Raw genomic sequence first — 288,358 nt, 5'->3', positions numbered from 1 at the left:
GGATGTGATAGGAAGCGTTAGGAGGAATACACTGAGGTGGTTTGGCATTGTGAAGAGGATGGAGGGTGAAAGACTGACGAAGAGAGTGTATGTGAGTGAGGTGGAGGGGGAAGAGGGAAGGGGAGGCCGAGGATGAGATGGAAGGATGGGGTGGAGAAGTATATGAGAGAGAGTGGCGTGAGTTTGGAGCGGGACAGTGAAATGGCGGGGGACAGGGCAACGTGGAGGCGATTTGTTTCTGGCCACCCCGAACGGGATTGAAGCGTCTGGCAATATATATATATATATATATATATATATATATATATATATATATATATATATATATATATATATATATATATATATATATACAGTATATAGTGTGTGTGTGTGTGTGTGTGTGTGTGTGTGTGTGTGTGTGTGTATGTGTGTGTGTGTGTCTAAGTCTGCCAAAGAACGGTGTCTTGCATGAGGGGCGCGGTATAGCCAGTGGGCTTTTTTCTTGTTTTTCGCGGAACACATGAGTTTTATCATCAGTACTACCCCTTTTTTTTTCCCATGGTTTGTGTTTGCACTGACTTACTCAGTTTAGTGGCTGTCCAGGACACACACACACACACACACACACACACACACACACACACACACACACACACACACACACACACACACTCACGACGAATTCTCAGTGTCACTAACTAGCTAACAAACATCCTGATTCCTATACAAGAGACATCGCTTTGGCATCAAACTGTTTGTGCTGTGTGACTGTGAGACAGGATTTGTGCTCGACATGATCGTGTACACAGGCACATAGATATACCATAGGTCAGCAAGAAAGACCCTGTGGGAACGTCTGGTGCTGTCGTCAAAGAGATGATTGCAGATTACATGGATCGGGGTCATATTCTTTACACTGGTGGTTGATATCCTAGCCCTGTCAGTTTCTACATGACAACAAAACTGGGTCATGTGGAACTGTACGGACATACAGGAAGTTTATGCCAAACTTCGATGGAGAGAAGACCCCAGTTCGAGTGATACACCAGATGATGAAGAGGCAGCTCAAGCCCACCACGAGAGAAGCCGGAAAGAACAAAAGGGACGAAAAAAGAGGGACCTATTCATCTAGAGCAGGGGTTCCCAACCTTTATTTACCCATTACCCCATTTTCCACACCTCTCTTCACTCATTACCCCTCATTGCTTATGTTTCCACAATTGCATTTTAGCTGCTTAACATTTTGATGCCTAGATTTTAGTTTGAATGTAGGACTTAATTAAAGGTTAGGCTAAAACCAAGAGGGTTATTGCAAGGAGTAATTTATTTTTATTATTAACACTGATACCAAATAAACATGACTTTAAACATTCATCTCTGAATTTTAGTATAGGTCCGAAGTCTATCATAACTGGTATGATTTTTAGATTTTTTTTTTTGTTACCTCCCCCATTACCCTTCACAAAAGACCAAATTACCCCACTTGGTTTAATTTACCCCAGGTAGGGAACCCCTGATCTAGAGTGAGAAGTCGGGCAAGGTCGTCACTTTGAGGTGGAATGACAGGCGTGCAGTGCACCTACGCTATGTGTGTGTGTGTGTGTGTGTGTGTGTGTGTGTGTTTTATGTGTCCGACTCTGGGCATAGGCTTCACAGCCTGCTATCAAGGCCCAGCAGTCCTCCTACACACCATACACCTCTACATGTCACCACTTCGGCGCTAACATCCACCGTCCATACTGAATACATGCTAGGGCTGTCTCATACAGGACTGGTGTATTGGTATTAGCGGGCGTATTTTTGCGACATGTCGGCGGGTCTTCTGGTAGATCAGTAAAGCCTGATTTAATGAAATTCAAATCCTTAAGCTGTTCCCTGCCCCAGCCGGGATTCGAACCTGGGCCCGTCAGGACTGCAGGCCACCTCTCTACCGACTGAGCCACCGCCTGTGTGTATCTATCTATCTATATCTATAGCTATCTATCGATCTATACCTATATCTATCTGTCTATCTATCTATTTATCTATCTATCTATATGTATGTATGTATGTATGTATGTATGTATATGTCTATCTGTCTATCTATCTATCTATCTATCTATATATATATATATATATATATATATATATATATATATATATATATATGTGTGTGTGTGTGTGTGTGTGTGCATACCAGTATTGTATTAGTGGGTAAGAACCTGGGTGAAGGGAAGAGATAGGATGGATGGAAAGGAAAGAGGGGTGATGTTTTGAGTTGGGGGGGGGTGAGGAATCTCAAAACATCACCCGTCTTTCCTTTCCATCCATCCTTTCCCCTCTCCTCACCCAGATTCTAACCCACCTATACAACACTTGCATGCACACACACACACACACACACACACACACACACACACTATACTGTCTTTACATATACTGTACATTATAAGAAACTCGTGTGTAAGTACAGTAATTTGTTATCAGAAGTACTTTCTTTCCAGGTCCTTTTTATGCTAATTTATGTACTACAAGTCTGTAAGTCACTTGTATATTTGTCATACTATTCAATTTCATGTTTTGTAATTTTTATTATCAATAGTACTTTCTTTACAGGCCTTTCTTATCTATCTGTCTATTGCCAGACGCCATAATCCCATAAGGGGTGGCCATTTTATTTTGAGTTCGTTGTTTCACGGGGAGGGACATTAATCCTCCACCAACCCCCTTATTGACATGTAGGGAGCACGTATGGTTTGATTATATGGTTACCACCTAGCGTTGTAAATGGTTTCTTGGCTTACAGGAAACCATAAGGCTTGTCACTCAACGTAAAGCCACCTGTAAAGGAAAGAAAAACAGTAAGAAGTGACAGGAAAGATGGGAGAAATAGGAAGAGAGGAAAGCAGACACAGAAAAAGAATAATAAAGGCCAAGTATGAAGTAGGCAGCACTACACCAAGTGAGTGGATGATGGTCGCCAAACCTAGCAGATTATATACTACAAGTCTGTAAGTCACTGCTATGTTTGTCATACTATTCAGTTTTGTTTTGTAATGAATGTTATGCCCCATTTTGTGCTAACTTATTTACTACAAGTCTGTAAGCCATTTTTATGTTTTATTTGGCATACTGTTCCAATGCATGTTATGTTCTGTGTTATATTATTATTTCGCGATTTATAGCTAGCTATTATCCCATGTAGTTATGTGTCTATATGACTTGGCAACAACCCTGTAATCCATATCCATGCTTATTACATTCAGTACGATACAGTTTCAAATGAATGTGAGGAAGGCAGGATATCTGAACCTTGACCCTGCTTTATTGAAACCACCCTTATATAAGCCACCACAGTATAAAAATGACAGCATTTTAGCCAGCTGTCATCCCATCTATATGTATGTGTGCCTATATGACTTGAACATAACTCTTTCATCCATATCCATGTCTTCCATACTGTACAATGTCAAAAGGAATCCGAGGAATGCAGGAAATCTGAAACTTAACCCAGGTAAAGTGACAACCCCAATATATCACCAACAATATTTGAAGATTAGGCTTCCTCGACCTCATCCAACAACAGATTGTTAGTCATCTTCTATAATCACATCTAATGAGTATGGAAAAAAATTTACTACAGCCAGGAAATAGGTGCAATTCACTCTGCACACTTGATTTCCGGCAGCCCCGCCTTCGTCCAATTATCCCTTACCCTCACCTGCCCCGTGGAAATGGCCTTGACCTGCCCGAGCCCCGTCCCATCTCTCACCGGTGTTCTCTCTCTCTCTCTCTCTCTCTCTCTAGTTTTTATTATCACCCGGTGGTGTTGAAATATTTTATTTCCTTATTTTTCACGGTACACATTAGCCTCTTCATCAGGACACCCCTTTTTTCCCCTTATTGTTTGTTTCCATACCCATATCCACGTATTTTTCTTGTATTGTGTGTGTGTGTGTGTGTGTGTGTGTGTGTGTGTGTGTAAGTCTGCCAAAGAACGGGTGTCTTGCATGAGGGGCTTGGTGTAGGAAGTGGGTTTTTTCTTGTTTTTCACAGAACACATGAGCTTTTTCATTATCACTCTTTTTTTCCCCCATAGTTTGTGTTTGCACCGACTTACACAGTTTAGTGGCTGGTCAGGACACACACACACACACACACACACACACACACACACACACACACACACACACACACGGCAGATTCTTAGTGTCAGTAATTAGCTAACTTGTGAACATACCAGGGCATTTTAGCGACCTATTATCAGGTGTACAGTTATGTCGGTGTGTCAGTGTAACTTGAACATCACCCTATCAGTCATATCCATGCAATATCCATATCCATATATTGTTCCTATATTCCACGGTCCACATCAGCCACGTACTTTATCAGTACACTCATTTCCCGATGTGGTTTACATTTGTATCGGTGTATTCACTTAATTTTAGGGTCCGCTCTGATGCTCCATTTTCTCTCACACTCGGTAAATGTAAGATGCTTTATGTCACCAACTTCTCTAACTTCTGTTCACAACTTTGCCATTACCAGGGCATTTCAGAAAAAATAATGTTTGCCAGAGGATACACAGATATATGGTGAGTACAATGATATATATTTCATGTTTTGCAAGAGCTGAGTTTTGGCGAGATAGCCACACAGACAACGGGTCCCTGTGAAGTAAATGCCGCAGCCAACGGGTTAAGTATGTTGTTAAACATCGTAGGTCCATGTTAGTGTATACTTCTCAGCCAGTTTCCTTCAGCCGTGAAAGAAATTTTCCATGAGGATGAGGGAAATTGGAAGCAGAGAAGAGTCATTTGTATGAGGTTTATTATGATGGTTACCTATGTGACAATGTTGTCTGCCACTCGCTTCAGTTTCAGAGTTCATATGCAAGGATACACATGTAGTCGTGTTTACTACAGTGTCCACTGCTGGTATGATATTGAATTATTTCACTTGCTACGTGGTTCACTTATTTAGAGTGCTTTGGCTGGAGAGTGAAAAGTTTCATATTCCAATAGCAGTGTGCACTAAAAAAGACAATATGACCACATGTGTATCCTTGATTATGAACTTGGTCATACTTTCAAAATTGTATCTCTTCTTTACGTGGCCAATTATTTCGTGGTTTTGCGTAAATGGTGTGTTGTTCTTTCCACCTCCTCAACCACCTATAAACAGTGGTGATACTCGTCCCACTGCCTTGAGCGATGGAGCGTACTGATATTCCGCATCGTCGCATCCATACAAATCGTACCCTCTCCGAAACAGTTGTTCGTCTGTAATACTGAAGTCGCTCCATTCAGGATGATTCTGTTTAAAAACCATGTTTGTTATATGCCGTTCTTTAGGGTGCCAAATCACTATATACAACTTGCTATGACACCCCACCCATCCACACATTAGAGTGCCAAATCACTATATACAACACCCCACCCATTCACACATTATCTATCTATCTATCTATCTATATCTATCTATCTATATCTGTCTATCTATCTATATATATATATATATATATATATATATATATATATATATATATATATAACTCGGTAGGCAATGATGACCAGCTCTAAGAAGGCTGTTGCGGTTCACCCTGTACACACAAAGGAGGACCCCTATCTGGTAAGAGTCTAAAAATACCACCTCTCACATCTCTTTGGACACACACTAAACCACCCAGACAACAGAAATCACTTGATACTTGCGTAAACACAACAAACATCAAGAAAAATCTGAAAAAAAAAAAAGTTTTTTTTTATCAAACCTCCTTTATTATGTACTGACTTTGTAACACAAATCTAGTCATTTCAAATTATTTCAATGATGCTGAAATTTTTTGGGGAGAGAAAATATGAATATTTCTTACTGCAATTTGTTCATTTCCTTGATTTACGTTTCATTCTTGTGTATGCAGTCATTTTTAAAATTTTTTCACACTTCATTGTGAAACACAGGAGGGATTTAAGATGCTAAAAATGGCATTTCCAGGTACCAAAGACGTTTCTCTTCAATTTGGTAAGAACATAATAAAGTTCTCGAATTTTTGAAAAATGGTGCCAGGGCCGACCACAGGGTCCCGACAATTTCCAAACCCAAGGCCACCGAGGGGCTACGTGGGCCATTGCTAGGCAGTGGGTGGTTGCCTAGCAACCAAAACTTTGAGGGCACAAATAGGTCACAGGGTGGTCATTGTATCCAGGTTTGATTGGAATCAGTTAATTCTGAAGGGTAGAAGTGCCTGTCACAATTGAGCAAGACTGCCTGGGACAGAGGCCAATCTTTGCAGGGTTGCCACTTGAAAACTAGAGGAAAGAGGGGAAAAATCGATAGGACACTTCCAATAGGGAATGACATCAAGATTAGGCCTAAAGACGTCAGAGCTTTTTACTTCCACTTCAAAACGTGAAAAGTACGAAAAAAGCGGTTTGGGGGCCGTTGCCAGGCAACGAGTAGTTACCTAGCAACAAAATCCTTATGAACAGAACTTGGTCATAGGCTGGTCATTGTGTTCAGGTTCGGTTGGAATTGGCTAATTCTGAAGGGTAGAGATTCCAGGCCACAATTAACCCACCCCATCCCAACGTTTTCTGGGCAGTGGTACGCCCCAGTTCCGACATTTTTGGACCTTTTTTTTTTAGGCTCAAACATTCGCTTTTGGTGAGAAACATCGAAAATTCATAGAGAAATTGCTCACCTGAGGTTTAAAATACTCGATCCAGGTACGAGTACCTCCTTACCTGACTGGGTTTTCTAACAGGCTGGCACCAAAGAAAACGAGTTCTATGGGAGGGTAACTATTTTATCCACTCATAAACAGTATTTATTTATTTACTTGGTACGAATTTATTGTAGTACAAGAGTATATTGGTTTTCAAACAGTAATATAGGCATTATAAGCATTGTTTCACTCACTAACTCATCACTATTCATGATCTTTATTTCCCACATTACCTGATCATCATTTCTGACTGTTTTTTCCTCTAATGCTATGAAAACTTTGTCCTCCACATTGTCATCGATTGGGGAATCACTCTGGCCCTGAATGTCTTTATTGGCCAGGTCACTGGTAACAGATAGATATAGATAGATAGATAGAAAGATATATATATATATATATATATATATATATATATATATATATATATGAATTGCCGAGACAATGGCGTGCAAGGGGGGGGGGAGAGGTTATGTGGTGTAAGGCATTGTCCCTGCTTGGCATCTTGTAGAGGAATAGAGGAAGGTGTCATCATGTGAGGACGTGAATTCACGTCTCCAGGACGGGGCGGGTTAAACAAGGAAAAAAAGAAAAAAAGAAAGATAATGTGACTAACAATAACGGCAGCATGGAGCTGGGCAGACACACACACACACACACACACATATATATATATATTTATATCTATATATATATTTATTTTTATATATATAGATAGATAGTTATATATATATATAGATAGATAGATAGATATAGATAGATAGATAGAAAGAGATATAGAAATATAGATATATATCTATATATAGAGATAGATAGATAGATAGATAGAAAGATATATATATACTGTATATATATATATATATATATATATATATATATATATATATATATATATATATATATATATATATATATATATATATATATATATATATATATATATATATATATATATATATATATATATATATATATATATATATATATACAGTATATATATATATATATATATATATATATATATATATATATATATTATATATATATATATATATATATATATATATATATATATATATATATATATATATATATATATATATTTATATAGATTGGGACATCAAACTAGCTCAAGCCACCCTCGATCTCGAACTGCCAAGTGCGAATGTGGGTCACACCAAACAGGGAATGTCAGTGTGTTGTCAGACGTGGCACTGGCAAGACATGAACCTCTACAGTGGTGACCCCAACAAACCAAAGTGGCCTTATTTGGATTTCATCATGCTTGGAGGAGACTGCCAGAATGCCGTATCACTCAGACTCTCTTCCTTCTGGACATCCCACCCCCAGGTATGGTTCAAACAAGCTGACATTGAATTCCACATATGCCAGATAATCGCTGATACCACCAAGTACTATTATGTGGTCAGATGTGCTGAACCAGGACATTGCTGGGTGCCTCACTGATTTCTTTGTCAGCCACTAGCTGACAATAATTATGAAAGAATCAAGACACTCCTCCTTGACACTTTCAGCCTCAGCCACCGAGATTGGGTGGCAAACTCCTCCACTTGGATGACCTGAGTGACCTCAGACCATCTGAGCTCATGAATGAGATGCCCGCCCTGATGAATGGATACAAGGCCTGTCTCCTCCTCAAGCAGATCCTCTTGGAACAGATCCCTGAAGACATCCGCCTGCTTCTTGTGGACGATGATTTCATTGATCCCCGGCAGCTGGTGGCTTACTCACTTGTCCTATGGCAGGCCAAGCAGCAAGGTGGAACCACCATCAATCAGCTGGCAGCCATGCCTCGGTAGGCTGAGTGGATGGTCCCACCCTCCATAGACAGAGCAGCCACAGATGGCACTGGCAGGGACAAGTGGTGCTACTACCACCAAAAGTGGTGATCCAAGGCACACTATTACCGCCCACCCTGCACGCATCCAGGGAAATGCTTTGGTTGGCTGTCAGTAGCAGCATATACGGCAGCTGGAAAACATCGTCTCATCTACATCTGGGATCATAATTCTGAGCAGTTCTTTCTCATCTGTAGGGGAGCAGAAGTCAGCATTCTGCCATCCTCGAGCGCTGACATGTGTTCTGAAAAGGTGGGACCTACACTGACTGCCATCAACAACAGCAACTGCAGAACATATGGGGTATGGAAAATCCTGTTCCACTTCAACTTCTGCTGTTTCATGTGACTTTCGCTATTGCTGACATCTTGCAACCATTGCTGGGTGCTGACTTCCCAAGCACACTTCCTGCTGGTCAACATGAAGGAATAACATCTTGTCGACTCTAACTAATTCGACTTATTCAACCCATTCTGCACTGAATTAACTGTGCCCCCATTCAGATCCATGGCCTCCTCCATCAACGAATGTGCCAAGATCTTGGCCGATTTTCCGGACACCACGACTCTCCAGTTCACTGCAGACTGCCTCAAGCATGAAGTGAGGGACCACATTCCCACCATCATCCTTCCACTGCATGCACATGCATGCAGGCTGTCCCCCGACAAGCTCCAACTGGCCAAAAACGAGTTCCGCAAGATGAAAGAGATCGGCATCGTCTGCTGCTCAGACACTTCGTGGACTTCCCAGCTTCACAAGGTCCCCAAGGTGTCTGGGGACTTGAATCCCTCACAGGACATTACAGCAAACTTAGATAGTGCCCAGGTGGTCTCGAAGGTCAACCTGGTGTGTGGCTACAACCAAATCTCAGTCAGCCCTGATGACGTGCCCAAGACAGCCGTCATCATCCCACTTGGACTTTTTGAGTTTCTGCGTATGCCATTCGACCTCAGTAATGCTGCCCAAATATTCCAATGACTCATGGACATGGAAAGCTGAGGGCTGGAATTTGTGCTCATTTGTCTCAGGAACATCCTTGTCATCAGCCACTTCAGCCATGAATATCATGCACACCTCCCACACCTCTTTCAGAGGATAAACATGGATGGTTTGGTTGTCAACCTCACCAAGTGCCAGTTTGGCCTCAACTCTATCGACTTTCTTTCACATCGCATCAACAAGCATGGAGCAGTTCCACTCCTGTCTAAGGTCGAGGCCATTCGTAACTTTGCCAAACCCACCACAGTGAAGGAACTTCAGGAGTATGTCGACATGGTCAACTTCCACCACTGCATTGTTGCAGCCACCACCTAGATCATGCAACCACCTTACAGGGACCTGAATAGCAAATCAAAGGAGCTCATTTAAGATGATGCAACCATAATGTAGCTGCATTTGAGAACTTCAATGAGGCGCTTGCAAAGGAAACGATGCTGGAATACCTGCCGACCAACACACCAATAGCTGTCACAGTCGATGCATCTGGCATGGCCATGGGTGGTGTACTTGAGCAACTGGTCAGCAACGACTGGCAGCCCCTTTACTTTCTTCAGTTACCAACAAAGATCCCCAGAGTAGAAGCATAGTGCTTTTGATCGGGAACTCTTTACACTCTACCTGGCCATCTGGCATTTCCACTACTTCCTGGAGGACCAGGAATTCACAGCTTTCACCAACCACAAACTGCTCACATTTGCCTTTGCCAAAGTGTCTGACCCATGGTCAGCCTACCAGCAGCGCCACCTGACCTACATGTTAGAATACATGACACACATACAGCATACCACAAGGAAGAGCAACCAGGTTGCAGATGCGTTGCCCTACACCTTCATCAATGCCATCCACATTCTGGTCCTAGGGGTCAAATATGCCGCCATAGCAGCCACCCAACAAAAGGATGAGGAGGTGCTCACCTATCACACTGGCATTTCAGGCCTGGTATTGGAGGACGTGCGGTATGGGCCTGCTGACACCACATTCCTCTGCAACATGTCCACAGGATGACCACAGCCCATCATCCCTGCTGCCTGGCACTGCCGGGTCTTTGACATGGTGCACAGTGACATGGCATGACATCCACTTACATACCACCTGACCTCCAGGAAAGTCAGCATGTCTTCCTTTGCCGAGATGCCTACTGTACACCACTGCAGCAGCCTTATCAGGGACCATTTAGGGTGCTGCAAAATGGTCCCTCAGCCTTCATCACTGACATGAGCAGCAAGCACGAGACTGTCTCTGTGGATCATCTCAAGCTGGCCCACTTAGACATTGACTGGCCTGTGCAGGTGGTGCAACCCAGTCACAGAAGGCATCACCCACTGCACCTGAACTGCCCACAACTCAGCCAGCTGTGCCAGCAAATACCCCGTACCAAGGTGACACTCATTCAAGATCAGGCACCTTATCCGGTGGTCTAACTACCTCTAATAACTCAGGTTCTGGGGGAGGAGGGTTATGTGGTGAGTCAAACTAACAAGCTTGAGCCACCTGTAGTCTCAGACCATCATTGGTAAGTGTGGGTCACACTGAACAGGGACAAGCAGTGTGTTGTCAGACATGATGCCAGCAAGACGTGAGCCCCTACAATACACACACACACACACACACACACACACACACCACATGTATGTATGTATGTATCTGTATCTATCTATCTGTCTATCTGTCTACCTATCTACCTATCTATCTATATATATATATATATATATATATGTATATATAGATTTATATATATATATATATATATATATATATCTATATATCTATCTATATATATATATTGATTTATATATATATATATATATATATATATATATATATATATATATATATACACGAGGTGCTACCCAAAAGGTCCAGTAATTTGAACAGAGGGACCCAACCATTTGCAGTTTTGCCTTTTGCCACTAAGAGGAGTCAGCAGCACCCCTTGTGCATCAGTCAGTCTGTCAGTGGAATGTTTTACTGTGAAGTTTTGCAGCGCCTGAGGGAGAATATCTGCTGCAAACGTCCAGAACAGTGGAAGAACAAGGACTGGGTCCTGCATCATGACATCGCCCCTGCCCACACATCAATTCTTGTCCGGCAGTTCCTGGCTTCCACTAACATGGTAGTTATTCCCCACCCACCCTATTCACTTGATCTTGCCGCCTGTGACTGTTTCCTGTTTCCTAAGCTGAAATTACAACTGAAAGGGCATCGATTTGACTCAATTGAGGAGATCCAGACAGAATCGTAGGAGGTGCTCAAGACCATCACGCCTGAAGCCTTCCAGGATGCATGGACTCGTGGAAAAAATGCTGGGACCACTGTATGCATACCCAAGGAGACTACTTCGAAGGTGACAGTGAGAACTATGAGGTAAGGTAACTTATTTTCCAACGATATTCATATTACTGGAACTTTTGAGTAGCACCTCCTATAATGTACAGCAGTCCTTCATTTATCCGGATGTGCAGTATCCAGGCATGTTCATTATCCAGAGTCTGGACCTTGGCTTTATTAAACCATTACCCGAATTTACTTGGTATTATCTAGATGTACAAGTCACCGAGAATTTCAACCAGCCAGCCGACACGTTCGAACATTTGGTATCATAGCCGCTGGGCTCAAGCCGTGAGCAGGAAGGAGGCCGTAACCCACAATCAGAACTAAAATATCCGTCCGCCCCTGTATATATATATATATATATATATATATATATATATATATATATACACACACTTTGGCATTGCACACACTAATACCTTCGACCTCATAAAAAAACGCTAGAATAAGGAGTTTCTTGTGGCTCAGAGGGAGAATAGGAGGCAAGGCTCTATGCTGGGTATTGATGTCAAACTCCACCGGAAAGAACGAAGAACGAGATGAAAACAACAGATTGAAAAGAAAAGGAGGGAGAGTGAGGAATGTCATCGAGCAGTAAGAGAGAAAATTTGTGTAGCTGGAGGGAAGCCCATCTAGTGAGGAAGACAAAACAGGTGACGATTATAGAAATGGAGCAGGTCCTTCATTTTCGGCTGCAGCTCCTCCTCTGAAATGCCAAAAAACATTTCCCAGTTCTCCAGTTGCTGCAGCTGTAGATTGGACCAAGACTTCAGACTGTGCTGCAGTCCATCTGCTTTCGTTGACCATTTCTGCCTTTTTATTTTATGCAAGAAAGAAGGAACCAAAGGCCAGGAGCCTTTCCTTCCAAGAAAAAACAAACAAACAAACACAATATAAAAGAGAGCCAAATTCAAGATCCGATCATTTCGAGATGCCTGGACACATTGCGTTTGAAAGACTGGAGATAATAGGAAGTAGGAAATACAGAGGGAGACAGTTCCAGAGTAGACCTGTTGCATAAATGGAGGACTGGGAGTAACAGTTAACTCTTGCTTTAGAGAGTTGGTCAGAAAAGGGATGAAAGTTTGTTGCTAGACAGGTGCTACGCAACTGCCGTAGAGGTGAGGGGATGCAAGCAGACAGTTCAAAGCAGCAGTGACCATTAAAGCAGCGATAGAAAAGAGATAAAGATACAACAGTGCAGCTCCACCCTATTGAGAAGAGCTGTATGTGGGGAGCCTCCCCACACATGAGAGTTGTACTCTGCATAGGGGCGAATAAAACCCGTGTATAAAGTTAACAACTTTGCAGGGGTAAAGAAGGTATGGAGTCGGCTTAGCACGCCCATTCTCTTGGAAGCAAGTTTTACAAGAGATGCACTATGATCTTTCCAAGATAAGTCCCGAGTGAATGAAGCCCCAAGCATCTTGAAGGATGATGCAGGATTGAGTTGGATATTATTAAACATTAGTAGGTACTCCTGTGGACGATTGTGTCGGGTTGATAAGTGTAAAAACTGATTTTTTGATGCATTAAAAACAAGATTATTTTTACCCCAGTCAGACATTAGGTGTGCCATGGCCTCATTCCTTGTTTGTTGAAGTAACTGCTGAGATGACGGCTGTGAGAACCGTATGGCAATGTGAAGGGTGGAATCATCAACATAGAGTGGATAGGGTTAGATGTACAGCTTGGAAAGTCATTGATGAATAAAAGGAAGAGAGTTGGTGATAGGACAGAGCCCTGAGGAACACCACTCTTGATAGATCTAGGAGAAGAACGATGGCCGTCTACAATAGTGTCTATAGAATGACCAGAAATTAAGCTATAGAATGATGAAGGCACAGATAGGATAGAAACTTTAATGGGACAGTTTGGAAATTAAAGACTTATCCTAAACTCGATCGAAAACCTTTGAGATGTCAAGTGCAATGCCAAATCTTCCGTCAAAGTCCCGAAAGGAGGATGACCATGAGTCTGAAAGGTTAGTGAGAAGATTCCCAGTGGAGCATCCCTAACGGAACCCATACTGACGTTCGAAAAGAAGATTGTGATATGAAAAATGCTTTAAAATTTTTCTGTTAAGAATTGACTCAAAAACTTTTGAGACACAGGATGTTAAAGCCATTGGACGATAGTTGGAGGGTTGGGAGTGGTCACCTTTCTTTGGGACTGGCTGAATGAGAGCAAACTTCCAGAAAGAAGGAAAGGTACAAGTTGAAAGACAAAGGCAAAAGAGTTTACCTAGGCAGGGTGTAAGAACAGAGGCACAGTTCTTGAGGACAACAGGAGGGACTCCATCAGGCCCATATGTCTTGCTAGTATTAAGGCCAGTAATGGCAGAAAATGTATCAGCTGAAGAAATTTTAATGTCAGGCATGAGGAAGACAGAGGGGGGGAAGTGATGGAGGAACAGCAGTGGAATCATCTAAGGTGGAATTGGAGGGGAAAGTCTGAGCAAAGAGATATGCTTTATCAGTAGAAGAAATAGCTACAGAGACATTATGTCATAAAAAGACTTTGTAGTTACTTGTAGAGAAGTTATATATATTAGACTTGTGGACGAGCGGTTGTTATACTTGAGTTTTTGTAAGTAGATAATCTTGGTTCCCTTTTGTCATGCAATCAGGGCCGGTCCTTCCTATACGCCCACTACGCTCAGGGCGTAGGGCCTCCAATCGATGGTGAGGCCTCCCGTCCTCAGGATGTGTATTAAAAAAAATAAATAATTCATCTTCATCATCCGGACCTCCTTTCCCACCCAAGGGCAGGGTGAGGAGCAGCAATGTCCAGACAGCCCAAAATTGCCCAATCCAATGGGCCACACTTCCATTCACTCATCATTCAAGCCCCAGGAATCCTGGCTCTATCGGATACGCCAAAAACATTCACCATGTTCTGTAGCTTCACATATCGTATCCAATAGAGTCAATCCAGACGCTGCCACGTTAAAAAGGGGTGCCAAAAATCCCTGATCATGCATATCTCCTCACAAAATTCATCCAGCCAGCTCGATCTCCTGTCAGTTCCCTAGCCTCACCGACTTCCAAACCTCTCTTCCTCATACACTCATCCACTATATCTCTCCACCTTCTCCTTGGCCTACCTCGCCTCCTCCCTCCTTCGAATTCGCTCAGATATACCTTTTTCACCACTCTATTGTTATCCATTCTCTCCACATGAGCATACCATCTCAATACACTCTCTTCGATTCTGGTGTCCACCGACTTCCTCACTCCGCATCTTTCACGAATCACATTATTTCGTATCCTATCCACCCTCTGTACTCCACATACATTCCTCAGCAGTCCCATCTCCACTGCTCTTACTCTTGGCTTTTCATTTTCATGCCACATCATAGTCTCACATCCATATATTAAAGCTGGCACTAACACTCCCTCATGTAAGACTCGTGCAGCTGCAACACTCAAGCCTCTGTTTCTTATCAAGTAAGTCGAGAATGAACGTTGTATGAACAGTAATAACTGAATGATTGCAGGCAAAAATTATATTAGTCTTTTTGAGCAACAAAAACTAGTGGTAGTTAGAAATATGATTACTGGGATTTAACATTAAATGCTGATGGCAATCCTGAGTGCCGCACTGCAGATCAGCCGAGTCGCTGACAGTGTTGCCACACGTACGATAATTATCGTATGTTTACGATAACATTGCCTCGAACGATGTACGATACCATTTTCTATTATCGTACGGTTGGTACGATAATTTTGGGTTAAAAGCTAGCATGGCGGTAAATTTTGTTGCCACATATTCCAGTGCTGAATGTGAAAGAGTATTCAGCAAAGTTAATCTTCTCAAAACCAAGCAGAAGTATGCCAAAAATCAAAATTGTAAATGGAGGTCTTCGTTCATCAGAACACCTAAAAAATTCACGAGGGCCATATGTCAGATTCACTCACTCTAAAGATATACTTGCACGCATAGCTAATCATACAGTTGTTCCACAGTTTGACAGATCAGGATCTTAAAGGCTGATATAATGGTGATCACTGAAAAAAAAATAATTTTAAATGGTCTTATGGAGTTATTATCTGCAAGAGAAAGCACATTTCTATGAATTATCTATTTAAGTTCTGTGGACTGCATTCTAGTGCTATACTCCACTTCACCGAGTCTGGCACCATCAGTGATGTCTTCAACACCTATAGCATTGATAAAACTCCCCATCACTGGATATGTCTTTTTGTATTGCCTTTATATAGGTTTTCAAGGTAATGTAATAGAGGCTCACCTAGTGCAGAGGATTTACATCAACAGTACAGGCGCTGAGGACATCACTGATGGTGCCAGACTCGGTGAAAATGAGAACTGTTTACCGGACGGCCACACATAATGTTGAGTGAAGGTGTGATGACTTGGATTACTTACACTGCATGTCTTGGTGTGATCCCAGAATTTTGTCTTCTTACCTCATTTCACTTATACTTAACCCTGGCTATGGCTTCTAAGAAAGATGCAAGTGTCAGTGGTGGTGTCAAGCGTAAACACCAGTCTATTCCAACAAAATCAAACCCCCTTGATTTTGGTTAATTGGTTCGCCATACTACCGCAAAGACTAATCCCCCTAATAACCAGATACAGTGGCGTACTAAGGGGGGGCAGGGGGGCGGCCCGCCCCGGGTGACAGCCATTGGGGGTGCCATTTAGCTGAATGGTAACTTTTTCATTTCACTTGCTGTCATTAGCATCAACAGAGAGCTAGAGAAGCATTTTAACTCTGATGATGTAATAGACGACTTCGCTTCAAGAAAATGCAGGAGGGTGAAAGTCTAAATTCATTGCTAAAATTCCTCGTGTAATAATAATAATATTAATTATCGCTATTTATAGTATAACATTAGAATCTTCAAACTTTCTGTGGATTATGATTACTTATATATGAGAGCCTACAGCGTTGTGGTGTAAATTTCAAAATTATTACCGATTATAATGGTATTTTTACTGATGTTGCTGGTTTTGTTTCAATATTTTTGTTGCAACCTGTATGCCACTATTAAGCATTTTAGATATAAATTTTTCCTTTTCTGATAGTTGTAGTTCATAATCTTACAGTATATATATATATATATATATATATATATATATATATATATATATATATATATATATATATATATACGTTGTAGCTTTTTTGCCACTATGAAGTTATATGTCAATGACCATTTCTGTTTTTATATGTCTGTTTTTATATACCATTTCTGTTTTTATAAAATCTCCGATAGAGCCAGGATTCCGGGGGCTTGAATGATGAGTGAATGGAAGCGTGGCCCATTGGTCTGGGCAAATTTGGGCTGTCTGTACGTTGCTACTCCTCACCCTGCCCTAGGGTGGGAAAGGAGGTCCGAATGATGATGATGATGATGATGATATATCTGAGTAATAATTACTTGTAAATTATAGCTTCACACAAGGTATCATTATTTTATTTTTATTCGAAGAATTAAAGATTATGCAGTGCAAGTTTTTTACTTGACATTGCTCAGGATAGAGGTATAAATTGAGGGGTGAATATATAGGGTAGAGGGAGAAATGTAAATAAAGAGTGGGGGGGGGGCGCCAAAAGAGATCCAGCGTAGGGCCTCAGAAAAGCTAGGACCGGCACTGCATGCAATGACAGGAGAGGTAAAGAATAGTATGGCACTATATTTATTAGTCTTGGAAATATTAACAGAGTCTCTCACACACGAGTGAGTATAAGTAGAGCCCAGCTAGCTACCTCCCTGTCTCGCTCTCTCTCTCTCTCTCTCTCCCAAGTTGCTAAGCCTTTCTCCCCACTACCTGCCGATTCTATGGCCTCTCTTCTTCTGAGCTCTCTTTCCTAAATTCTGGTGAAACAGGGGTCGTGTCACGTGTGTTCACTGTGGTTGGAAAGTTCTAGAAGCCTGTGTGTGAGTATGTGTGTATGTATGTGTATGGTCACGAAGCGCTGTCGTGTGCCTATAAAGCATTCCTTGAGTTAAGAGTGTGTAAGCATGTTTAGCATTGCTCGATTCTTGCATACACAGTACCTTCTCATCATCTGACTTCCTGCTTCTATCTGTCTCTCTATCTATCTATTTATCTATTTGTCTATTATGATTTGTAATTATAATATGGACTCATAACAATCAGAATTGAAAAGAGGAGGGAAGGATGATGAGGTACAGTTGTTAGAAAGGTTTTTGGCAAGGTGCTGGAAGGAGCAGGGAGAATTCGAGTAGGAGAGTTGAGAGCATTTAGTATGGACAAAATTATTTTTAGCAAATCCAAGAACAGACTTAGTATGATTCCGGGCAAAAACATAAACTAGATTTGATTCAGGGGTGGGTTGGCTCTGTTACCTTTTACAGGCCCTCTCCTTGTTGCGGACAGGATTAGAACAAACATGATTAAACCAAGGCTTTCTTGCATTAGTCAAAGGATATGAGAAGGGAATGTATGCTTCCATGCCCGACAGAATAACCTCCGTAATGTGCAAAGCACTCCCAGATGGCTTCCGGCCATGGAAGTAATAATCATTCCAGGGAAAATCAAAGAAGTACTGCCTGAGTGCCTCCCAATCCGCAGCTCTAAAGTGCTACAGTCGACGTATCTTTGGGGGGTCCACAGGCCGTACCAGAGCGATAGGACAGGTCAAGGTAATAAGGCTGTGATTGGAGGAACCCAACGGAGAGGAAAGATTAACAGCGTAAGCAGAAGCAGAAGTTGTAAGGATGAGGTCAAATATGTTGGAGCTCTCTCCAAGGCGGTCAGGGATACGGGTAGGGTGCTGTACAAGGTGCTGTAGGTCATTAATGATAGAAAAGATGTACTGGGTAGGCTTGTTCACCAGGAGGATCAGTGAAAGGAGAGGAGAGCCATAGGTGGTGGTGAACATTGCAATCTCCTAGAATGGAGATTTCAGAGAAAGGAGAAATGGATAGAATGTGTTCCATCGTAGAAGTAAGATAGTCGAAGAATTTTTGATAGTTAGCAGAATTAGGAGATAAGTAAACAGTGCAGATATATTAAGTCAGAGAATGACAGGAAAGCTGAAGCCAGAGAGAAGAGAATTCAGAAGAATCAAGTTCAGGAACATGAGAGCAAGATAAGTCATTGTGTATATATACACAACAGCCACCTTTGGCTTTGACACGAGTATAGAGAAAGTAGGAGAAAACAGATAAGGGTTTGCTGTCAGTAGCCTCAGAGAGCTGAGTCTCTGTTAGGAAGAGAAGGTGAGGTTTAGAGGAGTAGAGGTTGTGTTCGGCAGAGAGAAAGTTAGAGGAAAGGCAGCGAATGTTGCAGAAATGAAGAAGTGAGTCAGACAGTGGTTCTAGGCATCTCGCTAAGTCATCACCAGGAGAGAGGCGAATGGGGGCATTTATGGTCCCCCCCTCTGGGGACTCTGAGGCCTGGTTTTTCTGTGCCATTTTTTAAATTTTGAAAAGGAAGTGTAGTGAGTACAGTGTACGTAGATTGGTGTTGACAGTTAGAGAAACCTGTATTGGAGAGCATGCTGGCCTACTCTCTGTGTTACTGAAAAACTGAAAACGTTCAGCAAAGGGGGATGGTCAGGAACTAGTCCCGAAGGCCGATGAAACGGGAACTCCAGCTCTCCCTATCATCAGCTTTCCATCCACCTTGGCAGTACTGCTCTGCTCCATCGGTGCTTCAAGCTGGTCCAAGAACGTATACTATCAACGGTCAAAGTATCTGCCGAGATCGAATCAAGAGTCGGAGAGAATATGCAGAATAGCTGAAGTAATCATTCCATTCAACTGTGCCACTTGTAGTGCAAATTTTTCAAGTTGAAAATTAAGGACCACCCTAGTATATAATAGGCACTTATATATCTATCTATCTATATATATATATATATATATAGATAGATATATATATATATATATATATATATATATATATATATATATATATATATATATATATATATATATATATATATCATTGGATCCCAGGGGTGCTGGGTGAGGCATGGCACTGGGTGGGTACTAAGCATACAGCCCTCCGCCTATCGGCTCATAGTCGCGAAGCTCATAGGTCCCTACCCGGGGGTTCCCTCCTCTATCAGGACTTGAAAAATCCCAGTCCTGTCCAATATTCCGGACACTGGGCTCCAATGGGTTAAAGAGACTGATAGGTTTGCCAGTCATTAACCCATTGGATCCCAGGGGTGCTGGGCGAGGCATGGAACTGGGTGGATACTAAGAGCACCGCCCTCCACCTATTGGCTCATAGTCGTGAAGCTCATAGGTCCCTACCCGGGGGTTTCCTCCTCTATCAGGACTTGAAAAATTCCAGTCCTGTCCAATATTCCGGACACTGGGCTCCAATGGGATATATATATATATATATATATATATATATATATATATATATATATATATATATATATATATATATATATATATATATATATATATATATATATATATATATATATATATATATATATATATATATATATATATATATATATATATATATATATATATATATATATATATATATATATATATATATATATATATACTTGATAGCCTAAATAACGTGGAAAGGAAGAATATATTTAAGATGGCAAATCAGATGAAGAGGGAAAACAGGGGTATCATAGGTGAGCAGTGTTTGAAGAATGATGAAGGAAAGGTAGTGGTGAACAGTGGGGATATTATACAGTAGACACCTCGAGAGAGCACTACAACTTCTTGTTGAATGAAGAGTTTGACTGCAACAAGGAAAGTTTGGAGCCAGGATTTTCAGTGTGTGGCCCTTGGCCTTTGATTTCGCTGCCAATGTGAGCAGGGCAATTTGCAGGATGCGGGTGGGGAAAGCAGCAAATGTGTCTGGTTTGACTACAGAAATGATGAAAGCCCTCAAGAGATACACTAATGGGGTTAGTTACTAACTTCATTAATACAATTATATATCAGTGTGTTGTCCCAGATGACTGGCTGAAGAGTGTAATTGTAAATGTTTACAAGGGGAAGGATGATGCCCTGGAAAGAGGAAATTATAGAGGTATAAAGTTTTTGGACCAGATAATGAAGGCAATGGAGCGAGTTCTAGAAGGTATGATTAGAGAAAGAGTGAATATTGATGGGATGCAGTTTGGGTTTATGCCAAAGAAAGGGAGCACAGATGCTATATTCATTATTCGATAGCTTCAGAAACAATTTATTGGAAAGAAAATGGATCTGTGCTATATATTTGTTGATTTGGAGGAGGCTTTTGATAGAGTCCTTAGGGGGATGGTGATTATAGAGGCATAAAGCTTTTGGACCAGATAATGAAGGTAGTGGAGCGAGTTCTGGAAGGTATGGTTAGAGATAGAGTGATTATTGATGCGATAGAGTTTAAGTTTATGCCAGGCAAGGGGACCACTGATGCTATATTCATTATTCAACAGCTTCAGAAAAAAAAATATATATGGGAAAGAAAAGGGTTCTGCACTTTGTTTTTGTTGATTTGGAGAAGGCCTTTGACAGAGTCCTTAGGGGGGTGGTGAAGTGGGCACTGAGAACGCTTGGGATCAAAGAGTGGCTGGTGAGGGTGGTTATGACTATATATGTGGGTGCTCGCAAGTAGGTAAGGGTGAATGGAGATTTGAGTGATGTGTTTTCCTTGAATGGTGGTGTGCATCAGGGTTTAGTCTTGAGCCCCCTTGTTTATCATGGTACTTTTAAGCCCTTTCATGTGCCTTCAGAAATGGACTCTCGTGGGAGATGTTGCATGACAATGATTGGGTGTTGATTCCAGAGATTGAAAGGGAGGCGGAGGAAAGATTTAGGAAGTGGCGCGAGGGTATGAGGCACAAAAGCTTAAGAGTAAAGGTAGATAAAAAAAAGTGATGGCATCTAGGGCTGGTGTCGGTACTGTCAAAGAAGTGAGAGAGTGGCCATGTGCGATTTGCCACAAGAGCGTGGGGAGTAATTTCATCCACTGCAGTGTTTGTGTTTTGTGGGTGCATAAGAGAAGTAGTGGTATTACAGGTAGACTGCGAGGTAATGCTAATTTCATGTGTGCGGTGTGTCGGGGAGAGTATGCGGAGATTGTCAGGCGTGAAAGGATTTATCTTGCTGGTGAATGTCTGGAAGAGTTTTGTTATTTGGGAGACAAATTATGTCGGGAGATGGGGCTGGAACTGGCTCTGTGGCTAGAGTGAAGAGTGGTTGGAAGAACTTCAGGGAACTGTGGCCTCTCCTGACATTGATAGGGCTTTCCCTTCGTACTAAAGGATCATTGTATGCGGCATGTATTAGGAGTGAGATACTGTATGGTAGCGAGACCTGGGAAATAAATGAAGACGATATTCACAGGCTCAAATGCACAGAAATGACAATGATTAGGTGGATGTGCAGTGCATGAATGAGTGCAAGGCCTGGCGGTTTTTAGGTTTGCGATGGAACAGTTAAGGGGTAGGATGGGACTGGAGTGTATTGGTGCTGTGATAAGGAGAGGTAGATTGAGATGGTTTGGGCATGTGAAGAGGATACAGGATGATAACTGGGTGCAAAAAGTGAGAAGTATTAACTTTAGGGGTAGGGTTGCGAGAGGCAGGCCGTAAAAGACCTGGAACGAGGTCAATGCATCTGACCTCATGGATAAGGGACAGAGTAGGAAAGTTGCCAGAGATAGAGCAGAGTGGTTTAGCTGACCAAGTCCATCGCATGGACGTGTTGGAGTCTTTAATAACAGAATGAAGTGAAACATATATATATATATATATATATATATATATATATATATATATATATATATATATATATATTTATATATATATGAGCCTCCGTGGTACAGTGGTAGAGTGTGCGTTACATACATGGGTCAACCAGGGTTCATGCCCCACTGGGGTAATAAACTTTGGGAGTTTTCACTCGGCCATGTACTGCATTGGCGGACATAAGAGGTGCTGTGGTTGAACCAATGTCACTTACTGTAACATATGCTTGCACCCAGTCGGCTTGCACTGGCCGATTACACTTGGTTCACAGACTATTCACTCATCCAAAGCAACTCCAACACTACAATTACATTTACAAGCACTTCTCACCCTACATACAATCTCTACCAGACAGCCTAAGCCACTTGGTAGAGATACATTGGCTGTATTGTCCCAGCTTCGGTTGGGATAGGCCGGTCCTGCAGTGGATACTCAAATGGCTGATGATGATGATGATGATGATGATATATATATATATATATATATATATATATATATATATATATATATATATATATATATATATATATACCTAGGCTGCTTTCCCTAAAATAAGGGAGGTAGCCGAGACAGGACGACACACTCCCAATTTACTCATCCACACACACAAACACAGTCATTCGCATCTTAGCCCGAGGAGAGAAGGAACTGATCCTCACCGCACCACACCGCATGAGGGTCAATTGTGCATTGCAGTCAGTGACATCCGCAGCAATGCTCGACAGAAGAGCTAGTTTACCTCTGCAACATCATTATGAACCCATCCCCTTACCCGCACCTGACCTGATCAGCTGATCAGACCAAATGCGGGAGAATATCGCTTCAGAGCTGCATCGTCATTTATTCATTCTCAGTTTCTCTCCAATCATTTCCATCGCTCTGCTACACCCAAAATCCATGTTTCAGCCCCATACAACGCAGTCGGTACCACAACACCCTCATATAGCTTTCTCTTTACATCTGTTCTAAGCAAACGACAGCTAAATACTTTTTCCAATCCTCCCAGCTCCTTTCCTACTTCATTCATTCTAAACTTCACTTCTGCATATATTCTTCCATCCACTGATACACGTGACCCTAAATAAACACTAAAAACACTCTACCTCCTCAACCAACTCACCATTCTAAACTATATTCATCCTCCTACCATCGATGAACCTCGTACACTTCATCACTTTACTATTATTCCCATTTACTCTCAATTTCCTCCTTTCACATACCCTTCCAAACTCCTCTGTCAACTCTCAATCTTTCCTCTAAATCAGCCAGCAATGCAGTATCATCCGCAAACATCAAATGATTCAGATTTCACTCTCTACCATCAGCACTGACCAGACTCAAAACTCCACCTAACACTCTTGCACCCACCGTCCTTACAACACCATCCATATAAATATTAAACAACCAAGGCGACATCACACATCCCTGCCTCAGCCTCACTCTCATGGAACACCAATCACTCACAGTATTTCCCACTCTTACACACACTACTATTTACATAAAACCTTTTCACGCCTTTTAGCAACCTACCATCAAGTTCATACCGTCTTAAAACAGACCAAAAAGCCACTTTATCAGTTCTATCATAAGCTTTCTCTAAATGCATAAACGTCCAAAACACATCCTTACCTTTCATTAAATACTTTTCAGACACCTGTTTCACAACAAACACCTGACCCACGCATCCCCTCCCTCTCCTAAAGCCACACTGCTCATCACCAATAACTCCCAAAGGAACCACACAAGCTCTTGTCCAGTCAATTGACACTTTACCTCTCACAAAATACACATTCAACAATTTTAAACGCCGTATTCCGTTAACGTATAGGTACATCAGAACTTTTTGTCATGCTGAGTTCCGTGAATGTGCCCATACATATTGCAATTGTGAGGTCCGTGATTTGCACATTTTTCAATTTTTGCGTGTGATTTTTGGTTGGCATACTCGGGAGACCTGCCTTTACCTGGACACTGCCTTACCCGCGTGAGCCACCCTCCCCCTGCACGCCATTGTCTTGGCAGCTCACCTGTTAACAGTGACCTGGCCAGTTAAGACATATCACACCATGGTATGAAATTCGAGGTGAGGGTGATACCCCAATCGATGACGATATGAAGGACAAAGATTACGTGGCACCAGAGGAAGAAACGAGCAGAAGTGATGATGAGGTATCATCGCCAAGGATCGTGTATATTATTGTGTGAAAACCAATATATTCTTGTACTACGTATAAATTCCTACCAAATGAACAAATATCTACCTATTATAAACGACTTGCAATAGTTATTGCTACCATAGAAAACGTGACAGCCTCAGTGCAGCTCCAGAGAACATGGTGCCAGGTGTTAAAAGGGTCACCTGTATAGCCCATTTCTAAGCTCAGGTGAGCACTTTTATTGGTATTTTCCAATGGTTTTCATAAAAAATGGAGGTTTGAGCCAAGAAAAAACTTTTCAAAAATCAGGCGGGGTTTGGGGGGGAGGGGATATTCGTGAAAAATCTGCCGGGACAAGGCAGGTTAACAACCACTCAACAATAGTCACTCCACCACCTTTCAGGCATTCCACAGCACACCCATCCATACCTGCAGCTTTCCCTGTGTTCATCTCTTTTACTGCCTCCTGCACTTCCTCCAACGTGATCAAAGATTCATCCAACTCTCCCAACATATTTATTCCTTGCACCCTTCTATCTGCCACAGTCTCAGCCTCCCTTTCCTCCTGTACATTTAACACTCTTTCATACTCCACCCATCTCTTCCTCAGTGCATTAATCTCAATTAACGTCCTTCCATCCTCTGCTTTTACTCACGCTTCCTTCCCAGACTCTCCCTTTCACACCCTTTTCACAACCTTCCAAGAAATTATCTAATTCTCTTTAATTTTGTCAGACAACTGTCTTCCCCATCTCTAATCTGCTGCCACTTTAGCATCACGCCCAGCCCTTCTCGCCCTATTCTTCTTTTCCTTATGCCTCTCATGTGTCATACCACCACCCACTCATCTCACACCACACACCTCTTCTACATGCCCCACCACAGCACTCTTAACCCTTACACTGCGGGCTTGTTTAGCTTTGACTTGCGGCTCCCGCGGGCATATTCGCGCTCCGACAGACGCTCTAAAAATATTTTCCAAAAATCAGTTATTAGTCCTAGAATATTAAAATCACACCTACTTATGGCACATACCTTCAGCTTTCTCCTGGGGTGTTTGTTGAGCCTTCGTCGAGTACCGTAGGACTTGTGGAGACCTCTGAATTTGGGTAACGAAGTCTCCACTTTACACTTCCCGACGACTCGTAATATGATTACCACAGCCTGATATTATCACTAGAAACACTAATCTATGATTCTCAAATAGTTTGGAATCCATACTCCCCCCCCCAAAAAAAAAAAACACTGTGAAAGCAATGAAAATTACGAGGGCGTATGACCATCCCACTTCCGATCGTTCACCGCTAGTGTTGTCTATTATTCATAAAAACACACACAGTTTATATTTCTGTTACTATATAACACTTATATATATCTACAGTCTTTATCCATAAGTTTCCTTCAGTAATAGTAGTTTATTGTCACTGTAGGCATTCAATTTCTTTCAGTAAAATACGTAGCATTCACTTTCTCGTCCTGTATACTAGCATTGAGAGTGAATGTCATTTTCACCTTCACTCTCATAACTCATAGTATTCATACATGCTAGAGTGAAACTTTCACTTTCATTACTCCTAGTATATATACTCGTATTCTTATAATACCACTCATTTACATTTCTATTTACGTTCTCTACTTTATTTACATTATTTACATTTCTATTTTATTTACACTGTATTATGCACTGTCACTTGAAGTAACTTATAAAACTATTTTCCACTGTTCACTTATATATACATTCATTGCTTTCTTGCTGTTTACACATTATTTACACTTTATTTACAATTCCACTTGCACTGTTTTACTCAATAAAAAGATCATAGACATTCTCTATCAATTGTCAGCCCTTTACCTCTTTCCACACGAGGTTTAGTAGGGGGTAAAGGTCACAGGGCCCTTTGCATGGGGGTAAAAAGTGGCTGAAGTTAGCAGGAGCAAACAGACGTACCTTCGCATTGGAAGATGACAGTGAACTGACAGGGGTGGGCCGGGGTGGCCTACCTAGGTAAATGCATTACTGCCAACGTCAGCCTCTTGACAGCTGCTAATATATAGCAGTGAAATGATTGGCAGGAAATCTAGACAATACATTATAAATTAGGTAGTTCCAGGTGAATGTAAATATCACTTAGGCTTCTCCCTTCTCTCCTTATATGTATATTTATTACGAAAATAGATTATACGGCATATTTCAAGGGGAAATAAACAGCGAAAATTGGCGAACGAGTGCACGTGAGATGTTGTCAGGTGATAATTAGCCAATTTCAGGTGTATAGCACTATCACTTACCTTATTTCTTTTTTGTATACATTATTTGGTATAAGAATAGGGCATAGGGCTTATTTCAATGGATGAAATCAGTGGAAAACTCCAGGGAATATTTACTTAACATAGAATACAGTGTGGTGGCCTGCAATAATTAGGTAGTTCCAGGTGAATGTAAATATCACTTAGGCTTCTCCCTGCCTTTCTTATATATATTTTTATTATGAAAATAGATTATACGGCATATTTCAAGGGGAAATAAACAGTGAAAATTAGCGAACGAGTGCACGTGAGGTGTTGTCAGGTGATAATTAGCCAATTCTAGGTTTATGGCACTCTCACTTACCTTATTTCTTTCTTGTATATATTATTTGGTATAAGAATAGGGCATAGGGCTTATTTCAATGGATGAAATCAGTGAAAAATTCCAGGAAAGATTTACTTAGCGTAGCACGGCCGGGCAGGGGAGAGGATAGGGTAATGGAGGGGATGTAGGGAGGGGAGTCAAGAATGGGGAGAAATGGCTAAATTGTCAACAATGGATGGGAGTACAGATGAGATTAGGGGTGCTGACTAGTGCTGGACATTGGCAGTACTGATAGATGATACAAGCCACCACTTCAAAGCCCGGGTGAATTCAAAATAACACAGAATCATAAAAGTGTCGCCCCGCAGTATGATCCCTTGCTCCCAAGCATCACGAAAGTGACGCCCCGCAGTTAATGGGTTAAATAACTTCCATTCTTTCTCCACACTGCCATTTTCCTAATCTTTCACCACATTCCACTCATCTTTCAATTACTCTTGATATTCTATCATTTTCTTTCTTTTATACAACACACTTTCAAAACGTCCCTCCCATGCCAAACTCTCCCAGCTCTCACCCATCTCACCTACTCTCAATTTTCCCTCCACCAGGTAGTCATCAGACATACCTCTACCCTCCCCTCTCAAAACTCTCACACCCAACAATCTTCCTGTTAAATTTCTGGACACAACGACATGGTCCATCAATGCTCTTTCAACAACACTTCCACCTCCCCCTGTCTCAACCATGTATACTTAAAGGTACTTATATATATATATATATATATATATATATATATACTGTATATTTTTACCGTAAGTACTCTGACGAACTGCCTTCAATTGTGCCTCCCCTTCACATTTTCTCCCGAAAAACTCGGGCAGCTGGGAGCGCCCATGAACTCACACTCTCTCTCCCGCAATGCAGAACCTCTGCTTATCAAAATTCATTTATCTCCAGGACTACTACTCACTGGAGTTCACTTCCTGGGAGTTGCTTCCCACAGACATTTAATCCACTTCAATTTAAATCCAGTTGTTATAAATATTTTTTAAATGGAGGATGCCTTTAGGCACATGGACTTATTTTTTTTCCCTTTGTTTTTACTTCCTCCATTCATTATCTATATTATTAAATATATTACATACATACATATATATATATATATATATATATATATATATATATATATATATATATCTGCACCCCTGGGTGTAGGAAGGTTTTCAAGAATACTCCCCTAGTATCCCTGCATGTCATATGAGGCAACTAAAAGGGTTGGCGGAGGGTTAATGCCACTCCCCAGAAAACAGCTAACTAAATAGACGAACAAGAAGTCTCGGACAAGGCCTGACCAAAAGATGACGACCAAGGACCTGACAAAGGACATGGTACGGATCGCGACGTGGAATGTAAGGGACGCAAAAGATAAGATGGAAGAGAGAAAGATTGTCTAGGTGCTTGAGGGTGCGAAAGCAGATGTATATGGAGTAACTGAAACTAAATGGCGAGGTGAGAGTGTGAGAGAATGGGAGTATGGGTTGGGTATATGTGCAGGAGTAGGTGAGAATGAGAGGGCAAAAGAAGGAGCGTGTATTGTTGTGGGTAAAATATGGAAGAACATAAGAGAGTATGGATCAGTTGGCTCAAGGACTATGTGGGTAAGATTGAAAGTTGGAATACAAATATGGGCGACTGTGTGCGTGCATGCGCCAACGCAAGATCAGTCAAGCAGAGTGAGAGAAGAGTTCTGGACAAATGTGGAAGTGTGCATGGTAAGGTTTGGAAGGAATGAGAGAGTGTTTTTGATTGGTGATGTGAATGGTAAAGTAAGGAATGTGAAGGTAGATGGAATAGTTGGTGAGTGGGGTGTGCCTGCTGAGATAGATGAGAATGGCAGTGCGTTAGTGGACATTCGTGCCAGGAGGGGGTTGGTGATTACCAATACCCTCTTCAGGCACAAAATGTTCCACAGGTATACATGGCAAGTGATGAGGAGGGTGGGTGCTGACCTGAACGAAAGGAAGGCAATGATTGATTATGTGTGTGTGGATGAAAGTATGCGAACATGTGTAATGGATGCAAGAGCTTATAAAAGTTGGGGGAGCAGACTTTCTAACCACTACTTGGTGGTGACCAGAATCCAGATCCAAGTAAGATGGAGAAATAGAAGAAAGGAAGGACGGGAGGAAGGAGTAGTTGCAAGGAGAGTGGAAGGGTTACAAGGGGAGGAGAAAAAGGCAGAATATAAGAGGGAAGTGGAGGAACGATTGGATTAATATGAATTGGAGCAGATGGGCGACGTGGAAAATGTGTGCAAGATATTCACAGAAGAAATATGTGCAGCATGTGATGTGGTGTGTAGGGTCAAGAGAAGATTGAAAGAGGTGCAACGAACAGCATGGTGGAATGAAGAGGTGAGACAGGCTGTGGCACAAAAGAAGAAAGCATACAATGAATGGATGAGAAATAGGGGCGTGGAAGAAGTTGAGAGGTGGATGAGAGAGTTATATATAAAAAGAAAGAGAGAGAGGTGAAAAGATTAGTAAGAGAGAGTAAGAAGGGAGTGAGTTAGGTATTTGGAAGGAATTTGAGTGTAAAGTGGAGGGACTGTAAGAAAATGTTCTGGAAAGAGGTGAAGAAAGTAAAACAGGGTGGCAGTGAAGTTAGTAGGAGAGTGAAAGATAAAAATGGTAGATTACTAGTGGAGAAGGGAGAAAAAGTAAGCAGATGGAGAGAACACTTTAAGGAATTGTTGATCATAGAGAATGGAAGTAATGCGAGTATAAGTGGCTGGGGAATGGCTGGGAGAAGAAGGGAGGTGAGAAGACAGGAAGAAATCAGTAGGACAGAAGATGTGGAAGCAATGAAGAAATTCAAATTGGGGAGAGCCCCTGGAATTGATGGAGTGTGTGGTGAAATGCTGAAGCATGGGGGAGAGATAGTACTAGAATGGATGTGGAACATGTGCAGATTGGTCTGGGAGAAAGGTAGAGTCCCTGAGGATTGGAAGTCATGTATAATAATTATTACCTTGTACAAAGGAAAGGGGAGAAAGAAGTGTGTGATAGTCATAGTGGCATTTGTCTTCTTAGTGTAATAGGAAAAGTGACGGAGTTAGGGAAATAACGGAGGAATTAGTTGGAGAACAACAGAGAGGTTTTAGGAAGGGAAAAGGTTGTGTAGATCAGATATTCATTCTTAGATCTTTAGTGGAAAAGTTTCTAGAGAGGGGAAAGAAGTTCTATGCGGCCTTCATGAATTTGGAGAAAGCATATGACAGGGTGGATAGACAAGGATTGTGGAAAGTATTGAGAATACATGAAGTAGATGGGAAGTTGTTGAATGCTGTGAAGAGTATATATGATGGTGCTAAGGCTCCAGTGCGTGTGGATGATGAACTGAGTGAATTTTTTTCTTTGAAGGTTGGGTTGAAACTGGGATGTGTCATATCTCCATGGTTGTTCAATCTGTACATGGATGGGGTAATAAAAGAGGTACAAGGTAGGGCAGTGGATGTTGGAGTGGCCCTAGTGAGAGAGGGTAGTGTTTGGAAACTCCATGTACTGTTGTTTGCAGATGATACTTTGTTGTTAAGTGAAGACGAAGGGGAGCTGCAAGGCTTGGTGGATGAGTTTGGGAGAGCGTCTAAGAAACGGAATCGAAAGGTGAATGTAGGGAAGAGTAAAGTGATGGTCTTTGAGAGAGGTAAAGTCAGTGAATGTACAGTGAGGTTGGATGGTGAGGAAATGGAAAATGTGCATACGTTTAAGTACTTGGGGAGTGTGATGAGTAAGAATGGAAGTTTGGAGGGTGAAGTGCTTGAAAGGGTACAACAAGGAATAAAGGTTGCTGGTTCCTTGAAAGCAGTGATAAGAAACAGGGAAGTGAGCATGGAAGTGAAAAAGTAAATGAATGACAGTATTGTGATACCAACGCTAACGTATGGAAGTGAAGCTTGGACGTTGTTGGAAGGACACAAGTCAAGAGTGAGAGCAGTGGAAATGAGTTATTTAAGAGGAGCCTGTGTAGTCACATTGAGAGACAGGCTGACAAATGACGATATAATGGAGCATTGTGGTGTGGATATGGATGTGATAGGAAGCGATAGGAGGAACATACTGAGGTGGTTTGGCCAGGTGGAGAGGATTTGGGGTGAGAAACTGACGAAGAGAGTGTATGTGAGTGAGGTGGTGAGGAGGGAGAAGGAGGGGGAGGCCGAGGATGAGGTGGAGGGATGAAGTGGAAAAATATATGAGAGAGGGGGGTGTGAGTTGGGAGCAGGGCAGTGAAATGGCGGGGGACAGGGCGACGTGCAGGCGATTTGTTTGTGGCCACCCCTTACGGGATTAAGGCGTCTGGCAATATATATATATACATATACATATATATATATATATATATATATATATATATATATATATATATATATATATATATATATATAGATAGATAGATAGATAGATAGATATATAGTATATTACGCTCCTGGCCTGGAATTGAACGGGAGACTTCAGGCACTGTTCCCACAACACGACTGCGTGATAAAAAGTAAGCAAGTGATGTGTGTAATTTTTCTCTCCAGTCTCTCTCTTTCTCTTTCTAGTTAGATAGATAGATATTTCTTTATATACCATGTGCATTATAGGAAGGAGCACTAGAGAGAGAGAGAGAGAGAGAGAGAGAGAGAGATAAAGTTGAGGAGAAGTTAGAATATGTGAATTGGAATGAAATGGATCTGGACAGCCTGTGGAATGCATATAGTGATTGCTTAGTTAGGAATGCTAAAGCTGTGTGTGGTGTGTGGCAAGAGTAACAACAAAGAAGAAAGGTACGGCATGATGGGATGAGGGGTTGAGAGAGCGGTGGAGGAAAAAGGGAAGACGTGGCTACAGTGGTTACAGGACAGGGGTTCAGTTGAAATAAGAAAGCAAGAAGCACGTAAAGAGACAAGTGAAGAGGAAAAAGAAGAAGGTAATTGATGCTCTAGGAAGAAAAATGAATGCGAACTACTCTGAAAATAGGAAGTTATTCTGGAAAGAGGTGCGGAAATCTAGAGGTGAAAGTGGAAAGAAATATGATTGTGTGAAGGCTATAGGTGGCAGATTATTAACCCACGAGGATGAAGTAATTACCAGATGGAAAGAATATTTTGAAAGCCTGATGAATGGGAATAGAAAGAGCAGAGTGGCTGTAAACATGACTGGTTTGGGGGGGGTGTAGAGAAGGAATGCAGTACCAGGAGACGTGACACACGCACAGGTAAAGAGTTCTGTGAAGCGGCTGAAAAATGGGAAAGCAGCTGGGGTTGATGAGGTCTATGCAGAGATACTTAAGTGTAATGGAAAGAGTGTAATGAAGTGCTCGTTGGAGATATGTAAGAAGGCATGGATGAGTGAAACTGTGCCTGCAGAGTGGAAAAAGGCTGTGATTGTAACCCTGTACAAAAATAAAGGTGAACGAAGTGAGTGTAAGAACTATCGTGGCATAAGTTTACTGAGTGTGGTAGGAAAGGTATATGATAGAATTATTACGCAAAAAGAAAGAGAGATATCATCAGTCGTAGTGAGTGATGAACAGGGTGGCTTTCGAAGTGGCAGAGGATGTATGAATCAAATATTTGTAGAAAGAAAGATAGTGGAGAAGGCTTGTGGGAAGGCCCATAAAGTGTTTATGGCATTCATGACTGGAAAAAGCATATGACAAAGCGGACAGAGAAGTATTGTGGAAAGCTTTGCGCAGGTACGGTGTACGAGTATATGGTAAGCTGCTAGGTGCCATCAAGAGTTTTTATGATGGTAGTGAAGCATGTGTAAGGGTTAATGGGCATCTAAGTGAATGGTTCACGATCCGTGTGGGCGTGCGACAAGGTTGTGTGATGTCCCCATGGTTGTTCAATATATATATATATATATATATATATATATATATATATATATATATATATATATATATATATATATATATATATATATATATATATATACTGTATATGGATGAGATGATGAGAGAAGTAAAAACACGAGTAATGGAGAGAGGGATGGCGTTTGTGATGAGTGGTGATGGATGGAATATCTCAAATTTGTTGTATGCTGATGATGCCGTACTGCTTGCAAGTACTGGACAAGAACTCGGTAGGCTAGTGCAGAGTTTTGCTGATGTTTTTGAACGCCGTGCCTTGAGAGCAAATGTAGAAAAGAGTAAAGTGATGGTTACTGAGAGAGAAGGTGACTCTCATTCCGATGTCACAGTGAATAGAGAGAGACTGGAATTGGTGAGAGGGTTCAAATACTCGTACCTGGGTACAGTGATAGAAAAGAGAGGAAAATATGCAAAAGACGTTGAAAGTAGAGTGACACAAGGAAAGAAGGTAGCTGGTGGAATGAATGCCTTGATATGAAACAGAGGCTTGAGTGTTGCAGCTGCACGAGGCTTACATGAAGGAGTGTTAGTGCCAACTTTAACATATGGATGTGAGACTATGGTGTGCCATGAAAATGAAGAGTCAAGAGTAAGAGCAGTGGAGATGGGACTACTGAGGAATGTATGTGGAGTACAGAGGGTGGATAGGATACGAAATAATGTGATTCATTAAAGATGTGGAGTGAGGAAGTCGGTGGACATCAGAATCGAAGAGAGTGTACTGAGATGGTATGGTCATGTGGAGAGAATGGATAAATATAGAGTGGTGAAAAAGGTATATCTGAGAGAATCTGAAGGAGGAGGAGGCGAGGTAGGCCAAGGAAAAGGTGGAGAGATATGATGGATAAGTGTGTGAGGAAGAGAGGTTTGGAAATCGGTGAGGCTAGAGAACTGACAAGAGATCGAGATGGCTGGATGAATGTTGTGAGGAGAAGTGCATGATCAGGGATTTGGCACCCCTTTTTAATGTGGCAGAGTCCGGATTGACTCTATCGGATACGTTTATGTGAAATTACAGAACGTTGTGAATGTTTTTGACGTATCCGATAGAGCCAGGATCCCGGGGGCTTGAATAATGAGTGAATGGAAGTGTGGCCCATTGGATTGGGCAAATTTGGGCCCTCTGGACATTGCTACTCCTCACCCTGCCCTATGGTGGGAATAGAGGTCTGGATGATATATATATATATATATATATATATATATATATATATATATATATATATATATCTATATATATATAGATGGAGATATGTGTGTGTGTGTGTGTGTGTGTGTATTGTCACTGGTGTGTTACCCAGTGGAGTGGAACTGGATGAGTGTGAAATAGAAGAGGTGAAGATAAAGTAGGGAGTTAGGATAAATAGCAGATAAGACTAAATCATTTTTGAAAGTTTTTGTGTTTACCACTCTACACCCTTCTTATCTGCTTGTCTGTATTGTTCTACCCGAAGCGAAAACCTTTTCATTTCTGTATTTGCCCAGCTGTCAGAGAGATCAATAAATCTTTTCATGCATTTACGTTTCTCGACAGAATAACATTAAATCTTTTCCTCTGTTTACACTGCCGTAAGAGAGGCCTTTGTCGGACAGAGGGAAGCAGGTAAGAGCTGGTGAAAAATCATATTCCTATTTTACATAAAAACCTTGTCCTTGACAAAGGGGTGTGACATATTGTGTGTGGGTGGGGCAAATGAGAACGTTTTCCAGTGACAGCTCCGCTTTCTTAACGGATCGCTTAATATATCAGTTGGTGGAACTCCATTCTCTATCATCTACGACTGATAGGAGACTACCTTTTTCCTTGTTGCAGTCTAAGCCTGATCCGATCTACAGTCACGATGATTATGTCAAAGTTCACCTCTCAAATTTTTCAGAAAATTCATAAGTACGTTCAGGATAATTTGGCCCTTTCAGATGCAGAAATTGTACACAAGCAACACGCAGCAGCCTCCGATGTTACCATCCAAGTAGGTGACTTAGTTCTTACCCTGGCCCATTAGTTTTTACCCTGGACCATGAGCATGCATCAAAAATTGACAGTAAATTCTTAGGTCCTTTCCGTGTCATCTCTCTTAAGGGTAACAAATCTGAAAATAATGATCTGTCTAAAGACGTGAACAAATGGGTGCATGCTAATGACCTTAAGCGTGCACCGAGAGGCATAGTGTTGGAGTCACCAGTGGAGGAATCACTAAAAATGTCTCATCTTAACCAGGAGATGCTCCTTCTCCCATTCATTTTTCTGACACTTCTTTAGATTCCTCTTACTCTGGGACACAGCCACCATCCCCTGCTGTTAATAACTATCGTTCCAAGTCACGTTCGGCATCCAAATCTCCGGTTTCTTGTCTGACACCCCAAGAGCATCATTGGAGCCTTATGGTCACAACTATGTCCTCATCATGATCATCTCTTAGACCTGGCCGTTAATTTAGTCTTTTATAAATATGACATTGTGTAGAGTGTAGGCAACTTTGATTACATCTTTGCTACCAGCTAGTAGTATCACATACAGTATAATATTACGCCCTTGTTATTAGGTAGTACTGCTACAAATATGACTGAAATAGTTGCAGTCTTAAGGAAATGATAAATTCGGTGTTTTCACAGAAATAATGTATATCACTCTCCAACAATTTATGTTAAAGCAAGACATTATCAGTTGTCCTATTACCATAGACCTTGTTCCATAGTCAAGTTTCATCTAATTTCACACTGGGCTCACTCTCACATTAATCTTAATTCTATTTCCTCGTTCTTTTGTTCCATTACTATCATATTCCTGTTCGTTTTGCAGTCGTCCTCATCTCTTCCAACAAATTCTTTTCCCTCTACCTCTCATTGACACTTTTAATACATTATTCTTGTCCTCTAAATTCCTTCTGTTGTCTCACGACTATATGCCATTTCACTGTATAACCCGTTTGATCTTCATTCTTCTATATCTTTCTTTAATATCTTCCCTATTACACAAGTTTCTTGTATATATACGATAATCCAGATATCCTATTTCCTTAGTTTTTTTTTTGAGCCCTTATTTTATATGTGTTCCTTATCACATTCACTCTGCTAGGATTTTTACTCATAATAATTTTGTTTTCTCTCTCCCTTCTTGTATCAATTATGTGGAAATAACGATCCGAAGAATTTCAGTTACAAGATAAAACACTGAAACACTGAAAACTACTTAGATGTAACCTTCTTCAATAACATGCCAGGTGATATTAAGGCGCATAAAGAATACATCAAAAGAAAATAGTGTTGATATGTGTTAAGACGAATGGACAGCAGATTAAATCTGCGAACATTGTTCTTTTTTTCTAAACTGTTACCCTCCCCCAATTCTGTTGTATTTCCTATGCAACCCTCTGTTATGAATATCATGACTTACCTCACACCCATGTAATCTGGCCAGCATTACCATAAATTGTTACATTTAATTCTTGATAATCATTGAAACTGTGTTATGGCTGTCGCTTCCTTCACTACCCGTATTCACTATCCTTGTTGCTCTCATACATATGAACTTATTATTAGTATCATTGTAGTTTCATTGATGTATTAGTAAAAAGTATTTATGATTACATGAATTCTGAGTTGCGATAAGATTATTACAACCACCAAAGGACGTTGAAGCTAGTAGTCTCTCTCTCTCTCTCTCTCTCTCTCTCTCTCTCTCTCTCTCTCTCCAATTATAGTCGCAAATACACAAGTCTGCGAATTTTGGAGAATCATTCAAAATAATGAACAATAAACCACTCCAAGACTGATTACAACAAGAACTGAGTTCCGATGTCCTAAAAACTCAGAAGAATCGATTTTACTATTCCAGTCAAGAACAATGCAGCGACACAGCTCAGATTAGTGCAGAATAAAACTATTGTATAATTAAAAGCACGACAAGGATTAATACAGCACTACCATAATCATTATAACCACCATCTTGACCTTTTTTCCCATCTTTGAATGAGGTGAAGACAATGATCAATATATACAAAGTACACATTTTGCAATCACTGATAACTGTGAACATAAGACATGCAGTGGTACTGGAGGCTGGCTGCAAAATATTGCAAACGAACAGCATCGACTGAGCATCCACCGACAGATACAAATAGTGTATTGATTTTTTTTTTTTTAACCTGAGACAGCCAAGTTCCCATATTTTTACATAATTCTTGTAGCACATGATCACAATACACGTCTGGCTTTTTTGTATCGTTGCTAACTACAGATATCTATTATGCGAGATGCAGGCTCACCATCCCGCAGATATAGGAGTTTCATAAAGGACCCATCAGTATTTAGGGTTTGCTTATTTTTCGTGCTCCCTATTTTAAAAATTCAGTACTGAGAGTTGAGGACCATCTATAAAAGGGCAGCTTACAGTAACACTCGTCATCCATATCACTACAAGCACAACCGCACTGTTTCACTCAAAGAAAACATACACCAGCAAACCTTTACACCATTATCTATAAAACTTGGCCACCAACAGATGAAACAGATACTGGTACAAACAATAGATCTACTGTACGCTTGTAATGCAGCACCAACTTGGGAGGTAACCATGAAGTACCTACAAAGTGCAAAACTCCCACACATGGTAAAATTAGCCTCGCTACATTATGCTGCGTACACCTCCCATTCTTAATTTCATACTTATTAAACTAGATTCTGCCATGTACAACACATGTACAGCTGAAGCAAGTTATTCCTTTAATCTTCTGGCTTTTCGCAATCCAACCTGCAAGTTTAGTGTTGGTAAGTTTAGCAATATCTTGCAAAGTTTTGACACGGATTCAAGATAATGTAAATAAACATGGGCTGCACTTGTGCACCGTTTAAAGCTGTACTATATCCCGTATACTGTCACACGAAAACTTGAGGTGTCAAGCTTGCTCTGCCCATAGACCCATGTTCATGTTGGCATATGGGATTTTGTAGAAACGTCAAGACTAAATTCTACTTATTACTTTACATCCTCATATTCTCCTGAACGCTTTTTATGTCTGTTTAGTCCCAGTACAGTTTGCATCAGTAACATGATTGATAAGATTTAAAGTTTATAATAAAAAGGTTGAGGAAAAAAAAAACAAGTGTTACGAGATTTCCTGAGCCAGTGTGAATGCAAACTTAGAGTTTCTGCTCACCCATTGCCTCGGGCTTTGCTCTGAGAACTAAATCAAGATCTATCGTTCACTATCAAGGCAGTTCTTCTAAGCTTTGCTAGATTACAAAACTAACACTGGTGGATTCTGCTCTCTCTCTCTCTCTCTCTCTCTCTCTCTCTCTCTCTCTCTCTCTCTCTCTCACTTTCCAAGCCGCAGGACTTCTCTTACGGATGAATATGGTAAAACTTGCTTTAGAGTCTAGTTGTTTGAACTGTGGGACTCCGAATCATGAAGAAGCTACTCAGACATCCTAACGAGACTGTGCTTCTTTATGGGTCATGCAAGATCTACTCAGGCTCTTCTAATGAGCCTATATTTCTTTATCGGTCATGCAATATCTGGGAGTTGATCAGGATCAGTGTAGCGTTAGGTATTAACCTCAACAATATCGTTCACATCTAAGGCTCGTATAACTCACCATCACTTGAAATAGAAATAGTCTTGCAGAGGATAGTAGAGTTCTCCGCATTATGAGAGGGTTAGTGGTAATGTATTCTGTTCTTACATACTGACTCTCATTGGGATAAGTTGTTCTAAGATTAACCTCTCTCCGTCCCACCCCCCCAAAGAAAGAGCTGTCACGATCATGGCATGGGTAATTCTCGACTTTTTTTTTTTTAATCATTGGCTTGTATCACAACAAATCGTGGCAGCGGGAACATTGTAATAAAAACATCATTGTGCTGAAGAGTTAAAGCATCAACTATAATCTATTTCTTTTCATCTGACAGAACAGGGCCATTTATACAACTTCAGTGCTAAGTCGTGGTTGCATGAAATTCGTTGAGTCAAAGTTATTGGGTAGGAATGCATCTCGTTGGTTCCTACTCAGAATCTCCAGTCTGGCTATACTTGGCCATCAACTGAGCTAAAGTGGGTTTAGAATCTAAGTCAGGCTCGACAAACACTGTTGCAAAAAGATCAACTCTTACGCTGGGAGGCTGAAGCAAAGTGGAGAGAGAACAGCGCGATGCAGCAGCGATGATGCCAACTGAGCTTCACCTCCGCAGACACGAGCCTTTATAGAAGTAAGAAGGTGAACATGCAGACGCTGATCACACTATTGATCTGTTTCACTTTATCTATAGCAGAGCAATGAAGTTTTGGTAATCGCTGGCTGTAATTCCTCTTTAATTTCGACTTTACTACCAAATGCTATTTATTTGACACATATCCTTTCAAAGGCTGCTTATGTTTCCCTCTCATCCATGTCAGTGAGTAATAACGATTTAGTAAACTATTCTTGCATGTCTACCTGTCTTAATCTTCGGTGTGATGCTGACCCTCTCTATCACTATGATGACATATTTTATGCTGTATGCTTGTTATCTTCAAGTGACTGCATTAAGCTTGACATTTCTTTTTCAATCTCTCGTTCTTTCTCTCTTGTGTTTCGTCCCTTATCTATTAGTTTTTCATTACTAAATGTGATTTGACACAGCCTTCGTTAATACCGTCACTAATAGTCTGTTCTCCGTATGTGAAAAATCCTCTGATAGCAGGGTGAGTAAAGAAATAATGTCGCACCTCGGACTGATGAAGTTAAACTTTTCCTACATTTTCTTTTTTATAATTATACCCATTCACTTCATGCAGCGTTGCCTACTTCCTAAGGCGACCACAATGAGTGACTAGCCTTACGGTTTCTTGTAACCAAGGAAACTACTTACAACACAAGATGGTAAAAACGTAATCATACAACGTGATGTGAAGCCTCCTATGGTGATCGTGTTAACTGGGTGGTGAGAAGTAAATACGGCATCCATCTACAAAGCAAACATCCACACTCTTCCCGTGCTTCGCTACAGTGAGGAACTGTCCACCACAAGGGAACATCGGTTTACTGCAATGGACGGCCTTGCAGGGGTGATTGCTTGCCTGCGGTTGATGGGTGATCTCGGCCAGGCAAACCAGGGTTACTCTGCAATTACCATACCACTTCTGAATGATGAAGCCAGAATATTGTACTTAGATCAGGACAGATGAAGTTACATATAGTCTGTGGTAAACATTCTTCCTTAGCTAAATGTGTTCGTCCAGTAAAAAAAAATGATAATAATAATAATAAAAAAAAAACGAAAAAAAAAGGAAATAACATTCTCGAACCGAAGATGCTATCAGATATAACCTTTATTCCTGGCGCTGACAAGGAACATACATGCGGTGGCGCTGTGCGTTCTGGAGGGAGCAGCTGCTTTGTCCACCCGGGAGCCAAATCTCATATTCCTTGCATCTTGCCATGAGAAGGACCCTGGTCCAACCCTGGAGAGGTGCTACATCCACAAGGAGGCGCCGAGTCTTAACACGGTATTATGTGCTATACTCTCCAGTCAGCTACAGGAGTCCTGTTACCCCTTGACAGCCCTCTCTCGTTCATGTGGCAATGGCGCATTACTCATTTGGGTAGGAGGCAGACAGCAGAGAATTATCATATTATGTAGTTTGATACAGTAATTCGACATATTAACATGCAGCTGAATGATCCACAGAGGGTATTAAATGGAATCTCTGTGAGGGTATGTGGTGTTACTTGTAATATATACTGCCTTTGAAGAAGAAAGTGGTGGAAGATGAAGAGGTAAGGCTATGGAGGGGGTGAGGTAAGGGATGGGAGAGAAGAGAGGATGGGGGGGGGCGGGGACGAGAAAGTCAAGAGAACAAGAAAGTGAAGCACTGACGCAGAGTGAGTGGGAGACGTAGGGAAGAAGAGAAAGGAAATGAAGCTGCCCGACATTTCAGCTGGGTTATTATGGATAATAATGATTTTATTCCATCTCCATTCTGTCATTATCTTACATGCCTGTAGGGGGAGAAGAGTAGGAGCTGAAGGGGACATCCAGGCCATATAACCTCAAAACACCTCAAAAACAATCACAGGGTGTACGGATCCTTGCTGTTCAGTTGTTTTGCTGTTTCGTTCTCATTTCGGCCTGATATCCCAGCTTGTAATTAATTTTCATTTTGACGCTGTGTGCTAAGCAATGCCATGAATGCAAAATACAATAAGATCATGAAATATGGCTACCACATTCTTCTCAGAATACATGACCGACGTTATATGAGGGGAAGCGGTTATTATGAGTGGCAAGGAGAGGGAAGGATTGAGGAGGAGGAGGAGGAGGGGTACAAAGTACAAAGGAAATCAAACAGCAACAGACCTTATGGTACTTTTGAGGCTGCTTGTTGCAGAATAGACTATGACTACGAGATCTAATTCTACATGCTGAAGGATAAGGATAGTAATGCAAGAAGCCCCCCGCTCCTCCTCCCCACCTCCAAACCTTCCAGTTAAAACTGGCAGGAAAAAGTGGGAGAAAACACCAAGCAACATGGAAAAATTGACATGGAAATTCTATAGGAAAGACTGAAAGGAAAAGTTACATTATATAAAACTTTACCTATAAGTTACCAGTTTGAATAACCTGAAAGAGAAAGTAGTAAAGTAAAATGAACAATCAAATAATAAATAACTGAGGCACGACATGTATGGGTATGTTGAGTTAACGGGGCACCTGTAGACTGTGTGAAAATTGCACAGTGCACAGTGTGAATGTTCAGGGGTGGTGCAGCAGCCTTGCCTGGTGCTTTTAAGGTAGGTAGCAGTCAGTCAGGCCCCAGCTCCATTCACTCCACTGAGACAAGGAACTTTCTCATGTGGGACAAGTACACAAGTTTCCCTATGAAGCAATGACCACTGGTACATTAAAAAAAAATCCCAATGGTGGTCACTTTTCTAACAGGGACCCTCAATGAGTCACAGCCCATCACAGATCGAAAGTTAGAGTAGTGACCATTAACTCAAGGCTATCTGTGCATATCCTCATCTGTGCTTATACTATATTTGCATTTAATAAATTAATCTGGGCTATGAAAAAGAAAGTTTATATATACACAAGAGTTCCATTCTGGAGTAAACATTTTAAGCTGGGGGTTAGATGACACATACTCATTCAAGTGAGCTTTAAAAGTTAGTACTGTATCACAGTTTACTACATTGGAAGGCAATTTGTTCCATATATTTACACCTCTGTTAACAAAGAAATGCTTAGCTTCATGCGATGAAGACATTGTTCGCTGTTGCCACATGAGCGACAACTGGATGGCAGGAGGTAACACGACTCTTGGAGCCGACTGTATCTGTAGCATGGCCCGAAAGAAGCAGTTGCATACTTGTAGTCAACGAGTCTGCTCAACCAGATAGACCGGAGATAGGCAGCAGTAACTACTACATTATTCTTTGTTGTATTTATCATCAAGCAAGAAAAAGGTGATTCTACTAAGCTTCAAACAGCCGCTTTCCAGTGAAGGAATAAATGAATGCTATTTCTGACTGCTCTAGTTCGAAGTTCTTTCCTAAGCCATCTGTCTATCTCTATCTACAGCCAGACACCATGACCCTCTAAGAGGTGGCCGTTTGACTTTCAGTTAGTTGTATTACAGTGAGGGGCACTAAACCTCCGCCAACCCACTTGTTAACACATAGGGAACAAGTATGGGTTGGTTGTATGGTTACCACCAAGCGTTGTATATTGTTTGCTGGCTAACAGGAAACCATCAGGCTTGTGACACATCAAAAAGCCACCTGAAAAGAAAAGGAGAGTAATAAAAAGTGACATGAAAGATGGAAGAAATAAGAAAAGAGGAGGGCAGACAAAGAAAAAGATGGATAAAGTTGAAGGAAGAAGTAGGCAGCACTACATCAAGTGAGTGGATGATGGTTGCCACCATCTACCATTATAAGCTGCTAATTGATATTAACTCCATCAGTCCAGTATATCATATACATTTAATTCTTGCCATCCCCAGACTTTTTGTTCAGTTTTAGGAAAGAACTGAAGTAGAGAAATTGTAAATAAAAGTTATCTCTAGCCCCTCCACCTCAAAAATCATCCACAAGCTAAAGACAATCGTAAGGAGGTAGCAAGAAGGAAGTACACTAATACGTCATCTTGCTGAAGGTCTAATCAGTCAAGGGGTAGACCAGCTTATGTTTTTCCATCATGATCGGGACAAACTTAGTTTATTATTACAGATTATGTTAGACGAAATTATTAAGCATAGAGTAGGTCATAAGAGACAATATTAATATTATTAATAACTCTCATTATCAGGTTAAATTAGTTTATTCTGGCGAATGCTAGATTATTTTAATTTGCTAATTAAGTCATAGGAGACTCAGAGAGTATAATATCATGGAATAACTATGCAACAGCACTGCCAAACTCCAAATGGCTTCCTCATTATCATCAAAATCATCATCATGCTCACTCAGCCTGATACTACGTAAAGGGCTTGGCAGAATTCTGGAACTGGAATAAGGAAGAAGAAAAACGAATGTCTTACACTTCGTACCAGTATAATGGGTCATATTTTAACAGAGATTCCCATGTCCTACTCTTAACTGAACAAGCTCATGTATAGTTAGTGAGAACAGATAACTAGTGTTGTCCACCCATAAGACTTATAACTATGGCAGCATTAGCCAATCAGGTTCCATTTTCATATTCAGGGCTGAATAAAATGGTTTAATGTTTATTAACCCATCCCATCTGGGTGTCAAATATAGATATCATCCTGGGGCCATCCAGGTGACATGTATACATGATCAAGTAATTTGCACCCTTGTTTAAATATCCAGCTGGTTATTTCCACCACATGCAGCCACTGGCAATCCTCTGGCACACATCCCAGTCACGCTCCAGTTGCGTGCGTACCTGTCAAGGATAGACCTATGCAAAAATCTTTTCTTGTGCTCGGACCCTTGGGTGAGCACATGCGGCAGCTGACTTCAACACCTATGAAGTCCAAAGGGCAGAAAGGAAAAGGCCTTAGTGATAGTGCAATAGTCAGTGAACTCGAGGTGTCATTATTACCAATTTTGAGTCGAGAAAGTGACTCTTCCTCTCAGGAAACTGAATGCCATGATGAGTGTCATGTTAGGAGGGTGGAGGACGTGACTCCTCCACTGTGCACCCATCATTTTCTCCTTTATGTTCATCTGTTATTTCCAATGATGTGAATGGTTCAGAGGGTATTGGCGATCCTGGAGAGGGGGACATTGGCATGGATGAGGAAATGGAAGAGGAGGTAGGGAGTGGAGAAAGGGAGAAGGTGGATGGGGGAGGGAAGAGGGAGGAGGAAACGAGGTACGTTGAACCTCGCACCATCCCTCTGTCTACATGAATAATGGAAGCACAAAGTTTGTTTCATGATGAAATCAATGTCATATTTTTTATTGAAAGTTTCCATGTGTGTATGCTTGTAATGATGAAAAAGTACAAATCACAGGAAGAAAATTGTTATAATGGAAAATATAGTGGAATGGAGATAGGGAGGAGGGAGGGAGGGATGAGGAAACACAGTGCCTCGTGCCACTGCTCTGCCTATTTAAATGAATAATGGAAGCAGAAAGGTTGTTTCATGATGAAATCAGTGCCTTATATTTTATTGAAAATTTTCGTGTGTGTATATTTATTATTGTGAAAAGATCAAAATCACAGGAAAAAAAATTCTGTTATAGTGGAAAATACAGCATTTTCAATTATGGACAGTACGTGTATAACTATTTTGTTCACAATATTTCTTGTTAGGTTTTATGTTACTAGCAGTAGTAGTTCTGGTAGTAGTGGTGGTATTTGTAGTAGTAGTGGCAGTACTACTAGTTGTAGTAGTGGCAGTTGTAGTAGTGGTAGTAATAATAATAGTAGTATTTGTAGTAGTTGTAATACTTAGACATCTAGTTGTACAGTAGTTCCAGAGTTGAGTGACAATGTAAGCCAAACATACATCTGTGTGTGTGTGTGTGTGTGTGTGTGTGTGTGTGTGTGTGTGTGTGTGTGTGAGAGAGAGAGAGAGACAGAGACAGAGACAGAGTGTCTGTCTGTCTGTCTGTAAGGTGGGGTGGTGGTGAGGTGAGCAGGCAGCCTGCCTCAAGGTCGTTGCTATGGTTTCCTGCCTCCCAGCAGCAAGTACGACTGATTATGGTAAATTTTTCACGTAAAAAGTGTGTGTGGTGAATTTTGGTCTTCTGGAAGTGTTAAATTTTTCACGTAAAAAGTGTGTGTGGTGAATTTTGGTGTTCTGGAAATGTTATCGAAGTATTATTATTGTGAAGGGCTAGTCTAAGCCTAAGTTGTGTCACCGAACCTCTGCCATGCATACGGATACCAGCAAAAAACAACAAAAATTGCTCCCTTTCTCCACTCACTCACTCTCCCTACATGCATTTAATGGCCCTGCTGATGCAATCAGCTTGAAGTCGAAGGATTGGTGAGTATTATGACACCTTGTTATTAATCTTTGGTTAAGTATTAACTGAGACATGAAGGTTTAAAAAACTGACGATTATCATGATTTCTCTCAGGAATGCCTGGGCATGGGAAGGGTTTGGGGGAAGATGTGCCTCTAAGACATTCACGTATGCAACAGGTAAACTCTAGAGCTGTCTGCTATGTTTATATATCACTTTGCCAGTGACCCCAAGTCTTTGAAGCACTGTGTGTACAGAAATCTAGAAGTGAATACATCTCGAATTTGGCTTTATTTAGTTCAATATATTTTGAAAAGATCTATAAGATACATGTTTCTACTCTTTGGTTCTCTCATCTTTACAAAAAAAAAAAAAAAAAGTAGGTATTTCGTTGTTCTCTGTGATGCTGCACATTGTGTTAGAATCTCAACAACAATCCAATTGCTTCATGAATAGTTACCAGACAAATATATATTTGAACTTGCACTCCTTGTCTGCAAACCATTTAAGCCCAGTCTGGCTGGAAATCATTAACCCCTGATTAATTACCATTATTAATATTGTAACTGCCATATCACTGAGTACTGTCTCTCTGTCTCTCTCTCTCTCTGCATATATATATATATATATATATATATATATATATATATATATATATATATATATATATATATATACTGTATATATATATATATATATATATATATATATATATATATATATATATATATATATATATATATATATATATATATATATATATATATATATATATATATATAATATATATATATATATATATATATATATATATATATATATATATATATATATATATATATATATATATATATATATATATATACTGTTAAGAAGCTGAATTTGATAGGTAGTGCTAGAGTATTCCCAACGTTTCCCAATGTTTCTCGTTTCGTAGTTCCATTACGAGTCAGAGTTGCCAGTTAGCCTGCTATTTTGAGCATAGTTATTTCGCAAGTTGCACATTAAGTTTTATGCTCTTTTTCTCAATATTTTTTTATTTATGTGATTGCTTGTTAAATTATATAATTTACTTTAAGTTAGTATGCTAAATAATTTAGAGTGTTTTGCAGTGTAAGAAAACTCTGGCATGTTTTGGATGTCTCCGAGTGGGTGACTGTTGTAACTGTTGTCCCCTTCGGGAATGCACAAGAAATGTGGAGAAGTCTAGAACACTCTAGAATATAGGAAGGTTATATATGGAAGGGGAAGAGACCAGAGGAGTTTCAATCAGTTTTCTGTTCAGTGTCAGTGCAGTGCAGTTTGTATATACTCGGTACTTGTGGAAACAGTGTAGTGTTGTTAGCAAACAGTGAAGTGTTACTGCAGTTTGCATGCTTTTGGTACTTGTGAAAATAGTGTAGTGAAGTTGGAAAGCATTAAGTGTAATTATTTGGAAAATAAAGACTGAACTTTAGTAGCCAGTGTTTATTCACCATGCCAGAGCTGATCTTGTGTTCTGTACACCTAAAGGCTGACCATGGGAAGAAGAACTCATGGGCAACGTCCTTGCTATACTGTACCACAGCTGTTGGAGCCTGTGGCAGTGTGGGACGGGGATGTAACACTGGTGTCAGGAGTGTGGATTAAGTACTGCAGTGAGTCTAATCCTCGACACAAAGCAAGGGGGTGTGCAGACAAGATCCCGAGCTCAACCGGACGAGATGTCTTTGGCAACAATCTTGAAGCTATTACAGGCACAGAACAAAGGACAGAAAGAACTCAAAGAACAATTACAGGCTAAAGTGTACAACTGCAAGCATAGAACTCAAAGAACAGAAATAACTCAAAGAACAATTACAAGCACAAAGTGTGCAAGTACAGGCACAAAATGAAGAAAACACAGAAAAATTGCAAACAGAGAGTGAACAATTAGAGGCACAAAGTGAGGAACAAAAAGAACAATATGAACAGCTTCAAGATGCTTTACAGGAGCAACAGAAGGAATTTCAACTGAGGATGCAAGGACAGCTAGATGCTTTCATGGGGGAAATGAAGGAAGAACAGGAACAGTTTAAGGAGGAAGTAGATGCCAAGTTACAGCAGAAGTATGAGGTTAGCAATAATGTGATGAAGTGCAGACAGCATGTGGACAACAAGCTGAAGACTAATGAGGGAATAATGACAGAGTGCAGGCAACATATAGACAACCAGCTGAAGATCAGTGAGGGAACCGTGATGGAGTGGAGATAGCATGTAGATAACCAGTTGAAGCATGTAGTTGACCATGTAAAGATAATCTGTGAGAAAACTGAGACTGTAGAGAAATATTGCACTGCTGAGCCTCAGGCTAGTATGCAGGGAGCATCTGAAAAGAATGGACAGTGTATGACGAATCTTGTCAGATCCTAACCATCTAAACGTACAGTAGCATTACAGGGTTGAATAATCAGAATGCAAAGGTTTTAAGTCTTGGTCATTGTTGTGAAGCCCCAGTTTTTGGGCCCTAAACCAGTGAAGTGCATTGCTATAATGGGGATCCAATTAAAAAGAAACCTCTGGAATCCGATGGTAGAGTATCTTGGGAAGCTTATCGTGCACAGTTTGAGTTACTTGTGGATCAGAATGGTTGGGATGATAGGCAGAAGGCAGTGCAGCTTGCTACAAGCCTCATGGGTGCCGCAATGGAAATTCTGGGTCACATGTCAGTGATGGAGAGGAACACTTATCAGTCCCTACTAGAAGTGCTGGAGCACAGATATGGGACCATGTACCAGACTGAGGTTTACAAAGCATGATTCTGGATCCACGCACGGGCTCGAGGCGAATCTCTACAGCAGCTTGCTTATGAACTGGAGGGTATGGCATACAAGGCGTACCCTAGAGCAGCACCTAACCTGTTGGCTATTCTTCTGAGGGACCAGTTCATCGATGTTCTTCACAGTGCAGAGTTGAGAGTGCAAGTGAAGCAGGCTTAACCCAGAAGCATGCAAGAAGCACTAGCCAGGGCTCTAGAATTTGAGTCCTATGTCAGGTCCAGTACATTTGCTTTTCAGGTAGCTCGTAGTGCAGGATTCAAGGCAAGAGGGGGGCAGGTTCATGAAGCAGAGAAATTTGAAAGAAGTTGCTGGTACTGTGAAAAGCCAGGACATAGAAAAGAGGACAGCTACAAATGGAAGAGGGAACAGGAGAAGACCGGAGGAGATTGCTGGTTTTGCGGGAAAGCCAGGACACAAGAAGGAGGACTGTTACAAATGGAAGAATGAGCAAGAACAAATCAATGCAAGGAGATCTTCAGTTTTAACAAAAACATGTTAGACATGTAGTGAGGTGGGACACTTCAGTTCTGAGTGTCCGAAGAAGAAAAGAGAGGATAAGAAGGCTGCAGAAGACCAGAAAGAAGCAGAAAACTAGTGGAGGCTGGTGTTAAGGGACAACCACCAGCTGGCTTTTCCCAAGTAGCTCCACCACCAAGAAAATGCAAGAGAATGGCAATCAACAGTGTGTGAATAGACGGAAGAATAGGCAGAAAGAAGTGTTCCCTGGTGATTAATTAAGCCTCAGAGCAGACTTTTGTGAGGTCTTATATGTTACATCATCAGTATCTGCCTGAGTCATCAGAACAATCGTGTGGTGTAACTGGGCACCACGCAGAACTGAAGGGGAAGGACCCTTGGATGTCCGGCTTGAAGTGGCAGGGCAATAGGGCACGCTTCCAATCTATGTAGCTGAGATGGAGAATCCTTGCCTTCTTGGTCTGGATTATATGATGTCCATGGGATGTGAACTGGAATTCTGCTCCATGAAGGTGAAGGTCCGAGAAAAGTTGGTTCCTGTCACAGCTTTGGGATGTACCAGTTCTGGCGGTGAGGTGATGGCGCTCTGCACTACAGTGATACCCCGAAGGTCAGAATTGCTGCTCCAGTGCAAGGTGAGTGGCTCTTTTGACAGCCATATAGGGGTAGTGGAGCCTGATGTACGGTGCAAGACAAAGGCCAGAGTGATGGTGGGGAGACCTTTGGTGGAAACAGGTGCAGATGAAGTCCCAGTTGTGTTGGCCAACTTTTCCTGTGAGCCACAGAAGATCAACGGGGAAGAAATTCTGGGACTATGCTAGGCGTTGGACCCTGAATGGCATCAGAGGAAGGCCTGTAAGAGGAGTGTAGTCAAAGAAGATGGGTATCTGCCAGAACACTTACAAGACCTTTTCTCAAGGAGTTGCCAATGCCTGAATAGCTCACAAATGCTGAAGTTAAGGCAGTGGCTGACAGAGTTTGCTGGTCTTTTCCATCAGAGACCTAGATCTGGGATGCATTGATCTGGTGGAGCAATGTATAGACACCAGGGATCACCGCATGATTAAACAGCCAATGCAGAGGATGGCGCCAGCCCAACGGCAAAAGATGGAGAAGGTCATGGAGAATCTCCAAAGTCAAGGAGAGATAGAAAAGTCCAGCTGTCCTTGGGCATCAGCTGTGGTTCTAGTAAGGAAAAAGGATGGCTCGGTAAGGTGCTGTGTGGATTATCGAGCCCTGAATGAAGCGACAGTGAAGGATGCATACCCCCTGCCAAGAATTGAAGATATCATGGATGTTCTATCAGGTGCCACATGGTTCTCCACTCTAGATAAGAAGGCAAGATATCATTGGGTCAAGGTTTGCAGAGAAGGGCAAGAAAACAGCCTTTTTGTATGGGTGGGGTTTATGGCAGTTTAAAGTGATGTCATTTGGCCCATGCAATGACCCAGCTATTTTTGAGTGTCTCATGGATCATATTCTTGAAGGTCTGCACTGGCAGACAGCTATCATCTATCTGGATAATGTAATTGTGTTTGGGTGGACTTTTGATCAGGAATTGGAGAGGCTGTGGTAGGTGTTGAACAGTATCCGAGCAGCACACCTCAAGCTGAACCCCAAGAAGTGTGTTTCAGAAGGAAATGAAGTACCTGGGACACATTGTAGGTGAGGGAGGTGTCCGTACTGACCCGGAGAAAGTGGCATCTGTGAAAAACTGGCCAGTTCCAACTTGTGTGAAGGAGCTATGGAGTTTCCTGGGCTTGTGCACTTACCATCGGCATTTTATCAAGGACTTTGCAATGATAGCTGCACCTCTTGACAAGTTGCTGGGGAAGAGACAGAAGTTTACATGGACTGATATAACTCAGAAGGCCTTCAATGAACTCAAGCATGCATGGACAAGCTCTCCAGTATTGCTGTACCCTGATCCGAGTCAGCCATTTATCTTGGACTGTGATGCTAGTGACCATGGTATTGGTGGAATCCTGTCACAGAAGAAGAATGACAAGGAGTATGTGGTGGCGTATTACACCAAGAATCTCAGCCCACCAGAGCGGAACTACTGTATGACCTGTAAGGAGCTCTTGGCGGTGATGAAAAGCCTTGATTTCTTCCATCCTTACTTGTACGAGTCCTACTTCACCATCAGGACGGACCATGCAGCACTCAAATAGCTGAAGATGCTAAAGAATCTGGAGTGACAACTGGCATGCTGGTTTGGGCAGCTAGACCAACACAATTATGAGGTGCAACACCGTACTGGGGAGGTACATGGCATGCTGACAGCCTAAGTTGTTGGCCTTGTGACCCAGAGAGCCAGCAATGTAGTAAAAAGGAAGATCATAGTAAGAAATGCAGTCGTGCTGCAGTGACAGGACCAATGTCAGATGAAGAAGACCTGAAGAGGATGCAGATGGAGGTTGCAGATTTACAACCAGTGCTACAGTAGAGTGCCTGCACTGGAGTAGAGTGTGGCCATCTTAGGAAGAGGTTTCTAGATTCAGCCCTGCGACCAAGAGTTACTGGAGTCAGTGGGATCTTCTTCGTTTGAACAACGGACTACTGGAGTGTCAGTGGGAGACACCAGATGGCCTCAGCAACTATTGGCAACTGGTGGTTCCAAAGAAAATGAGGTCCAGGATCTTGGATGAGTCTCAAAACCAGGTCAGTAGTGGGCACTTGGGAGTGAAGAAAACTCTAAGCCAGCTGCATCAGAGGTTCTACTAGAATGGCATGTGTCAGGATGTTGAAGAGTGGTGTTGGACCTGTGATGTATGTTGTGCCAAGAAGAGACCCAAGAAATGTGGTTGCGCCCCTCTTCAGCTGTACCAAGTGGGTGCACCAGTGGAAGGAGTCGTGGTGGCAATTGCTGGACCTTTGCCTCTCACTGAAACAGGAAACCGGTATATATGTGTTGCCATGGACTTCTTCACAAAGTGGCCAGAAGCCTATGCTATCCCCGATCAAGAGGCTGCAGCTGTTACTTAGGTGTTGGTTAACCAGTTTTTTTGTTGTTTTGGGATGCCACAAGAACTACATTCAGATCACAGCAGAAATTTTGAGTCTGCTGTGCTCCAAGAGTGCTGCTAGTTACTGGGAATAAAGAAGACCAGGACGACCCAACTAAGGCCACAGTCAGATGGGATGATGGGGAAAGTCAACTAGACCCTCGGACAAGAACTTGCCAAGTACTGTGTAGAGGGCCAAACAGAATGGAACCAGAAATTACCTGCGTTGCTGATTGCATATTGGTCTGCATCCCATGAGTCCACTGGCTACACCCCTGCGAAACTGATGTTGGGCCTGAGTTACGCTTACCCGTGGACTTGTTAATGTGAAGACCACCTGGTGAAGAGCTCCCTACAGACATCTCCAGCTATGCAAAGCATATTCAGGAAAGGCTGGCTGAGGTACATCATCAAGTGCAAGGATCCCTTAAGTTGTCAGGAGTGGTGATGGAGTGCAAGTATGATGCCAAGGCAAGTGAGGTGAGCTTCAAGGATGGTGACAAAGTTTGGTTGTTTTATCCTCAGCAAAAGAAGGGACAGTCACCGAAGCTGCAGAGCCCATGGGACGGGCCTTACACTGTGTTGGACCGCCTGTCAGACATAACGTATTGGATTTGGGGAGGCAGGAAGTCTTGCCCAAAGGTAGTACACGTGAACCGTCTGTTGCAGTATCATGTGCCAGGACAGTACATCTGGAACGTCTCTGTGGAATCGTGCTCACTCACAGCCGTAGATGTTGAGGAGGACTAAGGAGCTGAAGTGCAAGAGGATGGTGACAGTTTCTCAAGAGAAGAAGTGCATCAGGAGGAGGACCAAGACATTCCAGGAGGAGTGGACTGTGCGGAAGAGCAGGGACATCATCAGAAGTGGCATAGGAGAAGACCTGATAACTTCAAGGATTAGTCTGTGTATAGCTAGATGGTTCATTAGGATTAAGGACAATGCATATGTTGTGTACTTTTGTCGGGACGAAAAAAGAACTAGGGAGGGGATAGTGTTAAAAAGCCTGGATTTGATAGTTAGGTAGTGCTAGAGTATTCCCGACGTTTCCTGATGTTTCTCGTTCCATAGTTCCATTAAGACTCAGAGTTGCCAGTTAGGTTGCTATTGTGAGTGTAGTTATTTCGTAAGTTGTACATTAATTTTTGTTTCTTTTTTCTCATTAGTGTTTTTTTTTTTTTTTTTTGATTGCATAATAAATTATGTACTGTGATTTAAGTTTGTGTGCTAAATAATTTAGAGTGTTTTGCAGTGTAAGAAAACTCTGGCATATTTTGGATGTCTCCGAGTGGGTACTGTTGTAACCGTTGTCCCATTAGGGAATGCATGAGAAATGTGGAGAAGTGTAGAACACTCTAGAATATAGGAAGGTTATATAAGGATAGGGAAGAGACTAGAGGAGTTTCAGTCAATTTTCAGCTCAGTTTCAACGTAGTTCAGTGTCAATGCAGTGCTGTTTCTATATACTCGGTACTTGTGGAAATAGTGAAATGATGTTGGCTAACAGTGAAATGATATTGCAGTTTATATATTTTCGGTACTTATGAAAATAGTGAAGTGAAGTTGGAAACCATTAAGTGTAATAAAGACTGAACTTTAGTAGCCAGTGTTTATTCACCAAACCTAAGCTGATCTTGTGTACTGTTCACTTAAAGGCTGACCATAGGAAAAACAACTCACTGGACAACAGCCTTCCTACACTGTATTACTGCTGTTGGAGCCTGTACCAGTGTGGGATGGAGATGTAACAATATAATATATAAATAATTAAATATATATATATATATATATATATATATATATATATATATATATATATATATATATATATATATATATATTAAGGTCATAACTTTTTTTTTTTAAGTCAAATAAAAAGTAGCCTGTATCATAAGTTGATAAACCTTTGTTTAAAAACAAAGAAAAAAGCCCTTATTCCTCTCATTAAAAAAAAAAAAAAAAAGGTCATCCCCAAAATTAAAAGAAAAGAAAATGAATTACCATATATTTAACGTTATCACACGCAAGTTTTATCACTTTCTTAATCTTTATATACAATTTTAATAGTTTTATAGACTTGCACAGAAGATTTTACAAGTGTTTAGAACGTTCTAGAACGAACGTTCTAGTATGGTTTAACATTGTTTCGAACATTCTAGAATAATCTAAATATTATAAAATGGGACACATTTTTTCATCATCTAACAGTTATCTTCGCAGTGAAGTCAGCAAAATATTTGCTTAGTCTGTAACTATTATATATATATATATATATATATATATATATATATATATATATATATATATATATATATATATATATATATATATATATATATATATATATATACACACCTGGGGGTAGGTTTTTTTTCCAAGCATACTCCCCCAGTATCCCTGCTTGTCGTAAAAGGCGACTAAAAGGGTTGGCGGAGGGTTAGTGCCCCTCCCCGGAAAACAATTAACTAAAGAAGCAAACAAGAAGCCTCGGACAAGGACTGACCTAACGATGACGAACCAGGACCGGACAAAGGACTTGATAATGACTACATGGAATGTAAGAGGAGAGAATGGTGAGGTGAAAGAGAGAGAGATTGTCCTGGTGCTTGAGGGTGCGCAAGTTGATGTATGTGGAATAACTGAAACAAAATGGGGAGGAGAAAGTGTGAGAGAAGGGAGTATGGATGGGGTATATGTGCAGGAGTAGGTGAGAATGAGAGGGCAATGGAAGGAGTATGTATAGTTGTGAGTAAAAGATGGAAGAGGAGCATAAGACAGTATGGATCAGTTGGTTCATGATTGTGTGGGTAAAGTTGAAAGTTGGAATACAAATGTGGGCGATTGTGTGTGTGTATGCGCCAACGCAAGATCGTGCTAGCAGAGTGAGAGAAGAGTTCTGGACAAATGTGGAAGTGTGCATGGAAAAGTTTGGAAGGAATGAGAGTGTTTATGGTCGGTGACATGAATGGTAAAGTAGGGAACGTGAAGGTGGATGGAATAGTTGGTGAGTGGGGAGTGCCTGCTGAGATAGATGAGAATGGCAGTGCGTTAGTGGACATTTGTGCTGGGAGGGGGTTGGTGATAGCCAATACCCTCTTCAGGCACAAAATGATCCACAGGTATACATGGTGAGTGATGAGAAGGGTGGGTGGTGAACTGAATGAAAGGAAGGCAATGTTTGATTAGGTGTTTGTGGATGAAAGGATGCGAAGATGTGTAATGGATGCAAGAGCTTATAGAGGTTGGGGGAGTGGACTTTCTGACCACTACTTGGTGGTGGCCAGAATTAGGATCCAAGAAAGATGGAGGAATAGAAGAAGGGAAAGACGAGAGGAAGGAGTAGTTGCAAGGAGAGTGGAAAGGTTACAAGAGGATGAGAAAAAGGCAGAGTATAAGAGAGAAGTGGAGGAACAATTGCGCAAATATGAATTGGAGCAGATGGGGGACGTGGAAGGTGTGTGCAGGATATTTACAGAAGAAATATGTGCAGCATGTGATGTGGTATGTGGGAGGAAGAGAAGACGGAGGGGGTTGCAAGGAACAGCATGGTGGACTGTAGAGGTGAGACAGGTTGTGGCACAAAAGAAGAAAGCATACAATGAATGGATGAGAAATAGGGGCGTGGAAGAAGTTGAGAGGCGGAAGAGAGGTTTATATGTAGAAAGAAAGAGAGAGGTGAAAAGATTAGTAAGAGAGAATAAGAAGAGAGTGGATGAGGAATTTGGAAGGAATTTGAGTGTAAAGTGGAGGGACTGTAAGAAAATGTTTTGGAAAGAGGTGAAGAGAATAAGACAGGGTGGAAGTGAGGTTAGCAGGGGAATGAAAGATAAAAATGGTAGATTGCTAGTGGAGAAGGGAGAAAAAGTGAGCAGATGGAGAGAACACATTCAGGAATTGTTGAACATACCGGACGGAAGTAATGCGAGTATAAGTGGCTGGAGAATGGCTGAGAAAAGGAGGGAGGTGAGAAGACAGGAAGAAATCAGTAGGACAGAAGCTGTGGAAGCAATGAAGAAAGTTAAATTGGGGAAAGCCCCAGAATTGATGGAGTGTGTGGTGAAATGCTGAAGCATGGGTGAGCGATAGTAGTAGAATGGATGTGAAAGATGTGCAGATTGGCCTGGGGGGAAGGTAGAGTCCCGGAGGATTGGAAGTCAGGTGTAATTATCCCTTGTACAAATGAAAAGAGGAAAAAGAAGTGTGTGGTAATCATAGGGGCATTTATCTTCATAGTATAATAGGAAAAGTGTATGGTAGGATACTTATTGACAGACTTAGAGAAAGAACAGAGGAATTAGTCGGAGAAGAACAGGGAGGCTTGAGGAAGGGAAGAGATTGTGCAGATCAGATATTCATTCTTAGATCTTTAGTGGAAAAGTTTCTAGAGAAGGGAAAGAAGTTGTATGTGGCTTTCATGGATTTGGAGAAAGCATATGACAGGGTGGATAGACTAGGATTGTGGAAAGTATTAAGAATATATGGAGTAGATGGGAAGTTGTTGAACGCTGTGAAGAGTATGTATGATGATGCTAAGGCTGCAGTGCGTGTAGATGGTGAACTAAGTGAATTTTTCTCTTTGAAGGTTGGGTTGAAACAGGGATGTGTCATGTCTCCATGGATGTTCAATCTGTACATGGATGGGGTAATAAAAGAAGTACAAGGTAGGGTAGTGGATGTTGGAGTGGCCCTGGTGAGAGAAGATATTGTTTGGAAACTTCCTGTACTGTTGTCTGCAGATGATACTGTGTTGTTGACTGAAGACGAAGGGGAGCTGCAAGGCTTGGTAGATGAGTTTGGGAGAGTGTGTAAGAAACGGAATCTAAAGGTGAATGTAGGGAAGAGTAAAGTGATGGTCTTTGAGAGAGGTGAAGTCAGTGAATGTACAGTGAGGTTGGATGGTGAGGAATTGGAAAATGTGAGTACCTTTAAGTACTTGGGTAGTGTGATGAGTAAGGATGGAGGTTTGGAGGGTGAAGTGCTTGAAAGGGTACAGCAGGGAAGAAAGGTTGCGGGTTCTTTGAAAGCAGTGATAAGAAACAGGGAAGTGAACATGGAAGTGAAAAAGTTACTACATGACAGTATTGTGATACCAACTCTAACGTATGGAAGTGAAGCTTGGACGTTGTTGGAAGGGCACAAGTCAAGAGTGAGAGCAGTGGAAATGAATTATTTAAGAGGAGCCTGTGCAGTCACATGGAGAAACAGGCTGACGAATGAGGAGATAAAGGATTGTGATTTGAATGTGGATGTGACAGGAAGCGTTATGAGGAACACACTGAGATGGTTTGGCCATGTGGAGAGGATGGAGGGTGAGAGACTGACGAAGAGAGTGTACGTGAGTGAGGTGGAGGGGGGAAGAGGGAGGGGGAGGCCAAGGATGAGATGGAGGGATGAGGTGGAGAGGTATATGGGCGAGGGGTTTGTGAGTTGGGAGCAGGGCAGTGAAATGGCGGGGTACAGGGCGACGTGGAGGCGATTTGTTTGTGGCCACCCCAAACGGGATTGAGGCGTCTGGCAATAGATAGATAGATAGATCATCATCATCATCCAGACCTCATTTCCAACCAAGGGCAGTGTGAGGAGTAGCAATGCCCAGAGAGCCCAAAATTGCCCAATCCAATGGGCCACGCTTCCATTAACTAATCATTCAAGCCCCCGGCATCCTGGCTCTATCGGATACGCCAAAAACATTCACCGCGTTCTGTAGCTTCACATATCGTATCCGACAGAGTCAATCCAGATGCTGCCACATTAAAAAGGGGTGCCAAAAATACCTGATCATGCACATCTCATCACAAAATTCATCCAGCCAGCTCGATCTCCTGTCAGTTTCCTAGCCTCACCGACTTCCAAACTTCTCTTCCTCACACATTCATCCACCATATCTCTCCGCTTTTTCCTTGGCCTACCTCGCCTTCTCCCTCCTTCGAATTCGCTCAGGTATACCTTCTTCACCACTCTATTGTTATCCATTCTCTCCATACCATCTCAGTACACTCTCTTCAATTCTGGTATCCACCGACTTCCTCACTCTGTATCTTTCGCGAATGACATTATTTCGTATCCTATCCACCCTCTGTACTCCACATACATTCCTCGGCAGTCCCATCTCCACTGCTCTTACTCTTGACTTTTCATTTTCATGCCACACCATAGTCTCACATCCATATGTTAAAGTTGGCACTAACACTCCTTCATGTAAGCCTCGTGCAGCTGCAACACTAAAGCCTCTGTTTCTTATCAAGGTCTTCATTGCACCAGCTACTTTCCTTCCTTGCATCACTCTACTTTCAACTTCTTTTGCACATTTTCCTCTCTTTTCTATCACTGAACCCAGGTATTTGAACTCTCTCACCAATTCCAGTCTCCCTCCATTCACTGTTACATTGCACTGGGAGTCACCTTCTCCCTCAATAACCATCTCTTTACTCTCTTCTACATTTACTCTCAAGGAACGACGCTTACAGACATCAGCAAAACTCGGCACTAGCCTACCAAGTTCTTGTCCGGTACTTGCAAGCAGTACTGCATCATCAGCATACAACAAATTTGAGATATTCCATCCATCACCATTCATTACCAATGCCATCCTTCTCTCCATTACTCGTGTTTTCACTTCTCTCATCACCCCATCCATGTATACATTGAACAACCAAGGGGATACACACAAAACCTTGTCGCACGCCCACACTGATTGTGAACCATTCACTTAGATGCCCATTAGCCCTGACACATGCTTCACTACCATCATAAAAACTCTTGACGGCACCTAACAGCTTACCGTCTACACTGTACATGCGCAAAACTTTCCACAATCCTTCTCTGTCCACTTTGTCATATCCTTTTTCCAGATCCATGAATGCCATAAACACCTTATGGTCCTTCTCACAAGCCTTCTCTACTCTCTGTCTCACTGCAAATATAAGGTCCACACATCCTCTGCCACTTCTAAAGCCACCCTGTTCATCACTCACTAGGACTTCTGATACCTCTCTTACTTTCTGTATAATAATTCTTCCATATACCTTCCCTACCACACTCAGTAAGCTTATGCCACGATAATTCTTGCACTCATTTCGTTCACCTTTATTTTTGTACAGGGGTACAATCACAGCCTTTTTCCACTCTGCAGGCACAGTTTCACTCATCCATGGCTTCTTACATATCTCCAACAAGCACTTCATTTCATTCTCTCCACTACATTTAAGCAGCTCTGCATACACCTCATCAACCCCAGCTGCTTTCCCATTTTTCAGCCGCTTCACAGCACTCTTCACCTGTGCGAGTGTCTCTCCTGGCACTGCATTCCTTCTTTGCACACCCCCAAAACCATTCACGTTTACAGCTGCTCTGCTCTCTCTATCCCTATTCATCAGGCTTTCAAAATATTTTTTCCATCTGGTCCTTACTTCATCTCCATGGGTTAATAATCTACCACCTGCATCCTTCACACCATCCCATTTCTTACCGCTTTCACTTCTACATTTCTGCACCGCTTTCCAGAACATCTTTCTATTTTCAGAGTAGTTCGCATTCATTTTTCTTCCCAGGTCATCATTTACCTCCTTCTTTTTCCTCTTCACTAGTCTCTTTACGTGCTTCTTGCTCTCAACATCTTCAGTTCTTATTTCAACTGAACCCCTATCCTGTAACCACTTTAGCCACTTCTTCCTCTTTCCTCCACCGCTCTCTTTACGTCCTCATCCCACCATGCCGTACCGTTCTTCTTTATTGTTACTCTAGTAACACCAGATACCGCTTTAGCATTCCTAATTAAGCAATCCCCATATGCTTTCCTCAGTCTGTCCAGATCCATTTCATTCCAATGCAGTAATTCTATCTCGTCCTCTATTTTGGTCCTGTATTCATCTGCCATTTCTTTGATCCTCAGCTTCTCAACTTTCAGTCTTTCTCCCTGACTGCTTCTCTCTCTCCTGATCCATCTCACTCCTTTCAGATTGATCTTAAATGCCACAATCATATGATCTGACAGACCTCCACATCGTCCTCTCACAGCCCTCGTATCAGCAACCATTCCCATCATCGACCTCTCTATGAGCATGTAATCAATCAGGCTTCTTTCAACACGATCCCCATTCCCTCTATACCATGTATATTTATGTGTATCTCTGTGTTTGAAATAGGAGTTACAAGTGCACAACCTCCTCTCCTGACACATATCCTTTAGTCTCTTCCCATTATCATTTTCTCCTGGTACTCCATAGCATATATATACTGTGTATATATATATATATATATATATATATATATATATATATATATATATATATATATATATATATATATATATATATATATATATATAGTAGATAAGCATGATGTCACAAAAAAGAAGTGATACTATCGTACAGAGGAACAACGATTTCTGGACCAATTTTTGATGCAGTTCCAACAGTCACATAGAAGAAGAGGAACTGTGCCTTTAGAAAATCTTAATTAGATGAAAATGCAGAATGCCAAACCAAATGCAAGCTGTTGGACGTTACCAGTTTCTTGGAGCAGAAATCAAGTTAAGAAAAGAATGAATAGTCGAAATTTCCAAAGAAGTTACAAAATTATGGGAGAATAAATTGAACCTTCCACATGTGCCAGATCAAGACAATTATTCGATTTTATTTCAGAAGTAAAGTTTATGTTTTGGAGCTTAGAATTCAATTAATCAAGAAATAAAGGACATGAGCATGGGACCTAAAGAGCAGAAAAGTGTCATCCACGTATCTCCTGTAAAGAATGAGTTTGAAGCAATCACAGCAGTCATTAAGCCGGTTTTTCTCGTGGTGACATAAAATACATTAGCCAAGGTCAGCTCTAGTGGAGACCCCTCTGCAACTCCGTCTTTCTGTGTGTAAAATTTATCACTGATTAAAAATAACATATCACTGATGGCCATATTAAGTAGTTCCCTGAATTGTTGCTGACTAAATCTATGAACTAAGTCTTTTCTAGAATATAAGTTACTGATACAAATCTCATTAGTCTCATGTAGAGGAGTGTTCGTAAAGAAACTTGCTACATTAAAACTTGCACTTATAAATTCACCTTCACTAATATTAGTAATTTCTCAGGGAAATGTAAACGAGTCTTTAACAGTGTATTCATTAACAGTGATGGGTGATAAAAGTGGGACCAAATATTTTGACAATTTATATTGCACACACACAGACACACACACACACACACACACACATGAGGCACCGAGGGGAGCAGACGCACGTCACCACCACTCCATACCTGGCCAACTTGGCCAGTGGCTCTGTATCAGGTTAGACTAAATGGTGTTCTAATATAAAAATGAAGAAGTTTTAAGTAAGACTTGTTCAAACAGTAAAGAAAACAAAGTAGCGCAAGAATGCGCTAAATGTAGTGGTGGGCGATACAACCAGTTATTTGTAATCGCGATTACTGATTACTTTAGGGAAAATAATCAATTAGTAATTGATTAACATTCCGATTACTGGAATCAGGCCATATATGTTTGTTTATCAAGGCCCCATTCCTTACCGTATCAACCAGTACTACTGACAGATACAGTAAGGAGTCCAATACTCGTACAAATTCGTGCCACAACCCTGTTGGGGTACCTATTTCTCAATTTTTCAAGTCTCAATCATCTTTCAGTTCTTCTTTCTTCGATTTAGAGTTGCTCAAAAGTTCCTTTATATGATGGATACTCCACATTATGTATGTTACTTTTCTTTGAATGTACAAAACATATATACAGCATTCTTGTCTTTATAATAATTCGTGAAACATATATCCTTGTTTGTAAAGTATATAAAGCAAGCATTCTTGTATGTATATATATATATATATATATATATATATATATATATATATATATATATATATATATATATATATATATATATATATATATATATATATGCTCTTGTGCCAGACAAAAAAGGATTAGCCTACACTAGAAACATATTTGTTTCCAAAATTATGTAAACCATCATTTTGTTTAGAGAAGTAATATATAATTTTTGAGGAAAACACCTGGTGAGGAGAAGCCTTTCAGTTTCGCTTCTATAGAGCTTCTTCACATCGATTGGCTCGATCGCTTGATGTGAAGAAGCTCTGTAGGAGCAAAATGCCATAAAAAAAAAAAAAAAGGCTTCCCCTAACAAGGCGTTTCTCTCATCAGCTTGTCGGCTACTCATGCCTTACACCCTAATACCCGTATATACTTAATACACGAGCATCTGTGTGACCAGAAAATTCCATAAAACACAAACTTTGTGAACGATCCATGTACAAAATAAAAAGTTACGAAGTATGCATTACTAATAAGACAAGGCACAATTCCTTAAAAATGCACTCTACAGCAATTAAATGTTTCAATAATGGAAAAGTATGACACAAAGAGAAACATTCTCATTAATAACCTACTCCGCTTTTATGCTTTTTTGTTGAGTGGTAATCGTTTCAAGTAATCGATTATAGAAAAGAAATCGATTGCTTCATTTCTTTTTTTTTTTTTTTTCATTAATCGAAGTAATCGATTACAAATAATCGATTACGCCCATCCCCAGCTAAATCAGCTGATCGTTTGTTTAGTCTACAACTGGACCAGGGAATGTAAGTACTATGTGTGCTTTTAGTACTGCATATTGACCATATACTTTAGTAAAGCAAATTTGGAAAAGAAAAGGGATAAAGGTAGAAAGCAGGATGATGATTTCTACCAAGAACTGGTTGAAATGGAGACTCACAATAAACTGGTGGAACGAGTACACAGACTAGAGATGGCTTTTCAAAATGAGATTGATGAAATTAAGAAACAGATGGACTTGCAAAAGGAAGAAATAGAAAAATTAGGAAAGGAAGTCAACAAGAAAGACGCAACCATAGATGAGCTGACAGTAGAATTGGGTTCACTTAGGAGAAAAGTTAGTGAAATGGCAAGTACAGTAGTTAACAAAGAGAGTATTATGGAAGAGTTAAAAAATGATACAAAGACAATTAGGCAAGTAAGCAGTCTGACAGATCAAAGCAGTGATAATGAGGAGAGCATAACACAGGTGAATGACGCTGTGCAAAAATGATGTGGAAACCACATATGCTGAAATGGTGAAAGTAAAGAAAGACTTAGAAACAAGGGTGGAAGAAAAAAAAACATTAAAAAGGAAATGAAAAGAATAATCCAAAGCAATCATAAATTAGTCATAGATTCAGCAGACATCAACAAATCTATAGTAATCATTGGTATAGAAGAGGAAGAAGTAAGAAACCAGATCTCGAGTCAAAAAGGAGATGGCAAATGTATTGAGCATATTGAAAGAAGTATCAGAGGATATCTGTAGTAAAGACATAGAGGAACACAAAAGATTAGGGAAATACAAGAGAAACAAGTCAAGACCCCTAAAGGTAACGTTCCAGAGTGTAAACACTGTGGAGGAGATAATAAAAAATGCAAAGAATCTTATGGATAAAGAGGAGTTCAAACATGTATGGATAAAACGATGCCTAACACAAGAGGAACTGGAATTACTGAAAGAGAAGAGAGAGGAAGCAATAACAAAAAATGAGGGAAGATCAGAGGAGGAGAAGAATACATTTTTTTTTTTACAAGGTAATTGGATTGCAGGTACGAAAGTGGTACATAAACATGAGGGAATAAAAAGGAAGAAGGTAGTAGAACCAAAAATAATGATAAGTATATAAACAAGATGATTAAGTTGATGTACTCAATGTGGATGGAATGATTATCTAAATTATTAGAGATGAATGTTTATATCAGAGAAAATGAACCACATATAATATGCCTGACTGAAACAAAATTAACACCAAGGATATCAAATGACATCCTAAACTTAGAGGAATACAATATATGGAGAAGAGATAGGAACTTAAAAAAGGAGGAGGAATTATAATACTAACTAAGAAACATCTAAAAGTCAAAGAAATAGAACTAGATATACCCTCACAAGTAGAACTGATTGCAGTAGAGATCAATACATCTGAAGGGAAAGTAATTGTAGCCAATTGGTACATGCCACCTAGATCAAACACATGGGAAAGAGGCGAATATGAGGACCTGGTGGAGAGTACAATTCAGAGTTTAAGAGCATTACTACATAGAATGGAAGAGAAATCGGAAAGATTTATACAAACTGGAGATTTTAACACAAATATAAATTGGAATACTCTAGATATAATAAGCCAAGAAAGCTGTTGGGACCAAAAGCTCCTGGATCTCGTGCAGGAGTTTTTCCTAATGCAACATGTAAGGGAAAGCACCAGAAAACGAGGACTCGATGTACCCTCAGTGTTAGATCTTATATTTACGAGGCAAGAAAACGATAGTGACAATTTAATATATCACCCTCCATTCGGCAAAGGCGACTATGCAGTACTAAATTGCAACTTCAGGATTGCATATGACATAGTTAACAGCAATGAAAGTTACAAGAAGAGCCTAAACAATAAAAAGGGAAACTATCATGACCTAAAGAAGTTCTTCTTAGAAATTGATTGGGAAAAGGAGCTTACAGGACAAGATATATATGCTATATATAAAAAAATGTGTGAACTTTATGAAATAGGGGTCCAGAAGTACATCCCACAGCACAAAGCAGAAAAGAAAATAAAGAAATGGTTCAATACAGAATGTCAAAAATCAAAAGAAAAAAGAGATTTTTTGTGGAATAGATACAAAAGACACAATAGTGAAACGGGATATAACAATTATAAACAGGCAAGAAACGATTATCCCCTTAACTGCGGGGCATCACTTTCGTGACTCTTGGGAGCAAGGGATCATACTGTGGGGTGTCACTTTTGTGATTCTGTGTTATTTTGAATTTGCCCGGGCTTTCAATTGGTGACTTGTATCATTTGTCAGTACTGCCAATGTCCAACACTAGTCAGTACTCCTAATCTCATCTGTACTCCCATCCATTGTTGACAATTTAGCCATTTCTCCCCGTTCTTGACTCCCCTCCCTATATCCCCTCCATTACCCTATTCTCTCGCCTGCCCGGCAGTGCTACGCTAAGTAAATCTTCCCTGGAATTTTTCACTGATTTCATCCATTGAAATAAGCCCTATGCCCTATTCTTATACCAAATAATATATACAAGAAAGAAGTAAGGTAAGTGAGAGTGCCATACACCTAGAATTGGCTAATTATCACCTGACAACACCTCACTTGCACTCGTTCGCTAATTTTCGCTGTTTATTTCCCCTTGAAATATGCCGTATAATCTATTTTCGTAATAAAAATATATATAAGAAAGGAAGGGAGAAGCCTAAGTGAAATTTACATTAACCTGGAACTACCTAATTATTGCAGGCCACCACACTGTATTCTATGCTAAGTAAATCTTCCCTGGAATTTTCCACTGATTTCATCCATTGAAATAAGCCCTATGCCCTATTCTTATACCAACTAATATTTACAAAAAAGAAATAAGGTAAGTGATAGTGCCATACACCTGGAATTGGCTAATTATCACCTGACAACACCTCACGTGCACTCGTTCACTAATTTTCGTTGTTGATTTCCCCTTGAAATATGCCATATAATCTATTTTCGTAATAAATATACATATAAGGAGGGAAGGGAGAAGCCTAAATGATATTTACATTCACCTGGAACTACCTAATTTATTATGTATTGTCTTGGTTTCCTGCCAATCATTACATTGCTATATATTAGCTGGTCTCACAAGGCTTAAGTTGGTAGTATTGCACTCACCCTAGCCAGGCGGCAGGAGGCCATCACTATCAGTTCACTGTCGTCTTTCAAAGTGAAAGTACGTCTGATTCGCTCCTACTAACATCCGCCGCTTTTTAGCCCATGCAAAGGGCCCTGTGACCTTTACCCCCTACTAAACCTCGTGTGGAAAGAGGTAAAGGGCTGACAATTGATAAAGAGTGACTACGATCTTTCTATTGAGTAAAACAGTGCAAGTGGAATTGTAAATAATGTGTAAATAATGTGTAAACAGCAAGTGAAAGCAGTGAATGTAAATATAAGTGAACAGTGGAAAATAGTTTTATAAGTTATTTCAAGTGGTAGTGCATAACACAATGTAAATGTAATAGAAATAGAAATAATGTAAATAAAATACAGAACGTAAATAGAAATGTAAATGAGTAGTAGTATAAGAATACGAGTATATACACTAGGAGTAATGAAATTGAAAGTTTCACTCTAGCATGTATGAATACTATGAGTTATGAGAGTGAAGGTGAAAGTGACATTCACTCTCAATGCTAGTATACAGGACGAGAAAGTGAATGCTACGTATTTTACTGAAAGAAATTGAATGCCTACAGTGACAATAAACTACTATTACTGAAGGAAACTTATGGATAAAGACTAGATATATATAAGTGTTATATAGTAATAGAAATATAAACTGTGAGTGCTTTTAATAATAATAAATGACAGAACACCAGTGGCGAACTAGCACAAGTGGGAAGATCATACTCCCTCGTAATTTTCATTGCTTTCAGTGTTTTTTTTTTTTGGAGTATGGATTCCAAACTATTTGAGAATCATAGAATAGTGTTTCTAGTGATAATATCAGGCTGTGGTAATCATATTACGAGTTGTCGGGAAGTGTACGAGTTGTCGGGAAGTGTAAAGTGTAGAGTGGAGACTTTGTTACCCAACTTCAGAGGTCTCCACAAGTCCTACGGTACTCGACGAAGGCTCAACAAACAACCCAGGGGAAAGCTGAAGGTATGTGCCATAAGCATATGTGATTTTAATATTCTAGGACTAATAACTGATTTTTGGCAAATATTTTTAGAGAGTCTGTTGGAACGCAAATATGCCCGCGGGAGCGGCAAGAAAAAGCAAAACAAGCCCGCGGGTAAAGGGTTATATATGAATAAGGAGGGAAGCCCAAAAACAGTTTGAGGAGGATATCATAAATAAAAGCAGTGATCAGCCGAAGCTATTCTACCGCTACATCAGAAGCAAAATCAAAGTAAAAGATAAAACACAATCCATTACGGACGAGGGAATCACCTATACACAAGAGAAGGATACTTGTGAAGCACTAAATATGAATTTCCAATCAGTTTTTACAGAAGAAAAAAAATTTTGAGGTGGAGTATGTTGAACATGCATGCCCACACATACTACCAGTTATACAAATATCAGAAAAAGTAATGCAGGAGGAGTTATGTAAATTAGACAAAGGTAAAGCAAATGGTCTTGATGAAATTTCATGTTGGGTGCTACATGAATGTGCAAAGGAGTTAAGTAAACCATTATCTATAATTTTCAAGAAATACTTGAGACAAGGTAAACTACCTGATATCTGGAAGAAAGCAAACATTGTTCCCTTATTCAAGAAAGGGAATAGACAAAATCCACACAACTACCGACCAGTATCACTAACCAGTGTTGTAAACAAGGTAGTAGAAAAGCTTATAAGAAAAGCTTGGGTAAATCATCTAGAAGAACACAATATGATAACAGAAAGACAGTTTGGTTTCAGAAAAGGAAAATCATGGGTTACTAATCTGTTGAGCTACTATGACAGAGTAACAGACACATTACAGGAAAGAGAAGGATGGGTGGACAGTATCTATTTAGATTTCAAGAAAGCATTTGACACAGTACCACACCAAAGACTTTTATGGAAACTGTACCATCAAGGAGGAATTCGAGGCAAACTGTATTGTTGGATGCAAGCTTATCTCATAAAAAGAGAAATGAGAACAGTACTAAGGGGAAATTACTCATCATGGAAAGAAGTGACTATTGGAGTTCCACAGGGCTCAGTGCTGGCACTAGTCATTTTTTTTAGTGTATATAAATGATACAGACAGTAACACTGGAAATGAAAGCTATCTAAATATGTGTGCAGATGATGCAAAAATACAAAGGAGAATTACTAACACAGACTCTTGTAAAGAGCTAGGAGAAGAATTAAATAAACTACAAGAATGGAGTAATACATGGAGAGGAGTAGACTGTAGCACCAGTCGAGCAGGGCAGTACTCCCGAGGAGGATGGAAAGCTGATGACAGGAAGTGCTGGAGCTCCCGTTTCATCAGCCCTCAGGACTAGTTCCTGACCATCCCCCTTTACTGAACTTTTTCAGTGTCTCAGTTACACAGAGAGTAGGCCAGCATGCTCTCCAGTACAAATTTCTCTAACTATCTACACCAAACTACATGCACAGTACACACTACACTTCCTATTCAAAATTCAACAAAAATGGCGTCTCTTCATCAAGCCTCGGAGTCCCCAGGGGGGGGGGAACATAAATGCCCCCACCATCCGCCCCTCTCCCGATGACGACTCGAGGTGCCTGGAACCACTGTCTGATTCTCTTCTTCTTCATTTCTGCAACATTCGCGGCCTTTCCTCTAACTTTCGCTCTGTTGAGCACCACCTCTCGTCCTCTAAACCTCACCTTCTTTTTCTAACGGAGACTCAGCTGTCTGAGGCAACTGACAGCAAACCTTTTTCTGTATGCTCCTACTTTCTCTATACTCATTTCAAAGCCAAAGGTGGCTGTTGTGTATATATACGCAACGACTTATCTTGCTCTCGTGTTCCTGAACTCGATTTTTCTGAATTCTCTACACTCTGGCTTCGGCTTTCCTGTCATTCTCTGACTAAATATACCTGTGATGTTTACTTATCCCCTAATTCTACTGACTATCAAAAATTCTTCGACTATCTTACTTCTACGATGGAACACATTCTATCCATTTCTCCTTTCTCTGAAATCTCCATTCTAGGAGATTTCAATGTTCACCATCACCTTTGGCTCTCCTCTCCTTTCACTGATCCACCTGGTGAACAAGCCTACATCTTTTCTATCCATAATGACCTAGAGCAGCTTGTACAGCACCCTACCCGTATCCCTGACCGCCTTGGAGATAGCTCCAACATACTTGATCTCTTCCTCACAACTAATCCTTCTGCTTACTCTGTTAATCTTTTCTCTCCGTTGGGCTCCTCCAATCACAACCTTATTATCTTAACCTATCCTATCACTCCGGTATGGCCTGTGGACCCTCCAGGGAAACGTCGTCTGCGGCATTTTGGAGCCGCGGACTGGGAGGCCCTCAGGCAGTACTTCTTTGATTTTCCCTGGAATGATTATTGCTTCCATGGCCGGAAGCCTGCCTTGCGCATTACGGAGATTATTCTCTCGGGCATGGAAGCATACATTCGTTTCTCATATTCTTTGACTAACACAAGAAAGCCTTGGTTTAATCACGCTTGTTCTAATGCTGTCCACAACAAGGAGAGGGCCTAAAAAAGGTACCGGAGCCAACCCACCCCTGAATCACATCATCTTTACATTTCTGCCTGGAATCGTGCTAAGTCTGTTCTTCGCTCTACTAAAAACAATTTCATCCATACTAAATGCTCTCAACTCTCCAACTCGAATTCTTCCCGCTCCTTCTGGCACCTTGCCAAAAATCTTTCTGACAACTATAACTCATCATCCTTCCCTCCTCTTTTCTATTCTGATGGTTCTGTAGCTATTTCTTCTACTGATAAAGCAGATCTCTTTGTACAGACTTTCTCCTCCAATTCCACCTTAGACGATTCCAGTGCTGTTCCTCCATCACTTCCCCCCTCTGACTTCCTCATGGCTGACATTAAAATTTCTTCAGTTGATGTATTATCTGCCATCACTGGCCTCAGTACTAACAAGGCATATGGGCCTAATGGGGTCCCTCCTGTTGTTCTCAAGAACTTTGCTTCTGTGCTTACACCCTGCCTAGGCAAACTCTTTCGCCTTTGTCTGTCAACTTGTACCATTCCTTGTTGCTGGAAGTTTGCTCTCATTCAGCCAGTCCCAAAGAATGGATGACCACTCCCAGCCCTCCAACTATCGTCCAATTGCTTTAAGGTCCTGTATTTCAAAAGTTTTCGAGTCAATTCTCAATAGAAAAATTTTAAGGCATCTTTCCTATCACAACCTTCTTTCCGAACGTCAGTATGGGTTCCGTCAGGGACGCTCCACTGGCGATCTTCTTTCCTACTTTTCAGACTCCTGGTCATCCTCCTTTCGGGACTTTGGCAAAAGCTTTGCCATTGCACTTGACATCTCAAAGGCTTTCGATCGAGTCTGTCATAAATCTTTAATTTCCAAACTGCCCTCCTACGGTTTCTATCCTTCTATCTGTGCCTTCATCACTAGCTTCCTTTCTGGTCCTTCTATAGCCGCTGTTGTAGACGGCCATCGTTCTTCTCCTAGATCTATCAACAGTGGTGTTCCTCAGGGCTCTGTCCTATCACCAACTCTCTTCCTTTTATTCATCAATGATCTAAGCTGTACATCTAACCCTATCCACTCATACGCTGATGACTCCACCCTTCACCTTTCCATTCGGTTCCCGCAACGCCCATCTCAACAGTTTCTTCAACAAACAAGGGATGAAGCTATGGCACACCTAATGTCTGACTTGGCTCGTATCTCTGACTGGGGTAAAAATAATATGGTTGTTTTTAATGCATCTAAGACACAGTTCTTACACCTATCAGCCCGACAAAATCTTCCACAGGTATACCCACTAATGTTTAATAATATTCAGCTTAATCCTGCATCATCCTTGAACATGCTTGGGGTTTCATTTACTCGGGACTGATCTTGGAAAGTTTATATTACATCTCTTGTAAAATCTGCTTCCAAGAGATTGGGTGTGCTAAGCCGACTCCGCTCTTTCTTTACCCCCTGCACAATTGTTGACTCTATAAAGGGGTTTTATCCACCCCTGTGTGGAGTACAACTCTCATGTGTGGGGAGGCTCCCCACATACAGCTCTTCTCAATAGGGTAGAGTCAAAGGCTTTTCGTCTCATTAACTCTCCTCCTCTTACTGTCTCCCTTCAACCTCTGTCTCTTCGCCGCACTGTTGCATCTTTATCTCTTTTCTATCGCTACTTTAATGGTCACTGCTCCTCTGAACTGTCTGCTTGCATTCCTCCACCTCTACGACGGGCGCATAGCACCCGTCTGGCAGCAAACTCTCATCCCTTTTCTGTCCAACTGTCTAATGCAAGAGTTAATCGTTACTCCCAGTCTTTCATTTATGCAACAGGTCAGCTCTGGAACTGTCTCCCTTTGTCTGTATTTCCTGCTGCCTATGATCTCCAGTCTTTCAAACACAGTGTGTCCAGGCATCTCAAAATGATCGGATCTTGAATTTGGCTCTCTACTGTATTTTGTTTTTCTCTTGGAGGGAACTGTTACTGCGGGCTCATGGCCTTTGGTTCCTTCTTCCTCGCATAAAAAAAAAAAAAGGGAATTCAATGTGGTCAAGTGTCATGCAATCATGTGTGGTAAAAGTGGAAAAAGACCTGATTGGGATTATAAGTTAGGAAATAAAACCCTTCACACATGAGAAAGAGAGAAGGACCTAGGTGTGATTATCAAAAACAGACTATCTCCAGCTGACCACATCAGTGAGAAGGTACGGAACATGTATACACTGCTTGCAAATATGAGAATAGCGTTCACATACATAAATGAAGACATGCTAAGAAAGATAATAACATCATTCATCAGACCAACCCTGGAGTATGCATCAGTAGTCTGGAGTCCTCATCTCAAAAAACACATAGACAAGATTGAAAAAGTTCAAAGGGCCGCTACAAGATGGCTACCAAGCTTAAGGGATCTAAGCTACGAAGAAAGACTAAAAAAACTGAATATACAAACACTACAGGAGAGAAGGAAAAGAGGTGACATGATTATGCTATATATAAATGCATATCAGGGAAGGAGAAAATAGACATAAATGGTTACTTAACCTATGGAGATGCATCAGCAAGAGGACACTGCAAAAAACTGCATTAAAATAGAGGTGATAAAGACGTAACGAAATTTTGTTTCCCAAATAGAGCAATTGATCAGTGGAATGCACTACCGAAAGAAATAGTGTGTGCCAAAACAATGTACAAATTTAAGGATTGTACGATAAATATGGTTTAAAACACGGGACAGTACGAACTTGACTCATTCCTGGAAAGATACAATTAGGTAAGAACATCATCATCATCATCATCATCCGGACCTCCTTTCTCACCCTAGGGCAGGGTGAGAAGTAGCAATGTCCAACGAGCCCAAATTTGTCCAATCCAATGGGCCACACTTCCATTTTCTTGTCATTCAATCCCCCGGAATCCTGGCTTTACCGGATATACCAAAAACATTCACCACGTTCTGTAGCTTCATATAAACGTACATGATAAAGTCAATCTGGACGCTGCCATGTTAAAAGGGGTGCCAAATCCCTGATCATGCACTTCTTCTCACAACATTCATCCAGCCAGCTCGATCTCTCGTCAGTTCCATTGCCTCACCGACTTCCAACCTTTCTTCCTCACACACCTGTCCACCATATCTCTCAACCTTCTCCTTGGCCTACCTTGCCCCCTCTCTCCTTCAAATTCGTTTAGATATACCATTTTCTCCATTCTATTGTTATCCATTCACTCCACATGACAAAACCATCTCGGTACACTCTCTTCGATTCTGGTGTCCACAGACTTCCTCACTCCACATCTTTCACGAATCATATTATTTCATATCCTATCCACCCTCTCTACACCACATACATTCCTCAGCAGTCCTATCTCCACTGCTCTTACTCTTGACTTTTCATTTTCATGGCACACCTTAGTCTCACATCCATATGTTGTTGTTGTTGTTGTTGGATATTTCCCCACACTTGGTGGGGTACGGGCAAACAAAGAGCCCATCAGGGTAGAGCTAACAATGCCCTTGCTGATTTACCTAGGGGGCAGGTAATTGGTTACTAAGGATAATAGAGTGCTAAAAGGGGACTGAGCAATGATGGTGGCTGCTTTATGGAAGGCATTATCATACCAGACGCGGCCCACATCTGGGTGAGATCTGAGCTGGGCAGTGGAGTAAGTAATGTAGTAGAGGCTCTTCAGCCCTCTCAAGGCAGTGGGGGCATGGCTTTGGTGCGGCCCCGGCAACCTGACTGTGACCAGCCATAATCGCCGGAGCCTCACGTAGTTAGGCACTCCAGGTGGAGACAGGAGCAGTAGGTAGGTCATGGCTGTGGCATACCACAACGCAGAACGAGAGCCCTCTGCAACACACAGTTGATGCTCCTCCCGGGACAGCCTTGCAATGCGATAACACTCCTTCATGTAAGCCTCGTTTAGCTGCAGCACTTAAGCCTCTGTTTCTTATCTAAGAAACCAGCTACTTTTCTTCCTTGTGTCTTCTACTTTCCACTTTTTTTTGCACATTTTCCTCTCCTCTTTATCACTGTATATATATATATATATATATATATATATATATATATATATATATATATATATATATATATATATATATATACACGAGGTGCTACCCAAAAGTTCCAGTAATTTGAATATTGTAGGAAAATAAGTTACCTTACCTTCAAGTTCTCACTGTCATTTTCGAAGTAGTCCCCCTGGGCATGTATACAGTGGTCCCAGTGTTTTTTTCATGAGTCCATGCATCCCTGGAAGGCTTCAGGCATGATAATCTTGAGCACCTCCTGTGATTCTGTCTGGACCTCCTTAATCGAGTCAAATCGACGCCCTTTCAACAGTAATTTCAGCATGGGAAACAGGAAAAAGTCACAGTGGGCAAGGTCTGGCGAATAGGGTGGGTGGGGAATGATTACCGTGCTAATGGAAGCCAGGAACTGCCGAACAACAATTGATGTGTGGGCGAGGGCATTGTCATGATGCAGGACCCAGTCCTTGTTCTTCCACTCTTCTGGATGTTTGTGGAGGATGTTCTCCTTTAGACACTGCAAAACTTCACAGTAAAATTTTCTGCTGACAGATTGACTGGGTGGGACGAATTCCTTGTGAACAATCCCTTGGATATCAAAGAAAATGATCAACATTGACTTGACATTGCTGTGCCATTGGTTCGCCATTGCAAAACCGCCAAACCATCTACACACCACGTTACAATAGCATGCATAGCTCAACAACGCGTCCAAAACAGACATGGCTGGGGTCACACTGATGCACAAGGGGTGCTGCTGACACCTCCTAGCAGCAAAAGGCAAAATTGCAAACGGTTGGCTTGATCTGGTTCTGGCATCACTTCCACAATGAGTTATGTCTCAAGCTACCATACATGGTATACAAGGATGTGTTTATTCATATTTAATGAATATGTATTGTAGTGTTGAGATGAATAAACAAATACCATCCTCATTGTTGTGTGTTCTGGGAGAGAGAGAGAGGCCAGACATGCTAAGACTACTGCTTTTAGACGTAAACAGGGAGAGTAAAGGAGGGGTGAGGGAAGGGAATAAATTCTGTTTATATCTCAGTCTTGGGGAGATATATACATGTGTGTTAATACTACATGAACAGTTAATACTGCCTTATTGAGATGTATGATGTGCATGGTAGAGTTGTAACTCACACCTACTCCCGTATATATCCCCATATGTCTGAGAGATGGTGGCATCTCTTAACCCGCCGCATGTCAGTGCCATTTTAAAACGGTCTGACATAATGCTGCAGCCAGTGCCAGTGCCGTTTTAAAACTGTCTAATATAAAAAACTTCACTGTGACCGCATTTTTCAAGATTCGCGGGTAAAAATTGGCAGGCTTGTAAGGTAACTGTTCCTCTACCATCCCTCAGGTTGTCAAGGCCATACACTCACTCGTTCCCCCCCTCACGCTTGCTCTGACTCACTCTGCCTGTGTGCCTCACCCAGTGCTGTACATAGTGAAGGCATTTTGTAAATATTTTCATGTAAGTGTAAGTTGTAAATATTTTCTTGTAAGTGTAATGACTATATAGTGAGGTCAGGTCATAAATACTTCTTATAAGTGCCAGGACTGTACGTAATGAAGTCAGGTTGTACCTATCTCCGAGTAAGTGTAAGGTAATGCATTCACAGTGAGAAAGACACGCAAATTGTGATAGATGCTGATGTAATAAGTGATCAGAAAAGTGTACTGAACATTGCTATACCTTCCCAGCATAAATACTTGAGTATACCTTACATAGAAAAAGGCTTTCTCTCATGTATGTGGTGTGCGTAAGAGAGTGGCTATACCTGCACATGAGTATGCAGGACTCAATAAAACTCATTTCCAAGCCTTGGTGAGCATTTCAATGGCGAAATTTGTTGTTTCCACATCAAAATCTATCATTTTAACCCCCCCCCCCAAAAAAAAAGGTAGAAAAATGGCCGGCACTGGGGTGACCCAGAAGGCTAAAGATAGCCAGCACATGGCAGGTTTATTTTGCTGACTTGTCCTGGTTCCCAGGGCTAGGCAGCGAGGCAGTCAGATTACTTCTAGCTTCCGTCAGAAGGAGACGCTCCTTCACGTAAGCCTCATTTAGGTGCAGCACTTAAGCCTCTGTTTCTTATCTAAGAAACCAGCTACTTTTCTTCCTTGTGTCTCCTGCTTTCCACTTTTTTTTTCACATTTTCCTCTCTTCTTTATCACTGTATATATATATATATATATATATATATATATATATATATATATATATATATACACACACACATGAGGTGCTACCCAAAAGTTCCAGTAATTTGAATATTGTAGGAAAATAAGTTACCTTACCTTCAAGTTCTCACCGTCACTTTCGAAGTAGTCCCCCTGGGCATGTATACAGTGGTCCCAGTGTTTTTTTCATGAGTCCATGCATCCCTGGAAGGCTTCAGGCGTGATGGTCTTGAGCACTTCCTGTGATTCTGTCTGGACCTCCTTAATCGAGTTAAATCGACGCCCTTTCAACAGTAATTTCAGCATGGGAAACAGGAAAAAGTCACAGTGGGCAAGGTCTGGCGAATAGGGTGGGTGGGGAATGATTACCGTGCTAATGGAAGCCAGGAACTGCCGGACAACAATTGATGTGTGGGCGAGGGCATTGTCATGATGCAGGACCCAATCCTTGTTCTTCCACTGTTCTGGATGTTTGCAGAGGATGTTCTCCTTTAGACTCTGCAAAACTTCACAGTAAAATTTTCTGCTGTGGCATAATAATGAGAGAGAAACATACCTGCTCCTCTTTTCTGATGCACCTGACACACTACCTGTTCCTGATTCATGGGCTCATCATCATCAATCTCGGCAACTAACTATGAAATACAGAGGAGACTTCACCAGGAACATTAATTTGGTGGCCTAGCGCTGGGATAAGAAAAGTGCCAAAAAAGGAACTCTAACGTATGTAAAGTAAGCAACCCTTGGAACTGCTCGTGTTGCATCTTAATCTCAGGTGAATAATAGAATATCCAAGAGAATCCCACTTTTGCAAAGGGACTAACTGCGGAGTGAGATAAAAGATAGAACAGTGCAAACATGAAAATCAGAGTAGTGAAACTTGTTCTCTCAAAACTTGCTTCTCTGTCTCTAGCGAGATACAGGCGAGATATCTTTGTCACGGGGAAGAACTTGAGACCAGTGCTGAGAGGGGTGATGTCATCATGAGAGGTGGGGTGCGAGAAAGAGCTGCAGTCGGCTCGAGGCGAGCGTGGAGGCTACGTGTCAGTGCGGCTGGAGGGAAGAGACCTGGCGAGTGTGCGCGACTCCTTGGAATTGCAGTGCAAACCTACCTGGATTTTCATGATCATCTGAATACACCTAGGTTAGTGTACATGCATATCATTCCACAAGACATACACTCTTCGATCAGCACATGGTAGTTTAGGAAATGTGTGAAGATAAAGATTTCTTGATCCCCCCTAAAACTTTTTTTCTGTGTATCTTGTCTGTGTCCCGTTCTCTATTGCTAAGCCCATAACTAATCTATTTGTGTAAGTCCATAACTTCCTGTGACTGGGAAGGGAATAGTTGCTGGCAAAGATTAGATGGATAGGCTGAGAAGGTTGGGATGAAAGATTAATGGGGATAAGAAACAACCAACAACTGAGGAAGGAGCTATCTCTTTAGAACATGTACAGTGGAAATTTGAGTCTGGTGAATCAGACAGATTCAGACTTAGACTTATGTGAGTGGAAAGTGGAGAAGTTGGATAAGATCGTACAAGTGTTGGATGATGCAGGAAATCTTGGAGATAGACTTAAAGTAGCCAGGATGCTTCTAGGCAACTAGATATTGAGGAGGACTTGAATGCTTTCGTTTGCATTCTGGGCACACATATCAAACAGTGCCTGAGTGTCAAAGTAGTTCCAAAATGTCCACTGGTCTTACTGGCGAAGGCATTCCTAGTGCAGATGAGACTGAGAACATTGGAGCAGAACAGGCTACAGCAACACCCATGGACACTCTAACAAATCCACAATATCCACTCAGCTCTGAAATTAATCCAACCACTTACATACCCACTTTTTTCTCAGGCATGTTTATCACCCCATAGGCTTTTGGGCATCATTTATTTCCTCATGCTCCTTATGCTAATCCTTGGGGCCTCAGTACTAACAGTGTTGGCATGCAAACCCATGTTAATGGTCCTATATGGCATGCACCTAATATGGCAACTACTAACCATACTACTGCTACTTTACCTCAAACAGTACCACCTGTAGCACCGGTTAGGCAATCTCAGGGACCTTTCATTGCTCAGTCACCTTTGAACTTAGACTGTATAAAGGTGTTGCCTACAGCACAACCAACTATACAGTTTACCTACAGCACAACCAACTATACAGTTTACTGGGGAAGATGACTGTGACATACATAGGTTCTTAAGAGACTGTGAGGCTCAGATACATAGACTGAAGCTTGCTAGTGATGGGGAGAAAATTTGACATGTTAAAGCTCATATTAAGCCAAATTCCCAGGCGGCTGAAATGCTTAAGGTCGTCTATTTTCCAATCCATACCCACTGCTCCGGAACATGAGAGGTTTAAGGAAGCCCTTATAAATACATTCGACAGTGACTCCTGTGTCAGACGCTAGGGTGTTTAGAATGGTAAATAGGGCACAGCAGTATCCACATTGTATTGAGGGCCAAGCTCATGAGAAGGCAGGCAGGTGCTATGCAGAAACTAGCAAAGCTTTGGTAACTTCATGCTGGGAAGACAAAGTTGGGGGATTGTCTTATGAGAGCGCAGCTCGTCTCTTAGAGTACCTCCAGTACTTGCTTTGTTTGGCCCCTGCTAGGCGAGATAGATTACTTAGGCAGGCGAAAAGACATCCTGAAATAGCACTTCATGACTTGAACTTCAAGATAAAAGTGAAGGCAGGTGAAGGAGAGGGTGGAAGGACTGTCTTAGCTGTGAACACAGAGAAACCAAACCCTGCTGGTAAGTTCTGTACTGTGTGCAATAAGGCTGGTCATCTAGCCAAAAAGTGTTGGAAGGCTAAAAAGGCAGCATGCCAGGCAGCCAAGGCCAACACAACTGCCATGTCTGGATCTAGTACGTCTGCTAAGAGCAGTCAGTCAACAAACAGCTACGTAACCAGCCCAGTACAGCACAACCAAGCCAAAGCTACAAAGCCAAAGGTACAAAGATGGTGTGTCATACATGGGCGGTGTCCTCATTCCTCGGACTATTGCCCCATTGTCATTGCCAATAGGGAGCAGCTAGGTAACATGGCGAATCTGGGGGAAACTCAGAGCTGCACGCAGAAGTAACCCGAAAGGTCATGCAGTCCACCAATGCGTGTGTGGCAGCTATAAAATAGGTGGATTTATTGTCAATTCCTTGTATTATAGGGAAAGGCCAGATGTCCTTGATAGTTAACACCGGTGCATGTGCAAACGTTATATCTAGTACAGCTCTAGAAAGGCTAAGACAACTGATGCCTCGTGCACACTGATCGTTACCAGCACCCAATGTGATTTTCACAGGTGTGGCAGGGAGTAAAATGAAGATCGTAAGCCAGGTACCGCTGACACTGAGGGCAGATAAACGATCTCCTGTATTACTTGCTACATTCTATGTAGTTGAGGAATTCCCTCTGCCAGCTAATGGGTTATTGGGCCTTGAGTCCATGAAGGAATATAATGTGCTTATACAGTACCCCCTCAGAGACATTCCATTATCTTTAATGGGAAGGAGTTTATTGGCCTTGTTCCCTCAGCAACCAAAACCTGAAATAGTGGCATCCAACAGGGAGCCATTCAACCAGCTGTTACCCCGACAGGTGTACCGTCAAGGAAATCACCAGACGAACATGAAACGGAGGGTATGGGCTGGAAGCAGGTAAAGGCTGTAGTGTGTGGGAGTCACCACTTGCCCAGTCGGACTGTCTGCAAAATTCCTGTCTGAATACCTGATATGTTGTTGGGAACTGACTTGGCATGCTTACCAGAGCCCGTAAAACATAAGGCATTGTCGATGGAGTCCACCCTGAGCAGTGTTGGACAAGACCAGACGACTCCCCTCTTCATCGCAAATATGAGTGGTGGCGGAGTTAAGCTCAGAGATGGTTGTTACGTAGGCGAATTGATATACTATGATTCCCCTGTAAGGGAAGTCGACGATGTACTGGTGATCTCTCCGGTAGTTACTTCGCAAACAATGACTCAGAACCTACACGTCTGGGGAGAGAAAGTTTGCTAAGACAATACGTGAAGGTAACAGACAATGTTAACCATAAGTCGTGATTACTAGCACTTCTTAAAGAATTCTTCAACATAGTGGCACTGACAGGAAAACCACTGGGTAGGACTGGTAGGGTGAAACATCATATTGGTTTGTGCCCTGGTACAAGTCCAATATATATGCCTGCACACCGTCTACCACACAGCCAAAGGAAAGCAGTGGAAGAGGAACTTGAAAAGATGCTTCATGATGAAGTCATCCAGCCTTCTTTCTCACCTTGGAACGCATCGCTCATTCTGGTGCCAAAAAGGATGGTGGTGTGAGACCTGTTGTGGATTTCTAGCAAGTGAACAAGGTAATTGTACTGGATCATTTCCTGATTCCTCATATTAGAGACTTACTAGTCCCTGAGTAAGGGTAATACCGCTTTCACCTGCCTGGATCTAGTGTCAGGGTATTGGCAGGTGGAACTGACCAGAGTCTCGTCCCATCACTGTCCTTAGCACTTACTGTGGGCACTTTGAATTTCTGCGGATGCCTTTTGGATTGAGTAATGCTCCTTTGACATTTCAAAGGATGATTAATCAGTTGTTTGGTGACATGTTAGGGCAGGACGTCTTGTCATATCTAGATGACTTGATAATTATGAGCAAGGACATGGATACTCGCTTTAATAAGTTAAATTGAGTGATGGAATCCTTAAGGTCTGTGGGTTTGAAAATCAAGCTGTCGAAGTGTGAGTTCCTGAGGTAATGTATTAGATTTCTAGGGTGTTTAGTCGATGGTGATGGCATTAAGGCTCTTCCGGATAAGGTTACTGCCATGATAAATTTCCCTACACCCAAGTCCAAGGATGACGTTCGCCCGTTTCTCGGGCTCACTGGCTTCTACAGGAGCTTTGTCCACAGATATGCTGCTATCACATCACCGTTAATGGCGCTACTCAAAAGGATGCAGCATGGAAATGGGGATCACTGGAAGAGAAAAGCTTCAATGACCTCAAGAAAGTCATGACTGAAGCTCCTATTTTAGCGTTTCCTGATTATACTCAACATTTTTACCTGTGCACGAATGCCTTAGGTTCAGATCTGGGAGCGGTGTTACTGCGGAAGGATGAGCAAGACAAAGCATACACCATTGCATATGCCAGTAGGGCACTAAGACCCCCAGAAAGGAATTACTCGGCAACACACTTGGAGACACTAGCAGTTGTGTGGGCGTTAGGACATTTCCAGGATATCATCATCGGTTACCGGATAATTTTTTTAACTGACCATGCACCCATACGCGACATGTTCAAAGGGAAGAACCTGCACGGTAAGGTCACTTATTGGTACAGCAAGGTAATGGAGTTTGAAGTCAGATACTTACTGGGCCGTCAATATGTTGTTGGCGATTCGCTGAGTAGTAACATTGCTGCTGCCATATCTGAGGATATCCCTCTCACTGGGTATTCTCCTGACATGGTAAAAGCGGAACAACGCAAGGATGTGATGTGGTCTCAAGTCATCTATGCCTTGGAGTCAAGTGACGAGACTTGTCTACCTGAACTTACGGTACTGATGACTCACTTCCACCTTCAACAGCGGCTATTGTATATGAAACCACTGGGGAAGTGCACTGTGTATCAGTTGGTTGTTCCTGCTACTCTACAGCAAGCCATGTTACAGTTGGTTCATGATGTACCTCAAGCAGGTCATCCCAGACACGACAGATGTATACATGAGGCATGAAAGAAGTACTACTGGCCAACCATGAGGAAGGACATAGAAGCCCACGTTAGTCAATGTGTCAAGTGCGTGGAAATACGAGGAACGGCTGGACCTCCAACTCCCATCTTGGAGTATCCCTTGCCTGAAAAAGCTTGGGATACAGTCTCCATTGATCTATTAGCATTGCCAAGAAGTCATCAAGGCTCACATTATGTGTTAGTGGCAGTGGACTATTTTTCACGATTCACTGTATTAGCACCTTTACACACGAAGACTGCGGAGGAGGTGGCGCACGCTTCTGTAACCTCAGTGATTTGTCCATACTCTACACCTAAGGTATAGCTCAGCAATAATGGCAGTAAATTTCGTAACCAGGCGTTACAGGAAATCTGTCGTACATATGAGGTAAAGCATGTATTTGTTGCGCCTTACAGTCCCAAGAGCAATAGCCTTGTGGAGAGGACAAACAGGAAGATATTGGAAGTCCTGAGACCAGCAATCAGCTCAATGGAGGATGCCTGGCAGGACTGGTTACCACATGTAGCGGTTATCATAAATGCCTCAGACAATTCGTCAACTGGGAAATCTCATTACATCCTTTATGGGGAAGAGAAAGTGTTGCCCTACAATTTGCTAGCTGGACCTCCTACTCCGGTGTACAATCCCGAGTATTACAACAAGGTCCAGCTTGCAAGATTTCAGCACATACATAGTGAAGTACGGAAAAGATTAAAAGCCTCAAGAGCGGAGATGATGGTGAAATAACACTAAGGTAGTCAAGAAAAGATGCTGGAGGTACACCAGAAGGTGATGGTCCACACTCCTGAAAGAACTTCTAAGTTCAGCACTGAATTCCGTGGGCCATGTACAATTATCAATTATGGAAAGAGTGCATGGAAATACCTATAGAATAAGGAATGATGCGAGTGGAAGTCAGGAGATAGTACATGCTGACAGGATCAAGCCAGTAAGTCAAGCACTAGGCCTAACTAACCAATCGTCTGATGTGTTGTCCCCTCTGTCTTCGTCGCAGTCTGTGTCGTTGTCTGTACCTGTCCATATCCAAAAGTATCACAGCAAGCTACGATCCCACAGCAAGGGCGATTAATGGAGTATCTTCTCTTGCATAAATGTAGCTGTGGCTTGTATTCCTATCGTGTTGCTTGGGATGGACCTATGGATCGACATGAATATGAATTGTAGGGATGAATAACCAAATACCATCCTCACTGTTGAGTGCTGTGGGAGAGAGAGGCCAGACATGCTAAGGCTACCGCTTTTAGACATAAATAGGGAGAGTAAAGGAGGGGTGAGGGAAGGGAATAAATTCTGTATATATCTCAGTCTTGGGGAAATATATAAGTGTTAATACTACATAACAGTTAATACTGCCTTATTGAGATATATGATGTGCATGGTAGAGTTGTAACTCACATCTACTCGTGTACATATCTCCATATGTCTGAGAGACTGTGTCATCTCTTAATTTTGCTGACCTGTGCTGGTTCCTAGGGATGGGCAGCAAGGCAGTTTTCTAGGGCCGGTATTCATATAATGTCCTGGGACCTAGAAACTAGTCGCAAGTCGTAGAAACTGATCCCAAGTCGCAGGACTTGTTTATAAGTACTCCCACGTCCTATAAGTGGTCCTAAGACACGGAGATTTTACTGTAGGTGTAGCCAGGGAGGTGACTTACGACTTAGGAATATTCCTAGGACCTGAAAATGACTGAACAACAAGAAGCTCTGAGGCGTCAGCAGAGAACTTTTTGCCCACGTACCGACGTGTTGAATGAATTAAGTGATGCAGAACTGATATGCAGATACCGTTTGGATCGTGCAGGAATGATTTTTGTTACTTACTTGGTAAGAGATGTCCTGCAAAGTCCATTTGAGAGGAACTATGCAATTACCCCGGAGATGAAAGTGATCATTTTGTTGTGATATTTTGCCACAGGTAAAATGCAACTATGCAACAGTGATGATTTGGGACCATCACAGCCTACTGTCAGCAGAGTTATCTCACAGACATTAAATGCCTTCTACAGACGTGAAATAATGTGTAGATTCTTGAAGTTCCCCACAGACCCCCAAGAACTACAGAGGAAAAAATGTCGAATTTATGGAGATTACTGGCTTCCCCGGGGTGGTTGGAGCAATTGATGGGACATATGTGTGAATAATAGCCCCAAAAGAGTTTGAAGAAGAATATGTGAACAGAAAGCGGTATCATAGCAGTAATGTACAAGTTGTTTTTGATGCCAATTACAAAATTCTTAACTGTTTGGCCAAGTGGCCAGGGTCAATGCATGATGCAAGGTTACTCAATGAAAGTGGACTTAAAAGAATGTTTGAAAACCACGAGGTTCCACCGGGGTGCATCATCTAGGAGACAGTGGATATCCCTGCAAGCCTTGGCTTCTAACTCCTTACCTCCTACCATAGCCAGGGGCACAAACCGAATACAACAGGAAAGTTGTTGGTTATTATGCAGAAAGTGGTTCTCAGGCAATTATTGATGGAAAGTAGTTTTTTTGTGGTGTTTTTGGTGTGATTCGGCTGATTTTGAAAATAATTTTTTTGGGCAAACCACTATCTGAGTTCCTCCACCCTTCCCACAAACTTGTGGGACCTGTGGGAAACAGGAATTTTTGGGCTGGGGAACATCAAAACGATGCATCTGCATTTTAAACAAGGTCCAGAATCAATCAATTCAAATAATAAAATACCAGAAAAACTAATTATCCTTCAAAAATTTTACATAACTTAACTCAACCTAACCCAAACCTAACCTAAACTATTTTTTTAATATATACTGGTGGTACTATGACTGCCTTTCATATATATATTGTTACATAGCCTATGATTTCATCATCCTTTGTGTAATTTTAACGCACAGTATGCTGCATGTTTGATCACGAGCGTGTTCTGCCTCAGTCCCCCCCTTCTACCGTTATAGTAGAGTAAGTCGTCCTTTCTCTTGTTCAGTGCGGGATTTTCATCTCTTTGTCCCCATGGCTTCATTTGCGCGTCCTTCTTACAAGTTGTATCAAGCTCTGCTGGCCCCTATATAATGAGCTCAGTCTCTGCATCATTGCCACTTAGATCTGCTCCTCATTTTGTTCACATCTCTGTCCTCCCCTGTACAATTATTATTATTGTGAATTTCTCAGGAAGTCTCCAACCATCTAGCAGCTGTGTGATTTGAGTATAAGTGTTATTGCATTTTGTTCTTGTACTGTATAGCATAAGTTTAATTTGTAGGGCTAGTGAAGTTTTTGTAATTCATGTAGGGATCTTTATGTCCATCATTTTTAATAATATTTTGTATCTGTAATAATTTATCTTGCATTAACTGAGCATTACCCAGTGTTTTTCATTTCATCAGGGCTGACTTAGATAAATTTACTCATGCCAATTTCGTGTTAATAGAGGCTATTGCAGTTAACCATATATTTAACCTGTTTTTGCCATTACATTATCCTTATGAGTCCTGAATGTTTAGTTGTTATTTGAGCATTAAACTTTAACTTGTAATTTTACCTAACTCTTTTGTTTTGAACCTGGAACTTTGCGGGACAGTAGTGATTTTAGTATTCTTACTTGAAGTGTTCATTATCTCTCTCTGTTCCGTAACATAAATTTGGCGACCTCATATCAGGATATTCAGGATATTTTCATAAGGATATTGCTTGATATTTTGTGACTGTGATTTATTCATGATGTCTACTATTTCTACACTTGATGAAGCCAAAGATTTTTTGTCAAATGTGCAAACAGTGTGTGATATAGAAAACAGAACAAAGAATGAACTTAAGCTCGTTCCTCAACAATTGGGAATTGCTGTTCGCTCTCATCATTCTAAAGATCAAATTGTTGACATGATTAATGAAAGCTTGTTTAATGTAACTCCTCCAAATGAGCAAACGCAGATTGAATTAGCTAAGTTACAGCTAGCCCTGCAGGAGGTTCGTGTGAAGGAAGCTGAATTTCAAGCACGTGCTAAGGAGGCTGATGTTAAGGAGGCAAATGCTCGTATTCAAGAGGCACAGGTACAGGCTCAGGCACAAATTGAACTTGCTAGGATTCAGGCAGACCATGAGTATCGCATGAAACAAGGTGGAACTGGATCATCTAGCTCTGATGATTTTGATGTGGCTAAAAATGTTAAACTTGTCCCTCCTTTTAATGAATCTGATTTAACAAAGTATTTTCAGTTGTTTGAGAGGGTAGCTACAGGTTTTAATTGGCCCAAGGAGTATTGGCCGGTACTCCTTCAAACTGTTCTCACCGGTAAAGCTCAAGTAACTTATGCATCTTTGCCTCAGGATCAATCTGATAATTATGATGTAGTTAAGAGCTTGATTCTTAAGGCCTATGAGCTTGTTCCTGAAGCCTATAGAGTAAAATTTAGGACAACTTACAAGCAAGATAAGCAATCCCATGTTGAGTATGCAAAAATCAAAGAAGATCTGTTAGAGCAGTGGTTAAATTCTAAGAATGTGGATTCTGATTTTGGTAAATTTAAGCAAATGATTTTGCTGGAGGACTTCAAGAGGTGTATTTATAAAGATGTAAGCCTATATCTTGATGAGAAAAGAATAGATAATTTGTCTGATGCTGCAGTTTTAGCTGATGAATATGTTCTCACTCACAAGAGATATTCTAAAGAAAAAGGGAAAGCTGAGAGTAAGTACGTTGCCTCTACTCAGAGTACAGGTAACAGGAAAGAGAATAAAGGATGTTTCTCAGGATGTAAATACCAGCTTCACCTCTAGATTTCAGAAAAGTAAATGTACTTATTGTAGTAAGCTTGGTCATACTACGGAGAAATGTTTCAGGAGACAGCGTGATGTGAACAAAAAGGAGTCTTTAAATATTCAGTCAATTGGTCTAGTGTCCACCCTTGAGAGTTCCCAGAATTCTTTAACTGAGTTAACTGAACCTGCTTTGAGGGGTAACTTAAATTCTCATGATGGAGCTCCTCTTTTGAGCAGTAACGTGGGTGACACTCTCAAGAGTTCATGTGCTAATTTCCTGTCTGATGGTTTTGTCAGTCCTCTGGACAGTAATGACAGGAAATCAGTTAAAATATATCGTGACACAGGTGCTTGCCAATCCCTTATGCTGACCAGTGTTCTAGGCTCTAATGTTAATTCCTCTGATGAAACTGTAATCTTACAAGGTGTAGGGAATAATTACTTCTCTGTCCCTCTGTGCAGAGTGAATTTAGAGTCTGGTTTTGTTAATGGTTCCGTTATGGTTGGGTTGGTTGAGACACTCCCAATGTCAGGTGTAACTTTCTTACTTGGAAATGATATTGGTGGAAGTCAAGTGTGTCCAGCTCCTCAGTTGTCTAGTGAGCCAGTGGCTGCATCCCAGGATTGTGATGTCCCTGATGTGTTCGCTGCATGTGCTGTCACTAGGGCTAAGTCTAAAGTTACTGGTGATTTAGAGGATAATGATGATGATGATGTTATCCTAGCTGACACTTTTCTTGCTAATTTGGACCACTCACCAGATGAGGCAGTACCCCGTAGTGTTGATAATTTGTCTCGTCAAGAGTTGGTTGAGTTGCAGGTTGCTGACCCTGAGTTGAAAGGTCTAGCTAACTCTGCTTACAGTGAAGAAGAGTCAGCCGGTGCTTCTACTTGTTATTATGTAAAGTCAGGAGTACTTATGAGGAAGTGGAGACCCCCAACAGCATCAGCCGACTGTGAATGGGAGGTTGTACATCAAGTTGTCATCCCTCGTGTTTGTAGGCAGGATATCATTCGAGTGGCTCATGATTCCAGTTTGGCAGGACACCTTGGAGTGAGGAAGACTGTGGCACGCATTTTGAAACACTTCTACTGGCCAGGTATCTTCAGGGATGTTTCCTGGTATTGTAAGTCTTGTCACACCTGTCAAGTTGTGGGGAAGTGTAATCAGACTGAAAAGGTTGCACCTCTAGTTCCCATTCCTCCTTTTGAGGCGCCTTTCACCCGTGTGTTGGTGGATATTGTGGGCCCTCTTCCTAAGACTTCTTCAGGATTTTCTTATGTGTTGACCCTGATTGATATGGCTACTCGTTATCCTGAAGCCATTCCACTTAGAAATATCTCAGCAAAGAACGTGGTTAAGGAAATGTTAGGGTTCTTCACAAAGTTTGGTCTGCCCAAGGAGGTACAGTCAGACCGGGGAAGTAATTTCATGTCAAATGTTTTCGAGCAGTCTCTGAAAGAGTTGGGCATCTCCCAGATCACGTCTTCAGCTTACCATCCCCAGACCCAAGGAGCGTTGGAGAGATATCATCAAACACTCAAATCGATGCTCAAGAAATACTGTTTGGAACATCAGAAAGACTGGGATAAAGGTCTTCCATTCGTTGTATTTGCTGCAAGAGAATCTCCAAATGAATCACTGGGCTTCTCACCTTTTGAACTACTGTTTGGCCATGAAGTAAGAGGACCCCTTAAGCTACTCAAGGAATGCTGGCTGTCGGAGGAAGATGACGTCAACCTGCTGGAGTATGTGATGAAGTTCAAAGAACGGCTGTCCACTGCTTTACAGCTGGCGAGAGAGAATTTAGGAGCTGCTCAGGAGAAGATGAAGACTTGGTATGATAAGAAGTCCAGGTTACGCCACTTTCAGCCAGGAGATCAAGTTTTGATTCTGCTACCAGTACATGGGCAACCTCTTCAAGCCAAGTTTAGTGGTCCTTATTTCGTGGAGAAGAAACTCAGTGATGTCAACTATGTCATCGCCACACCAGATTGTAGAAAGAACAAGCAACTATGTCACATCAACATGCTAAAGTTATATCACAGGCGGGACGAAAATAATCCAGTCTGCACTGTAGCTGTTCCACCCGAGTCTGCAAGTGAAGCTCTCCCATGCAGCATGAGCCTGAGTGATAGTTTGGGGAAGAATCCTGATATCATGAATGATCTCCAGACTAAGCTTTCTCATCTACCTCCCGAGGAAAGGCAGGAGTTTTCGGCATTACTGCAGGAGTACCCGCAAGTGTTCCGTGCCACTCCAGGAAGAACCACTGTGTTGATGCATGATGTCGATGTTGGAGACGCAAAGCCAATTAAACTGCCTCCTTACCGTGTGAACCCAGTGAAAGTTCCTCTCATCGAGAAGGAGCTTGGCTACCTGTTGGACCACATGATGATTGAGCCCTGTCAGAGCGAGTGGAGTTCTCCTGTCACTCTAGTCCCTAAGCCAGGTGGGTCACAGCGGCTTTGCATTGACTACAGACGTGTTAATCAGATAACCAAAACAGACACTTACCCTCTCCTTTGCGTGGAAGATTGCATAGACAAGATCGGAAAGGCTAGGTACATAAGTAAGTTTGATTTGTTAAAGGGATACTGGCAAGTACCTATGACTGAACGTGCTAGGGAGATCTCATGTTTTGTAACACTAGGAAAGACTTTTGCATGTTCCGTAATGCCGTATGGTATGAAGAATGCACCAGCTACATTTCAGAAGCTCATGAATGTTGTAACAGAGGGTTTGGCAGGGTGTGTTGTTTATATGGATGATGTATTAATCTTCAGTGACAACTGGAAAGATCACCTATGCCATGTCAGTAAATTTCTTGAGCGTTTGGTTCATGCTAATCTTGTAGCTAATTTATCAAAGTGTGAGTTTGGTCAAGCTAAATTTCAGTACCTTGGGTACGTAATTGGTGATGGACATGTTGCACCACCAGCAGCTAAGGTTCAGGTTATAAGTGATCTTCCCAGACCTAAAAGTAGGAAAGAGCTACAAAGATTTTTGGGAATGGTAGGTTATTACAGGAGATTTGTTCTTAACTTTTATATTCTTGTATCACCACTTACAGACCTACTGAAAAAGGGAGTTAAATTTGTCTGGACCGATAACTGTGAATCCTCTTTCAACAAACTTAAAGCTATTCTATTAAGTCAGCCAGTGCTCGCTACTCCAAATTTTGCTAAGCCTTTTAAGATGGCTGTTGATGCAAGTGATACAGGAGCTGGGGCTGTTTTGCTGCAAGAGGATGATCAGGGTATTGAACATCCTGTATCTTATTACAGTAAGAAGTTCACTCCACCTCAAAAGAACTACTCAACTATTGAGAAAGAGCTTTTGGCATTGATTTTGGGTTTACAGCATTTTTCATTTTATTTGTGTTCTGGTTTTGACCCCATAGTCATTTATACCGATCATAACCCACTGAAATTCCTTAGTAAGTTTAAAGATAAAAATCAGAGATTGACAAGATGGAGTCTACTTCTTCAGGAGTATTCATTAGACATACAACATGTCAAGGAGAAAGAAAATGTTATTGCAGATTGTTTATCTAGACTTTAGACAGATTGTTTTAGAGTAATAAGAAATTTCCTTTGTAAATTTCTTTTTCTTTGTGGGGAGGTGTTACATAGCCTATGATTTCATCATCCTTTGTGTAATTTTAACGCACAGTATGCTGCATGTTTGATCACGAACGTGTTCTGCCTCAGTCCCCCCCTTCTACCGTTATAGTAAAGTCGTCCTTTCTGTTGTTCAGTGCGGGATTTTCATCTCTTTGTCCCCATGGCTTCATTTGCGCGTCCTTCTTACAAGTTGTATCAAGCTCTGCTGGCCCCTATATAATGAGCTCAGTCTCTGCATCATTGCCACTTAGATCTGCTCCTCATTTTGTTCACATCTCTGTCCTCCCCTGTACAGTTATTATTATTATTGTGAATTTCTCAGGAAGTCTCCAACCATCTAGCAGCTGTGTGATTTGAGTATAAGTGTTATTGCATTTTGTTCTTGTACTGTATAGCATAAGTTTAATTTGTAGGTCTAGTGAAGTTTTTGTAATTCATGTAGGGATCTTTATGTCCATCATTTTTAATAATATTTTGTATCTGTAATAATTTATCTTGCATTAACTGAGCATTACCCAGTGTTTTTCATTTCATCAGGGCTGACTTAGATAAATTTACTCATGCTAATTTCGTGTTAATAGAGGCTATTGCAGTTAACCATATATTTAACCTGTTTTTGCCATTACATTATCCTTATGAGTCCTGAATGTTTAGTTGTTAGTTTGAGCATTAAACTTTAACTTGTAATTTTACCTAACTCTTTTGTTTTGAACCCGGAACTTTGCGGGACAGTAGTCCATCCATCCATCCATTGCCAGACGCCATGTATCCCAAATGGGGTGGCCAAGGGCTTAGAGTTAATTGTTTTACAGGGAGGGGCACTAATCCTCCACCAACCCCACTTGACACGTAGGGATGCCAACAGCATCTGGTGTTCCCAGGCGGTCACCCATCCAAGTACTAACCAGACCCAACGTTGCTTAACTTCGCTGATCGATTTTAGTATTCTTACTTGAAGTGTTCATTATCTCTCTCTGTTCCATAACAATATATATATATATATATCACTCAGGACTGTACCTTATTTAATTTGTTCTAATGTTCTCAGGCACTTTTTAATGGAAAGTAATTTTTCTGTGGTGTTTTTTGATATGATTCGATTAATTTTGAAATTCATTTTTAGGGAAAACCACTTCTTTCTGAGTTCCCCCACCCTCCATAGAAACTTGTAGGACCTGTGGGAAACAAGGGTTTAGGGGTGGGGAACATCAAAACAATGCATTTGCAGTATAACTAAGGTCCAGAATCAATCAGATCACATCGAAAAATACCAGAAAAACTAATTTGCCTTCAAAAGCATAACCTAACCTAACCAAACCAAACCTAACCTAATCTAACCTAACCTAAACTAACCTAACCTAACCTAACCTATTTTGTATATATACTTGTGGTACTATGACTGCTTTTCCTTATATATATATATATATATATATATATATATATATATATATATATATATATATATATATATATATATATACTGTATATTTCTCAGGATTGTACCTTAGCCAATTAGCTCTTAATGTTCACTTTGTGAAGCTTTGTAAGTGAGAGAGTTAACCATGCTAGTATTTTATTATTTGTTTACATACAGTACAGTATTTTTGTTGTATTGTACTGGATTGTGTCATAGTACTTATGTAATGGTATCTAAGGAATGAATCTGTGGTACATAGATGAAAAACAGTTTGTGTTCCCAGTGTTTAATATTAGGTAGCTACTAAACAGAGTATGGAAGTTAAGAAGTCACTGCATGATAATATTGTGATACCTACCCTGACGTATGGAAGCGAGGCGTGGACCTTGCAAGAGGGGAACAAGTCAAGAGTGAGAGCAGTGGAAATGAGTTACTTGAGAGGAGCATGTGGAGTGACATAGAGGGACAGGTTGACGAATGAAGAAGTGAAGGAATGTTGTGGGGTGGATATGGATGTAGTTGAGAATATTAGGAGAAATACACTGAGGTGGTTTGGACATGTGGAGAGAATGGAGATTGAAAGACTGACTAAGAGGGTGTATGTAGGTGAGGTGGAGGGAGGGAGAGGGAGGGGTAGACCGACGATAAGGTGGAGGGATGGAGTTGAGAGGTATTTGAGGGAGGGGGGGTGAGTTGGGAGGAGGGTAGTCAAATGGTGGGTGACAGAGCGACTTGGAGGAGTTTTGTCTGCGGCCACCCTTTGCGGGATTAGGGCGTCGGGCTATAGATAGATAGATACTAAACAGAAATGGTGTATTTCAGTTTTCAACTTGTCTTTGTACTCATTAGCTTGAACTACTACAATGTACTAAATTCATTCACTATTTTCAGGGCACACAGAAAGACAAGAGATGTGGTCGAGAGAGGGATTGGTCAACTGAAGCGACGTTTTCACGTACTGCATGGGGAAATCCGAGTTACCCCACCCCTCAAGGTGTGCAAAATCATTTGTGTTTGTGCCATGCTACACAACATCTGCAAGGAAAGAAACATTCAGTTACCTGGTAATGATAATGGTAACAATGCAGATGGAATGCAGAATGATGATGCTGACATGGCCATCATCCAACCTCCAGCAAACATGCCCCGTGCTGGACTTGTGTTCAGGGATAATTTTGCCAACACTCACTTCAGGTAAATAGTGTAGTATATATGTTATCAGTTAAACCTCATACTGGACAACACTAGATGGGGTTTCTTTTTAATATTCATTATCACTTGTACACAATTATTGTACTTGATCCAGTCTCCTTCTTTAACTGAAAGTCAAATGCAGTGCCAGTTTATCCAGAAGTCCCACTTTGCTGTTTATCATACTCCAACATTGCACTCCATTATACTCTTGTATTCATCATAGTTTCGCACATAGCACAAATTAATGCCTAGTTTTGAGAATTTTTACATGGATATATATATTACCAATGGTAAAAATAATTACTGAAACATACTGACAATGCCTTGTCAGTAATGTTCATTTTTGAGCTTTACCCTGTTTAAAACTTTTTTCCCAATCTGATAGTATTACTGGTAGGCAAGCTTTCCCTTTTCCACTGTAAACTTTCAGTCATATTAGTTTATGGGTAGAAAAGGCATACAATACTCTCATACATATTTATTAATGCACTTTTGTATCACAGTAACAATACATCACTATCACAGAAGTTCGGCCTTAGAGTTTCGGGAGCACCAAATATCATATTAAAAAACAGCTCAAATCCATAGTAATAAATAAAGGGGATTCTTTCTAGGCTTGGATAGATCAACTAGTGGTGGTCCTGTCTTTGTAACTCCCGCATGTACAGCCAATAATCTCTTTCGGCTATATTGGCTTCGTAGCGAGATATTTTGACCAAGCTGTCCATTTCTGCTTGTGACAGCTGAAGCCACGCTGCACTGGTCATGGGCTGCACCATCCCTGAAGTAAGTCGCTACGCAGACTGTTGGGGCACAGAATTGTCGTCCGCCCTCCCACCAACAACAGTGACTGCCGCGCCAGCCTCCAACTGCCCTTCAGCTCTGGAAGAAATATAATCATTAGATTTGTTTTTTATTAAGGAACTGTTATAATAAATCCATAGTGTTTGGTGTTGATTTGTTAACAGCCAGTGCAAATTTTCCCTAGTACAATTCAAATTTTGGTAAAACTACATAGATGCATTATTTTGCAGCTTATTATAAATGCTAGGTACTGTCTTAATAAAAATTAAGTTCTTAGTATGACTAATTCCTCGGCTCATAGAAACACAAATATGAAAAAAAATTATCAACTGTGGGTGTGGGTATGTGTATCAACTGTGGGTGTGGGTATGTGTGTGTGTGTGTGTGTGTATATATATATATATATATATATATATATATATATATATATATATATATATATCCCATTGGATCCCAGAGTTGCTGGGCGAGGCATTTCACTGGGAGGGTGCTAAGCATACTGCCATCCGGCTATCGGCTCATAGTCGCTAAGCTCATAGCTCCCTGCCTGGGGGATCCCTACCTTATTAAGATTTGAAAACTCCCAGTTCTGTCCAATACTCTGGACACTGGGCTCCAATGGGATATATATATATATATATATATATATATATATATATATTATGTGTGTGTGTGTGTGTGTGTGTGTGTATATATATATATATATATATATATCCCATTGGATCCCAGAGTTGCTGGGCGAGGCATTTCACTGGGAGGGTGCTAAGCATACTGCCATCCGGCTATCGGCTCATAGTCGCTAAGCTCATAGCTCCCTGCCTGGGGGATCCCTACCTTATTAAGATTTGAAAACTCCCAGTTCTGTCCAATACTCTGGACACTGGGCTCCAATGGGATATATATATATATATATATATATATATATATATATATATATATATATATATATATATATATATATATATATATATACACATAGATAGATAGATATAGATATATAGATAGATTGACTGATAGATAAACAGATATATATATATATATATATATATATATATATATATATATATATATATATATCCTTGGCTAACAAGGACTTTCTTTGGACCTAGTTCAAAGAACCAAGGATCATGACCAACTAGATATAACAGATGCATATATTTAGCTCTTTTTTTTTTTTTTTCCCCTAGCTTCTCTGCACCATACAGAACAATAACTGAAAAATCAGTCACATAAATAAAGTAGAATGACAGGTTCATATTAGGCTCTAATATGAAATAAAGATTATGAAATTTTGCAAGAAATGTAATAGACAGTTTTAGGTAAGTCACTGACTATGTGCTAAATAATGCTACAAAAGCAACACAGTATACTACCATCCATATTAAGCACATACTGTCAAGGTCTTGCTGTTATTGTACTCTATTTATATTCAATATATTTTGTTAAGATACATACAAAACAGTAAAAAATACGACAAACCTCTCATCAACATGAAGTATCCAAGTCCCTGGCTCGGTTTCCTAGTCTTCATTCTCTCCAGTTCCGATAAAAGTCACGTTGGTCTTGCCAAGGACATCCTGCAATTTTTCCTGAACAGGATCAAGCTGTGGTCCTTTTGGTCCACCACCACATAAGAAACAGAAAAAGAAAATGACAATACAATTCCCTCTAGTACCTTGGATTTATCAGCACTGAGACAGTACACTGGAGTGCTACAGTAGGATACTATTACTGTACAAAAATTTTCCCTAAGGATGACACATAAAAGCAACACGTAGGTTTTGCATGTTTTCTGAGGACACTCAGGTTGTTCATGTCTGTTTCAGTGGCTCATGCTTATGGAAATGCAGTAGGCTAGGTGACTGGCCGGAAATGCTTAAAAAAAAAAAATGCTGAGCATAAAAGTAAAATGTAAGGTACTCAAGCTGGAAAAAGCTGATGAATAAGTAAACAACAGTTTTTGCTTATATAGTGTAAAAGCCTTATAACTAGAGTAAAATATCACTGTGAAAATTTAATTTACAGGCCATATTTAGAAAGTACTTTTTTTTTTTACATTAAACTATTGCAACAAGTATGAAGTACGGTACATTACATACAGCTCAACAATAATTACTTTCGTACAGCCACGGATGCTTGGTGCAGGAATTTGGCTGTACAGAATTGAAACTGCATCATGTTATGACACTTTTTATGATGGTATTACTTAAAAATGAATACCAGCACTTAAGAAAGTTTGAAGTAAAATCCGAATGAAACTTACATTTAACAGTACATAAAAAAGAGTAAGAGTTTGCACACTGAGATATGTGTTGTAACTGTACAAAGGAGATGTCACTGTGCAGTCTAGGGCAACCGTTGAATTTGAAAATGAAAATTTGTTTTAACCTACCCTAATCTAACCTACTGTAGGAACATCCTAGGCTGGGTTAGTTGCACATTCATACATCCATGGAATTTGAAAATGAAAATTTGTTTTAACCTAGCCTAGGAACCATGCTAGGCTTGGTTTGGTTAGTTATGTTAAGAGATATCTACATTTTCTAATTCCGTGGTTAACGAAACTGCAAATTGACCAAAAGCAAACAGTAACACCTGTTAACCTTAAACTTACCTGTTCCACAATAATCCTTGGTAACAGTGCTGATGGTCTGCCTCTCTTTTGCCTTAATGCTTAGGTATTTCTTCTGGCACTCCATAGCCGTCCTCTTCGTGCTGGGGTATGCAGCTTGACCCCGGAGGCCACACTCTCCCAGGCCGTATTTTTTTGCTTGCTTGGGGACTGTCCCTCCAAGCTTGATCTTGTTGAGATTCTTCTTCCCCTCAATCAACTGCATGAGCAGTAAGGCCTCGTCCCTTGTCCAATTGTCATAAAAGACTTTGTAACTCCTTTGTGGTTACTTGTAGTTGAGTTATATATATATTAGACTTGTGGACGAGCGGTTATTATACTGAAGTAGCTTCGTGAGTAGCTAATCTTCTTTCCCATTTATCATGTAGTGACAGATGAGGTAAAGAATAGTATGGGACTATTTTTATTTGTCTTGGAAATATTAACAAGTCTCTCACTCACGAGTGAGTTGAGCAGAGTCCCTGTCTCCCTGTCTTGCTCTCTCAAGTTGCTAAGCCCTTCCTTCTTCTGACCTGCCTGTTCTAAGGCCTGTCTCCTTCTGACCTGCCTATTGTAAGGCTAGCTTCTTTCTGCCCTCTCTTTCCTAAATTCTGGTGAAACAGGAGACGTATCATGTGTGTTCCTTGTGGATGGAAAGTTTAAGAAGCCTGTGTGTGAGTATGTGTGTGTATGGTCACTAGGGCTTTGTTCACTGGTGGATTGCTGACAACTAACTGCATCATCTCCTTACTGGCCACTGTCGTCAGCTTTCCTCAGTGTAATTTGCAAGCTCATTTCCCATTCCCAGGCTCGCATAGAGCTGTCTGTCTATCTATTCATCTATCTATCTATTATGATTTGTAATTATAATATGGAGTCCTGATACAATTAGGCTTCCTTGATGTACAAGTGCCACTAGTTGTGCTGCTGAAGCTTGTTTCCATTGTCTCCTTTGCTTTACTGAAGATGTTGCCAAACGAGGTTTAACGCTTCCGCGCCGTCTGTATGTTTACAATACACGATAGCCTAGCGTCCACGGAAAAAAGAAAATGTAACTCGAAAATAGATACATCCATCAAGAAATCCACCTACATTATTTTTATATTCATTTTATGACTTAAAGTATTTTACTAAATAATATATCTCTATCTTGGCCAAAAACTGCATTTAAAAAAAAATAATAATGCAACAATTAGCACTTTTCCTAAGTCTGGGACTTTGGAAAATTCCTACTTAGGAATTGCCATGTACGTCCCAGGCAGTGTTTATGAATCGATTCCTAAGACTTAGTCCCAGCTGAGAGCAGTTCTTAGGACTTTCCTAGGAATGTTTTTGAATACGGGCCCAGATCACTTCTAGCTCCCATCAGAAGGAGACGCTCTGTTCCGGTATTCTCTCTTGTCACAGCTGTATCACTCTGTGGCATAATAAGGAGGGGGAGAAACACACCTGCTCTTGTTTTCTGATTCACCTGACACGCTACATGCTTCTGATTCACGGGCACATCATCATCAATCTCGGCGACTAACTGTGAAATACAGAAGAGACTACGCCGGGAATAGGCTCCCTCTGTTCAAATTACTCGAATTTTGGGGTAGCACCTAGTTTTATATATATATATATATATATATATATATATATATATATATATATATATATATATATATATGTGTGTGTGTGTGTGTGTTTGTGTGTGTGTGTGTGTGTGTGTGTGTGTGTGTGTGTGTCCCCAGTGTTGTTCAATCTGTACAGAGATACAAGGTAGGGCAGTTGATGTTGGAGTGGCGCTAATGAGAGAGGGCAGTGTTTGGAAACTCCCTGTGCTGTTGTTTGCAGATGATACTGTGTTGTTCAGTGAGGACGAAGGGGAGCTGCAAAGCTTGGTGTAAGTTTGGGAGAGTGTGTAAGAAACGGAATCTAAAAGTGAATGTAGGGAAGAGTAAAATTATGGTCTTCGAGAGAAGTGAAGTCAGTTAACGTACAGTGAAGTTGGATGAGAAAAAATGGAATATGTGACTGAGTTTAAATACTTAGGTGGTGTGATGGGTAACGATGGAAGTCTGGAGAATGAAGTGCTTGAGAGGGTACGACAAGGAAGAAAGGTTCCTGGTTCTTTGAAAGCAGTGATAAGGAACAGGGAAATGAGCATGGAAGTGAAAAAGTTACTGCATGACTAGAGAGAGAGAAAAAAAAAAAACTCTCTCTCTCTCTCTCTCTCACACACACACACACACACACACAGGACCTCCCTAAAACAACGACGTGTCGACCAGGCTACTCAATTTCCCGCTTTCTGTGTCAATGGAGTCCTCTACCATGCTGCTACAACCTCCAGAGTCGTATACACCGTTATTCCACTCCAAATAGCTTGAAAAGGAGTAGGGTAGCAACCGGTAGAAGGCAAACATGGGGTCATAGCTCCGTCAAACAACGGCGTTCGGTGTCGGGCAGCCACGCTAACCCACGTCTCGAGTTACCAATTTTACACTTCATGCGCTAAATAGAGCGGATCTTACTATGAATTTGCTACTTCATTCCTGGGTTAGTATTATGGTGATTTTTACCTATATTTTTTTCTTTTTTCTAGCATGAGATAATATTTATTTCATCGAAATATAAGAAAAAAGTCACAATTCTAATCGTTTCTTCAATGCACATCTTGCTCTGTGAGTGCTAGTTTACCGCGCTGCGCACAGCTGACCTGTTTACACTCCTTTGTTTTCAGCCACGTGTGTGCGTGCCTTCCATGTTTATTGCAACTTCCTTGATTTTACAGTGTTGAAGAAGGATCCATACATACATACATACAAGCACTTATGAAAAGAATACAGGAAGTCATGCATACATGAAAACATACAAACATACATACATACATATTTTGGGATATTAAAAGAGTTTGTATTGTTAAATGAACACAAAACAAAAACACATCAAGACAGTGGTACATGCATACACACATACATAGTAATAGAAACATAATAGTTACAAACACACTATTTTCGGGGATAATCAATATTATTTTTGTATACATAAAAATCCATAGGTTACATACATACATGCATACATACACCTATACATTCATGCATACAAACATACATACATGCATACATACACCAATACATTCATGCATACAAACATACAAACACACATTGTATGCATACCAACATACATACATACATACTGACTTACATACAGAAATACAGACAAGCACACATTATGCACTCTGGGATTACTTCAACAATGGTATGTATGTATACAAGAAAACATACATACAGTCATACATGCATACACTCAATCACACTAACATACAAACATAATACAGACTTAGGAACACACTTAACAAGGTATTTTTGGAGTTAATCTCCATTTTTTTTTCTTACATAAATATACATACATGAATACATACAACTATGCAATCATAAAACACACAAACGAACATTTTTCACGTGTTTGAGTTATTTTTAAACATGTTATGTTTGTACTTACCTTATTTTAAGGTATTATGATAGCCTAATAGTGTTGTTGTTTTCCAAGGTATACTCCCTAGATTTGTGCTGTATGAAAAAAAAAATATATATATATGATCATACAAATTCATTCATTTTTCAATATTTTGTAGAGGGAGGACAGGGCTTTCTTCATTTTAAAATTCATCTTGATCGGACATGTTGTTCTTGAGTTACTGAAGAGTGTGGTAAGGAAAACTTTAATTTCGATTTTCTCCATTTTAAAAAAAGTGGTGCTTACGTCGGTTCTTTATGGAGATCCTATTATATATATGGAAAATAAACGAGTGAACTTTGATGGAAAAAAGCTAAACCATTTAAGATTTGTAGATGATGTCCTAATCTCAGAAACAGCAGAGACATTGCAAGAAATGTCTGAACAAAGAAAGTCTCAAAATAGGGCTAAAGATGAACCGGAGTAAAAATAATGTTTAATCCACAAACACCAAGGAGCGTCATCAGAATAAGCGAGGAAATTTTTGAAGAAGTCGAGGAGTACAATTACTTGGGGCATATACTAAACAGATCATGATAGCGAAAAAAAAAAAAAAACTCATTACAATGGGATGGGAACCTTTCGGTAAACATAGAGACATTAAGAAAAGGCAGCTTGCCAGTTTGTATGAAACGAAAAGCATATAATGAATATATAATTCCAGCTATGACGAATGGTTGTGAGACCTGGAAACTGATAAAATTGATGGAAAATAAATTAATCCGTTCTCAGAGAGCAATAGAAAGATCAATGGTGGAGAAATGAATTCCACGAGCTAGACATCAAAGGTCATATACCCCCTACAGGAGAGAGCTACCCCTCCCGGCACAGCAGACGGGGGCGCGGCTTGAATTAACGACCTCCCAGTCACGAGCCCGAAGTTTTACCTCTCAGCTACCGTGCCTCCATAAGATCAATGGTGGGAATATCTTTAAGAGACAGGAAAAGATCGACATGGGTGAGAGAGCAGACTAAAGTCAAAGATATTATAGAAGTTATAAAAGAACAGAAATGGAGGTGGGCAGGCCATATAGCAAGAATAAGGGATAACCGCTGGAGCATGAGGCTGACTGATTGGACACCAAGAGATTGTAAACGTAGCAGAAAAAGTCCAGACAGGATGTGGAGAGATGGGACAGAGAAATTTGCAGGGAAAACGTGGCAAAGAGTGGCTCAGTCAAGGAATTCGTGACGAAGGTTGGGGGAGGCCGTTGTTCAGCAGTGGACTTGTAATGGTTGATGATGATGATGATGAATATATATATATATATATATATATATATATATATATATATATATATATATATATATATATATAGTGTCCCCCCCATGTGGCGGGGGAGGGGGGGCACAGTCTGGCTGCTCTATGGGGTGGTACTACCACTCTGCGGCCAGGTTGTGTTAGGAAGAATTCTGCCTCCGAATTCCCTGCGTGTCGTAAAAGGCGACCAAAAGGGGGGAAGTGAACTAATAGGGATCCCCTCCTCTGTTTTTTTAGTTCCTACAATGAGACAGAGAATACAGTAGAAAGGATGGGGGATTGAGTTACCCTAGTACCCTGAAGTTTAGGTCTATGAATATGTGTGGATGTAGTACGATTGAGGCTAAAATGGAGGAGATTGGGAGAATGTTTGTGAGAAGAAAGTTGGATGTGTAGCTTTCAGTGAAACAAAGATGAAAGGGAAAGGTAAGTCTATGTTTGGAAGTGTGAATGGAAGGATGCCAGGTGTTGATAGAGAAGGGGCGAGAGAAGGTGTGGCCTTCTTAGTGAGCCCGGAAGTGCAGCAGTATTATTCAATGGAGGAAGGTGTCATCGAGACCGATGTGGGTGAAAGCGAAATTTGAACGTGAGTTGTGGGTATTTGTGTGTACATATGGGCCTGGTAGTGAAAGGGATGCAGAAGAGGCGGAGTCTTTCCGGAATGATGTTGATGAGTATCTGCAGAGTTTTGGAGCGAATGTGAACGTGGTAATGATGGGAGATCTTAATGCTAGAGTGGGAAATGTAGCAGTTGAAGGTGCATTTGGTATGTATGGTGTGCCTGGAAGAAATGAAAATGGGGAACGAATGATAGGGATATTTGTTGAGAGATGGTGATTGAGATACCTTGTTTGAGAAGAAACATATTTATATATGGTTGAGATAGGAGAGTGGAAGGGTTGTTGATAGAGCGCTGATGGACCATGTGGTTGTGTCCAGGAATGTAAGAGGAAGATTGTTGGATGTGAGAGTTTTGAGAGGGGAGGGTGGAGGTATGTCTCACCACTATCTGGTGGAGGGAAAATTGAGAGTAGGTAAGAGATGGATGACAGCTAGGAGAGTAAGTTGTGGCCGGGAGGTTTTGAAAGTGAATTGGATAAAAGAGAAAATGATAGAGCATCAGGAGATATTAAAAGATGAGTGGAACACAGTGAAAGATCAGAAAAATGGCAGTGTGGAGACGGAATGGCAGTTGTTTAAGAGTGCATGGGTGGGCCATGCAGAAAAGGTGCGTGGTGTGAGACGAGTGGGTGGTGGTGTGGGAAAGGGAAGTGAAGGGTGGTGCGTGGAAGTAAGTATGGCTGTGACCGAGAAGAGACGTGCACTTGAAGTGTGGCTGCAGAGAAAGTACGAGGTGTCATATGAGAGGTACAAGGAAAAGAGGATTACTGCGAGAAGGGCTGTTCGTGATGCTAAACTGACGGCAGATGAGAAGTGGGGTAGGCGGTTGACTGAGAATTTTCAACAGAAAAAGAACATGTTTTGGAAGGAGGTAAAACGGGTGCAAAAGGGAGAGTCTGGGAATGAAGAACAAGTAAAAGCATGGGATGGAGGGATGTTAAATGAGATGGATGCAGTAAGGAAACGATGAGCAGAATATTTTGACAGACTGTTAAATGTAAAGGAGGAAAGGGAGGCTGATATTGTGGCTGATGGAAGGGTGCAAGGAATAAATATGTTGGGAGAGTTGACTGATTCTTTGATCACGATGGAGGAAGTGCAGGAGGCAGTAAAGGAGATGAAAACAGGGAAGGCCGCAAGTATGAGTGGGTGTGCTGTGGAATGCCTGATATGTGGTGGAGCAACTACTGTTGAGTGGTTAGTAAGACTTGAATGTGTGTTTTGTGAGAGGTATGGTGCCAGGTGACTGGGCCAGTGCTTGTGTGGTTCCATCATATAAAGGTAAGGGTGATAAGTATGAATGTACTAGCTTTAGGGGTATAAGTCTGTTGAGTGTTGTGGGTAAGGTGTATGGAAGAGTGTTAATTAAGAGAGTTAGAGAGGGTACAGACGGAGTGATTAGTGATGAGAAGTGTGGCTTTAGCAGAGGGATGGGATGCATGGATCAGGTGTTTGTTGTGAGACAGGTGTGTGAAAAGTATTTGACGATAGGTAAGGATGTGTTTTGGGTGTTCATGGATTTAGAGAAAGCGTGTGATAGAACTGTTAGGGAGAGTTTGTGGACTGTTTTAAGACTATGGACTTGATGGTAGGTTGCTAAAAGGAGTGAAAAGTTTTTATGTAAATACTCTTAGTAGAGCGTGTGTAAGAGTGGGAAATACTGTGAGTGATTGGTTTTCCGTGAGAGTGGGGCTGTGGCAGGAATGTGTGATGTCGCCGTGGTTGTTTGATATTTATATGGATGGTGTTGTAAGGGGGGTGAATGCAATAATGTTAGGTAGAGGTTTCAGTCTGATGAATGTTGATGGTTGAGAGTGGAGTATGAATCAGCTGCTGTTTGTGGATGGTACTGCACTGGTGGCTGTTTCAGAGGAGAGATTGGGACAGTTGACAGAGGAGTTTGGAAGGGTGTGTGCAATGAGAAAATTGAGAGTAAATGAGAATAAGACTAAAGTGTTGAAGTGTATGAGGTTGATAGATGGAAGAAGGATGAATATAGTTTAGAATGGTGAGTTGTTTGAGGAGGTAGAGTGCTTTAAGTATTAAGGGTCACATGTTGCAGTGGATGGAAGAATAGATGCAGAAGTGAAGTTTAGAATGAATGAAGTAAGAAAGGTGCTGGAATGAATGAAAAAGTGTTTAGATGTCATTCGCTTAGAATGGATGTAAAGAGAAAGCTATATGAGGGTGTTGTGTTACCGACTGCATTATATGGGGCTGAAACATGGAATATGGGTGTAGCAGAGAGGAAAAGTTTGAATGTAATGGAGATGAGTGTTTGAGAAGTACTGTATGTGTGGAGTGACATGCATGGATCGAGTGAGAAATGATGAAGTGCGAAGGAGAACTGGAGTTGTGCGGGAGATGGCTGAGTGAGTTGAGCAGAGGGTGATACGAAGGTTTGGGGATATGGAGAGAATGGATGAAGGGCGACTGGTGAAAAAAATAACTGGATTGGATGTGACAGGTGTAAGGCTGAGAGAAAAAGACCACTATAAGGATGGATGGACAGTGTGAAGAGAGCGTTGGATACTAGAGGGATGTCTATTGAGTAAGGAAGAGTGGCTACGCATGATAGAAATGATCGGAGAGGAACTGTGAATGAATAAATGATGACACAGCCCTTATGGGATATTCTCCTGCATTTGGTCTGATCAGCCGATCAATTCAGGTGCAGGTAAGGGGTTGGGCCCACTATGATATGGTAGGGGTAACCAGCTTTGCGGTAGGGCCCTGTTGCAGACGTCGCTGATTGCACTGCGCAGTTGACCCTCGTGTGGTGTGGTGCAGTAAGGTTCTGTCCCTTTTTCCATTGGGGTTAAGATGTGAATGAATGTATTTGTGTGGATTAGTAAAATGGGAGTGTGTCGTCCTGTCTTGGCTACGTCTCATTCTTTGGGGAAGCAGCCTAGGTATACTGTATAAATATATATATATATATATATATATATATATATATATATATATATATATATATATATATATATATATATATATATATATATATATATATATATATATATATATATATGTATATATATATATATATATATATATATATATATATATATATATATATATACAGATGATATATATATATATATATATATATATATATATATATATACAGATGGAGCCACTGTGGTACAGTGGTAGAGTGTGCGTTTCGTACACAGTTGAGCCAGGGTTCGCGCCCCGCCAGGGTAGTAAACTTTGGGAGTGTTCACCCGGCCACGTACTGCATTGGCGGACACAAGGGGTGCTGTGGTTGAACCAGTGTCGCTTACTATAAGTATGCTTGCACCCAGTCGGCTTGCGCGGGCTGATTACACTTGGTTCACAGATCACACACACATCCAAAGCCACTCCAATACTACAATTACATTTACAAGCACTTCACACCCTACATACAATCTTTACTAGAAAGCCTAAGCCACTTGGTAGAGATACATTGGCTGTATCGTCCCGACTTCGGTTGGGATAGGCCGGTCCTGCAATGGATACTCAAACGGCTGCTGCTGCTGCTGATTATATATATATATATATATATACATATATATATATATATATATATATATATATATATATATATATATATATATATATAAATATCTTTGTATATGTATGTGTATGTGTATCTGTATGTATATGTATATGTACAGTATATGAATATATGTATGTGTATGTATATATGTATCATTGAGTCTCAACACTCAGCCTCGGAGTCCCCAGGGGGAGGGGACCATAAATGCCCCCGCCTTCCGCCCCTCTCCTGGTGAGGACTTGAGCTGCCTGGAACCACCGTCTAACTCGTTCTTCTTCATTTCTGCAACATTCGTGGCCTTTACTCTAACTTTCGCTCTGTTCAGCACCACCTCTCCTCCTCTAAACCTCACCTTCTCTATCTAACTGAGACTCAACTGTCTGACACAACTGACAGCAAACCCTTTTCTGTATCCTCCTACTTTCTCTATACTCATTTCAAAGCCAGAGTTGGCTGTTGTGTATATATATGCAACAACTTCTCTTGCTCTCGTGTTCCTGAACTCGATTCTTCTGAATTCTCTACACTCTGGCTTCGGCTTTCCTGTCATTCTCTGACTAAATATATCTGTGCTGTATACTTATCCGATTATTCTACTGACTATCAAAAGTTCTTCGACTATTTTACTTCTACAATGGAACACATTCTATCCATTTCTCCTTTCCCTGAAATCTTCATTTTAGCAGATTTCAATGTTCACCACCACCTTTGGCTCTCCTCTTCTTTCACTGATCCACCTGGTGAACAAGCCTACATCTTTTCTATCCATAATGACCTAGAGCAGCTTGTACAGCACGCTACCCGTATCCCAAACCGCCTTGGAGATAGCTCCAACATACTTGACCTCTTCCTTACAACTAATCCTTCTGCTTACACTGTTAATCTTTTCTCTCCAATGGGCTCATCCGATCACAACCTCATCACCTTAACCTCTCCTATCACTCTGATACGGCCTGTGGACCCTCCAGGGAAACGTCATCTGTGGCATTTTGGAGCCGAGGATTGGGAGGCCCTCAGGCAGTACTTCTTTGATAATCCCTGGAATGATTATTGCTTCCACGGCCTGGAGCCATCTGAGTGTGCCTTGTGCATTATGGAGGTTCTTCTCTTGGGCATGGAAGCATACATTCCTTTCTCGTATCCTTTGTCTAATGCAAGAAAGCCTTGGTTTAATCACGCTTGTTGAAATGCTGTCCGCAACAAGGAGAGGACCTATAAAAGGTACCGGAGCCAATGCACCCCTGAATCACATCATCTCTATGTTTCTGCCTGGAATTGTGCTAGGTCTGTTCTTCGCTCTGCTAAAAATAATTTCATCCATACTCAATGCTCTCAGCTCTCCAACTCGAATTCTTCCCGCTCTTTCTGGCACCTTGCCAAAAACCTTTCTAACAACTTTACCTCATCATCGTTCCCTCCTCTTTTCTACTCTGATGGTTCTGTAGCTATTTCTTCTACTGATAAAGCAGATCTCTACGCACAGACTTTCTCCTCCAATTCCACCTTAGACGATTCCGGTGCTGTTCCTCCATCACTTCCCCCCTCTGACTTCCTCATGGCTGACATCAAAATTTCTTCAGCTGATGTATTTTCTGCCATCACGGGCCTCAGTACTAACAAGGCATATGAGCCTGATGGAGTCCCTCCTGTTGTTCTCAAGATCTGTGCTTCTGTGCTTACACCCTGTCTAGGCAAACTCTTTCACCTTTGTCTGTCAACTTGTACCTTTCCTTCTTGCTGGAAGTTTGTTCTCATTCAGCCAGTCCCAAAGAAGGGTGTCCATTCCCAACCCTCCAACTACCGTCCAATTGCTTTAACGTCCTGTATTTCAAAAGTTTTCGAGTCAATTCTCAATAGAAAAATTTTAAGGCAACTTTCCTGTCACAACCTTCTTTCTGATCATCAGTATGGGTTCCGTCAGGGACGCTCCACTGGCGATCTTCTCACCTACCTTTCAGACTCCTGGTCATCCTCATTTCGGGACTTTGGCGAAAGCTTTGCCATTGCATTTGACATCTCAAAGGCTTTCGATCGAGTCTGTCATAAATCTTTAATTTCCAAACTGCCCTCTTACGGTTCTTATCCTTCTATCTGTGCCTTCATCGCTAGCTTTCTTTCTGGTCTTTCTGTAGCCACTGTTGTAGATGGCCATCATTCTTATCCAGTACCTATCAACAGTGGTGTTCCTCAGGGCTCTGTCCTATCACCAACTCTCTTCCTTTTATTCATCAATGACCTTCTAAGCTGTACATCTAACCCTATCCACTCATACACTGATGACTCCACCTTTCACCTTTCCATTCGGTTCCTGCAACGCTCATCTCAGCAGTTACTTCAACAAACAAGGGATGAGGCTATGGCACACCTAATGTCTGACTTGGCTCATATCTCTGACTGGGGTAAAAATAATCTTTTTGTTTTTAATGCATCTAAGACGTAGTTCTTACACCTATCAACCTGACAAAATCTTACACAGGTATACCCACTAATGTTTAATATTATTAAGCTTAATCCTGCATCATCCTTGAACATGCTTGGGGTTTTATTTACTCAGGACTTAACTTGGAAAGATCATATTACATCTCTTGTAAAATCTGCTGCCAAGAGATCAGGTGTGCTAAACCGACTCCGTTCTTTCTTTACCCCTACACAATTGTTGATTCTATACAGGGGTTTTATCCCCCCCCTGTGTGGAGTACAACTCTCATGTGTGGGGAGGCTCCCCACATACAGCTCCTCTCAATAGGGTGGAGTCAAAGGCTTTTCGTCTCATTAACTCTCCTCCTCTTACTGTCTCCCTTCAACCTCTGTCTCTTCGTTGCACTTGCATCTTTATCTCTACTCTATCGCTACTTCAATGGTCACTGCTCCTCTGAACTGTCTGCATGCATTCCTCCACCTCTACGACGGGCGCATGGCACCCGTCTAGCAGCAAACTCTCATCCCTTTTCTGTCCAACTCTCTAATGCAAGAGTTAACCGTTACTCCTAGTCCTTCATTTATGCAACAGGTCAACTCTGGAACTGTCTCTCTATGTCTGTATTTCCTGCTGCCTATGATCTCCAGTCTTTCAAACGCAGTGTGTCCAGGCATCTCGAAATGATCCAATCTTGAATTTGGTTCTCTATTGTATTTTGTTTTTCTCTTGGAGGGAACTGTTATTGCAAGCTCATGGCCTTTGGTTCCTTCTTCCTCGCGTAAAAAAAAAAATGTGTATGTGTACGTTAATGTGCATATGTACGTGTACGTGTCTATATATATATATATATATATATATATATATATATATATATATTGTTACATAGCCTATGATTTCATCATCCTTTGTGTAATTTTAACGCACAGTATGCTGCATGTTTGATCACGAGCGTGTTCTGCCTCAGTCCCCCCCTTCTACCGTTATAGTAGAGTAAGTCGTCCTTTCTGTTATTCAGTGCGGGATTGTCGACCGTTTGTCCCCATCGCTTCATTTGCGCGTCCTTATTACAAGTTGTATCAAGCTCTGCTGGCCCCTATATAATGAGCTCAATCTCTGCATCATGGCCACTTAGATCTGCTCCTCATTTTGCTCACATCTCTGTCCTCCCCTGTACAGTTATTATTATTGTGAGTGCTCAAGAAATCTCCAAACATCTAGCAGCTGTGTGTAATTTGAGTATAACTGTTATTGCATTTTTTCTTGTACTGTGTAGCATAAGGTTAATTCTTAGGCCTAGTGAGGTTTTTGATTAATGTTGGGTTATGTCAGTCATTTTTTAAAATAGTTTGTATCTGTAATTATTTATCTGGCATTCACTGAGTATTATCTGGTATCTCATTTTATCAGGGCTGACTTAGATAAATTTACTCTTGCTAACTTCGTGTTAATAGAGGCTATTGCAGTTAACCATATATTTAACCTGTTTATTTTGCCATTACATTATCCTTATGAGTCCTGAATGTTTTGTTGTTAGTTTGAGCATTAAACTTTAACTTGTAATTTTATCTAACTCTTTTGTTTTGAACCTGGAACTTTACGGGACAGTAGTGACTCTTAGTATTCTCACTTAAAGTGTACATTATCTTTCTCTGTTCCGTAACATAAATTTGGCGACCTCTCATCAGGATATTCAGGATATTATCATAAGGATATTGCTTGATATTTTGTGACTGTTACTTATTCATGATGGCTACTATTACTACACTTGATGAAGCCAAAGATTTTTTGTCAAATGTGCAAACAGTGTGTGATATAGAAAACAGAACAAAGAATGAACTTAAGCTTGTTGCTCAACAATTGGGAATTGCAGTTCACTCTCATCATTCTAAAGATCAAATTGTTGGCATGATTAATAAGAGCTTGTTTAATGTAACTCCTCCAAATGAGCAAACGCAGATTGAATTAGCTAAGTTACAGCTAGCCCTGCAGGGCTTGTGCTAAGGAGGCGGAGTCTCGTGTTAAGGAGGCTGAATTTCAAGCACGTGCTAAGGAGGCTGAGTCTCAGGCTAAGGAGGCTGAATCTCAGGCTCGGATTCAGGAGGCACAGATACAGGCACAAGTTGAAATTGCTAGGATTCAGGCAGACCATGAGTATCGCATGAAACAAGGTGGAACTGGATCATCTAGCTCTGATGATTTTGATGTGGCTAAAAATGTTAAACTTGTCCCTCCTTTTAATGAATCTGATTTAACAAAGTATTTTCAGTTGTTTGAGAGGGTAGCTACAGGTTTTTAATTGGCCTAAGGAGTATTGGCCAGTACTCCTTCAAACTGTTCTCACCGGTAAAGCTCAAGTAACTTATGCATCTTTGCCTCAGGATCAGTCTGATAATTATGATGTAGTTAAGAGCTTCATTCTTAAGGCCTATGAGCTTGTTCCTGAAGCCTATAGAGTAAAATTTAGGACAACTTACAAGCAAGATAAGCAATCCCATGTTGAGTATGCAAAAATCAAAGAAGATCTGTTAGAGCAGTGGTTAAATTCTAAGAATGTGGATTCTGATTTTGGTAAATTTAAGCAGATGATTTTGCTGGAGGATTTCAAAGGTGTATTTATAAAGATGTAAGCCTATATCTTGATGAGAAAAGAATAGATAATTTGTCTGATGCTGCAGTTTTAGCTGATGAGTATGTTCTCACTCACAAGAGATATTCTAGAGAAAAAGGGAAAGCTGAGAGTAAGTACGTTGCCTCTACTCAGAGTACAGGTAACAGGAAAGAGAATAAGGATGATGTTTCTCAGGAAGTAAATACCAGCTTCACCTCTAGATTTCAGAAAAGTAAATGTACTTATTGTAGTAAGCTTGGTCATACTACGGAGAGATGTTTCAGGAGACAGAGTGATGTGAACAAAAAAGGAGTCTTTAAATATTCAGTCAATTGGTCTAGTGTCCACTCTTGAGAGTTCTCAGAATTCTTTAACTGAGTTAACTGAACCTGCTTTGAGGGTAACTTAAATTCTCATGATGGAGCTCCTCTTTTGAGCAGTAACGTGGGTGACACTCTCAAGAGTTCATGTGCTAATTTCCTGTCTGATGGTTTTGTCAGTCCTCTGGACAGTAATGACAGGAAATCAGTTAAAATATATCGTGATACAGGTCCTTGCCAATCCCTTATGCTGACCAGTGTTCTAGGCTCTAATGTTAATTCCTCTGATGAAACTGTAATCTTACAAGGTGTAGGGAATAATTACTTCTCTGTCCCTCTGTGCAGAGTGAATTTAGAGTCTGGTTTTGTTAATGGTTCCGTTATGGTTGGGTTGGTTGAGACACTCCCAATGTCAGGTGTAACTTTCTTACTTGGAAATGATATTGGTGGAAGTCAAGTGTGTCCAGCTCCTCAGTTGTCTAGTGAGCCAGTGGCTGCATCCCAGGATTGTGATGTCCCTGATGTGTTCCCTGCATGTGCTGTCACTAGGGCTAAGTCTAAAGTTACTGGTGATTTAGAGGATAATGATGATGATGATGTTATCCTAGCTGACACTTTTCTTGCTAATTTGGACCACTCACCAGATGAGGCAGTACCCCGTAGTGTTGATAATTTGTCTCGTCAAGAGTTGGTTGAGTTGCAGGTTGCTGACCCTGAGTTGAAAGGTCTAGCTAACTCTGCTTACAGTGAAGAAAGAGTCAGCCGGTGCTTCTACTTGTTATTATGTAAAGTCAGGAGTACTTATGAGGAAGTGGAGACCCCCAACAGCATCAGCCGACTGTGAATGGGAGGTTGTACATCAAGTTGTCATCCCTCGTGTTTGTAGGCAGGATATCATTAGAGTGGCTCATGATTCCAGTTTGGCAGGACACCTTGGAGTGAGGAAGACTGTGGCACGCATTTTGAAACACTTCTACTGGCCAGGTATCTTCAGGGATGTTTCCTGGTATTGTAAGTCTTGTCACACCTGTCAAGTTGTGGGGAAGTGTAATCAGACCGAAAAGGTTGCACCTCTAGTTCCCATTCCTCCTTTTGAGGCGCCTTTCACCCGTGTGTTGGTGGATATTGTGGGCCCTCTTCCTAAGACTTCTTCAGGATTTTCTTATGTGTTGACCATGATTGATATGGCTACTCGTTATCCTGAAGCCATTCCACTTAGAAACATCTCAGCAAAGAACGTGGTTAAGGAAATGCTAGGGTTCTTCACAAAGTTTGGTCTGCCCAAGGAGGTACAGTCAGACCGAGGAAGTAATTTCATATCAAATGTTTTCAAGCAGTCTCTGAAAGAGTTGGGCATCACCCAGATCACATCTTCAGCTTACCATCCCCAGACCCAAGGAGCGTTGGAGAGATATCATCAAACACTCAAATCGATGCTCAAGAAATACTGTTTGGAACATCAGAAAGACTGGGATAAAGGTCTTCCATTCGTTGTGTTTGCTGCAAGAGAATCTCCAAATGAATCACTGGGCTTCTCACCTTTTGAACTACTGTTTGGCCATGAAGTAAGAGGACCCCTTAAGTTACTCAAGGAATGCTGGCTGTCGGAGGAAGATGACGTCAACCTGCTGGAGTATGTGATGAAGTTCAAAGAACGGCTGTCCATTGCTTTACAGCTGGCGAGAGAGAATTTAGGAGCTGCTCAGGAGAAGATGAAGACTTGGTATGACAAGAAGTCCAGGTTACGCCACTTTCAGCCAGGAGATCAGGTTTTGATTCTGCTACCAGTTCATGGGCAACCTCTTCAAGCCAAGTTTAGTGGCCCTTATTTCGTGGAGAAGAAACTCAGTGATGTCAGCTATGTCATCGCCACACCAGATCGTAGAAAGAGCAAGCAACTATGTCACATCAACATGCTAAAGTTATATCACAGGCGGGACGAAAATAATCCAGTCTGCACTGTAGCTGTTCGAGCCGAGTCTGCAAGTGAAGCTCTCCCATGCAGTATGAGCCTGAGTGATAGTTTGGGGAAGAATACTGATATCATGAATGATCTCCAGACTAAGCTTTCTCATCTACCTCCCAAGGAAAGGCAGGAGTTTTCGGCATTACTGCAGGAGTACCCGCAAAGTGTTCCGTGCCACTCCAGGAAGAACTACTGTGTTGATGCATGATGTCGAGGTTGGAGACGCAAAGCCAATTAAACTGCCTCCTTACCGTGTGAACCCAGTGAAAGTTCCTCTCATCCAGAAGGAGCTTGGCTACCTGTTGGACCACAAGATGATTGAGCCCTGTCAGAGCGAGTGGAGTTCTCCTGTCACTCTAGTCCCTAAGCCAGGTGGGTCACATAGGCTTTGCATCGACTACAGACGTGTTAATCAGATAACTAAAACAGACACTTACCCTCTCCCTCGTGTAGAAGATTGCATAGACAAGATCGGAAAGGCTAGGTACATAAGTAAGTTTGATTTGTTAAAGGGATACTGGCAAGTTCCTATGACTGAACGTGCTAGGGAGATCTCATGTTTTGTAACACTAGGAAAGGCTTTTGCATGTTCTGTAATGCCGTATGGTATGAAGAATGCACCAGCCACATTTCAGAAGCTCATGAATGTTGTAACAGAGGGTTTGGCAGGGGGTGTTGTTTATATTGATGATGTATTAATCTTCAGTGACAACTGGAAAGATCATCTATGCCATGTCAGTAAATTTCTTGACCGTTTAGTTCAGGCTAATCTTGTAGCTAATTTATCAAAGTGTGAGTTTGGTCAAGCTAAAGTTCAGTACCTTGGGTATGTAATTGGTGATGGACATGTTGCACCACCAGGAGCTAAGGTTCAGGTTATAAGTGATCTTCCCAGTCCTAAAAGTAGGAAAGAGGTACAAAGATTTTTGGGAATGGTAGGTTATTACAGGAGATTTGTTCTTAACTTTTCTATTCTTGTATCACCACTTACAGACCTACTGAAAAAAGAGTTAAATTTGTCTGGACCGATAACTGTGAATCCTCTTTCAACAAACTTAAAGCTATTCTATTAAGTCAGCCAGTGCTCGCTACTCCAAATTTTGCTAAGCCTTTTAAGATGGCTGTTGATGCAAGTGATACAGGAGCTGGGGCTGTTTTGCTGCAAGAGGATGATCAGGGTATTGAACATCCTGTATCTTATTACAGTAAGAAGTTCACTCCACCTCAAAAAAACTACTCCACTATTGAGAAAGAGCTTTTGGCCTTGATTTTGGGTTTACAGCAGTTTTCATTTTATTTGTGTTCTGGTTTTGACCCCATAGTCATTTATACCGATCACAACCCACTGAAATTCCTTAGTAAGTTTAAAGATAAAAATCAGAGATTGACAAGATGGAGTCTACTTCTTCAGGAGTATTCATTAGACATACAACATATCAAGGGGAAAGAAAATGTTATTGCAGATTGCTTATTTAGACTTTAGACAGATTGTTTTAGAGTAATAAGAAATTTCCTTTGAAAATTTCTTTTTTCTTTGTGGGGAGGTGTTACATAGCCTATGATTTCATCATCCTTTGTGTAATTTTAACGCACAGTATGCTGCATGTTTGATCACGAGCGTGTTCTGCCTCAGTCCCCCCCTTCTACCGTTATAGTAGAGTAAGTCGTCCTTTCTGTTATTCAGTGCGGGATTGTCGACCGTTTGTCCCCATCGCTTCATTTGCGCGTTCTTATTACAAGTTGTATCAAGCTCTGCTGGCCCCTATATAATGAGCTCAATCTCTGCATCATGGCCACTTAGATCTGCTCCTCATTTTGCTCACATCTCTGTCCTCCCCTGTACAGTTATTATTATTGTGAGTGCTCAAGAAATCTCCAAACATCTAGCAGCTGTGTGTAATTTGAGTATAACTGACAACTGTTATTGCATTTTTTCTTGTACTGTGTAGCATAAGGTTAATTCTTAGGCCTAGTGAGGTTTTTGATTAATGTTGGGTTATGTCAGTCATTTTTTAAAATAGTTTGTATCTGTAATTATTTATCTGGCATTCACTGAGTATTATCTGGTATCTCATTTTATCAGGGCTGACTTAGATAAATTTACTCTTGCTAACTTCGTGTTAATAGAGGCTATTGCAGTTAACCATATATTTAACCTGTTTATTTTGCCATTACATTATCCTTATGAGTCCTGAATGTTTTGTTGTTAGTTTGAGCATTAAACTTTAACTTGTAATTTTATCTAACTCTTTTGTTTTGAACCTGGAACTTTACGGGACAGTAGTGACTCTTAGTATTCTCACTTAAAGTGTACATTATCTTTCTCTGTTCCGTAACAATATATATATATATATATATATATATATATATATATATATATATATATATATATATCCATCATCCAATCCTACGTTGCCCCATCAGGAGCGTAGGAGCCAGGGGCTAGGCAGTTGGTCCTGACATTTAAGATGAGAGTGACCAGCCTCTCTCATCCCTGAGTGGCATTCCGTGAGAAATAAACCCCAACCACCCCTTGGATATAAGCCTTCACCTGCTCAATGCGACTGGAGCGCAGTAAATATCCACTAAACTACCAGGGGCCAAAATTTGGTTATATGGTTATCACCCAGCGTAGTCAATGGTTTCCGGATGTATAGGAAACCATTTGACTTGTCACCCACAGGCAGAAGGAAGATCAAAGAATGAAGGAAAGAAAGACGGAAGAGGGAGTGTAAAGTCATCCGTAGGCAGAAGGACGAGGAAAGACTGAGGGAAAGAAAGACAGAAAAGGATGAAGGAAAGAAGGATGGAGGAGAGGAAATGGCAGACACCCGAGAGCAGCACTACATCGAGGGAGTGGATGGTGAGATGGTGAGCGCCCCACCTACCATGTCTACTGTATAAATATATATATATATATATATATATATATATATATATATATATATATATATATATATATATATATATATATATATGTGTGTGTGTGTATGTGTGTGTGTGTGTGTGTGTGTGTGCTTATGTGTATGTGTATGAGTATGTAAATGTGTGTGTGTGTGTGTGTGTGTGTGTGTGTGTATATATGAGTATGAAAATGTGTATGTATATGTGTATGTTTATGCATATGTGTATGTAAATGTATATGTCTATGTAAATGTGTAGGCTATGTATAGGTGTATTTATATGTATATGTGTAACTGTATGTATATGTATATGTATATGTATAGGCTATGTATATGTATGTGCATTTTTTTAACGCAAGGAAGAAGGAACCAAAGGCCAGGAGCCCGCAAACCTTTCCCTCTAAGAGAAAACAAAAACACACAGACACAAAAACGATACAAAAGAGAGCCAAATTCAAGATCCATTGATTTCGAGATGCCTGGACACACTGCGTTTGAAAGATTGGAGATCATGGGGAGTAGGAAACACAGACAGAGGAAGACAGTTCCAGAGTTGACCTGTTGCGTAAATGAAAGACTGGGAGTAACGGTTAACTCTTGTTTTAGAGAGTTGGACAGAAAAGGGATGAGAGTTTGTTGCTAGACGGGTCCTACACGCCAGTCGTACAGTCGTGGAGAAATGCAAGCAGGAAGTTCAGAGGAGCAATGAATACTGAAGCAGAGATAGAAAAGAGATAAAGATTCAGCAGTGTGGCAAAGAGACAGAGGTTGAAGGGAGCCAGTAAGAGGAGGAGAGTTAATGAGACGAAAGACCTTTGACTGGACCCTATTGAAAAGAGCTGTATGTGGGGAGCCTCCCCAAACATGAGAGTTGTACTCTACGCAGGGGTGAATTAAACACGTGTATAAAGTCAACAAATGTGCAGGGGTAAAGAAGGCACGGGGTCAGCTTAGCACACCTAATCTCTTGGAAGCAGATTTTACAAGGGATGTAATATGATCTTTCCAAGATAAGTCCCGACTGAATGAAACCCCAAGCATGTTCAAGGATGATGCAGGATTGAGCTGGATATTATTAAACTTTAGTGGGTACTCTTATGGAAGATTTTGTCACGTTGATAGGTGTAAGAACTGAGTCTTTGAAGCATTAAATATAACAAAATTGTTTTTACCCCTTTGAGAGATACAAGCCAAGTTAGACATTAGGTGTGCCGTACCCTCATCCCTTGTCTGTTGAAGTAAATGTTTAGACGGGCATTAAGGGAACCGAATGGAAAGGTGAGGGGTGGAATCATCAGCGTATGAGTGGATATGGTTAGATGTACAGCTTAGAAGGTAATTCATGAAAAAAGGAGGAGAGCTGGTGATAGGACAGAACCCTGAGGAAAACCACTGTTGATAGATCTAGGAGGAGAACAATGGCCGTCTACAACAACGGCTATAGAATGACCAGAAAGGAAGCTATAGATAAAGGAACAGATAGAAGGATAGAAACCATAAGAGGGCAGTTTGGAAATAAAAGACTTATCCCACACCCGACTGAAAACATTTGAGATGTCAAGTGCAATGGCAAAACTTTCGCCAATGTCCCGAAATGAGGATGACCAGGAGTCTGAAAGGTAGGTGAGAAGATCGCCAGTGGAGTGTCCCTGACGGAACCCATACTGACAATCAAAAAGAAGGTTGTGATAGGAAAGATGCCTTAAAATCTTTCTGTTACGAATTCACTCGAAAACTTTTGAGACACAGGATGTTAAAGCATTTGGACGATAGTTAGGGGGTTGGGAATGGTCACCCTTCTTTGGGACTGGCTGAATGAGAGCAAAGTTCCAGCAAGAAGGAAAGGTACAAGTTGATAGACAAAGACGAAAGAGTTTACCTAGGCTGGGTGTAAACGAAGAAGCACAGTCCTTGAGGACAATAGGAGAGAGTCCAACAGGCCCATATACCTTGTTAGTATTGAGGTCAGTGATGGCAGAAAATACATCAACTGAAGAAATTTTAATGCCAGCCATGAAGAATCAGAGGAGGGAAGTAATGGTGGAACAGCACCGGAATCGTCTAAGGTAGAATTGAAGGAGAAAGACTGAGTGAAGAGATCTGCTTTATCAGTAAAGTAATAGCTACAGAGCCAATCAGAGTACAAAAGAGGAGGGAAGGATGATGAGGTAAAGTTATTGGAAAGGTTTTTGGCAAGGTGCCAGAAGGAGCGGGAAGAATTTGAGTTAGAGAGTTGAGAGCATTTAGTGCGGATAAAATTATTTTTAGCACGATTCCGGGGAGAAAGGTAAATAAGATGTGATTCAGTGGGGGGTTGGCTCTGGTACCTTTTATAGGCCCTCTCCTTGTTGTGGACAGCAGTAGAACAAGTGTGATTAAACCAAGGCTTTCATGCATAAGTCAAAAGATATGAGAAGGGAATATATGCTTCCATGTCTGAAAGAATAACCTCTGTACTGCGCGAGGCACACTGAGATGGCTCTTGGGCAGGGAAGCAGTAATCATTCCAAGGAAAATGAAAGGAGTATTGCCTGAGGGTGTCCCAATCCGCAGCTCCAAAGTGCCACAATCAACGTCTCTTTGAAGGGTCCACAGGCCATACCGGAGTGATAGGACAGGTTAAAGTAATATGGTTGTCATTGGAGGAGCCCAGTGGAGAGGAAAGGTTAACAGTGTAAGCAGAAGGATTAGTTGTAAGAAAGAGGTCAAGTATGTTGGAGCTCTCTCCAAGGCGGTCAAGAATACGGGTAGGATGCTGTACAAGCTGCTCTAGGTCATTAAAGATAGAAAATATGTTAGCCTGTTGACCAGGTGGATCAGTGAAAGGAGAGGAAAGGCAAAGCTGGTTATGAACATTAAAATCTTCTAGAATGAAGATTACAGCGAAAGGAGAAATGGATAGAATGTGTTCCAATCGTAGAAGTAAGACAGTCGAAGAATTTTTCATAGTACATTTAGGGGATAAGTTTACAGCGCAGAGATATTTAGTCAGAGAAAGACAGGAAAGCCGAAGCTAGACAGTAGAGAATTTAGAAGACTCAAGTTCAGGAACACGAGAGCAAGATAAGTCGTTGCGTATATGTACACAATAGCCAACTTTGGCTTTGAGATGAGTATAGAGAAGGTAGAAGGATACAGAAAAATGTTTGCCGTCAGTTGCCTCAGACAGCTGGGTCTCAGTTAGGAAGAGAATGTGAGGTTTTGAGTAGGAGAGATGGTGCTCAACAGAGCAAAAGTTAGAGGAAAGGCTGTGAACGTTACAAAAATGAAGAAGTGAGTCAGACAGTGGTTCCAGGCAACTCGTTGAGTCGTCACCGGGAAAGGGGCGGATGGTGGGGGCATTTATGGTCCTCACCCCCCTTGGGGACTCCGAAGCTTGGTTAGTTGTTACCATTTTTCTTTTCTGATTTTAAAATGGAAGTTTAGTGTGTACCGTGCATATAGTTTGGCGTTGACAGTTAGAAAAACTTGTACTGGAGAGCATGCTGGCCTACTCTTTGTGTTACTAAAACACTGAAAAAGTTCAGCAAAGGGGGATGGTCAGGAACTAATCCTGAAAGCTCATGAGACAGAACCTCCAGCTCTCCCTATCATCAGCTTTCCAACCACATTGGGAGTACTGCCCTGCTCGACTGGTGCTAGTCTACTCCTCTATTTGTGTATATAGGCCTATATGTATATGTATATGTGTATATGCATGTATATGTGTATGTATATGTGTAGATGTGTATGTACTGTATATGTAAATAAATATGTACATATATATTTATATGTATATATGTATGTATATGTGTATGGGTATGTGTACATACAGAATGAGCATGTGTATGTGTATGTATATGTGTATATATATATATATGTGTATGTATATGTGTGACCATGTGCAATTGTGTGTATGTGTGCTTGTATGTATGTGTATGTGTGCGTGTATATGTTTGTTTGTTTGTTTGTTTATATATATATATATATATATATATATATATATATATATATATATATATATATATATATATATATATATATATATATATATATATATATATATATATATATATATATATATATATATATATATATACATATATATAAATATATATATACTGTATATATATATATATATATATATATATATATATATATATATATATATATATATATATATATATATATATATATATATATATATATATATATATATATATATGTATATATATATATATATATATATATATATATATATATATATATATATGGCCATGTGGAGAGGATGGAGGGTGAAAGACTGACGAAGAGAGTGTATGTGAGTGAGGTGGAGGGGGGAAGAGGGAGGGGGAGGCCGAGGATGAGATGGAGGGATGGGGTGGAGAGGTATATGAGAGAGGGGGGTGTGAGTTGGGAGCAGGGCAGTGAAATGGCGAGGGATAGGGCGACTTGGAGGCGATTTGTTTGTGGCCACCCCAAACGGGACTGAGGCGTCTGGCAATATATATATATATATATATACGCTCTGAAAACCAAAGTCCCCTACCCAAGGGGTACGCTGTAGCCATCATCGATGAAAGAAGACATGGCATAAATTATCTATATCTATATCTATGTAGCTATCAATGCATCTGTCAATGTATGTAGGCTATCGATCTATGTATCTATCTATGTATCTATCTATCCATCTACTATATATATATATATATATATATATATATATATATATATATATATATATATATATATATATATATATACATTATCTGTATACATATAAATGCATATTTATACATATACTGTATAAATATACAAATATATGTAGATATATGTATACAACAGTATCTATCTATCTATCTATATATATATATATATATATATATATATATATATATATATATATATATATATATATATTGGGCAAATATGAATTGGAGCAGATGGGAGACGTGGAAGGTGTGTGTAGAGTATTTACAGAAGAAATATGTGCAGCATGTGATGTGGTGTGTGGAAGGAAGAGAAGACGGAGGGGGGTGCAAGGAACAGCGTGGTGGACTGAAGAGGTGAAACAGGCTGTGGCACAAAAGAAGAAAGCATACAATGAATGGATGAGAAATAGGGGCGTGGAAGAGGTTGAGAAGCGGAAGAGAGAGTTATATGTAGAAAGGAAGAGAGAGGTGAAAAGATTAGTAAGAGAGAGTAAGAAGAGAGTGGATGAGGAATTTGGAAGAAATTTGAGTGTAAAGTGGAGGGACTGTAAGAAAATGTTCTGGAAAGAGGTGAAAAGAGTAAGACAGGGTGGAAGTGAAGTTAGCAGGGGAGTGAAAGATAAAAATGGTAGATTACTAGTGGAGAAGGGAGAAAAAGTAAGCAGATGGAGAGAACACTTTAAGGAATTGTTGAACGTAGAGTATGGAAGTAATACGAGTATAAGTGGCTGGGGAATGGCTGGGAGAAGGAGGGAGGTGAGAAGACAGGAAGAAATCAGTAGGATAGAAGTTGTGGAAGCAATGAAGAAAGTTAAATTGGGGAAAGCCCCAGGAATTGATGGAGTGTGTGGTGAAATGCTGAAGCATGGGGGAGAGATAGTAGTAGAATGGATGTGGAAGATGTGCAGATTGGCCTGGGAGGAAGGTAGAGTCCCGGAGGATTGGAAGTCAGGTATAATTATTCCCTTGTACAAAGGAAAAGGGGAAAAAGAAGTGTGTGGTAACCATAGGGGCATTTGTCTTCTTAGTATAATAGGAAAAGTGTATGGTAGGATACTTATTGACAGAGTTAGAGAAAGAACAGAGAAATTAGTTGGAGAAGAACAGGGAGGCTTTAGGAAGGGAAGAGGTTGTGTAGATCAGATATTCATTCTCAGATCTTTAGTGGAAAAGTTTCTAGAGAAGGGAAAGAAGTTGTATGCGGCATTCATGGATTTGGAGAAAGCATATGACGGGGTGGATAGACGAGGATTGTGGAAAGTGTTAAGAATATATGGAGTAGATGGAAAGTTGTTGAATGCTGTGAAGAGTATGTACGATGGTGCGAAGCCTGCAGTGCGTGTGGATGGTGAACTAAGTGAACTTTTCTCTTTGAAGGTTGGGTTGAAACAGGGATGTGTCATGTCTCCATGGTTGTTCAATCTGTACATGGATGGGGTAATAAAAGAGGTACAAGGTAGGGTAGTGGATGTTGGAGTGGCCATGGTGAGAGAGGATAGTGTTTGGAAACTCCCTGTACTGTTGTTTGCAGATGATATTGTGTTGTTGAGTGAAGACGAAGGAGAGCTGCAAGGCTTGGTGGATGAGTTTGGGAGAGTGTGTAAGAAACGGAATCTAAAGGTGAATGTAGGGAAGAGTAAAGTGATGGTCTTTGAGAGAGGTGAAGTCAGTGAATGTACAGCGAGGTTGGATGGTGAAGAATTGGAAAATGTGAGTACGTTTAAGTACTTGCGTAGTGTGATGAGTAAGGATGGAGGTTTGGAGGGTGAAGTGCTTGAAAGGGTACAGCAGGGAAGAAAGGTTGCTGGTTCCTTGAAAGCAGTGATAAGAAACAGGGAAGTGAGCATGGAAGTGAAAAAGTTACTACATGACAGTATTGTGATACCAACTCTAACGTACGGAAGTGAAGCTTGGACGTTGTTGGAAGGACACAAGTCAAGAGTGAGAGCAGTGGAAATGAGTTATTTAAGACGAGCCTGTGGAGTCACATGGAGAGACAGGCTGACGAATGAGGATATAAAGGAGCGTTGTGGTGTTGATGTGGATGTGATAGGAAGCGTTATGAGGAACACACTGAGGTGGTTTGGCCATGTGGAGAGGATGGAGGGTGAAAGACTGACGAAGAGAGTGTATGTGAGTGAGGTGGAGGGGGAAAGAGGGAGGGGGAGGCCGAGGATGAGATGGAGGGATGGGGTGGAGAGGTATATGAGAGAGGGGGGGGTGAGCTGGGAGCAGGGGAGTGAAATGGCGGGGGACAGGGCGACTTGGAGGCGATTTGTTTGTGGCCACCCCAAACGGGATTGAGGCGTCTGGCAATATCTATCTATCTATCTATCTATCTATCTATCTATATATATATATATATATATATATATATCTTTATATCTATCTATCTATCTATATATCTATATATATATCTATATCTATATCTATCTATCTATCTATCTATATATATATATAGCCTTGGTGGTACAGTGGTAAAGCATGCGTTTCGCACCCAGGTGAGCCAGGGTTCGCGCCCCGCCAGGGTAATAAATTGTGGAAGTGTTCACTCAGCGACGTACTACTTTGCCGGACACAAGGGGTACTTGCACCCAGTAGGCTTGCGTGGACCGACTACACTTGGTTCACAGACTATACACACATCCAAAGCCACTACAACACTACCAGTACACTTGCAAGCACTTCTCACCCTACATTCAATCTCTACCAGACAGCCTAAGCCACTTGGTAGAGATACATTGGCTGTATCGTCCCGACCTCGGTCGGGACAGGCCGGTCCTTCAGTGGATACTCAAACTGCTGCTGCTGATGTATATATATATATATATATATATATATATATATATATATATATATATATATATATATGTGCCTCCCGCCAAAAAAAAACATAAATAATTTCTAATTGTATCACTGGAATTACATACGGATTCGTCTTTGTACTGATTACTGAATTACACCAGTGAGGAACAAAATATTAAAAGAAATACAGGATTGGTTTTTATATTTTCTTTTAACTGAATACTTCACGTAAGGACAAGAGACTGAAATGCATGTTAATTAGATTTTTTGCTTAATTGCCCCACTCTGTACTTCAGCATGAAACGATAAGAGAGTGATTTTTTTTATTTATTTATTGGTCTTCGTATTACTTGCCCTGAAGCATACTTCTGCGAATAGGTACAACAGATTGAAAATACACTAATATTTTACTGGGTATTCTTCTTTCCTTCTCCGATCAGTACTTCACAGAGAAACAGGATGAAACTGGAGAGACAGCTAATGCTCAGGATATAGAAGGCGCCCTGCATGTGACCAATATTCAGGGGATCCACCATACTGGAGTCTTCGCCCTCCTCTTCTTTCTCGTTTCCTTTATGTTTCATTCGTCTTCCCTGTCAGAGCAATTGACATTAGTTTTTACTAACGATTACTGACGTGTGTCTTCAACTGAGCTACAGCTGAATAGTAATAGCATTATAAACACGATCGTCTTTATCGTTACCTCCGTCAGCAGACATCATCATCATTAACATCGTCACCATCAAAATGATCAATCTTGTTTGTATCACCAACAACGCCGTGTGTGTGTGTGTGTGTGTGTGTGTGTGTGTGTGTGTGTGTGTGTGTGTGTGTGTGTTTGAGAGAGAGAGAGAGAGAAAGAGAGAGAGAGAGAGAGAGAGAGAGAGAGAGAGAAATACATCACTCAGTTTTACCAGATTTTACCAAATTTGATGGAAAGCTTGAGGGTCAGCCAAAGGATTGACCTATTGATTTTTTTTAGGAAAACAGATCAAAGGTTAATATGTCAAGGCAAATTTACACCTTTTTTTTTTTTTCGATTTAGATCAAACTTTGCAGCAGGCTTGAGGGTAGGCACGAAAGGAAGTGATTCATCTTTGATTATAATCAGTCACAGGAGTAATTCAGTGGACAAGGTTATAATACGAACAATGTGTGTTGTGTGTGAACAAAACAACAAAAATAGCCTTGATCTTATTTGAACCAGACTAGGTGGAAGTGTTGAAGGTCAACCTAGGGGTTAACCTATCACCTTTTCACAAAACAGATCAAAGATTAAGGTAATTTGGATATGTCAAATTTAAAAATTTGATCCATCTTAGAACAAACAATATGGGTGTGGACGTGTTCAGGGTAAGGCAAGGAGTAAAGAAATTCAAAGTTGAGAAGAGTCAGTCCAAGACCAAGGTCACAAGGAAAGATCAAATGCCAAGGTTGCATGGCAAGAACAACCCGAATTGTTTTGGTCATATTTAATCAAACTTAGTGGAAGTATTGAGGGTAAGGCAAGAGTGAAGGCATTATTCAATTCTGACAGCAATCAGTCAATGGTCAAGGCCATGGGACAAGTTCCAAGTTCAACGTCTCTGCCTCTGCGTGTGAACACATTAACTGGTTTGCTTTAATTTGAACCAAACGTGGCGGAAAGCTTGAAGGTAGGCCAATGGGATGGCTTAATGTTTTGAATAACAATAGGTAAAAGATTTAGGTCACAAGCGCAGTCAACTTTAATAGCTTTAAGCAGATACAGACAAAACTTTGTGGAAGGTTTCAGGATAAAATAATAATGAGGCGTTAGGTAAACAGTCACAAGCCAAGGTCATTTAGATCAAATCTCAGGCAAAGCTTGGCTGTCAGATGAGCCATTTTTTTAATAGTTGTTAAAAAATTGCAGCCATTTTGTGTCAGTTTGAACCAAACGCAGTGGGCAAGTGGAGGGTCGGGAAATAATGTAGGCATTCGATTTTGAAAACATGCAGTGAGTCACAGGCCAGAGTAAAATATGTTGGGCTCTTACTTCATTTGCAGGGCGTGGCTGCAACACTCGGCGTGTTTCTCTTTGTTCTTGTTATCTTCATCATTATCATCTTTCTGTGTTTTTTCAAAGTTCATTGCTAGACATCACAGCTATGAGGCAAAGCCTTCACGGCTTTAGTACACAGTATTTATTTTCTACTAATCATAAACAAGAAAAACGAAATATTTTCAAAGCACAGAATTCATTAGCCTACCTTGGCACAGAAAGAATAAGAAAAATAGAGATGGATCAGGTAAGTGAGGAAGGTAAGTAGTTTAAGGATTACTCGCCCCCCCTCTGTGTGTGTGTGTGTGTGTGTGTGTGTGTGTGTGTGTGTGTGTGTGTGTGTAAATGGATGTTCTGGAACATATATCTTTACATTTTGTGCTGGACTTATAAATGGTATGTACTGTATATGCAGCATTTTAGTTAATAATAATAATAATAATAATAATAATGCCTGTGGTGATGGTTTAGGAGCTGGTTTTGGTGCTGGTGCTAGTGTTGGTACTGGTGGTGGTTCTGAAGGTGCTTGTGGTTGTGGTTTTGGTGGTCGTGGTGGTGAAGGCGGTGGCGATGGTGGTGGTGACAGTAGTGGTGGTGGTGTAGGTGGTAGTTTTAGTGATGGTGATGGTTTTGGTGGTGACAATGGTGGTTTTGATGGTATTGGTGGTGGTGGCTTTGATGGTAGTGGTAGTGATTTTGGTGGTGATGGTGGTGCTAGGGGTGAGTGGTTGTGGCGGTGAAGGTGGTTTTTGTGTGGTCGTGGTGGTTCTCGTGGTGGTGACAATTTTAGTTGGGGATAGTTTTAGTAATGGTGGTGGTTTTGGTGGTGGTGGTGGTGGTGACTTTGGTGGTAGTGGTGACTTTGGTGGTGGTGGTGGTTTTGGTGGTAATGATGGTTTTGGTGGTGGTGGTGGTTTTGGTGGTAATGATGGTTTTGGTGGTGGTGGTGGTTTTGGTGGTGTGTTGGTTTTTGTGGCGGTGTGGTTGTTTTGGTTGTGGTGATGGTTTTGTGGTTGTGGTTATTGGTGGTTGTGGTTTTGATGGTGGTTGTGGTTTTGGGGGTGTTGGTGGTTATGGCAGTGCCATTGGTTTTGGTGGTGGTGGTGGTGGTTTTGATGGTGGTGGTGGTGGATTTGGTTTTGGTGGTGGTGGTTTTGGTGGTGATGGTAGCTTTGGTGGCGATGGAGGTTTTGTTGGTGATGGTTTTGGAGGTGATGATGGTGGCGGTGGTTTTGGTGGCGATGGTGATGGCCTTGATTTTGTTGGTGATGGTAATGGTGGTGGTAGTGTTTTCTTCTTTTTTTTTGGTGGTGGTGGTGGTGATAGTGGTTGTTTTGGTCGCGATGGTGGTGGTTTTGGTGGTGATGGTAATAGTGGTGGTGGTCGTGGTTACTAGCAATGGCTCATAATCTCTTCTATGACTACATCTCTTGTGGACCATTTCCCATCCACCTATATTCCCCTGTGGACTATTTTCACCCGTTTGATATACTTCCATCCATGGGCCATTTTGCTCCCCGGGTATTTCTCCCTATGGGCCTGATTTTCCTCGGTGAACATACTCTCTCCATGGTTATATTGCTCTCATGGACCTATTATTTTCTTTATGGAGTTCTTTTTCCTAAGGACCTATTTCCCTCTGATCCTATATTCCTCACGGACATATAATCAACCACTGGCCTATTTTGCCCCTTGGACTTGCTTTTCTCCTTGGCCCCCCAAGTGAATCCACACTCTCTTATGGACCTCGCTTCCTCCTTTGACTTTCTCCCATGGACTTTTTCCCACATAAATCTTTTTCTCACCATGAAAATACTTTCCCCATCAACCTGCTTCTCCAATATTTTTCTAATGAACCTATATTCCCCATGGTCATATTTTAGTCATAGACCTATTTTACCCATGAACCATACTCGCCATGGGGCTATTTTCCCTCATGAGACTTTTCTCTTTCCAAATACTAAATATCCTTTGATGGAACTATTTTCCCTATGAAATGTTTTCTCTCATGATCCTATTTTCCTCCCATGGGAAAAAAAAATATCCCCAGAGGAACCTATTGTCTTCCATTGTCCTTATTTCCCAATTGGGCCTTTTTTATTTTTATTTTTTAGATTGGATCTATATATACAGATGGATCCTTTTCCCTTAAGGATGTATTCCGGTGAACCTATCATCCCACACTGACCTATTCCAACCACGGACTTGTTTACCAAATGGATCAATTCACAAATACTTACCTCCTCCCCAATCACAAAACATAGCTACTCGTCCAGTATAGTCTGTCTCAGTATTGGAGGGATGACTCGGCAACGTCACATGCACCTGCCCACCCTGCTCACTCTGCCTTGCCCGCTGTCTGCCCAACTAACCACCCCATCCACTAACTTATCCATCTCATCTATCCACATACCCTGACTGTCCACCTATCGAACCACACAGGAACTCACCCATCCATCCACCAATGTACCCACCCATCCACCAAGCTCCATCAATAAGATGACTTGCACACACACACACACACACACACACACACACACAGAAGCAAAGCAGCTATTACTGTATAAATTATAATAATAATAATAATAATAATAATAATAATAAGATGATGATGATGATGATGATGATGATGATGATGATGAAGAAGAAGAAGAAGAAGAAGAAGAAGAAGAAGGAGGAAGAAGAAGAAGAAGGAGAAGAAGGAGGAAGAAGAAGAAGAAGAAGAAGAATCCATCCATCCATAATCTTATCGATAATAATAAAAATGAACATATTTTGTGACTACAGTATTATCATGAAATATGAAGGAATAACATTGTAAGAATATGTAAGATACAAATGGGGATATGTGAAGAATCTTACCCGTGTTGCGTATCGAACTGATTCATGGAACCAGTAGGATACCAAGCCACTTTCCACTATTCTGTCCACTATCCTGGATGTACTTGGCTTCAAAGGAGAATTGCTCTGCAAACCCACTCCAACACTGAAAGGCCACGTGCATTCCTGAAACATTATAACCAGAATGTAAGAACAGGACTGTAAATTTTCCGTAAAGCAAAGTCTTTGGCTGTCACTTCTAGGGTTAATGCATGACACCATTGTTATTAAATTTCATACGTCTGGTAATGCGTGAAACACGCTAGGATGCAAATTATTTTCGGTTTACACAACTGCACGGTTGTGCACTACATGACGAGACGTCTTGTCTTAAAAATTCATTAGCTGCCTGCAGCACTTATAAAAATTTTAGTTTAATTTCGTGCATTTCCTGTTTGCCTATCTGAAATTGATATCTTACAATTGCATTTATTACTAAGTACATGCCAGAATAACTAATGAATTTCCTACTTAAACAAACAAAGAAAAAATAGAGTGAAGTAGTTATTTTAGCACATATTCGTATCAGATAATTACATCAGTAATAATATTTCAAATATCAATGCTGTCAAGTTTTGGTCAAATTTACGTAATCAGGGTCGACAGTTTGTCATGTTATAGCTAATTAGGTTAATTTTGGTCCACTAAGAATACTGGGCGACTGAAATGAATGTAGGTGCTTTCAGGACAGTTCCATTGCATTTAGTACCGTTCACAACAAATTTGGTCGATCTACTCCCTGCACATCTGTTCTGGGGTAGTCATATCAATTCTGGGCAGCAGCTACTTTATATATTATGTATGTTGGACAGCCACTTGAAAATTACTTGGCCGCAGACATCGACTGTCTCTAACATGAAGCAATATTTTCATGGGTTTATGGAAAGAAAAGCGACTGGGAATCAAAATACTGTAAGAAGATTGTTCGTGGAATGCATCTGAAGACCACGTGTTTTTAATTTGTACCTCTCCTTGCAGTGAAATGAACATTAGGGGTTATATCTAACACATCTATTTTGAAAAGTTTCGTCTTAGCTGAAGACGATCGTGTGAAGATTTTAGGGGTAGGGGGGAGATCCTAAGGCTGAATTGGGAAAAATTGCTCTTCCTGTAAAATCAGACATTATCTAATACAAAAATTTCCATAAGCTGCTTTTTTTTTTTTTTATAGGAAGGACAGATAAAAGAGAATGCGGAATCCTCCAATGTCTAGCTCTTCTTGCCAAATCAAGACTTATAATAGTACTAAACGGATGCTGGACCATCTAGACTGTAGTACGGAACATTGCTGAAGTCATCAGAAACTTAAAAAAGATTTCACGTCCGAAAATCTTAGGGAGTGAATGACGGAAACAACAGCTTTAAAAGAGACTTTGTGACAAAAAGTTTTAGTTAAAGCAAAATTATTATAAGCTGTGTGTGTGTGTGTGTGTGTGTGTGCTGAAATGCTGATACTGTGGTTTCTTATCAAGTAATGGAAATTTGACTTTTGATACTGTGTGGAACCTGCAAGAAAAAAATAATCATGTGGTAATTAACTCTTCTGCATGAGGACATCCATTTCATTTTAATTAGTCTGCCACAAGAAGAATTAATTCAATGTAGAAGGGACCCCTGAAAGTGAAAAGGTTATTGACGGTTACATCTGACATTACCAATTTGTAAAACTCTCTCCTAAGCTGATGAAAACTGTTGGCTGGTAGCAAGAAGATAATTTTAAAAACATTATCATATTAACGTGTTTAACAGTTACCTTCATAATTCTAACAATAGGCTCTCGATGTTCACTGTTGAGCTGCGCCGTTGTGTACTCAATATAATGGCGACTAGAAATGTAGACCGCGCGACCATCTTTCACCCATGACTCTGGATCTGAGAGTAACGGGACGAAGCGCTGGTACATCTCCTGGAAAGGTCAGTGGAAGTCACTGAGAGGAAAATAATGTAATATGAATACAACAAGAGAGTACATCACAAACTATGTCTTTGTTTTCTGGGCTATAATAAATATGCTGTACTTAATATACTGATTACTAGCAACAGTATTTGCAATTCAAGGCTCATCTAAACGTGAACCCAATAAACTGAAAGCTGAAGCTGCCCTCTTCCTACAGTCTACCATTTTCCTCTGTGGGAACAGGAGGGGAGCTGAGGGATCTTTGTATAAGAGGAGATTTGAGAAGGTCATTTATATCAGTGTCTCAGCATGAAGGTTTCCTTCTCTAGCATCGATGTAATGTAGATAAATAATGATGACATAAATTAGCAACCGATTACCTGGTTGTCTAGTGGGTTACAGCAGTCTGGCTGGATGTTGGGAGACACTGTGATTAAAAAAAATAAATAAATGAATATATTGTATAGGAGGGTGTACGAGGCACCATTTGTGTTTTCAATCTATAATATGTATTCTATAATTAATATAATAGTAAAATAATAGCAACATAACCAGTAGTTGGATGCATGGTCTAGTGGTTATCAGCACCCCAAACAAAGAAGGCCCATAGGTTAAAGTCTGATGGATAGATGAGATATATTGCTCATGTAATCAATTCAGAGGCGAGTGATTGGCCATGGTCACCTTCTATATGTAGATGCTAATTAACCCCTACACCGAGGGCATGTTTACCAATGTTTTGCGTGTGCCTCGGGGTTATTCGGGCTCCAACAGACTCTCAAAAAATATTTGCCAAAAATCAGTTATTATTCCTAGAATATTAAAATTAAATATGCTTATGGCACATACCTTCAGCTTTCTCCTGGAATGTTTGTTGAGCCTTCGTCCGTTACCGTAGGACTTGTGGAGACCTCTGAAGTTGGGTAACGAAGTCTCCACTTTACACTTCCCGACAACCCGTAATATGATTACCACAGCCAGATATTAACACTATAAACACTACTCTATGATTTTCAAGTAGTTTGGTATCCATACTCCAAAAAAAAAACACTGTGAAAGCAATGAAAATTACGAACGCGTCTGACCGTCGCACTTGCGCTAGTTCGCTCTTGGTACTCTGTCATTTATTATTCATAAAACCCCTCACACTTTATATTTCTGTTACTATATAACACTTATATATATCTACAGTCTTTATCCATAAGTTTCCTTTAGTAGTATTAGTTTATTGTCACTGTAGGGATTCAATTTCTTTCAGTAAAATAAGTAGCATTCACTTTCTTGTCCTGTATACTAGCATTGAGAGTGAATGTCACTTTCATCTTCACTCTCATAACTCATAGTATTCAGACATGCTAGAGTGAAACTTTCACTTTCATTACTCCTAGGGTATATACTCGTATTCTTATAATACTACTCATTTACATTTCTATTTTATTTACACTGTGTTATGCACTGTCACTTGAAGTAACTTATAAAACTATTTTCCACTGTTCACGTATATTTACATTCATTACTTTCACTTGCTGTTTACACATTATTTAGACATAATTTACAATTCTACTTGCACTGTTTTACTCAATAGAAAGATCGTAGTCACTTTTTTATCAATTGTCAGCCCTTTACCTCTTTCCACACGAGGTTTAGTAGGGGGTAAAGGTCACAGGGCCCTTTGCATGGGGGTGAAAAGTCCCTGAAGCTACCAAGAGCGAACAGACATACCTCCACTTCGGAAGATGAGAGTGAACTGATAAGGTAGGGCCGGGGTGGTGGCCTACCTAGGGAAATTCATTACTATCAACGTTAGCTCTTGACATAGCTAATTTATAGCGGTGAAATGATTGGCAGGAAATCTAGACAATATATTATAAATTAGGTAGTTCCAGGTGAATGTAAATATCACTTAGGCTTCTCCCTTCCCTCCTTATATGTATATTTATTACGAAAATAGATTATATGGCATATTTCAAGGGGAAATAAACAGCGAAAATTAGCGAACGAGTGCACATGAGGTGTTGTCAGGTGATAATTAGCCAATTCCAGGTGTATGGCACTCTCACTTACCTTATTTCTTTCTTGTATATATTATTTGGTATAAGAATAGGGCATAGGGCTTATTTCAATGGATTAAATCAGTGAAAAATTCCAGGGAAGATTTACTTAGCGTAGCATGGCCGGGCAGGCGAGAGAATAGGGTAATGGAGGGGGGGTAGGGAGGGGAGTCAAGAACGGGGAGAAATGGCTAAATTGTCAACAATGGATGGGAGTACAGATGAGATTAGGAGTGCTGACTAGTGTTGGATGATAGATGATACAAGCCCCCACTTGGAAGCCTGGGTGAATTCAAAATAACACAGAATCACAAAAGCGACGCCCCGCGGTATGATCCTTTACTCCCAAGCGTCATGAAAGTGACGCCCCGCGGTTAAGGGGTTAAACTAGCCCTGGCCCCTTTTGTCCCAGTGGGGTATGAAAGGATTGAGTGATGGTTGGATGAATGAGTTAATTGAAATCATAAAGAAAAAGAAACATCATCTCGATCAATGCTAGAATTTTCGACAAGTTCTTAACAAGGTCCATAAAGAAAAAATTTATCCTGTTTATACTATTCATGTCATTTAGTATAATGGATATGTGAAAATCATTCATGTATTACATATTTATTACCTAACCTGCTTCATATCTAGTTTTCACTGAACTATCCAGTTTCTCTGCGACACTCCCATGTCAAAGGATTTACGATAATTTTCATGACACACATACATGAATTAATCACAAATAATACACACCAGACCAAGCATTAAGTTAACCAAAACAATTTCCAGACTCCTTACACACACACACACACACACACACACACACACACACACACACACACACACACACACACAAATTATTTCTATGCTTGTACTGTACCATCACTTCACTCCTATCGATGATAAATAATCCCTTTAGATTCATTTTTAGGATATCTGCCCATTTTCAAAAAAGTGGACAGGATTTAAAAACAGTTAGGAATTAAAATTACTGATGATATAAGTCAGGGGTGGGGAACCTTTCTCCTATGAGGGCCATTAGGATATTTTTAACATCATTCACAGGCCATACAAAATTATCAACTTAAAATCAACTGTAGCCCGCTAGATTATATATATATATATATATATATATATATATATATATATATATATATATATATATATATATATATATATATATACATATATATATATATATAAAGGGTCTTACATGGTGATATTAAGCCTACATGGGTATGGGTAAGAAAAATATATGTTAGGGTGTGTGGCTGAGCATAGACCATCTATCTAGCTATTGCCAGACACCATAATCCCGTAAGGGGTGGCCATTTGACTTCGAGTTATTTGTTTCATGGGGAGGGGCACTAACCCTCCACCAACCCACTTGCTGACATGTAGGGAGCACGTATGGTTTGGTTATATGGTTACCACCCAGCGTTGTAAATGGTTTCTTGGTTTACAGGAAACCATTTGGCTTGTCACTCAATGTAAAACCACCTGCAAAGGAAAGAAACGCAATAAGAAGTGACAGGAAAGATGGGAGAAATAGGAAGAGAGGAAGGCAGGCACAACAATGAAATAATGCTACTGTCTAATGTATGATCGTGTGTGCTGCAGGGATGTCAGATGGCAGAGTAGGATGGTCTGGTGAGAGGGGTGAGTGTACGAGTATTAAATGTTCAACGTAGATCTGGGGTGGGTAATGTCTGGCCTCTGGGACGAATAAGGCCAGCAAGACCATTTGATCAGGCCCGCAAGGCAATTCATAAATGCAATTTCATAAACTCATATATATATATATATATATATATATATATATACATTGATCCCTCAATCTATATATATATATACATTGATCCCTCAATCGTCCAGACACTCACGCTCACTATCCGGATGCATGGTTCCCAGTATGGATGCGAAAATATAATTTCAATACTTTTTTTTTTTATATTATTGGTACATTTCTATGACCTGAACAAAAGGATACGAAACTGAATGAGCAAATCTGAAATGGATACTTTTTTTTTTTTTTTTCCAGAACTGGATCCTTTTTACTAATTATGATGATGATGAGGATGATGATGATGATGATGATGATTATTATTACCACATTAACATCAGTACTTAACGTTGTTCCTGTTGAGTTAAATGTTTTACACACGTTCTAGCTCAGTCATGATGGAGAGTATGAGAGGCTTAAAAGCAAAACTTAACGAAAAAGTGCCTCATCTGTTTGTTACTGGATGTATTTGTCATTTGTTACATCTTTGTTCATCTACAGCTTGTGACAAACCCAAAAATTTATTGAAGAACTGTGTAGAGATATTCGTGGCTACGTAAACTATAGTCTTAAGAGATTACTGAAATTGAAGGAGTTTCAAGAATTTGTTGGAGCTGATTCTCACAGACGTCTTTATCCCAGTCAAGCTAGATGGCTGTCCTTAGAATCTGTTGTTAACAGAATATTAGAGAAATGGTCAGCTCTCATTCTCTTCTTGCAGGCGGAGGCTTTGGAATCTCAAAATAAATCTGCAGCACATATAGTTAATGCTCTGGTCAATCCTCTTTTCAAGTTTTACTTTTCTAAGTTATAATCTACATATTAACAATATGATGAACGGATAATTTCAAAGTGAAACGGTAATGGTACACATTGCTTACTCCAACATCTGTACCTTTTACAGGACCATCCTTGTGAATTACCTAAAGAAAGATATCCTCAGAGCATAGTTAAATCCCAAATCCCTTTTGCAGCTGAATTTCAGAATTCATCCAAGTTTCTGCCTGAAAATGAATTGTACTTTGGCAGCAAAGTAGAGAACATGATGCAAAGCAAAAATGTGACCGAGGAGTTGGGATCTGAAATGAGAGGATTCAGTGTTAAATGCCTAAAATTCTACATAGATCTTTCAGGACAAATCAGTAAAGGTTCAGAGGACTAAGTGGTGTGTTTCCTTTACTAAGTGCCTGTGACACTGCTGTAGCAAGAGTAAGTGGTGTAGAGAGTCTATTGCCACTCCTAAACAAATTTTTGCAACTAATAAGTGGTCAGAATTTGATCTGTATAATGATAAATGGAGGTCACTTATTTTTCATTACGATATACTGAGTGCTTCAGAAAATCCCACTGAATTTTGGTGTTTAGTAAAAAAAAAAAAAAAAAAAAAAAAAAATGAAGAGTAATGATGGAACACCTTTGCTCTCTCACTTGTCAAAATTTTATGTTAAGTTTGCTGATACTCCCACACTCTTCAGCTGCAATAGAGAGAATTTTCTCCCAAGTAAAACTGATAAAAACACACATTGAACACAGAGTCTATAAGTGGCCTCTTACATAGCAATGGCCATGGGGGTGGTATCAGTTGCTTTGAATGGGAACCAAGTAAATCTGTGATAGACTCAGCTCAAGCCTCCTTTTCAGATAAATGAAACATATGTAGGCAAGGTACATTTAAGGTTAAAATTTGTAACATTTACTTGTGCTCTTGATTTAAATAATAAACATTAGTATTTTCTTTTATAGAGAGCATTAACCCGCCCCATCAAGACCGATTTTCCATCACTGACTCCCCCCAATCCTGACCAATTTTGGAAAAAAAATTTTTTTTGGCTCAAACCTCCGCTTTTGGTGAGAAACATCGAAAATTCATAGAGAATTCGCTCACTTGAGGTTTAAAATACTCAGTACAGGTACAAGTACCCCTTACTTTACTGGGTTTTCTATCAGGCTGGCTCCAAAGCAAACGAGTTCTATGGGAGGGTAACTATTCCACACCACTCATAAACAGTATTTATTTGGTACGAATTTATATGTAGTGTGAGAGTATATTGGTTTTCAGACACTAATTTATGAATATAAGCATTGTTTCACTCACAAAACACATCAACATACCTGACCTTTTTTGGCAACATTACCTGATCATCATTTCTGACTGTTTCTTCCTCTAATGCTACGTAAACTTTGTACATTGTCATCAATTGGGGAATCACTCTGGCCCTGAATTTCGTACCGTGGCACAACATGTCTTTACTGGTCAGGTCACTGGTAACAGGAGAATTGACGAAACAATGGTGTGCAGGGGGGGGGAGGTCATGTGGGGTAAGGCATTGTTCCTGCCTGGTATCTTGTAGAGGAAGGTGTCCCGTGTATACGTACCAAAATTCACGTGCGAAAATTGAAAATTGTGCAAATTACGGACCTTGCAATTGATTTGAGTTTATATACGTCAACAGGACTGACTGACAAAACTTGTGGATGTATATATACGTCAATGGGATGCAGCAGGTTAAATCACATTATTTTACTTTTCAACACACACACACACACACACACGCATATATATATATATATATATATATATATATATATATATATATATATATATAGTGGCAGTACATAAAAAAATGCTGCTTGAAGAGCCAAGTATTAAATTTAAATTTATAGATTCTGTATTGTAGAAACACCCTCCAGTGCCAGCCATATGATGTGCTGACCTGAAACAGTATCATACAGCTGTGTATCTTTAATGTTTTAAGTTCAATTGGCTGCTCAATTGCTCTAATATTGTATTTTTTAAAAAGAAAAATTGGGTACATTTTGGATACTTTTAAAATATATATGGATACATTTTTAACCTGCCGTGTGCCAGTGCCATTTTAAAACAGTCTGACATAATACTGTGGCCAGTGCTAGAGCCATTTTAAAATGGCTTAAATTTCAAAAATTCATTGTGTCCGCATTTTTTAAGCTACGCGTGCAATAATTGGTGTGCTTGTAGGGCAACTCTTCCTCTATCTGCCCTCAAGTGGTCAGGCCCATACATTCATGCACTCCCTCCTCATGCTTGCTCAGCCTCACTCTGCTTGTGTCTGTCATACAGTGCAGCGATGTCTTGCTATAGTCTCTGTGACAAGGAGATTCAGGAGCTCCTGAAGGTCCCTTACACTGCAGAAAGTGACGTGGACGACGAAGTGCAGGATAAGGACTATGTCCAGCCTGATGAGGAGAGTACTAGCGATGAGGAAATTCCTTCACCACGAAAATCAAGGTATGTGAGGTATGCCAGAGCAACATGTGGAAGGAGGCCACCTGCACGTCGTCATCTTGCACGTCATGGCATGAGGAGGAAGACGAGGAGGAAGGTAGTTCAGCTGTTCAGGGGTGGTTGGGGAAGCCTAGGATTTCCCTATGTGAGGAGGAAAGTGTGAGGAGGAAGAGGGGACCATTTGAGAAAATTCCATTGTTGAGGGAGAGTGAGTCATCTCGCCCATGCTCTCCCTCGCCCCCACATGACCCAGCTCAGTCTAGCACCTCGTGACAAAGTTTTCCTACCTTTCCAACACCCAGCACCTCACATGAAACTCTTCCCCCATTCCCCACACTTCCCCACTGCCCGAGGACGATGGAGGCGATGATGATGATGAGGAGGAAACGGCGTGGGAGTGGGAGGACGGGAGTGACTTTGTCCCCTACATTCACCCATTCACCCACGAGAATGAGGCCGGGTGTACTATTTCAGAGCTCAACCATAGCTCAAGTAGCCTGGACTTTTTTATAACCAACTTCCCTGTGGACTTTGTATTGAAAATTGTTCCCCTAACAAACGCCTTTGCAGCATTTGAGCGTGGGGGAATGACACAGACACCACACAGCCGATTGTTTGAACCTGACGTGACCCTGAGTAAGATGTATGTGTTCCTAACACTTGTGCTTTTGATGGGGATATTGAAAAAAAAATCAGCTTCCTTCCTATTGGACTGTGGATCCAGTAATGGTGAAACCATTTTTTTGGCAAGGTGATGGGGAGGAATAGATTTCAAACTGAGCCACTTACATTTTTTTTCACACCCTTGACTCAGCTAACGCTAACAACACGGACAGGATGAGGAGGATACGTCTAGTGTTTGAACACCTACGAGAAAAATTCTGTAACTCCTTCTCTCCATACCGAGACCTCGTTATAGACGAGAGTCTCGTGATATGAAAAAGTAAAATCACTTTCCGACAGTATATCCTCAGCAAAAGACACAGGTTTGGCTTTAAAATCTTTATGATGTGTGACTGTAAGACTGGATATGTGCAGGACATAGTCCTGTACACAGGTGTTCAGACAGACATCATGTCCTGTACCTAGACAATTGGTACACAAGCCCCCTTTTAGCCAGGTACCTTCACCTACAGGAAACTGTTCTGTGCGGCACCATAAAGAAGAACCTTTGGCACATGGTGAAGGTGGAAAGTAAGCTTCAGAAAAACGAGGTTGTTCTTTACAAGTCGAATAATATCCTCGCCACAGCATGGCGCCACAACTGTGAAGTCTTCCCCCTCTGGTCTGTTCATTGGCCCCTTGTACACCACACAGACAGCATAGATTACAAGGCAGAAGGGCGGTGCCACATCTGGAAACCAAAACCTGTCTTAGCCTACAATGTGAACATGCAACAGGTGGATCAATCGGACGCCATGATTTCCAGCGTGGACTGTGCCAGGTCCATGATGAAGTGGTATAAGAAATTATTCTTCCACCTCCTCGACATCATCGTCCTCAATGCTCACTATCTCCACGCACATACCACTGGCATCCAGAAGACCTTCGAGGGATAAATTCTTGAGCTGGTGCGGGAGATAGTGCGGGAATATGGGGAAGATAAGAGTGCTGGTCACCACCGCCATGCCTATCCGCCTCACTGCTAGACACTTCCCCAGGATAGTCTCTCCAAGCGCGATGCATCAAAATGCCCAGCAGAGGTGTCACATGTGTGCAAACAGCACTGTAAGGCCACGTACTCAGTGGAAGGACTCAAGGTATATGTATGCAGAGTGTGATGTAGGACTGTGTATACTCCCATGCTTTGATGAGTACCAGACTCTCGCTAACTATTTAGTAACAGTAGTGCGGTAATCACGAGCGGCAAAAAGACACTAAAAAAGTGTTGTAAGTACGGAAAAAGACGCTCAGAAAGTGTTATAAGTACTGCACACAGTGAAGGCATGTTGTAAATATTTTCTCGTAAATGTAAGGACTGAACCTAGTGAAGTAAAGTTTTGCATATGTTCTCGTAAATGTAAGACTATGTATTCACAGTGAGATGCCCAAAAATACTCTTATAATGTCTGTGTATACTGAAGGTATGTTGTAAATAATTTATTGTAAGTGAAAGGGCTGTACATTGTGAAGTCTCGTACCTGTATGGCAACGCATTCACTGTGATACGTATAGTGTTGCAGTGGTATATAAGTTATTTAGTTGCGAAAAAAAAGATGCTTTCTTTATGAAATACTATGAAAAAAAATTGTGAGCGTGAAGTGGACAGAAAAGTGTAAACAACATTCCTATACCTTCCCTGAGTCACAGTGGCAAGAATACCTGAGTTCACCTTGCATAGAAAACGAGTTTTCTCTCACCTCTGCTGGGGATTCTTCACGTGCACACACCTGCAGGCGGGCAGTGGGACTACAGAAAAGCACTTCTGACGTCCGGTGAGTTTTTCCATGGTGATATTCATTTTTTTCACATCAAAATCGATTATTTTAGCAAAAAAAAAACAAATCGAAAATTGGCCGGCACACGGGTGACGCATAGGGCTAAATGTGTCTGGCACGTGCCGGGTTAATATTTTGGATACATTTTTATTTTTTGTACTGGGATCACTGTCCAGACGTGTTCAGTATCCGGATGCTGGACCTTGCCTCTATTAAACCATTATCCGATTTTACTTGCTATTTTCTGGATGTAAAAGTGCCCAAGCCGGCCAGTCAACATGTCCAATAAATTCGGTATCATGGTCGCTGGGCTCGAGCCATGTGCGGGAAGTAGTCCATAACCCATAACTAGAGCTAAAATGTCCGTCTACCCCTGTACTGAACGATCAAAGTTGTGAGCTCATGTAATCACTCCCAATGAATCTCCAGCACCTGAGAAATATGACTGTAACCTGCAGACAGTGTCAAAACATCCATACGCATCCCCACCCAATATTCAGCATCGTGCAGCCACCTGGCTACCACTTTCCTTACAGTCACTGAGATTGTAACACAGACCACAAGCCATGAGTACATGTTCAGTGACAGCATCTGTCTGCCTCTCCACTGAACGTTGCAAGTCGCGCGGCCAATGGTCTAAGTCATGCCCAGTCACCACCACCATCATACAGAAATCACAAGCCACAAGTACGAGTTTGGTGACAGCACCCGTCCGCCTCTCTACTGATGATTGAAAGTTGCACAACCACCGGGAGACACACACACACACACACACACACACACACACACACACACACACACACACACACACACACACACTCACACACACACAGATTCCTTCCCACGATGTGATTACAATATCAGTACAGTAATTCCTGTACCAATGCATGTGATAGTACTGTACAGTACTGTACACAGTCCAGTACTATATGTGTGTGTGTACAGTACAATACTGAACTGTACAATACACTTCCATTCGGTTTGTTTTGATATCACAGTCACCCACCATATCCAAGCAGCCCTGATTGGATATATTTAGTCTGGCATGGTTCGGTAAAGATAACCTATGTAATTTTGCCTGGGAAACACATTGAGCATATCCTTGAGAAAATTCTATGGTTATTTTTGAACAGAGGAGGTAAGCATTGTTTCTGCCTGAGGGGTAAGGGTGGCCACCGCGCATGTAACACAGAACACAAGCCACGAGTAAATGTATGGTAAAACCGCCCATCCACCTGTACATTGAATGGCCGAAGAGTCCCCCAGCCTTCAGGATTAGTGGGGAAATTCCCCACCATGTGCACCTGTCCTCATCCCTACCAAATGGTCAGAGTCGTCTGGCAGGCTGCATCAGTCATACACTGCCTGGGGCGGTGATCTACTGGTCATCCGCTGTTGCTGTGACATACTAATCCTTGCCTGGGCAAACGGGAGTGAACCTTATATACAGATGTCAATCTGCTGTGTGTTGCTTCCTCTGTGCTTGAAAGCAACTGTTGTGTGCGATATGGCAGTGCTGTACTGCTTTCCAGCGAACAGAAGCCCATGCCTCAGTTCCCACCTTTCTTTCCCATGTGAGTGGTAGTGCTTGCAATGATACCTGTGATTGCTGTTGCATTTGTGGTGGTTCCCTGCCTTCTTCAGGTTGCAGCCCTGCTCTGCTGTATTCTTGTGCATGTGGGGTGATGGTCCCACCACCACCTGAGATGTGGAAGAGGAAGGTTCTGTGCCTGGAGAAGAAGCATAAGATATTGGGCAAGGATGACACGGGCTGGACCACAGGGCACATTCTTTTAGAATATAATCTAGTCGGTTCAACATTATTCGATATCAAGGAGTCACGCAACAAACTTACACAGTACAGACAGGACTTTGCTGAAAGCATGCGTCGTGGTGACATGAAGTTAATGGTCCAGGCCCAGCATGCTATTCTCGACTGGTCGATAGTGATGTGGTTTCATCAGCAGCATGGTGCCAGGGTGCTAGTACGTAGCACAGAGATGAAGGCCGCTGCTGAGAAGTTTACACGACTGCACAACCTGCAGGGCTTCAAGGCATCCGAGAGATGGCTCTTTTGCTTCAAGCTTCGCCATGGAGTTACTGGCCATAAGGCATACAGCGAGGCCTTGTATGTGGCAGCAGAGGAAGTAGACCCATTTTGCCAGAAAGTGCCATGCCTGATCATGGACGAGGGCCTCTCCCTTGGTCAGATCTATTATGCTGATGAAACTAGTCTGTTCTACAGTTCCTTGCCCACCAGCACCCTGGCTGAGGAAAGGGAGAAGTCTGTGCCTTGTCAGAAGTTGTCCAAACAACGTGTCTCTGTTTTGTGCCAGGCCAATGCTAACAGGACGCACCACCTCAAACCCGTTGTTGTTGGGTGTGCAAAACAACCACGTTATCTCCGTGGGTTGATAGACAGCCTGCCTGTTGTGTGGCACCATTCTGTGAAGGGCTGGTTTACTGCTAGGACCTTCAGATTGGTTCCACAGGCATTTTGTCGAAGAGGTTATATATTATCAAAGGTCCTTGGAATCACTCCCGACCAGATGAAGGTACTCCTGCTCCTGGACAATGCTCCCACGCATCCATCTGAGAAGGATTTGGTAGCTTTTGATGAGCAGATTAGGTGCATGTTTCTGCCACCTAATATGGCTGCTCTGATTCAACTAATTGTGGCTACAAAGAGACTACCCACAGAGGTTTCTGAATGAGGTGATGGTGGTGCTGGAGAATGAGGATGTGGTCAAAGACACATGGGGAGCAGACCTTGCAGAATTTTCAGCGTTACGTCCTGAAGTCTGCAGTATTCAACTGGGCAAATGTGTGGAAAGAAGTCTTCGTCAAAACCCTCGAATACGGTTGGTCTTATCTTCTGCAAGGAATTGATGCTGAGCACGACTTCAAGAGGTTTGATGTGGATGATTTCCACAGTCACCGTGGAACAGCAGGAGAGCAGGTGGACATCGACAATATGCGGTAGTGGCTGGACGACGATGACAATGATCCTGGTTACCAGACCATGTCTGATGAGGAGATGGCTGATTCTGCCTCTGCGAGCATGGAACAGAACAGTAGGACCGATGAGGATGAGGATGAGGACCCTGACTCGCAGCCCTCCACAACTCCTTCAGTCCCTCATCTCAGTGTCCTCTATGGTTACCTGGAGGGGATGCTGGAGTATGCCATGCACCCACTCTGTGACAGGGAGTTGGTGCCCCTCCTCCTGGCAATGGAGCTGCAGGCACTCCAGGACACTCATCCTCCGGCAGAATCATTGGTTCTATCGTCAGACCATATTGACTCATTCTTCAAGCCTGCGACCCCACGAGTGCCAGCCCATTCTCACCACCACCACTACCAGTAGCTCGTTTCCTGCCTTCATCTTCGGACCTGCAACCGAGCATGTCAACAGTTGTTGAGTCTCCGTTAAAAGTAAGTTTGCGTTTGCGTTCGGAGTCTCCTGAGCTGGGTAGGCCACCATCACCGCACTGCACGTCATCAGTAAACACCCAGTTCCAGCAGGATGAGGATGATGAGGAGTTTCTAGACCTTTGTTGCGTGCTACTGTTTTCCTATTAGACCACATAGGACAACTCTATACCTGTTGGAGGTGGTGGTTTACAAAGCCTGGCGGCAGTGCACTGGGTGGTAAGTACACCAATCAAATGTTTTTTGGCAGGTATCTTTAGGTTTCTTTCATAGTTTCCTTGGTCCTAAAATTTATTTAGGATATTCCTGTGTGTGTTTTGAGGTCACAGTATGGCAGAATGACTCGAAAACAGTGCCAAATTTTAAGAAGAGAGATTTGCTAGTTATGTATTTTAGCAGCTTCTCAACGTTTCCCGATGTTTACCATAGGCTAGTTCCAGTACGAGTCAGAGTTGCCAGTTTGCCTGCTGTTTGTGAGCATAGTTATTTTGTAAGTTAAGCATTAATTTTTATGCTCTTTTTCCCTACAATGTTTTATTTATGTGTCTGTTAATTTCTGTTATTTGATTCAACTTGTATGTTAAGTAATTTACAGTGCTGTGTAATGTAAGAAAACTGTGGCATGTTTTGATGTCTTCTAGTTGGTAACTGTTAACTGTTGCCCCGTCGAGTTAGTGCTACAAGTTTCTTGAATAATGCAAGCTTATATAAGGATGGGAAAGAAACTAGTTCAAGTTCAGTAAGTTTTCAGTTCAGTTTGAGTGTCGGTGCAGCGTCAGTGTAGTTTGTATATTTTCGGTATTTGTGAAAATGACAAAGTGTTATCAGGCATTAAGCGTAATTGCAGTTAGTAAAATTTGTATAGCTCCAGTGCCTGTGAGAATAATGATGGGAAGTTGGAAAGCATTCAGTGTAATTATTTGGGAAGTAAAGAGTGAACTTGAGAAGCCACTGTTTATATACAATGCCTCAGCTGATTTTGAGTACTGAACACCTAAAGGCTGACAATAGGAAGAGCAACTCAATGGGCAATGTCCTTCCTATACTGGACTCTTGGTGTTGGAGCCTGTGGCAGTGTGAGTTGGGAACGTAACACTGGTGTCAGGAGTGGGACTATCAAGGGTTGCAGTGAGGCTAACCTTCGACATAGAGGCAGAATGTGTCCAGACCAGAGGCCAAGCTAGGCAGGAAGAGGCATTGCTGGGTGCAGTTATGAAGTTATTACAAACACAACTACAGGCACAGAATGAAGGACAGAAAAAACTCAAAGAACAATTACAGACACAGAAGAAAGAAATGATACAACAACTGCAAGCACAGAGTGAACAACTAGAGGTACAACATGAAGAACAAAAAAAAAAAAAAAACGATATGAACAACTTCAAGAAGCATTACAGGAGCAACAGAGGGAATTACAACTGAGGATGCAAGGACAGGTGGATGTTTTCATGGGAGAAATGAAGGAAGAACAGGAACAATTGAAGGAGGAAATATACTCTGAGCTATGGCAGCATAAGTATGAGGTAAGCAATAATGTGACTGAGTGCAAAAATCATGTAGACGACCAGTTGAAGTCAATTATTGAGGAAATAGTGACGGAATGCAAACAGCACGTGGACAACCAGCTGTCAGTGATGGAAAGGAATAGTTATCAGTCCCTACTAGAAGTGCTGGAGCACAGATATGGGACCATGTATTTGACCGAGGTTTACAGATCAAGATTCTGGAGCCGTATGGGCTCGAGGAGAAACCCTACAGCAGCTTGCTCGTGATCTGGAGTGTATGGCATACAAGGCGTACCCTGAAGCAGCACCTAACCTGTTGGCTATTCTACTGAGGGACCAGTTCATCGATGCTCTTGATAGTGCAGAGTTGAAAGTGCGAGTGAAGCAAGCACAACCAAGCACCATGCAAGAAGCGCAATCAAAGGCTCTAGAATTTAAGTCCTATGACAGGTCCAATACAGCCACCTTTCAGGCAGGCCGTAGTGCAGAATTCAAGGTGAGAAACAGAAATATTTGAGGGAACTTGCTGGTACTGTGAAAAGACAGGACACAGAAAAGAGGATTGCTACAAGTAGTTCTGCAGGAAGCCAGGACACAAGAAGAAGAATTGTCACAAATGGAAGAAACAGCAAGAAGAGAGCAGTGCAAGGAAATCTTCAATTGTAACAAAAGCGTGTTGGACATGTAGTGAGGTGGGACACTGCTATTCTAAGTGTCTGAAGAAGAAAAGGATGATAAGAGGAAGGTTGCAGAAGACCAGAAAGAAACGGAAAATTTGTGGGCACCGGTATGAAGGAGGAACCACTAGCTGGCATTTCCCAAGTAGCCCCGCCACCAAGAAAATGCATGGGAACAGCAATCGACATTATGCAAATAGAAGGTACGATAGATAGAAAGAAGTGTTCCCTGGTGATTGATACGGTCTCAGAGCAGACTTTTCTGAGGCCTGATGTGTTACATCATCGGTATCTGCGTGAGTCATCAGAACAACTGTGTGACATATCTGAACACTGTGCACAACTCAGGGGACCCCTGGATGTCCAGATTGAAGTGCCAGGCAAAAGGTTATTCTTCCAGTCGATGTGGCCGACATGGAGGATCCTTGCCGTATGGGTCTGGACTGTCTGATATCCACTGGATGTGAGCTGGCCTTCTGCTCCCTGAAGCTGAAGGTTCGAGGAAGGTCGGTTCCCATTACGGCAGTAAAATGTATCAGTTCTGGTGGCGAGGTGAGGGCGCTCCGCATTACAGTGATACCCCTATAATCAGAACTACTGCTCCAGTGCAAGGTGAATGGCTCTATTGACAGCTGTTTAGGGGTAGTGGAACCTAATGTACAGTACAAGACAAAGGCCGGAGTGATGGTAGGGAGAACTCTGGTGGAAACAGGTGCAGATGAAGTGCCGGTTGTGGTGGAAGATCAACAAGGGAGAAAATTTGGGACTGTGCCAGGCAGTGGATCTGAGTGGCATCAGAGGAAGGCCTGTAAAAGGAGTAGAGTCAAAGAAGATGGTTATCTACCAAAGCACTTACAAGACTTTTTCTCAAGGAGTTGCCAATGCCTGGATGGTTCACAAGTGCTGAAGTTGTGGCAGCTGCTGATGGAATTTGCTGATGTCCCTTCCGTGGGTGACCTAGACCTGGGGCGCACTGATCTGGTGGAGCATAGTATAGACACTGGGGATCACCGCCCAATTAAACAGCCAACATGGAGGATGGTGCCAGCCCAATGGAAGAAATGGAGGTGATGGAGAATTTCCAAAGCCAAGGAGTAGTAGAAAAGTTCAGCAGTCCTTGGGCAACAGCAATGGTTCTGGTAAGGAAAAAGGATGGGTCAGCAAAGTGCAGCATAGATCATTGAGTCCTGAATGAAGTGACAGTGAAGGATGCATATCCCTTGCCAAGAATTGATGACACCCTGGATGCTCTGTCAGGTGCTAAGTGGTTCTCCACCCTAGACATGAAGGCAGGATACCACCAGGTCAAGGTTGCAGAGAAGGACAAAGAGAAGACAGCCTTTTCATATGGGCAGGGCTTATGGCTGTTTATAGAGATGCCAGCTACTTTTGAGCGCCTTATGGACCATGTACTTGAAGCGCTGCACTCGCAGACGGTTCTCATCTATCTGGACGATGTAACTGTGTTTGGATGGACTTTCGACCAGGAACTGGAGAAGCTGTCAGAAGTGTTGAACAGGATCCATGCAGCGCACCTCAAGCTGAACCCCGAGAAATCCTACTTGTTTCAGAAGGAAGTAAAGTACTGAGACACATTGTAGGCAAGAGCGGCGTCCCTACTGACCCAGAGAAGGTGGCAGCTGTGGAAAACTGGCCAGTTCCATCTTGTGTCAGAGAGCTATGGAGTTTCCTGGGCTTGTGCATCTACAATCGGCATTTTGTTAAAGACTTTGCAATGATAGCTTCACCTCTTCACAAGCTGTTGGGGAAAAGACAAGTTTGCAAGGACAGCAGAGACTCAGAAAGCCTTAAACGAACTCAAGCATGTATTGGCAAGCTCTCCAGTATAGCCGTACCCAGTCCAGAATCAGCCATTTATCTTGGACTATGATGCTAGTGACCATGGTACTGGTGGAGTCCTGTCGATGACGAAGGATGACAATGAGTATGTGGTGGCATATTACAGCAAGAAGCTCAGCCCACCAGAGTGGAACTACTGTGTGACCCGTAAGGAGCTCTTGGCAGTGATGAAGGCCTTGAATTCTTCCAACCCTACTTGCATGGGTCCTACTTCATCATCAGGACAGACCACACAGCACTTAAGTGGCTAAAAACGCTAAAGAATCTGGAAGGACAACTGGCATGCTGGCTTGGGAAGGTAGCACAGTTATGAGGTGCAGCACCATCCTGGGTGGGCACATGGCAATGCTGACAGCCAAAGTCATCGACCTTGTGATCCGGAGTGTCGGGAGTTTAGTAAAAAGGAAGATCATGATAAAAAGAAAAATGCAACCATACTGCAGTGACCAGGGCAGTGTCAGATGAAAACCTGAAGAGGATGCAGATGGTGGATGTAGATTTACAGCCAGTGCTAGAGTGGCTGCAGTGGAGTATAATGCGCCCATCTTGGGAAGAAGTTTCCAGGTTAAGCCCTGCTACCAAGAATTACTGGAGTGAGTGGGATCTTCTTCGTTTGAACAACGGGACTACTGGAGCGTCAGTGGGAGACACCCGATGGCCTCGGCAAGTATAGGCAACTGGTGGTTCTGAAATAAATGAGGTCTAACATCTTGGATGAGTCTCATAACCAGATCAGTAGTGGGCACCTGTGAGTGAAGAAAACTCTGAGCCAGCTGAGACAGAGGTTCTACTGGATTGGCATGGTTCAGGATGTTGATGAGTGGTGTTGGGTCTTTGATGTGTATTGTGCTAAGAAGGGACCCAAGAAATGTGGCTGTGCCCCTGTTCAGCTGTACCAAGTGGCTGCACCGATGGAAAGAGTCGTTGTGGACATTGCTGGACTTCTGCCAGTCACTGAAAGAGGAAACCAGTATATATGTGTCGCCATGGATTACTTCACAAAGTGGCCAGAAGCCTATGCCATCCCAAATCAAGATGCTGCGACCATTGCTCAGGTGGTGGTTGACCAGTTTTTCTGTCTTCTTGGAATGCCACAAGAGCTACATTCAGGCTAGGGTAGGAACTTCGAGTCTGCTGTGTTGCATGAATGCCCCACTCAGGCCAAAGTCAGATGGGATGGTGGAGAAATTCAATTGGACCCTAATACAAGAACTGGCCAATTACTGCATTGATGGATTAACAAAATGGGACCAAAAATTACCTGCGTTCCTGATGGCATATTGGTCTGCATCTCATCAACCTACCAGCTACAGACCTGCAAAACTGATGTTGGGCCATGAGTTACGCTTACCTGTTGACTTGTTAATGGGAAGACCACCTGGTGAAGAGCTGTGCAAAGGACCTTCAGAAAAGGCTGGCTGAAGTACATCATCAAGTGTGAGGAGCCCTCAGGTTTTGAGGAGAGGTGATGAAGTGCAAGTATGATGCCATGGCAAGTGAGGTGAGCTTCAAGGATGGTGACCAAGTTTGGTTACACAATCCTCAGCAAAAGAAGGGACAGTCACCAATGCTGCAGAGCCCATGGGATGGGCCTTACACTTTGTTGGACTGCCAATCAGACGTAACATATTGGATTCAGGGAGGCAGGAAATCTTGCTAAAAGATCGTACACATGAACCGTCTGTGGCAGTAACATGGGGCAGGACAGTACAGCTGGGACGTCCGCAAGGAATCATGCTCTCCTGCAGCTGAGGATGTTGAGGAGCATCAAGGAGCTGATGTGCAAGAGAATGGTGACAGTTCCCCAAAAGAAGAAGCGAATCAAGAAAAGGACCAACACCTTCCTGTGTGAAGGAGCAAGGACATCGTCGAATGCGGCTTAATAGAAGATCTGATAAGTTGAAGGATTGTTTTGTGTATAGTTAGATGTATCATTAGGATTAATTGTTTGAATATATTGTGTAGTTTTGTTGGGACGACAGAGAACTAGGGAGGGGGTAGTGTTAATCTGTCGCATCCCGTTGACGTATATATACGTCCACACGATTTGTCACTGTCAGTCCCATTGATGTATATAAACGCGAATCAATTGTCCCTAATTTGCACAATTTTCAGTTTTTGCGCATGATTTTTGGTACGTATACACGGGACACCTTCCTCTACAAGATGCCAGGCAGGGACAATGTCTTACCCCGCATGACCTCCCCCCCCTTGCATGCCATTTTCCTGGCAATTCACCTGTTACCAGAGTAAAGACATGTCGTGCCATGGTACGAAATTCAGGGCCAGAGTGATTCCCCAACCGATGACAATGTGGAGAACAAAGTTTACGTAGCATTAGAGGAAGAAACAGTCAGAAGTGATGATCAGATAATGTCACTAAAAAAGGTCAGGTATGTTGATGTGTTTGGTGAGTGAAACCATGCTTATATTGCCTATATTACTGTGTGAAAACCAATATACTCTCATACTGCTTACAAATTCGTATCAAATAAATAAATAAATACCATTTATGAGTGGTGTGGAATAGTTACCCTCCCATAGAACTCGTTTTCTTTGGAGCCAGCCTGATAGAAAACCCAGTAAGATAAGGAGTACTGCTACCTGTACTGAGTATTTTAAACCTCAGATGAGCGATTTCTCTATGAATTTTCGATGTTTCTCACCAAAAGCGGAGGTTTGAGCCAAAAAAAAAAAAAAAATCCAAAATTGCTGTGGTGGAAAATCAGTGGGGACGGGTTGGGTTAGGAAGAGAGATTCGCCAGTTAGGTATTCCAGCACCTTCTCGACATTTCCTGATGGTTACCGTAGGCTAGTTCTGGTACGAGCCAGAGTTGCCAGTTTGCCTGCTGTTTGTGAGCATAGTTATTTCATAAGTTATGCATTAATTTTTATTCTCTTTTTCTCAGTAATGTTTTATTTACATGTCTGTTTGTTAAATTGTGTTATTTGATTTAAGTTGTGTGCCAAATAACTTACAGTGCTGTGTAATGTAAGAAAACTCTGGCATGTTTTTATGTCTCCTAGTTGGTAACTGTTAAATGTTGCCCCATTGAGTTTGTGCTAGAAGTTTCTCGAATAATGCAAGCTAATATAAGGACGGGAAAGAGACTTGTTCAAGTTCAGTGGGTTTTCAGTTCAGTTTAACCCTTTGAGATTCCAATGACGATTTTCAGCGTGATTTCAAATCCAACCTCAGAGATTCTGATAACGATTTTAATCGTCATTTTAAGATACTTTTGTAAAATATTCACCATAAATTGCATTTACGTGTCATGACAAAGACACTAGGGCATCACGTAGTGGTATGGTTGCCTTGTGTGTGGTGGGCAGTGCGCATGTGGTATGACTCATGGCTTTGTCTCAGGGGAGAGAACAAAGGCAGTTGTGCTGTAGCTGTCGTGACAGTTGGAGGCCACGAAATTGCCTTGCACTTTTCCAAGCTCTATCTCCATTATTCCTGGATATTTTTTCCCCTTTTTTCTGTGTTTGTGTACAAGGCCTTAGTGAACGTATTCACGATGCCCAAGTGTGTAAGAGCGCTGTTTTCTAAGGGCAAGGCCCCCCAGAAACAAGGAGGTGAATAATCTGAGCAAGTAGATACCTGTGGGATGGCGCCTAATCGCTTCTATATATCCCAGCTTAGTGAATTACAAAAGCGTTCATTGACCCCTAGCAAGTATCAGAAGGTGCTAGACTCTTTTTCAAGTGATGGAGAAGAAAGTGATGATAGTAGTGATGAATATGTGATGCGGGAGAGTGATGAAAGAAGTGACAGTGAGGACGATGTTGCAATCCCTTGTGTGTCACAAGACAAGCATAGTGCCAGCAGAGGCATAGCGACACGTCCCTGAGGTAGAGGAGTACGAGCGACCTCTTTCCTTCCCTCAACCTCTGCTTCTACCTCTGACCCAACCACTGCTACAACCTGACTCTCATGAGGAAGAGGAAAAGGGATGGACCATGGACTCAGAGCCCCCCTACCAGCTTGACTTTACCACTTCACCAGGCATGACAGTTCCAGTGCCGCAGACTCCGCTAGGGTATTCAGCTTTTCATAACACATGAACTCCTGAGGTATTTGATTGAGGAGACGAATGAGTTTGCTAAGTATTGCAAGGATGTCCTTCATCAAGGATCAACGTACAAGTGGCTGGGGTGCAACGTTATTGATATTGCACATTACCTGCGTATGAGAATTTTGATGGGAGTGCCAAAATTGCCCCAAGAACTCATGTATTGGTCAAAGAATAGCATTTACTATATAGCACGGTGTGCACAGACACAGACGATGACCTTCATCCGATTCAAACAAATATCCAAATATTTCCATGCCTACAATAGACTTGCAATACCAGAAAACAACACAGACAGACTGATTCTAGTGTGCCCAATAATGGAGTACTTGCAGAAGCTGTGCCAAAACCTGTATGTGGCTGAACAGAATCTCTCTTTGGATGAAGGGATGCTTCCATTCAAGGGGAGACTGTCAATAAAAGTCTACAACCCAAAAAAGCCTGATAAATATGAAATCAAGATATATATTTTGTGTGAAGCTGACACTGGGTATTTACTTGATTTTGTTGTTTTTTCGGGGGGAAGGTGCTATCAAACGTGATGTTGTGTTTTCTCTGTTGGAGTGCCATTTGGAAAAGGGTACCATGTCTTTATGGACAACTATTACAACTCTGTGCAATTGACAGAAGAGTTGTATGAACACGGCTTTTACACTAGTGACCCTTATTTCCAACCTGGAAGGCATGGAAACGGAGGAGTATGTCCACAGGAAGAAAGTCAAGAGGCATGGAAAGATAGAGTTACAGGTCACTGCAGTGCAACGCCCTCTTGCCATGAAAGAGTATTTCAAATTCATGCGTGGGGTGGACCACTTTGTTCAAATGATCAAATATTACAGCTTCACAAGGAAGACTGTCAAATGATCAAAGAAAATGTTGACGTACCTAATGCAAATTGCATTGCACAATGTATTTGTGCTCTACAGCAAGTACTCTGCAGACCTCAAACCATTATCACTGTTACAGATTCATGAGGTGGCATATAATGCTCTACTCAACTACAATCCTGAAGAATGGCCATCTGGAAACTATGAAATCCCACATGCTAGGCCTCTTGGCATTCCTTTGGCTGGCACTTCTGCAGACAGTCCTGTTCCTGGCACTTCAGGTGCCCCACCTGCCAGCAGACCCTCTTCAAGTGGGACACCAGGCATGGCTGTCGCCACACCTGTTGCTGGGCTGTCTGCTAGTGGCACACCTATAGCACCTGCAGCTGGCACCCCCGAGGAAGAGGTGGAGGATCCCACGCCACCAGCAGCAAAGCCCAGGTTCTACGATCCCCCACAGCGTCTTACCCCGGGTCCTGTCCATGTCCGAGAGAAGGTCCAGGATTTTGGGGGGCAAAAGAAACGGTGCCGTGTCTGCTATATGAAGGAGACACGGAAGGACACTAGCTACTATTGTGCATCCTGCAAAGTGCTTCTTTGCATCACTCGCAACTGCTTTATGATTTACCGCATGAAGCAGAAATATTGGAGCACCTCTCCTCAGAAGTCTTCCTGAGGGCGCAGAGGGCGTAGGTAGAGCTGCCCTCATTGCCTCCTCCTCCTGAACATCATCTTTGAAGTGCAAGAGTCCTCACACAATAGGGGTTGAGGAGGCAAACATCAAGAATGGGGACCAGGGTGAGTAATCATCAACATACTGAATATGTGTCATTTTGACGTTTTATTTTCTTTGCTATCCTTCTTTGAATAGTCTACTAAAAACTACAACTATTCAGCCTTCAAAATAACACCACATCAAGCATTCTATAGTGAAAAATGTATCTACTGTATCTACTCAGAACAATGACAGAAAAAAAAAATGTGGCTGAGAATCATAATATCATTGTGCATCATTTTCCTTTCGCTTTAATGTGCAATAAAATGAATAAATAACCATAATCTATATAGCACTGAAATGGCAATTTATTGTAGTTTCGCATGGTTTAAATCAGGTTTAAATAGCTTTATTATATTTTTATTGCTGAATATTTTTCTATGGCAAGATATAAAGTTTTTGGTTTTCACCGAACTTCATATCGTCATTTTGACTTTTTATTTTCTCTGTTTTCCTTTTTTGAACATACTGTGATAAACTACAACTATTCCTCTTTAAAATAACACCACAACCAGCTTTTAGCTGTAAAAGTTGTTTTTACACTGACCGATCAAAGAAAAAGACTGCAAAGTGAATATGAGGCCGAGAATCATTAAAAAATTGCACTTTTTCCTTTGGCTTTACTGCCCAAGAAAATTAATAAATAACTATAATCTATTAAGCACCCTACGGGAAATTTATTGTAGTTTTGGATGGTTTAAATCAGATTCATATATCTTTAATACTTTTTTTTTTGCCGAATATTTTTCTACGAAGAGGTATAAAATTTCTGGTTTTCGCCTAACTTTAACTCGTCATTATGACAATTTATTTTCTTTGTTTTCCTTTTTTGAACACATTGCGATAAAGTACAACTATTTAGTTTTAAAATGACCCCAAAAACAATATTCTGCCATGAAAAGTGTATTTACACAGAGCGATCTAAGAAAAATATATCGGTGCAAAGTTGAGGGTCAGCATGAGAGCGGCTGACTCTACTGCAGACATAATCTGCCTGGGCCGAAAATCTGAAAGGATTAAGTGTCGGTGCAGTGTCAGTGTTGTTTGTATATTTTTGGTACTTGTGAAAACAGCACAGTGTTATCAGGCGATAACTGTACCTGCAGTTAGTAAAGTTTGTATAGCCCAGTACTTGTGAGTATAGTGAAGTGAAGTTGGAAAGCATTCATTGTAATTGGGGAAGGCGGTGGCTCAATCGGTAGAGAGGTGGCTTGCTGTCCAACCGGACCCAGGTTCAAATCTCCGCTGGGGCAGGGACCAGTTTAAGGATTTGAATTTCATTACGGCACACTTTACCGATCTACCAGAAGACCTGCCGACATATAAAAATACCCCCGCTAATACCAATACACCAGTCCTGTATGAGACAGCCCTAGCATGTATTCAGTATGGACGGTGGGTGTTAGCGCCGAAGTGGTGACATGTAGAGGTGTACGATATGTAGGAGGACTACTGGGCCTTAGGAGCAGGCTGAGAAGCCTATGCCCAGAGGCGAGCACATAAAAAAAAAAATTATCTGGGAAGTAAAGACAGTGAACTTGAGAAGCCAGTGTTTACAATGCCTCAGCTGATCTTGTGTACTGTACACCTAAAGGCTGACCATAGGAAGAACAACTCACGGGGCAACGTCCTTCCTATACTGGACTACTGCTGTTGGAGCCTGTGGCAGTGTGGGGTGGGGACGTAACAATACAGCAGTGATTAGGAAGGGTGTTTATTGGTTTCCAGTGTTTTTTTTTTTTTTTTTTTTGCATGGTTTTCTTGGTCTGGAAAATTATTTTAGGTTACCCTATATAGATTCTGATGTCAAAATTTGCCAGAGTAACCTGAAAGCACTACCAAAATAAGGAGGGGTACTGTACCTACAGTAGTGTACAGGTAGGATGTTTTTTGGTTTCCAGTGGTTTTCCTGCATGATTTTCTTGGTGTTTGCCATTATTTTTGACATGCCTGTGTGTGTTTTGATGTCTAAATATGCCTGAATAAACGGAAAACACAGCCAAATTAAGCATGGGTGTTGTACAAACATATTAGTATAGATAGGAGGTGCGTATAGGTAGGGTCTGGAAATGGTACGGGAATAGTGTTCATTATCCAGATGTTGCCAGTACTCGACCATGCCTTTGGCTCTTTTATATCCAGAAAAATGAGGGATTACTGTATGTATACATGGTAGGGGAATAGTGTTCATTATCCGAATTTTGCCACAACCCGAATATAATTTCGCTCTATTTTATCCAGAAAAATTAGGAATTACTATGTGTGTATATATATATATATATATATATATATATATGAATCAGATTCACTTTACCTTGAAGAAACGCATGCATACTGACCAAAGAAGAAATTAAAATTGGGATAGTAAGTACTTCCTTATATTACACCTTCTGATTATGCAACGGGAATAAATGAGAGTACTTACGGTTTCTATTTCCATTTCTCCTGTTGTCAGTTTATATCTCTCTCTCTCTCTCTCTCTCTCTCTCTCTATATATATATATATATATATATATATATATATATGAAGCAGGTTCATGTATAAATAAATAAATAAATATATATATATATATATATATATATATATATATATATATATATATATATATATATATATATATATATATGAAGCAGGTTCATGTTGTATATATATATATATATATATATGTATGTATGTATAAAAAACAAATAAATAATAATTTGGTTTTACGCCTGGTATCCCCGAAGGGCTAAGATGTTGCCCCTGGGTGGAGGACTTTGGACTGGAGTGTGTAGCGTTTTATGACCGGATGCCCTTCCTGATGTTTACCAATGACCCTTGAGTGGATTCGGTCCTCCGACCCTTTGGTCAGAGTGGAACGCTCTAACCCACTGAACCTCTGTGGTCAAGTGGTTAAGTGTGCGTTTTGATTCACTAAAGAACGAGGGTTTGTGCCCCGCCAGGGTAATAAACTTTGGGAGCGTTCTTCTGGCCACGTACTGCTTGGCGGACATAAGGGGTACTGTGGTTGAACCAGTGTTGCATTATATAAAGTATGTTTGCGCCCAGTCACTTTGCACGGGCCGATTACACTTGGTTCATAGACTACACACACATCCAAAGCCACTCCAACACTACAATTACACTTACAATCACTTATCCTACATACAATCTCTACCAGACAGCCTAAGCCACTTGTTAGAGATACATTGGCTGTATCGTTCTCACTTCGGTCGGGATAGGCCGGTCCTGCAGTGGACACTCAAACGGCTGATGAGATGAGATGATCACTCTCTCTCTCTCTCTCTCTCTCTCTCTCTCTGTATACGGTATATATAGATATATATATATATATATATATATATATATATATATATATATATATATATATATATATATATATATATATATATATATGTGTGTATATATATATATATATATATATATATATATATATATATATATATATATATATATATATATATGTGTGTGTGTGTGTGTGTGTGTGTCATGACTCCATATAATAATAAAACTCATAGATAGATAGTTAGATAGATAGAAGCACCAAGCCAGGGGATTAGATAGGACGTATGTCAGCGAGAATCGACCAAAGGAAAACAGGCTTGCAACCCTTAAGTGAAGGAATGCTTGACGTGCACCTGAAGCAGTACATACACACAGACATACAGTATTCTAGAAGCTTCAACAACAGTATAGCCCACGTGACACGACCCCTGCTAAACGAGAACATAGGAATCAGAGATCAGAAAGGAGCTAGCCATAGAACTGACAGGTAGTAAAGAGAGAAAATAACAAGAGGGGTCAGACGAGACTTAGTAAATTAAGTCCCTGTGCAATACATATGCTGCTCAACTTAGACTTTCTTTGAAGATAATAAATCAAGATCAACTCCCTGTATTCATCTATAACTCCTCCTGCTCTTCAATTAGAACAATAACTTTAACCAAATTGCAAGACTTACATATTTGAAGACTAGTCACATATATACAAATGGTGGCAGTAGCGATCAGGTCTACACCTACGAACCATTATTTCTACAATCAATGAATCACAATCGAACATATAGTAGGAACGACGAGTTATGAGGAAGGATCAACAAGCTCTACGATTAACTACAAATAACAAGTCTGCAAGACAACTCTATTACCTCCCTCACGCAACTTCAATTATCAGCAAAAATAATAAAAAACAAAACAAGTAAACAAAAAGCAAGAACAAAGCATCACTCACTAGATCCCCAACACTCTCTCCTATCACCCCCCTACCTTCACTGCTGACGCAGGTCAAGACGATGCGGCAAAAACCAGAGCCACATTTATAACGCATCTTACTTTTTCTCACTCAGGTGACTCATCGCTACTCATTTACTCACCACAGCTACCAGTGAGGGAAGCCAACATCACCATGCGTGTTTGCTGAGACGACGCCACGCCAATCAACGTGTGACTGACACCAGTCACTGCTCGTTACTCATTCTTATTCACATAGCTCCTGCTCATACTCATTTATTTCCACAGTATTGAGTGGGAATTTGACGTTCTATGGTGAGGTTCGCCTATGACTACAGCTGTTAACCACTACAATCAACACTGAAATCAGGCCACGGAATTTCTGGAGTAATATCGTCCATCAACTCAGCCCTAGAATTATCGAGAGGAGATTTTCTTTCAACTCTGCATTTATCTTCCGAGATCAACATCTGCTTTCAACATACCTGTCAGAGTGATATCATCTGTATCAAGTGGGTGTAATTATACTTACTCATTTCTTCTCAGAGCATAATTAGGTACAATCACCTCATTTACTTATTTTTATATATACACTCACTATCAATCATTCATTACAACACATTTATTCATCTATTTAGTTAGGACATAAACAAAAGACGAATTTCATAACACCATACTTTAGCAACATGAATTCTTTTTAGCTGAGTGATATGACGGGAATATTATCACCTCTACCTATGTTACTACCAGATGATACACAGTTAGCGCCCACTGCAGATACACAATTAGGAGAGCACCAGGGCAACACACCCACCTTACAAAATTCACCGCAAACTAAAGACAAAGAAACAAATACCCCAATTCTTGATTATAATGATGATGATTGGCAAACCCCCACGATGTAGTGAGTGAGGACTTAGTCTCTGCCTTGCATCTATCTATCTATATACCTAGGCTGCTTCCCCCAAGGAAAGGGAGGTAGCCGAGACAGGACGACAAACTCTCAAATACATTCATTTGCATCTAAGCCCCAAAGGAGAGAAGGGACAGATCCTCACTGCACCACACCACACGAGGGTCAACTGCGAAGTGCAATCAGTGACATCTGCAGCAGGGCCCGACAGCAGAGCTGGTTTACCCCCCGTGCCACATCATTATAGCGTGGGAGAATGTCCCCTCAGGGCTGCGTCATCATTTATTCATTCACAATTTCTCCATTTATTTCTTTCATGCACAGCCACTCTTCCTTGCTCAACAGACATCCCTCTCACATCCAACACTCTATTCACACTGTCCACCATCTTATTCGTGGCCTCCATTTCAGCCTGACACTTCTCACATCAGATCAAGTTATCTTTTTCACCAATCGCTCATTATCCATTCTCTCCATATGCCCAAACCATCGCAACATCCTCTGCTCAACTCTACCAGCCATCTCCCGAACAACTCCAGTTCTCCTTCGGACTTCATCATTTCTCACTCGATCCATACATGTCACTCCACACATACTCCTCAGACACCTCATTTCCATTACATTCCAACTTTTCTTCTCTGCTACACCCATATTCCATGTTTCAGCCCCATATAATGCAGTCGGTACCACAACACTCTCATACAGCCTTCTCTTTACATCCATTCTAAGCGAACAACATCTAAACACTTTTTTTCATTTCTCCCAGCACCTTTCTTACTTCATTCATTCTAAACTTCACTTCTGCATCTATTCTTCCGTCCACAGCAACATGTGCCCCTAAATACTTAAAACGCTCTACCTCCTCAAACAACTCACCATTCAAAACTATATCCATCCTCCTACCATCTACCAACCTCGTACACTTCATCACTTTACTCTTATTCTCATTTAATTTCAAATTCCTTCTTTGACACACCCTTCCAAACTCCTCTACCAACTGTCTCAATTTCTCCTCTGAATCAGCCACCAGTGCAATATCAACTATAAACAGCAGCTGCTTCAGATTCCACTCTCTACCATCAACATTCACCAGACTCAGACCTCCACCTAACATTCGTGCATTCACCGCCCTTACAACACCATCCAAATAAATATAAAACAACCAAGGCGACATCACACATCCCTGCCGCAGCCCCACTCTCACTGAAAACCAATCACTCACAGTATTACCCACTCTTACACATGCTCTGCTATTTACATAAAACCCTTTCACCCCTTTTAGTAACTTACCATCATGTCCATACAATCTTAAAACAGTCCACAAAGCCTCCCTATCAATTCTATCATATGCTTTCTCTAAATCCATGAATGCACAAAACACATCCTTGCCTTTCGCTAAATACTTTTCACACACTTGCCTCACAGCAAACACCTGATCCACGCATCCCCTCCCTCTTCTAAAACCACACTGCTCATCACCATTCACTCCCTCTGTGCCCTCTCTTACTCTCATAATTAACACTCTACCATACACCTTACCTACAACACTCAACAGACTTATACCCCTAAAGCTAGTACATTCATACTTATCACCCTTACCTTAATACAATGGGACCACACAAGCACTTATAGTCAAGTCAGTTGGCACCATACCTTTCACAAAGCACACATTCAACAATCTTACTAACCAGTCAACAATAGTCTATCTACCACTCTTTAGGCATTCCACAGCACACCCATCCATACCTGCAGCCTTCCCTTTTTTCATCTCCTTTACTGCCTCCTGCACTTCCTCCTTCGTGATCACAGAATCATTCAACCCTCCCAACACATTTACTCCTTGCACCCTTCCATCTGGCACAATCTCAGCCTCCCTTTCCTCCTCTACATTTAACAATCTTTCAAAATACTCTGCCCATCTCTTCCTTACTGCATCCGTCTCAGTTAACATCCTTCCATCCTCTGCTTTTACTCACTCTTCCTTCCCAGACTTTCCCTTTCACACCATTTTCACCTTCCAAAAAATATTTTCTTATTCTATTGAAAGTTCTCAGTCAACCACCTACCCACCTCTCGTCTGCTGCCACTTTAGCATCACGCACAGCCCTTCTCACCCTATTCCTCTTTTCCTTATACCTCTCATATGACACCTCATCCTTCCTCTGCAACCACACTTCATATGCACCTTCTCTTCTCAGCCACAGCCATACTTACTTCCTCGCACCACCATTCACTTCGTTTTCTTACACCACCACCCACACGTCTCACAGCACACACCTCTTCCGCATGCCCCACAACAGCACTCTTAAACAACTGCCATTCCTCCTCCACACTGCCATTTTCCTGATCTTCTCTGCATTCCACTCATCTTTCAATTTCTCCTGATACTCTCTCATTTTCTCTCTTTTATCCAACTCAGTCACTTTCAAAACCTAACTCTCCAAGCTCTCACCCATCTCTTACCTACTCTTAACTTTCCCTCCACCAGGTAGTGGCCAGACATACCTCCACCCTCCCCTCTCAGAACTCTCACATCCAACAATTTTCCCATTACATTCCTGGACACAACCACATAGTCCATCAATGCTTTATCAACAACTTTTCCACCCTCCTGTCTCACCCACGTATACTTTAAATATCTTTCTTCTCAAACAGGGTATTTCCAATCACCATCTCTCGCTCAGCGCACATCCCTATCATTCGTTCCCCATTTTCATTTCTTCCAGGCACACCATGCATACCAACTACACCTTCAAATCCTACATTTCCCACTCTAGCATTCAGATCTCCCATCATTACCAGATTCACATTCGCTCCAAAACTCATCAGACACTCATCAACATCATTCCAGAAAGACTCCCTCTCTTCTTCATCCCTTTCACTACCAGCCCCATATGCACTCACAAACACCCACAACTCACTTTCAAATTTCGCCTTCACCCACATCAGTCTCGATGACACCTCCTTCCATTGAATCATACACTGCATACCTCTGAAAATATACTTAACATAGTTCATCATTCAGGGAAAACCTATTTCACTATTCCCTCACACAACGATAAACAAGTCCAAGTTACATTAACAAAGCAACCAGTAAAATGAATAACTCAGCCAATACCGTAGATCAAACATCCCCACCTCATGGTTACATTTATGATGAGGATAAAGCTGCCCCCGAAATTCTGTGGCACAGAAAAAGATTGCATTAATGTCGTTTCATTGGTCAATCAGTGCGAACAGATCTTTGTAAAAAGGCACATAACAGATGAACAGGAGAAAATTGCTATTTTTTCCTCTTGGATTAATCAGGAAAGGTGCCCGGCAGGAGACATGCTTAAGTCAGATAAGCTTCTCCGAGCTAGGACATATGATGAATTTAAAAGTGAATTTTTGAAGAAATTTCCTGGAGGTATGAACTTTTTGCCAGGTATAATCCCAGAATTACATAAGATTGTAGATCTTGTAAGGGAGCACACTACAAATCATGTGCTCAGTGAAATAACTGCTGATGTCTCCACTATCAAAAGAACATTATTAGCTACCTTAGAAAACTCAAACTGGATAACACAATATGGAAAGATGTCCCCAGACCTTGTTGTGGACATCATTGGTTATGTAGCTGCCTTGTGTAAATTATCTGATAGGACCCTCAAGACCGCCGAGACGATCACGTACACCCTAGGTATGTCCTTACTAGACTTAATGAACGAGGTAGAGATGCAGTATAGCAAAGCAAGGTGATCAAAACACAATCACATTCTAGTAGAATGAGAGTCCCTGAGACAGTATCAGCTGTGAAAACAGGTACAACTACCCCAAACAGAGAACAAAATCGATTGCGACCCAAAAGCAGACAAAGCAAACAACCAAACCCATCGAGGCAACGATCACAAACACCAGGCCACAAGCAGTTTCATACGTTTTCGTGCAGCCCGAGCAGATCTCGCGTCATAGACACCACTAAACACACGAAGTCATCTCGCAGATCACACTCAGGAGATAGGTCCATTCTGTATCATTATTGTGCAAAACCAGGACACACAAAGAATGAATGATTTATCAAAACAAAAGAGGATAGACAAAAGGCACAAGGATTTGATCTCTACTGTAGGCATCACCAGTGCCAAGGGCATTGGACCAGTAATTGCAAGACATTAAAGAAATCAGTTTCCATTTTCAAATTGGGGGAAGGCCAAGTCACGACAAAAAAAGAACAAACGTAAAGAAAAGCAAGTCTAAAATTCACATAGGAGGCATGTTGGGAAGTGAGTGTATCTTGATACCAGCTGTATGTGAGGATCAGAACGTTTCCTTATTTTCAGACACAGGCTCTCCAGCGAACTTAATAACACAAGAAGAAATAATTAGAATTTTTAGAAATAAGAAGAAAGTAACTTTTCTGGAAGAATCTGATTTTGACTTATATACGGTAGATGGCAAACAAATTACAGTAAAATGTATGATACGGTTAAACATCAGTTTCATAGAGACTACAAGACCAATCTCTGCATTTTTTTATATCTTTGAAAAATTAGCAATTAAAGCTCATATGTTACTGGGCTTAAGATGCATGAGAACAGAGAAAATAACTTTACTACCACAAATGAATGGAATAGACTTTGATAATGAATTCGTATAGGAAGTACCATCAGAGTCCTCACCGACTAGTAAAACAGAACTTGGTAATATTAAAAACCTAAACAAACATACACAAACAGATGAGTGTATAGATCCACTCACACCAAGACTAGAGACCGTGGTAACAGTACTGATTTATCAGCTTTTCCCTCCCATCTCACCAATGACTTAGTTATACCACCTAACTCCTATACGAAACTTACCATAAAGAGCAAATTACAGAATAGTACTGCTCTTGTCTTAGAAGAATTATGTGAAGTAAAAGGATTGTCATTATGTCGGATGAATGACGATGGGCAAACTCAGATATTCATAATTAATCACATGAATGTGGAATTACAGTTTAAAAAATGGACTTGTATAGTTAATACTGAAAAATGTCCCACCCCTGTGATGGAAATAGTTGTAGCTGGAGTTACAAGTGAGATAAAGTCTACGGATAGAGAAAGCATAAAAGAGAATTTAATTCACTCAGGTAAATTTGATGAAGAAAATGATTTGTTAACCCTGTTGGAAAAACACAGGGACACCGTAGCATTACCCGGAGAACAATTAGGGTGTACTAACCTGATTAATCACAAGATTAACGTGCACCCAGAAAAACATAGGGACACCGTAGCATTACCCGGAAAACAATTAGGGTATACTAACCTGATTAATCACAAGATTAACGTGCACTCAGATACACCACCAATTTTCGTACCTGCCTATCGAATCCCACAATCTCAGCGTATATTCGCAAACCAGTATGTTGATGAAATGTTAAAACTTGAAATTATTGAGCCATCAGTCTCCCCATGGAATGCCCCATTATTCTTCGTGCCCAAACGAAATGGAGAAATGCGTGCAATAGTAGATTACGGTAAACTAAACAATCACACAATCGCTGACCGATTTCCCATGCCATTACTAAGTAACATCCTACAGAATATTGGACCAGAAAATAATGCCACGATCGATTTGCTCAGTGGATATGATCAAATTCCAGTAGATCAGAAGTCACGTAAATACACTGCCTTTTCCACAAATAGAGGACATTTCAGTACAGAAGGATGCCAATGGGACTGAGGACAGCCCCCGGGCACATTCCAGCATCTTATGAATTACGTATTGTCCGGAATTTTAGGACAAGGAATGTTTGTTTATCTTGACGATATTATCATTGCAATGAAAGATATCACAGAACATCTCCAGAAATTAAACCTACTCTTACAAAAGCTTGGTGATGCTGGTTTAAAAATTAAGCTTTCTAAATGCAAATTTTGCTTTAAGGAAATAAATTTCTTAGGCCATAAATTAAGTTCTAATGGTATTCACACCACTGATGACAAAATACAGGCAGTGAGAGACTTCCCTGAACCCACTATGACTGACGAAGTTAGACAATTTTTAGGTCTAGCTGGGTACTATAGGTCATTCATACAATTCTCTCATGTAGCCTTTCCTCTATTCCAACTACTCAAAAAAGATGCTATATTCCAATGGGGAGAAGAACAAAAGCAAGCATTTAACAAATTAAAAAGTAAACTAACAAATGAACCTTGTTTGGCATATCCGGATTTCACAAAACCATTTATTATTTGTACAGATGCATCAGTTAAAGGATTAGGGGCTGTACTGATGCAAGAAGATAAAAGAGGACAGAATCAACCAATTGCATTTGCCAGCAGACAAATAAAAGGTGCAGAGAAAAATTATTGCACCACAGACTTAGAGGCACTTGCAGTGGTTTTTGCATTACAAAAGTTTCGAGATTTGGTATATGGTTACGAAATACACTTATTCACTGACCATAAACCACTAGTGGGTATATTTAAAGAAAAACTCCTCTCTGGGAGGAGAGCAAGATGGAAATGTACAATCGAAAACTACAATGTATATATTCATTATATACAAGGCAAAATGAATCTAGTAGCTGATGCCTTATCTAGGAATCCAAAGACATTTCATGTCGCGGAATTAGATCTCAAAGGAGACATCGCTAACCACGATGAAATCGCTAAAGCACAAAGACTTGATCCAACATGGTCTAAAGTTATATACAAGTTAGAGAGTGGAGATGACTTACAATTACCCAAACTACATGTACCACTCGAACAATTCACAGTAATCAGTAATGCCTTATACAAGATCAACCCAGGACAACCAAAACGCCGAAGAAATAATATACAATTGGTAGTACCTAATGACATGATACCCCAGGTATTACGAACGATACACGATATGCCACATGTAGGACATTCTGGAAAGGATAAGACATTCAAACAAACCTAGTTGTTATATTACTGGCCTTCATTACGAAAAAATATAAATAATCATATAGACAGATGCGAATCATGTGCAAAACACAAAGGATACCCATTTACACCTGCGCCTATAGGTAATTACCCTGTACCACATCAACCGTGGGACGTTGTCGCTGTTGATTTACTCAAGATGCCATTATTATACAATAATAACCAATACTTATTCGTAGCAACGGATCATTTCTGCCGTTATGTAATTTTAGCTCCAATTAAAGATAAAACAGCAGAGACAGTAGCAAAGGCAATAATACATAATGTGATACGTAGCTTTACTACCCCAAAGGTACTAATAAGTGATAATAGAGGAGAATTTAATTCTGATATCGTACAAGAAATATGTAAACAATACAATATCAAAAAGGTTAACGTTTTACCCTATCACCCAGCATCCAATGGATTACCAGAGAGACAAAACAAAAAAGTATTAGATGTACTACGACACATTCTCAATGAAAATTATGCAAATTGGGATGATTGGATTCCCAGAGTAGAAGCCTCAATTAATGGATCTATAAATAAATCTATAGGAGACACACCACATTTCATTATATATGGGACAGATAAAAAACTACCATATGAGATTCTAGAAGGTCAAAACCTACCGATATACAACTACGATGATTACTCTAAACTCCGTTTACATGAATTCCAGGACATACACAAAAGGGTCAAAAAACAATTAACGATGTCCAAGGAAGAAATGACAGAGGCATTTAATAAAAAGGCAAAAGACTCGCCTATCAGCTTAGAAGACATTGTCTATGGTATCATTCATACGAGAGACAATAAATTATCCCCAAAATGTGAGGGCCCATATAGAGTAACTGACATAAAAGCAAACAAAATTTTAATTAGGTCACTGTTAAGTGGCGAAGAGAAACAAGTTCATATTGATCATTTAAAACGAGTGTCAAGGGAACTATCCAATAATTATACAGCCTCGGATACCACCGAACAACCGAACAAAATTCATGAAACCAATCAAGAAAACAACAATAATTACATAAATAAATTAAGGTCACATACCAAGCAAGCAAACATAGATGCAACTGTTCCAATAAAATCTACAGTACAACATTTACATGTCTTAAATATCGATTAAATGAAATAACAAGAAAGTTATTGTTCTCCGTTAGTCAACCGTAACGCACATCATCACTATCATCGACCACAGCATGACCATATTAGAAAATTAATAGTTATTTTTTTGTCTGTAGGTAACGGTGAAGGGACTTATGCTATGGATTCTGCTCTACATAGCAAGAGAATATGCTCACTTAGACCCCCAACACATAGTACGGCAAGGATGCCTCATAGTTCCGACGGCCACGACGTCAGTTGTATAAGATGTCATGAGTACTGAAATCAGTTTGGATTACTTATACGAACTGCCTTCTTATCTAGAAAACATCGCCAGACCCATGAGGACCATGGACTTCTTGATAGAATGCTATGTTTCACAAGCACATAACACAAAGGAAGTGGACGAAATAGTGAAGTTATCGAAATGGAAGATAGAACAGGCTAAGTCAACTATGCTCCTCATGATCCAAGATCTCCCATCTCGTGGAACGGAGGTATTGAGCTCCACGAACATTACACGTACTCGCCAAAAGCACGGTTTGTTCGACCTGGATGGTGCAATTCTTGGGAACATCTTTGGATTGGCTACAGAGAAAGGCCATCAAGAAATAAACAAGAAATTTAATAAAATAGCTCAGGTACTAACATACCAAGATAAATTCATCACCGGACAAAACTCAGCAATGAAGACCATCGCGAAAAATCAGAAAAAGGCGGAAAATATAGCTCTCGAGAGTGTAGATAAAATAAATGCCATGGAAGGGAGCATAACACTTTTCCAACACTTCTCCATCATCACTGAACACATTGCCACAATTCTACTACAATTGGACAACACTAGAGTTCGTTACAGGGCACTTATGCAAGGAATTTCGAATGCTGGTAATGGCAAGATCACAATTGACTTACTTCCAGTTCATGAGCTACGTCAGATAATTAATCAAGGCATACATAAACAAATTAAAGCCTTTGTTCCGAAGTAGCGATATCATGCAATATTATCCATATTATTTTAGAAGCAACACTAACACCAACATCAGTAGAAGTGCATGTACCATTCATAATTGACGACCTGTTCACAGTCTATTAAATATACCCCTTCTCTTCTATGAGTAATAACACTTTGGTCATCATCAACATGGACAGACACGGAACTCATGGTCTCCAAGAGACGGAACACTGTCACTTTCGCAAGTGAATCAACGATTGAACGAAAGTGCTGTACATCCTTACTTGCTGTTCACCTTTGTCCTGTGTACATCTTCACCTTTCAGCCTACTGAGACAGTCCCTTGTGAAATGGCCCTCATAAGAAATCACGACATTCATAATCACTGCAACTTCACTTTTGCTCCAGATAAGCTTGTACTCCATCAACGCATCGGATACTCACAGTTTTTTTTTATTTCACTCATAACACATCAGTTTACATAGTCTGTCCAGATATACCACCACCTCATACTTCAGCTTCAGGATTATACATAGCACCAGACTACTGTGCGGTATTTACACCATCCATGTCCACTTTATCCACCATCAATCACTACGCCATCCTCAATCATACACACAAACATTTCCACCCACTACCTACTATGGACTTAAACATGAGCAAAGGTATTAAGTTGACTTCACCTAAGTCGAAATTATGCAAATGATTAATGAAACAATGAAGCCCTGGGAAGATTTGAGTTTGAGTATGTTCAACCCATATTATGTGTATAGCCCAGCGCCTATTGTCTTTATAATATTCTGTATTGTATTTGCAGTAGTGCTGTTCGCAATGCACAGAATGCTTGCAAGAACTGCAAACTTGGAGTCAGTATTTAGTGGAGGTAAAGTGCGAATTCAAGTTAACTCCCCTGAATGAAGTGTACATATTTTGTATGTAGTATTAATTTTATTTAAAAAAAATGTATGACGTGATATGGAAATATACCAGCATCATTATCTCTATATGAAATATTAATTGCTTTTACCTTAATCTTAACTTTGAACTATTTTTTTTTTTGCATATATTCATTTAACTGTTATACATACACATCTTACAATATTTCATACAATAACCAATTTAACCATATTGCATTTCTTCAATTATGTATACAACTTGTTTAAAATATAATATTACTGGATCATTGCAATATTAACACGAATATTATGTCTATGCTATATTATAATTAATGTTATGTATTAATAGATTAGCATATGTCAATGGTGATTGCTGTCAGAGGACCGCCAGCTGGCGTGACCGAGCGATGTAAGGACTCCATATTATAATAATAAAACTCATATATAGATAGATAGATAGACAGATAGATAGAAGCACCAAGCCAGGGGGTGAGATAGGAAGTGTGTCAGCGAGAATCGACCAAAGGGAAACAGGCTTGCAACCCTTAAGTGAAGGAATGCTTGATGTGCACCGGAAGCAGTACATACAAACAGACATACAGTGTTCTAGAAGCTTCAATACCAATATAGCCCACGTGACACGACCCCTGCTAAACGAGAATGTAGGAATCAGAGATCAGAAAGGGGCTAGCCATAGAACTGACAGGTAGTGGAGAGAGCAAATAACAAGAGGGGTCTGACGAGACTTAGTAAATTAAGTCCTTGTGTAATACATATGCTGCTCTCCTTAGACTTTCTTTGAAGATAATAATTCAAGATTAACTCCCTGTATTCATCTTTAACTCTTCCTTCTCTACGATTAGAACAACTTTAACCAAAATTCAAAATTTACATATTACAAGACCAAAGAGTCACACACACACATATATATATATATATATATATATATATATATATATATATATATATAGAGAGAGAGAGAGAGAGAGAGAGAGAGAGATATGAAGCAGCTTCACTTCACCATGAAGAAATGTACATTATGCATACTGACCACAGAAGAAATGAAAATTGGGATAGTAAGTACTTACGCATATTACATCTTCTTATGCACCGGAAATATATGGGAGTGCTTACTGTCCCAATTTCCACTTCTCCTCTTGTCAGTTTACATCTCTTTCTCTCTCTCTCTCTCTCTCTCTCTCTCTCTCTCTCTCTCTCTCTCGCTCTCTCTCTTTCAATAAGGGGACTTTGGTCTCCAAAATTCCCCCAAATGGCAAAAACAGCCCAAAAGTGTTAACAAAAAACACTGCCTGTATGAACAATTTTTTGCCACAAAGGAGCCTGTTAAGAAGGTATGGTTTCACATGAGCGGTTTTTGCACATACATTTCACTAGCATCTGCTCGTGATAGGACGTAAAGCAGCGATGGGTGATCTATTTGTGCTTGATGAACAAAGTGTTAAAGAAAATACAGTGCAAATAGTAGAGCCACTTAATTAACAGCACTTCATTATTAAAAGGAGTATTCTACACAAAATTTTCAAGAATGAGAGTCATATAGACAAGTTAAAATAAAATATGATGTCCTGTAATAAGCTGTAAAGCATTTCATAACCTCAACAGTTCTTCAGGAAGGACTACAGAGGCACTTACTATGGTCCTACCAGAAGACTACGAGAAAATTCATATTTTGTGAGCATACTTATTCTCACCTAACCGTTCATTATCCTCGATGAAAGGGTCATATGAGTAGTCCCCCATAGCCTGCCTGAACTTGTTGTAACACTTGGCCGTCCACTGGCCAACTTGGAGACATGATGTTGCTCTGTTTCTCCGAATTACCCTCTTTCCCTTCAAGCCTAATCAGGCAGGAAGCACGCCCAGCCACCCAGGTAGTGCCACCTACAATCCAATGGACCCTCTGTCATTGACGTCAAAGAGGAGGAGGCAAAAGTGATTAGAATAAATACTAAAACTGGAGCATGTTTAACTATGTGTACCAAGTGAGAGGTTGGCCTTTGTATGAGAGAGTGCTTTCATCACTGCCACATCTCCAAAAGTTTCTAAGCATTGGAAAAGATTGTTAGTATGTGCAAATATGTTGGTTTAGTATGTATAACATTTTAAAATTAGTGTTAGAGTGAATAACAGACAATGTTGAGTGACCAAGTCACAATGCTGTGTGCTGCACACCAATGAAAGTGAATGTGACACTCACGGAGTGCTTCAGAGCATAATGTATATATGTGAAAATACCCTGTTTGAGAGTATAAGAAAAAAAGCTATTATTGTAAAAATGGGTATGGAGACAACAGTGAGTGACATGGCAGTGTGCTATTCACTAGCGGAAGTGAAAGTGCCACTCATTGAAGTTGTTCTGGATTGTTTAGTCACAAGATCAAAGATCAGTTTTTACAGAGACAAAAAATTACTTTTGATGTGCATATCTTTAGCTACTTCGATCTGCTCTAAGAAGAGGCAAATCTTAAGTTTATGAAAGCTGGCAGCTTATTGACTGTCCGAATGTACTGTATTTATTATTAATGATGGATTTTAAAATATTTTCATAATAAGAGTTACAATAACCGTTTTATGATAACTTTGCCCAAATAAAAGGTTATATATTGTTATCTGAATAGACTGATTTAAAAACAGGACCTTGTAAAGTTTATCAGATGGTCTAAATACATATGAAATTTTGAACTCTCAAGATAAATCACAACAGTACTTGTAACAGTTTTATGAGTACCTTGATTTCCCTCCTCCCCCAGTGTTTTTAGATTACTCTATTCAAATAACGATTTATAATATTTTATTAGGGCAAACCTATCATAAAGCAGTTATTGTAACTTAGTATTATAATATTTTATAATACATCATGAATAATCACTCAGGCAACCAATCAGTTTCCAGCTTTCAGAAGCTTAAGGTTCGTCTCTTCTCCGTGCAAATCGAGTAAGCTGTAGTACTAAGTGATAAGAAAACAGGTAAATCAGTGACTATGTCTTGTAAGGTCAATTGCAACATTTTTCCTCTCACGTTGCAAGTCAGTGTAATTACGTTACTTCAGTACCTTCTAAATGACTTTGCAAAAATAAGTGATAATAACGAGTGAAACTGGTATATTCGGTAACAAACTGCAAAAAATTATATGGAAAAATATGTTGCCAGCTCAGTTACTGTTAAACTACTCGAAGAATGTCAACTTTTTATCTAGTTCAGAAATTTGACTAGGTGATTTGGGTTAAATTGACGATGCTGATTACAATCACTTCTTTACTTTTTCTTTATCAGGCACAAATTTTCTGAAATTTAGCCTTGAATTTGTTCTTCCACTAGTCAAAAATCAACAAGCTCCTATCACCTGGTTATGCCGGGAATATTTTTATAAATTGATAGTTATATAACTGGGATGTAAAAGTAATATGCAGAAACCAAATCAGGTGTATTATTCCACCTCTGTATGTAAATTTCACTGTGAATACAGGTACTCATAATACTTTTTATTCTTATTATTTCTTCTTGTGCTCCACATTGGCTTCCCCCTGTCAGCATCCAACAATAATCCGCCATCATACCAGCACCAGTGATACAGTACCTTAGTATCTTCGTCCCAGTACCGCAATATCCTGGTGAAAACATTCACCCTGTTCGTCACTAACATCACCAAAATTTTGATTTAATAAAAATAACGAGACGTGTATGAAGAAAATGGATTTTAAGGGAAATAGGGCATTCAAGTTCACGTTATGCAACCAGAAGTTCTTCAACGATTTCTAATTAATTTTCACAGCTATGACTGCCCAGAAAATCGGCACAAATTATCTTAAGAGACTTTCAAGCCTTAAGTTCATCCTCGAGGGTTGCATCAAACTCTTTCATCAGGCTACGAAACTGTAGGCAACCGAAAATGCCTTTCTTCAATTTGGCTTCGCTAATCTTAGGGAAGACTTTCTTCAGGTGTGCAAAGCCTGCACCTGCCTTATCCAATGCTTTGACGAAGTTTTTCGTCAATCCAAACACGATGTGAAGAAACGGAAGCATATTTTCCACTTGGACGAGTGGTTCGTTCCATACGTTGCATACACCATCTTTGTAACAACTTGAGGGAGGCCACACACGTTGGATGTACTGATGCTGCACATCACGGCTGTCCCGTTAACAGAGGAAACAACAGTATTTCGTGATACCTCCTTGTAGGTCCAAGCAGCATGGCTGCCACTTTCAAATTGCTGTAGAATTTCCATCAGAATTTGTTGAACTCAGTCAAAACAAGGACTTTTTGCATCGATTCGTTCGTTTCCTTCATTTCAGGAGTTAAAACAAGTGGTATACAGGTTTACATGTTCCCATTGTGGACGATTACAGCCTTCAGACGTGATTTGCTGGAATCATTAACTCCTAAAAGACGACTGTCTGCATATGCTGTCTGAGGGTACTAGGGTCAACAAGACGGGTGTCAGCATTTGCGGTCATGACCCCCTTCCCACACCCACCCCACCCCTTACCACTACACCCATACACCATCCCCTACCCTCCCAAAACTAACCCCACTGCCCCCATCCCCCTACCTGCAAATCCCCACAGCCCCCCAACTCCCTCCACAGTCCTCCCAATCCACCCACCACTCCCTACCACCACTAACCCCCACCTTCCTGCCACCTCACCTTCCCCATCGCCAACCACCCACCACCCACGCCCCCCACCACCCACCCCCATGCCCCTCACTACCCCCCATCTTCCCAACCACCCCAATCCTCCCAACCACTCCCACTCCCCACAATCCCCCCCCACATCCTATCCCCTACCACCCCCAACCCCCTACCCACTAGCCTCAACAACCCCCACCCCCACCCCCCACCCCCCAAACTCCCCCACCAACAAAACCACCCCACCCCTCCAACCCACACTGCCATCCCCAACCCCTAACCAGCACCCCACCCCTCTACCCACCACCCTCCCCCCTTCCCCCGACTTCCCATCCCCCACCCATCACCTCCCTACCCCCACACCCACACCCACTTCCCCTAACCACCCAGCCCACCCCCCCTGCACCACCCCTCCCCCCTCCCAACCCCCCCTCCACCCCTCACAAACCCCCCACCATATCACACCCGCCGATCATGCCCATCCTTAGAGTATGTCAAAACATTCCGATGCCCATCTTTTAGGGGTTAAAAAGTTGCCTTTCATCAGGATCAGGAATCCTTCCCAAGGCTTTGAACTGACCTGTGATATTGCTACAGTAGCATTCTCCACTATCTGACTCGAAAAGACGTTTAAAATTTTGTTGCTGCTTCCTGAAACTCGTCACCTTCGTGCCTGGACGCAACAAGTTCCATACTTGAAATCTCGAAGCGAGTAGTTCTGACTGTAGTTTTGATTAATTTAGTTCACGTACAAGATCATTTATGTCACCTTGGGTGACTAGATGGGGTACTTTGCCAGACTGCTAACATTTGAAGTCAGAATCAGGGGCAGCACCCCTAAGCACCAGTTGACATGTTATACCGTCACGATTTGGGGCACAGAGTGCCACTGGTTGACGGGATTAGCCGCAAGCATCTCACCACCCTTTGAACCTGCGACCATTTTCTATGACAACCATAGGGAGCGTAGGTACCCAAGGTACCCCACTGATGCATGGCTCAGTCTGGAAGTGTGTAGAGTGATGTTTTCCTTATCCTCCTCATCCAGTTCTGTCCCTCCATGCACGGAGCAGATTGCATCATCAACCCCCGCGAAAGTTCTGCCCTAACCACTGGGGAAAGGGTTCAGTGACTAAGCAGGTGTGTGGGAAATTGTGAATGGTAAACAGATATGCACAAGTGTGTTTTTTGTACATAAGTGAAATGTAAGATATTATAATTTATATCTAGTAACAAGAGTTTTATAAGTGTTACAAGTGCATTCCAATAAGTGTTAATGTTTATGGTTATATGTGAAACAATGATTGGAAATACCTTGATTAACCCTATTTGGCACAATGAGAGAAAACCAAAAGTGCACAGGAGAGAAAGAAAATGACCTAGTTGGCTGTAACTAAATTTTTTCCCTCATTACTCAGAAAATAATGGTGAATATGTGGGCATAAGCGAATTTATGATGTGAGGTACAAAAAATGTAAGTTGTGTATAACATTAGTAATATTTTCACAGTGCCACTGATTAGTACAAATTAGTCACAATTTCTGTACAAGTAATTACCTCATGCTCAACCATACTGCATGAAACAGCCAGAGCATTTACGTCCTAAATAGCAATTACCCACGATCGTGATGTCAAGTGCAAATATAGGTGCTGCAGTAGAGTGAAATTGTTATAACTGATGCAAGAATTGAATACAGCAAATCAAAGAGCTATTATTTTTCCACACACCTACGGGGCATGGTGGCGTTATGAAATGGAAGGAAAACCCTATGGGGAGCCACATGGATAGGGTGATGACTCATCCTTATGACAGTGAATAAGGAAAAGTCGAAAGAATAAGAGGAAAATTCCGTGAGGCCAGGCAGTGTTACAATCACCACTCTGGTCAGTGCTGCCAACACTAGCCAGAGAGTCCAAGGTCACTGGCAGTTGTGCACACCGGGATTAGCCCGCCAAAACACGGAAAACCAGTCATGTTTTACTTATCCTTACTCCTCAACGGGACCATTTGGAGACGTGGGGTTACTTTCATTTGAAGACAGAGTTGTTGAGTCTTATGTATCTAGCTATTATAGACTGGCAGATATTAGGGTTTGAAATGAGGGTATTTTTTTTTCCAAAATCAAGGAAATCCCACGTAGGGAGGAGTGGGCGACGTGAGAAAAACCCTGGCTGGTGGGGGTTAAATATCTACATAAACACAACCAATAAAACCAAAACCAAAAAAGCAAAAAAGTCACTTCTCTGATCAGTCCAGTCTCCCTTAAGAAAGCCATCAATTTTTCAGCCATAGCAATATCCCCATCACCCGAGATGGTGGAAAGTATGAAAGAGACGTCTGTTGCAACTGTTTGCAGCGTTCAGTATGTCCACAAGTGTGCCAATACTCTTTCTTTCAGGTGACAGGGATGTTTGTCAGAATTGGACTTTCCAAGGGGTGGCTTGCCCTTTGGAAAATTCAGTCTGGTCCATTGAACTTGCCACAAAAGATTTATTGATTTCTGTCCGAAGAAGAGACTCGACTGTAGATACAAGGAACGTCCCAAGCATCCACAGGCTCCACAACCAACTACGTAAATCAGCCTGTTCTTTGCTGTAAATACGACAATGACCAGGCACCCAAATCAGTGCGACGGACTTGTTGCACAAATTTGTTTACAAAGGGTGCCAGGCACAACAAACTTCACCCAACTCAACCAATCACGAGTTACAGCCCCCAGAATATCGGTGACCTTAAGACTGACCTTTCAAGGTCACTTAAGGTCAAAGATCATGGTAGCAATTAACCCGTGGATTGCCCAATTACCCCTTTTCATCCCATCCCGTGGTGCACAAAAAAATGAAGAATTTTTTATTTTAGTTTTTATTATAAACTTAAAGATAAGCATCCACGGCATCATCTGGTGAAAGCAAAAAATTTTTCTCTCTCTGTCTTTGTGTAGGACCATGTGCAAGTATAGAGGAGTAGTAAAAAAAAATAAAAAAAAGGGTTTTGTTTATTATAAACTTGCAGATAAACATCCATGGCATTATCTAGAGAAAAGAAAAAAAAACTCTCTCCGTCTTTGCATAGTGCCGTGCGTAAGTTTGGGTAGGGGTGGAGTAGTTACCAGTGATGCATGGCCAGCACAGCCTGAGCTGTGGCTCACGACACGATGCTACCTAGCCTGATCTGTGCCTTTTTTATCCCACCCCGTCGTGTGCAAAAAATGAAGGATTTTTTTTTTTAGTTTTAATTTATTATAAACTTGAAGATAAACATCCGGGGCATCATCTGGTGAAAAAAAAAAAAAAACTCTCTCTCCGTCTTTGCGTAGGGCCACATATAAATTTATGTACTGGAGTAGTGAAAAATGGAAAAAAAATCATTTTTTTGTTTTTGTTTCTTATAAACTTGAAGATAAACATCCAGGGCATCATCTGGTGTAAAAAAAAAAAAAAATCTCTCTCTCTCTCCATCTTTGTGTAGCGCCATGCATAAGTTTGGGTAAGGGTAGAGTTGTTTACGGTCATACATGGCCAGCACAGCCTGAGCTGTGGCTCGCAATGCGACGTTACCCAGCCTGAGCTGTGGCTCACACTCCATGGGTTAAAAGCACATATGTAAATATATATCTGCAACCAGTTTTGAGTTATACCTCTGAACATCTGTGATCCTGAGTTTGATCTTTCAAGGATACTCAAGGTCAGAGGTCTTGGTGCCAAACTACAAACCATATGGGAGTTTCTGTATGCTGTTAATGGTAAATATCTCTATCTTCAACCGGTTTCAAGTTATAGCCCTCTGAAAATCCATGACCTTGATATTGACCTCTAAATGTTTCGATTACCTCCAAATTTAATCAATTCCTATTGAGACCAGTGCCCAGATATCGTGAAAGTTACATGTAATTTCATTTTGACATTTTTCCATAATGTTGCTAATAAAAAAAACAAGCAACCAAAAACAATTACCACCCCGGGTGACATAATGATGCAGCCTTGGATCTCACAAGAATCCAATGTGCAAGAAGCAGCTGCCTGAAGTGCTGACTTTGACTTTGAATATATGAGAAATGAGTCATGTCTTGAGTTTAGAGTATAGACTAAGTGTATATTAATAGCAAAAAACTCAGAGGTAAAGACAGATATATGACTCTGCAACAGAAACCTGAGGGCACATCCAGTTGACCATGCAATAGCACCCACACAATCACCTGACTTGGCGCCAACGGTGTACAATTGGTGGGATCCCAAATGACACCTAATGATGTTTCCAAACAAGTGGTATACCTCCACCTCCGGTGCCTTGGTCTTTGGTGCTGGGAGCCATGTGACATCAACATCAAAGTTGTGTGGCTTCCAAGGCGCTGTATTTTTAAGCAACAACTTGCCAGTCATTGAGTTCCAAACCATGCTCCTGAGCCGATAAATGAAGGTGTATGGTAAGTGGTCAACAATCCTCTCACATAAAATCGTGGTGGTGACAATGGGGAATACAGGCCACATTGCCGAGATCATTTTTCTTTGTTGCCCTCACACCATATGATAATATAAAGTTGTCTTGGCGAATAAAGAGGGGAGGTATATTAACGTCCACTTCCATATGAGCTACATGTGCCCTATACCCTAAGGTCCCAAGACACAATCACAAACATTTATTCTACAACACATCTGACATCCTTGATGTGGCATCAGATGCTGACCTGTACAAATGTGAGCCATAGTTTAGCTTATATCTCATTAGGCACTTATTCACTATTAATAATAATTTTCTGTCAGCTCCTTGAGTAGTAACTGCTACATATCTAAGGATATATATTGGTTTGTCAAAAGGAGCAATTAAAGAAATTGGTAGATTACTAGTGGAGAAGGGAGAAAAAGTGAGCAGATGGAGAGAACACTTTAAGGAATTGTTGAACGTAGAGGATGGAAGTAATGCGAGTATAAGTGGCTGGGGAATGGCTGGGAGAAGGAGGGAGGTGAGAAGACAGGAAGAAATCAGTAGGATAGAAGTTGCGGAAGCAATGAAGAAAGTTAAATCGGGGAAAGCCCCAGGAATTGATGGAGTGTGTGGTGAAATGCTGAAGCATGGGGGAGAGATAGTAGTAGAATGGATGTGGAAAATGTGCAGATTGGCCTGGGAGGAAGGTAGAGTCCCGGAGGATTGGAAGTCAGGTATAATTATTCCCTTGTACAAAGGAAAAGGGGAAAAAGAAGTGTGTGGTAATCATAGGAGCATTTGTCTTCTTAGTATAATAGGAAAAGTGTATGGTAGGATACTTATAGACAAAGTTAGAGAAAGAACAGAGAAATTAGTTGGAGAAGAACAGGGAGGCTTTAGGAAGGGAAGAGGTTGTGTAGATTAGATATTCATTCTTAGATCTTTAGTGGAAAAGTTTCTAGAGAAGGGAAAGAAGTTGTATGCAGCTTTCATGGATTTGGAGAAAGCATATGACGGGGTGGATAGACAAGGATTGTGGAATGTGTTAAGAAGATATGGAGTAGATGGGAAGTTGTTGAATGCTGTGAAGAGTATGTACGATGGTGCGAAAGCTGCAGTGCGTGTGGATGGTGAACTAAGTGAATTTTTCTCTTTGAAAGTTGGTTTGAAACAGGGATGTGTCATGTCTCCATGGTTGTTCAATCTGTACATGGATGGGGTAATAAAAGAGGTACAAGGTAGGGTAGTGGATGTTGGAGTGGCCCTGGTGAGAGAGGAAAGTGTTTGGAAACTCCCTGTACTGTTGTTTGCAGATGATACTGTGTTGTTGAGTGAAGACGAAGGGGAGCTGCAAGGCTTGGTGGATGAGTTTGAGAGAGTGTGTAAGAAACGGAATCTAAAGGTGAATGTAGGGAAGAGTAAAGTGATGGTCTTTGAGAGAGGTGAAGTTAGTGAATGTACAGCGAGGTTGGATGGTGAGGAATTGGAAAACGTGAGTACGTTTAAGTACTTGGGTAGTGTGATGAGTAGAGATGGAGGTTTGGAGGTTGAAGTGCTTGAAAGGGTACAGCAGGGAAGAAAGGTTGCTGGTTCTTTGAAAGCAGTGATAAGAAACAGGGAAGTGAGCATGGAAGTGAAAAAGGTACTGCATGACAGTATTGTGATACCAACTCTAACGTACGGAAGTGAAGCTTGGACATCGTTGGAAGGACACAAGTCAAGAGTGAGAGCAGTGGAAATGAGTTATTTAACAGGAGCCTGTGGAGTCACGTGGAGAGACAGGCTGATGAATGAGGATATAAAGTAGCGTTGTGGTGCTGATGTGGATGTAATAGGAAGCGTTATGAGGAACACACTGAGGTGGTTTGGCCATGTGGAGAGGATGGAGGGTGAAAGACTGACGAAGAGAGTGTATGTGAGTGAGGTGGAGGGGGGAAGAGGGAGGGGGAGGCCGAGGATGAGATGGAGGGATGGGGTGGAGAGGTATATGAGAGAGGGGGGTGTGAGTTGGGAGCAGGGCAGTGAAATGGCAGGGGACAGGGCGACTTGGAGGCGATTTGTTTGTGGCCACCCCAAACGGGATTGAGGCATCTGGCAATAGATAGATAGATAGATAGGTAGATTTGTCAGTGTTTAACCTCTTAGTGCCTGAGTTCCTGTGTGAGGGATTTTGCTGGAAGGATGCTAGGCATACCGCCCTCCGCCTGTTGACTCATAATCACTAATCTCATAGGTCCCTGCCCCAGGGTTCCCTTCTTTATTAAATTTTGAGAATGGCCACATCCATCCCATACTGGGGGCACAGGGTGCAAAGGAGTTAAATTACTAACATATTTAAAGAGTTGCAATGGTTTAGGCATATGGAGAGAATGGATAATGAGTGATTGGTGAAAAAGATAACTAGATTTGATGTGAGAGGTGTAAGGGTGAGAGGGAGACCACGAAGAGGTTGGATGGACAGTGTGAAGAAAGCGTTGGATGCGACAGGGATGTCTTTTGAGCAAGGAAGAGTGGCTGTACGTGACAGAAATAAATGGAGAAACTGTGAATGAATAAATGATGACCCAGCCCTGAGGGGATATCCTCCCACATTTGATCTAATCAGCTGATTAGGTCAGGTGCTGGTAAGGGGATAGGTTTATTATGAAGTGGCAGGGGTAAACCAGCTTTGCTGTCGGGCCCTGCTGTGGATGTCACTGATTGCACTGCACAGTTGGCCCTCGTGCGGTGTGGTGCAGTGAGGATCTGTCCCTTCTCCCTTTTGGGGCTAAGATGCGAATGAATGTATTTGAGAGTGTGTCGTCCTGTCTCGGCTACCTCCCTTTCCTTGGGGGAAGCAGCCTGGGTAGATAGATAAAGTTTAACCTCGGATCGAAATGCATGCCCAGAAGTTTGACAGAATTTTGGAAAGACACCATCCGCTTATCCAAAGTCAAATGCAAACCAGGGATGTTACGAGTAGTAAAAACTACAGGGGCACACTTTGGGATGGAAAACTTAAATCCCAAATGGAAGGCCCACTGGTGGACAGAATCAATGTCTGCTTGTATCCCATTAGCTGAAAACTGTGCATTAACCCCTCCGTGGCTGCTGGCATCGAATGATGTTTAGCCGACAAATGGTAGCAGGGGTCATTTGAGCACAGCCTATAAAAAACGGAAAATTTTGGGGAGGTGAATGAACATTCTGAATGTCTTCTGACTGACCTACAATGCAATCTCATACACCCCATCAAGCAGCTCAGAGCCTGCTGATGTGATGATTGGATTTTCGATTTTTTTTTAGCTCGTGGCCATGCCTAAACAAGCACAACTACACCCATTATCTCGACCCAGGCAGAAAATATCATCTTCGTCCTCCCTTGCGTAACACACTCAACCACATGTTTACGACTATGTATAAATACAGGCACAAAGAAAAAAGACATGATTATAATGCGTGACTTAAAGAACAGTACCCCCGAAATATACCATAGTGCCCCCGACAACGGGGCAAGCAAAATACAGCTCAGTATGCCCGAGAATGTACTGACACCCCTACACGGACCCCACAGGGTAGCCGCCACCAGTCAGAACCACTCCCGGCAAGAGCGACATACGTCAGCCCGGGCCGTACGCCCCTATGTCACGCAGCCACCACGCCGTCGCCGCCGTAGGAGAAAGACACTACCTTCACGGAGTGGGATTGTTGAACCAGCTAGGGGTGGAGTTGTCATAGGCACTCCAGACGGCGCCCCTCTGGTAGAGATGGCCTATTGTCGCTCCCATCCTCGTGAGACGATCTATGGTCGCTCCGACAGTGCTCCGGTAGAGACGGCCTATTGTCGCTTCCCTCCTCGTGAGACGACCTATTGTCGCTCTGAGAGTGTCTTGGTAGAGACGGCCTATTGTCGCTCCCTTCCTCGTGAGACGATCTATTGTCACTCCGAGGGTGTGCAGAAAGAGGTAAGGAGAGAGACGTCACTACGGCAGGAGACTAGAGCCCAGGCTTCCCATCCCAGAGTGACCCAGACAGGCCTCACAGCCTCCCCTGGCCTCTGCTTCCTACGTCTGGCTCTAGAGCAGACGCACCTGACGGGCCCCAGTGGAAGTCGCTGCCGCAGCCCTCCTCTGTCGGCGCCCCTAGACGCTGGAGACCGCAGTCCGCAGTCTCTCTCGGTTCTCCCCAGGACACCCAGGCGCGATCTCCCTACGCCCCCACGACGCCGTAAGGCTCTCACTACCGGCCGAGACTTACAACAGAGGTTCCTGGAGTTATTCGGCCCCAGTCCCGAGGGCCACACTCCTGAGCCCAGCCCGGAAGTCACGGGTAGCCCAGGACGCGAGGGTAGCCCTACGAGTTATCCCATGCCCTCTTGGCACGCCTCACACTGGCAGTGCCCCTAGCCCGGCAGGATCGCCGACGACATGTTCCCGCCTATCCCCATGATGAATACGTGTGATACTGCAGCACGAGTGATTTAGGTTAAGTGTGATTTCCCCTAGTATAAGTATTGTGCAGTGACTTCATATAGTGAATATCCGGGCGAATAAGATCACAGTGAGAAACTAAAGGACGAGTGTGTGGAACAAGATCTGATGAACTATATTTATGAGTGACGTCCCTTACATACAATTAGTAAGCCTGTGCCACCTGGAGATTCCTCTGTAGTGACATACCCCTACTACTGCGATCTCTAAAGGAATATTATGAAGGAGAGTATCTATGGTATTCCCTTCCCCCTCCACGCTGCCCATAAATCTTGTATATCACCCTCTCTCACCCCAGTATCCCAAGTAAGTGTGAATCAATAATAAAATCAATTACCAAAGTCCCTTGGCTAGTGGAAAACGAATATGCTTCACTGTTAATATCTGCCTCTCTCCAATTTTACCATAACTTTCCCCTAGCGGTCACAAGTCACTCCTCGCACCCTCCCCTATCCCCTCCTCGTGAGACTCACCGCCCCCCCGCGCCTCCCGCGCACGCCTATATTTACTGCACCCTTAATACACTAGGATTGATTGTGTTGTCATTAATGTCAGAGAAGCAAGTATCCTGCGAGATACCCATATCCTAGATAAGGTTTTATATTGCTATGTATTGTGCTGTAATATCTGTTGATTTGCCCTGTGTCTGATTGTGGTAATATACGTGTAAAGGTTGTTGCCTAGAGTTTTTGTGTCCTGCCTCTCTTTATTGCACTAAGCTCCGGTCTCGAAAGAGGACCCCGCTCCACGTTAGGTGTAATAGGAACGAGAAGTCGAGCCTAATTTCACCTAGCATACAATGATAATAAGAGAAAACTACATTTTTGTCTTAGTATCTTTACCTGTTTGCTCAGGTTTGTTGTACTGGTTTAGATTTTCCAATGCAGCGCAACTTATTGAAAACTATGAAAACTTTCGGGAAGTGAACGAACATCTAGGACAAGAGATTGATCACTTCACGCTCTCACACCTCATTTGTCAGTTCACCACCTGACGCCGTGACGAGTGGATGTACGTTTTTTCGCTCGTGGCCATGCCTAAACGCGTAGTTACACCCATTATCTCAATCCAGACAGAAAGTATAATCTTCCTCCTCCCTTGCAAAACACTCACAACCACCCTGTTTATGATTATGAATAAACACAGGCATAAACAAAAAGACATTAAATAAATGAAAAATTAATTTTTGTTTGGTGTCTTTACCTATTTGCTCAGGTTCGTTGCACTGTTTTGAGTCATTTTACATATTCTTTGCCGTTTACAAGCATAACAGGAAAGTTTCCTGTGTTCATGTGATACTCTTGTGGGTAGAAAGGCCTCTCTTCTCTTCCTGCTAATCAGCTCGTGCGAGGTGCGAATGGCAGGTTGTCTCGCATGTCAACTCTCACTGTACAGCCTGTGCAACACTCAAGGGATGACGTTTATCTCATTTAAGTCTGAAAATAGACACTCATCTCCCTTTTCCAACTGGCTCCACCACCCAGACTACAAGAATAAGTCGATACTACCATAAACACCAAAAACACTGAAAAATGCAAAATTAATTCATAATATAGTTTTTACATTCAAATCTTGCATATTATGTACTGAAAAAAAAAAAAAAAAACACATATAGGGTTATTTCACACCTTTTCAGCACCACTGACAATTTTTTTTGGCAAAAAAGAAAGTGCTATGTTGTGTCACTGCAATACCTACATGTGACTAGTATCAGCTACCTAAATTTATGCAAATTCCGCATTCGATTGCACGCCACAGGATGGGCCTAGGAAGCTGAAATTTGCAATGCCAGGTGCGTCAGAACTTCCTCTTGAATATGGCAAGGAAGAGAAATCAGTTTTTGAAACTTCAGAAAATGGCCCCGGCGTCGGCCAGGGGAGCATGTAAAATTCCAGACCCACGGCCACGGAGGGGTTAAGGGAAAAGTGCCATATTGCACAACTGTCAGTAAAGAGCATTTAAGATTCTTTGGAGTGGGAGCTGATGATAGAATATCATAACACTAAACAAACGGGGACTAAGCACACTTCCCTGAGGCATCCCATTTTCTTGGATAAATATATGCAATGTTATATTACTAGGCAATTTGACTGAAAATCCTGTATTCCTTAAAAATTTGGAAATAAAACTAGGTAGATTACCTCCCAAGCCATAAGCAGTGTTTCATTAGCAATATTCTGTGTCACCATGCCATGTCATAGGTATTATGAATTTCCAAGAACACCCGTATCGTGAATTCTGTGTTGGCAAATGCCTCCAAAGTGCAGTAACCAAAGTCATTAAATGATCTAGTGAACTTCTGTATTTCCTTAAGCCACATTACTTATCCATTACCAAAGTCTTCACCTCTAAAACAAAAAGAAGCCTATTGTTAATCATTTGTTCCATGACCTTACATAAATGTCAACAAAAAGTTAACACTATAGGACGAAATGAAGTTGGATTCATAATACCGTCAGCCTGACGTTTGCAAAGTGCCATGAGTTGGGGAACGTTCAAGATGCCCAAACCTCTTTGTACAATACCAACAGCTTAATTAGGAAGTCCTGATTAAGATACAGGATCATACAATACGTGATAGTATCCAGTCCACTACTGGAGTCATTGCAGGTTTTGAGGATTAGGAAAAGTTCTTTTATCATAAGCTCTTCATTGCTCGGGGAATCTATTTCTTCTTTGGCGAAGTCTGCTATGTGTACCTCAGCCGTGCGTTTATATTGTCAAAAATGCTGGTTATAATTGACTGAGCTGGTCACATTGGAAAAACTCCTGGTGTGGATATTAACTACGTCCACTGGATCGTCATAGATGTTGTTTTCCACCTGCAGAGTGATCACAGGGAGGTTATGGTGTGTATTATTTAGTATTTTGATAGTGGTTCAGACTTTACTGATTAGGGTAAAGTGATTCACTGTGGACATGTAAGAACAGTGCAACTCATGTTTAGCCCTTCTAAATATTCTCCTTGTCTCAGCCCGTGTTTTTTATACTCAATAAAGGTTTCCTCACTTAGCTGATTATCAAACATCCTATATCTCCTGTTGTGTTTCCTTATTTCTTGTTGGCAATCAAGCATCTACTAATGAGTTCTACGCTTTGCCTGAATTGGAGAACTCTTGGGAATAGCAACCTCAGCCGCATGTAATATGGAACTGCATAAATTTTGGAATTTTAATCTACAGTCTCTACAGATATATCTAAATTGGCAATCCTTGAGAAGGGTCCTCAATCTGCTTTCTTGAAGTTAAATTTTGGAAGTGGAATATATGAAAAAATGTCGCATGTATAAGAAAGACAAATGGGTAAATGATCACTTCCCAGGGAATCATCTTAACGGTCCCATGAGAAATCTTGATGTATACCTGGAGTGGCCAGAGATAATTCTATGACCGAAAAGTTACCAGTACGGTCATCTACACGAGTCACTCTACCATCGTCCAGAAGACAGTTTGGGCTGATGTATTAGGTTGGCTACTTGCTTCTCATGACCATCAATCCTCAAGCTGCCCCACTGATAGTCATGGGCGTTAAAGTCACCCCAAACTAACTTATTTCCTGAAATGTTTTCGATAAATGAATTTAAAGCATCGCTATCAGTAAAGCCATGCGGAGAATATAAGAGAGAGCAAATAGACAAATATGTGTTACTCAATTTTACTCTGCATGTGACAGCTTCCATAGTGGAATTTAGAACACCCTTCTGTTTGTGGGTTTGATTTGTGGGTTTATTTGGCCACTCCAAGGCCATCGTATCTTCTATACGAGTGGTAGTGTTTTAACTGTGGAGGATCTCCTGTAATTAAATAATATATAAAGCCAGTGCATAGACAGCAATATTGCCATATTCTGTAATTTATTCCACAGAGCCCTACAGTTCCTATCTAACCTAACACAGTAAATGTGGGAGTTTCAGATTTATTAGTCGGTCCATTGTGCATCTATATATATATATATATATATATATATGATTTTAATGCCACCCAACATGAGGTGAGAGACTACGTGGGGACTTATCCCAGTGCTTGTTGACGGAATTCTCCACGTTATCATCAACAATACAGCTCCCAGACTCTGCCAAGGAAGAATCTAACTCTTTTCTCCTTTGCTGGAATAGGAGCAGAAAGAACGTGAGGATGTGAGCGCTTTGTCAAGGTGGCCAAATGAATCCTATCAGACTTGTCAGACTTCAGTTACCAGCAATGAGCAGCAGCAGCTGGTGAGTATGAAGTAGTGACAGGGATATTAGTAAGAGACTTGGAATGGATAAGGGGCTTTAAAGAAGAGGTAATGCAACTGGTATGAGTAAAAGGGACGGGAGAAGTCTGTTTCTCGACTGAGCACATCACAAGATGGGACATCACCGTTGAATCATAAGAGGTTTTCGGTAAGTGAACTGCAGGCAACTCCATCACCTTTTTCCTATCTTCATGGTAGGAGAAACCATCAGTTGTCTTCACTGTGCAGAGCTCTCTATCTTCCTTCCACTTAGGACAATCCCTAAAGGAAGCAGTGTAGGCCCCATTGCAGTGAAAGCAACATACAGTCTTGGATGTGCGGTGTTCAGCTTCATGACCCTGAGCTGTACACTTGCCACACACTGTATGGGAAGCCTGACAACACTTGTCACCAAATCCATAAAACTGACATTTCAAACAATGAAGAGGGTTGAGGAAATACAGCCTTAGGTTAAAAATTTCGTAGCCAACTTTGACAGGCTCAGGAAACTTCATCAAAAGTCAAGACAAGAGTCGCAGTCTTCATCTTCTTGCCTTCCGCGAATCTAGTTATAAATTGAACTTCTCATATGACATCCTGCCGAACAATTTCTTGTATAATATAATCCTTTTCCATAACTATGAGGTCCCTGCAGGTGATAGCACCCTTGTAGAAATTCATGGAATGTGGAATCTTCAGCTCAACATCATAACGGTGGAACCTGCATGGTTTAAGGAAATCCTTAACCTGTGACGAGTATACTGTTTAATTGTAAACATTTTTTTCACTTGACCCACCTCACCAGCACAACCATCAGACACCTTTTTGATGATCAAAGGATTGAGAATGAACAGGGGAATTGAACTTGGAACATGCAGCATAACAAAAGTCATATTCGCTGCAGGTATGTCAAGTGGGTCTGGCGTCTGTCAATCTGAAGCCAATTACTCTAATCAACATTCCTACTATGGTCAGGACCACCTCCCCCCCCACCCCCGGAGGGGGAAGAGGCAGCAGGGACTTCTGCCATAGTAATCACCACCTTCTTGCACTGGAAGTGGGAAGAAGAAGTAGACATGTAAGGGACAATACACCTGGGGTAGAACACCTACGGCTGAGATTACCCTCTTAAACTACTCTTGGGAGACAACAATATCTGTCAGTTTACACCCAAGGGCGATATATGCAGTTGCCTTCTGTATCTCTGTACAGAGGATGGAGGAATGTGAGTATTAGCTAGTTTATCTTTAAACACACCGTAAAGGTGAAAACAGAAGCAAATGCTGTTGGGGCAGCCTCAGGCTGGAGGAGAGAACAGCACACACGTCTGCAGCACCCACAACCATGCTTCAAAGTCATCGAGAGGAAAGACAGTGAGTGGGTATACTACATATACACTTTATGTGGATCTGGAAATCAGGTAAACAACCAATAGAGAATGAGATGATGAGGAAATTATGATGAGGGGGGAGGGGGGATGTTGAAATCATCCAGTGAGAGTCGGGGATGTCATTACTCCACCCCATACCTCTTCGTATGAAAAGGAACAGGTTGGAATGATAAGATGATCATGAATTCTCTTGTCCCCCAGGATGAACCTACAATGTTTATCCTCGGGGCCCTATCCTTGCTAAGGAGGGCTTCTGATATTTGTAGGCCTTTCGCATCTGCAGCGCACCCAATGACGTGTGTGTTCTCATCCACATATGTCTGGTCAGATGGGTATTGTGGCAGTCTTGTTGCGTGTTTTAGGATACAATGTTGCAGATGAAATGTTATTCTTCGGCTGAGTTTAGTGGTTGAATATCCTATGAATGAAGAGGGATGGGACTCACAGTTCCCTAGTTTACAAATGTATTCACATCCCAGGTGCCTTTTTTGTAGGTCTAATGTTTGAATCATCAGGTTGTTTTTCGAAAGTAGGTTAGATTTTATTTTTTTTAAAACCAAGTCGAGGGTGTCTTGAGGCTTGGCTGGTTTAACATATATTCTCATTAGCTGATTCATTATTCTTTTTTCTGTTTTTTTTATCCAGGATGCACGTGGGCTTTGAAAAATAATTTTATTCATTGACCATCCTGGACTGGTCTATTTTCTATTTGTTGGCATCAATTTTCTACTTCGCATTATACCACCCAGTTAATATCGTGGTTGGAATACACATTGTTCACAAGTCCTTGAGTGGCTCTTTCCATCTCTTGGTGAATAACGCCCCAGCCACTTGAGTGTGTAAGGTCCCTCAGAATTGTTATCAAATTACTCCTATAATTTATTGGAATGAATGATTTGAACTTCATGAATGTTGGTTTCCGGTAGACATTGTTGGTGAAAGTGGTGCCTCTTCTAGTGATATATGCATCTAAAAATGGCAGTTTGTTATCCTTCCCTGTCTCAGCCATGAAATCTATATTTTGAAGACTCCATTTTAGCTAGTCGAAAAATCGTTCTTTATGAGCTGTATATTATATATATATATATATATATATATATATATATATATATATATATATATATATATATATATATATATATATATATATATATATATATATATATATATATATATACATATATATATATATATATATATATATATATATATATATATATATATATATATATATATATATATATGTGTGTGTGTGTGTGTGTGTGTGTGTGTATAAGTAATTTATTCATTGGCCAGCACATTGCTGTCCTTTCTTTTTTTCTTGTTTAATTGTGGGAGGCACTTCCACCCTTCAGAATAAACCAATTCCGACCAAACCTGGACACAATGACTAGCCAATGACCTAGTTGTGTCCTCAAGATTTTGGTTGCTAGGAAACTACTCATTGCCTTGCAACAGACTTGCTTAGCCCCTCCATGATCCATGGGTCCACAAATTGCCAGGACCCAGTGGACAGCGACGGCACCATTTATTCAGATTGCGAAAATAGATTTTTTTCTTATCAAATTGAAGTGAAACCTCTGGTGCACATGGCAATGCAATTTTTTAGATTTTTTAAACCCATCCTGTGCTTAACAGTGAAGCACACAAAAAAATCGCAGAATGGCTGCATTTGCGCTGGTGAAAACTAGGGACAGGAATGAAGAAACATTGCATAAGAAATATCCATATTTTCACCTCCGAAAAGATTTCAGTGGTGCAAAAATGGTTGGAAATGCATATATATTTGCATTAAACCAATATCAGTACATATTATGGGAGATTCGTAAAAAGACTGTTTTTCTCAGATATGGATGTTTATTGCATTTATGCAAGCATCGAGCTATTTCTTTGTCTGGGTGATTTAATTTGTGTCCAGAGAGAGGCGAGAGATTGCATTTTAACACTACTCTGTATACCAGATAAGGGTCCTCCTTTGTGAGTACAGGCTGGACCATAATGGCCCACTTAGGGCTGGCCATCGTTGCCTACCGGCTTGTTTATTTATACTGTATAGAAAATTAAATTTCTCATCTGCAAAATTAAAGTGACATAGTTTAAAATATCTGAGCTGAAACCCTCTTTGACTCTCCAGACTTAAAAAGATAAAATGGTGGGCAAAACCTGCCTCCAGGCTGAGGCTCTGCCTCAGGGGGCTCTGACTCTAGGAGCTTCTGTTATAATTTAGTGACTGAAGTATATATATATATATATATATATATATATTGTGTGTGTGTGTGTGTGTGTGTGTGTGTGTGTGTGTGCTATTGTCATTTATTTCTTAAGAGCGCCAGATCTTTAAAATTCACTTTTACTCCAAACACATTTGATTCTTTACCATTAAAGGTTTGAAGACTCGTGATAATCACATACAATAGAAAATTCATTTGCAGAAATGGCAAGTGGATACATTACCAAAAAAACACTCACACTACCCATATTCATCATTCCCAACTATTTCAAACTGAAATCAGTCCTGTATTAAAAAAAAAAAAAAATCCTTTGCATAACGCACTTCAGCTTCTCATTGTGGGACATTATAGAAAAGTCTTGGAGGTCCAATGCCTCTCCTCAGCACCAAAAGACCCCATGGGGCCCATAGACAACACACTATACATTGGACTTAGTTTCCTTTCATATAATGAATATTTAATGTTCCCATTTCCTTTAATGTCCATAATTAGCTACATTCATCCTCCCTCCACTCTTTGTAAACTCACCATTTAAATGTAAAGTGCTCTTACCCTGAGGTAGACGTTAGCAGACTGCTTCATAAGATACCCGAAAAGTGGTCCTAGTGCCACAATTTTGAGGCCAGAGCCATGTAGGTCTTTGAATGTATCAATGGTGGGAGGTTCGCGTGTGACAGTGAGAAAAGCAGTGAGATTGGAACTGTAGGACATTCCCAGTATCATCACATACAACCACAGGAAGCCCACCATCACCCGGCTGGTGTTGGTTTTGGGCTCCCTAGCCACTGGCTCGCAGAGGTGCATAGAGGCTGCATGTAAGTAACTCGAGGTCAGAGACTTCAAGTAAGGTGGCAGATTCAGGCTGAAATTACACAAGTTTAATCATTAATTATGTTATCATCAGGCAATATTTTCAAGTTAATGAACAGTAAACTGCCCACATACTATACTGAATTATCGAAAATGTTGGAGTGATACGACACTTCATATTTAGAAATATACAACATCTTGTTTTTAAGGACACGCTTAGATTTCATGTAAGAAATTGTGGTACTAGTATATTCATGTACAAAAACCTTTGGGCAGAGTATCGATCCAGGCAGTACAGAACAGGTCCACTGAGCATGAGTCCCGCCGCCAATGCCAGCCACGTCTCCTCTGTGAAGGGCCACACAGGGGCTTGCCAGCGAGGTATTGGTGGGGGCACCCTCAAGATGACACAGTTTACCTGTTGAATGCAAAGTTCATATTATTGCATGCACCTCAGAATTCCAGGTAGACGAGAGTAGTGTACGACTATTCTTCTTGCTGTTGGATACAATCCTCACCTCATCCGAGCCCCTTAACGTAAAATCTGGTACCCATGTGCTGAGTGTGCACCGCTGCCACAACCATCTTGGAGGATCCCACTCTTGTCTGTTGTTTCCAGTACTGAGGAGAAAATTACCTACACCGCCTCTACATTTACGCTACCCGACATAGAATGACCATCTTCACATAATCCATTATCTAGTATTTTTTTCCTCTCACTGACTACCTAGAAAAAGTTCTTTAAGTCTGGACTGAACACCTCTTAGTATTTGCATAGAGATTCCACGAGGTACAGTCACCCATAAAAGAAATTATCCTCATGTGCAAGAGGCCTTGTACCTTGCAGCATTCAGGTTTGGTAACAGTACTTATTACGTCATGGATAGGGGGTGTGGGCGGCCGTAAGGGTAGTGGATGGTGCTGATCTGCTTCAGCCGTCCCCTTAACTCACAATTTTGATTTAGGGTTCAGCATGGTTGCCATTACTCAACTCCATTTTGTAAACAGCATGCTATTGACTGAGTATTGCAGGTAAACATGATTACATTTATTATACAAGAAGCGATGCCCAGGCACAGCAAACCTGGCCTCAGCAGTCATTTTAGTACTGACGTATAAACACAACAGGGTATTTAATCAAAGATGTCATATATCAATTTTGGAGTAAATCGGGTGAACATTGACGATTTTATGCCCATTTGAAATTTTAGGCACGATCCACCTGACACTAAACCCCCTACCGCTAACTGGGGGGTGGCCCCCCTGATGTAATGAGGCATGTTATAGGATGTTGATTTGAAAAAAAGCACCTTAAGGTTTTGGTTTCATGTCGACATGACGAATTTGAAGGACGAAAAAACAATTTTTACCAGTCCCCGTTTTTTTTACAATTTGGGGGCCTACAACTTGGGCCTTAGCTCAATTTGGCCCAGGATTTAATAAGGTGATCAAAACTTCATAGCCCATACTCCCTTCAATTTTAGTCAAAATCGCACTAGTAGTTTTTGCGTAAAGTTGTTAACACACACACACACACACACACACACACACACACACACACACACACACACACACACACACAAACACACACACACGGAGTGAAAAGAATACCCGTCCCCGTCCAGTTATACTGGAATATCTCTACAATGTTGAATAACAGTACAAATCTGTTCGTAATACTTGACATTAAAGACTCGAACCTCATAAAGATGCACTTGATATAACCTAGTTTATGCCTTCCAGTCTCCTCCTCCCTCTTACTGGTGGGAAACAATGTCTGGAGGTTTTAGTCATATCTTATCAACCTGTGTTAGAGGATAGGGATTATCTTTTTAACTAAACATGATATTGTTACTGCATTTCTGGAGTGGGCACACATCTCACACATGTTTTTATGTGAGTGTTTGACAGAAATGGGGTTCATCGCCACAAAGGACCAGAGAGTGAGAGAAAAATAATAACTTATGAAGGTGTGCAAGTGAGCACATGTTTGTTACTTAGTCGTCATGATTCAGATGCTGCCTGAATGTGATGAATTGGCACAAATCGTTTCCTTTGGATGGGAACACTGAGAAGACTATTTTATGTGTACACAGCCAAGAATTCCTTAATTTAGCGTAACGTGATGGCTGTTGAACAGACTCTCACTTGCCTCTCTCTGGAATGAAATTAACGGATATAGTGAACTACTAGACTCTGAGAGTGGAACATAGCTTTCATCCAAAAAAATTATCCAGTTGTTGTACAGAGTTTTTAAGAATAACCTGAATTCCTGATGGCATCTCTGTGAGTTTACATCTCACATTTTGGTGGCAGCGAGGTCAAGAACATGCATTCTCTTCGGCCTGTATGACAGTAATACAGAAGCTGTCTACTGTCTACTATGAAGCCCGTATACCATCAAATACAGTAGCTGTTACCGTCTACTGTGAAGCCTGTGAAGCCTGTCAACCGTCAAATACAGTAGCTATCTGACATCTGTCTGTTACCAAGCCTGTCTGTCACCAGGTCTGTCCCTTCATTCCTACAACGATTCTGGTGACTGTCAGTCCCCCAGTGATCTGGTGACCTGCATCTCGCTCTTTTTCACCTCCTGCATCAAGCCATCTGTCAATGAGGCTGCAGAGTCATGTCCAACAACCTGTAAATTCACCCACCAACACCATCTTACTGCGTCACCCAGTATCTTGCATCTATATTTAACATCATATACTGTATAAATTGATGGTGAGTTAGAATAATTTAGTAAAAATTTTATTCCATTATCTCCGGACCAGTAATCCTTGCAAGTTATTTTTTGTCATACGCGATTTAATCACTGTACTTAGAACAACTTCCACAGATCATCTCTTATATTCCTGATTCTCTTTTACTATATTCGTCCATATGAACACTTCATTTGTAAATATTTTATTAAGCCCCTTCTTCGTTAATTGTTATTGTACATAAAAGTTTATTTTGGCAAAAAAATTCTCTTCACTTGTATTCACACGATAAATATTTTCATTGTACTTATTTTTTTTCACTTTCCAACTTATTTCTTCATGACATCTCCTTACTTTAAGAAGTTTAATATACCTGAAGATGATATACATTCGTCTGGAGATGAAATACAGTCGAGTCCCATTCAGAGAGAGAGAGCACAAAGGACAGTCTTACTCGTTTGAGAAACGGAAAGGCTTATTTGCGAGAAACCGTTCAATCAGCTGAGTCACAAATACCTGCCTTTGTTGCTTCAACTAATTCTTCCAAAGTAGATTTTCCATACCCTACCCCAATACACCACACATTTCTCAGTTACATTTTGATAAAAACTCTTTTTCCTTATCCTGTCTTATCAATCCCAACATTTGTGCCTTTACTCTTCCTAGAATAACTTCTACGTTTTAAACTAATAAGTCAGCCTACAAAACCACTAAGTCCTGCACCTCAAATCTTGGAAGTTGCATGGGGTCCCAAATTTGATGGTAAGTATCCTGCTATTAGTGTTTATGCTTTCATTATTATTATTATTATTATTTTATGCAAGCAAGAAAGAACAAAGGCCAGGTTCCCGCAAACCGTTCCTTCCAAGAAAAAAAAAAAAAAACAATACAAAAGAGAACCAAATTCAAGATCCGTTCATTTCGAGATGCCTGGACACACTGTGTTTGAAAGACTGGAGATCATAGCAAGTGGAAAATACAGACAGAGGGAGACAGTGCCAGAGTTGGCTTGTTGCATAATGAAGGACTGGGAGGGACGGTTAACTCTTGCATTAGAGAGTTGGACAGAAAAGGAATTAGAGTTTGTTGCTAGACGGGTGCTACTCGCCCGTTGTAGAGGTGGAGGGATGCAAGCAGACAGTTCAGAGGAGCAGCGACCATTGAAGAAGCGATAGAAAAGAGAAAAATATGCAACAGTGTGGTGAAGAGACAGAGGTTGAAGGAAGCCAGTAAGAGGAGGAGAGTTGATGAGATGAAAAGCCTTTGACTTCACCCTATTGAGAAGAGCCGTATGCAGGGAGCCATCCCCAGACATGAGAGTTTTACTCTGTACAGGGGCGAATAAAACCCATGTATAAAGTCAACAACTGTGCAGGGGTAAAGAAGATACGGAGTCGGCTTAGCACACATAATCTCTTAGAAGCAGATTTACAAGAGATGCAATATGATCTTTCCAAGATAAGTCCTGAGTGAATGAAACCACAAGCATTTTCAATGATGATGCAGGATTGAGCTGGATATTATTAAACATTAGTGGGTACTCCTGTGGAAAATTGTGTCGGGTTGGTAGGTGTAAAAACTGAGTTTATGATGCATTAAAAACAACAAGATTATTTTTAACCCACCCAGAGATACGAGCCAAGTCAGACATTCGGTTTGCCATAGCCTCATTCCTTGTTTGTTGAAGTAAATGTTGAGATGGACGTTGGGGGAACCGAATGGAAAAGTGAAGGGTGGAGTTATCAGCATACAAGTGGATAGGGTTAGATGTACAGCTTAGGTCATTGATGAATAAAAGGAAGAGAGTCAATGATATTACAGAGCCCTGAGGAACACCACTGTTGATAGATCTAGGATAAGAACAATGGCAATCTACAACAGCGGCTGTAGAACGACCAGAAAGGAAGCTATACAGTAGATGAAGGCACAGACAGAATGATGGAAAACGTAAGAGGGCAGTTTGGAAAATAAAAATTTATGTCAAACTCGATCGAAAGCCTTTGAGATGTCAAGTGCGATGGCAAAGCTTTTACCAAAGTCCGGAAAGGAGGAAAGCCAGGAGTCTGAAAGGTAGGTGAGAAGATCACCAGTGGAGCATCCCTGATGGAACCCATACTGATGATCAGAAAGAAGGTTGTGATAGGAAAAATGCTTTAAAATTTTTCTGTTAAGAACTGACTCAAAAACTTTTCAGACACAAGATGTTAAAGCAGTTGGACGATAGTTAGAGGGTTGGGAATTGTCACCCTTCTTTGGGACTGGCTGAGTGAGAGCAAACTTCCAGCAAGAAGGAAAGGTACAAGTTGACAGACAAAGGTGAAAGAGTTTACCTAGGCAGGGTGTAAGCACAGAAGCACTGTTCTTGAGGACAACAGAAGGGACTCCATCAGGCTCATATGCCTTGTTAGTATTAAGGCTAGTGATAGCAGAAAATACAACAGCTGAAGAAATTTTAATGTCAGCCATGAGGAATTCAGAGGCAGGGAAGTGATGGAGGAACAGCAGTGGAATTGTCTAAGGTGGAATTGGAGGAGAAAGTCTGAGCAAAGAGATCTGCTTTATCAGTAGAAGAAATAGCTACAGAGCCATCAGAATAGAAAAGAGGAGGGAAGGATAATGAGGTAAAGTTATTAGAAAAGTTTTTGGCAAGGTGCCAGTAGGAGCAGGAAGAATTCGAGTTAGAGAGTTGAGAGCATATAGTACGGATAAAATTATTTTTAGGAGAGCGAAGAACAATCTTAGCATGATTCTGAGCAGAAACATAAGCAAGATGTGATTCAGGGGTGGGTTGGTTCTGGTTCCTTTTATAGGCCCTCTTGTTGTTGCGGACAGCATGAGAACAAGCGTGATTAAACCAAGGCTTTCTTGCATCAGTCAAAGGATATGAGAAGGGAATGCATGCTTCCATGCCCGAGAGAATAACCTCCATAATGCGCAATGCACACTCAGAATGCTCCCGGCTGTGGAAGCAATAATCATTCCATGGAAAATCAAAGAAGTACTGTCTGAGGGTCTCCCAATCTGCAGCTCCGAAGTGCCACAGTCGACGTTTCTTTGGACAGTCCACAGGCCATGCCGGAGCAATAGGATAGATCAAGGTAATTAGGTTGTGATCGGAGGGGCCCAACGCAGAGGAAATATTAACGGTGTAAGCAGAAGGATTAGTTGTAAGAAAGAGGTCAAGTATGTTGGAGCTCTCTCCAAGGCGGTCAGGGATACGGGTAGGGTGCTGTACTAGTTGCTCTAGGTCATTAAGGATAGAAAAGGTGTAGGTTTGTTCACCAGGTGGATCAGTGAAAGGAGACGAGAGCCAAAGGTGGTGGTGAACATTGAAATCTAGAATGGAGATTTCAGAGAAAGGAGAAATGGACAGAGTGTGTTCCATCGTAGAAGTAAGATAGTTGAAGAATTTTTCATATTCAGTAGAATCAGGAGATAAGTAAACAGCACAGATATATTTAGTCAGAGAATGACAAGAAATCCGAAGCCAGAGAGTAGAGAATTCAGAAGAATCAAGCTCAGGAAAATGAGAGCAAGATAAATCGTTGCGTATATATACACAACAGTTACAAACATAGGACTTTCAACAGACACATCTAAGATTGCATACCTTAGAAGCAGGCTAGATGATGATTATTTAAGACTGGGTTCGCTCATAAGATGTAGATTCCTGGAGAAGTTTACTTGCTTTGATGAATACTGTAAGAAATTTATAAAGATTTTCTGTAACCACACAAAAGCAACGTGTTTGACGAGCATCTACAGACTACTGCAAATTGTGAGGCAGGAGAGGGCCATCCCTCCCAAACAATTACGCTGTTAGAGGCAGCTACAGTATCGGCTGAGAAAAGGACTGAACTTTTTGAGGCATTGCGGAACAGTCTGTGGGCGGAAACTGATGTTATGGGAAAAAAACAGTTTTACACTAAACAATGTATCAACGTCGTTTAGTTATCTCAGGTTCCTAAATCACCTTAGCAAGAATGAATTGGATGCTGCATTAGAGATTCAGTTTTCTCCTAGGGATGACATAACAGTGTGAGCTGCACAGATTGAAGAGAAGCTTTATATCATACCCAATCAAACGGCTCGTACAGCTCAACCAGTTACTACCGCAGCACCACCTTCTCAGTCTCAAAACCAAGGACACATTTCACGTCCACTCAGCTGACAAAATGTCACACCATGTTTTCCAGCCATGCCATGTGCAAGATCTGTGTTACAAAGTAGATTCTCTCACGACCATGCCAGATCTAAAAGCAGAGCTAAGACAGTTTCCTGGTACTGAAGTCATTTAGGTCATCGAGTAGCTCACTCTTACAAAAGACTTGGAGATGTACGAGGATGCAGGCGTGTTAGTAGATCACCTTTATGATCACTCAGTAACAAGTACTGTACTCATCACAACAGTCATCATCACTTAACCACTGAATGCCGCCATTGTCAATACACTGTCGGGGGAAACCTTGTACCAAAGCCAACAGATATCCTTCATAATGACAAAATTCTGAGCTCCCCATTAACCAGATTGGTCCTCTGACTCACTTACGTGTAGTTATTTCGGGTAATTAGGAAGGAGTCCTTACATCATTTTCTATGGACTCTAGTTCTGTGGTGAACTTAATATCTGAATCCTCCCTAAACAGTATGAAAGGAAGTATCAAGTGGGTTTGGATCCTTTAGCCGCCTTACATTCATCTATGTGGTGTTGGTGGCTCAGATTTTTTTTTGAATGGCAATGTACCTCTTGAAATACAACTGAGTGAATTAATAAAAACTTTCACAGCTGATTTATGTCACAAACTCCAGTATCCTGCAAATGTTTTGACTGGTATTGAAACCATGACTAAACATTCTATTGAACCGATATCTGCTTGTGATTGTATTACAGTTAAGTGACATTGTGTATCAGACATGGATTACCGACACCACACCCTGTCCTTTCACAGGTAAATTCGGTGAGGCAATCTATCGTAACTCGTACTCTACAGCCACCAGTAGAGAGTAGTGAAGATAATTTGGTACCAATATCTACAGTAATGACAATTTCTAACACTGACACAACGGTTGACTCATCTTCATCTCATTTAACTACCTCAAAGAGTTTGAATGACATTTTGCAACACGTGGAGGCGAAACGAGCAATAAGAAAATAGTAGCCTACACAGCTTCGTTACAGCACAAATCCATGAAAGTTTCTATCTGCATTGCATGTGCAAAAGAAGGCGTGAATGCATTAACTTTACAGAAGATTTGTTATGTGAATGGTTTACCATATGGGTCAGCATTGTGTTGTGTTGAAGGATAATTTGTATTACCTTTACCTACTATGTCACCAATGATCCACTAAAATTATCTATCTATCTATCTATAGCCCGACGCCCTAATCCCGCAAAGGGTGGCCGCAGACAAAACGCCTCCAAGTCGCTCTGTCACCCACCATTTGACTACCCTCCCCTCAACTCACCCTCCATCCCTCATATACCTCTCAACTCCATCCCTCCACCTCATTCTCGGTCTACTCCTCCCTCTCCCTCCCTACACCTCATCTACATACACCCTCTTAGTCAGTCATTCATTCTCCATTCTCTCCACATGTCCAAACCACCTCAGTGTATTTCTCCTAATCTTCTCAACCACATCCACATCCACCCCACAACGTTCTTTCACCTCTTCATTCGTCAACCTGTCCCTCCATGTCACTCCACATGCTCCTCTCAAGTAACTTATTTCCACTCCTCTCACTCTTGACTTGTTCCCCTCTTGCAAGGTCCACGCCTCGCTTCCATACGTCAGGGTAGGGATCACAACACTATCATGCAGTGATTTCTTAACTTCCGTACTCACCTCCCTATTTCTCATCACTGCTTTAAGTGAACCAACAACCTTCCTTCCCTACTGTACCCTTTCACGTACTTCATCCCCCAAAGTTCCATCCTTACTCATCACACTACCCAGTTACTTGAATGCACTCACACTCTCCATATCCTCACCATCCAACCTCACTGTACATTCTGTGACTTCATTCCTCTCAAACACCATGACTTTACTTTTGTTTATATTAACTTTCAGCTTCCTCCTCCTACACACTGTCTCAAATTCATTCACCAAACCTTGCAACTCCCATTCATCTTCACTCAACAATACTGTATCATCAGCAAACAGCAACACCGGCATCTTCCAAATCTCACCCTTATTCATAAGAGCCACACCCACATCCACTGCCCTACCCTGCACCTCCTTTACAAGCCCATCCATGTATATATTAAACAGCCATGGAGACATCACAGAACCCTGTTTCAGTCCCACATTGAGATCAAAGTACTCACTCAGCTCACCATCCACTCCCACAGTAGTCCTAGCTCCTTCGTACATACTCTTCACAGCATTCAACAGTTTCTTATCCACTCCATATATTCTTAATACCTTCCACATACCTTGCCTATCTATTCTGTCATAAGCTTTCTCCAAGTCCATGAAGGCAGCATTCACTTTCTTTTCCTTCTCTAGATACTTCTCCACTAAACATCTTAGAACAAATATCTGATCAATACACCCTTTTCCCTTCCTAAATCCCCCCTGTTCTTCTCCAACTAGCTCCTCTGTCATATGCCTAACCCTATCAATGAGTATTCTACCATATATTTTTCCAGTCACACCAAGAAGGCAAATACCCATATGGTTACCACATACTTCTCTCTCCCCTTTTCCTTTATATAAAGGAACAATTATACCTGATTTCCAGTCCTCTGGAACCCTTCCCTCTTCCCAAGCCAATCTACACAACTTCCATATCCACTCCACAACAATCTCACCCCCATACCTCAGCATTTCACCACACACTCCATCAATTCCTGGGGCCTTCCCCAACTTGATCTTCTTCATTGCTTCCACTAATTCCGTCCTACTGATCTCTTCCTCCCTCCTCTCATCTCTTCTTCTCCCAGCCATTCTCCAACCACTTATACTCGCACTGCTGTCACTCTCTACATTCAACAAATCCTCAAAGTGCTCCTTCCATCTCCTCAATTTTTCTCTCTTCCCCACCAACAATCTATTACTCCTATCTTTCACTCCCCTACTATTTCCCCTTTCACACTGCCTTACTTTCTTTACCTCCTTCCAAAACAATTTCTTACTCTCCCTCCATTTCACACTCAGATTCCTCCCAAACTCTTCATCCACTTTCTTCTTACTCTCCTTCACCAGACTCTTCACCTCCCTTCTCCTACTCACATATACCTCTCTCTTCTCTCTCTCATTTTCTCCTCTACCTCTACTCGCTAACCATTCACTATATGCCTTCTTCTTTTGTTCCACAACTCGTTTCACCTCATCATTCCACCATGCTGTCCCTTGCACACCCTTGCATCTCCTCCTCACTCCACAAACCACCTCACACGCTGTGCCTATCTCTTCTGTAACTATCTTACATACATCTTCCACCCCTTCCATCTGCTCTAGCTCATACCTTCCCAATCTTTCTTCCACTATGCTCTTATACTCTGCCATTTTCTCACTATCTTGCAAATTCTCCACTCTTCTCACAGGAGCTGTTTCCTCCTGTCTTCCTCTTCGTCTCCTCAACCATTTTCTTTGCAGCTTTACCTTGGCCATCACTAAGTAATGGTCCGAGACTCCATTCCCCCACCCTCTCCACACTCTTGCATCCAACACTTGTCTTCTCATTCGCTCATCCACACACACGTAGTCTATCATTGCCTTTCGTTCAACAAGTTCACCATCCATCCTCCTCATTACTCTCCATGTATACCGGTGGATCATCTTATGTCGAAAGTAGGTGTTGGCTATTGCCAACCCCTTACCAGCACAGATGTCCACCAAAGCACCGCCATTCCCATCTACGTCAGCTGGGACACCTCATTGACCAACCACTCCATCCATTCGTACAATCCCAACTTTGCCATTCATGTCTCCAATCAAGAGCACTCTTTCGCCCCTCTCAAATTTGTCCATACATGCTTCTACTCTCGCCCAAAACTCATCTTTCACTCTTGCCACTCGATCCTCTGTCGGAGCATACACACATACAATCGCCCACACTTATATACCTACTTTCATCCTCACTCATACAATCCTTGCACCCACTGTTCCATACTCTCTTATATTCTCCTTCCACTTCTTGCTTATCATCAGACATACTCTCTCTCTTGCCCTCTCATTCTTATTAACTCCTGCACATATACCTAAACCATATTCCCATTCTCTCACCCTTTCACCTTCCCATTTAGTTTCTGTCAATCTACATACTGACTTAAATTAAAAAGTAAAAAAATCGGCATTTTCCTGGTGTATCCTTTGACCGTAAAAGTGTGCCAGAGTATACCAATCTCAGTAACTGCTAAGAATGCTGCTGCTGATGATTTATACAGTATATATATATATATATATATATATATATATATATATATATATATATATATATATCATCTCATCTCGTCAGCCGTTTGAGTGTCCACTGCAGGATCGGCCTATCCCTACCAAAGTGGGGACGATACAGCCAAGTGGCTTAGGCTGTCTGGTAGAAATTGTATGTAGGGTGAGAAGTGCTTGTAAGTGTAACTGTAGTGTTGGAGTGGCTTTGGATGTGTGTAGTCTGTGAACCAAGTGTAATCGGCCCCCGCAAGCTGACTGTGTGCAAGATACTTTCTAGTATGCGACACTGGTTCAACCACAGCACCCCTGATGTCCGCCAAGCAGTACGTGGCGATGAGAACGTTCCCAAAGTTTATTACCCTGGCGGGGCGCGAACCCTCGTTCTTCAGTGTACGAAAACACACTTGACCACTGTACCACAGAGGCTTCATATATAAATATATATATATATATTTATCTGTCTGTCTATCGATCTTTTTATCTATCTATCTATCTATAGATAGATAGATACTTTATACACACACACACACACACACACACACACACACACACACACTCACACGAGTATATGCCAATGAAAACTCTATGGATTCTACTATGACTCCTTCAGCCGACATTGTCCTTCATGTAAACACGGGTGATCTTCCCTTGCATAATGTAGTGTACAATTAATTCATCATTTGAAGACCTATAGAGATGTTGTGGCTTTACTTGGTGGACCTATGGGAATAGTAGATCTTATAAAGCACACCACTTAATTGCTTCCCGGTACTCAACCACTTAATGTCCCGACAAATAGATTACTCTACAGCAGGTGTGGGGAACCCTTCTAATATTAAGAGCCATTAGGATATTTTCAACATCATTCGCGGGCCATACATGATTATCAACCCAAATTGAACTGTAGCCCAGTACATAATATATATTAATAAATAAATAAATATATATATATATATATATATATATATATATATATTATTCGTTCATGAGTTTATGAAATTGCATTTATGAATTGCCTCGCAGGCCTGATTGGTCTTGCGGGCCTTATACAGCCCAGAGGCTGGACGTTCCCCACCCCTGCTCTACAGCTTACAAATAGAAGCTGACGAAATAATGCGGATTATGCTTAACCAGGACATCACTGAACACTGCGTCAGCCCATGGAATAGTCCGCTTTTCTTAGTCCCCAAGAAATGAGGTGAGTTTAGACCTGAAATTGACTACCGTAAAGTAAACTCTGTCACTGTACCTAGTTGATTCCCATTACAAGTCTTGACAGATTGACTGGAATCACTTGGAGAGATGAATGTTGTGTTCACATCCCTAGACTTACTTAGTGGCTACTGGCAAGTAGAAATGAAGAGTGTTCTCGCCACTGCATTCAGTACCCCTTCTGAGCACTATCATTTTAAAAAGCTTCCCAATGGTCTTAGAAATGCCCCATCAGTATTCATGAGGTTTAACCATTCTGTATGCAGTGGTATGGTTGGCCATTCTCTTTTTGCGTATCTTGATGACATCATTGTGGTAAGTAAATCAATCCTTGAACATTTTGCCAGACTACGGCAAATTTTTGATCGCCCCCAAATGGCAGGTCTAAAAGTTAAGTTTATTTAATGCAACTTCCTGCATATGAGAACTACATTTCTTGGACATGTGGTTGACGCTGAAGGATTCATATCTCAGATGTGAAAGATAAAGCAGTTGCAAACTTCCCAGAACCCAGCTGTACTGATGATGTAAGGAGTTTCCTTAGATTGAATGGCTACTATCGGCGATTTATTCAAGGATGTGCACAGATTGCTGCCTCTCTTACTGAAATACTTGAGGAAAATGAATCTTTTTTTTTGGACTAATGACCAGTCTGATGGCTTCCAAGCACTGAAACCTGCACCTATTAATGCCTCAGTCTTGGCATTCCCTGATTATAAGAAGACTTTTCTTCTTTTTGCAGACGCATCTGGCGTAGGCCTAGGCACAGTATTGATGCAAGTTGATCATACAGAGAGGAAACGAATAATAGTGTATGCTAATCATGCCCTTAATGCCGCTGAATGTAACTGCAGTGCCTGCCTACATTGCCACTAATTGGGAGACTTTAGCCATTGTTTAGTCTCTTGAACATTTTAGAGACATAATCTACAGATATCCAGTGCATATCCAAACAGATCATCTCCCATTTTGTAACATATTCAACAGAAGAAATCTTACCCAACATCTAGCATGATGGTCAGTTCTTATCCAAGACTTCAACCCAACCTGCCTGGTAAATCTAATGTAGTTGCATGTGCTCTTTCGTGTAACTGCGGCAGTCGCACCATATCAACAAAGTGAAGTTCCTTACATCACTCGAACTTCAGATGTTGTCTATAGTTGTTAGCAAACAGACCCTCTGTGGACTAAGTCTATCCACATCCTAGAATTAGGAGATGCTTCGACCTTACCTACTCCGCCAGTGCCAGTAGATGGACTCGTGTTAAACCATGATATCTTGTACAGGAAGACAGCTCTTACCAGCAGGGACATACCTAATAGAGAGGTACAGTTGCAAGCAGATGACTCGAGGCCACCTAGTCCACCAACATGTTGGTGTTTTGTCTGGCAACAGTGGTAGCTGTGAACTTGACCGAGATTCAGTCAGTTGTTTGGGCGAAACAAACCCAGTGATAATTTCAATGCGCAGTTCTAACTGGTCTCCAATCAATACCATGCAAGTAAACGTATAATACTGATAATGATTAACGTGTCATACACATGGTAGATATATTTACAACAACAGTATTACAACACAGGCATCCAAATAGTGGTGCGTTCATTCATGTGAGACACACGGGTATCCCGAGTGTGCAGCTCCATCACCACCTTGGTTTGTGATGTAGGCACCACGTGACGTCACGTATGGGGGGTTGGAACTAGTTGACCCGTTCATGATGATAAACATTTATAGAGAGTAATCGTTCGACTTTATCATTCAAATATTAAGGAAACATTGGTTTTCTATGTCAAAACAAACCTATTACAACCTCTAATCTCATATACGTTAAATACAGCAGCCAACCACGTGCCTCCTCACCCCCCTCCCATCACACGTCCCACCTCGTCCGGCCCATGATCTAAGTAGGGGAGGTCAGCCAGACAGTGGGGAATCCCCGCCTGCATGACGTCACACACGCCCCACTGCCTTCCCAATCCTTGCTCTCAAGGCTGGCTGGCTGGCGTCGGCCTGGATGCGCTATCTGATGTTCGACCACACTGCTTCATTCATAGCTTCATCTCTCCTACAGTATACAGTATTTTATGTCTTTATAACCATTTACCATAACCATAGTCAATACATCAATAAATCACATTATCATCCGCCTGTAACATTCCACTGCAGGACTTAATATACTGTATGCTTCTCCTATCTATCTATCTATATTTTTTGTTTTATACTTAAGCACACCTTCCCACCACGGTGGGGTAGCGATACGATAAAGGAAAAGAAAATAACAAAATAACAAAAACCTTCACACACAAATACACATTCGATCACATTCACATTCATCTATCTACCTATCTATCTATCTGTCTGTCTATCAATCTCTCTCTCTCTCTCTTCCCAATATATAATAATGCGAGCAACGTTTATGATGGCTCTTAGACGGATAAATGAATAAATCAATGTAATTTTCAGCATTTATTAGTGTGATAAAATACAGCCATCATTCCTGGTGTATATTATATTCATTCATTCCCACTCTGTCTGTCTGTCTGTCTGTCTGTCTGTCTCTGTCTCTGTCTCTGTCTCTGTCTCTCTCTCTCTCTCTCTCCCCGGGCTTGATGCTGTGGTGTCTAGATCATGGTGTCCCTATTCATTCATTCAGGCACGGAATGGGACAAGCTGAACCCGTTCGCCAAAGGGCTGATGTGACATCATGAAGGCTCACGCGGCGCGCTGTCTGGCGGACCTCCCCTACTTAGATCATGGTCCCGCCCTTCCTCACCCACCATCCTCCTTATAACTCCCCCTCCCCCCTCCCCTTGTTTCGCCTACTGTGGTGTGAACCTTTAACTGTCCCACCTGCTTTGGAGTCAGAGGTCGATGAAAGTGAGGTTAACGGTGAAGGATGACTGGCATGACGGTGTTTTTTGTGATAATAATGCTAGGTTTCGGGGAAGCTGATAACCCTACGGCATATCTCTTGAAAGCTGGTAAAGGTTGTTTGGTTGACGACGATAGTCCAACAAAATAAATCACTACCGATACCCGTGTGTCTCACATGAATGAACGCACCACTATTTGGATGCCTGTGTCATAATACTATGGTTATAAATATATCTACCATGTGTATGACACGATAATCATTATCAGTATAATACGTTTACTTGCATGGTATTGATGAGAGACCAGTTAGAACTGCACATTGACAAATTATCCCTGGGTTTGTTTCGCCTGAACAGCTGACTGAATCTCAGTCATGTTCACAGCTACCACTGTTGCCAGACAAAACACCAACATGTTGGTGGACTAGGTGGCCTCGAGTCATCTGCTCGCAACTGTACGTTAACTCGTTGTTCTCACTTGTTTAATATCTGCAGTACTACACATTATCTATAACACACCTTATGCATCCCACTCGGGAAAAGATCGGTGTTTGAAACAAGCAGGTCTTTCATTCCATCGGCCTACTGTGCGTAAGGACATCAGTATTCACTGTGATACCTGTGATCCATGTTTTCATCAAAAAGGGTCAACCGGATCACCTGCTCCACTCTTACACTATCCAGTTCCATCATGTCCATGGGAAACTGAGTCTATTGACCTCCTTCAATTGCCTCTTATGGAGTCTGGTGCAGAGAATCTGTTTGTGGCAGTTGATATGTCTCTCGTTGCTGTGTTCTTGTAGCTTGTCAAGACAAAACTGCGAAGTGTATTGCCCATGCCTTCATTGGTCATGTTATTTGTCCATTGACTATGCCATAACCATTATTACCGAATATTTGTTTGGTGTTCAGCAACAGTTTTCTTGTTGAGATATGTAAACAGGATAACATCAGTAAATGTAAAATCATACCCAACCATCCGGCTTCAATTGGGCTTGTCGAAAGACAAAATAGGAAGGTGCTGGAGTACTGTACTTGAGGTTCTTAGGTTCTCAGAGCACCTGTTGGGACCAGTGGATACCCTAAGTCAGCGTTTCTTAACCTTTTCCGAGCTCAGCACCCCCTGCAGTAAGGCCACAAAGTCAAGCACCCCCTTACATCTGGTTACTGGGACTACAGTTGCAACACTGTTACAGTTACTTCACTACTACAAGGATAAAGTAAAGAAAAATGAGGCACTCCTTGACAGTTAAGTTTATACACTCTCCAAAAATAAAATATCGACGATGACAGTACTAAGCAAAACCAATATATGTTGCATTTTCCAGCACTCCCTAAAATTTACTTCAGCATCCCCTGCGGTGCTACTACCCCAGGTTAAGAAACGCTGCCCTAAGTTGATGCTTCTGTCAACAGTTCCACTAATAAATCCATTGGCAAAAGTTCATTTGTCTTATATGGATTCGATAAATCTTTTCCTTATTCAATGCTATTATCAAAACCTAGTCTGCTCTATAACTTGGATGATTACGTGAGAGTGAAACTGACAGACTTCCAAAAAATACTCTAGTATTTAAAGGTTAATCTGGACTTGTCAAAAGAAGATATGTTACATTGCCGGCATAGCTGTGTCTCGCCTATTAGTATTAAGACTATAATTTCTTGATTAGAGTCAAAACACACACACACACACACACACACACACACACACACACACACACACACACACACACACACAAATGCAATATGCTCTGTTTAATAGAGAGCTTGAGGATGTTTCATGCCTTTGGGAGAGGGTATTATGTGGGCTGGTGAAATCAATGTTATCCCGAAGGATGGAAAATAAAATTTCTGCGATGGCTGACATGCATTGTCCACTTGACTTATAATACAAGTCATCCATAAAAGGCGAGAAGGTGGGGAGGGGGCTTTAGTGTGGTACTGGAATATGTTGTTTCCCTTTGCTGATATGTACTCGCTATGGAGACCATAAACAAATGAAATATATTTATAATATAGAAAACACATAACCCTTGAAATAAGTGTTGCTAATGTACTCAGTTTGCCTCTGCTAGAACTTCAGTAAGAGTAATCACTTCCAGGCACAGTGAAAGAGCTGTGTGTAGATATATGAGGCAGCTAAAGTGTTCTGTTAGACAGGCCAAAGAGCTTAGTTACAGGGGGATGCAGAAGTCTGTTCCTGTCTGGGTGGTACAGAAATTATGTCCTAGTGTATGAGAGACATATATGATTCAGTTATATATTACAGTCTGTGAGTAAATTCTCCTGCATGTAGTGCTCTGCAGGACATCGACTTTTTGTTCCTTAACCTGCCCTGTCCTGACCGATTTTCCACCACTGACTCCCCCCAATCCCGACCAATTTTGGAAAAAAAAAATTTTTTGGCTCAAACCTCTGCTTTTAGTGAGAAACATCGAAAATTCATAGAGAAATCTCTCACCTGAGGTTTACAATACTCGATACAGGTAGGAGTACCCCTTACCTTACAGGGTCTTTTATCAGGCTGGCTCCAAAGAAAGCGAGTTCTATGGAAGGGTATCGATTCCACACCACTCATAAGAGGTATTTATTTATTTATTTATTTGGTACTCACCAAACACATCAACATACCTGACCTTTTTTGGCAACATTACCTGATCATCATTTCTGATTGTTTCTTCCTCTAATGCTACATAAACTTTGTCCTCCACATTGTCATCGATTGCAGAATCACTCTGGCCCTGAATTTCATACCGTGGCACGACATGTCTTTACTGGCCAGGTCACTGGTAACAGGTGAATTGCCGAAACAATGGCGTGAAGGGGGGGGGAGGTCATGCAGGGTAAGCCATTGTCCCTGCCTGGCATCTTGTAGGGGAAGGTGTCCCATGTAAACGTACCAAAAATCATGCACAAAAATTGAAAATTGTGCAAATTAGGGACCTTGCAATTGATGCATGTTTATATACATCAGCGGGACTGACAGTGCCAAAATGTGTGGCCATATATATATGTCAACGGGATCCAGCAGGTTAATTTAACATCCTGACACCCAACAAGTTAGCACAGAAGGAATTTACTCACACTTTGATGAAAAGGAGAGGTGAAATGTTGATAGTCCTGCCGTCCTAAAAGTGTTGTAATAAAAATATTGGCAATGCCAAGATCTCCAGCACCACTCCCCAGCATACCGATTTGCCCAGTCCAGTTTCCATTGGGTTGACGTCCACCCCATAGTTCCCCTGCAGGTCAAATAAACAAACTGCAATCAATAACTGAAATTACTACAATTAACTGCAGATTGAAGAAGACATTCATTCTTGTTATATATCTGACTTGTATTACAGAAGAAAAAAAGCCATCACTTGGTTTCCCTCATGTGTTCATGCAGCCATTATAGAACGGGTTATATGCCTGAGGTGAAGTTGCATTATGTGACCTTTATCAGTAGCAGTGATATGCAAGTGAGCCATTTTTCAGAGTTTCATCAAGCATTAGCATAAAAATATAAAACTTTCCTCCTTTTGAGTGACATTGATTAAGGTGTATATCTGTCTTTCTATCCATCTGTCTACCTGCCTATCAATCTAGCCATCTATAGAGAGACAGACAGACAGACAGACAGACAGACAGAGACAGATGGACCACCCACTGGTGACTGGCATCCAGGGTGAGGCTGTTCCAATAAAAAGTAGTCACATTTTGACTCCTACAACCTCATGATACATTGGCATCAGCCATTTCATAATGTAGAACATTAGATTTGTATTAGCGATAATACAAAGGTCTAATAAGAAAGCGTGTAAGAGGTGGGTCCTTGCTGATTGAATTAGGCTTGACAGAAGTTCTGCTGACAGACTATTTCAGTTTGACCAATGGATTAGAAAAGAAGCTACTTAAGCAACAAGTTTCCCCAAGTAAGGAAAAATAGTGGAAAACCGAGAAAAACCTGTTCTAAAGGACATAAAATTTCAATACGATACATTACGTCAGATCCTAAAATTGTTAAGAAGTTCGTAAAATTATTTGCAATCGCACTATGATCATTCAGAATAACCAGATTACTACAAACTCACTTCCACACCACACTTTTGCACAGTTCTAATTCATTCTTCGAGTATTGCTACCATTCATCCGTCTCAAAATGATACTCCCAACAATCAGCATTGTGACGATATTTCCGCTTCTATTGGAAGGAATCTGGCAGGGTCAATAAGGGTCAGGAAAAATAGGGATGCAGGTGTTGGAGTGAAGAAAACGTTGTATAACATATTATTGCCAGTAGTGGGATACGTCTATGAAGCGTGGACATACGAATGGGACATATAAGTGAGAGCTGTTGCAGCAGATAACCGCAGAAGTACTGTACCTAAGAGGTGAGAGATAGAAAGTTTAACAAATTAATGGATTTGTGAAGAATGTGATATATAAAGAGGCACTGTTGGGAAACAAAGTAAATTAATGGATTCGTGAAAAATGTGTGATACAAAGAGGCACTGTTGGGAAACAAAGTAAAAACAAGCATTCTGTGGTGGATGGATCATGTGGAGGAAACAGAACGTGAAAGTCTGACTAGGAGTGTGAATGAGTGTGAGGGTGCTGAGAGATATAATGATATAATATGTGAGTGTATGTAAGAAGGAATATTGTGTTCTGTGATCAGGGGCCGTTAGTATGAGGGGTGAGAAACACATAGAGGTCCAATATATATGCTAGGGAGAAGGAACCAAAGGCCATGAGCCTGCATTAACCATTCCTTCTCAAGAGAAAAACAAAATACAAGAGAAAGCCAAAATCAAGGTCGGATCATTTCGAGATACCTGGACTGGAGATCATAGTTAGTAGTAATACAGACAGAGGGAGACAGTTCCAGAGTTGACCTGTTGCATAAATGAAGGACTGGGAGTAAAGGTTAACCCTTGCATTAGAGAGTTGGACAGAAAAGGGATGAGAGTTTGCTGCTAGGCAGGTGCAACGCGCCTGTTGTAGAAGAGGAGGAATGCAAGCAGACAGTTCAGAGGAGCAGTGACCATTGAAGTAGCGATAGAAAAGAAATAAAGATGTAACAATGCGGCAAAGAGACAGAGGTCGAAAGGAGTCAGTAAGAGGAGGAGAGTTAATGAGACGAACAGCCTTTGACTCCACCCTATTGAGAAGAGCTGTATGTGAGGAGCCTTCCCACACATGAAAGTTGTACTCTAAACAGGGGCGAATAAAACCCCTGTATAGAGTCAACAATTGTGCAGGGGTAAAGAAGGAACGGAGTCGGCATAACACACCCAATCTCTTAGAAGCAGATTTTACAAGAGATGTAATATGATCTTTCCAAGACAGGTCCCGAGTGAATGAAACCCCAAGCATGTTCAAGGATGATTCAGGTTTAAGCTGAATATTATTAAAAATTAGTGAGTACACCTGTGGAAGATTTTGTTGGGTTGATAAGTGTCAGAACTAAGTCTTAGATGCATTAAAAACAACAAGATTATTTTTACCCAATCAGAGATACGAGCCAAGTCAGATATTGGGTGTGCCATAGCCTCATCCCTTGTTTGTTGAAGTAACTGCTGAGATGGACGTTGCGGGAACTGAATGGAAAGGTGAAGGGTGGAGTCATCTGCGTACAAGTGGATAAGGTTAGATGTACAGCTTAGAAGATCATTGATGAATAAAAAGAAGAGAGTTGGTGATAGGACAGAGACCTGAGGAACACCACTGTTGATAGATCTAGGAGAAGAACGATGGCCATCTACAACACCAGCTATAGAACGACCAGAAAGGAAGCTAGATATGAAGGCACAGATATAAGGATAGAAACCATAAGAGGGTAGTTTGGAAATTACAGATTTATGCCAGACTCGATCGAAAGCCTTTGAGATGTCAAGTGCGATGGCAAAGCTTTAGCCAAAGTCCCGAAAGGAGGATGACCAGGAGTCTGAAAGGTAGATGAGAAGTTCGCCAGTGGAGCGTCTCTGACGGAACCCATACTGTCGATCAGCAAGAAGGTTGTGATAGGAAAGATGCTTTAAAATTTTTCTATTAAGAATTGACTCAAAAACTTTTGAGATACAGGATGTTAAAGCAATTGGACGATAGTTAGAGGGTTGGAAATGGTCACCCTTCTTTGGGATGGGCTGAATAAAAGTGAACTTCCAGCAAGAAGGAAAGGTACAAGTTGACAGTCAAAGGCGAAAGAGTTTGCCTAGGCAGGGTGTAAGCACAGAAGCACAGTTCTTGAGGACAACAGGAGGGACTCCATCAGACCCATATGCATTGTTAGTATTGAGGCCAGTGATGGCAGAAAGTACATCAGCTGAAGAAATTTTAATGTCAGGCATGAGGAAGTCAGAGGGGGGATGTGATGGAGGAAGAGCACCGGAATCATCTAAGGCAGAATTGGAGGAGAAACTCTGAGCAAAGAGATCTGCTTTATCAGTAGAAGAAATAGCTACAGAACCATCAGAATAGAAAAAATGAGGGAAGGATGATGAGGTAATGATGTTAGAAAGGTTTTGGGCGAGGTGCCAGAAGGATCAGGAAGAATTCGAGTTGGAGAGTTGAGAGCATTTCGTACGGATGAAGTTATTTCTAGCGGAGTAAAGTACAGACTTAGCATGATTCCAGGCAGAAACATAAAAAAAGATGTGATTCAGGGGTGGGTTGGTTCTGGTACCTTTTATAGGCCCTCTCCTTGCTGCGAACAGCATTAGAACAAGCATAATTAAACCAAGGCTTTCTTGCATTAGTCAGAGGATATGAGAATAGAATGTATGCTTCCATGCCCAAGAGAATAACATCTGTAATGCACAAGGCACACACAGATGGCTCCCGGCCATGAAAACAATAATCATTCCAGGGAAAATCAAAGAAGTACTGCCTGAGGGCCTCCCAATCCGCAGCTATAATGTGCCACAGACGACATTTCTTTGGAGGGTCCACAGGCCATACTGGAGCGATAGGACAGGTTAAGGTAATAAGGTTGTGATCTGAGGAGCCCAACGGAGAGGAAAAATTAACAGTGTAAGCAGAAGGATTAGTTGTAAGGAACAGGTCAAGTATGTTGGAGCTCTCTCCAAGGCGGTCAGGAATACGGGTAGGATGCTGTACAAGCTGCTCTAGGTCATTAACCTGCTGACTCCCAATGACGTATATATACGTCCACACGTTCTGTCACTGTGAGTCCCGTTGATGTATATAAACGTGCAGCAATTGCAAGGTCCTTAATTTGCACAATTTTCATAATTTCGCGCATGATTTTTGATACACATACACGAAACGCCTTCCTCTACAAGATGCCAGGCAGGGTCAGTGCCTTACTTCGCATGACCTCCCCCCTCCTGCACGCCATTATCTTGGCATTTCACCTGTTACTAGTGACCTGGCCAGTAAAGACATTCGTGGCACGGTATAAAATTCAAGGCAAGAGTGATTCCCCAATCGATGACAATGTGGGGGACAACGTTTACGTAGCATTAGAGGAAGAAATAGTCAGAAACGATGATCAGGTAATGTCGTCAAAAAAGGTCAGGAATGTTGATGTGTTTGGTGAGTGAAACAATGCTTATATTGCCTATATTAGTGTGTGAAAACCAATACACTCTCATACTACAGATAAATTCATACCAAATAAATAAATAAATACAGTTTATGAGTGGTGTTGAATAGTTACCCTCCCATAGAACTCGTTTCCTTTGGAGCCAGCCTGATAGAAAACCCAGTAATGTAATGGGAACTGCTACCTGTATCCAGTATTTTAAACCTCAGGTGAGCGATTTCTCTACGAATTTTCGATGTTTCTCACCAAAAATGGAGGTTTGAGCAAAAAAAAAAAATTTTTCTAATTGGTCGGGATTGGGGGAGGTCAGTGGTGGAAAATCGGTCGGGACGGGGCGGGTTAAGGATAGAAATGATGTAGGCTTGTTCACCAGGTGGATATATATATATATATATATATATATATATATATATATATATATATATATATATATGATTTCTTACACTTTCTCACAAAAAAAGGGGTGTCGAAAATTCTGAAAACAATTTGTGTGTATGCCAGTCAGTAATGGTAACTGCAGCATACGGTAATATAATGACTGCAGAATGAGTCACTCCAAAATCAGGCATACGAATGATAGTAATATGACTAGGTACGTTTTTCTCATTATCACATCCATCAGTCCGAAGTGATCTGGTACTTTTGGGAAGGGTGTATAGTTCGGCCTGAAATATCATTCCACCTTTCCTAGAAAAGATTATGAAGCCCTTTCATGATATAAAAGATTTGTTGGGCTACTAGCATTGCATTAACGAGATTAAAAACTATAGTGCACTGTCTCATTATCCATCATGCACAATGAAACAGCATTTATAACTGCACAGTCAGGAACAAGTTTACCTATGTTCCATTGCACTGGCTGCATTTCACACTTGGGGAATATCTGTCACTTTTTTTCTTGATGCATCATGTCAGAAAGTTATCCTTAGAAAACATTTACAATCTCTCTCGAAAGAAAGTGAAGAGTTTAAGAGATGATATATTAGGAGGAACCTCGTCTACAACTGACCATAATGTATTAAAAACTTCCAGTGTCAGAGAGGCGAAAAACTCACCCTTAGGAACTTCCACCCAGTTAATAGTAAAGTTACAGGCGCTGGCGAGAGCCCTGACCACCTCCACGTCGCGACCGTACAGATATGGCTTCTCACCTCGACTTTGATCATACATCACAGCTGGCGGGAATTCGAAGGTAACCACCTGTTTTCGCCATGGAGTCAATGAAGGGATATATATTAACTTGTTGAAACAGGTTATGGATTCTGTTAGTTTTTACTACCTCCGGATGATATCATTCAGTTTGGGAAAGAGTTTTCGAACTAATGATCTTACAAGTAGAGCTCATTGACCTATGGAATTCAAAAAGTCTTCCTCAGGAGTATCAGAATTGTCTGAAAATAGCAAGATGAAATATAGGATACATTCTCGGAACAAAGATCTTAGCACTGGGTATTCTGTTACCAATTTTCAGAAGAAAATTCTTTTGGACTGCTTGTTTAATTACTAGTTGTGTCCCATTCATGAGACGGCTAATTTTGTTGCAGTATTCATATTCAGACAATTAGAACTATTCAGACTCACATGAATAATACCTTCTGCTATTAGGTAGAGTGGAATACTTGAATTACTTGGACCATAAGAAGTTAAAAAGAATATAATGTTCATGTGCATAATGACTGTCATGTGTACTTCTTGAGTTTGTATGGTACTTTGTAATTCTGTTACTGGTTTCATAACCAAATATGGCCAGTCAGTCAAGGATGCTGAACATGAATAACCTAAAATTATAACAATGTCAAATCCAAAACATATGAATCAGCGTCATATGTTTGCATGAGTCGCGGCTAATGCTACATCCGTCGTTGAACAAATAGACAATTTTTAAATGGGGGTAATTAAGTATTTTAGGTGATCAGCTGGAATCTGTAGTCATAGGATTGCAAACACATATCATGGGGAAATCAGAGGTTCTCTGCCCAAGATCGACCGAACTGTTGTATGATTGTATAAGTAATTGTGGAATTTGCTAAGCATTCTTAACTCCCTTGCGCACCATAAGTTTCCAAAAAGTTTCGGTTCCATGCACAGAACGAAAACCTTGCTCTGGCTGGCTCCTCACACATGGCAAGGGAAAAATTTCTATGGCCCAATTTAACCCCGGAAAGTGCTTATATTGTTATAAATCGTTTCCCATAATCTTCGCTGATGTTTATACTGTAAGAAAAAAACATAAACCAGATGAATAAATGTACAGAAATGAAGCCTGAATAAATCTAATTCACATGAAAACTAGCTTCTCATAACTTCCCAACATCACCAAGAAAAAATTTTCCCATGAGGCACAGCTGCAAAGGGCATGTCTGTATGCAGAGTTTCACGATCTTTTATCTGTGAAAGTTTCAAGTTGATACGTCCAATAGTTTTCCAGCACATCGAAAAAAACAAAAAAACAAAAATTGCCCCAAAACATCTGATTTGTTTATTTCATATATTGTTAGTGACACTGTAATATATATATATATATATATATATATATATATATATATATATATATATATATATATATATATATTCTATCCAGTTTTGTAGTCCAAAGGAAGGAAGCCCATGATATAATTCACAGTTTTATTAGCCTTATTATTATTGAGAAAATGAATTTTGAAAAGTTACGATGGGTTGTGCGCGGTTTGCACGTGGTGACAACACATACGCTCAGGCCCGTAGTCTGAGTATTATGTTTGTCTTTCGTAACTTTTCCCCAATTATTTACACACATAGGTTACTCTGCTGTACAAAAGTAAGCATAAGAAATCATCAGCTTGATCAAGTTTTCTTCAGATTTTTGATGCGACCTATACTTTACGAGTATAATCACTGAGAAAATAGCAATGAAATCCAACACATATTCCCTATGAGAAACATATAGTAAACACACATTTTATACCTTACAATACAATAGTATAAAAATTAAACAAATAAGCTGGTTCCTCATGTCCTCTAGCAGTGTTGTAGTGTTCCTTGAGAGGAGATGGGGTTGCAGAGATGAGGACAGGTACGATCACAGCCTGTGTGTGTGTGTGTGTGTGTGTGTGTGTGTGTTTGTGTGTGTGTGTGTGTGTGTGTGTGTGTGTGTGTGAGTATTTGTGATGTGTGTGTGTGTGTGTGTGTCTGACTGTCTGTCTGTCCTGTGCATGCATGTGCATGCGTATGTGTGTGTGTGTGTGTGTGTGTGTGTGTGTGTGTCTGATGTGATTTATTGCTATGCTTTCATCAGTATGATACCGATGAAAGCACAGTCCTGTGCAGAGCGCCAAATCGCAAACAGGACATATATAGCTGGTGTTCCTCCTCCTCTTCTTGAAGTAGCACAACACACACCGCAGCCTTTTCCTGTCGGGGATTTTCTCCAGGGTGTGGTGCAGAGACGAGTCCAAGCATGTCCTATTGTCTACATATCAACGGCGCTTGGACGGCAGTACTCCTCCATCTCCTCGCCTCCTTAGTCCTGCTGGAGGTGCAGTGGCATGAACTAGCCAAGTAACTCCTGACAGGCCAGCTTCTGTGGGAGGTGGAACAACCATGGCAGTAACTGGCGGAGTTACTCCTGATGGGCCGGCTACTGCAGGAGGTAGAGCAGTTGTGACAGTAACTGGCGGAGTCACTCCTGATGGACCAGCTACTGCAGGAGGTGGAGTGATTTTTGCAAGACGTGGAGCAATTGTTGCAGGAGGTGGAGCGATTATTGCAGGAGGTGGAGCGATTGTTGCAGGTAGAGCGGTGGCTGCAGTTGATGGAGTGGTTGCTGCAGGTATGGGTGGTCGTTGTCGCGAGGGAAGGTCAGGGGCATGGTGAAGGGCATGACCAGATGCCAGCCACTCCTCCTGGAACGTCAGGAGTTTGTGGCATATGTGCTCCTGGAATTCCAGGAGAGTCATAGGCCTGTTGGTGTTCTTCTTGTAGAGGATGAAGGCACTGAATAGGGCCATGTGGATGAAATAAAAGGTAATTTTCTTGATCGACTTGACCGTCCTCCTTTGGGCGGGGTAAGATTGGATCATCTGATAGAAATGATCCACCCCGCCCACGTGCCTATTATAGTCCTCCACCATGACGGGCTTGTTCACGGTTTTCAGAACATGGTGGACTCTCCTGTCTGGACCCTTGACCTTCCCATGCACCTGCTTAGGGACGGTGGTGTCACTGTGGAAGGTGGACACCATACTTACGATACGTTTGTCCTTCCACAACACCACCATTACATTGCCCTTGTGTCTAGCTTCCACTCCATCATCAGGAAGGCATTTAGCACTGCTGATGTCCTGCAACTCCCTCGGTGCTCCCCTTGCCAGTCATACTGTGCCACACACGTACATGCCCTCTGCGAAGAGGCGTTCGCACAGTGATACAGAGTTGTAATAATTGTCCCTATACAACTTGTATCCTTTGCCCTTCAAAGGTTCAGTGAGGCCCCACACTGTGTTCTCTAGAGACTTCTTCTCCCCAGTGTATACTGCCAAATTCCAAATGTAACCACTCCTTGCCTCAGCCAAGATGTATAGTTTTATTGCATACTTTTGGGGCTTTATAGGGTTATATATATGGAAAGAAAGCCGACCCTTCCAACCCGAGATCCCTCATCTAGGCTAAGATGTTCGTCTGAGATGTAAACCTCGCTGAACCTCTGAAGGAGATACTCCATCACTGTGCAAATCCTTATCAGCCAGTCCTGATTGCCCTCGGGTATGGCGAGACTATTGAAAGCATGAAAATACTTCAGGATGGCCCTGAAGTGCTTTCCACTCATAGCTCGCCGAAATATGGGGTATTCGTGAACCTCTGATGAACGCCAATAGTGTCTCATGGTTGGCAGTTAACAAATCCCCATAGAAAATATAATCCAAGGAACCGAGTCATTCCCTCCTTGTTGCAGAGGTACCAAACATCTAGTGCAGTCCCCAGAAACGTGGGATATTTGTTTGTTTTGACCGTCAGGTAGGTGAGCAACTCCCTGGTAATAAAAAGTTGAAAGTATTGGAGTGGTGTTGCTGGTGTTGCCACTATCAAACCTTGGGTTTTCGGTGAAAGGGCCAGCATTGGGTGTAAATGACCCAGAACTCCCAGCTTCCTCCTGACGGTCACCACCTGGGGAAATGCTTGGCTGTGTACGTGTGTGACACACATGACCCCGAGACAGACGACTACCTCTCGGCCGCCCACCACTACCTCCCCTAGGCCCACGCCACCCTCGTCTTTGTGGTGGGGAGGGAGATGGTGAAGATGATTGTGTTGATGATAGCTGGGTGGATGAATGTTCAGGTGATCCTGGTGATGAAGATGGTTGTGGTGATGGTTGTGATGAAGATGGTTGTGGTGAAGATGGTTGTGGAGGAGATGGTTGTGGCACTGCTTCTGCTGCATATGATGATGATGATGATGATTGCTTATATTCAAGGGGAATGAAGTCTGAAGAGGACAGTGACTTACCAGATTTAGCTGGGGAAGATGATATGGAAATATCTTGGATGGGTGGTGAGATGTGGGCAGGTTGAAGTGTGATGAGGGTGTAGGGTGAGTCTGGAGGAAAAGAGGCCAGTGTTTGCAGTGGGGGAGTGGAAGATAGGTGGTGATAATGTGGCTCAATCTCTGTCGGGGTGGTTTCAGTGGTGGCAGGCCTGACACCAGTGGTGGCAGGACTGGTGGCAGTGATGGCAGTAGTGTAGGGGGTGATAGGACTGATGGCAGGGATGGTGGTTGTTTGCAAAGTGATGGCAGAGGTGACAATTGCCGTCGGAGTGATGGCAGTAACAGAAGTAGTACTTATTTCACCAGTGGTGGCAGTGGTGATAGGAGTGGTGGTAGTGATGGTGTTACTACAACTACTCTCTGTTGTGCTTATCGCCGCAGCCGTGACCGCTGGTTTGTACTTATCATCACTCGGGTCAGATTTCCTCCTTCCTCTCCTGCTACTCACTCTCCTGCTGCTCACTCTCTCCTCCTCAACATATTCACTGTCTGTTTCACTATGACTACTTTCCTCACTCTCACTGCCACTGAACCAGTATTTCATGTATGCTTTTTCAGATAACCCCTTGCGAGGCATTTTTCCGTTATTGTAAACTACAGGGGAACAGTAAAAATCAGTTACAAATTTTCAAATCTGGCTTTCTCTGAAAATATATAAGAAACACTTATAAACGTTTTTCACAACCACACTGTGCTATATATAACACAGTATCACTATACACATGTAAGGTATGGACGGTGCGGTAGTAGTCAAATGCGGGTTTAAATGCCCAGCCACGCACTCGCACACCCTCCCAGTCTGACTGACTGGAGAATACTGAGCTAAATATAGGCCGCTTACCATTACAATAAGCTCCCAGCTGTTCCCAGACATTTCCCCTGCACCTGGCAACCCTCAGTTTTGACTCAACCAAATTTGACGCAAATCCATCCACAGGAAAAGTTTCTACAACCACTTATAGGGAAGTTGCGTCATGTTGCATCATCGGTTACTCTTCAGATTACAAGGATTATGACTCGCATTGCGTCATCTTGTGTGAGGGGTTTAAATGATACACCCCTGAGCAGAGAGCTGTTATATTCTTTACTCATAACTATACGACTAAGCACATAAATGATTGTCATCCTAACCTAGCATCTTAAATCAAAATCTTTTTCTTCCACAGCTTTGCCCATGTTTATATAGGATTGCTGTTTCTGACTAGTCATCTCCATTCTCCTGTATGTCCAAATGCATCCCCTGCTATATTTCTCTCCTTCATATCTCGCTGCATACAGTCTATCCACTGTCTCCTCAGCCGACCTCTTCTCCGTCTACCCTCCACTTTCATGCGTATCACTCTTCTACCCATATAGTCCTCATTCCTTCTCATTACATGTCCGTACGATTGTAGTTGCCTCTCCTGCACCTTCTTTGAGATTTCCACACATTCTCTTGACCCTGCTCATCCATCTCAGCATCTGCATCTCCGCCACCTCCAGTTTTCTCTCCTGATCCTTCTTTATCTGCCAAGTTTCTGAACCATATATTGTTGCAGGCCTTGCCACCATTTTATATACATTTCCTTTCACTCTTGTACTGATTTTTCTTTCTTATAACACTGACATATCCCTCCAGTTTCTTCACCCTGCCTGTATCCTGTGGTTAATTTCTGCATCCAGTCCGCAGTCACCTGTTATATTCGAGCCTAAATATTTGAATGTCCCAGCTCTTTTCAACTTTTCTCCTAGCAAACTTACATTTCCCTGTTCTTTTTCTTCATTAAAGCACAAGTATCTTGTCTTTCTCCTACTAATTTTAAGTCCTCTATCCTCCATTTTCTTTTTCCACTCCTCCAACTTCCGTTCAACTCTCTCCCTGGTGGTACCTATCAGCGCATATCATCTGCAGACACTATAACCCATGGAGCCTCTTCACTGATGCCTGTCCCTAAAACAACCATTAACAAATCAAAGATATAGGGAAGGCAAATCGAAGATATAGGGACTCAACGAGGATCCCTGATGTAGCCCAACTTGTACTGGAAACTTCTCTGTTGCAGCAACACTACTTCTGATGTGAGTTCTCACCCTGTCATACATGTCTTTAACCAGTCACACATACTTTTCTGAAACGCCCTTCTCTGTCATACATCTCCATACTTCCTGCCTTAGCACAGTAGCATTTCCATGTTGACAAAAATCTAATGCAGCATTCTCTGTTTCTCTTCAAATTATTCCTGGATTGATCCACTGCGAAGATTGCATTGGTGTTCCTTTTTCTGACATGAATCCGAACTGTTGTTCACCAGTCTCTGTTTCCTCCCTTAATCATTTCCCTATAATTCTCTCCCATATTTTCATTGAGTGTGGCAACAACTTTATACTCTGATAGTTCCCACAATCAAGAATATCACCTTTTTCGTTATAGATCGATGCTATCACACTTTCTCGTCAGGCCTCCGGTATTTTCTCCTGATCATAAAATATTCTCTACTAAATCTACTAGTACATCTGCATCATCTTCTCCAAAGCTTTTCTTCGCCTCTGCTGGCATTTCATCCGGTCCCACTGCCTTCCCGTTTTTCATCTTTTTTAGTGCTGCTTTGACTGCCTGCCTACTAATTTCAGACGTTTCCCTCTAATTTGGCGTCCCATCTCCAAAATCACTCTGCTCGTTCTCCTCGCTCAGTAACTTCTCGAAATACTCTTTCCACCTTGCTTTTATGCCCTCCTCTGCACTCTGTACCCTCTCCCCACCATCCTTTATCTGATTTATATCCGTAAGATCTTTTGTCACTTTGTTCCTTCTTTTTCCCAACACAAAGATCTTGTTCTGTCCTACTGGTGTTTCTAATTCCTCCTAGAGCTGATACATTACTCATGTCTTTACTCTTGCTATCACTTTTGTGGGGTGCTTTATTTGGTCGTTTTAGTCTCTCTTTCTCTTCTTCATTCCCAGTTCTATCAAATTTCTTCATTGCTTCTTTCTTTTCTATTACCCTTTCCTGCGCCTCCTCATTCCACCACCAAGTTTCCTTATCTTGTGAGGAGCCTTTTCCACATGTTTTGCTCAGCAGTTATTCCCCCACCTGCTTAATTATCCTGCCGTTTTTCTCCACCACTCATTATGTTCTTTTCTGGTGTTATTTCTCTCATAACACTAGTTCTAAACTCGCTCTGTAACTCCTCCTCTATCAACTTCCACCATCTAATTTTAGCATTTCCTTGTTGTTTCCTTTTCCTCACGCCTATGACTTCTCAGTCAACCACTACCAGCCGATGTTGTGCTACTACACTCTTGTCATTTATCACATTACAGTTCATAATTTCTTTCAAGCGGTTCATTCTGCATTGCTAAAAATCAATTTGACTCCCTCTTAGTCCACTTTTGTAAGTGATAATTTGATTTGCAGGCTTTGTAAAAAAAAAAAAAAAAGTAGAATGGCCATGTCTGCTGCCAGTGCGAAGTCAGCTATACTCTCTCCCGCGTTCATAACTCGAAATCTGAAACTACCATGCACTCTAGAAAACACAGCCCTCTTCCTACCCACATGGCCAGTCAGATCTCCTCCGATGAAAACTTTCTCCATCTGGAACCCCTACCATTACTTCTTACCGATGCCTGCAGAACTCATCCTTTTCTTCCACACTACACCCGACCTGTGGTGCATAGGCACAAACCACATTTAGCACCAAGCCACCATGTTCCAGTTTCACACTCATTATCCAAACACATTTTTCCCTTCCACACTCACCAGCCCCTCCATCCAATTCTTATCCAAGATGATTCCAACACCGTTTCTTCCCTGTGCATTTGTTTTGCTACAGATGAGCTTATACCGTGCGTCGATTTCACGTACTCTGTTTTCTTTCCACCTTGTTTCTTATACACACAGTACTCCCACGTTTCTTCTGTCCATCATGTCAGCCAGCTCCCTATCTCTCCCAGTCACGCTCCCCATACTCAGTGTCCCCATCCACAGAGTTCGCTTCTTCATCCACACCCGCTCATGAAACGGTAGCCCTTGCTCACTTGTGACAGGAGTCAGGTGAGGCCCCTGAGCGTCACATCTGGGGAACGTCCAAGCTGGTTCCGAGGCCAATGATGGATGACTAATCAGAGGTTTGAGCAAAGTTTTATGACCGGATGCCTTTCCTACCATCAACCCTCCCTATTTACCCGGGCTTGGGCCCGGCACTAAGTTGGGCTGGCTTGCCCCAGCAATGGCTAGGTTGGCATCTTAAACCAAAGTGCAAGCACGAATTTAGATGGGATTTGGGGAAGATGCGTCCCTCTCATTCCCATTTTCGCCAGACCAATGAATAACTACAATAAAAGAACAATGTTACTGACAAAAACATCTGCCATAATTATCTTACGTAAATGTTTTCAGAGAATCATTTCAGTCAAGAAAAGTTTTTGTAATAGATATTTTAGAATTTGGTTATGAATTCAAACTTGTGGTAATTCCGTTAGGAATCACTCCCCCTTTTTGCAAAGTCTGAGTGCACGTCTGCAGCGAATATACTCAGCCACACATGATTCACTGAAATGTATACCAGTATATGATCCCAGTTCTTTGAGTCATTTTTCAAAATTATGCTGTCTCTTTTTGTGCCTCAGAGACCCATGAGATAAATTACTTTGTAAGGCACATCGCTGTCTTCCACTCTCACTGATCTAGGTAGACGAAGTCTGTCTATCTATCTATCAATTGCCAGACGCCTTAATCCCATACGGGGTGGCCACAAACAAATCGCCTCCACGTCACCCTGTCCCCCGCCATGTCACTGTCCTGCTCTCAGTTCACCCCCCCCCCTCTCATATACCTCTCCACTCCATCTCTCTATCTCATCCTTTGCCTTCCCCTTCCTCTCTCCCCCTCCACCTCACTCACATACACTCTCCTCGTCAGTCTCTCAATCTCCATCATCTCCACATGGCCAGACCATGTCAGTGTGTTTTACCTAACGCTTCCTATCACATCCACATCCACAACACAATGCTCCTTTACATCCTCATTTGTCATTATGTCTCTCCATGTGACTCCACATGTTCCTCTCAAATAACTCATTTCCACTGCTGTCACTCTTGACTTGCGTCCTTCCAACAACGTCCAAGCTTCACTTCCATACGTTAGAGTTGGTATCACAATACTGTCATGTAATAACTTTTTCACTTCCATGCTCGCTTCCCTGTTTCTTATCACTCCCTTCAAAGAACCAGCAAAATTTCTTCCTTATTGTACCATTTCAAGCACTTCATCCTCCAAACTTCCATCCTTACTCATCACACTAACCAAGTACTTAAACGTACTAACATTTTCCATTTCTTCATCATCCAACCGCACTGTACATTCACTGACTTCACCTCTCTCGAAGACCATAACTTTACTCTTCCTTACATTTATCTTTAGATTCCGTTCTTTACACACTCTCCCAGACTCATCCACCAAGTCTTGCAGCTCCCCTTCGTCTTCACTTAAAAATACAGTATCATCTGCAAACAATAGTACAGGGAGTTTCCAGGCAATGCCCTCTCTCATTAGGGCCACTCCAACATCCACTGGCCTACCTTGTATCTCTTTTATAACCCATTTCATATACAGATTGAACAACCATGGAGACATGACACATCCCTGTCTCAACCCAACCTTCAAATAGAAAAACTCACTCAATTCACTATCCACACGCACTGCAGCCTTAACATCCTTATACATACTCTTCACATCATTCAACAACTTCCCATCTAAACCATATATTCTTAGTACTTTCTGGAATCTTTGTCCATCCACCCTGTCATATGCTTTCCAAATCGATGAAGGCCGCATTTAACTTTTTTCCCTTCTCTAGAAACTTATCCTCTATAGATCTATGAATGAATATCTGATCCATACACCCTCTTCCCTTCCTAAAGCCTCCCTGTTCTTCTCCAACTAATTCCTCTGTTATTTCCCTAGCTCTGTCAATAAGTTTCCTACCGTATACTTTCCCTATTACACTATGAAGACAAATGCTCCTATGTTTACCACACACTTCTTTTTTCCCTTTCCGTTTGCACAAGGGAATAATTATACCTGACATCCAGTCTTCCGGGACTCTACCTTCCTCCCAGGCCAATCTACACATCTTCCAAATCCATTCTACTACTATCTCTCCCCCATGCTTCAGTATTTCACCACACACCCCATCAATTCCTGGGATATTCCTCATTTTAACTTTCTTCATTGTTTCCCCAACTTCCATCCTACAGATTTCTTCCTGTCTTCTCACCTCCCTCCTTCTCCCAGCCATTCCCCAGCCACTTGTACTCGCATTACTTTCATTCTCTGTGTTCAACAATTCATTAAAGTGTTCTCTCCATCTGCTCACTTTTTCTCCCTTCTCAACTAGTAGTCCACCATTTTTATATTTCACTCCCCTACTAACTCGACGAAGTCGATGGTCATTATTTTTCTGCGATATGTATCTCTGTGTGTCTGTGTCAAGAACTCAGATTTCAGAAAGTCCAGGTAGACAGAGACAATGGTCATTATTTTTGTACGAAATGTATCTGTGTGAGTCTGTCTGTGTCGAAGACTCATATATAAGAAGTACTAGCTGTAGAAGGAAAAGTTATTAACAAAATTGTTTAGAGTGACAGAGTTCACATGTCACTCAACCAGCACTGGGAGTCATCGGATGGATACATAATACTCAGATTTTCATCTAACAGTATTATTACAGTCTACCTGGCTCGCAGATGATGGGTAATCTTCTCTGAAACTTATTTACCTCAGGACAAGTTTATGCTTTTGGGTAAGGCTTAGATTCCATTAAATCTGTTAGAACGAACATAAACCTTTCTGGCACACACTATATTTTACTTGCCTATAGCGCAGATACTTGTCTCAGATGTCAGTGTCTACTGGTAGAATAAGTTTAGGTTCAGTAGATGGCTTACAAAGTCTCTGGAATTCCATAATTATTTCTTTATTTATTTGCAACGGCAATTATAGCTGTCAACACAAGACATGATCATGTAGCCTACTTCATATGAGGTGTGTGTGATGAAAAACTGATCCATATTGTTTTACCCTTTCATTTCAAGAAATTCTATCATATGTTATCACTGCTTCCACGCAACTTCTTCACTCAACTTGAGAGAGAATTTCTGAAGTGATACGACATAACCAACTATTTCTCTCTCTCTCTCTCTCTCTCTCTCTCTCTCTCTCTCTCTCTCTCTCTCTCTCTCTCTCTCTCTCTCTCTCTCTTTCTCTCTCTCCCCGAAGCCAAAGAAAATAATTTTCATATAGAGTCGTTAAATTATGCCAGCATAATATAAGCGCTATTAGAGTGAAAGATAAATTATTATTACAAGAAAATAAGGAAGATTACATTCAGTGTGGCTCCGTTGAGGTTTGAGATCTTGTCCGGGAAGAGATTCGGCTTGCGTAGGAAACTTGAACGCCGCCAGATAGACAAGAACATCAATCGGTGCCTGGAGTACAACTGGTTCATGTACACCCGCCACTCACCACCTGAGCCAGACTGTGAAGAGCAGCAAAAAAAGACAGAGAATTGAAATTGCTAAGATAGAAAACTGAGCATAATAAGACAGAGAATCCAACGTATCAAAATAGAAAATTGAGCAGGTTAAGACGGAAAAAGGGATGGCAAAGGATCAAGCATGGTAGACACTGGAATGAGCATGTTATCACAGAAAATTGATAATCAGGCATTAATTACCACCCGCGTTGCGAAGCGAGCGGAATGTTAATGTTTTCAGATGTAAGGTTGGCTGGCTGGCTTTGTGTGTGGGTATACAAGATATCTCAAGAACAGCTTGAGTTATCAACATGAAACTTTCAGGGAACCAAGATATGACCACAACCTTGGACAAGTTCGAAAATGGGCACTCGGGGTCAAGGTGAAGGTCACCGAAATGGCTGCCAAATGTCAATTAGTTGATGTTTGGTGACCTTCACCTTGACCCCGAGTGTCCATTTTCAAACTAATCCAAGATTTTGGCCACATCTTGATATCCTAAAAGTTTCCTTGTTGAGAGTTCAAGCCGTTCATGAGCTATCTTGTTTACCCACACATAAATCTTTAATTTCCAAACTGCCCTCCTACGGCTTCTATCCTTCTATCTGTGCCTTCATCACTAGCTTCCTTTCTGGTCGTTCTATAGCTGCTGTTGTAGACGGCCATCGTTCTTCCCCTAGATCTATCAACAGTGGTGTTCCTCAGGGCTCTGTCCTATCACCAACTCTCTTCCTTTTATTCATCAATGATCTTCTAAGCTGTACCTCTAACCCTATCCACTCATACGCTGACGACTCCACCCTTCACCTTTTCATTCGGTTCCCGCAACGCCCATCTCAACAGTTACTTCAACAAACAAGGGATGAGGCTATGGCACACCTAATGTCTGACTTGGCTCGTATCTCTGACTGGGGTAAAAATAATATGGTTGTTTTTAATGCATCTAAGACTCAGTTCTTACACCTATCAACCCGACAAAATCTTCCACAATTGTACCCACTAATGTTTAATAATATTCAGCTTAATCCTACATCATCCTTGAACATGCTTGGGGTTTCATTTACTCGGGACTTATCTTGGAAAGATCATATTACATCTCTTGTAAAATCTGCTTCCAAGAGATTGGGTGTGCTAAGCCGACTCCGCTCTTTCTTTACCCCTGCACAATTGTTGACTCTATACAGGGGTTTTATCCGCCTCTGTGTGGAGTACAACTCTCATGTGTGGGGAGGCTCCCCACATACAGCTCTTCTCAATAGGGTGGAGTCAAAGGCTTTTCGTCTCATTAACTCTCCTCCTCTTACTGACTCCCTTCAACCTCTGTCTCTTCGGCGCACTGTTGCATCTTTATCTCCTTTCTATCGCTACTTTAATGGTCACTGCTCCTCTGAACTGTCTGCTTGCATTCCTCCACCTCTACGACGGGCGCGTAGCACCTGTCTGGCAGCAAACTCTCATCCCTTTTCTGTCCAACTCTCTAATGCAAGAGTTAACCGTTACTCCCAGTCTTTCATTTATGCAACAGGTCAACTCTGGAACTGTCTCCCTCTGTCTGTATTTCCTGCTGCCTATGATCTCCAGTCTTTCAAACGCAGTGTGTCCAGGCATCTCAAAATGATCGGATCTTGAATTTGGCTCTATATTGTATTTTGTTTTTCTCTTGGAGGGAATTGTTACTGCGGGCTCATGGCCTTTGGTTCCTTCTTCCTCGCATAAAAAAAAAAAAAAAACAAAACAAAGCCATCCAGCCAACCTCACAACTGATATGAAAGCATTGCCACTCCGCTCGGTTATCACCCGTGTTGTGAAACGAACGGAGTGGCAATGTTTTCAGTTGTGAGGTTGTCTGGCTGGCTTTGTTTGTGTGCATTCTGCGTCCTGAATTTACATCAAATCTGAATTAGAGGTGCAAAATTATTTGCCGAGGAAAAACTTTCCGGCCACGCAGATGGTGAGATCCCATCGTGAGATGGCTTGTACTTTCTAAATTGTTTTGCTGGGGTACCTACTCTTTACCTATGGGCAAGAGACGTCAATTTCATGATATTCTTGCTTTTATCAAACGATTTTGCAAAACTTATGAGACTACTCTGAAAGTAAAGGGGCAAATGAAGGCAACATCTGACCTGTCCAGGTTGAAAAGTCTGTTCTGCAATAAATCAAGTTTTCTGTACATTGCAAGAATGGAATAAGGCATCCAAAGGCTGAATTAATTAACATAGACAATTCTGACGGTACACATTCATTGTACTTAATTCGCGTTACGATCTGATTCAGTTACACTTGAAACTGCCATACTCATTGTTAAAATATGCATGTACTGGATTACAGTACTGTAGTCCTTACACCTTAGAGGTGGTAAAATGTTATTTTTTTTTAGACGCTCTTGCAAAACCAGAGTGGAAGTTATATTTTACTGTGTGTGTGTGTGTGTGTGTGTGTGTGTGTGTGTGTGTGTGTGTGTGTGTGAACAAAATAACTCGAACTTTTTTTTCTTATTAATCCAATTTTCACCCGATTTCAGGAGAATTAAAGGGACAACTAAGGATTTCACTTTTTTCTTTCGATGAACAGTAGGTTAAGGGTCAAAGCCTCATGCTCGGTCAAACTTTGGCCTAACATTATCTACCAATATACTTTTAATTAAGTTTAGAACAAAGTTGGTGGAAAAGCTGAGGGTAAGGCAAGAATGAAATGGCTCGATTTTAAGAGCAATGCATTAAAGGTCAAAGACGCAGGGCAAGTTCAAATTTGACACTTTTTTTTTTTTTTATGTGACCGACTCTGGGCATAGGCTTTACAGCCTGCTTTCAAGGCCCATTAGTCCTCCTACATACCGTACACCTCTACATGTCACCACGTCGGCGTTAATACCCACCTTCCATACTGAATACATGCTAGGGCTGTCTCATACGTGACTGGTGTATTGGTATTAGCAGGGATATTTTTACGACATTTCGGCAGGTCTTCTGGTAGATCAGTAAAGTCTGATATTTATGAAATTCAAACCCTTAAACTGTTCCCTGTTCCCTGTCCCAGCGGGATTTGAACCCAGGTCCGTTAGGACTGCAGGCCAACTCTTTACCGATTGAGCCACCACCTTCCCCATGTGTCGGTGTGTAAACAAGAATTAACACAATTCTGATCTAATATGGACAAAATTTGGTGGAAGTGCTGAGGATCGGCCAAGGGGTAGATTTACTGCTTTTCAGAACAGTGAGCAAAAAGGAAGGTCACATGGCAAGCATAACTTAAATTTATCTGATTTACATAGAAGATACTGGAAGGGTTCGAGGTTTGGCAAGAATAAGAGAATCTGAATTAATAATAATCAATAGTAATGGTCAATTGGAGTGGTAAAAGGTTAAGATCAAAAGATCAACTTTGAAATGTTTTAACTGAGTTACACCAAAGTTTGTGGATTGATTCTGAGTAAGGTGAGGAAATAAGGATTCAGTATTGAGAACAGTGAGTCAAAGGTCCATGTCACAGGGAAAAGTCAAAATTTAAGACCACTGGACAAGGTCAGTTGAAGCAGTTCTGGTCAGATTTGGGCTAAGCTTGAGAGATGAGTTAAAGGTCAGGCACAAATTAAGGAAATTGATTTTGAGGACAATCTGTGAAATGTCTAGTTCACAGGGCAAAGCCAATGGGTTGGCCTTAGACCACTTGGTGGGTGCTGGTGTTACTGTCTTTGAGTTTCTTTTGGTTTGCTTTGTTTTGTTGTGATTTCTTTATCTGCTCCGTTATATTAGGGGCATAATTGTCTCTGTCACACTTTCCTCAACCCGCCCCGTCCCGTCGACGTATGGGTATGTTGCAACGATTTGCATTTGCCAGTCCCAGCGACGTACCAGTACGTCGTGCAATTGCAATGTGCATAATTTCGACAATTTTCAAATTTCGCGCTTGATTTGCGGTACGTACTCTCGCCTGACCTTCCCCTGCCTGCCACCAGGCGGGGACACTCGGCGACCCCGCGCGACCCGCGCTAGCCCACCACTCGTCCACTCACCTGGTAGCCACGGTCCTGCTCAGACATGGCTAAGAGAGGTCTCTCAGACAGCGAGATTCAAGTCGCCCTGGACACCTTTACCGGCGACAGTGATTCCCCACTGGATGACGAGGAGATGGACAAAGATTATGTGCAGCCAGAGGAGGAAGAAACCACCAGCAGTGATGAGGAACTTCCGTCACCCAGGAAGCGGCAGTACGTGACTTACCGTGCTGCTAGAGAGGGGCAGGAGGCAAAGAAGGCATGTGGTATATCCTATCCCTATCCCCAGCGTGATTTGGAAGCAGAATTCGAGGACGAGGATGGAGCCGTGGGACGTGCTGCCACATGGTATGGACGGGAGGCGATTACACATCGTGGCCCAGAGCGCACACCACGTCGTATGAGCAGGTATGGGCCTAGCATTCTGTTTGGGGAGCTAGGAAGTCAAGTGGAGGGAGTGGGGAGTGAAAGGGAAAGTCCTGGGATTAGGGAAAGTGAGAGTGACGTGAGTGAGTCATTGCTGTCCCTACGTAGTGTGAGGCGGCATAGTGGATCACGTGAGCCAGTGTGGGTGCGTTCCTTATCACGTGGGGTTGTGAGGGAGGGGGAAGGTGGGGAGGAACCACTCCAAAGCACGTCTTATGCTCCCCAATATCCCCTAACACGTGGTCGAGCTAGGTTGCGTGAGAGAGCACGTGGTGTGGTAATGGAGGGGGAAGGTGGGGAGGAACCACTCCCCAGCATGTCTTCTGCTCCCCAATATTCTCCTATTTCATCCCCACAGCCCCCTAATGTTCCTCAAGGCCATAAAGGTAAGGGAAAGGGAAAAGGTAAAGGCAGAGGGAAGAGGAGTGACAGTGGGGAAGGCCTCCGTACTCCTTCTCCCCCACCTCCCCAACCAGGATCTCCTCCCCACCCAGACGAAGGTGGTGATGGGGCTGATGGGGACGAGGGATTTGTGTCGTGAGATTGGGAGGATGGGAGTGATTTTTCTCCCCTCATTCACCCCTTCACTGAGCAAGGGCGATCTGGCTGCATTGCACCAGGTATTCACAGTAATTCCACCAGGTTGGATTTTTTCCACCTGTTTTTCAGTGAGGCATTTGTTGAGCAGATTGTACACCAAACAAACCTGTTTGCAAGTGCCCAGCGCCTAGAGAGTGAAAGATTGGGAACAAGGAGTAGGCATTCTATGATCTATGATTACCCTGTCTCCCTTCCAGAAATGTTCTTATTTTTTGCCCTGGTCCTTTTGATCGGTATTATAAGAAAGAATAGAATTCCTGCTTACTGGACTAGGGACCCTGTTATGTTTACCCCCATATTTGGTCAAGTGATGAGCCGTAATCGGTTTCAACAAATTCTAAGTCGCCACCATTTTTATGATGCTCATGACCCTGCAAATGCAAACAACACTGACAAAATGAGGCGAATTCGGTTGGTCTTTAATCACCTCAGGCAAACCTTTCGTTCCTCATTCTATCCCTATAGAGATCTCGTCATAGACGAGAGTCTCGTGTTGTGGAGAGGCAATATTTCATTCAGACAGTATATACCCAGCAAAAGGCACCGTTTTGGGTTCAAGATCTTTGTTATGTGTGACTGTAGGACTGGATACGTGCAAGACATAGTCTTGTACACCGGTGCACAGACAGACATAATAGAAGATCGAAGTATTGGACTGTCGGGAGCAGTGATAAAGACGATGATACAAGACTACCTTCATTGCGGTCACGTTCTCTACCTCGACGATTGGTACACTAGCCCTCTTCTCGCTCGTTATCTTCACACACATGAAACGGGAGTCTGTGGAACCGTAAAGGTGAACCGGCGTCACATGGCCAAGGTAGGGCGGAAACTTGCAAGGAGCGAGGTTGTCTTCTTCAAAGCCAACAACATCCTTGCCACAATGTGGAACCACAACAGAGAAGTAAGCCTCTTGTCCACGGTTCACCGCCCCTTAATGCACCGTACTGATTCAGTAGATTACCGTAGTGAGAGCAGGCGTCGTGTTTGGAAACCTGAGTGTGTTATGGATTACAATATAAACATGCGCCTCGTGGACCAGTCAGACTCCATGATATCGACGGTAGAGTGTGCCAGGACAACGATGAAGTGGTATAAAAAACTGTTCTTTCACTTACTAGATATCACTGCTCTGAATTGCCACCACCTTCACGCCATGACCACAGGAGTTCAGGAAACATTTGAAGGGTTTGTGAGGGAGCTCACAAGAGAAATCTTTGCAAAGTATGCTGTTGAAAGGCCCCAACATCGCACCCGCACTGCCCCTATTGCCCAAACTCCCCAGAGAATATCCGGCCGCCATTTCCCCACTCCTATCCCTCCCCAGCCAAACAGACCTAGGCCCCAACGCAGGTGTCACGTGTGCAGTAATTCCCAGGTAAGACTCATGACACAGAGGAAGGACACCCGCTATGAGTGCGTGCAGCGTGACGTGGGTCTCTGTATTCACCCATGTTTCAGTGAATATCACACGTTGATGCAATTTTAGTATGGTGTGAATGCGAAAGGACGCTGAAATTATGAGGTAAATACGACAGACAGACGCTCAGTGAAATTATCAGTCAAGTTGATCCCCAAATATTAGTATAAAGTGCATACGGGTCGAACATAAGTGAAAACATTGTATGTAAGTATATAAATCTGCCCTAAGTTGAAACTTACATAGAGAGGGTTGTATGATGCGATATTCTGTCGCTCAGTGCAATAAATACGGCCCGTAATTATATAATTATTATTATGGGACATTCTTACGGGTATAATATAAGTTCAAATTATTGTATGTGATGATATATATTCTAAGTCAAATATTTCCTGACGCTCAGTTGAATGAATAAGGCACGTATTAGTCAAAATAAAAGTCAGAAAGTGATAAAGTGAATAATTAGTATATAAGTGTGTGAGTGAATTAGTATATAAGTGTGTGAGTATTATGTATGACGTAACATTCCTTGCGAGGGTATTTTCAGGCGATATTCTCACGCTCACTTGAATAAATAATGGCAGTAAGTATGTACAGTGCATTATAGGGGTGTAAACGTGTGTAATGTAAGTGGGAAATTATAATTGGAGTGAATAAAGTAGATGATGAAACACGAGTGTTTGAGATCGTGGTTGCTACGTGAATATGCGCTAGCATATCGCTAAATGTCCTCATAATGAATTAAAATAATTGAAAACCTTTACAGTGGTGGAGGAAAGGTTCTATGTAAAGGGAAAAATAATTGGAAAGTGATAAAACAATTTGGTATGTTGAAATACGAGTCATAGCGAGTGCGCTTACTAAGCTGATGTGCGCTATACTTATGCTGCATGTCATTATAATGAATGAAAACATCTGAAAACACTTACAAACAGTTGTAATTGTTAAAATGTCATTGAAACAGAAGTATACAAGTAGAAAAAATGATAGGTTGACTCATACCAGAAACTTAGCATATAGTATGTTACGACTCGGACCAAACTCGCTATGCTCGCGCGATGGTACAATGCTTATTTTTCATATATATGTGTCTGAAATCCATTATATTGTTACTGTTATTGTTTATTAGTTCAAATTCAATAAATACAGAGGTGTTGTGTGTTGTTTCTCCCATTATTCCTTACCATGGAAAACGTAAACGCATATCCAGCCCATTAGAGAACACCATACCTGCGGGGGGGAACCGCACCTGTACGGACCACTTATAGACCGCGGGAACCACTCTCTTTGTGATTTTCCTTCGTTTCTCGACCTAAGCGGAAGTTTTAGCAAAAAAAAAAATTTTCCAAAAAGGCTCGGGACTGGGGGATGTCATAGGTGCGGAAAACCTCGGGACGTGACGGGTTAAACAGAAGACAAAATTTAGCTCAAACCAAGTGGCTTTTATTTATTGTTTTATTTATATACCAGGTATTTTTTTAGTATGCTTTCTGCAGTCGGACATACTTACTTCCAGATAGACGTTTTCAACTTTTAGAGTTAGAAACAACCAATACTGACCCCATCGTGACATGAGATTACTCCAAAAGCTCGATTTAAATTATCTGGTACCAAAAAAAATAATAATAATAAAAATGGCTTACTAGGACTGAAAGGGCTATAAATACTATGACATTCAGACAGGAAGATAATATCGTACTGAACTGTAACTGTTTGGAAAGTAACTAGAAAAGATAAACATTACAACTTCCAGAGCAGTACGTCAAAAATCATCACAGCAGTCACATGACGTCATATACCATGTTTGTCGTTTTGCTACTAGGTAGTTACATGCAACTTAGAGGAGCCATTCACATTTAAATGAATTAAAAATGTTTCATTCAACACTTACAGTTTCAACAGTCTCTCCGATGCGAATGAAATCACCAGGAGGTACGAAGAACAAACCGAAAAGAATGGGATGGGTTTTGTTTTTTAATGCAAGGAAAAAGGAACCAAAGGCCAGGAGCCCACAAACCATTCCGGGGGGAAAAAATACAAAAGAGAGGCAAATTCAAGATCCCTTCATTTCGAGATGCCTGGGCACACTGCGTTTGAAAGACAGAAGAACATAGGAAGAAGGAAATACAGACGGAGGTAGACAGTTTCAGAGTTGACCTGTTGCATAAATGAAGGACTGGGAGTAACGATTAAATCTTGCATTATAGAGCTGGGGAGAAGAGGGATGGGAGTTTGATGCTAGACGGGTGCTATGCACCCGTCATAAAGGTGGAGGGATGCAAGTACACAGTTCGGAGGAGCAGTGACCATTGAAGCAGCGATAGAAAAGAAATAAAGATTCAACAGTGCGCGAAGAGACCAAGGTTGAAGGGAGCCAGTAAGAGGTGGAGAGTTAATGAGCTGAAAAGCCTTCGGCTCACCCTATTGAGAAGAGCTGCATGTGGGGAGCCTCCCCACACATAAGAGTTGTACTCTACACAGGTGCAAATAAAAACCGTGTATAAAGTCAATGGTGTTATATCTCTAACAACTCACTAATAACTGCTAAAGAAAAAATTTTAGGACTAGTATCTTATATATATATTATATATATATATATATATATATATATATATATATATATATATATATATATATATATATATATCCTGAGTATTGGACAGAACTGGGATTTTTCAAGTCTTTATAAAGCAGGGAACCCCCAGGTGGGGACATATGAGCTTCGCGACTATGAGCCGATAGGTGGAGGGCGGTACACTTAGTACCCTCCTAGTGCAATGGCTCGCCCAGCACCCCTGGGATCCAATGGGTTAAATATATATATATATATATATATATATATATATATATATATATATATATATATATATATATTCTTGTAAATAAACGACTTCTTTTACCTGCACAAAGCCCAGTATGTGCTGCGTTTTTTTGCCTTTTTTGGTGCTAGTGAACTCCTGAAGTTCATTAACGCTGAGTCCAACAATGATGTGCCTGTGTGGTAAAGATCAAAACCAGTGTTTATGCATAATTAATGCTTTCAAATCAAAGGCATACTTCAGAGTTTGTTTCCTCTATTGCAGAAGTTCTTACCTAAAACATGGGAAACGTCTGATAAAGAAGGGGTAATAGGCCCATATCTAAAACCGGAAAAGCTTTTCTTAACATTGATTAACTAGTTGGGTATTGCAAGATTCAAATGAAAGAAAAAAAAAACACTATTTTAATGAAGGAGCTCAAGGAAAAAATATTTCAATATTAATGAGAGCATTTTTTTTTTAAGGTAACACATAAAAATGTAGGACCTTTTTCTCTGGAAAAAGACGGAACCCAACCCAACCCTGAAAGTTTGCAAAATGTCCTTTCCACGATGAACTGAACAAAAATGAACCAATGCCAAAATCCTTTCATATCCAAACGTCATTTCTACTTGTGTCATAAGCAGAGGGAAATACAGACTGAGGAAGGCAGATTCAGAGATGACTTGTTAGGCTTCTGGAGAACTGAAAGTGTCTATTGGTTTGTGGATTATAAAGTGTAACTCAAAAAGGATCATCCTGAAACTGTTATTAGATGGGTATTGTGTTTATACCGGAATGGGCTAGAGATGCAATCAGGTAGCTTAACAGAGAAGTAACCATTGACATACCGACAGCAGAGGGAGAACGGTGCATCAGTGCATTCAACAGAGAGAGAGAGAGAGAGAGAGAGAGAGAGAGAGAGAGAGAGAGAGAGAGGGGGGGGGTTGACGAATCAGTAGTGAAGGGGGCGTGGAAGGATAGAAAAGGCGTCTTTGACTTCAGTGAGTTTAAGAGTTGTGTGTGGTGATCCTTCTCATAAATAAGAGTTGTATTTTGCCCAGGGAATGGAAAAGGGGCATAGTACACACTTAGCAACTATGAAGAGTTAAAGAAAGTAGGGAGTCGGTTCAGTACATTCAGTGTCTGGGAAGAGGATTTGGCTTACGAGGGTATTAATGTTTTTTCCATAAAAGGTGACGAGAGAGAGAGAGAGAGAGAGAGAGAGAGAGAGAGAGAGAGAGAGTAAAAGAAGAATTTTTTTGTTGCTGAAAATTAGATATTATTGTGGAAGACTCTGATGGGTATATACCCAGAGTCTAGACATAATCTGGCGTAAATTTTCATTACTCTGAAATACCCACGTTCTGTTAAAACACAGCCAGCATAATCTTATTACTCTTGTATGCCCCCAAAGTATTGCTAATGAACAACAATGCAACAAATTTTTACCATTACATTTTTCAGAAGTCAAAGTCACCATTTTGACCTGGGAATCAGCAACGCTGTAATAACCTTTGCCTCATCGTGACGTATCATAAACAGGGCACTCATAATACCGTAAACTTTATGCCCTTCCAGGAGCTGATGGACACTTGGCTGGCTTTATGATCCCTTGTTTACATGGCTAGGTGACCTATGGGACTTCATGACTCAGCTTTATTGAAAAGACCAGTTGTTATCAAAACAAATTTTCCAGCTCTTTAGAAATACTTTTAACGACCGATTTTATTTCTTCACCTTTATACTTGACTATTCTTGAAACTATCACCTTTTGGGGTCAAAGGTTTACATTATGCTTCAGGTAATTTTGTATCAGTTTTCAAGCTCTGTGTACAGCTATAGCAGTTTACCAGCTATGACTTTGATTCCCTTCAGCATAACTTCGAACATTTCTACTATGCGTCTGCACTAGCGCAGTCTCGCCCTTTTCGCCTTCTCTTAGTGAATGCTCTCGATCAAAATGTTTAAAATACTCACTTGCCATAGTAATCCCAGGCTCTGGGGTTCTCATCACCGAAAGATAGCAGAGGTTGAGGGTTATGCAGCAAGAAGAGATAAGCTCGACACATCTTTCCAGTCCACAGCGTTGTCAGTAGATCCTTTGCCTCCGTCACAACCACAACCTGACAACATGCAGGGTGGTCTTTATATCATGCCCTTCTTTCCATCCCAGAGCACTGTCAACAGCTTATTTACTTCCCTCGCTACCACGACCTGACACAAACAAGTATACTGTATGGTCAGTCAAAGCACAGTTTAAAAGTACCTTTATTTTACGGTGTGTAACGCTTAGCTCTGTTTTGGGCTTCGTCAGACACTAGTCATCTGTCAGAAAAAGTGTCCCTGTATATGCAGTTTGTCATGTCAACGGCAGGGGGTTTGGAAAGGAAAGGGGGAGGAATGAAAAACTGAGTGACTGGAGATATACTGTATATGCAAGCAATTGTGTGTGTGTGTGTGTGTGTGTGTGTGTGTGTGTGTGTGTGTGTGTGTGTGTGTGTGTGTGTGTGTGTGTGTGTGTGTGCTTTTGAGCGTGTGGCATACTTGCCACGTCAAGTATACAGTTTAGCCTATAGGGTGATCCATATACTTCACCCTCCTTAGCAACTTAGTGCCTGGTAGTTGGTTCTTTGCCTCCCACACTTCCGCCACCTGACACAGACATTTATTCATCTTCGTGAGTGACAAGTGAAGAACTCAAATACTCCTCCAGATCACGACATCCAAACGTCAATGCACTGTATGATCCAAAATCTACGGACAGTTGTACTTACCACGAAGACTAGGATAAAGAAATCATGACTCAAAAGTCATGCGGTCGATTTAGGAATCGAACCACCATCACCCCAACGATCTCGCACACTCTTAGATGCCTATGTCATTAGCCGAGATTGTTAACCTTTGCATTTCAGGTGGCAGGTCATAGCGTAGCGGAGTCAGTAGCAGAACATGTGAAGATTTATGTATTTATCTATTTTTACATACACGCTTGCGCATGTACTGTGTCAGGTGCAAATATGATTTTCGTCAAACTTGGTGGAAATGTTGACGGTAAGAGATAAACGAAGTTATTCCATTATGAGAAAAAAAAATAGTCAGCGATCAAGGTTACAGGGCAAGGTCAAAGTTCAGACTGTATGCCTGTGTATAAAGTATTAAAAATAGTTTTCACATTGTACAACTCAGACATTGTGGAAGAGCTAAGGGTATCCACAGAGTTGGCCTGTTTCTTTGAGAACAATAGGACACTGGTCAAGGTCACATGCCAACTCCTAAGCTGAATAATTAGTATATGGTTAAAACTGAACTTGGAGGAACGGTTCTGGGCAAGACAAGGATAAGGATATTTTATTTTGGAAAATGTCTCTCAGAGATCAAAGTCAAAAGTCAAGGTCACATGGCAAGCTTAACTTAAAAAGCTTTATTTTCATCTAATGACATATTCTGAGTGGCGTGGGAGACATTGTAACGCCTCTTCCTTGGCTATTTGTCTTCGATATTACAATCAGTCATTGTCATTTATGTTATTCAGGTCATTATAATATCGACACACTTTGCATCGGTAATACTCGTGTACACAAGGACAGTGAGGTGGTGTGTACTGAATAAATCGCTAAGGAAGAGGTATTACGTTATCTGCAGGGACATATTGGATATGGTCCACACACTAAACTTGCTGTCAAAGGCCAAGATCACAGGACAAAATATAAATTCAACCCATGTGTAAACAAAATAGCATTTTTTTTTTTTACAGAAGATGAACAGAGGAAGAAAAAACAAAAACAAAAATCTATTCACCAGGTTACACGTGTCTCCATTCATAAAATATCTGTAACAGTTGGACTTTGACTGCTGTAGGTTGAAGTTTTGGGGGAAACCACTCTGTGGAAGCGAGCTCTAAAGAGATGCAGTTCGGAGAAAAAAGAATTCCGATGTGGAAAGGTTCTGCTACGTAACAGTGTGACAGTCCAGTCATGAGCGCTACAAGATGCCCGTGTGGCATGGAAAAGCATGTACAGGTGGCAAAATGGATGCAGTTTCGCCTGTGCATTTGCCATAAAAGTAGTTGTAAAACAATGCAACAGAGACAACATTCCTCCATACCTGTACGCGACGTAGTTCATTTGCAATTGTTGGGTTATCAATAATTCTTCCGGATTTGCTCTGAGCTTTGTCTAGTTGTTTTAGTGCAACCTCTCCACATCCACTCCACATGGGTGAGTATTATTTCAGTTGAGAATGCATATGATTCTTGTGAATTATAGCTAACTGCTCGTCATTGAAGAAGTTACTGATGCTGCACAATATTCCAAATTTCTTTGAATCGGTTTTAGCAAGTGATCTAACATGAGAGGTCCAGCTGAGGGTACTGCTCAGTGAAACACCGAGTATTTCAATACTTGTTAAAACAGAAATTTTAGTAGCACTGAAGGTATTATAGGAATCAATACCTGCGTATCAGTAAACTGTATATATTCAGTTTTCCATCCATCCATCATCCAATCCCACGTTGCCCCATGAGGAGCGTTCTTAGCATTAATTGAGACAATCTTATTTTGTCCTCATTCAGTGATCCTAGATAAGCCGTGATTTATGGAGATTGTTGTAGTGAATGGATGTTTAAGTGTGAAAGAACTGCGAAGCATTTAGTCATCTGCATGTGAGTGAATGAGATTATGGGTTATAGATCACAGATAAGAGCTCATTAATATAAATTAGGAATACAGTTGGAGACAGGAATGATCCTTGTGTCACGCCGGTATTAATCGAGTGGAGATTGGAATATACATTATCTACCCTTACTCATATCCTTGTGTCACTGTGATATGAAGAAATCAGTGGGACAAAACATGATAAGCCATACCTGGGAACGGTGCAACAATCTGTCAAAAGCTTTAGAAATATCAAGGGCTACTACATGGGTTTTTCAATGTTGGTCAATTGCCTAATGGATGGTACTGGTCAAGAGATTGAGTATATCAACAGTGCATTTTTCGTGGCGAAAACTATACTATCACTAATTAAGTTGTTGGACTGAAGATACTTAACAGCGTGCTTATTACTTACAGTCTCAAGAGATGTGATAGCTATTGGTCTGTAATTAGCAAGGTCTGGGGAATTTCTTATCTTCTGGACTGGATGCATATTGGCTTTTTTACAAGAATTAGGGAATGAAAAAGTAGGTATGCATAGTCTGAGGAATTTAGCTAGAACAGGAGCAAGTTCTGGGGAACACTATCAAAACGATTGGAGCTTTGTTCGTTGGTAAATTGTCTAGAATTGATTATACGTGTCTAGTCTGTATCTCAAGTGGATCAAATTCAGGAAAGTCAAGTTCTAGTACAGGGACATTCTGACTGACGTCCTCTAAGGTAGAATTTGTAGAAAACGTACGAGCAAGGATTGTTCACTTTTCCACGTGGGTCATCTATAATGTTTACATCTGAAGATATTTGTGGGGTAATGGGCGATGACTTCTTAAAGCAATTATTGAAAGAAATGAGAGTTGGCCAGAAGATTCTATTGCCATTAGGATTACATAATTGTTTCGATGCTTGGTTGTGAAGAAAGTTTGATATGGCTACGTTAATTACTGCTTTTGCATGATTTCTAGCAATATGAAATTGATTGGAGGATTCAGATGTTTTCTTTTTATATTAAGTAAAAGATACATGGTAAGGACTTTTGGGTCGTTGTTCTGGAACAATTGCTGTCAATCCATTTTGGTGAGTTCGATCTTTTAGTAAATAGTTGACTGGGTAGGAAAAACTCCATATCAGGTTGTATTAAGTCATTATTGTGGGCCTGGGTAGAACTGATGTCAGTGGAGAACAATGGCTGTCATGGAATATCAGTAAGATAATTTCAAAATCCATCCCAGTCAACCCTATGAAAGTGCCATCTCGTCACCCTGACTGGTTCAGAACAGGGAGGTTTGGGGCAACTGACTAATGAAGTTTTGATCAGATTGTGGTCGGAAGATCCAAGTGGTGAGAGTATCTCTATCCTGTATTGATATGTGGTATTTGTCACGAAGAAATCCAAAAGATAGATGCTATGGTCACACTGTTAATCTTTTCTCTCCGTTGGGCTCCTCCGATCATAACCTTATCACCTTAACCTGTCCTGTCGCTCCGGTACGGCCTGCGAACCCTCCCAAAAAATGTCGTCTCTAGCACTTTGGAGCTGTGGATTAGGAGGCCCTCATGCAGTACTTCTTTGATTTTCCCTGGAATGATTGTTGCTTTTATGGCCGGGAGCCATCTGGGTGTGCCTTGTGCATTACGGAGGTTATTCTATCGGGCATGGAAGCATACATTCCTTTCTCATATCCTTTGACTAACGCAAGAAAGCCTTGGTTTAATCACACTTGTTCTAATGCTGTCCGCAACAAGGAGAGGGCCTATTAAAGGTACCGGAGCCAACCCACCCCTGAATCACATCTTTTATACATTTCTGCCCGGAATCGTGCTAAATCTGTTCTTTGCTCTGCTAAAAATAATTTCATCCCTACACAATGCTCTCAACTCTCCAACTCGAACTCTTCCCGCTCCTTCTGGCACCTTGCCAAAAACCTTTCTAACAACTTTACCTCATCATCCTTCCCTCCTCTTTTCTACTCTGATGGCTCTGTAGCTATTTCTTCTACTGATAAAGCAGATCTCTTCGCTCAGACTTTCTCCTCCAATTCCACCTTATACGATTCCGGTGCTGTTCCTCCATCACTTCCCCCCCTCAGACATCCTCATGGCTAACATGAAAATTTCTTCAGCTGATGTATTTTCTGCCATTGCTGGCCTCAGTACTAATAAGGGATATGGGCCTGATAGAGTCCCTCCTGTTGTTCTCAAGAACTGTGCTTCTGTGCTTACACCCTGCCTAGGCAAACTCTTTCGCCTTTGTCTGTCAACTTGTACCTTTCCTTCTTGCTGGAAGTTTGCTCTCATTCAGCCAGTCCCAAAGAAGGGTGACCATTCCCAACCCTCTACCTATCGGCCAGTTGCTTCAACATCCTGTATCTCAAAAGTTTTTGAGTCTATTCTTAATAAAAAAAATTTTAAAGCATCTTTCCTATCACAACCTTCTTTCTGATCGTCAGTATGGGTTCCGTCAGGGACGCTTCACAGGCGACCTTCTCACCTACCTTTCAGACTCCTGGTCATCCTCCTTTCGGGACTTTGGCGAAAGCTTTGCCATTGCACTTGACATCTCAAAGGCTTTCGATCGAGTCTGGCATAAATCTTTAATTTCCAAACTGCCCTCTTACGGTTTCTATCCTTCTTTCTGTGCCTTCATCTCTAGCTTCCTTTCTGGTCGTTCTGTAGCCGCTGTTGTAGACGGCTATCGTTCATCTCCTAGATCTATTAACAGTGGTGTTCCTCAGGGCTCTGTCCTATCACCAACTCTCTTCCTTTTATTCATCAATGACCTTCCAAGCTGTACATCTAACCCTATCCACTCATATGATGATGACTCCACCCTTCACCTTTCCATTCGATTCCCACAACGTCCATCTTAGCAGTTACTTCAACAGGCAAGGGATGAGGCTATGGCACACCTAATGTCTGACTTGGCTCGTATCTCTGACTGGGGTAAAAATAATTTGTTTTTTTTTAATGCATCAAAGACTCAGTTTTTGCACCTATCAACCCGACAAAATCTTCCACAGGTATACCCACTTACATTTGATAATACTTAACTTAATCCTGCATCATCCTTGAACATGCATGGGGTTTCATTTGCTCGGGACTTGTCTTGGAAAGATCATATTACATCTCTTGTAAAATCTGCTTCCAAGCGATTGGGTGTGCTAAGCCGACTCCGTTCCTTCTTTGCCCCTGCACAATTGTTGACTCTATACAGGGGTTTTATCCGCCCCTGTGTGGAGTACAACTCTCATGTGTGGGGAGGCTCCCCACATACAGCTCTTCTCAATAGGGTGGAGTCAAAGGCTTTTCGTCTCATTAACTCTCCCCCCCTTACTGACTCCCTTCAACCTCTGTCTCTTCGCCACAATGTTGCATCTTTATCTCTTTTCTATCGCTACTTCAATGGTCACTGTTCCTCTGAACTGTCTGCATGCATTCCTCCACTTCTACGACGGGCGCGTTGCACCCGTCTAGCAGCAAATTTTCACCCCTTTTGTGTCCAACTCTCTAATGCAAGAGTTAACCGTTACTCCCAGTCCTTCATTTATGCAACAAGTCAACTCTGGAACTGTCTCCCTCTGTCTGTATTTCCTGCTTCCTATGATCTCCAGTCTTTCAAACGCAGTGTGTCCAGGCATCCCGAAATGAATGGATCTTGAATTTGGCTCTCTCTTGTATTTTGTTTTTCTCTTGGAAGGAACAGTTTTGTGGGCTCATGGCCTTTGGTTCCTTCTTCGTCACATAAAAAAAAAAATTATCTGGTATTCTGGTTGGTTGTTTTACCAATTGCACGAGATTAAACGATTCTGCAAATAGCCAGCATTCTAGACTAGTATCGTCAATCTTGGCAGAATGCGATATCCAATCTACATTATGGACTTTAAAATCGCCCTAAATGGTAATTTCAGTGTTAAGGATGAGGTTAAGGTTGGTCAACTGTATGGATATGGAGTTCTTAAGACCCACTGGGGGAGCGATCAACTATACATATATTTTTGGCAATATTTAGGCAATTTCGTTTGTATAATGAACACTCAAAATTAGGTGAAGTGAAGTTCAAAATAGTGTCAACTGCATACTCAGACGAAACTCGTAGAAAAGTTTAAGACAATCGAAGAAGTTCTTTCTTATGCCATTAGATCAGAAACTTACGAAGTTTTTTGTCCAATTTACACAAAACTTTATGGACGCATTCAGTGTAAGGCAATGGAAGAAAATGCACAGGAAGTAGAATGCAAGTAGTATATGGAAGAAAAGTGAATGTGTTATGAAAGCTCCAGTACCAGACAGGGATGTGAGTGATAGGTTACTGAATGGAATATACATTTATGTTTGGAATGGTTAGAAACGCCTGGAAAATCGAGAGAGAGAGAAAGAGAGAGAGAGAGAGAGAGAGATCGTGTGTGTGTGTGTGTGTGTGTGTGTGTGTGTGTAAAACCATACCCAATCTTACCATTTTGCCTCACTAACCTGTTTCGGGTGAGGCAGTGTGAGGAGACGATGCATAAATGGTGAGCCCAGATAGCTGCGATCAAGAGCCAGGAGCAGAGAGCACTCAGCTAGGGTCCCCCTCAGCACCCAGTCGATCAGAGCTGCCAGCCACTCCACCTCAGCATCAGTCTCTGTCATTAGCCTTTTACTGCTATAAGGAAAAAATAAAAATGTTGGAAAAATACACTAATTTCCTTTGACTATGATGATCTCTCAGTTATTCTTCATATCTTTTAAACTACTGCATTTAGTTTTTGATGCACTTCCCCCAGTTATCTGCCTGTGTAAACTCCTGAGCAGGATGATGAAAATGGTACTCTTAACAGTTTGAACAATGATGACATCTCAGTTTCGTCTTTCTTTTTTTTACTGTCTCCTGAGTATTTGACTTAAGTTTGAGACGCTCCATTCCAGCATCTACCTCTCTCCGAATAATAATAATAATAATAATAATAATAATAATAATAATAAAGTACTTTTATAATCTTTTCCGCTAAAAAGTCTTATTGTTTTCCTGCGCTCAGCTTTTGATACCACGCCGTCTCAGCATCACCCGCCTCTCTTAACTCTTTACCTGGATAATAATAGCAATGATACAAAGGCTTTCAACCCTTTTCGTTACGATGACATTTCTTTATTTATCGTATTAAATTTATTTTGTTTATTGATACACAGCATCTAAGTATCAGCCTGAGTCCTTAGCTCGTTCCTGTGATTATATGAAACAGTACTGTATTCTTGGCTACGATAACGTCTCCTTTACTTTATTTCTCCTATCTCCAGCTTTCTTTTTTAATGCTTTTGATACATTTCACCTCATCGTTAACTCCTGTCCTCAGCCCTTTGTTAACGTCATGAAATGATACTCCCGTTCAGTGTGCTTGTAATCACATTTAAAGATAATTTTAAAGCAAGAAAACAATAATATTAATCCTTTTACTATAGGAGAGATCTATAATGAATATAGAATATCTTAACAACTGTACAGAACTTAAATGGTGAGAAATGGCTGTTTCTTAGAAAATGTTAAAAAAGAACAAATCTCCAATACAGAGGTGAATAATACTATTATTATCCAGCTTAATGCACGCACCATTTAAAAGCAGAATGCAAAGGCCGAGTAATTGCTTGGTGTGTTGTAACATTGCTGAGACATTCCCCTTCCTTTGTAGTGACGTGGATATCTTGATGGGATGTGTTATTACCGGAATGAGAAGGGGTACTCCAGGATTTCGATATTCCTGACATGAAGTGGACCAAGCAAAGTAGGAGCACCGTAGTCCACTGTTTGCCGTGCCATCTCATCACGGCTGGGTGCACCAAGTGATCAAATAAATAATTTTCAATACCTGTCACAGAGTCTTGAAATGAACTTACACACTGTATGGTCTAATGATGTGCCTAATTAAGACTGATACTTATGTGCCATAAAAGAACACAAGAGCAAACATCTTAAAAATGAGTCGTCGTTTTCATCACCATTATCATGCAGTATTAACCCAGAGTTCCCGTACTAGGGATTTTGCTGGAGGGGAACTAAGCGTACCGCCCTCCGCCTATCGCCTCATGGCGGGGTAGGTCCCTACCTCGGGGTTCCCTTCTTTATTAAATGTTGAAATTGCCCAGTTCCATCCTTTATAGAGGACACTGGGGGCAAATGGGTTAACATATAAGCTAACATTACTACTAATGTAATAATGTTAATATCAGAATTATGGTTTTCTGGGAAGAAGTGACATACTGTAAATATGAAAACATAGGGCTGGAGGGTGTTTTACGGGATAGTGATGTTGGCCCCAACTTTGCCGAACATAGTAATGTATATTTCAGTATAAACAATAACAAAAATGAGGCTCTGCTAAGTAGTCTAAATATTCAAGCTTCCTGGCTGAAGGATGTTCCTGTAAATTGTGTAGAAATTACTTCTTCCACTATTAACCCGCGCCGTCCCAAGGACGTACTTCCACGTCCTCACGTTTTGTCACAGCTAATCCCGAGGACGTACTTCAACGTCCTGCAATTGCAAGGTTCATAATTTCCACAATTTTCAATTTTCGCGAGTCATTTTTGGTACGTATACACGGGACACCTGCCTCAACAAGATGCCAGGCAGAGACAATGCCTTACCCAGCATGACCTCCTCCCCCCCCCTGCATGCCCTTTTCTCAGCAATTCACCTGTTATCAGTGACCTGGTCAGTATAGCCATGTCATGCCACGGTACGAATTTCAGGGCCAGAGTGATTCCCCAATCAATGACAATGTGGAGGACAAACTTTACATAGCATTAGAGGAAGAAACAGTTAGAAATGATGATCAGGTAATGTGGCAAAAAAAGGTCAGGTATTAGTGAGTGAAACAATGCTTATAATGCCTATATTACTGCTTGAAAACCAATATACTTTTGTACTACATATAAATTCGTAATAGTAAATAAATAAATACCGTTTATGAGTGGTGTGAAATAGTTATCCTCCCATAGAACTCGTTTTCTTTGGTGCCAGCCTGATAGAAAACCCAGTAAAGTAAGGAGGCTCTTCTACCTGTAATGAGTATTTTAAACCTCAGGTGAGCGATTTCTCTATGAATTTTCGATGTTTCTCACCAAAAGCGAAAGTTTTAGCAAAAAAAAAAAAGGTCGAAAATTGCCCGGGATTGGGGGGTACCAGTGGTCGAAAAGTGGCCGGGACGGGGCGGGTTAAACAGGATACTGGTTCGTCATTGTCACTGATAATACATGGCATCGCAAATTCCTCTGACCCTAATGAACATGGTTTGTTGTAGAGGGCAGGTGGTCAGTGCATGTCAGTTACTTAGGTAGAGACATGTGTTACATGTGTTACAGGTCATGTTCAAGTAGGAGTCGTGTGCTGTTGTCATTTTCTTTATAGGCCATGTTAAGCACTTAGTGCCCAGTCAGGCTGCTAAGCGCTTGCATCCGCGAAACGCACTATCGCCAAATTTGACATGGACCTTCTCCAACATACCGGGCACGCCCATGCGAAAATTCAACCCATTCTACCCAATGATATGACCTGTAGCGGGTTTCCAATGTCTGATGAAAAATCGGGCACAAAAGTGCTCGTGGCTCATGCGCAATCGATCGCATGCAGTTATAATTTACATCATCGTTGCCAGGTCGTAGTTCCGTGTCTTTTAATATATGGCATGTTGAAATCCGAAGGGGTCAAATAAGGACAGACACACGCACACAGACAATGCTTCTTCGCATACTATTACTGATTTTGGGAAAACATAGGTGCGTACAGCATCTCGTGTGACACAAGTCCTGTATTACAGGGGAGCATTATACAAGTGGACGGTGATTCACCTAATTTATTCCCAGCATGTACAGTAACTTAGTCAATGTTTTGGTGGTCCGTAAGAAAAGTAAGGAATACCATGGTAAGAATGATGATGCTTCTGTCACTTACTTTTCTTGTAAGGTTGACAAAGTCTGACACTGGGGCAACACCAGTTAGTGACGCAGACCATTTTATGGGAAGGAAACCTGACCCTTCTGTTTTAACTGTGGTCGAGACTGTTGTGAGTGGGGAATAGTGTGATGGTGAACTGCTGATGTTACAACTTAAAAATGGCGTGTTAATCCGTAGCTGCAGACCCTTCTGTGCTGCTCTGGGAGAGTGTGCAACAGATAGTGGATCCAAGACCGTACAGGCAACACATAATTAAATGTGGTAGGTTCTTTGGTTGGAAAATCTTGACTCGTATCTGGTGACACTTCTACTGGCCAGCGATAAGTTGGTATGTTTCATAGTATTTTAAGATCCGTCGCGTGTGTCAACTTGTAACAGCAGCCAACTTTGGGTGGGATTTATGAACACTCTTACGATCAACTCCATCTCATAACTCAGATTTTTTTTTTCTCCAGGGAGAAAAAGACACATTCTCATTACTTTCCTTTTCCCGTAAAACAAAATAACATTATCATTTATAATTTTTATAGCTTTCCCCCTCGAAACTAAGGTGTGACTCTGGAATATGAGCAAGGGATTCTGTGCTGTCCATGTTTTCGCTGCAGACATTTCTGAGCTACAAGAAGGAGTTTTTTTCGAAGGTCTTTTCGAAAATCCCACCCATGTTCCTGTTGCTTCCTTGAAATCAACTCCTTCTTTTCACTGAGTGATGTTAAAGATAGTAAGATCGTTCCAAAAGATATCCACTACATATAGCTACTGAATTAATTCCTGTTAGAAACTTCTTAATTAATAACTCAGCTTACACAATACAGCACTATCTCTCATCCTGATTAACAGTTATTACTTTAAAAAATTGGTAGTCTTCCATGGCTTAGTCGTATTTTGTTCATAAAGACGCAAATTAAATTCTAAGCTGGAGCAGAGTTGTTTGATTATCTGAAAATCCTTAGAATGGAATATACAGACAAATTTTAAAAAGGAAGAATCTCAGTTAAAACACCCGTACAGTAAAGGATTTTTTTTTGCCCATCCACGAAACACACGAGTGTGTGTGTGTGTGTGTGTGTGTGTGTGTGTGTGTGTGTGTGTGTGTGTGTGTGTGTGTGTGTGTAAAAACAGTATAACTCAGTTTTGATACAATTTGGACTAAACTAGGTGGAAGTGTTGTAAGCCTACTTTTGACAAAGTGATTTTTTTTTTTTTTTTTTTTTTAGAGCAATTGGTCATAGGTCGAGAGGAAATGACAGGGTCATGGTCACAGATGATTTTAGTTTTAACATATAATTAGTACTGTAAATCTGTGGTCAGGAAGGTTAGGTTTATATCTTTAATATTTCATCACACAATTTGGTATATTATTATTATTATTACTATTATTATTATATTTATTATTACTCCTTTCACTGAGGTAGTTGGATTGAGGAATTTTACATGGCTGCTTCCTAATGATTTCGTTCAACTGAGAGTAATCCAAATTGTCAAAGGCTGGAAAACTATCTTCTTGAACCCATTCTCTGCTAATGGTACACATAAGAATTTTCACAACGACAAACACTAGACGATTTTGTTCAGCCAAGGGAATTCCTAGTAGGCAGAGGGTTAATCATCAGTTTCTAGTCCTTCGTCAGCATTCCTTATAACTTTTTATTTATGTATTTGTAATGGTCGATTGCTATAATAGTGGAATAATAATATATGTTACTCAAGTCCTTTTTCTCAAAATTTGCCACCACATTACTGAGAAATGTCACAACTCGCCAAACTGAGCACCAAAACTGGGTGACCTCTCCATTTACGCAAGTCTGAAAATAAAGTGTTTAAATTCTGAATAGTTATTTTTATTGCAATAAAAATACATTTAAAAAGTTTCCATGGAATCACATTTCAATAACAAATTACTGTAAAAAGAAGGTTGATTGAAATCTGTACAATATTGTTCTAAATTAACTGATAATTAAAATATTCAGTCAATGTAATTTTTGAAACACATACATAAAGGAAACAACACTATATATTCCATTACTCACATGTAACTTCTCTAGTCTTTTTAGCTTCACAGTTTTTTGCTCCAAAACTTCGTTTCGTGGCCACTCGATTGTACATTGTTTCTGGTGAGTCCCTAGTAATCAACCAGCAATAGTTCCCCATCATACTGACATCCCAACGTCCCCGCTACCTTCTTTCCATGTCCCTGATATCCTGATGGAAACTTTCACCCTGTTCTTCTCTCACCGCAACATGATTCTCGGGGAAAAATTCCAAATTCGAATCCAAAAAAGTGAACTTTGAGACTCACGTTGCAACTCAGCCCCTTAAACTTGACCAACAAATTTCTCACAATTTCTTTGTAATTTAGATCCTTAATGTTACCTAAAAACTTAGAAATTACTTCTTCGAATGATACCCAAGCCTCTCGTACCAGGTCGTTCATCGCACCATCAAATTCTGCATTAGAAATCAGTTTTCTGATATCAGGTTCAGTAAATATGCTCCCTTTCAATTGTGCTTCAGACAATCCAGGAAACTTTTAGCACAAATATATAAAACAGGCTTCATCTTTTGATATAGCTTTGACATACTGCTTCATTAATCCAAGCTTAATATGAAACGGTTGTAGCAGCAGTTTAACTGAATTCAACAAGCTCGGGTTATTGATGTTCTTGGCACCAAGCTGTAGATTTTTTCTATTGGCCATTTCTTCTGAACCCACTGTAAATCCTTAGCTCTGCTGTCCCACTTACAGGGAAAACATGGGAATTTTGTATGCCCTGACTGCTGACCCATCCAAAGAACTTTCAGGTCTCCACGATGAACCAGTTGTGTTCATTGTAGCTGACTTACTCGAGAAAATTTGCCAGATTCTGGCACATTTCTTTTAAATGCACAGAATGAAGAACAGATGTTGATGCATATTTATTAGCACAATGAAGAAGTACCCCTTTCAGACTTCTTCAACATCTGTCTGTCTATCTATTGTCAGACGCCTCAATCCCGTAAGGGATGGCCACAAGCAGTTCGCCTCCATGTCACCCGGTACCCCGCCATTTCACTGCCCTGCTTCCAGCTCACACACCCCTCTCTTATATACCTCTCCACTCCATCTCTCCATCTCATCCGTGGCTTTCCCCTCCATTTCCTCCCCATTTGCACCTAACCTCACTCACATACACTCTGCACGTTAGTCTCTTGCTCTCCATCCTCTTCACATAGCCAAACAACCACAGTGTATTCCTCCTAACGTTTTCTGTCACATCCACATCCACACCACAATGCTCTTTCACTTCCACACTCGTCAGTTTGTCTCTCCATGTAACTCCGCATGTTCCTCTCAATTAACTTATTTCCTCTGCTCTTACTCATGACTTGTGTCCTTCCAATGAGGTTCAACCTTCATTTCCATATGTTAGAGTTGGTATCACAATACTGTCATGAAACGACTTTTTTACTTGTATGCTCACTTCCCTGTTTCTTATCACTGTTTTCAAAGAATCAGCAACTTTTTACAAGTCCCCGCCCCGAAGGGGCTCGGGGACAGGTATTGTTTTTACTTTGTTTGTCGGTTTGTTTGTTTGTCTGACTGTCTGTCTGTCTATTAACTTTACTCGAAAACTACACGTGCGATGGGCTAAACTGGACCAAGGCCCAGGCTGTAGGCCCAAAAAATGTAAAAGAAGAAAAATGGGGACGGGTATTTTTTTTTTTTTCGCCATAACTCCTTTCATATTCGCCGTATTGACATGAAACATAAACCTAATGGTGCATCTTTCAAATCTACATCCTATAGCATACCTCATTACATCAGGGGGGTCACCTCCCAGTTAGCAGTAGAGGTGTCAGTGTCAGGCGGGTCGGGCTTAAAATTTTAAATGAGCATAAAATGGTCAGTTTTCATCCGATTTACTCCAAATCTCATACGTGACATCTTTCACTAGATATCGTGTTGTGTTTACGTCGACACTAAAATGACTGCTGGGGACGGGTTTGCTGTGCCTTGTCACCTCTTCTTGTTTTCCTTGTTGTACCCTTTCAAGCACTTCACCCCCCAAACTTCCATCCTTATTCATCACACTACCCAGGTACTTAAATGGACTCACATTTTCCATTTCCGCATCATCCATCTTCACTGTACAATTAGTGACTTCATTTCTCACGATGATCATAACATTACTCTTTCCTACATTTACCTTTAGATTTCGTTTTTTACACAAACTTCCAAATTCATTCACCAAGCCCTGCAGTTCCCCATCGTCTTCACTTAATATAGTATCATCTGCAATCAACAGTACAGGGAGTTTCCACTGCCCTCATTTGCTAGGGATGCTTCAGCATCCAGTGCCCTATCATGTATCGTTTTTATAATCTCATCCATATACTGACTGAACAACCATTGAGACAAGACACATCCCTGTCTCAATCCAACATTCCGAAAGAAAAATTCACTCAATTCAGTATCCAAACGCACTGCTGCCTTAGCCCCCTCATACATCTCTTTTGTAACCCCATCCATATACAGATTGAACAACCATGGAGATATGACACATACCTGTATCAATTCAACATTCATATAGAAAAATTCACTCAATTCACTATCCACACACACTGCAGCCTTAGCCCCCTCATACATACTTTTCACAACATTCAACAACTTCCCATTTACTCCATATATTATTCATATTTTCGTCATTCTCTGTCTATCCACCCTGTCATTATGCTTTCTCCCAGTCCATGAAGGCCACATACAACTTCTTTCCCCTCTCTAGAATCTTTTGCACTAAAGACCTAAGACTGATTATCTGTTCTCACGCAACCTCTTCCCTTCCTAAAACTTCCATGTTCTTCACCAACTACTTCCTCTGTTATTTCCCTAACTCTGTGAATAAGTATCCTACCATACACTTTTTCTGTTGCACTAAGGAGACAAATGCCCCTATGATTACCATTTCCTTTGTACTGGGGAACAGTTATACCTGACTTTTAGTCCTCTGGGACTCTACCTTCCTCCCAGGCCAATGTGCACATTTTCCATATCCATTCTACTACCATCTCTCCCCCACACTTCAGCATTTCACCACATCATCCATCCCAATTTTGACTTCCTTCATTGCTTCCACTACTTCTATACTTCTGATTTCTTGCTCTCTTCTCACCTCCCTGCTTCCCCCAGCCATTCCCCAGCCGCTTATCATCCATCACATTCATTCCCTATGTTTAACAGTTCCTGAAAGTGTTCTTACCATCTGCTCCCCTTTCTCCATTTTCCACTAGTAATCTACCAATTGTATCTTTCACTTGCCGACTAACTACTCTATCACCCTGTCTTACTCTCTATACTTCTTTCGAGAACGTTTTTTTTTTACTTTCCCTCCACGTCACACTCAGTTTCCTTCCAAATCCCTCATCCACTCCCTTCTTACTCTCATAGTAATATTTTCACCTCTTCATTCCACCATACTGTTCCTTGCACTCCATTTCATATTCTCTTCACCCCAAACACCACATCACATGCTGCACAGATTTCTTCTTTGAATATCTTGCACACACCTTCCACGTCCCCCATCTGTTCCAAATCATATTTGCTCAGTTGCTCCTCCACTTCTCTCTTGTATTGTCTTGCAACCTTTCTACCCTCATTGTGTGGACTACTTCTTCCAGTCCTTCCCTCCTTCTATTCCTCCATTTCATCTGATCCTTGACTTTCACCACCACCACATGGTGATCAAAAAGTCCCACTTCCCCAACCTCTGTATGCTCTTGCATCCATTCCACACCTTCTCATTATGTTATCCACACACACATAATCAATTATTGTCTTCTATTCATGTAGTTCGCCACCCATCCTTCACATCACCCACCATATATACTTCGGATTATTTTGTGTCTAAAGAGGGCATAGGTCATCACGAACACCCTCCTTGCACAACTGTCCACTAGAGCACCACCATTATCATCGATTTTTGCAGGCACACCCTGTCACGGGGGGGCGTGAATTTGTGAATTAAAAATTACTGAATGTTACTTGAAAATAGAGACAAGGAATTGACTCGTAAAAATCAAGTAGTAAGTTTTACTTTATGCCAGCTTACTTCGCCGATTCTCTAAGGACGAGAATTTATAAACTTTCTCAACAGTACACAGCAGAGACTAATTACTCACTAGTGCTGTTTGTAGTACAGTTAGCCTCTCGAGAAAAAGACTCCACCCCTGACAATCAATAACTAATGCTAATAATAATAAACAGGTTCTTAGCGGTGCTTAACTTCTGGCTGCCATAACGGATTTAAGTTTCATACAAAAGAACTGGCCTAAGTATCAGTTATAGATAATGTAAAGAATTTGTGCAAACTAGGAGCAGCAACTAGAGTAAGCTTAATGTGGAGAAATAAAACACGATTCTAATTACATTAAGCTGAAAGAAAAGAACTGTAAATTTATTGATTACAATAAAATAAATTTACGTTATATGAATCTCAAAATTAATTCAAAAGGGGAATTCATGGTTGCTAGGGGACTCAAGAATTCAAATAACAAAGAGAATACCTCACTTGCTCATTCAAAAGCTAATCAAAGTTAAGCCTAGAAAAACGAACAGAAATACTGGTCAGTGGAGGGGAGCCGAACGAAAGACTGGGCGCCTGTGATGAACGTCAAACTCTGCAATTTGCTGTAAGCCCACTTCGCCAATTCACCGTCTAGGTGGAGATTCAGGAATTCGCTGTACAATGGAGATGCTGCTCTACGCTGGGCACAAACGGTCCTATCCTCGAGGCAACTCAAAGCTGACTGAGTTCAAACTGGGAAAGGGGGCAAGAGATGGCCGTGTTCACCAGAAGTAGGTGTGGCCTAACATCAACAGTCAACGGAAAGAGGGCGAATGATATAAAAACGCAATAAATCACTCAGTGAAAGCACTAATGTCGTGCATAAGAATGGTCACTTGTGAAACAGTGACAAATGTTCTGAAAACCATCCCAACGAAGTGAATACGAGGACGGTTGAACCGAGTGATGCCCAGTGGGAATTCCACTAGAGTTCGTGGTTTTCTCACCGAAATACAATGTCACGACTTTGTACAAATACTCTCGCACAAATTCGTGACACACCCCACTCACTAACTACCCTTAATCACCTTCACATTCTCTACTTTCCCATTCATATCTCCAATCAAAAACACTCTCTCATTCCTTTCAAACTTTTCCATGCATGCTTCCACATTTGCCCAGATCTCTTCTTTTAATCTACTTGCACCATCTTGCATTGGTACATACACGCACACACAATTGCCCAAGTTTGTAGTCCTACTTTCAGTCTTATCCACACAATCCTTGAGCCAACTGATCCATATTCTCTTATACTCTCCTTCCATCTCTTGCGCACAACAATACATATTCCCTCTTTTGCCTTCTCATTCTCTCCTACTTCAGTGCATATACCCCACCCAAAATCTCACTTTCTCACACTCTCTCTTCTCCATTTAGTCTCAGTTATTACTTCCTGCGATGTATATATTTCCTCGAGTCTGTTTTTTGTTTCTCTGTTTGTTAGTTATGCTACAAAAAAATGACTGAATGAAATTACATGAAACTTTCAGGGTTGGATGGAACTGGTCTCATAAGAATGTGCTAATAATTTTGGAGGTAACTGAGTAAACCTGAAAGGTCAAAATCGAAGTGACGGATTTTCAGACAGCTTTATCTTGAAACCGGTTGAAGATAGAAATATTTGCTATTATCAACATACAGGAACTTCCGTATTGGCTTTCATTTGGCACCAAGACCTTTGACCTTGAGTGACCTTGAAAAGCCAAACTCAGGGTCACGGGTATTAATGGGGCCATAATTCGAAACTGGGTGCAGATAGATATTTACTATTATCAACATATAGGAAGTCATATATGGGCCTGTAACTGGCACCATGGTGTTCATCTTAAGCCACTGTGAAAGGTCAAACTGAAGGTCATGGATATTCAGGGGGCTATAACCCAAAACTGGATGAAGATAGAGATATTTTCTATTATCAAGATATAGGAAGTCTCACATTGGCTTTCATGTGGCAAAACGACCTTTGACCTTGAATGGTCGGGCGACGTTTGTCGTGCCTGGCACCATTTGTTCCACATACGTTCACTTTTGCACCCTCAAGCACCTGGACAATCTCTTTCTCTTTCACCTCACCACTCACACCCCTTACATTCCATGACGGAATCTGCACTGTGTCCTTTGTTCGGTCCTTAGTCATCACCTGTTGGTTAGTCTTGGTCCGAGGCTTCTTGTTTGTATTTTAGTTAGTTCCTTTTCAAGGGAAGGGTATTAACCCTCCACCAACCACTTGTGGTCATGTAGGGAACACATTTTGGTTGGCTATAAGGTTACCACTCTGTGTATTAAATGACTTGTTCGTTTATGGAAAATCATTTGGTTTGCGACTCAATGTGGAGCTACCCTAAAACAGAGTCCTGCCACAGATATATGATTGGATGATGGGCACCCCATCTTTTAGCTAAATCTATAAATAGTCTCCATTCTTCTGCATTATAATCTCTGCCACGTTTCTGCCCTGGGCCACTTATGTCAGTCCACCAAACCAAGGATCCATCTTTCTTGAAATATGGTGCAAACTCATTTTCTTTATTTCGGTATCAAGATAATGTCGTGTCTGAATGAAATTACTTTTTATCTTCTAAACGGGACTCCAAGAGCTCTGCAACATCTCTGGGGAGAAAAAGGTCTCTTAACCCCTACACCGCGGGCTTGTTTACCAATTACTTGCGTGTGCCGCGGGGTTATTTGGGCTCCAACAGACTCTCAAAAAATATTTGCCAAAAATCAGTTATTAGTCCTAGAATAATAAAATTACATATGCTTATGGCACATACCTTCAGCTTTCTCTTGGAATGATTGTTGAGCCTTCGTCGTTACCGTAGGACTTGTGGAGATCTCTGAAGTAGGGTAACGAAGTCTCCACTTTACACTTCCCAACAACCCGTAATATGATTACCACAGCCAGATACAAACACTATAAACACTATTCTACAATTTTCAAGTAGTTTGGGATCCATACTCAAAAAAAAAAAACACTGTGAAAGCAATGGAAATTACGAGCGCGTCTGATCGTCGCACTGGCACTAGTTCGCTCATGGTAGTCTGTCATTTATTATTCATAAAACCCCTCACACTTTATATTTCTATTACTATATAACACTTATATATATCTACAGTCTTTATCCATAAGTTTCCTTCAGTAGTATTAGTTTATTGTCACTGTAGGGATTCAATTTCTTTCAGTAAAATACGTAGCATTCACTTTCTCGTCCTGTATACTGGCATTGAGAGTGAATGTCACTTTCATCTTCACTCTCATAACTCATAGCATTCAGACATGCTAGAGTGAAACGTTCACTTTCATTACTCCTAGGGTATATACTCGTATTCTTATAATACTACTCATTTACATTTCTATTTACGTTCTCTATTTTATTTACGTTATTTACATTTCTATTTTATTTACAGTGTTATGCACTGTCACTTGAAATAACTTATAAAACTATTTTCCATTGTTCACGTATATTTACATTCATTACTTTCACTTGCTGTTTACACATTATTTACACATTATTTACAATTCCACTTGCACTGTTTTACTCAATAGAAAGATCGTAGTCACTCTTTTATCAATTGTCAGCCCTTTACCTCTTTCCACACGAGGTTTAGTAGGGGGTAAAGGTCACAGAGCCATTTGCATGGGGGTGAAAAAAGGCCTTGAAGTCAGCAAGATGAAACATACGTCCTCTCACTTCGGAAGATGAGACTACACTGATAACGCAGTTGCCAGGCCAGCTAGCCTAGAGGCCTGCTTTAGGGGTTATTCAGAGTTACCAATATTACTTCTTGAAACAGCTAAGTCTAGCACTGATATGATTGGCAGGAAATCTAGACAATACATTATAAATTTGGTAGTTCCAGGTGAATGTAAATATCATTTAGGGTTCTCCCTTCCCTCCTTACAGGTATATTTATTACGAAAATAGATTAGAGGCCTACTTAGGAGATATATAATCAGAGCTACCAATGTTAAATCTTGAAACAGCTTTGTGTAGCACTGATATGATTGGCAGGAAATCTAGACAATACATTATAAATTAGGTAGTTCCAGGTGAATGTAAATATCACTTAGGCTTCTCCCTTCTCTCCTTACATGTATATTTATTACGAAAATAGATTATACGGCATATTTCAAGGGGAAAAAAACAGCGAAAATTAGCGAACGAGTGCACGTGAGGTGTTGTCAGGTGATAATTAGCCAATTCCAGGTGTATGGCACTCTCACTTACCTGATTTCTTTCTTGTATATATTATTTGGTATAAGAATACGACATAGGGCTTATTTCAATGGATGAAATCAGTGAAAAATTCCAGGGAAGATTTACTTAGCGTAGCATGGCCGGGCAGGCGAGAGGATAGGGTAATGGAGGGGGGGTAGGGAGGGGAGTCAAGAACGGGGAGAAATGGCTAAATTGTCAACAATGGATGGGAGTACAGATGAGATTAGGAGTGCTGACTAGTGTTGGACATTGTCAGTACTGATAGATGATACAAGCCCCCACTTGAAAGCCCGGGTGAATTCAAAATAACACAGAATCACAAAAGCGACGCCCCGCGGTATGATCCCTTGCTCCCAAGCGTCACGAAAGTGACGCCCCGCGGTTAAGGGGTTAATAAATCATAGTTCATCCTGAGATAATATCTGTGGCTCACTGCTTGAACACGTTGGATTCATTGTCTACTGGAGCACTTCCTTCCTCTGAATGAGCTGCTACATAATCAAGAATATCAGGTGGAGTAGGGACTGGTAGGTCAGGTCCATGGAGTGCGGGTCTAATTGCTGATAGATTAAAATTAACAGTTTCTTTCTCATTCTTTTGCTGTATTCTTAAATTTTACAGCAACAAATTTAACAATAGTTACTATGTTTTGGGGGTTCTCTCCATATCCTCGGAATACCAAAAGCAAGAGCCTTCTTTTTACCTATTGTCCATTGTCTCTGGTCCTCAAGACAAACAGAGCAAGCACTGTGAGGGGCCCACTTTTTGTCCTGGTCACCAAGTTTTATTCCAAAGTACGTGTAATAAGTTTTTTTTTTCTTCTTCTTCTTTTTACCTCGCCCGGGACGGTGTCCCATGAGGTATTGTTTTGGGTTGAGTTTGTTTGTTTGTGTGTGTTTTCTTTCTTGTTAGCAACATTACGGAAAAATGGCTGAATAAAATTACATGAAACTTTCAGGATATGTTGGCATTAGTATCGAAGGAAAGTGATTATATTATTTTTTGATGTAATTAAGTGATCTTGAAGGGTCAAAATCAAGGTCGCCGATTTTAAGAGGGCTATAACTTGAAACTGGTTGAAGATATTTACAATTATCAACATACAGGAAATCCCATATGGGCTTCACTTGGCACCAAGACCTTTGACCTTGAGTGACCTTGAAAGGTCAAACTCAAGGTCACGGATATTCAAAGGGCTATAACTTGAAGCCGGTTGCAGGTAGATATTTTCTGCCATCAACACATAGGAAGTCATATATGAGCTTTTAATTGGTACCACGACCTTTGACCTAAAATTACGTTGAAAGGTCAAACTCAAGGTCACGGATATTCAGAGGGCTATAACTCGAAACTGGCTGGAGATAGAGATATTTACTATTATCAAGACATTGGAAGTCCCACATGGGCTCTAATTTGGCACCATGACCTTTGGCCTTGAGTTGTCAGGCGATGTTTGTTGTGGCTGGCACCACTTGTTAACAAAATCTGATATTTTTGTTTCTCCTTTTTCACTATAAATTTTCCACAAATATAACAAAACAAAAAAAATCAAGACTGCTCACACAACCTCCAGATGCCATATTATGATCGTTAGCAGTATACAGTAACAAAACTTTGATTTACGTATGAAGAGAAGAATCAGTAATAATCGCTACTTTTTCAGTGAAACACTACTATTTTCAAGAACATCAATGTGAAAAGAACACTCCACTGAAAGTAATTTACAAGCACACTATTCAACTGAGTCACACTCAGATATGTCTGCTTTACTCCAGTACTGGTATGACTCATCACTGTTTTTGTTCCAGCTTATCATCAAATAAAATAACTGTTGTTTTACACTGCAATTTTAATATTAGAAAATAGTAAATTCAAGCATGTTATCATTATTACAAAATATCCACAAGTAAGTAATTATATTGTGCAAAATGATAAAATGGATTACTACTGGAAAAGGGAGAAAAAGTGAGCATATGAAGAGAACACGTTAAGGAATGAATGAAAGTAATGTGAGTATAAGTGGCTGGGGAATGGTTGGGAGAAGGAGGGATGTGAAAAGAGAAGAAGAAATCAGTGGGAGGGAAGTTGTGGAAGCAGTGAAGAAAGTCAAAATGGGGAAAGCCCCAGGAATTGATGGAGTGTGTGGTGAAATGCAGAACCATGGGGGAAAGATAGTAGTAGAATGGATGTGGAAGATGTGCAGATTGGCTTGGGAGGATAGTAGAGACCCGGAGGATGGGAATTCAGGCATAATTATTTCCCTGTACAAAGGAAAGGGGGAAAAAGAAATGTATGGTAATCACAGGGGCATTTGTCTTCTCAGTGTAATACGAAAAGTATATGATAGCATAGTTATTGACAAAGGAAAATAACAAAGGAATTATTTGGAGAAGAACATGGGGGTTTTAGAAAGAGAAGAGGTTATGTAGTTTAGATTTTCATTCTTAGGTCTTTAATGGAAAAGTTTCTAGGGAAGGGAAATAAGTTGTATGCAGGCTTCATGGATTTGGAGAAAGATAATATTATGACAGGTTGGATAGGCAAGAATTATGGAAAGTTTTACGAATAACTAGAGTAAACAGAAAGTTGTTGAATGCCGTGAATAGCATCCATGAGGGTGCTAAGGCTGCAGTGTGTGTGAATAGTGAACTTACTGAATTTTTCTATTTGGAAGTTGGATTGAAACAGGGATGTGTCATGTCTCCATGGTTCTTCAATTTGTATATGGATGGGGTTATCAATGACATACAAGGTACGGCAGTGGATGTTGGAGCAGCCCTAATGAGAGAGACAACAGTGTTTGGAAACTCCCTGTACCATTGTTTGCAGATGGTACTGTGTTGTTAAGTGGAGACGATATGGAGCTGCAAGGCTTGGTGGATGAGTTTGGGATAGTGTGTAAGAAACGGAATGTAAAGGTGAATGTTGGGAAGAGTAAAGTTATGGTCTTCAAGCGAAATGAAGTCAGTGAATGTACAGTGAGGTTGGATGAGGAGGAAATGGAAATTATGAGTGCATTTAACCCTGGATAGACAAGGTCTTTCTTAGTAACACCACAGGCATACCTAGGTATTATTCACCTGGCCTTGGAAGAAAATTTAAAAACAATGTTCTGGAAACTTGGTATGAGTGTGGAAGAACCTCTCTTGTTCACACTGATATAAGTATTAAAGAAAATTTAATGAGAAGTAGGAATGTAAACAAATTCCCGAGATCATTTTTGAAAAAAAAAAAAAAAGTTTGAGAGTTCATAGCTAATTATATACAATAGTATAAACTTTCTTTGTCCTTATTTTATACGCCTTGCATGCATCCTCAAAACCTCCCAAACACAGGCTGCTAGGCCTCTTTTATCAGAAAATGATAAGTGAAATATACTACTCACACAATAGCCATAGCCGGGTAAAAATCACCCGACCACTGTAAACAGTATATGAAGACCGAGGTGTAAACCATCAACCACCCAACTAACACCGAGTCTCAACACACAATGCAGCTAATGAGAGACAGAATGTTCTGGAGATAAAGGAACCATGTGTATAATACAGTGTTGCAATATCACCGGGTGAATTTCACCCAGGTATTCCTGTGCAGGGTTAAGTACTTGAGTAGTGTGATGAGTAAGGATGGAAGTTTAGAGGGTTAAGTGCTTGAAAGGGTACAACAAGGAAGAAAGGCTGTTGATTCTTTGAAAACAGTGATAAGAAACAGGGAAGTGAGCATGGAAGTGAAAAAGCATGACAGTATTGTGATACCAACTCTAACACATGGAAGTGAAGCTTGGACCTTGTTGGAGGGACAGAAGTCAAGAGTCAGGGCAGTGGAAAAAAGTTATCTGAGAGCAGCATGTCAAGTCACATGGAGAGACAGACTGACAAGTGAGGAAGTGAAGGAGAGTTGTGGTGTGGATGTGGATGCAACAGGATGCATTAGGAGAAACACATTGAGGTGATTTGGCCATGTGGAGAGGATAGAGAGTGAGAGACTGACAAGGAGAGTGTATGTGACTGAGATGGAGGGGGGGAGAGGCAGGGGAAGGCCAAGCATGAGATGGAGGGATGGAGAGGGGAGATATATAAGAGAGGGGTGTGTGAGCTGGGAGCATGGCTGTGAAACAGCGGAGGACAGGGCGACATGGAAGCGATTTGTTTGTGGCCATCCCTTACGGGATTGAGGCTTCTGGCAATAAATAGATAGATAGATAAAAATGATAGAAAAGCTATAACTGAAAACTAAAAAGTTGTTTGAAAAAATGCTACATGATGGAGAAAAACGGTTTTCATTTTTAAATTCAGTGTCCAACACATACAAAAATCACATGAAATAATCAAAACAATTTTTTCAGTGTATGCCTATGTTAGCTACAGCGGAGCTCTATATCTCTGAAAAGATTATGTGAGACTAATGGTTATTACTTAACCCCTCCGTGGCCGCCGGCGTCAAATGACGTTTAGCCAATCAATGGCTGCAGGAGTCGTTTGAGTGTGGCCTATAAAACTCTGCAAAAATTTTTGGGAAGTGAACGAACGTTCTGAACGTCTTCACACTGACATACACTACACTCCCATACTCCCCATCAAGCAGTTTAGAGCCTGCTGCTGTGATGAGTGGATTTTCGATTTTTTCACTCCTAGCCATGCCTAAACAAGCACAACTACACCCATTATCTCGACCGAGGCAGAACATATCATCTTTGTCCTCTCTTGCAAAACACACACAACCACCTTTTTACGATTATGAAGTAATACAGGCACATACAAAAAAGACATCATAATAAGTGAAAAATACATTTTTTTCTTGGTATCTTTATCTATTTGCTCTGGTTTGTTGTAATGGTTTGGATCATTTGATGCAGTGCAACTTGTAGAAAACTGTGAAAACCTTCGGGAAGTGAACGAAAATCTGGGACATGAGACTGACCTTGACATCACCCTCTCACATATCATCTGTCATGTCACCACCTGCTGTCATGACGAGCGGATGTACGATTTTTTCGCTCGTGGCCATGCCTAAAAACACATTGTTACACCCATTATCTCGACCCAGACAGAAAATACAATCTTTTTCCTCCCTTACAAAACACATACAACCACCCTGTTTACGAGACAGCAATATATATTGCGAAAATAACAAGGTAAAATGATAAAGATGAACGTAAAATGATAGAAAACGATGAACATGTTATTACGAAAAAAAAAAAATACATTTTCCCTTGTCTGTAAACTTATTTATTTCTGCTCTGTATCTGTATTCGTAATAATTAGACTTCTGAAACTGCATTAAGATTCTATTTTTAGCCATGCTCGTGGTCTGGGAGCCCGACGTTGCGACTCAACCTCCACATTACTAATTTCCTGTGGCAGAGTCTAACCTTGGAGGACGTGCAGTTTTCTCATTTAGGACCAAAAATTCAACTCTTTCGCTCCCTTTCTCAAGCATATGCACAACGACAGTGTAAAAAATAAGTCGAAACTACCATAAACATATTTTACATCAAAAAAGTTGAAAAAGTATTCATAACAATTTTTTTTTTCCAGCCATTCCTAACAGATTATTTACTGAAATCATTCGATATCATCATACCTCATATATGCACAACATTTCAGCACCATTCGTATTGTTTTGGGAGGTAAAAAAAATAACAACACCTGCCCTGTTGCGTTCCGGCAGTGCCCCTGGGCGGCGATATCGGTTGCCAATATTTCTGCAACTTCCGCGCTCCATTACAAGCAATAAAATACGTTTAGGAAGCTGGGATATGCCCTGTTAGGTGCATCTGAACTTTCTCTTCAATATGGCAAGAAAAAAAAATCAATTTTCAAAACTTCAAAAAATTGCCCCCGGCGTCGGCCTGGCGTGCACGGAAAATTCCGGGCCTTCGGCCACGGAGGGGTTAATTTTCTTTCTTCCTCTCTCAATTTTCGTCAACATAGAAGTGAAAAGAGGCAAAAAGCACCGAACTGAGTGCAAAACATTAAGTGTGTGACTCATCATGCATTAGCACGAAAATCAAATGTCCATAAAGTGGCAACATGCATATTTAAAAACATGATCAATTATCTCAAAGTCTGCTTTAAAATCAGTAAGTGGGATTTTTTTTTAAAGCGAGGAAGATGGAACAAAAGGCCAGAAGCCCGCAATAACTGTTCCTTCCAAGAGAAAAACAAAATACAAGAGATTGCCAATTTCAAGATCCAATCATTTCGAGATGCCTGGACACACTGAGTTTGAAAGACTGAAGATCATAGGAAACAGGAAATACAGACAGAGGGAGACAGTTCCAGAGTTGACCTGTTCCATAAAAGGACTGGGAGTAACGGTTAACTCTTTCATTAGAGAGTTGGACAGAAAAGGGATGAGAGTTTGCTGCTAGATGGGTGCTATGCACCCATTATAGCTGTGGAGGAATGGAAGCAGACAGTTCAGAGGAGCAGTGACCATTGAAGAAGCGATAGAAAAGAGATAAAGATGCAACAGTGCGGTGAGGAGACAGAGGTTGAAGGGAGTCAGTAAGAGTTAATGCGAAGAAAAGCCTTTGACTTCACCCAATTGAGAAAAGCTGTATGTGGGGAACCTCCCCACACATGAGAGTTGTACTCCACATGGATAAAACCCGTGTATAGAGTCAAGAACTGTGCAGGGGTAAAGAAGGAACGGAGTCGGCTTAGCACACCTAATCTCTTGGAAGCAGATTTTACAAGAGATGTAATATGATCTTCCCAAGATAAGTCCCGAGTAAATGAAACCCCAAGCATGTTCAAGGATGATGCAGGATTAAGCCGAATATTATTAAGCATTAGTGGGTACACCTGTGGAAGATCTCGCTGGGTTGATAGGTGCAAGAACTGAGTCTTTGATGCATTAAAAACAACAAGATTATTTTTACCCCAGTCAGAGATACCAGCCAAGTCATACATTAGGTGTGCCATAGCCTCATCCCTTGTTAGTTGAAGTACCTGCTGAGATGGGCGTTGCAGGAACTGAATGGAAAGATGAAGGGTGGAGTCATCAGCATGGATAGGGTTAGTTGTACAGCTTAGGTCATTGATGATTAAAAGGAATAGAGTTGGTGATGGGGCAGAGCCCTGAGGAACACCTCTGTTGATAGATCTAGGAGAAGAACGATGGCCGTCTACTACAGCAGCTATAGAACGACCAGAAAGGAAGCAAAAGATGAAGGCGCAGATAGAAGGATAGAAACCGTAAGAGGGCAGTGTGGAAATTAAAGATTTATGCCAGACTCGATCGAAAGCCTTTGAGATGGCAAGTGCAATGGCAAAGCTTTCGCCAAAGTCCCGAAAGGAGGATGACCAGGAGTCTGAAAGATAGGTGAGAAGATCGCCAGTGGAGTGTCCTTGACGGAACCCATACTGACGATCAGAAAGAAGGTTGTGATAGGAAAGATGCTTTAAAATTTTTCTGTTAAGAATTGACTCGAAAACTTTTGAGACACAGCATGTTAAAGCAATTGGACGATAGTTAGAGGCTTGGGAATGGTCGCCCTTCTTTGGGACTGGCTGAATGAGAGCAAAGTTCCAGCAAGAAGGAAAGGTAAAAGTTGACAGACAAAGGCAAAAGAGTTTGCCTAGGTAGGGTGTAAGCACAGAAGCACAGTTCTTAAGAACGACAGGAGGGACTCCATCAGGCCCATATACCTTGTTAGTGTTGAGGCCTGTGATGGAAGAAAATACATCAGCTGAAGAAATATTAATGTCAGCCATGAGGAAGTCAGAGAGGGAAAGTGAAGGAGAAACAGCACCGGAATCGTCTAAGGTGGAATTGGAGGAGAAAGTCTGAGCCATGAGATTTGCTTTATCAGTAGAAGAAATAGCTACAGAACCATCAAAGCAGAAAAGAGGAGGGAAGGATGATGAGGTAAAGTTGTTAGAAAGGTTTTTGGCAAGGTGCCAGAAGAAGTGGGGAGAATTCGAGTTGCAGAGCTGAGAGCATGTAGTACGGATGAAATTATTATTAGTAGAGCAAAGAATATACTTAGCATGATTCCGGGCAGAAACGTAAAATAAGATGTGATTCAGGGGTGCGTTGGGTCCGGTACCTTTTATAGGCCCTGTCCTTGTTGTGGACAGCATTAGAACAAACGTGATTAATCCAAGGCTTTCTTGCATTAGTCAAAGGATATGAGAAAGGAATGTATGCTTCCATGCCCGAGAGAATAACCACCGTAAAGCACAAGGCACACTCGGATTGCTCCTGGCCATGGAAGCAATAATCATTCCAGGGAAAATCAAAGAAGTACTTCCTGAGGGCCTCCCAATCTGCAACTCCAAAGTGCCATAGACGACGTTTCTTTGGAGGGTCCCCAGGCCGTACTGGAGCGATAGGTTAAGGTGATAAGGTTGTGATCGGAAGAATCCAATGGAGAGAAAAGATTAACAGTGTAAACAGAAGGATTAGTAGTAAGGAAGAGGTCTACTATGTTGGAGCTCTCTCTAAGGCAGTCAGGAATACGGATAGGGTGCTGTACAAGCTGATCTAGGTCATAAAGGATAGAAAAGGTGTAGGCTTGTTCACCAGGTGGATCAGTAAGGTGGTGGTGAACATTGGTGAACATTTAAATCTCCTAGAATGGAGATTTCAGAGAAAGGAGAAATGGATAGAATGTGTTCCATCACAGAAGTAAGATAGTCAAAGAATTTTCGATTGTTGGTAGAATTAGAGGATAAGTAAACAGCGCAGATATATTAACTTAGAGAATGACAGGAAAGCCGAAGCCAGAGTGTAGAGAATTCAGAAGAATCGAGTTCAAGAACACGAGAGCAAGATAAGTCGTTGCGTATATATACACTACAGCCACCTTTAGCTTTGAAATGAGTACAGAGGAAGTAGGAGGAAACAGAAAAGAGTTTGCTGTCAGTTGCCTCAGACATCTGGGAAAATCTTTTTTGCCATTTTCTTCCTTTTTCTAATAATATTAGAGCATTAGGAAGTTCGCTTGCTTGAACACACTCTACACTTTAAATCGTGTAACCATCTCATAGACCATTGCAGAGATACCATCAAACTCTTAAACCATAAGAGTGAGAAGCTTCTAAAAATAGATTGGGTAATCCAGTCTGTTACTGACACACGTAGCAACTGCACTGAAGTGAATACCTGACAATGTTGTTCAGTTCTGATAATTCGTACCAGTAGCTCCTTAAGGGTAATGTGTAATTTTTATCAGTTTTAGTATTCCTTTACTATATTATAATTCTATTGTATATCCAGTGTACACTCATGATTACTAATCTGACCAGAGATGCGTGGCAGACAGTGTCATGACCACACACGAGCCACGCATTTGAACACAGCCTCTACACTACTGGGCTGGGCAAAGAACTGTAACCAGGTGATTTGAAGCGTTCTGAGACACCTCATATCTCGGATATTATCATATTTTTATGGTTTCTCACCAAATATCTCTGATATTACCATATTTTTGATGGTTTCTCTTCGACAACATAGTTATCTGCATTCATTTACAGGGGCCGACATTTCTTAAATCAGTCTGCAATTGGACAGTTTCCGAGAAGTATATAGAAGAACAGCATTCTGGAACCGAATGCTAATCGCCCGCCAGAATATGTTGTTGGCCAAGTCCAAGATTTTGCCCATATCTTGATACCCTGAAGGTTTCATGTTCATAGCTCAAGCCGTTCATGAGATATAATGGGAACACACACACACACACACACACACACACACACACACACACACACACAAGAAGAAAAATACATTATCGCTCCACCACGTAAGGCGGGCGATAATGAACATGTTCCACTGTATGTGGGTACTGGCATTATACAGTATATACCATAAAAATCATTTGTAAATTAACAGCATTAACTGGCACACATTTTGACCAGAGGGGACATGCAGCCAAGACGTCGCGTCGGAATAGCGCAACCATTCCCACTGGATGGTTAATGGGCCTTTTATCACTAGGGAAAAAAAATCACACACACACACACACACACACACACACACACACACACACACACACACACACACACACACACACACACACACGCACGCACGCACGCACGCACGCGCGCCCATTCAATTCAAAGTAGCAAGTAATGGTAAATTTTTGTCAATGATATAAGTATTATAAAGCACACATACTTGGAATATGTCGTCTGTATGCCGGCTGCTGTAATAGTCTTGGATATTTCTCCATTATCACCTATCAACAGCTCGGTTAAAGGCTCGCCTCAAGAAATAGGTCAGTGAATTAATAATCAGATTAATAAAACACAGTATGAATGTCAAATAGCATCAAGTACTCATTACACACTAAAAATAACAGCTATGACCAACTTTCATGTTTGTTTCTTAAAATGCATATATATTATTTGAAAAGTAGAATATTATGTGAGGTGAAAGTGTTTCAGTGATGCTTAAAAAATTGTTCATTCGAGCACTAAACCTTTCTGGAACGATGGTTTAGCATGTCTGATTGCATAGTGTACGACTGACCACGACTTTGTCTAACTCTCTGGTTAGAGATTAGTAATCATGAGTGTACATATCACGGTTTAGTAAGAAAATGCAGTACCAGTGAGGTGCTCAGAAACAGCCATTCTGATGTAATGTATTGTCGCGTGCACAATGTAGGGTGGACTCAAAACAACAAATCACACAATATGGAAGAAATAAAAAAGGCACAATAGTTTTTTTTTTTTTTTTTCCAAAGATATATTCTTAAATCAGCCTTATACACGACAGCAAAAAGGGGGAAAACTGGTTCAAACTGTAAATTATAAAAAGGGGAATGCACAAAGGTAATATACTGTACAATACAATCAATGAATTAATAAAAGGGGAGGAAGATTACACAAACTAATCTGACATACACAAGGCACCTTAACACATGAATAACTAGAAATCTCCAGACACTTGAAGGGCAGTAGCGTACTCACAGTTGCGTATCAGGGATGAGAGCAGGACGCCAGTTTTTAACTGAGGTTGGAGAGTGATTACAGGTAAGGGAGGAAGTCGTATAGAGGCTACTTGCAGTGTGGACTGTAAGGATGTGCTAAGTGTAAACAAGATTGTAGTAAAAGAGTGTGTCAAAAAGTGTCACCAAGACGTGACTTTGTATCTGTGAACCAAGGGTGGTGGGAAGAGAGCGTGTGTGGAAAGCCTGCTCTCTGCACCTTGTACTCACTCCCACGCAACATGAGGTGGAATTTCCTAGTGGCGACATCAGCTGTGCTTGGTGAAGTCCAGGAATTTGGGAGGAGCTTTTCATCACGAAGGACCTGGGCCTCAGCATTCTGGAGTATTTCCAATCGGAGGGGGACAAGGCTTGGTCAAGACCCCTGGGACCACAGGTGTTCAAGACAAAGGCAGGACAGCTGTCAGGCTCGGCTTAAATGGATTAGTCCGAGATGCCATAATCCACTCTAATCCCATAATGATAACTGTAGTCTTTCTAAAATATCGAGATCGTTTGGGCGTTGTCCCTCACGGGAATTCCCCTACACACGACGCTGCCACACTTTGTACTGGGAAATTATCGGATTAGAGACAAGCCTCAAGGGACAACCCTCACTCCTAGCTCACTACCTCTCTCTCTTTCTCTCTCTCTCTCTCTCTCTCTCTCTTTGCATATAAAATATACATTTTATGTAGATTTATTTCTATAAAAAGTCTACACGGTTTTATGAATTATTAGAATTTGAGGAAAAGCCTCCTGACTGTCTGCCTCTCTCTCTCTCTCTCTCTCTCTCTCTCTCTCTCTCTCTCTGCATACGAAATCAACATTTTATGGAATTTCTATAAAACGTCTATAAAAAGGCTATACGAGTAGCAGGAGTAGGAGCTTCCATCTTTGATGGCGGTCAGAGAGGACGTGACCTGTCGATTGACATCTGACCCACCCTCATTGACTCACCCACAAGCGTGACAACTTTGGAAAGCAACGTGGCCAAAACTTGAGGTAATTATAAAAGTCATTGTTATTATTAAAAGCAATAGACATTTCTTACACTATATAGCCTTATTTGAGAATTATATTGTAAATAAATTTCATTTAGAAGTAGTAAATAGCTGACATGAGACAGAGAGGTGTGTGTTGGTACCGATTCGGCAACGCTGTGGGTGGGGAAATTCCCTTGAGGGACAACGCCCAAACGATCTCGATTTTAAAAAGACTATGGCCGGGGCTGCTCTCTCTCTCTCTCTCTCTCTCTCTCTCTCTCTCTCTCTTTTCCATTTTCTCTATTCAGGACCGGAGTTCCGCTGCCATTACAGGATGACCTAACGTTTCCATACCCAAGTTACTAGTCAAGATGATATATGTATCAGAACGAGGTAGTGTAATGAACAACTTATTTTGCCTAACTGTTGGTGTAATAGATGTAGAAAATGAAGGATTACAAATTGTTCTGCAATACAATCGGTCTAATATGTTTTAAGACGTACTGTGACACATGAGAAGACGAAGTGAAAGTTACAGTGATTATGGTCATAACCAGTATTTTCATGGATCAGGTTCAGGCAACAACCCCTCTAGTAAAAAAAATGAAATAATAATAAAAATAACAATAATAATAATCACCATCATCATCATCATCATCATCACCATCATCATCATCCGGACCTCCTTTCCCACCCAAGGGCAGGGTGAGGAGTAGCAATGTCCAGACAGCACAAACTTGCCCAATCCAAATAGGCCACACTTCCTTTCACTCATCACTCAAGTCCCCAGAATCTTGGCTCTACTGGATACACCAAAAACATTCACATTATGCAGCTTCACACAAACGTATCCGATTGAGTCAATCTGGACGCTGCCATGCTCACAAGGGGTGCCAAAATCCCTGATCACACACTTCTCCTCACAACATTCATCCAGCCAGCTCGATCTCTTGTCAGTTCCCTAGCCTCATCGACTTCCAAACCTCTCTTCGTCAAAAACTCATCCACCATATCTCTCCACCTTCTCCTTGGCCTACCTCGCCTCCCCCCTCCTTTAATTTCGCTCAGATATACCTTTTTCACCACTCTATTATTATCCATTCTTTCCACATGACCATACCATCTCAGGACACTCTCTTCGAGTCTGGTGTCCACTGACTTCCTCACTCCACACCTTTCACGAATCACATTATTTCGTATCCTATCCACCCTCTGTATTCCACATCCATTCCTCAGCAGTCCCATCTCCACTGCTCTTACTCTTCACTTTCCATTTTCATGCCACACCATAGTCTCACACCCATATGTTAAAGTTGGCACTAACTCTCCCTCATGTAAGCCTCGTGCAGCTACAACACTCAAGCCTCTGTTTCTTATCAAGGCCTTCATTGCACCAGCTACTTTTCTTCCTTGTGTCACTCTACTTTCAACTTCTTTTGCACATTTTCCTCTCTTTTCTATCATTGTACCCGAGTATTTGAACTCTCTCACTAATTCCAATCTCTCCATTCACTGTAGCATCGCACTGGGAGTCACCTTCTTTCTCAATAACCATCATTTTACTCTTCTCTACATTTACTATCAAGGCACGACGCTCACAGACATCAGCAAAACTCTGCACTAGCCTACCAAGTTCTAGTCCGGTACTTGCAACCAGTACTACCTCATCAGCATACAACAAATTTAAGATATTCCATCTATCACCATTCATTACCAGCGCCATCCCTCTCTTCATTAATCGTGTTTTTACTACTCTCATCACCCAATCCATAAACATATTGAACAACTATGGGGACATCACACAACCTTTAGATGCCCATTAACCCTTACACATGCTTAGCTACCATCATAAAAACTCTTGACAGCACCTAGCAGCTTACCATCTACACCGTACAAGCGCAAAACTTTCCACAATGCCTCTCTGTCTACTTTGTCGTATGCTTTTCCCAGATCAACAATAATAATAATAAACATGAACTCAGTATGTTAGCCTTGAGATAATTATAACCAACCCATGAGCATTCCGTGCGTGCCAGCAGATGGGTTGGTGAAGGGTTAGTGGCCCTTCCCATGAAACAGCTAACTAAAAAGACAAACAAAATGCCTCAGACCCAGATGGACCTACAATACAGGTGACGACCAAGGAACGGGCAAGGGACACGTGGATAGGAACATGGAATGTGAGGGGTGCAAATGATGAAGTGAAAGAGACAGACTGTCCAAGTGCTTGTGGATGCAAAAGTCGACATATGTGGATTGACTGAAATCAAATATTGAGGTGAGAGAGTGGAAGTATGGATTGGGTGGATTGACTAAGACCAAATGGAGTGGTGGGAGTGTGAGAGAGTGGAAGTATTGATTGGGTATATGTGAGGAAGTAGGTGAGAATGAGAGGGCAAAGGTGGCTGTAATTATTGTTGTGTGCAAGAGGTGGAAGAATGTATGAGACCATGAATCAGTTGGTTCATGGATTGTGTAGGTAAGACTGAAAGTAGGAATACAAGCATGGGTGACTGTGTGCATGTATATGTGCTGATAGGAGACCTTGCAAGCAGAGTGTCAGAATGATTCATGACTATAAGGGTTCAATATTGGATCTTTGTTCTAAAAGGGTATAATTTAGTTTCTCTGGTTTGTTTCATTAAAACTTAGGTTAGTTATAGTTCACTGGTAATGAGGCTGTTCAGAGCACGGAAGTAAAATATACGTTATTGTGGATCTTTCAAATTTAGTTTGTTTATGTATACTTATTTTGTATTTTGTAATTTTCGGAGTGTGATTAGTTATTATGAATTGTATGATACTGCTTCAATTTCTCCATTGTACGAATCAAGGGAAGTGAGGTGGTGCCTGTGAGCTGGGGTGTGGGGAGTTGATCAGCAGCACTGGTATGGAAAGGATATAGCAGCTCTTCACGTGAAGTGTGCCCTCGACTCGCGACTTTCCCTCCCCGCTGTGACATTTGTGAGCCTATGAAGGTGAGGCTGGAAACTCCTGCATACTGAGGAAGCTCTAAACTCTGCCCACACTGCCCTCTTGGTCTACAGCAGGTGTTAGAATAGAAACACCTGCGGACATGCTACCTGCTTCTCAGTCACCACCCTCTTGATGGTCTGTTCTCAGTAAGGTTGTTATCTGTCACCAGTAATGTGAAGCAGTGTTCCTAAGGTTACTTCACTTGTAGTTTACTTTCTTATACTTAGGATTAAGTTAGGATTAAGTTATAATTTTGTGAATAAATTATATTCTCCAATTTACATTTTCCTAGCCCCAGTGTACAAATGAATTATGGGTCATTTCCAACTATGTGAGTAGTGGTAAAAGTGAAACTCTGAAATCATGGTAGTCTTCTTTCACATATGAGACTGTTTCCGTAACTTGGCCATGACATTTGGCGCCGAACAGGGACCCATTAATTCATTGTGCACACGGGTTGGCAGTATACAGGGAAGTTTATAATCTTTAGATTTTCACCATGATTTCAGAGACTATAAAGAGGTTAATTGGAGAGGGAAAACAAATGGGCTTAGAGGGTGACAAGCTTATGACCTGAGTAAGAGAAGAGAGAGTGATAGAACAAAATCGGCAGAGAAAGGAGCGGGCTCAAGAGAGGGAGAGTCGTGCATTATAGAGGAAGCTAAAGATTTTAGAATTAGAGGCACAGATTGAAGCTTCGAGGGCTGCTGCTAGTGCTGCTGCTGCTGGTCAGAACGTTCGACCAGTTGCAACAGTAATTAATCCCCCTAAGCTGCCAATTTTTGATGAGGCCAAAGATGATATAGATTCTTATCTGGCTCGCTTTGAGAGGGTAGCTCAAGCTGCAAGATGGGAGAGGTCGGTGTGGCCAGCTGCCTTAGCATCTCTACTAACGGGTCGAGCTCTCGAGATGTATCACCAGTTCACTGATGACATCATTGCAGATTTTGATGAGCTGAAGTCCGCACTTTTGAGAGGCTATGATGTGACAGCAGAGGGTTGTAGGAAACGGTTTCGCGACACAAAGTTTCGTGATGGCGAGTCTGCAGTGCAACTAGCTTGTCGAATCAAAAGGAATCTTAAGTGGTTCGAAGCGGATGGATTCAGTCAGACCTTTGAGGATTTAGCAGATTTCGTTGCAAGGGAGCAATTTTTAAGGCAGTGTCCTCCAGCTCTAATGATGTTTTTAAAGGAGAAAGAAGTTAAGAGTTTGCAGGTTTGTGGGGAGGAGGCAGATCGTTGGATTGATGCCCATGGTCACCCTTCCCAGATTAACAAGGTCAACAAACCCGTGGCTGAAAGGCAAGAGAAACCTTCAGAACGCTCTACAACGCAGATCAAGACAAAGACCTCAGGGAGTGATCGTAAGTTTGGTAGTAAAGGATGTTGGGAGTGTAGTAAACTAGACCATAGAAAAGCTCAGTGTACTTTTAATCAATCAAAACAGACCAGTGCCGCTGCATCAGGAAAAGCATCTGTGAAAGCTAAAAGTAGGACAGTTAGTGGTTCAGCTACCAAATTTAATGGGAATGGGCAAAGTTACAAGAACTTAATATTGAACAATGGCTTGGTAGAGGGGCAAGCTGTTACAGCAATGCTAGATAGTGGGTCAACTACTTGTGTAGTAGCAGAGAAGCTAGTTTCATTGAGACACTATACTGGGAGAACAGTTTCATTGAAAATGGTGAATGGGACAGTGATAGTGATGCCAGAGGTAGAAATTGAAATTTCTACACCTTGGTTAATAGGGAAAGTTTATGCTGCTGTGTGTAAGACCCCAGTTTACGATTTAGTTGTTGGTGGTGTAACTGACAATCCATATTCCCTCACAAGTATACAGTCTACCAGTGATAAAAGCTTGGCTGAACAAGACAACGCAAAGGACGTGAAACTAACCAGGAACAGAGTCCCGAGTGGAAGATTTGACACTGAAGCAACGGACAAAGTAACCACAGGGTTGGAACGAACTTCGAGGAGTACTGCTGGTGGATCATCGGACGCTGGACTCTTTGCTGCAGTTACTAGAGCACAAAGTCTCAAGGAAGGTAAAGTTAAACAACCCCTGAAGGTGAGTAATGTTAATACTTTCGTGTCTACATCAGAATTTGTGAAAAATCAAGAGGATGATAGAACTTTGAACTCTATAAGAAGTCATGTTCAAAGTAAGAAAGTGTTTCAGGCAAGAGGAAGAGTGTCAACCTTTATTCTTAAAGGGGGTATATTATACAGAGAGATTACAGTCAGAGGAGTGACAAAACAACAGCTGATTGTGCCAAAGAACTATCGAAAGAAAGTGTTCAAATTAGGTCATGAGGGAATCATGAGTGGCCATATGGGGTACAAAAAGACTGGATAGGATACAAGGAACTTTCTTTTGGCCAGGTATGGTGGTTGATGTCAGCCGCTGGTGTAGGTCATGTGATGTGTGTCAGAGAACCGTGGATAAAGGTAGCATAAAACCAGGAAAGCTTAGGTCTATGCCAGTAATAGACGAGCCATTTGCTAGGGTGGGTATAGACATAGTTGGGCCTATTACACCTAGGGCAGATAGTGGAGACAGGTATATACTCACTCTCGCAGACTTTGCTACTCGGTATCCAGAAGCAGTTGCCTTGACTAATATAGAGACTACTACAGTGGCGGATGCGTTGATGGAGATCTGTTCTAGAATTGGTATTCCAAAGGAGGTTTTGACTGACAGAGGGAGCCAATTTACTTCAGCAATGATGAGGGAAGTTGAACGGTTATTGTCAATAAAATCTCTTAAAACCACTCCATTTCATCCCATGTGTAATGGCTTGGTAGAAAGATTTAACGGTACACTTAAGAAAATGCTGAAACGAATGTGTGATGAGGCACCTAAGGATTGGCCAAGATACATAGCACCATTGCTCTTTGCATATAGAGAAGCACCCCAGTCGAGTACTAGATTCTCCCCTTTTGAGTTAGTTTATGGAAGAACAGTGAGGGGTCCTTTGGATGTACTAAGAGAGATTTGGGATGGATCGGTCAGCACACCCGAGACTGTTAGTACCTACAGCTATGTTCTAGATCTCGGCGAGAGATTGGAAAACACATGTAAGCTAGCAAGGGAAGAATTAGATAAGGCACAGGAGTTGGATAAGAGCTACTATAATCGTAGGGCTGATCAAGTTTTGCTGCTTTTACCAACTGACCATAATAAATTACTCACGAACTGGAGAGGTCCATATAAGATTGTAGAGTGTCCTTCTGCTTTGAATTATGTAATATATATAAGGGGGAAGAAGAAAAGGTTTCATATGAATATGCTGAAGAAATATGAAGTAGACTATGATCCAGATGATTGTGATGCAGCCGAATCAGATGTAATTGCTGCTACAGTTATTGAGTACTCAGACGAGGTTGAAAATCTTTTGCTACCTATATCAACCACTGAGAAGTCTTGGAAAGATGTAGAGTTGTCAGTAACTTTGTCTCCATTAGAGAGAGGTAAGATATGTGATTTGTTGAGTATGTACTCAGAGGTGTTCTCTAGTACACAAAAGCTAGCAAATGTTCCTCCCCATGAAACTGTTTTGACTGACAAAACCCCTGTTCGAAGTAAGCCTTATGCTATACCATATAGTTTGCAAGCTGAGGTAGCGAAAGAACTTAATGCAGTGGAAGAAGCAGGAATAATTGAAAAATCTAATGCTCCCTATAATAGTCCTGTAGTGGTTGTACGTAAAAAGGATAAAGGAGTGAGACTCTGTGGAGACTTTAGGGAATTAAATGGTGTAACTCAGTTTGATGCAGAGCCTATGTTTGACCAGGGGAATATCTTTTCAAAATTATCAGGGTCCTGATATTTTTCAAAACTAGATCTTTCTAAAGGATTCTGGCGGATTCCATTACATGTGGATAGTAGGAAGTACACTGCATTTAGTACTCCCAAGGGTTTATATCAGTTCAAAGTCCTTCCTTTTGGCTTGTGCAATTCACCTGCAGTGTTTAACAGGACAATGAGGAGTGTGTTGGGAGGTATGTCTGGCACAGAAATATTTGTTGATGACATTTTGGTACATTCCTCGACTTTTCATGAGCATTTGAAATTGCTGGATCAGGTATTTTTCAGACTTAAGGAAGCAGGCTTAGTAGTAAATCCATCCAAATGTGTAGTAGGTCAAGCTGAAGTGGATTTCCTTGGTCATAGAATAGGAAATGGGATATGCCAGCCCCAGAAAGATAAGGTTGGGAAAATAGTTGAAGCTTCTGCCCCCAGAACTATAAAACAAGTTCGTTCGTTCTTGGGACTAACAGGCTATTACAGAGCATTCATACCAAACTACTTTACAATTGCAGAACCATTAACCAATCTAACAAAGAAGAGCAGTCCAAATAAGGTAGTGTGGACAGATTTAGAGCAAAGAGCATTTGATACTCTAAAGAACAAAATGACTAACAAGCCTATTCTTCATTTGCCAGATTTATCTAAAGACTTTGTTTTAAGAACAGACGCATCAGGTGTGGGTATTGGTGCTCTGCTGATGCAGTCCCATGGAAATGAACTGTGGCCTATATCCTACCATAGCAGGAAGCTGGGACAAGCGGAGAGGAACTACAATGTTGTTGAAAGAGAGTTATTAGCAATCATTGAGGGTGTAAGAAAGTTTCGCCAGTTTTTGTATGGACGAAGGTTTGTTGTTCAGACAGATCATCTGCCTCTTCATTACCTCAAGACTGCTAAGAATTCCAGTGCAAGGATTATGCGGTGGGCATTATATATGCAGCAATTTGAGTACAGTGCAGAGTACATTAAAGGAGCTGAGAACGTAGGGGCAGATTATCTTAGTCGTTTGGATGAAGGATATAACACACGCTGTTCAAGTTTGAGAATTCGTTCAGATTCTGTGACAGATGTTGGCTCAGGTTGTTTGGGCTTGCATGTACTTGGTATTGATGAAGAAGTAATTCTGGAGAAGTATAATGTTAAAATTAGCTGGAATTTAGCTGGCCATGATGTGTGATATAATTTTCTAGAACGTAATTATTAGTTGTTAGAACTTGGGTACAAGTTCTTTTGTTCAGGGGGTAATGTCAATGATTCATGACTATAAGGGTTCAATATTGGATCTTTGTTCTAAAAGGGTATAATTTAGTTTCTCTGGTTTGTTTCATTAAAACTTAGGTTAGTTATAGTTCACTGGTAATGAGGCTGTTCAGAGCACGGAAGTAAAATATACGTTATTGTGGATCTTTCAAATTTAGTTTGTTTATGTATACTTATTTTGTATTTTGTAATTTTCGGAGTGTGATTAGTTATTATGAATTGTATGATACTGCTTCAATTTCTCCATTGTACGAATCAAGGGAAGTGAGGTGATGCCTGTGAGCTGGGGTGTGGGGAGTTGATCAGCAGCACTGGTATGGAAAGGATATAGCAGCTCTTCACGTGAAGTGTGCCCTCGACTCGCGACTTTCCCTCCCCGCTGTGACATTTGTGAGCCTATGAAGGTGAGGATGGAAACTCCTGCATACTGAGGAAGCTCTAAACTCTGCCCACACTGCCCTCTTGGTCTACAGCAGGTGTTAGAATAGAAACACCTGCGGACATGCTACCTGCTTCTCAGTCACCACCCTCTTGATGGTCTGTTCTCAGTAAGGTTATCTGTCACCAGTAATGTGAAGCAGTGTTCCTAAGGTTACTTCACTTGTAATTTACTTTCTTATACTTAGGATTAAGTTAGGATTAAGTTGTAATTTTGTGAATAAATTATATTCTCCAATTTACATTTTCCTAGCCCCAGTGCACAAATGAATTATGGGTCATTTCCAACAATGTGAGTAGTGGTAAAAGTGAAACTCTGGAATCATGGTAGTCTTCTTTCACATATGAGACTGTTTCCGTAACTTGGCCATGACACAGAGTGAAAGATGATTTCTGGGCAAATATGGGAACATGCATGGAAAAGTTTGAGAGGAGTGAGAGAGTGTTTTTGATTGGAGATATGAATGGAAAAGTAGGGAATGTGAAGGTGCGTAGTCGGTGAGTGGGGTGTGCCGCTGAAGTGGATGAGAAATGATAGTGATCTGGTGGACTTTTGTGCGGATAAGGAATTGGTGATAGCAATACCTAGCGAGTGATGAGAAGGGTGGGTGGTGAGCTGGATGAACAGAAGGCAATGCATGATAATATATGTGTGAAGGAGGAGAAAATGAAACGATTTGTGCTGGATCCAAGATCATACAGAGATTGCGGATGTGGACTCTCTGACCACCATTTATCAGTATTAAGAGTCAGGGTACAAATGTCCTGGATGAAAAGAAGAGCGGAAGAAGCAGTCCATACAAAGAGGGTAGAAAGGTTGCAGGAGGATGAACAAAAACGCAGAATATAAGAGAAAACTGGAGAAGCGATTGGGCAGAGATGTTATGGAGCAGATGGGGGAGGTGGAAGATGAGTACAAGATACTCACAAAAGAAATCTGTGCAGCATGTGAGGTGGTGTGTGGGGTAAAGAGAAGACGAATGGGGGTGCATGAAACAGCATGAAGGAATAAAGAGATGAGACAAACTGTGGTGCAAAAGAAGAAAGCATTTAGTGAGTGGAAGAGAAGCAGAGGCATGGAGGAAGTTGTGGGATGGAAAACAGAGTTATATGCAGAGAAGAGACGAAGGTGAAAAAAAACTGGTAAGAGTAACAAAGCAGTGGATGAGCAGTTTGAATGGAACTTGAGTGTAAAGTGGAGGGAATGTAAGAATGTTCTGGAAAGAGGTTAAGAGAGTAACAAAGGGTGATAAAGACGATAGTAGGGAGGGTGAGATAAAAAATGGCTGATTCCTAGTGGAAAACAGAGAGAAAATGAGCAGATAGAGAGAAATTAAGAAATTGTTAAATATAGAAAGTGAAAGTAAGGCGAGTATAAGTGGCTGAGGAATGGCTAGGAGAAGGAGGGATATGAGGGGAGAAAGAGATCACCAGGATGGAAGCAGTAGAAGCAATGAAGGAAGTCAAAATGCGGGAAGCCCCATGCTAATGTAAAGAGGAGCGATAGTTGTATTATGGATATGGAAGAGGTGCAGGGTGGCCTGGGATTAATGTAGAATCTCTGAGGATTGAAAGTCAGGAAAGAGTATTCCCTTGTAAAAATGAATGGGGCAAAAGAATTGTGTATTAATCGTAGAGGCATTTGTCTTATTAGTAAGAGGAAAAGCATGTGGTAGGATGTATACTGGCGGAGTTAGGAAATAACAGAGGAACACAGGGAAGAACAGGGAGTTTTCAGGAGGGGAAGAGGTTGTGTGGATCAGATATTCATCCAATGGTGTTTTGTGGAAAAGTTTCTAGAGAAAGGAGAGAAGTTGTATGCAGCCTTCATGGATATAGAGAAAACATATGGCAGACTGGATAGACAAGGAATGTGAAAAATATTAAAAATGTATGGAGTAACTGGGAAGCTACTGAATGCCATGAAGAGCATGTATGAGGGCGCGTGGGTTGTAGAGTGTGTGAATGGAGAACTGAGTGAATTTTTCTATCTTATTACTGGATTGATATTGGGATGTGCCATGTTTCCATGGCTGTTCAACTTGCGCTGGGTGGAATTGTAAAAAAAAAGATACAAGATAGGCCAGTGCATGTTGGATCAGCCTTAATGAGAGTGGACAGTGTTTGAAAACATCCTGTACTGTTGTGTGCGGATGATGCTGTACTGTTAGCTGAAGACGAAGAAAAAGTGAAAAGCTTGGTGAGTGAGTTTGGAAGAGTATGTAAGAAAAGGAATCTAAAAGTGAATGTAGGGAGGATTAAGACTGTGGTCTTCGAGAGAAATGAAGTCACTGAATGCACAGTGAGGCTAGATAGTGAGGAAATGGAAAATATGAGTCCATTTAAATACTTGGGTAGTAAGAGGAATAAGGATGGAGGTTTGGAGGATGAAGTGCTTGAAAGGGTACAGCAGGGAAGAAAGGCTGCTGGTTCACTGAACGCAGTGAAAAGACATAGGCAAGTGAGCATGAAAGTAAAAAAGTTGCTGCATGACAGAATGAAACGTCTAACGTAATGACACGAAGCTAGGACATTGGTGGACGGACACAAGTCAGCAGTGCAGGCAATGGAAATGAGTTGAGAGGAAAGTTTTGAATTACATGGACAGAGAGACTTGCAAATAAGGAAGTGAAGAAGCATTGTTTGTGGATATGATACACTGAAAATACATTGAGGAAATGCATTGAAGTGGTTTGGACATGTGGAGAGGATGAATTGTGAGAGACTAACTAAGAGAGTGTAAGTGAGTGAGATGGAAGGAGGGAGAGGGGATGGGAGACCGCAGATGAGTTGAATGTGTGGAGTAGAGAGGTATATGAGAGAGGAGGATGTAAGTTGGGGAATGTGGCAGCGAAATGGCACAGGACAGGGTGACATGAAGTTTATCTGTTTATGGCCATTTTTTATGGGATTAAGGCGTCTGGCAATAGATACTGTCGATAGATTGATAGACATAGGAAAATTAAACTGAAATACCCAGACAGTATTAAGGGATCAATGCTCATTAGTCTAAGTAGTATCACATCAGTTCAGTGGTGTCCTTAGGTCACTTTATGTTCATATAGGCCTTTCACGTCATTCCACTACTGTGAGGTCAATTATTGTTACCTCTTTAGCCATTTGACGTCTTTAACTTGTTCAGGCACCGTAGGATGATTTTATTTAGTTTAGGAGAGTACCCCAACAGCAAAGAAACTTATGAAGTCTGCATCTACTCGTACAATTCAAACGATTTCTCCTAAATTAAGGAAATAAATCATGTCGATATAGCAAAAGTAAGAAAAAAAATAGAGGAAATCGAAGTCAAGAGGTTAAGATGGTACATGAAAGTCACTTCATCAGGTTCAGGTGGGTGACCTCAGGCTTATAAGGCTCCTTATATAAACAAAACCATTACTAGGATCCTGAAAAAGAAATCAAGAGCTAACACCATTTTTTAATTAGGGGGGAGGGGAGGGTGATACCGTAGACAGATCCACCTATCACCCTACGCCTAGACACCCAAATATAACTCTCAAGCAATACAAAATTGGACAAGAAGAGCATGAAAGAATAAGACTCAGACCAGCTTGGACTTCCATGTCACACAAACTTAGAACGCTTTCCTTCAGCGGCACCCATCATAGCTCTTTCAGTCTGATAACTTTGTTGTATTCCTATTTCCAAAGGGCTGTATTTACCCAAGAATAAGCTTTTCGAACTGGAGGTATTAGATGTAGCTTCCATTAAATTCATTCCTATTAGGGGGAATTTGCTAAACTGAATAAAATCATCCTGCATCAACAGAAATATACCAACAAAGACGCTGTCTTATTGAAGGAGTTGAAAGAATGCCGGGAGATTGCCGGGCTCATGAGTGCATAAAGAAATGCAATGGCCACACAGAAAAAACAAAAAAGCAGACTTTTCACTGACACATGGTGCTGGCAATGATTACTATTCACCAAGAATTCCTCACCAATGTCAATCATCCAGCTCCAGTAACAGCGAGAACGAAACTGTATGCTGCTATCAGATATTTCCAGTCCAGTCATTAAGATTGTTTAATAGGTAGTTTTTTCTCACTGGGACATGGACTGCTGGACAAGGTTGTGTATAGAATCATTAACACCTTGCTTGTGTTTAGAACCAAGGACGTCTTGCTTGTGTTTAAAACCAAGGACGTCTTGCTTGTGTTTAGAAACAAGGACGTCTTGCTTGTGTTTAAAACCAAGGACGTCTTGCTTGTGTTTAGAACCAAGGACGTCTTACATGTGTTTTCCTGTTCATAAACCTTCTGCTGCACCCACACCATCTTCTAGAAATGCCTGCGACTTTCACTGCATACAACCCCTCTTTTTGATGAGTTACGGCATCCCTTGCAGCTGTACAAGTTTCAAGTAGTAGTACAGCTTACACCGCATCACCTCTCATTAGAATTAGTTACACTTGTATCTCGGTCTGTATCAATCGATATTAGGAACAGAGCAGGACCGGGCCCTCTTCTTGCAGGGAAACTTTTAGACGAAACTAACATTCCCCATCCTGGCGAAGAACGAATGTTGGTGTGTGGCCAGTGCTGAATGAAGTACTAACATAGTTTACTCAGGTAAAACTACAGTTACTCAGCTGAAAAGTTTTCTTTGACTAAAGTACAAAGTATCTTTGCATTTGGCAAAAAAAATTAGAATAAAAAGATTAAAAATTAACAGGTACTGGAAGTACAGATTAATTTTCCTAAATTCACTGTTTTATTATCAGAAACATTATTTTGTAACACACTAGATGAAGAGAAAATAAGGTAAGGAGAATAATATACATTTTTGTTTTATGCAAGTGACACATAACCCTTATTTTTCTAATTATGACGGACACGTGTTCTTCCCTTTTCCAGTGTTAAATGATTCATTACATCTCACACCTTTTATTTCTATTGAATCTTAAGAAAAAAAAGGATAGATGCATCCCTCACAGCATCCATGTTCATCATCATCTTTGAATATATTCGTAAAAAAATAAGTACTTGCAATTCATTGTAAATATCAACGTATATGTAGGGATGTGGCGATGAAGAATAAGTAAACCAGTAAAGTGCGCTTTGTGAGCGCGTGGCGAGCGAGCAAGCGCCATGTCATCACAAAATCCCCATGATGTATTCTTCATGATGGCAGCTGAACAATGAACAATATATTGAAATGAAAGACATTCTCTCACATACCCCCCCCCCCACACACACACACTGCCTTGGAAAACTCGAGATTCCAATGGATTCCTACACATTTATGGGTGAATTTTCATTTGATAACAAAATCTGTTGAATGAATGTATCACATGCAGAGAGGATTTCAAATCTACTTCACGCTGGAGTAAAATTATTAGATTCTGCTTAGCATGACGGTCGGGTTGGGCTGGGCCGTTCATTTCCAAACTTAACTAACAGTAAACATCGCTCGCTCGTTCGTAATAAAAAACAAATGAATAAAAACATAAAGTGCGACACAAGTCATCCGTTGATCAAACTGGAGCATACATGCACCTCGCAGCTGCTGACTGCTTACTTTTCGTTGGCTGATCACCGATGTGTGTAGCAGTACTGAACGTCTGCCTCTCGTACTTCTCACATATCATGTGTTATATTCTTCCATTTAACTCTTGTTACCAAGCATAACGATTATCAATGAGTGCTGGGCTAATAGCTCAATAAATTCTTCATCCATACCATCTTGAAAGCAATCCTTATCCCTTTATGTACTGGTACAAAGGATCAATTATATTGTAATAAATACAGCATATTCTTGTTTTATCTATCAACAGCAAGATGCCTTCATCCCGTTAGGGGTGGAGAGTTTGTCTTGTACAGCACATTTATACATTATCATATAAAGAAAAGGCACACAGATCGTACTTGAATTTCTGTTCATTTGATTTCTTTATTTCACTCATTTTCAGTGTTATATCATCCATAAATACTATTTATGTAATAAGCAACTCTGCTCTTCATGTGTTGTTTTGACTGTCCTAGATGGAAACTGAGCGACCGCTTGGTTGGCCCATGTGAGTCTGAATATTTTAATGATGCAACTTACGTCATATATTTTTTCTCTCCTTTATTTAATAAATTTTGTTTGGTGAAATTTCAACGTCAATATGAATACAATATGAAGGAAATGATTTAGATCCTGGATTATAAATTTCAATAATCTAAATTGTCATAAACAAAAAAGAACTTTTGATACCCGAGGGTTTACCGTAAATCTTCTCTTGCTCACCATCACTCCCTCTCTCAACATTTATGTGCAGTTTCGGTATTAAGAATCTGTGTAGGTAAGTATGTATAGGCATACTCTAATTTCATTTCCTCATTTGGTTCTGTGTCTTACCTTATTCGTCCATTATATATCAGTATTAACCCTAGAATACATACCCTAATTTTACTGCATCTTAATACATACGCTGGGTTTGATAAACCCATTTTTTGGAAAGTCATACACCTATGTGAAAATCCAAATTTAGTAAAACCAAGTACATATATAAAAAATACAAGCTTTGTACTTTCACTTGAACCTTATGTAAATGAGTTTGTATGATATGTTAAAGGTTAAGTGGTAACTTGAAAAAAAGTATCAAAAATGGGGGAAAATTCTGATGTAACTAAAAAAAAAATATGTGGAAAACTTGAAACAGCTGCGGACTTCTGCACTTGCACACACACTCCTGGGTCATGGGCGCTGCAGCACATGGCACTCCAATCCTTACAGACTCACGGTGGGCCGTGGTGGAGGTAGACAAAAAGTGGAGTATATTTTTTAGAGTAAAAAGAATGGAGTACGAACATTGGCAATTTTTCATGCAATCCCAGACCCTTGAAACTGAACACTATATCGTATTTGGGCCTCTCTAAGGCTTTACCCAGTGATTTTGACCACCCACCCACCCCCACAACCTTGTTTTAGGGGGTAACTAAGATAGAACTTACAATTATCAGGAAATGTCATTTCTTGAGTAGTGAATGTTATTTTACTACTGAAACCTCATAATTGCAAAACACAGTGGAATGCAATCCAAAATAGTTGCCATTTGTCATTTGTGGTGTATTTATGGCCGTGAGAAAAATAATTTGTTCGAATTTTCCTTGACAATTCTCAAAATCAAGAGCACTTACTTGGACTCACAAACCATCACCACAGACAGGGTAATAATGAACCTGGCAGACAGCCTTCTGACATTTGGTGCACCGGAAGCATATCTTCCTGTCAGTCCGAACAGGGCACTCCCGGCACTGGACAGGTGGACTCTGATTCTTAGGACCCAGTGGTGTTCATTATTTTATCAAGTTCTTGATCACTCAAAAAATGGTGGGCCATGATTTCACAGTTCACAAAGAAATATCTGTGTTCTAAGAAATATTCACTTCCTGCAAGCAAAAGCACTTTAGAAATCTTACTCAAACTACTTGCTGGATATGACAAACTCTGTGTCACATATGTACGGGAGTACATACGATGGGTGTAAGATACCCAAGGGTGCTGATATGGAAATTTCCTTCAAAGAGAGCGGAGCAACACTACCTCTCCTTATTAGGGCAGCACGTGGAAGGAGGGTATTGGGTATACAGCCGTCTCAGACAATAACCCACTCGGTGATCACGTGAACTCGGGTACGCGTCGGGTGTGATACGCCTGCGTATGTATTCTAGGGTTAAGGAGAAAAAGAATATGTGACAGACAAATATCAGAACTTGGAAGGACTGCATTCTCTCTCTCTCTCTCTCTCTGAACTTGTGAGAGCAGGAAAGCAACACTTAGTTATCGGTTACTGGGTGGGATTGCACGTCTATCAGCTTCTACCTTGTCTCTTCATACTTTCATGACGCATGCTTTTAACTTCCCTCTTCCTGGCAGATTTTTCACCTATGACCTCTCCCATTCCCGGCAGATTTTCGATTTTTATTTTTTTGGCTAAAACGTCCACTTTTTATGAGAAACATTGAAAATTCAGAGAGAAATTGCTCACCTGAGCCTGTAAATGCCTGATACAGGTGACCCTACCCTCACCTGCTACCGTGTTCTATCAAGCCCGGCTCCAGAGAAGATGTTTTCTATAGTAGGGGTAACTATTCCAAACCACTCAGAACAGGTAGATATTTATTTTGTACGAATTTATATGTAGTACAAGAGTATACTGGTTTTCACACAGTAATATAGGTGATATAAGTGTTGTTTCACTCACCAACCACATCAACATACCACACCTTTTTTTTCAACATTACCTGCTCATCACTTCTGATTGTTTCTTCCTCTAATGCTACGTAAACCTTGTCCTCCACATTGTCATCGATTGGGGAACCACTTTGACCTTGAATTTTGCACCGTGGTGCAACATAAATTTACTGGCCAGGTCACCAGTAACAAGTGAATTGCCAAGACAATGGCATGCGGGGGGTGGGAGCACGCTGAGTAAGGCATTGTCCCTACCTGGCATTGGGTGTCCCATGTATACGTACCAAAAATCACGCGTGAAATTTGAAAAATGTGCAAATGACGGACCTTTCAACTGCAGCACGTTTATAAACGTCAACGGGAATCACAGTGACAAAACGTTCGGGTGCTTATGTACATCAACGGGACGCGGCGGGTTAAACTGAGCTGTGACAAGAATTCGAAAATGTAATTAATATTGACTGCATTGTGCAGAAAAGTAACACAGTAAAAATATGATATTTGTGAGAAACATTTACTTAAGCAAAAGTATTCATGATTTAAAGTACTTCCATAGTACTCCAATTTTCATAGTTATTTAAGTAACCTATGAAAATATCTGTTCCTCGTTACTGGCCACCTCTGGTAATGGATGTGTTTATATGATGTTCCTCACCAGTTAAACCAAAAGACTGTGAACACATGGAAGTGTATGAAAGAACATAAGAACATATGGAAGTGTATGAAAGAACATAAGAACATATGAAAGTGTATGAAAGAACATAATACCAACAACAGCATGTAGTGTTCACCACAATGTGGGCTCGAGTCTTAGACCTGGGGCTCACATCACGATAGGAGTATGTTAGTCATCGAGCCACTGCCACTCGTACCAGGCATGGCTACATAATGCGTACAAGAATTTGGAAACTGTTACGGATCTGCCCCACTCATCCATTTTCACCAGATGAATTTGGCATCAATCACATTCATAAACTAGAGGGGCAGTCAGTGTAACACATCTCTCCAAAAAGGGCTACGTAATTTCTAAACCACTTATCGTAATGGGTTAAGATTTCTCATCACTGATTAGGGTTTCATAAAGTTTTCCAGATACAGAATCTGTAATATGACACGGATTGGTTCCAAAACTTACTCGATTGTTCCCTGGGATATGGCACCAAATTTGGTCCAGATTTCTCTTAATTTTTGAGTAATCGTGCTAACAGATAAACAAACAAACATGGGTGAAAACATACTCTCCTTGTTGGAGAGAAAAATTATGGAAGTGTCATAAGTCTCCCTTTACATCAATAGGTGTTTTGGAATCTTCTGCCCCAATTTATGTACCTACGAGGGTTTAGTGCAGTTTGTGTTTTGAACATATTCGTTGATCTCGTAGAAATACAGAGAGACATCGTATTTAGGGAATGATGTGTACTATTTGTGCTTGCATATATTTTTTTGTCTGTGTATACTCAAAAGCCAACATTCTTTCCGCCCATGCAGGAGAACAGTCTGTGTACAGGACATACAATCCCTGCAATATGACACAATGTCCTTCCCTTCCTCTCTTCCTCTAGACTTCAGTTAGTTGGTAATAACGATAGGTCCAGGTCTTCAGTAGGTTTAAATTTTATTTCACTCCACTCATGGATGGATAGAAACTTTGGCTTTCCAGTATGCGGTGTCACAAAATAGTATTAGTATCCTTTAGTTCAGCACCTTACCAGCATTACTCGAACCCCTGTTGTTACTAAAAAGTAATCACAATCTCTGTTTTCTCATTACAATGATAGAACATTTACCGGATGAACACTTAGTCATTTTCTCAATAAATCTTCTTGAAACTTTTCATGAAAATGCTCGTAATTACATCTTGTGAATCTGGTAGGTTTTAGCAGGACCATTTCAGATATTAATAATTCGATCGACGTTTTTATTCCATCTAATAAATGCCTCCCTTCAATTCAGAACCGGATTAAGGGTACTGGGGTCCTGGGGCACAGCATCTTACGGAGGCGCACTTGGCTGAGCACCGAAATTGTCAGGCAAAAGGCCAGGGGTCCTGGCGTGTGTGGGGACTCCATCTTTGTGGAGGTCTCAGGGCTATAGCCCAAGTTGCCCCCTTCTATTCCTACCTTACTCTGCATACTATACCCATGACCATACCTTGACTACTTTTCTGTCTTTAGGCACGCAGGTGAAGAGAAAAATGGATAGTTATTAATACTTTCATTTAAATATTATGTTGTGATTACCTTCTGCAAAATACATACAGTGCATCATTCATGATCCATGATGAATCACTGAATTAGAGTATCAGTGATACCCGATACATTGTACAACAAAAGTTTCACCTGCAGTTATTATGACATTCTAAAATACAAGTGTAATATCTCAGAAGAACTGAATTTTGCATGTTTTGAGGTATAATGTGAACGGCGTACAGTATTAATCCAGCATTATGATACCATCAAAATCTTTGTTTCATTTGTCGAAGATATACTCTTCACCCTTTCCTTGGTTTCACTGAATACAGCTAGGCCATGAGCTACGTACTGCTCATGCAACGCTGTACCCCTCATTCTGCTACATAATTTAGTCTGTAGGACAGATATCACATTACCTTTATGAGTATTAGCGTCCATTGAATATAATGTATTGAAAGTTTATTGTCCATTGTCCAAAATGCGACTTCTACTTCTACTGCAACATGTATACTGTAAACTTAAGCATTCTTCTTATTTAAGTTGTACTTCATGATAACGAAGTGTGCGATAACCAAGGGATCACTGTAGCTTACACATTTGTCTTGTGAACTGGGTAGAACACAAACTGCAAATAGATTATTGACAAAGAGAATTATGTATGATGGTATCTTCAGGTGTAATCTGGAGAACTACAGTTTACAGGGGTGCCTGGCAGTGGTTTCTAATACACATGCCCCCCCCTCCCCCCAAAAAAATGTGTGGATGTAAAAAAGTAACTTTGCGCTT

General features: G+C 41.2%; 1 protein-coding gene across 1 annotated transcript; it reads right to left on the bottom strand.

Annotated features, from left to right (window-relative positions):
• Positions 1-92,890: 92,890 nt before the first annotated feature.
• Positions 92,891-239,020, bottom strand: LOC145396970 (glutamate receptor-like). The gene is made up of 13 exons (XM_080270201.1): positions 238,943-239,020; positions 235,853-235,998; positions 233,966-234,068; positions 224,482-224,634; positions 212,652-212,796; positions 207,129-207,286; positions 189,123-189,274; positions 188,599-188,908; positions 128,838-128,990; positions 127,067-127,210; positions 122,593-122,774; positions 95,546-95,787; positions 92,891-93,009 (listed from the first exon to the last, which is right to left on the bottom strand). Exons 1-13 carry the CDS (start codon positions 239,018-239,020, stop codon positions 92,891-92,893), a joined length of 2,085 nt encoding a protein of 694 aa, XP_080126327.1.
• Positions 239,021-288,358: the final 49,338 nt, after the last annotated feature.

Source organism: Coenobita brevimanus, chromosome 40 (assembly GCF_032717465.1).
Source record: "Coenobita brevimanus isolate Jiangsu-jjx chromosome 40, ASM3271746v2, whole genome shotgun sequence".
NCBI classification, from domain to species: Eukaryota; Metazoa; Arthropoda; class Malacostraca; order Decapoda; family Coenobitidae; genus Coenobita; species Coenobita brevimanus.
Note: the sequence above shows the minus strand (reverse complement) of the source record. Positions and strands in the feature narration are given on the sequence as shown.

Coding starts and splice junctions, on each gene's coding strand:
- LOC145396970 (XM_080270201.1), bottom strand. CDS start 239,020: ATGCATCCAGTCCAGAAGATAAGAAATTCCCCAGACCTTGCTAATTAC. Junction 224,635..233,965: donor GCTTTGTGCAGGTAAAAGAA/GTCGTTTATTTA, acceptor TGCTCTTCACAG/TCTGGCTCAGGTGGTGAGTG. Junction 188,909..189,122: donor GATCGATACTCTGCCCAAAG/GTTTTTGTACAT, acceptor GTGTAATTTCAG/CCTGAATCTGCCACCTTACT.